This window comes from Lepisma saccharinum, chromosome 15 (assembly GCF_977018435.1).
Source record: "Lepisma saccharinum chromosome 15, izLepSacc3.1, whole genome shotgun sequence".
Lineage (NCBI taxonomy): Eukaryota > Metazoa > Arthropoda > Insecta > Zygentoma > Lepismatidae > Lepisma > Lepisma saccharinum.
The window spans coordinates 22,581,719-22,870,076 of record NC_139243.1 but is presented as its reverse complement, the minus strand read 5'-3'; the positions used below and the strand labels follow the sequence as shown (position 1 = coordinate 22,870,076).

Sequence of the window (288,358 nt, the reverse complement as noted above, 5' to 3'; positions counted from 1 at the left end):
AAAAAGACAATCACCCTGAAATTCCCTACACCTGGCGAAGATTTCCGCTATGCAGCAACACTGTCCATAGCGCCATATTTGGAAGGGGGAAGGTCGTTTGTCTAGAATGGTCGTCATCTTTGTTCCCACGGTCTCTAGGCGGGGGAAAGTGATGTGTGCGAGTGTGTGTATGTATGTGTGTGTACAGGTGAGCGGACAGTGATGTTTGGAATGAGGGATCAGTGTTGCCAACTGTAAGACCAAATGCTGTGTCGTGGGTGTTCTGAGACTAAAACGTTTATGGTGAAAAATATAATTAAATTGTTGGAGGATGGAGAAAATGTGCTGTTATACTATATCGCGGAAGAGAAAACCAAAACCTTGTACTCAAGGTGTTCCAAGTTCGAATCGCTGTGCGGCTCGGTACTAGACCACGGATTTCTAGGCACTAGAAAGTGTCCAAAATTGGCGAAATAGACATTAAAATTATCTTTGTATTGCATGATACCGAAAACCTGCAAGTAGATAACAGTTACGATACAGTGCCTTCAATTGACAAAAATCGCATCTCCTTCGTCGATTTTGTAACCAACTAGACACGAGAGTGCAGAGAGAGTAAAAAATTGCAGCTAACTAGACGAGGCTAGTGTGTGATATTTTCCTGTTTTCTGCATAGCAAATGTTGTTTCAGCGTATTGGAAACGAATTTAGGACAACTGAGACCGTGGACAATTGCAATCACGGGTTGTCACCGGGGCTTTGTAAACAAAGTCCATTTTTAAAAAAATTAACAGTATTAAATGAAGGTAAATTATGTGTGGGGGGGCTCATTAATTTATAAATATCATATACTACACAAATACTGCATTTTTCTACATATTTTAAAACCTCTCTTGAAGTGTTAATTGACTGGTACTGAAATCATCCGTTACACACTCCATACTAGTTTAGATTATACAGATATTTATATCACACAAAAATATGCACAATATTCAATCACAGTGCCTACAGTATATTCCACCCCCGGCTGAAGCAATTAAACTCTCCTTCCTTCTCAAAACTTGTGAGCTGTTGACCTTTGACGCATATGCGGAGGGAATTTGCATAATGACATCAACGTCACAAATTTCTGTCTAAACGGGAGGTCGCAACAGGGACACTGAAAGTATAATGAAGCTGCCCTATGAAAGAACTTTCTGAAGTCTAGAGAATATTTGCAGCTACTTCTGCTCGTAAACAAAATGAGCGAATGTAATAGATGCTGTTCATATTATGTGGATTTATCCGTAAAGTTGTGCGCTGTCCACATTTTCACTCTTCACTGCAAGCAAATTATGCAAAATAGTTTACCTAATGTCAAGGGGGGCTGATGGCAGTGCCAGGAGTTGGGCTGAGCTCCCCCTGGCCCTGCCTGGCTGCGGGCCTGCTTTGGTGTGAGAGTCCCAAAATGTTCGGCGTTGCCCCAGCATCGTGAGACAACTTGAAGGCAGAAGTAGCGGACTCTGGTCTCGAAACCCAGAACACAGAGCTGTGGGATTTGTGCTCACGACATGTCACCCCACGAAAACCTCTTCATAAGGGGTGTAAGGGGTGATGCTTTTACGTAGTATTCAACCGTTTTCATTTTTCAGATTGCTTACTTGTTTTCTGATTTTACTCTTGCTTTGAATGTAGTAACCTGATTCGGCTTACGAGCTCTGGGTTTATGGCACCAGACCGACCAGTCACTCGCAAGTCTTAAGTTAGCTAATTGGTGTACTGTAAAAAGATTAACACAAAAGGAAATAAACCACTAATATCTAATTTTTACCTTGTATTTGAAAATAAACCTTAAACTCCAATATTCACTACATTTTACACTATAAACAGTGGTATCAACTTTTCTTCTTATGCTGTTCTTATGCCAGAGAATGTGATTATAAAAGTATTTTCGCGACGCCCGGATAAAGTTTGATCAATCGCGGGGAACTCGCAACGCGACGTCCGAAGGCACTACTCCTAACCGAGGAAATCTTTCCACGCAGAGAAAGTCGATGTTACGCCTTTTCTGTTACCAACCGCACTGTTCTCGTTCATTTTGCATCACTCACCCCATTGCAACTCTAAGGCTGTGATTAGTCTTTGCATAATCACACCATGCAATGTTAACCAATAGCATTCAAGCTCTTAACTGCCTAGCGACAGCTTCTATTGCGCCACTATGCAAAACACGTTCACTGTAATCCAACACTATTCCTACGCACTATTCCTGTTCCTTCAAATCACCCTTTCGTCCTACGTGTGCGTTATTTTACGTGACCCAAAGTAATCGGTCACAAGTACACCCTGGACTGAATTTTGCAGGTTAACGAGGCTCTGGCGACTGGACCTACAGTCAGTATAATCTTTGTAGGACTATGTGTGCGCTGTCCTGTGTTTAGTCTTTATTTGCTGAGTACCTTTTTACAGCCTCAGCTTTTAACCAAGGTAAGAATATTTTAATCCTCAGAAACGTGTTTTATTTTTGTTTTGATTAGGGGCTGGGCCCCGTATAGTGCGACGGGTGCAAGATAGCCTAAGTGCTGACGCACCCATAAATTTTAATTCAAATTCAAAACCTCTTCATATGTCAATTTACTCAACGAAGTTTGTAGATCATACCTCATCCTTTCATGAAAATACGTTCTCTATTGCACTTAAACCCAAGTTCATATTCGGTTTTCACAAAATATCACATACTGGTAGAGGAAAAGCTCCAAATATGGCCCCCCTTTTTATGTTGTCATTTTCGAAGGAAAAAATAACATATCAAGCACCTGCCTTTAAAATGCATATCTATGAAATATATACTTAGATGTAATAGCATGCCAAAGTATAGAAGGTCTCCATTTTTATAAAGAAAAAAGCAATTTCCAAAAAATGGTAAAATGATGTATTTCAAAATTGTGGTCTAAATATGGGCTACTAGTGGCAATATCACAAAAAGCAATTAAAATTTTAAAAAACAGGCAAATATCGCTAAAACATTATAAAATTCATATTTATGAATAATCTGTTGTTTTGAAAATCACTCGGAATGGGAAAAATCGAAATTAAGAAAAACATCAAAATATTTGTTGAAAATGTGATCTCAGCATTAGACCTCATGTCATAGCCCATATTTAGACCATCACGCTATTTTTCTTCTTCAATTTATTTTCGCTCTCTGTGCTACATATTTCACAAACAAATCATGACATTATAAAAGCCCACATATGTTTTATGTACCGCTAATATCATAACCTATACAAAGCAGATGAGAATTCAGAAAACGCCGAGTTAAAACATACCTGCAAAAAGTTTTCGGACGTCGCAATTCTATAACAGCGTCCAAGGCCGAAACTAACCACCACTTTCTCTTGCGAATTGGCGCCGCAACCTTTGTCCTTGACAGATAACCAGTTCCAATAGCGTCTGCCAGGCTGCAGACCCGGGCGTGCTGATAACTCCAAAACCCATATTTAAACCTTCGCCCATATTTAGACCTTATCCTCTACCAATTTCGTATTTAAAAAAAAATCAGTCCTGCAAGACAATAATGCGGACTTGGCCGAAATAGCCACAAGTCGATTGTGTATGGCGTATTCGCCTAAGGAAAGAAACTTTCCACAAGGACTATTTAAATCAATGTCAACTTCATTTTCCTGTCGTAGTTCGATCTTATACACGGTGTAGCAGAGGAAACTCTTGATTTTGGAATGGCCAATACTCAACTAGGACGTGCTACGATGCTAGGGATGTCGGGTTCGAATCCTGGCCTGAGCATGAGTGTACATTGTTAGTGTCCCTTCATCAGGTTCATCATATCACTCATTCTCATCGTTGCGATTAACGAAAAGTGGTAGAAAACAGACGCAAAGTTACAAAAATAAAATAAGATCTTTTTAGTCTCATCTGAAAAACTGCATGAAAGCTAGACAGAAACGTGATCGTCACTCGTAAAACGTTACATATATGCTTTTATTTAAACTTCCCTATAAGGTAGTAGAATGCTCGAATGCTCTTCTAACCTTTAATTGAATTGACTTTATTGCTGGGCAAAGTTCAGCTTTTCCTGATCTACCGCCTAACCCAAAAAGTACAGATCAAAGAAATGATTAAATTAGTCTTACAAAGAAAGTAAATGACAAGAAAATAACAGTAATAAATAAAATTGTGAGACAGTAAAAACAATTTGAGGAGTAAATTGAAATATAAAAGTAGTGAAGTTGAAGAAATTTAAGAGACATGAGAAATAATTCTTGCTTCTGATCTTTGATTAGTGATACACGGAGAATGTCGCGAAAACATTTGCGTCGTTCTTTTGTGAATTTCCGATTTTTCAGTCAAACTTTGTGTAAACCGAACGCAGCGAGAATTGTTGTACGACTGTTTTTTTACTGATCAGATTTCATGCAGGTGCAGTCTTGTCTTTGTTACGAGTTCATCCGAAGCTAGAAAATGTGAGATGATACTGCACTGTATGTTCCCACGTTATTCATCAACTTTCTCCAGTGCATTTTCTCCACTTTCTCTCTGCACACCTTCACTTGCAACTCTTTCATAATATATGTATTTTTAAAAGCTTTGTTGTCTGTTTTGTCATAAACTGAGATTTTACTTGAGAAGTGTCTTATTTGTAATAATAGCAATGGATGGCAGTGGTGTGTGTGTGTGTTGAAAGACTTCCTCGTACCTTTGAAACCCTAGGACTTGCCTGCTGTGGGAGCAATTGGAAAATAATATACCTAAGGGCCTTAACAGTCGGCGATGATGACGACCTGGTTATAATCTCAACCTGTCTAATGCGCTGCTATGCAAACTTCATTTGCAAGATTTCAAGAATGCCCCCTCCCTCCGCTGGAGCTGTGCTGTCTGCCGTTGCCGACTTTCACCCGGAACTTGGTGCCGATGGCCCATCTACCCTTGGCCGACTTTTCCCCAAGTTCATCCACCTTGTGTGACCACTGTCTGTGCTTGTTTGTGCACCAGAGGCGTATACCCGACGTCTACGTGCCTCCTGGGTGGCTGGTTTTCCTGTATTTGGCTGGGAAACACCTGTGTGCCCGGATGCTCTTGCGAACGGTGCGAGATTCCTGGCCAATCGACGTGGAATTCGACGCCGTCTTGTCTGCGGGGAGTATACGATACGCAGCAAGTGCCTGGACTTTCGCAGGTCTGCCTCAATGAAAGGTCTTCTAATAAACACTAGATCGACAGACACGAGACGAGAGAAGTTTTCGTGTGGTCTCGAACTGTAATTAACTGTCTCCGTCTCGTCTAGAGTTTCGAAATATCTATGTTCTTTCTAATCTAATATACTGCTGGACAAAAAAAACCGGACACTTGCATTTTTTGTGATAACGCAATGGGTCGATAAAAGCTCTGGTACAAGGGCTAACTAAATGTTGCAGAAACTGAATTAAGTACGAATGCATAAACAATGTCCGAGCCTATGAATGGTGCATATGGTACTACATGATCTGCCGAACATTCTGTAATATACCTGCGAGCTGTTATTGCAATTCAGATGTCAAATATTAAAGTGTCCGGTTTTCATTGTCCAGCAGTATATATAAAAATGGATGTATGTGTGTATATATGTATGTATGTTTGTTCCGGCATAACTCTACGACGGCTGGAGCAATTTCAATCAAACTTGGTACACATATGACTTACAATCTGGAAAGAAATACTGTGGGGGTAGGACAACCCTAGGGGTGGGGGTGGGAAGGGGTGACATTTAAAAATAATCGAAAACAACCGATATTAGTGTGGGATCCATAGTTTTCGGGGTCGCTAAGATGAATGGTGACACTCCGAATGCCTTTCAACTCAAAGTTTTTCACGGACCTCCCCGCAGTGGTAGCGTCGTCGCCTTGTAATCAAAGGGTCCCGGGTTCGATTTTCATTGCCTGTGACTATACCTAATCAGCATTTTTCAGGAAGTTTGAACTATTTTAAGTTTTTTAACCTACTTGAGGATTTTTCGAGCCTCAAGGTTTTTAGGACCTAAAAATCCGTGGTCTAATCATCATTCATCCTCATTATCCAAAAGTGGCAGAAAGCGACGTAAAATAACATAATTCAGTCAAACAATGAACGCTACAACACCTCAAAAAATGAGATATTATCCTGCATAGATAATCAGCCACCGAACACGGGTTCACAAAAGCTCCTAATGGATTAACATTGTATTTACTATGAACAGAATATGACTTACCTATAAATAACAATGTAGGTATCCACTTGGTAAGAATGAAGAAGTCGAAAATTAGTGTAAATTTGCTTTAGGTAAATTTTTCAATATCTTTCCTAAGTCTCAAACGAACATGTCGGACATTGTCTTGTCTCGTCAATTCTCAAAAGCCCTGGTTGCGTTCTTGTCTTATATCATCCCTAGACCTGATCAACTGAATACTGGAAAAATAAAAACGATGAAAGAATTTAGGTGAAAAAGAACGATGGATAAATTCAAACATTGCTTTGTTCGTGTTTTAAAAATAACAATACTTTTGCTGTAGCAATATTGCGCGTGGAGGGAGATTTAACACAAACTATTACCGAACACCGTTGTACATAGGTAAGTAGGTCGGTCACAAACATTTATTTTAAAAAAACCATGAGAACACCGTATTGCAGTTGCTATGCTGTCTATCGTCATTCGCCTCTCGCCTGTCAGCTCCACCCGTGCCATCTTCACGTCCAGTCCTCGAGCACGGTCCCCATTTTTAAACTGAGCTGCCCATACGTGCGACTGCTAACTGAATATCATCAACCTGGATTGTGCTGCCCTCTAATGACACCTTTAGAAACTACTCACTTCTATTTTCAGCTATCTCACATCAATGTGTGACTTATTTATTGACTCCCCCTCGTACATAATATAGTGCGTTTAGGATACGTTATGAAAATGAACAATAACACGGCACCCAGATAATTATATTTCTGTGAAGTTGTTCCGACACGTATTACAATTATTCCAGAACCATAAACAGTAATATAAATACGTATTGTTTTTGTTCATTTGAATTGTAATCTAAACGCATTGTGTTCAGTCTTTCCCTACACTCTAATGAGTGTACTTTTATTTTTAAGTCACGAAGAAAGTATCGTTCGAATTGTCCACCGTTTCTTCCTGCTTACAATCTTTAAAAGGGTTCTTCCGGCATTCAAACAAGGAGTCAAATTTCCACACTCTCTACTTATAGCCCTTGGTCTCAGTACAGAAGTGAGTTAGTTAGTTCTTAGGCAGTTTTCAGACCGACGCGACACCGACACGTGAGACTCGGAAATGAACCTTCAGAAATAAGTAAAACCTTTCGTACCGTAGTGACACGACAAACTGCACGCGTCACTTGTGGCTTCATGTCGATCGGATCGGACCGTTTTCTCAATAGAGTGCATCGTGTCGCTTCGGCCTGTTGTTCGCGCATGCGGGGTGAATGTTTTGCTTTAGGGAAATTTCGCACCGAAGCCACACGACAACCGGTACGTGTCGCTTGTGTGTTGCTCGGTCTGGGCCGTTTTCTCAATACCTTGCATCGTATCGCTTCAGTTTGTTGTTTGCGCATGCGAAGTGAATGCTTCACCCAAACGGGCTGTATTTAAACTCTAGAAGAGAGCCCAACATTTTTGAACCTCTTAATTTGTTGATATAATGTAGTATCAATATGTACAACGTTTCAAGATTTAAACACAACATTATTTTGGCTTTATCAAGTTTGTTAGTGCATTTATCGGCTGTAATTTGCCTTGAACATCACGTAAACAGGCTGTGTTTCAGCCATTTAGGACGTGACTGCTTTTGTTTGACACATCCAACGCTTGGAAGCAAGTCAATCCAAAGTAGATCAGTCAATGTGGTAGGTTACTTTAGTCTCTAGTGTTTAGCTCTTTGCTTTGTCCAGGCTGGAAAGGAAAGCGTTAGTGCAGTTTGAGGTTAGTGCATATGATTTCTTCCAGGAGCGTATATTCTAGGTTACCTAGGCTATCTGCGAAGCCTGAAGTCTAGAGAATAAAACACAGGAGAAAAATCGATCAGAAATTGTAAATAGTATTATTCATATCGGTGAGATGATGATGCTGATTCTGGAGTTGGCAACCTGATTTCCTATGAGTTGGCAACCTGATTTCCTATGAGTTGGCAACCTGATTTCCTATGAGTTGGCAACCTGATTTCCTATGAGTTGGCAACCCGATTTCCTATGAGTTGGCAACCCGATTTCCTATGAGAAGGCAACCTGATTTCCTATGAGTTGGCAACCTGATTTCCTATGAGTTGGCAACCTGATTTCCTATGAGTTGGCAACCTGATTTCCTATGAGTTGGCAACCTGATTTCCTATGAGTTGGCAACCTGATTTCCTATGAGTTGGCAACCTGATTTCCTATGAGTTGGCAACCTGATTTCCTATGAGTTGGCAACCTGATTTCCTATGAGTTGGCAACCTGATTTCCTATGAGTTGGCAACCTGATTTCCTATGAGTTGGCAACCTGATTTCCTATGAGTTGGCAACCTGATTTCCTATGAGTTGGCAACCTGATTTCCTATGAGTAGGCAACCTGATTTCCTATGAGTTGGCATCCTGATTTCCTATGAGTTGGCATCCTGATTTCCTATGAGTTGGCATCCTGATTTCCTATGAGTTGGCATCCTGATTTCCTATGAGTTGGCATCCTGATTTCCTATGAGTTGGCAACCTGATTTCGTATGAGTTGGCAACCGGATTTCGTATGAGTTGCCAACCTTATTTCTTAGGAGTATGTAAATTTAATTCTATTCATAGCCTAGGACCACGTGACATATTGAGATAGCCCAGATCTTGGACTCAGCATACGCCACTGATTTCTTCGTTTTCTCACGGACAACATGCCTCCCTAGAGTTTCGATAACTTGGACAAATTTTACATGATTGACACATAACAATGTCTCTTCTTACGTTTTCTTCTGGTGACTAATAAACTGGTTAGTGCAATTATATCGGTATCATCATCCGATGCCGACATCATGGGAACTGTGCAGAGAAACAAGTGTCGCTTGCAGCTTATCGTTTCGGTGTGAAACTCGTGTCGCCTGTCGGTTCGGTGTGAATTCTCCCTTAGTCTGAAGGGGCCTGTGCCGCTTGCCGATGTGAAATCTCCGTGGAACTTGTCGTCTGCCGCTTGTCACTTTGGTCTGAGACTCCGTTTCGACCTGTAAGGAAAATGATGTTGCGTTTGCACAGCATATAAGATTACATAAAGAGAATATGGTTTATTATTCGTTATCATCGTTGGCATAAATCCTTTCGTGTTTATTTAATGTGCTAATCCGTTGTGTTTCAGTTAACTGTAAGAGTAATATACCTTTCCTTCTGACTGTACTTGTATTGGTTGACAGACGCAAATAGCCTCTCTGGGTTGGCGTATCTGTTGAACTTTTATACCAGATGACCAGACCTAGAGCTAATAAATAACGTCATACTTATTACAAGTGTGAAATATGTGCTCATCATGACTTTTCTCTCATTTCAGGAATTTGGCAATCGGGATTGGAATACAAAATTTCCCAGAAGGATTGGCCGTCAGCCTACCTCTGCATGCTGCAGGGTTTTCTGTTTGGAGGAGCTTCTGGTATGTTGAGCGTGTTTATTTTTCGTTGTATCCTGTAACTAACTCTACGTCACTTCATGGTAACTGTTAATCGTAATGAATGTGCGATGTCATGGACCCGACGATCCAAGGCCCCTCACTCTGTCTGGGGAGGGGGGGTGTTTGTGTGTGTGTGAATTTTCTTTCTTTCTAAAAATGTCTCTTTCCTTCTATAAAATCATCATCTCTAAAAATGCATTTTCTTGAAAAGTACCCATCTTTCTACGATTGCTCTCTCTCTCTCTCTCTCTCTCTCTCTCTCTCTCTCTATCTATCTATCTATCTCTCTCTCTCTCTCTCTCTCTCTCTCTCGTGTGTGTGGGGAGTGTTTGTGTGTGTGTGTGAATTTTCTTGCTTTCTAAAAATATATCTTTCCTTCTATAAAATCATCATCTCTGAAAATGCCTTTTCTTGAATGTACCCATCTTTCTACGATTGATCTCTCTCTCTCTTTTTTGTGTGTGTGTGGGGTGTTTGTGTGTGTGTGTGTGTGAATTTTCTTACTTTCTAAAAATGTCTCTTTCCTTCTATAAAATCATCATCTCTAAAAATGCCTTTTCTTGAAAAGTACCCCTCTTTCTACGATTGCTCTCTCTCTCTCTCTTTTTTGTGTGTGTGTGGGGTGTTTGTGTGTGTGTGTGAATTTTCTTACTTTCTAAAAATGTCTCTTTCCTTCTATAAAATCATCATCTCTAAAAATGCCTTTTCTTGAAAAGTACCCATCTTTCTACGATTGCTCTCTCTCTCTATCTTTTTGTGTGTGTGTGGGGTGTTTGTGTGTGTGTGTGAATTTTCTTACTTTCTAAAAATGTCTTTCCTTCTATAAAATCATCATCTCTAAAAATGCCTTTTCTTGAAAAGTACGCCCCTTTCTACGATTGCTCTCTCTCTCTCTCTCTCTCTCTCTCTCTCTCTCTCTCTCTCTCTCTCTCTCTCTCTCTCTCTCTCTCTCTCTCTCTCTCTCTCTTTTATAGAGAAAGAAAATGAATGCAGATTCCACACCGGACTTGAATGCTACTTATGCAGAAACGTGGAATCGTTCACAATGGTGCCGACCTCCGTGGTGTAGTGTATAGCGCTACGACGCCAAGGGTCCCGAGTTCGAATCCCAGCCTGGGCATGGGTGTTCTTTGCGAGTGTTCTTTTGTCAGTTTCATTGTATTATCAGTAAGGAGCGGAAGTTGATGAAATGTCATCTTTTATCTGACATCTCGGACACAATGTCCATTAATCATACACAATGTTACACTTCGTCTAGAACCCAAAAAGGGTAATTTTAAAGTGCATTTTTTTGCCAATTTTCAGGTTTTAGGTCATTTTCCCCGATTTTTAGCATTTCCCCTTCATTTTTCGCAATATTCTGTGTATTGTTTCGTCATATTTTGTCACTTCTTTCATTTTGGTAATATTCTTGAGTCTATTCACCAAGGTGAAATATATATCTGGCAGGATTGCAATTTACGAGCAAAAGAAATGCTGAACTGGTGATAGTCTTTGTTGTGTCGGGGGAAACCACCAGGTGTCCGTCTGGGGCAAACTCAAATTTAAGATCAGATAAGGAGATTGCATTTTGTTTAATTACCTTTTCATTTAAATTTTTAATCCGAAACCAACAAATTTAATGGCCATTTTTTACGTCATTTTTTCCAATTTTTTAGAGCATTCTATTGGTCATATACCTATATTTTTAGGTCATCAATTTCCGCTCCCTAATTATCAGTCATTCATCCCCGCCTTCACGATTATCCCTGTGGAGGCACGTACTGTACCAGACCCCACTTTCAACGCTAGGTCCGAGATGTAGGGGAGACCCTTTCCGTAGACATCCAAATGTCAACCTTCCACGTAGTACACTGTAGATTGCATTTTGCAGACTAGCGAGGCTCTGGTGTCTGGACACTCAGCTAGTGTAAATCTATGTGGGATTTGTGTTGGTGTCGTCTATATTTGTTGATGGTTGTCCCTTCATCCATATCTTATCACCATTCATCTTCGCGATTAGGCAGAAATTATGATATAATTTATCAGACTTTTTAAGGTTTTAATTTAACTTTCCCTCGTATATAATTAATCATTAGGGCTAGGATTTTCATGACTTAGCATATATTTTTTTTGTAAGGGTGATGTGTTCCCCAAACATATATAAATTCATATTATGAAGAAACTAATTAAGTTAAGGCGCTTTTTTAAGGGCATATTTTGGCATATTTGGCCATTTTTGCGTGATGTAGCATATTTTGATGGATTTTCGGTTATATTCAGCATATTTTTGCATCTTCAAGAAATATACAGTCACTTTCGAAGTGGATTCGTTCTTACTCCCATGCTTTGAGAGAGAGAGAAGCCCCCTCTCACTCTTTCTCTCCCCTTTCTCTCTCTCTCTTTCTCTCCCCTTTCTCTCTCTCTCTACTCGAGAGGTTTTTTTTCTTTGGACTGCAGCAAAATCTTTTTCATTTTTATTTGAAAATTTAGAGAAAGTATTTTTTGTGCATTGCAACTCAGGGCTCATAAAGTGAACTAAAAATAGTACGTATGTGAAAATATCTCACCTATAGATATTGATGTTTGAAACAGTCCAGTTATAAGGGCATATTTTTCAAATCATAGTGCATATTTTGTAAAATTTTAGGTCATAAAATTTTATTTTGCATATTTTGGTGATTTTTGGGTGATAAAAATTCTACCCCTACTAATCATCATAATTATTGTTGCATTTATCCAGAAGTTAAAGATGCAAAATATGTAACCATTGCAATATAAAATTGCTGTTAAATTGTGCGGCATTAATACATATAATTTTCTGGTAAATCTTTAAGTCGTCCTTTTAAAGATGTCACCATGTGACAGTCGGTGTGTGTGTGCGGAGTTCATATGACTCATTCTTATGTTGGTTCACAGTCATGTGCTAAAAAAAAATCTTCAGGAAGAGGAAGCTCAACACACAGTCTGTGGAGTCAAACACATCCGTGAAACCATGAATGAACAGATTTTTTTTCCTCCTCTGTTCGTCGTCATATCATGCCAGGCGATGTCACATGTGGTTGCTTCTTCTCTCCGGGGCTGCGAAAGAGGTCGAGGAGGCGGGAGGCCCATGTGATGCCTCTGAGAAGAGGAGTCCAGATAACTTGAGTCAGAGCTGACAAAACTCATGACTGTGAGATCACTGTGGACGACATTGTTGCCAGGTTTCCCGGCTTCAGGCTGGGTTTTGACCCGTTTCCTCTTTAGGTTCGCTGTCATTATTTGCCTATTTTGAAAAACAAGATGTTTCCGTACATTTTATATGCAAATTGGTTTTTCCTTGTCGTTTTCATGGATAAGAAATTATCTTTTAAGGGCTGGGGGTGCGGATGCAAGGTCTCAAATTGTCGGGACCGGGAAAAATATCGGTCTGGAAATTTCAAGTGGTGGTGTATTAAAACGGCTTAGTTCTCGGAAATTCTTGCCCAACGCCACTTGTCATTACAGAAATGCCAAAATAATCAATTTAGGAAGAAATAGTGTATATGTAGAATTCGAGATTTTCATTTTCCGGAATTCCTGAATATTTCCCCTCCCCGTAGTTTTCTCACCAAAATTTCCGTCTCCCCACACCCCTAGTTTTTCTCTGATCGCTTTGTAACCCTATTTTCTGGGGTTTATTCAGAATTTTCCATCTCTGGGCTTGTAAGTACGTTCTTAGTGGTGTAAAGATAAGTTCGAGACAGAGTGACCATGAAATACGCTTTTAGAAAGAGAACAAAATCGGGATATTACTAAGAGTTTTGGGGTATTTGGATAGGTGTCGTGTCGTTTGCGCCGAGGGTTCTTATCGGTTCATTTCAGCCGTGACATGTGTCAAGACCTTCCTTGGCTGGTTTTCCCTCAATCCAGAGTGTCATCACCGCCGAGCGCACGTGTGTTTATGGGCACATGGTGCATAGTGCATAAATGTATGTTTATGACGTTGCACAGCTGTGTTTACACTGAAATCCTATCCACAGCTGTGTTTACCTATCCACAGAGTCAAATATGACTTTTCTTTACTTATTTCAAAAGATGTTACACAGGATTACTTGTATCAATTTTATTCCAGAACACAAAATACATAAATCAGCATCAGCCTATTAACTATTAATCATTTATCGTTAATCGTCAAAAAAACATTGTAAATACAGTGTTATTTTTTGCAAACATTATATAAGTAATAGCTACGTATATATAAACACAATATTTTGATACACTTGCACAAGAACAGTACAAACGTTATTTAAATTCTTGTAGGTATGCAAATGCTCGAAGGCATCCTCGAAGATCGCTTGAGCTTCTGCACTTCGAAGGAACCCACTCAACACGTTTGTCCATTTCGATGTATTGATATTTTCATATTCTCAGCCATCTTGTCGTCTCTTACAAGTCTCATTTTTACATAAATACTAATTTCCCAATGTAGATCCCTCATATATACTTTCATCTTACAATCACCTTCCTTTTCAATCGAAGATAAGCACAGCTGCAGCTGTGCAACGTCATAAACACAGGTGCGCGCGGCGGTAATGACACTCCGGATTGTGGGAAAACCCACCAAGGAAGGTCTTGACATATGCACCGGCGGAAAAGAACCGATAACAACCCTCGGCGCAAGCGACACGGACTCATTTGCAACCCAATGTCAGCTCTTTCGGAACTTTTGAGTGCGGTCTAAGTGGTCATTTCCCCGCTTAATGTTGCCCCTTTTTCCTATCATAGGGTTGCATTTTTATTCTACTTGATGCTTATTTTCCTTTTAGTGTTGGAATTTTCGTCTCACTCTCATCATTGCTATTGTATCCAAAAGTGGCAGAAAGCGAAATAAAATCAGTCAGTCTCTCCGTGGTGTCTACTTTCTATCTTATTGTGTAGCTCTTCTGATCCAATTTTAATCCATAAAATCAGTCACGAGCATAAGTAAAGTTACCCATCAAAAAACTCTCTTTAAAATTCATCTGAAAACTGCACGTTGGCTCTAGGGATGGCCAGGCCAGGAGAACAATGTATCTGGGTACCCGATTTTCGGTAGTGGGTGACCCAGATTGAAGGCCCTCCACGATGGCTTTATAACCAGACAAAGCTTTTCCGGCACCCCTCTTATATATGCATGTAAGGCTATTCTGTGATATCGGCACCCTGGACTAAAGACTAACGAGGCTCTGGCGACTGGCAATATGGCCAGTATAATTTTGTGTGTGTTGTCCTGTTTGTTGTCCTTGTGTGTGCTGAGTGCCCGTTTACGACCTCAGCTTTTAACAGAAGTCAGAATATTTTAACATTTTTAGTTATGCAACGCTAGAGTTGTTATTTGTAATGATAAGGGGCTGGCCCCCGTATAATGAGAAGGGAGCAAAATAGCCTGAGTGCTGACGCTCCCAAAATTTTAAATTCAAAATCAAAATCTGTGATATCGATGACCTCCGTGACGGAGTGGTTAACAGCGCACTACGGCGCCAGAGATCCGTGGTACTTTCCGGTCTGGGCATAGGTGTTCTTCGTGAGAGTTCAAATTCATCTTGTCACTCATCCTCATCGTCCCGTTTAGCCAAAAGTGGCAGAAAAGTGACGCTAAAAAACAAGAACAACAAAATCAAATCCGATAAACGAGAAGCACCCCTGAGACTTGAAGAGACGAATCCCCTGTTGAGGGATATTGCTGTGGTTCGGATTCCACTTCAATCTGCACACCCAGCCCAGATTAATCTGAGTATAAAGTGGGCTTGTAACCACTCTGAACCTGGATCCCAAGTATGTGCTTGTCCTTAAAATTCTTGAGATAATTTGGGACACCCTGTATATCTTGTGAATTGTTCTTATAAGTCAACTTTATGCATGGATAGGCTAATTGGGACTGGACCTACAGTTTAAAGTAGGACCAGAACCACTGTGCAATGTGGCTCCACCAGGTATCAAACCCGGGACCCTTTGATTACGAAGTGATGACGTTACCATCGGGAAGACCCTGTATATCTTGTGAGCAACTGTAAAAACATGTAACAAGTTGATTTTCATACGTATTTTAGATAGAATCCAAGAATTTAGAACAATGCCTCGTATACCCATCAATGGATATCTATTCCCAAGTCTCTTACTTTACCACACACTGTTTATCTCCTGTTCTTTTGCTAAGTTTGGCAACGCAGCATCATCAGCCTCCGACAGTATCCGCCCGCATGGGGTGAGGGAGGGAACGGCCGGAAGTATGACGTGTACGCTTCCTGATTCAGTCTTTTCTGAATGACTATCCGCTAGGGTGTGTTCCTCTCTCTCTCCATACGTCCTTCAATTGAGAATTTTTCTCATGCGCCCGTGTGGGAGTAGTTTGAATACTGCCGGCGCTGGATTTGCCATGATAACAACTGGCTGCAATGACGATAATGAGAGTATGTGCCTTGTACCGTGGCCGTATCGTAATTACAAGTTTGGATTATTGGCGTATCGGTCGGTTTCTTCAAAAGGGGTGTAGGGCGTCGACCTCCTACCGTCGCTCTTTAAAAATCAGGACAAAAAAACACCCCTAAGAGACTTGAAGGGACAGAGAAAGAGACTGCGTCCTTGTTTTTATTTTATTATTATTATTGGTCTTCTTATATACAAAGAATATAGGTTCAGTAGAATACTACATGTTACAGAATAATCTTGTGTACGCTCCTCTTTACTTAAAGTTGCACATTGTACAATGTTGGACAGTTGACGTTTGTGCCCCTTTATGTGAACAGGAGTGTACATACGAGGGGTGGACGAATTGTTTTAAGCCTGACCTTGAAGCGGGATGCGCTTTTTCTTTTTCCAGTCAACTTGTGAATGCGGGTTCATTTCTTGCTCTCTGATTGGCTGTTGGAAAGTTACGGTGCTCTGATTGTGAGAACATCTTATTTGCGCTGTACGTTAGGTTAGGTTAGATTAGATTAGAAAGCAGCAAATTTGCGCAGAAAATAGGAAATAAGATATTCTCACAATCAGAGCACCGTAACTTTCCAACAGCCAATCAGAGAGCAAGAAATGAACCCGCATTCACAAGCTGACTGGAAAAGAAAATTCGCAAGCGGGATGGGAATGAGTGAAACTTTGTGTCAGTTTTTCATATGACTATACCGTAAGCCACTTGCCTTTCAGTTGGGGTGTAAGGGCAGCACTCAAATGTAAACCTCTATTCCACCTAGCACACTCTGGACTGTATTTTGCAGACTATCGAGGCTCTGGCGTTTCAATTTTCAGCCAGTGTGAGACTTGTGTGCTCTCCGTGTGTGTGACTTTTCTTTGTTTTGCACGTAATTGAATAGAGACAAGTGTAACCTGTTTATCAAAATGGAGAGAATTGGCAACCGAGCTATGATCGATAACTCCACGCAAAAAAGGTGGATTGACGCCAATCATGAAGGCTTGCTGCTACACTAAGGACATATGCTCCTTCATATGCAACAGTTAAGCGCTTTGTAGATGCATTTAAACGTGGCATAAACCGGATGATCCCCGTGCCGGTCGACCTCGTACCTCAGCATTCGATGACATGGTGGATAAAGTTGGACATATTTGATGGAAGACCGGTACCGCACTTTTTTCTTGGGGCTTCGAAGATATACCAGGAATGTGATCAATAGGGCTAGGATTTTTATGACCTAAAAATCACCAAAATATGCTCTTATGACCTAAAATTTTACAAAATATGCACTATAATTTGAAAAATATGCTCTTATAACTGGACTGTTTCAAATATCAATAGCTAACTTATGCTATAATATTTTCATATACATACTATTTTTAGTTCACTTTATGGGCCCTGACGAGTTGCAATGCACAATGAATACTTTCTGTAAATTTTCAATTAAAAATGAAAAAGATTTTATGCAGTAAAAAAAACCTTCGAGTGAAACGAAACCACTTCGAAAATAACTGTATATTTCTTGAAAAAGCGTAAATATGCTGAATATGACCGAAAATCCATCAAAATATGCTCTTATCATGTAGAAATGGCCAAATATGACCTTAAAAAGTACCTTAATTCAATTAGTTTCTTCATAATATGAATTTCTATATGTTAAGGGAACACATCACCCTTACTAAAAAAAGAAAATATGCCAAGTCATGAATATCCTAGCCCTAGTGATCAACAAATGTTCAATATGATTCTTCATCTCATCACGCCGTCATTTCAGAGTTTTATCAGTTGATCAAAAGCGACAGAGAGTGAAACTCTCCAAACAAAATTTCAGATATTTAAGACCAATCTAAAGACTTTGGATCTCGATTGGTAACTAAGGAGTGAAAAGTAGCTCTTATCACTTTCAACCCGTGTGCAAAGAACAATCCAGGCAGTGAAAACAACCCCGCTTTCCCACATCAAAGAAGGCGGTGTCATCAATTGGAAAGGTGATATCATCCATCATTTGGGATTAAGTATTGAACAGAATGACTGAAGTAAAAAAATGCATTGTATCGAAAAAACTGAGTGCAAAATGCTGGAGACATGTTGATTTTATATTCTACCATTTAATCTAAAGAATAAAAGGTCACTCACGCAGCTTTAAAAATTCCAAAAATAATATTTTTTCATGTGAGAGGTCACACAACCTACTCTTGATGACTGAAAATTTCTCCTAACTTTCGAATGTTTTTTTTTTTTGGCGAGGCGTATAGAAAACTAACAAAATATGTAGAATAACTATGCATTTCAGTATATTAACTGTACTGAACGTAAAATAATAATAGTAATAAATAAAATCAGTTGTGCCGGATAATCACTCGTCTGGTGAATCGAGTAGAAGTTTTCCCAAGTATAAAATAATAAGTTGACAATAAGTAATATTTTATAAGTATTATTATTAAATAATTTTATTTACAATAATTTCTGTGCCAAATCATTTCACTTGAAGAGCGAGCGTTTTAATTCTAGATAAGAAATACTTGGAAACATTTTAATTATATTTTAATTAGCATTATACACCGTAATAATCGACCGAAATATGCGCTTGGAACCGAAACATGAGGAGAAATCCATAGTTTAGAATTCACTGTGTGATAAATTCATTTAGAGAACCATACTATAAAGTAGAAGAAAATTCAAAATACTAATAGAATATGTATTGTTAATCAATGGGAGTATATATGACATTTACAATGTGAAATAGATATAAATTATTTACAAACTTTCTGCCTACATGTTAGGATATAAAATGTGTTTCTTTACGTGTTATATATGATTATGTATCGGCATGTATGTGTTTGTATGTTCAACAAAACGCAGCCAAAGCCTTCTGTAATTAGAGGTTTAATTCTCAGTAGGAGTGTAAAGAATTATATGTAACACACACACACACACATATACGTACATTCATTCATGAACTTATACGCACACCATATTTGTGTCTGTGTGTTATCAATATGTAAAAAAGACCTTGATAGTTGAAGGGATCAAGAATATGTAGAGTATGTTATCCCACAGACAATGACAAACATATTTCTTAAATGTCACCTTAAGTATACTTTGGTACTTATAAAACAAGTATCTTAATGATGGATTTCGTGAAAGAACAAAAGAAAATAAATATCCACACATTTCGCAGGTTTGGAACCCAAAACTCGGTGGAGTCCAAGGAGACCTGTTTAACTAGAGAAACATGATTCTTAGGTAAAAATTTGTTCTCAATTTTAGTTACTAATTGAAGATTGTGGTAACATTTTATTATGGTATTGGAACTAAGCATTGCTTAACGGTTTTCTTTTCTTCCTCCAGGTATGGCCAGTTGAGTGGAATGGTTGAACCTATATTTGGTATTCTCGGAGCAGCCGCCGTTTCTTTAGCCCAGCCGATCCTACCGTATGCACTTGCCTTCGCAGCAGGCGCCATGATATATGTGGTGGTCGATGATATCATACCAGAAGCTAATATGAGGTAAGGGATAGTTTCACATTTTGCTTGTGTTTAGTTCGAAATTGACGATGGTAGGTATCCAAATGTGTACATGTTTTCACATTCATGTTTTTTCTTTGTAGTGGCTATTTTTTTTCCATTACTCAACGTTTCGGCAAAGCCTCACATGTTTGTTTTTCAAGAGTTGCATACAGAATGAAGCGCAGTGTCCATTACAACATATAATTGGCAACCGGAAATAGAGCGACAGATCTGTAATACGTGTGGCATGCGTATGTCACTCGTTTTTTGTTTTTGTTTTAATTGGAGAGATCTTATTTACTTAACTGCAGTTAAACCTCGTTAATCCGGACTAAGTTGACCGGTTTAACGAAAGTCCGGATTAACTTAAATAACCTAAAAGAACAGTAGAAAGTGCATTAAAACTCCGTTAGCAACAAGACACGTTTATTATGGTGTATTTAAACGGCATAGGCCTAAATACGCTATGCAGTTCAGTACATAGTCTGCGGGAAACATAATTTCATCAGTGGTTGACTGCCTTTTCTTTGAGAAGTTCTCTTGTTGACTTCTAGCCACATTTAAAACCTTGGATTCTGCTTTTTTTTTTTTGTGCCTGTTCGGATTAAGCTAAGTCCGGCTTGTCGCGGTCCGGATTAACGAGGTCTTACTGTATTTACAATTCAAATCAAAAACAGCATTCAATTTGAAACACAGTCAGTAAAGAATACAGTAATAAGGAATATAATAATAAAAATAAATTGGAAAGAAATAGTAGAACGCTTTGGACATGTGTATATTCTCAACACTGACAATAAAATAAAAGGTAAGTAATACAACAAGAAATAGTAATGTTCATTAATGAAAGTGTTCATAATTACAAGGATGGTATTGGTCCTACATCCAGTGTGAAAGTGATTATAGCGCACTCTGTCCCAAGTCCTCTGCGCGCAAGTACCGACTCGAGAATGAACGCAACTGCAGCATCGCGCATTGTTTTGCTCCGCCCATTCGCTTTCTCCCCTTCTCTACCATTATGGACGGCCTTGCCCCACAGACTCCTGGCACGTAGTATATCTGTGATGTCATTGTCAAAATGGCTGCTCAACTGACCATCGTACTGATGCTCGTATTTTTTAACTGCCCTAGACCTGGTCGTCCAGTGCGCATCCGCCCTTAAATTAGGGCATTTTCGGCGCCAGGATATAACGTGAATTCTGTTTGAAATTTGTTAACATTTGCATGGCGCATACAAGTGACATTTGAAACGGGGTGGGAGGAGGGTGACTCAACTCGTCAGTAAATGACGTCACTTATTTATTGTATGGAACATAAAACTGCTTTATGATCATGTGTTTCATTGTGGTATATTCGGTTACACAGTCTAAACTTCGGGTGTATATCGGAGCGGAGAGTGGACTCTGTGTGTGTGTGTGTGTGTGTGTGTGAGTGACATTTTACCCTGTGTCCAAAGTGGTTCAAAAGTGGCATGTGACTCATTCATGAGTTCTGCATAATGAGCGATAGCGCAACAAATGATTTTATTGTTGTGATTAAAAATCAAACTACAATTTCTTACAAAATATCACAAAACTTTCCTTTACAGCAAAACAAGAACATTCTTGAAATAATTCTTGAAAGCTTTCCTGGCGACGAATGATGAAGAAGGTTTTCTCTGGATATGAACCAGGTGATTTCCGGAAAGGCTTTCGAGCTTTAGAGAGCTAACGTCACTCTCATCTTTCAATTTCTGAAGATGAGAGTGGTAGCTCTCGAAAGCTCTGAATCCGGAAATCGCCTGGTTGATAGACCGAAACCTTCACGAACACTCTTATTCCTTGGGGAATAAGACTGAATTCTATGTCTAAAACCTACAATATTGAGTAACATCAGGTGCAGCGCCAAGGTAGGGTCAGATGGGGTCATGACCCAACCTATCAAAATATAATTGGCAGGTTTCGGTATGAAAATAAAATGGAACGTAATTATTAATATGAAGGTAACGTTACAAGATTCGTATTCGGTATCCCTGGTTTAGGAGCGCACGCTACTAACCTCTGGAGCATGTAGGTTGGCACCAAAAATGCAAGACAATTCCAATCCAATATTTGAATTTGAACATTTGTTGCATTTGAATTTGTACAATTTTTACTCCAGTATTAAACTTCCTACTATTTTTTCAATAAATCGTTGTTTGGATCACGTAAATTTCCAAATAGAATTTTCTTTGATGATGTGGTCCACCCAAATCTTTGAAAGCCGTTCAGTGGTCTACCCACACAAGAAGGTCTGACGCCGTCACTGAGAAACATAAGATTAAATAGTGATGACCTTCTTGCTTCTAAAATTAAGTGATCACTCCTTCTTTCTAAGATTAAGTGATCACCTCGGATGGTCTTCAACTAACAATTAATCCTCAATGAACCGAATGGGCAACAGCAACGTTTCTACCCTCCCCGCGCCTCCTTCCTCGAGAGCTAGGATTTTAATGCACAAAAGGATAAAGTGCCGGTACTCTATAAAAATACAATAATGCTCTACACACTAAAAAAAAAATGCTACTGGCATGCTTACGTATTCGTTTTACCTATCCTGCATTGCAGTGAACTTTCAACAACATATTTAGATTATCTCTTGACAAAGACAAGAACATTTGAGATGCTCCTTTTCCAATCTGCCGATACTGGAGGAGCATGCTGTGTCACTAACTGAAGTCATGTTGTTCCAGTAAACAATTTTTGAATTGATAAAACATCAGCACACACTTTATTTTTGTTCAAATCCAGTAATATTTTTTTATTGCTTACTTTCCCATTTCTAAGTGCAAGATAGATTGTACTGTCAAGAAACAAGTAAAGCAGAATAATTGCTTTTAAGTAAAATATAAATAAGAAATGGCCTTTCTCTTGTGAAAACATAACAAAAAAGCAAGGTAATATTTTAATCTTCCCAAAAACGGCAAAAATTATTCCAACGAAGATGTTTGGTTTACCTGCTCTTGTTTTGAAACATATTTATTATATCCGAGCAATGTGTTTCCCTTGCCCCTCCCAAAAAAAAGGAGAGGGGTGGTGCAAATGCATCAAAATCCAAGTCCTACTCATTTTAAAATGTATATTCATGTTTGTGCCTCAGATCATAATGTTTTGAAAATACTATAGCTATCAGCATCCTTCGTTGCGAAATTGTTATGGGAGCATTCCATGTCCAAGTGCCCCTCTAAATCTCAATTTTTAAAATTAATTAAATGCTGTTGAGAGTCATTTGGATAAAAATATAAGTATTATACATAATTAAGTTAGAAGGTGGAAGGACTTTGAATTTGAATGAACATTTTTTGGGTGCGTCAGCACTGAGACTATTTTGCACCCGTCACACTATACGGGGTCCAACCCCTTATCATAACAAAAATAAAAGCGTGTCTGAAGACTAAAATTTCCTTATCTTGATTAAAAGCTGAGGCTAAAAAGGGCGCTCAGCACAAATAAGGACATTACACAGGACGACACAGAATTACACTGGCCATTGGGCCAGTCGCCAGAACCTCGTTAGTCTGCAGTCCAGGGTGCACTATGTGGAAGTGAGGTTGACTATTGGGTGCACTAAGTGGAAGGAGCACGCCTTACACCCCAGAAGGAATTTCACATATTTTTAATTTATTTTAACTTCTTGATTTATTTTTCTTCTATATTGTGTTCCACCCGTGACACCAGAAAACAATTAATTTCTCCCTTAACCGTTAGATTTGCGCTTCAACTCCACAAGAATATTCAAAGATCAATTACCTTCTCTCTTTATCTTAAATAATTTGTTTTTCATAATGTGAAAATTCAGAGAAATTAAAATAAATGTCTTATTAGTAAAGAAGTAGTGTTTTATCTGTCCCACCCCTGACACAAAATTGTTCACATAGAGCTAAGCTATAAATCTGTAAAATATTTTAAGGGTAGGTACGTTGAATCAACAGTTTAGTTTCATAATTCACTGGACAGTAAGTGCAAGAAAAATGTTGCTTAGCTATCAGTGGAATAGTTACTTTAATGCCAGAAATGTTGTTTAACCATCAGTGGAATAGTTACTTTAATGCCAAAAATGTTGTTTAACCATCAGTGGAATAGTTACTTTAATGCCAGAAATGTTGTTTAACTGTCAGTGGAATAGTTAGTTACTTTAATGCCAAAAATGTTGTTTAACTATCAGTGGAATAGTTAGTTACTTTAATGCCAAAAATGTTGTTTAACTGTCAGTGGAATAGTTAGTTACTTTAATGCCAAAAATGTTGTTTAACTGTCAGTGGAATAGTTACTTTAATGTCAAAAATGTTGTTTAACTGTCAGTGGAATAGTTACTTTAATGCCAAAAATGTTGTTGAACTATCATTGGAATAGTTACTTTAATGCCAAAAATGTTGTTTAACTATCATTGGAATAGTTACTTTAATGCCAAAAATGTTGTTTAACTATCAGTGGAAAAGTTACTTTAATGCCAAAAATGTTGTTTAACTATCAGTGGAATAGTTACTTTAATGCCAAAAATGTTGTTTAACCATAAGTGGAATAGTTACTTTAATGCCAAAAATGTTGTTTAACCATCAGTGGAATAGTTACTTTAATGCCAGAAATGTTGTTTAACTGTCAGTGGAATAGTTAGTTACTTTAATGCCAAAAATGTTGTTTAACTATCAGTGGAATAGTTAGTTACTTTAATGCCAAAAATGTTGTTTAACTGTCAGTGGAATAGTTAGTTACTTTAATGCCAAAAATGTTGTTTAACTGTCAGTGGAATAGTTACTTTAATGTCAAAAATGTTGTTTAACTGTCAGTGGAATAGTTACTTTAATGCCAAAAATGTTGTTTAACTATCAGTGGAATAGTTACTTTAATGCCAAAAATGTTCTTTAACTATCAGTGGAATAGTTACTTTAATGCCAAAAATGTTGTTTAACCATCAGTGGAATAGTTACTTTAATGCCAAAAATGTTGTTTAACTATCAGTGGAATAGTTACTTTAATGCCCAAAATGTAGTCTGGGCGTCCTACCCGTGCGAATGGAATGTCCCTTATAAAAAAATCGAAATTTTTGAATTTTATATGGTGTAATGTCCCCGGTTATATTACGTTGGGATGCCATCCAACTGTGTTTTTCGCTTTTGAATGAGAGAGCTAGAGAGCTGCAAATATTCAGCACAAACTCAACGTAATCAGGTTCAATGAACTGTGAGTGAATATGTGTGTGTGTGTAATTTGAGCATACAATAGGGAGTTTCGACACTAAACCGTTTCCGTTCTTCCGTAGCAAGAAATGTTTTCCCAAAAATACCCTCTGGAAAGAGAGAAAAAAATCTAAATACCAGCAAAAAAAGAGCAGTTTCCTACTCGGCTGGCTTTGACAAGGCAAAATAACATTCCCATTCGACTTGCACGTGGGTATTTTAAAAGAAGTAATGGAGGGAAGGGGGAGGCAAGTGCAGTGTAAACTCCCAAGGGATGTGGGACACGCGAAACAGGTAAAACCTGAGAGCTCAGGTGTAGATTTTAAAAAGAACGTTCTATGATCTGGCAACGCTGTAACGTCTGGCTTCGCGGTATGCGACGACGAGGAGGAGAAGGGGGAGAAAATGAGAAAGAAGAAGAAAAAAAAGTACTGTGGGGCAGTGTTCACAAATGGCGGGAAAATTTCCCGCCAAAAGGGATATTTTGCTCCGTAGCGGGAAATTCCTCTGTGCTCAAAGTAATTATGACGGCGTTTCGATAAATGTCATTGTACCGCCTCGGAAGCTGAGTGTGTTGACTGAACGACTCGTATCATCTCCATAATAACGCAGGGGGGCTGATTGGGCACAGACCATCCTGAAATTTTGAGAAAATGAAATGTTTATTAATGAGAGGAGTCAGGAAGTCAGGAAAAACTGAAGCTGTAAGTGCAAAGACCCCTTAAAATTATTCTCGGTTACCGTTTTTGTCCTTGAACAACTTAAAACGAAGGTTTTGGTTAATTTGTTTATTTTACTTCGCTTTTATGTCACTTTTGGCTAATCGCAGATATGAAGATGAGCAATTATATGATGAAGAGACACTCACAAGGAACACCCATGCATAGGTCGTGATTCGAACCCGGGACCCCTGTCGTTGTAGCGCGCTGTGCTAACCACTCCACCACATAGGTCAGCAAATGAAGGTTGAAAATTGTAATATTTTATTGTGTATCCCGTCCGCCCCTAGTTAGAACACAGCTATGTGATATCCACTTTTACAATTTCAGCCCCGTGATTGCATATGTATGACCGACCTTACCTCCACGCACCCTTTATATGGTGCAATACGAAGGGGTATTAACTTTTTAGCAATGACAAGAGATAAAACTGAGGGCACAAAAAAAAGTTTACTTTTATGAAGTTTTACAATGACATAAATGAGCCACTTTGCTTAATGGTTTATTTTTAAATTTATTCGCTACTTTTACTTAAACTGGTAGTAACATAGTAGTGAGTTTTATCATTATACTAGCGGATTACCCGGCGTTGCCCGGATATTTATTTATCCCAATCTTCTATTAGACAGGAAAATAATGAATTCTAAGTATAGTGTAAAATGTAACTAATTTTATTTACAGGTATTTAAAAGAATAAGTACACTATGCAAATTATAAAATAAAATCTTTTACAAAGTCTCTATAGGCCTAATATTAATTTAACTCAAAACTTGTAAAAGAATAAAGCTATTTCCGATTAAATGTCATCGTGAATGTCACCAATTAGCTTAGCGACTCCGAAAACTATGGATTCGACACTAATGTAGGTTATTTTTGACATTTTACTTTTCACCCTTTCTCACCCCTCATGCCGATAGGTGATGAACTAGGAGTTGAACGGCTTTGGGAATGTCACTATTCATCTTAGCGACCCCGAAAACTATGTATTCCACACTAATATCGATTGTTTTTACATGTCGCCCCCTTCCCATCCCCCACTTCTAGGGGTGCCAGGGGTGTCTTACCCTCACAGTATTTCTTTCCAGATTGCGAGTGATACGTATACCAAGTTTGGTTGAAATTGCTCCAGGCGTTCGAGAGTTATGCCGGAACAAACACACACATTTTTATATATTTTGATAGATTTTGGCATCGATAACTAGAAGAAAGTTCATAAGTTTCTTAAATTGCAAATTTGTGGTTAGCATGGACAAACTCGTAGAACTTACTTTTAAATCGTTACCTAGATGCACAGTGAAGTGGTTAAATTTGTTGCTTTGTAATCATTGGTGCGTGTTCCCTGTTGCGTTCATGAGGTGTAATTAAAGCAATGGTTGTAAAACTTGTTTTCTCCTGTAAGTTTTAATTGTTGTTCATCGATAAACCGATGTAGAATGTGAACGTACATTAACATCATCTTGCCACAAATATGCACCACACAGTCGAAAAATATTTGGGTGTTGGAATTTCAATTTAAAGTGGGACCAGAACTCTTTAAATGTACCTCCACTGTTGTTAATCGTAAGTATAATTGTGTGACTGCTTCTTGAGTATATGTTCCCATCGTAGCTCTAATAAAGCTTTTCGCAGCAATACGACGGGAATAGATGTACACGTGTTACCCATGGAAAATTCGACCTGGTCCCTTACAAGGACCGTTTCAGTACGAAGTTTAGTAGTTTTAATCATATTGTTAATAACCCCATTATGTTGTAGTGTTCTTGGACACACGGGAAGGTTGTATTCCACGTATAATCGTGTACGAGTCGTGAACTGGTAAAGGAGAGGGTCAAGGGGGACTATCATCCCCACAAACTAACTCTCTAGCCTTCTTGAACCCCAAGGTGCATAGCTGGAGCAACACAGGTCTTCCATCTGTCCCTATCCTGAGCAAGATCTATATACTCTTTTCCATCCCTACCGATTTCCTTTAGTTCCATCTCTACATTGTCCCTCCATCTTCGTCTTGGTCTTCCTACTGGTCTCTTACCATCAGGTTTCCCAACAAGAATCCTGCAAACTCTTCTTTCCTCTCCCATCCGGCGTGCCACATAGCCTGCCCACCTAAGTCTTCTTGATTTAATCATTCTAATATCTGGACATGAATACAAATTATGCAGTTCTAAATTATGTAACCTTCTCCACTCACCTGGTTCCTCATCCCTTTTAGGCCCAAATATTTTCCTAAGGATCTTATTTTCAAATACTCTCAATTTATGTTCCTCTTTCAATATAAGGAACCAAGTTTCGCATTCATATAATATTACAGGCAAAATTACTGTGGCAAAATTACTGTTTTGTATATTTTGACTTTTAGTTTCTTAGATATTAAACGAGAAGACAAAAAGTAGGCTTAATTCAGGAAATGCATGTTACTTTTCTCTTCATAAACGTTTATTTCCTCTTTAATATAATTTTCATTTGTTAGTATTACTTCTAAGTACTTGAATTTGGAAACTGCTTCAAACAAGTTGCTATCAATAATTAGATTTTGATTATTACCTAACACTTGGATTTCGGCCTGTAAGCAGATATTTAGTTTTCAAACTATAGATCCACCACCGTATTCGAAACCCTTAAGTCCTGGGGAAGCCTGTAGTTCGCATATTTACCGAGCTTTCAGAAATCTTGACGCTAATTAACAGGTCAATATCAGTAAACACAATCCACCCTTTTGATGTCTACATTGCCCTCCTAAGCATTCTTGGAGAAAAAAACCTCGCCGAAAATAATAGTGAATCGTTAAAGTGACAATTAACATTAGAGTAAGCGATGACCGCTCCCTCCCTCTGACGTCTGAAATTACCCTTAATGGCGACGAGTGAAACTAGTCGCCGAGCATTTTCGATATTAGGCTCGCTCGCACGCTACCGAGGGTCCCTAGTTCGAGCATTCATCAGTCATCCTCATTGTCGTGATTCGCCTAAAGATTCAGAAAAGCAACGTACAGTCAACCTCAATAAAAATGGGACAACAAGCTCCTGAAATATCTGCAGTGAGTTGTGTTTGTTGTCTAACTGTACGGCGTAAGCGAATTTCAATAGCAGTTTCTGTCATTGCCGTGGAGTTAGGCAACACACAACGCATTCCATGCAAGAGATTATTTCAGGAGCTTGTCCCATTTTTTTTGCAGGTGACTGTACAACGCTAGAAAAATTAATAACTTTCAAAATAGGAAAAAAAAAATCCAAGTGAGCCACTCATCAGTAAATGACCAGTTTCGCTCTTTTTTATGCCCAAAATTGCAAGGAACATAACTCTGGATTTTATTTTTTAAAAAGTAAAATAATATTAGAAGAGATACCATTGACTTCTTAAAAAAAAGCCAACCCCTCCCCATTAAGGATTGGGGGGGGGCACGCAACTGTGTGGTGGTGTGTCGTGAGTTAGGCTCGGACATGTGAAAGAGAATGGGACACGAATAAAGATAATTCTTGCGTTTGAACTTTTTGTTTTAAATCCACTTTGTTCACAGATATGCACCGATAGATTGGGGTAATGGCATCGCCTTGTAATCGAGGGGTCCCGGGTTCGATATCCGGCGGACGCATATAGTGGTTCGGACACCACCTAGTCCCGATTAGCCCATGTGCATAAAGTGAACTTGCAACAAGAGCTCAAACTCGTCAATCTGGTCTGGGCCTACAGTTTAAAAGTGGGACCCGAACCACAATGTGCCTCCATGTTTAACGATCCCGGGACCCCTTGATTACAAGGTGACGACGTTACCGCTATGCCAGCGGGGTAACATTCTTGTGCAGGGTTGGTTATGATTGCAAGGATGGGAAATTTAGATTGCAGGATGGGAATTTTTTTTCTTTTTTGAGAAGGGTCTGCTAACACTGTTACCGGGAACAAAAACCATGCCAATGGCTGCCTGGCTACCTAACGGTAGTGCGACTTCAGGTATGCGTGCAAGAAGTGCACGGACCTGTGTAATGGAATGTGCCGCCTCGGATGCACTTTTTCAGAACGCACCCGTGCATTAATTGGTTCTACACCAGCAGAGGAGCCTGTCGCCTGGTGCACCGACACCAGAGGTGGGGGTGGTTGCTCAAAAATAGGGACGAGTTGCTGACTGTGAAAGTTGCTGTTTTAAAAGTAAATGAGTTACAGTTATTGTTACTTTTGAAAGTAACAAAGTTACTTCGCAGTTAGGGTGAGACAGTCAAACGAGAAGATTTTTAAAAAAACACTAAAATAGAGAAAGCAAATATTAGTTAATTTTTGAACATGAATGTACTCTACATGAGTTGAAATTGCTAGTGTACCTGACAATTGTTCATTTTTTTTTAAATATGGTGTCGGATAGATGACGTCCTTGGTTTTGCACACATTGTCGGAATCTGAGTAAATCCGCCCATGACGTTATGCTGACATATTGGTAACCTTTTGCCTGCCTGCCCTCGATGACTATGACCCAGATGAAGAAACACTCTTCCAGCAAGATGGCGCAAGTAGCCATACTGCCAGAGTGTCTATGGATGTGCTTAGACTCGCATTTCCTCGCCTCATCAGCACATTCGGCGATATTCCGTGGCCTGCCCGTTCACCCGATATGCCGGATCCTGACTTTTTCCTTTGGGGTTACCTCAAATCCAAAGTATTCAAGGACAACCCTCCAAGAACCAGGGATAATTTGAAGGAGCCAATTCGGCAAGAGATCCACAACATTCCGTTGGAGATTCTACGAAGCGTCATGGGCGGATTTACTCTGAGACTCGACAATGTGTGCAACACCTAGGACGCCATCTTACTGATATCATATTTAAAAAGATGAACATTTTTCAGGTACACTAGTAATTTCAACTCATGTACAGTACATTCATGTTCAAAAATTAACTAATATTTGCTTTCTCTATTTTTTGTGATTTTTTTTAAATCTTCCCGTTTGACTGGCTCACCCTATGCTTTGTTCTAGTTAAGATGTAACTAGTGTTGCCCACGAGACGAGACTTTGGCCTGTCTCGTCTCGTGGAAATGCTGTGAAATGCTGTCTCGTCTCGAAAATATTCGTTTGTCTCGGGACACATGATCAATCTCGTCTCGTCTCGAATTTTTGAAAGCCTGTCCCGTCTCGTCCCGTGGGCAACACTAGATGTAACCAATAGATAATTTGAACTAGATTAGACCTAGATACGATATCCAATGATGATTTCCAGGGGTCGATTGTAAATCGAAAAGTAACTCAGCTATAGTTACTGTTACTTTTTAAAGTAACAAAGTTAATTTGTTCTAAAGGGTGTTTTTTTAAGAGTGATAGAACTTTTGATAGGGATAGCTGTCATTTGTTTTGTTTTGATGACATGTTGTTTTGTCATTTCATATCAGTGAGCATTGGCAAATGATCAAGGAACAACTGACGCCGCAACAACGTTTACAAATTGTGGAAATATATTTCCAAAATCAATGTTCTGTTCGCCAAACGTATAGAGCACTTCAGAAATATCGGTGCTGTCAGTGAATTGGCTTCCAAGATCATGTGACCTAACGCCACTGGATTATTTTCTTTGGGGATATGTAAAGTCTCTTTGGTTTATGCTGATAAATCAGCAACAATTGACGCTTTGGAAGCCAACATAACTCGTGTTATTAACGACATACGTCCCCAGTTACTTGAGAAAGTGGTTCAAAATTGGACTGATCGAATCCGGGTCATCACAGCTAGTCGTGGTGGACATATGCCGGAAATTATTTTCAAATAGTAAATGTCGGATAGTTATCTTTCAAATAAAAACACAATTGGCTTCAAACTTATTTTTTTATGTGTTTTATTTCAATTCAAAGTTCTATCACTCTAAAAAAAACACCCTATAGTTAGGATGAAACCAGTAGATAATTCGTACCAGATAAGTTCTAGATACTCGTATATGTTCAGTGATTATTTATAGGGGGTTGGCTGTAAATCAGAGGTTCGGCACCCCCGCCAGTTACGCCTACACAGTACAATAATATAGTTTCAATTGTTGTTATAATTTCGGTAACGCGATTTCAACGCAGTTATCGGAAATGAAACGTGGTTCTGAAGTTATATTGCTAGGGAGAGACGATAGCGATTTTCGATAATAATGACAATATCTAGTCGATATATCGATGTCAATATGTTTACCATGTCAACATTGCGATATTTTAGAAATATCTACTCGATGTTGATGTCGAAATATCCCTATATGTCACTACCAAACTCTTATGGCGTTAAATATTATAAGCCAAGTGGTGTAGTGGTAACGTCGTCTCCTTGTAGTCAAGGGGTTCGAGAGTTTGATTCAATGGTCTTTATTCTTGGGCGAGGTTCAGCAAATGCTTACCTACCCGATGGCCCACTTTAAACTGTAGGTCCAGTCCCGATTAATCTATATATGCATAAAGTGGACTTTTAAAAATGGAAAACTCGTATAAAAGAATTAATCAGTGTCTTTCTTGCTGTTCTTCTGTTCTACAGCCCGTTGTGGGCATTGGCTTCCTTCACAACTTTCCTCCAATATTCCTTGACAGCACCAGCAGCCTTTATCTTCCAATTACTTATGCGCATTGTTCTGACATCTTCTTCCAGAGCATCCTGCGACCTTTTCTTTGACCTTCCTCTTCATCGTGTTCCACTCATTTTTTCCTTGAAATGCTTTACTATGATTCTGTTCTCCTGCATTCTTGTGTCCTGCCCCAGACTTAGCGAATCTCACTATGTTCTCTCCTTTAATGATACCTGATATTGGTTTCCATCCTGTAAGATATTGGAATGCACGTAAAGCACCAAGCAATATTACGGTTTTTCTACTTCGTGCTTATTTGTGTCAGTCGTCCATTTTGTTTTGTGTTAATGTGACATTTAATGACATTAGAAAGCAAATTGCAATTCCGACAAATAAGCACGAGCAAAAGTGTGTTGCAACTCATTGGTAAAGCAGTGTTTGAATTCGAAGTTTGAATTTGGATCGGCTGCCAGCTCCTTCAAAGTAGGCAACCCAAAATACACTGCGCGTTGGCAGGTTGCATAACGTACTGGGGTGATCTGAAAGGGTAGTTTGCTTTGTGGGGTTTGCATTTATTATTAAAAACAGTGACCCAGAGGTCCAGGTTTTTACATAAAGATCCCGCTGCCTTGAAATATATATATGTGGGTTTTAATCCAGAAGCGAAATACGTAATATTTTCTGAGTTATCATTGTCATCATCTGATAAACATGAAAAATTGTACCGTCAATGTGTAAGATTAGGACTGTACAGTTTGTCCGAGAAGTCCCGTGGCTCTAGATTATACCAGGCTGTCCCAGAAGTCCTGCACCATCAGCACACTGAACTCCACGATGTGAAGTTTCCGAGGGTAGGTGGCGCCACCTGTGAAAGTCTGTTGGCAGGCATAGAGGACAGGTTCGTGGGATCAAGTGAAGGCATGCACTGCATGTGTAGCGAGTGTTCCTGTGAAGTTAAAGTGGGCACGATGAGTGAGGACCAAATTGCACTTTGTGCAGTGCTACGTTTTTTTATGGAAAAAATGACTAACAGCAAAAGCGGCAGAGGAGGAAATTTGTTGTGTGGAAAACAAAGAAGTGGTGAATCGATGGACAGCTTCCTGTTGGTTTAAAAAATTCGCCTCAGGTGTTGTACGCCTCGCGGAAAAGCCCCGCATGGGATGACCTCCGATAGACATTGACGAGTTTCTGGAGGATGCTGTGAATGTTACACCACAGTCCAGCACACGAGTGTTAGCAAGACTGGTTGGATCATCCAAATCAACAGTAACCGTTCCTTGACATGACATGGATTACACCAATAAACAGCCCCGACAAAGTCCGCACTAGCTGACGGAGGTGCATTCCCAGCGCAGAGTTGCAATTTGCCAGACATTGCTACAAAACCCATGTGATCTTCGTTTTTGGAGGAGAATTGTGACAGGAGACGAGAAGTGTCTGTTTCTGAAAAACCCTGATACACGTAAACAGTGTGTAAAAAGAGGATAGAAGGCCATCGCCCGTGTGAAACAGGACAGATTTGGGAAAAAGCTCATGCTGAGTGTGTGGTGGAATATTGACAAGATTCTCCATTATGAGTTTTTTCCAAAAGGTCGTGCTGTAACAGGTGAACTGTACTCTGAACAATTACGCCGAGTGTATGCTATTCTGATCGAGAAATACCCGGCATTAACGAGGAGGAAGAGGTTACTGCTGCAAATTGACAATGCTTCGAGTCACCAGTCTCGAAGAGTGACCAACACCCTGGCTGAGCTTGACGGGTTTGAGTTGTTACCTCATCCCGCCTATAGTCTGGATGTTGCACCATCGGATTACGGTTTGTTTCGCTCTCTCTCATATTTTCTGTGTGGTCGGCAGTTCAATTCATATGATGAGGTAAATTCTGCCTGTCGCGAGTTTTTCAATTCTAAACCTGCCACCTAGTATCGCCATCAGATTGAACTGTTGTCACAGAGATGGGTGAAGGTAATCAAACATGGAGGCCTGTACTTTGCTGAATAAAGTCTGTCTTTGTTTCTGATATTCTGTGTTTCATTTTTCCCCTTGTATGGTGCAGGACTTCTGGGACAGCCTGGTATTACATAGGATCACCTTGTAATCAAGGTGTCCCGGTTTCGATACCCGGTGGAGGCATATAGTGGTTCGGATCCCACTTTTAAACTGTAGGTCCAGTCCCGATTGGCCTATCTGTGCATAAAGTAGACTTAAACAGAAACTTAACTGTAGAAAACTTCGGTTGTATTTAACATTGTAAGCTATTATATTTTATTCTCACAATATTAAGTTTCGAATTGTTTATAACATTTCTAAATTGTTTCATTGCTTTGAGTAATTGCATACTGTAGATCTCCTTTATAATGTTAAAGATTCTATGTGATTTTAAAGATGTATTGAAAAACATTGAAGGTTGCACTGAAAGGCGTACAGGTAATGTCGATAGAGATGTGATATATGTAAGACAGGAAACACACAGGAACATTTTTTTTATACAGCGCTTGAGGAAAGTGCTAAGGAGCGAGTATGTTTCGTGAAAGTATATATTTGTGTATTCCAGTTAATAATCGAATCAGTGCACTGAAAGGTTCATTACGATACACAATATCCTTCTTGATTCGTTCCTTGAAGAACTTACTAGCCCTACATGAAGGGTTGATATCGGGAAGAGATGACATGCGGGAATTTTTGTGGTGTTGTAGTAGTCTAACATCCTGCCAAAAAATCAGTTTTTACTTGATTTTTCATGTATTAGTTAAGCTATAGGTTGGATGCTAAAGCGGCTTGGTTTGTTCCTACCCTTCGACACGCGTACGAATAACGGGTGTTTAACCTTTCTTTTTATAATATAATAAATTCAAATTATGCATTTTTGGAAGTCAATTAACTTATCTACAAACTTTGATTTGGAACACTTTCCAAAATTTCCCATCGTTTGAAAATTATTAGTCCCAAGTTTTCCAAAATCATGTTCATTTTTACACCCCTTCCTCCGCCAAAAGTCATGAAATTGTCCATAAAATCTACTCTAAGCTTGAAGATATATACAGGGACAGTAGTTGAGTGTCATTTTTATATTTATGAAGGCGGAAAAGGGGAAAGGCAGAATTTCGCGAAAATTAATATCTTGTCATAGTCTTGTCAAAATTGAGCTTTCTGCTAGTGTTCCTAACATTGCACAAATGTATGCAGTAAGATACCAGACTGGTTGCAACTATTTTTATGCATTGGTAAATCGAAAACTATTATTTCCAAGGATGCATAGTGCGTACATTTTTTTTACATGGCGTATATTTATTTACACACTCCGGTAAACGCGGTTTTCATGGTTTGTTTTGTTTTTTGATTTTTTTCACCCTTTTATTTGTTTATTTAGCAGGTTGCACAGTGTTTGACACATCTTCCTGCTCCGATTTACACATGTGTTGCATTTCCTCTTCTGTATTTCTCGTCCTGTCCCGAACACCGCTCATCTACGTTACTGATGTGTCCTTCGAACCTTTTTCACTTCGAGTTCGGCTGTTCGCATCCTCCTCACGTGATTTTTCTTATTTAATGTGGCTTTTGTACCACTTTTAGCTAGTCGGCACGATGAGGACGAGTTAATGTGATGAAATTGATGACGGGACATTCGAATCCAGGATACTTGACGTTGTAACACGTCGTGCTAACTACTCCGCCACGGAGGTTTGCAAAAATGTTTTGATTAATCCTGGAGATCATCTCTTATTACTAATTCGTCTCGTGTGCCGCTTTTCTACCTCTTAGATTAATATGCCCATCCAGAAAGTAAGTTTCCCTGGGCTCGTGCACAAAAAGGAAACATTATTTCATTCAATGATCTATTGCCACAGATACAGCACTTGTCCAGTTACTTTTCAACATAATTCCCGCCGGAATTCAGGCACTTGTCATAGCTTGGGACCAACTTCTGTATACCTGTGTCGTAGAAGTCCGCCGCCTGTGCGCCCAACTACTGTGTGACAGCAGTCTGAACCTCTTCGTCGCTGTGAAAATGTTGACCGGACAGGAACTTTTTCAGGTGCAAGAACAGGTAGTAATCACTGGGAGCAGATCCGGGCTGTACGATGGATGATCGAACCTGTCCAGAAGGGCTGCGGTGCACCTAGCCATATGCGGTTTCGCAGTGTCGTGCAGCAAGATCACCCCGGTACTGAGCTTACCGCGTCGCTTATTCTGAATGGCTTGTATCAATGTCCCCAGTGTTTCACAGTCTCACCTCTGGGCAGAAACTCGATGAGCAGTATGCCTTGTCTGTCCCAGAACACCGTGCACATCACTTTTCGCGCCGACACAGTCTGTTTGAACTTCGTCCTGCATGGAGATCCACTGTGACGCCAATGCATGGACTGCTGCTTGCTTTCTGGGGTGCTATGTGCAACCGACGTTTCATCCCCTGTGAATTATCCGGTTGAGAAAATCGTCGTCATCATGGTAACGCTGCAGAAATGTCAGCGTTTTCCTTTGTGTTCGGGCGTCAGTTGTTTCAGCACACATTTTCAGGAACAAGAGGCGTTTTGTAACAATGTCGTGCAACATCGACCGAGAAATCTGCGGGAAATGGCTGATGAGTTCCGTGATCGTGACACCGCTGCCGCGACGCTACTGAGGACTTTCGGGAGGTGTCTCCTAGGACATTCACTAGCCAGAGCATATGCGTCTCACGAATGCGCAAAACCGGTTTCAATACGCATGGCCTGCCACAGGCGATAAGCGACAGTGGGGGTTCACACCGAAGAGAGAAGCGACACGGACCCCTTCAGTCTATAAGCTAGCATTCGCCGCTCATTAGCGAACAGACCGAGGCGGCACAACGCACGATATTGAGAAAACAGCCCAGTCCGAGCAACACGCAAGCGACAGCCGACGCCTGAAACTTTCTGTGTCTCTTCGGTTCGAAAGGTTGCATTGATTAGCGAGGGTTCGCATCCAAGCGACACGTGTCACCTCGGTCTGAAAGCTTTCTTAATTTTGATAGGCTGTTGTATCCATTTTAATTTTTTCACTTATTACATCTTTCTGATTTATCATCTTTACTTACTTTTTATAGGAATTTTTAATGATTCTTTTTACACCTAACAACTCTTTTCCAATTGCCGTGCACTTAGTTTTCAGTTTTTTACTTTTACTTCAAGTTTTTCACATTTGACTACAAGTAGTCTTTTCATGTATTCTAAATCTTTCGGCTTCCCCGATATCCGGTGGAAGCACATAGTGGTTCGGATCCCACTTTAAACTGTAGGTCCAGTCCCGATTACTTTTCCTGTGCATAAAGTGGACTTAATACACAAACTCAATCAATCTAGATCTTCCATTAATAAATGATAATGATTCCAGTCTGGAGTCAGCTCTGTGCTAACCACTTCTTCAATGAGGGTGGCAACTTCAAAATTGTTCCTGTCCCAACGATAATCCTAGCTACACCCGTGGGAATAGATGAACAACCAGCAACTCTCTCCCTTCCCGCAAAAAAAAAAAAAAAAAAAATCTCCTTTATTATCTCGTGTCTTCGTTGGTGTTTACTGCGTCGCGTAACCCCTTACAAACTTCCGCTTCTCTTCTTTCCCCTGATCTTCCCCAATTCACTGAACAGGACGTTGGAGATTTGCTGGAAGACTGCAAGTTGCGGGGATAACCTCCCCGTTCACAGGACAGAGTATCGCCTTTCAAAACAAGGTTCATTCATCGTATCCCACAAGGATTTCCATACAATTTGAAAGTTTAAACTGCAAACACGTGGAAGCAACAGGGGCGGATCCAAACAGAGGATCCTGGAGGTGATCGCACCTCCCAATTTCTTTGTTTTCCAATTTTATGCCACATTATGGCGACAAGGTCCGATCTCTGTGGCGGAGTGGTTAGCACAGCGCGCTACGACGCCAGGGTTCGAATTCCGCCCGGGCATGGGTGAGTGTACTTTGTGAGTGTCCCTTCATCAATTTCATCATATCATCACTCATTCTCATCGTCGCGATTAGCCAAAAGTGGCAGAAAAGCAACGCTAGATAATACAAATCAAATCAAAAATCAAATTATGGCGACAATAGAAAGAATGATTATGATCAGGGCAAGGCATTAGATGATTCTATATCTTTGTGAAATGAAGGTTGAAATATTGCTAAAGACAATTTTGTTTGGGCATATATGCATATAATATGCGATTTTCGGGGTGTAGTTTTTAGGGGGGCAATTTTTAAGCCATTTTGAAGCGCGACACTATCTTGAGATTTTATTCATTTACAACTTCTGCTTCTTAAGCCTCGGCTGGATGTTGAAAGGAATCGCGATTTCGAGAGTGTCTTTAGTCCCTTTCCTAACAATAGTACGAAGAAGTGCGAGGGAGGCGTTGGCATCGCTGTCTACGAATTTCCCTCTGTCCCTATCAGACAATTTCCATCTTCGCTGCCGATTTTTTGCAACTGGTCTCACTTATCGCACAAAATTCAAACCCCTTCTTGGCCTAGCTCTGTATTTCGTCTTCTGAGGCCAGGCCAGGTTAAATGTTTTCGTTGTTATAGTGTACATATGCTGAAAATTTAAACTAACAAGCCTCCCTAACCACAAAAGCATTCCACGCTTACGTCAGAAGATAAATACGGTGCGTGACCAAGATGGTGTTCGAATATGGTGCGATAAACCATACGCTTTCGGCAAATTGGCCCCACGGTTACAGTGCCTTGTACCGCGCAGGTTTTACGATCTGGTAATTAAGACAGGGGACAGAAGAAGGGGCGGTGGGCTGTGAGGAGGGAATTCTCGTGGTCACTGCCAGATGTGCTTGAAGCATGTTTTCTTTTAACTGAACCATAGTCTCGAGAAAGGTTTTCCAACTTGCTTTGAGTTTGAGATCACCAGCCCCTTTGCGCTGTGAAGTCGCCTGTTTTAGGTTTGAAGGTCGCAGTATCTCGGGTTCGAATCCTGGCCTGGGTATAGATGTTTGTGAGTGTCCATTCATCAATTTCATCATGTCATCACCCATCCCCATCTACGAAAAATTAGCCAAAAGTGGCACAAGAAGCGAAGTAAAATAAAGAAAATCAATCAATCAATATTTTAAATGGAGAGAATTTTCTCTTTGCTTGAAAATTTCAGGGACTTGAGTGAAAGATAATTTAAACGAGGTCAGAAACTCATTGTACAATTATGTTCACATAAAGTAGCATACTCGTTTGAGATAAAACCAACCGTCGGAGATCGAGTGAGACAGTACACTCGAAGTAAATGTTCTAAAAGCAACACCCTCGAGTAACTAAAATGTCCACAACACGCAGGAAATTTTCTGAATTGATAAGACATAGAAAACGGTTACAGGAAAGCTCTGCTTTGTAAGTATTAATGCCATACAGTATCGAATTTTACAGTCTAACGGTAATTAAAAATTCCTGAACAATTGTTTGAAAAACTCAATATGCAATTAACTATGGCAAAAATAACTATCTCAATTCATTCACTTACGACACTTTATTTCGAAGCAGTGGATGATGGTTGCATTACCTCCTCCCCCTAGTCAAATGTAACAGCAAATTAGACATTTAAGATGCTCTATACTTTGACCTTGAAGTCTCACATTAATTTTCTTAGTTTTCTTTCCCATTAACCATGGCCTTTGTCTTATTCACATTTATTTTCATCCCGAATGCTTACAGTGGGCACTTACGTTTTCACCGTTCTCACGTCTTCTGCTAACAAAGTCATGTTATTTGCAAATCTTATACATTCAGTTCATATTCATTCTATTATTAGCACCTCATACTATGGAAACAGTTCTTTACTAATTTTTCTAAATAGATGCTGAATAATGTTGGTGATAAGCAAGGACGTATTTAAGGGGGTCCAGGGAGTCCGGACCCCCTCCCGAAAGATTTATCAAGTACTAAAATTAAATAATGAAAAATATATTATTTTAGCCTTTGTTGTGTAATTTCCTATGAACTTATTGGAAGACAAAAATTATATTGGGATCATACGGCTTTGAAGGACAGGAAGGACGTATTTAGGGGGATCCAGGGGTGCGGACACCCCCCCCCCCCAAAAGATACGAAGTACAGTAGAACGTCGTTTATCCGCACGCCAATTATCCGCAACGCCAGTTATCCGCACACTAAAAAAAAAGATTCAAGGAGTGTTTTCTCATGTCTTTGGTTTTCTTGTACTGTATACGTATGTAGTATTGTATACTGTATGTATAAAATAAACCTGTATTGTACGTGCTTTTCTTTGTTAAATAAACACATGCTTGATTGTCCACAGAAATCGTTATCCGCATAACCTTCGGTCCCAATTAATGCAGATAAACGACGTTCTACTCTACTAAAATTAAGTAATGAAAATATTAGTATTTGTTGCATAATCGAGGGTTTTTAATTTCCTTTGAACTTTATAGAAGGCAAGGATTATATTAGGATCATACGGCTTTGAATGACATTACAAAGAAGATTTATGTACACTACTACTCAATATTAATCAGAAACTTACTTTTCTCCAACTACGTGTAAGATCATTTTTGTTATTCGATAAATTTTCAATTATTCATCAATTTGACAATAATTTCATTGTCAGGGCACTTGTCTTTATGTAAAATATTCCAACCTTAACTACAGGTAAGCTACATAATGAATATGCGCTGTTATATATCTATTCTTATACAGTCCTTTTACCTATTCGTGTAATAATAATAATATAATGTATTAATTTATGTATTGTATTTAGTATTAATTTTATTTAATATGAATGTAGTGCTGCCTCCTAGAGGAAGAAGAAGAAAGTTACTGTTGCTAGACAAGAGTCTGGGCAAACAGAACATGGAATGGAGAACGTAGTTTCGTTATAATGTAAAGTGTTACGTTGTTTTGTGAGTTCCTTAAAATAAATTCAGTTAATCTTGTTAATATATGTGTTTTCGATCGCACAACAATAATTATTTTAATTTAAACATTATCATTATTATTATTATATCTGAGGCACTTGGATCGGCACCCCCCCCCCCCCGCCCCGAAACATATTTCTAGATACGTGTCTGGTGATAGACAGTATCCTTGTGGTACACTTCCCTCTGTCATTTCTTCTACTCTCAGTTTAATTCATTCTTTCGTGGAACAGATTGCTTATGATTATGAATTTCCACTCTTCCGAACCCTGCACCGATCTTATTCAGTTTCTCTATGAACGTTTCATTCAATTCACTCTATCAAATGCTTTCTTCAGATTCACAAATACTATAAATTGTATGCTACGCCCTCCCCTGCCCGGGAAAACAAATGCAACCACTACCTAGATAGAGGCGGCAAAATCTCCCTCGGACAAGCGAAATAGCGTTACGGTCCAGGTTAAGTTCGTGTGTAGGAACCGGTGACCGACAGTGCATAGTGATAAGCCATATCGAATAAACACAAAGACATATGCAGTTTCAGATTACCACCTCTTTACCTGTAGCCGGGAAGCGGCTAGCTGCCTACCTGAAAATCACGGGTAGCGACATGCATACGAAAATGATATAGCCCAAAATTAACATGAAAATAAAAAGTATATTCTATTCATAACCAACAAAAATGGAATCATTACAGGTCCCCACACTTGCACTCTCACATTCTCTCTCAGATTCAATCCTCATGGGGTCATCGACACAAGAAATTATACATGACATGTACAGGTTTTATGGCGACAAGCCCTAATTATTGCATTCTCAATTAATTTTATCTTACTTTTTGTCTAATCAGGTCATTTGTGATTTTTTGCTCCAGTGCTACTTAAATCCTAGCCAGCCCTTACTTAAGTTCACCTTTAGTTTTTAAAAAGAAACTAGTCGGCGCGGTGACAATACATTACTTGACCAGTATAAACAAAGGCGTCTCAACGGCAATTACATTCACGTGGGCGGACGCTTTCCTTTTACAAGACCTCACGTGGTTCCAAACATAACAAATAACCTCCGTTGAGCGACGCAAACATATACTCTCTAGCAGGCGAGACTTAAACACTTCGCCGCGACGAGCAATTCACATTACCAGGCAAATACTTTTACTAAATGATCACACATGCGGCCTGACATAGCTAGCATTGACACATAAAAATGAACAAACCTCAAGTAGATTATGCAATTAAGCGGGTGGCGCTTTACTCTAATAGTACGCACTTTAAACAAATACAAAGGAGCACAAACAACAATGAATTTAAGATCATAAAAAAATATCACAAGGAATAAGAAAAATTGACCTGAGACGAATAGATTACAAATGACAAGCGCGACGGGAGTTTGATATAAAATTTCGAGTTGAGTGGGCGTTTTAAAAATGTCGACGAATTTCAAGGGCGTTCTCTAAATCAATCGGGCCGTCACGTGCTGACAATCACACAGGCGAATACTTTACGAACTCTCAGCTTCCGAGGTGCATCCTGGCGTCTTTATGGGCGATTGAAAACACATAGTATCCACGCGAAAGGTTTCTTTGGTCGCGACGATGAAGATGCGAAAAGGATTCAAACACCTAGTTCCCCGGCTCCTCTTCCTCTCGGGATCGGTGGATCTCCGTGGTATGGCGCGGTTCGGACGTCACATCTGAGCGGTCGTTGTAGGCGTCGTCGGCGTCGTCGGGGTCGTCGGGGCGTCAACATCTCTCTCTACGTGTCTCTGTCGCGGCTGGTAGGCGTCGTCGGGGCGTCAGGGCGTCAACATCTCTCTCTACGTCTCTCTGTCGCGGCTGGTAGGCGTCGTCGGGGCGTCAACGTGGCGGATGGTAGGCGTCGTCGGCATATCAATAGGGCGGCGTTCGACGTTCTCTCTCTCTCCATGGCGGCGGATAGGCATCATCGGCGTAGTTTCTTCTGACGTCGGGCGAATCGACGTAACGCCCTCATCTCTCTTCTTCTAGCCCGCCATAGTTTCCGGTGTTCCTCGTTTCTCCCGTCGGCTTGGCAAAAATCAAATATGTAATCTTACAAATTAAAACACTCAACACTTTGAATCAACACGTCTTTTTACCGCTACATACATGAATAATAATAATAATAATAATAATGACGGTAAATCTGACTGTCACAAAATAGTACTTTCTTTCTTTAAGGAATCTTTCGCCTTCTAATTTTTTAAGGCGAGGAGATACAGTTACGCACCATGCGTGCATTTATTTGAATATCGTCGGGATGGGTAATGCTACTAAAGAAAAACGTGGGGGTACAAGAGAGCATGAATTTCTCCACATGTGGCAGGCCGAAGAGTTTTTCAAAGTTGATTTTTAAGCTAGATACGACCTGTAAAAATATGACGAATAAGAATTTTCGGAATCCCATGTATTCCTTATGGGGAATGAACTTCAACATCAAGTTACGGTGGGAGTTTAGACTTTTCTGCTGGACAATCACTTCTTCAAACTGCCCTCTTCCTGTTGATATCATTTTCTATTCCATCGAAAGTTTGATATTGACAAGATAAAAAATAAAAAAAATACTCCCATATGCTCAATGCATTTCTCCTTGCCTCCTGGCAGTGTTGCCAAACCTGGTGCGCATAAAAGAGCTAAATTTCACCTTAAATGGAGTTAAAACTGACTTTCAAGGAGCTACATTTACGAAGTGCTTTCTAGAGTAATGTTAGTTGTCAAAGGGGTGGGGCGCTGCTATTACCGTTAACTCTAAATTGATGACAATTTATTCTTAGTTTTCACCATTTAGATCCGGCGGCACGTATCACCCATCTCATGGTCGTACGAAATCGAAAATAAGGATTCCCTAATAACAATATTATGAAAAAGCCGAGCGGAGACTGTATCGTATGCCCTTAAATACATTTAGGTGTGCTTTGGCCGCGAACACCTGAATATCCCAACGGAGGAAAATTCCCTCCCTTCAAAATATTCGGCGAAACAGGAATTCCCTTCTTGCCGGAAATTTTACTCAAGTGGGAAATCTGATACAATGCGCCTATGGGCCATTTGGTGAGAGAAGAAGACGCGGACCTATGCTATGATTGTTTGAGTTGATGTTTTATGTCCACTTTATGCACAGATACGCTAATCGGAACTGGACCTACAGTTTAAAGTGAGATTCGATTCACTACTTGCGTCCACTTGGAATTCAACCTGGGACCCCTCGGTTACAAGGCGACAACACTGCAACTGAGCCATTGCGGAGGTCCACGAACCTAAGCTTTACTACAAAACCGGTGGGCATCGTAGAGTAATTTGTTAGTAGTGTTGGACGATATAACGTCCAGAGGATATACCGCGATATTGAAAAAATATCGTCCAGGAGATATCAACTAGACGATATATCGTCACGATATTTGGCGATATACATCGTGGAGACGATATTTAGCCGATATCACGACGCGGAAAAAATATCGTATCGTCCTTGACGACATATCGCGATATCAAATTTCCGATATCGTCCATCCCTATTCGTTAGTGCACTCAGTGGCGTGTCTAGGATTTTCGAAACGGGAGGGTTACGTATATTTTTTAAGTAGTCATCCCTCACTTTGCCATCTTCTCCTGCCTTTTGCGTTCTTATTTTGGGAATACTGGGCCACAGGGAAGGTCTATGACCCCCACCAACCTCCACCTTGGGCATGCCACTGAATGCACTGGATTATAGTAAATCACAGGCCTATCATATGTTCGATCTCAAGGACAGGAAAAATAAAAATGTGGTTATCCGAAGACGTAATACGTAAGATAAGGTGCTCTCTCGATACTACTACTAGAATATGTAGTAAAAAGAAAAGAAAAAAAATTGACCATGGGCAATGTCCAATCACAATTGCATGATACCATCCTAAACTTTTTTTCTTGAAATGAATAGCTGGGCAGGCATATACGAGCCTCGTGCCTTTCAAACAACATCCCTACACAACTTATATCCAGAATTTCTGGGATCCACAACCTCTGAGAATGGATATCTCCGGAATCGGGTAACCCGGATCCGAAAATTCTTGTTCACATAAATCCCTCAACTACCTGGAACCTGTGGCTGCCCAAGGACTTATTTGGTGGCGCCGGGTGTTCTTCGTGAGTGTCCGTTCCTCAGTTTCCTGTCATCAACCAAGCCTCAGCTTCATTAGAATAAAATCTCGACAAATATACGAGTACCAAGGAATTTCTATTAAACTCTGGTTTGTTTTTGGAGAGATGAAACAAAGGCGAATAGTTACAACTAGGTTGCTACATTTCATAAGTGAAAATCAGGGACGCCGCTGACCGGAAGCCTGGGGGAGGGGTGGGGTGCTTATTGTTTATTGATTTGGTTTATTTTACTTCGCTTTTCTGACAGTTTTGGCTAATCGCAAAGATGGGGATGAGTGATGATATGATGAAATTGATGATTGGCCACTCACAAACACCGAAGCCCAGGCTGGGATTCAAACCCGGCACTCCTGGCATCGTAGCACGATGAGAAAACCACCCAGCCACGAGGGCTGGCTATACCTTACGTAATACATTAGGAGTTACGGTGGTCTTGTGGGTAAGGCGTCTGATTTCCACTCTTATGTTATTGATTGGATAGTTGGATTGTTCATTTTAAAATTATGTCCACGCATTTAAGCAGAAATAATGTTAAAGAAAATACTACTCTTAAACCTTTCTACTTTCCCACCCGATTCCGGAACCTATATCAACCATAGTTATAGGCTAACGCCAACCTTCTCCACCCTCTTTGTGAATAATCCAAATTAAATGATAGTTGCATTTTCGAATTTTATGCCAGTTTGCTAATTATAGTCTCCTGCTCTAAGAATTTATGTGCCTCCGCCCCCCCCCCTCCCTGAAAGACTTGCCAAGTATTACAATTAAATAATCAAAATATACTTATGTAGCATTTATTTTGTAATCATTGCTTATTTATGTCCGCCTCATTTCTATGTGCCTCCATGGTATCGAACCTGGGACGTATTGTCGATTTCTTTTAACGATTGTGCCAAGTACATTGCATTAGTAACAACTTGTAAATGTCCCGACAAAACAGAAAAGTGAATAACATAGAACGCTTATTTCTAACACCTTGTAGCCGGAATAATGTACTGTAGCCACCTATTTTGCGCTGGAGATAAAAATACATGTCATTTATGCTATGGATTTCTTTAAAAAAAATATTAATCCGAAACAGAGGAGGCGAATTCGTTGCAGGAGGCAGCAAACTGTATTCTCGCCTTGGACTAAAAATCTCTAGATATGGATCTGTAGGTACATGAAACAATAATTGAATCGGTCACACGAAAAATCAATGTGCTAGAATTCTGTATTAATAAGATGTGGAAAAATTATCGATCACTTAACGAGCTAATTGCATTACAATATTAACCAATTATTTTGGCGCTCTAGACAGGATTGTGGTTTGCCCACCACCCTTTTACCCTACTTGTGCATTACCAATCACGTACATTTTATTTGCGTCCTTCGACATTTTCTTCTTACGCTTCCTTCACTTTATGAAATAAGGAAACAAAGAAAAACCCATTAAAATAATATAGGTTGTATTTATATTCGCAGTTTGCAGGGCCTCCCCGATGGCGCATGAATTGGAGACATGCTGGACTGGGTGATAAATTTGCAAACATTATGAATGGAGGAGGTGAAAATACTGATCAAATAATGACATACTGTTACTGTTTTCTATCCAACGCTTATTTCTCTACACTTTTGAAAACTTGTGCATTTGCATTGATTTATCTCAACAGATAGTTTTGCATGCAGCAATAAATGCATTTTTACACAATTTTGGTCATGCACCTGTTCAGTTGTTAACATTAAAACAAGGAGTGAAATCTTCTATATTAATCTAAAAAATAATCCACAAGAACAATTTCCCATACAAAGCGGATTTTATGTTCTGTGTGACAGCACTGTGCTCGACCCTCACTTATTATTGGCCAGCGAGAGACACTGAAAATGTGAAACAATGACGCGATGCCAGAGATTGAGTAAGGGGGCAGTTGCACGTTACACGTCACGTTAATACGTCAATTTTAATTGCTAATTTTTATGATAAATGTTGTTTGGAATTCGTGGTGTGCAAAGAAATTTAGATTAATTTCCCTGCTCCTCACCACATTCATACTTGAAACCATTGCAGCCTTAATACCGCAGGTAAATTTTTTGCTGGAATGAACGCAGGACTAGGTGTGTGTTTGTCTGTGTGCTTGTGTGTGCACTGTGCGTGTGTGTGTGTGTGTGTGTGTACACACGCGTTGATTGTCTTCGAACTAAAAATAGAACGTTTTATACAAGGAAGAGAATATTTTATTCTTTACTTTGAGTTTCAATAAATTCATATAAATCGGTAAGAATATTTGAAACCTTCCCGCCTGAAAAGATTCTGTGAGTTCTGGACTTTCAAAGTATTTATAACTATATGAAGTAAAAAAAATGTCATAATAGGAATCACTGTCCCTTCTTTTCTACATTTTATTCAATTCGATTACTGCGTATATTTATTCCCATTATTGTGCCTAAAGTGAATATATAGAAACAAAAGTGAAGAGTTTTAATCACAGAATAATTGAACGGCGTAACTTTCGTTTTTCCTTCGGATCAGACTCATAAACTGCCGTAATTTGTGTGACTAATAATCTTGACGATTCACTGCTTCGACTTCCAAAACTGTCTGTCTTGTTTTTTGAAAGGAGCCTCTGAAGTAATGCAGTTCCCTGATTTCATAAAGGTCTGTCTCTGCCTGAACAACACAAACCCAGATGGCAAGGAAAGATAAGCTTAGGAACTGGCGGGTGAAACCTCCCTCCCCCCGCCCTCCGAGGGGCACGTCCCGCAGAAGCGAGAACCGCAAGAGGAGGGTTGCGTGTTTAAAAACGACAGCAGCGCTACACGCGGAAAATCCTCGAACTTTCAGAAGGCGTGGGAACTAAATACCTGTATAAAATTATATAATTTTTAGTGAAAATATTGTGCAAACGCTTGGAATTATCTATATAAATTCACGACACTAAGATCCACAATATTGAACTTAAATGGTATAGAATTTTAAAACTCTTCAAACGCCCCATTTAAAGCTACTTTTCAGATCCCATTAATGCTGCTTTCTATTTTTTGTACGCCAAACTAGAACCCCAAATTGTTTTCTAAGAATCTACATCACTTCGTGTATCCTACTAGAAAAGCCTTGCAGAGTATCACCGAAATTGGAAGCATATTATAGGAGATTTTGTCACTAGAAGGAGAGGCAGTTTTCAGCTGTTGAGAGAAACATCCAGCCGAGGCTTAACGCTTGCCCACACATGTGCAAAGAACATTTCCAGAAAACAAAGTAGACGTACAGGAAATGCTCAGACCTCTTATTTTCCAGTTTGTATCAGGCGATTTTTTAATTTTTTTTTGAAGTACTAAAATTCTTAACGATAGTATGTGTATTGCCGAGTTCACGTTTGTTTAAGTTACGGACGAACCGAAGCACATGAACTTGTACGATCTACAATGATCCGACTGGGGCATAATAGCTGACGACGCTGGACCTTTTAGTATACATCCCTGCATTTGCCTGGAGTGAGTGGTGCAAACCACGTAAATACCTTAATCGGGGCACAAGTTGGATTTGAAATTTCGACCTGCGAAATGCGAATACATCCCCTAAACATCCTTGAAATATCCGTGATTTAGAATCGCTAGCATTTTTTTTTTTCCAAATTTCGTTTAAAGTCATTATTTTCGGAAGCTAGAAAAGAACCATTAAAGCACGAAAAGAGATGATCCAATAATATGTGTGCACCTGGCCACACTGACATGGGAATGATCAGGTTCGGTGACTCGGGGCGCCAAGTTCGGAATGCTCCCGATGGACCGTCGCAAGGATGATCAGTAGACTCCATCTACAGCTAAGCATCCTCTCTCTCTCTCTCTCTCTTTCTTTCTCTCTCTCTCTCTCCCCACCGTCGATGTGCAGGAATTCGAACATTCTTTGCGATGTTGCCAATCTTCCATTTGTGTGTCTGTGTGGACAATATTTTTCGTAGCGGAAAAATCTGTCTTCTCAACTCAGTTTACAGAGGTTAAAAAATTTCGGCCGGCGCGAAACCATTTTAATTTTCCCGAATGTTAATTTCCGTACATATTTTACCCTCCAGAGTACCCACAAGCAAAAATCGAAGCAACCATATTTGTCCGTCTGTCTTAACGCTGTTCATATATCGTAAATGATTGGAACTACAGAAAGAAAATTTAGTTTACCCAAGTGTATAGAAATCTGTTTTCAAGTTCACTAGTATCCATGATTAAAACAGGATATTAACCACGCAAAATATATCTTGTAACAGCGTGGCAGAAAATACAATTATTATTCCACTCACGAACTAACTGTAGGTACAAATAAGTACTTTTTAAACGTATTTTATATTTTACAAAATGTAAATTTCAATTATAAAGAGTATAGAACTTTTTAATTTGTTGTTATACTTTGTCAGGCACACACACCCACACAGTCTTCCTCTATATATATATATATATATATATATATATATATATATATATATATATATATATACATACACGAGTCGTATAGCCTATACTGTTAACATTTCAATGCCGTTCCTTACAAGTATAGTAGAATGTACAGTGTTATGGCACTAATTTCAATCTTTTACAATATTATTCTGCTTCTTAATCAACTCCAATTTTTGCATCGGCAACTCTCTATCACACACACATGACTGCAAACGGAGAGAACAGGAATAAGGACATACACGACTGAGCGTTGTCGATGCAAAGAATTGAGTTGATTCTAAGAAACGGGGTAATATGCTACACTGAAATGAGTGCCAGAACATTGTAAGTTCCACTTCTACTACTTGTAAGAAATGGTATTGAAATGTTAAAGTATAAGCTATATGTTTTTAGGAAGACTAAAACTTAATAATCCAATGTATCGCACATAAACAACAACAAGATGATATTTAATTCGAAGCTGATACCGTCTAACTTTAGAAGCTTCGTTAGCATCAAGACACCAGTACAAAAAACTGAAACGGGAAAAGTATTACGCAGAGAGATGCTCCTGAATGATCTAAAGTTGCATAATTTATTATGTTGGGGTGCGATTTTTCGAAATCAGACATTTTCGAAAACCTCACTGAGAAGGTTCTTTTCTCTGTCATGGAGACGGGCAGGAATGGAATTATTTAAAGGGCCAATGTCATTAGCTTTCGCTTCACATACTGGCAGCCGCTGTGCCTTACCTTTTGTTTTACCCTTGGCTCACCTTGGCTGTGTGTAGCTTTTCCGGCCATATAGATGCCTGCGTGTGTTTTGTTAGGCACCGGCTGGAGCCAGAACACGTGTGTCGTAAGTATGGGAGGGAGTGTACGTGAGCTATTGGCGTGCCTCTGTTTTCCCCTTTTCTCATGAGCTCGTATTACATACCTGTTGCTGGTCTCTCAGGTTGTTTGTTCTTGCTGGTGTGATGTGTGTGTAGTCACATGTGAGCGTGTGTGTGGGTTGTCTTCATGGTGGGTGCCACCTCGTTGTTTCAGTCCCTGTAAGTACTCACGGATAATTTACGGTCATTTCCTACAAGCCTCCCATACATGGGAATTTAATATAATGTGAGCTCGAAAAGTGACTAAACTTCTTTGCATTGCGATTTTTAATTTGTCTTGGGTCCATTTATTATAAGGTTATATGGTTTATAAGGCTTCTGTTTAACCATCATCGTCTGTGCGCAGGCGCAGTAGGCTACTGCGCAAACGAATTTCATTCCTTTGCGCAGGTGTGAAGTCTACAGCGCAACTCACTGCACACCCATCTTTGGACGTTGCAAATAAGTTATTTTGCTCTGCGCAGGCGCAGTTGGCTAGAGCGCAACACACTGTTCATGCTTATTCTGAGCAAACGAATTTCATTTCTCTGCGCAGACGCCGTATAGGCGACAGCGCAACTTGCTGCGCAGTCTCCAGCTTCACAACAGACTGAAGAAATAAATGTCAAGTAACAGTTGGGCTGAAAAGTTCGTAGGCTGACTTATAGATGGCGTTACTAGAATTAAATCCATGTGATTTTTACTTAGTACTAACCTTCAAAAGATACGTGTATAAATTTCACAGCTGCCGGATAATTAGTTCGTGAGTGAAGCAGCTTTTGTTATTGTGAAAAAATGGATAAAAAATAATTTCGTGTGTTAATAAAGCATTGCTTTTTGGCGAAAAAAAAATACTGTTGAAGCCAAGGCTTGGCTTGATAAACATTATTCGGACTCTGCACCAGGAAAATCAACCGTTGAGAAGTGGTTTGCTAAATTTAAACGAGGCGAAATGAGCATCGAAGACGATGCACGCAGTGGACGCCCCAAAGAGGCTGTTACCGACGAAAACATCAAAAAAGTCCACAAAATAATTTTAAGTGATCGTAAAGTGAAGTTGATCGAGATAGCTGAGACTTTAAAAATATCAAAGGAACGTGTTGGACATATTGTGCATGAATATTTGAACATACGATAGCTGTGTGCAAAATGGGTGCCGCGCGTGCTCACAATCGATCAAAAGCAACAACGTTTTGATGATTCGGAGCAATGTTTAGCGATATTCAACCGTAATAAACACGAATTTTTCCGTCGATATATTACAATGGATGAAACATGGCTCCATAACTACACTCCAGAGTCCAATCGACAGTCAGCCGAGTAGACTGCACGTGATGAACCGAATCCAAAACGTGGAAAGACGCAACAGTCGGCTGGCAAGGTTATGGCATCAGTATTCTGGGATGCGCATGGTATTATATTCATCGATTACCTCAAAAAGGGCCAGACCATCAACAGCGATTATTACATAGCGTTGTTGGAGCGTTTAAAGGATGAAATCACGAAAAAACGGCCCCATTTGAAGAAGAAACAAGTGCTGTTTCATCAAGACAATGCACCGTGTCACAAATCAATGAAAACGATGGCAAAATTATATGAATTAGACTACGAATTGCTTCCCCATCCACCATACTCTCCAGATCTGGCCCCCAGTGACTTTTTCCTGTTTGCAGACATTAAAAGAATGCTCGCTGGAAAGAAATTTAGCACTGATGAAGAGGTAATCGCCGAAACTGAGGCCTATTTTGAGGCTAAAGAGAAATCGTACTATAACAATGGCATCGAAAAATTGTATGACCGCTATAATCGTTGTATCGCCCTCGAAGGCAACTATATTGAATAATAAAATCGAATTTTGTCAAAAAAATATTTTTTACTATGTTAGCCTACGAACTTTTCAGCCCAACTGTTATATGGTCCGTCTGCGCCAGTAGAGAACATTGAATAAAGTGCGCATGCGCTAACTGGACGAGTCCAGTGTCAACGTAGGTATGAAGGCTCCAAGTGGGAAGCAGGTGCCGTGAAAATGGACTTAACTGAAACGACATGGAAGTTTCGCACATAGTAACGTCGTACAAAAGTCACCACAAAGCGATGGATAATAAACAACTTATCGCATACAAACGAGAAACCTACAATGTTGTTTCGTGTGCATATTTCTACCAACTTTCCCTATCACGTGTAGATTCGTCCTCTCAAGCTAGTCTTGTCTTCCGCGGACGGACAGTAGAAAATTCCATTTTTCAAGGGCTCTTGGAGTTGAAACAAAGCATCAATAAGTAAAGGATTACTGGGAAGTGTTGATTGCCGTGATATCCTATACACGGTATGGTGCTAAAGTTTGCTGGTCTGTACGGTAACAACTTATATATAGTTATCTTAACTCTGTCTCTGGAATAGCTAGAGCAAGTGAAAAAAGTCCTCTGCGCAAGTAGGATTTTAATTCTGGCCACCCGGTATGTATAACAGAAATAGTTTATTTTTAAGCCGGCCTCCGTGGCGGAGTGGTTAGCACAGCGCGCTACGACGACAGGGGTCCCGGGTTAGAATCTTCGTGATTGTCCCTTTATCAGTTTCATCATCTCTCATCCTCATCTTCGCGATTAGCCAATAGTTGTAGACTAGCGATGTAAAATAAATGCAGTCGATCAATTTGTTTTCAAGTAACATTTCGAAACTATTATTACTATTATTTATCTTTACAAACCAATTGGGGCATTTCATGAAAAGTTGTCCTACTCCATGTAAATAATGAAATGAATCAATCTGAAAATTATTATTGTTTTTAATTTTCTTAAGGTTTAAATGTTTTTGAATGCATATAATATGCCTATTTCACACACACACACAAATATTAGCATCTGCAGCGTATGTTTCACATACAAGTGAAGTCAAACTCTGTTCACACACATAACATATTTTCGTTAATACTTGTCATGCTTTCAGACTATGCCATCATACTCAAGTTTTTTCCATTTGTTAGGAGACACCACAAAACACTTAATAATTGTATGAAATCAGTTCATTACAAATATTTTAATCCAATCGCATGTCTAGAACCTTACATTTTATGTGTGAATGTCACACACGTAACGCTGAAAATCCGAGAAACCAGAAGTTCAAATAATTTCCCACAGCACAAATTTGAACCTGGAAGTGTCTCCAAAGTAACTGACAATTTGAACCAACCTTGAAATAGCCGGGAGTTGTTCCTAGCATTGAAAGAAGCATTAAGTCATGGAGCAAGTGCTTTTTTGGCCTGCCGTCATGCCGCAAGAATTTCTCGAGTGTGTTGGCACATGGGAAGCATGATGGAAAGAAGGTATTTGCAAGTGTAGCAGCATTCCGTATCGATTACCAGGTGCGGGCGGAAGGAGTAGCTGCCTCCTGCGTCATGGTCCTGCATTTTTAATTAATAGAAGGCAGTTGTCACGCTCACCTTCAGCAATTGTGTATTCACCCGGTGATCCCACAGCACTTGCTTTTTCATTGTCCTCGTTCATCGCTTCGGACTGCGGTTCCTCAGCTGTTGATGCTCATGTTTTCTTGATTTTCGTTTTCAGTCGCTGCTGGGACGGTAGCTCTAAACAAGGCCATGAACGCTTCCTTCCATTCCCATCCCCGGGACAAAGTTTACCCAATAAAAATAAACTTCAACCCATGCACAGTGTAAAAAAATAAACTCCATGCTCAACAGCCCTCTGAGGGCCAGAGCGGTATTTTTCCATTGGGTGATGGCGTGGTCAGCGCATCAAGTCCCATCGCTGCTGTTTTCTAGCTTTCGAGACCGGCGCTGGACCAACGTCGAACTTTTGGGGGCTCCCGGTTGGAATCGAACCCGGGACCGCTCGCACCAAAGGCGAGACCGCTAACCATTTTCCTACGCGGAAGACAATAAATTGACACCTACATCCTGAAACAGTTACCCTGAAAAGCGTTATGCGTGTTGCCTAACTCTTCGGCTGCAGCAGAACTAAGTATTGAAAAGTTGCTATTGAATTCGGCTCAAGTTGGGCAACACAACACTTTGCAAGGAAGCGAGTACCTCAAGATCTAGGTGTCTCGTTTTTTATTGCCGGTGATTGGAGTGGCGGAGTGGTTAACAGAGCGCTCTACGACGCCAGTGGTCCCGGGTTGGATTCCCGCCCTGGGCATGGGTATTTGTGAGTGTAATTTCATCAATTTCACCATATCAACACTCACCTCATCTTCGCGATTAGCCAAGACTGGCAGAAAAGCGAAGTAAAATAAACCAAATCAAACAATCGCTAGAATTTGTATAGAAATAACTGTTCTGGCAAGGGAATTAATGCCAGGAATATCAAAAAGTACCAGGTGGCCAGAATTAAAGTTACCCAACTCAGAGCCCTCTGTAGCCTGTTTGAGGCATCGTAGAACTCTGAAATTTGGTGAATCCACTATGCAGACCATGGGGAAAAGGATGGCAATAAAAGAAAAAAAATAGTTCAATTTTCCGCCACCAGGTTGAAATGTGGCGCTGTAATAATGAAATATATTTGTTAGTGGCTGGAAGTTGCGACAAAGTAATCTCTCGTTTATTGCAAGGTAAAGGCAAATCCATAACCAATTGGTAGGGACATTGAATTTTCGCGATGCGCAAAATCGCGAAATGTGAAAAAAAAAAAAAAAGATGCAATTTTGAACATTCTGCACGTAACTACACCCCCAATGATGAAATATGCATGAGTTTTATTCGCGAAGTAATGCGAAATGTGTGCTTTTGCACGAAATGAACGCTTTTTCGCGAAATAACCGTGAAATATCATCAAATTAAGTAGAAAACACGCAAAAACCGGCAATCGAGGTTGTGCGCGCAAACTGTCGATTTGTAACGAAACGTTTGCCTAAAGTTTCCTACCACTTGCAGCTGAAGAACGTTTTATCTTCGATCACATCACATATGGCCTCTAAATACTAAGTCATGTCTAACAAGAAAAGTAAACTATCCTTGCCCAAACCAATCGCCGCTACTGGCAATTACAGTTGAAATCTAAGTACTTGTGTATGTGTACAGTATATAAAAATGAAGTAGTTTATCAATTTATAGCTCTTTTGTATGTTGTTTCCTCTCATGATGAAAAAGTGTGTGCCAATTTTTTTTCCACCGCTGGTATATACCGCTGATCTAACATTTTATTTACCGCTCTCCTCAGTTTTTATTTACCATAAATTTGTCTTCCTACCAATTGGAACAGTTTATGTCCTTATTACAACGAAGTATAGCGCCACATTTCAACCTGGCAGCGGAAAATTGAACTATTTTTTTATCGCCATCCTCTTTCCCATGGTCTGCATAGTGGATTCACCAAATTTCAGAGTTCTACGATGTCTCAAACAGGCTACAGAGGGTTCTGAGTTGGGTAACTTTAATTCTGGCCACCCGGTATGTTAGATCCAGTTGACAAAAAGTAAAGTTTCTGATTAATACTTTATGCATTCAAAGCAGTATGATCCCAATGGAAGCCTTTCGTTTCAATAAATTCGGCGGAAATGGTAGCCCTCGATCAGAAAACAATTACTAATCAAATAAATTTTCAGTATTTAATTTTACTTGGCAATTCTTTTTCGGGGGTTCGGATCCCCCACGAAATTGGTGCCGAGGGAGCAATGGCCTGCACTGGAACTCTGCCCTCCGTCCTCCACAGAATTCAGAAGTAGATTTTCGCAAAGAGACGGATGCTGCGAAAGAATGTACAGAGAGGGTGAGGTTGGAGACTGTAAGTAAACATCCAATTTAAATGGCCATACCTGGTCAAAAGAGCCGCTGCTTTTTTTCTCTCTCTTACCTCCCACTGACAGAATCACGAGAGAGGCAGACTCGGGCTCCCATTCCATTTAAAGGCCGAACAATATCTGTTGATGGTGCGGCGAACTGAGGAGGCAGCGTATTTTAATATATTCATGAGACAAGCCGTCGCCCTTAGCCTCCCAAACACCCTTGTTACGAAACAGCTAGAAGAATGACTGACAGTGTTGCCAGATGGTGTATTAAAAATGGTTTACAGGATGTGCCCGCAGGTACCACAGAAGGATTTGATATTGTACAAAAAGTGTGTTCTCTTTCAGAGATGCAAGCCTATATTTTCGATACCTTTTCTGTAGATAGAGCATCACACGTTAACAGAGCATTACATCCTTTTCTATGGATGTGTATTAATTGCAGTTAGAATAGAATTTATTTTTCAAGTATGGGCCTTTACAGCTGTGCATACAATACAGGGAGAAAATTTAAGTGCATTTCCCCTAACCCCTCCTTCTCTCAGATTACTTCATCTTCGCAGTTAGTTCAGACACCGTCTTTCATTTCCCTTACTTTCACTAGACTTGCACTATTTCACTAAACTATTAGCTAAGTGGTTCCTAAATTTATTTCCACCCATTTTCACACTCTACAAGGATCCCAGATTCCTTTTTTGCGGCTCTTTAAATCTCCCTTCTAATAACGGTTGTCATTGTCTTCTCAATGTTAGATTTATTTATTTCTTCTGTTGTTGAGTTGGTGTTTTAAGTCCACTTTATACACAGTAAGGCTAATCGGGACTGGACCTACAGTTTAAAGTGGGATCCGAACCACTTGTGCCTCCACCGGGTATCGAACTCGGGACCCCTTGATTACAAGGCGGCGACGTTACCACTGCGCCATCGGGAGGACCTTATTTCTTCTGATATATTTTTGTCTTGCCTCTGCTGTTTCTTTGCGCTAGAGAAGAATGTGAAATTTCGTGTCCTCTTCACCACGTAGCGGGCATTCTATACGCTACCATTTAAGTTTAACTTCTGTGCATCCCCCAGCCTGAACCAGGTGAATCCTGACCTTTCTTTTGCCTCACTTCCACATAGTTCCTCCTTCCCCATTCTCGGTCCGTAACCATCATTTTTGCTATTTTTTCACCATATTCCGCCAAATTTTCTGTTTGTTAATATTTTCCAGTTTGTCGCGTATGGCCCCTATCTACATATCAATCCCCCCCTCCGTTCCCTCTTCCCAAATCCACCCAACCCTAGTCAGTATAATTCCTTCTTTACCTTTCCTACCCATTGCCTTCCATTACCCCAATTTTTCTGTGATTGTACACAAAGTTTCTTCAAATGACCCCCTTTCACAGTCATAAGTTTTGCCCAGTATTTAAAGCTCCTCATTTTGGCTTCCACTTCCTTTCTTAATTTTCCCATGTCGCTAAGCGCTCCACATGTTGCCATACCCCTCCCTACACCTGCGGTACTTCGAACAAACATATTCTGCACCACCTGCACATTTTCCTCCAATCTGGATGGGACGACCGCTTCTGTGAGTATCTACCACGGATCTCGTAGTCATCAGCTTGGAAAGGCAGTTGTTACTGATGGTCTTGGCATCCACTGAAGCACGAGGTCCTTGAACACCCCACACCGTCTGTACACCTGTACCACGGACTACCACACTTCGTATCAGGATGTCAGGTGGGCACGCTCATACAGTGTCAGACATCGTGCAATTATGAGCTCCTCTTGTCACTGTGAAGAGAAATCAGAGATTAGCGATTAAATTCTTCCACTTCAGGAATTACAATACATTTTGCTTCATGTAAATGCGGTACTATTTACAAAAGTTTTAATTACTTTTCAATAGGAAGTACTTTCCAGCCATCTTGTATGACTTCAAGCAAGCCATAAAAAATGTTCATATATCTAACTCTCCAGGAGCTATGCGAGGCAGGACTTCGTACGAAAATGAAGCAATGCTCACTTCTTGAGTGCCCATTCAACCACCGTTGTGGTACTGCTCAAACACATGGTTTTAGTGTCAACACTAGAAAGTGAAGAATATGGACTACAAAAAGAGCAGTAGATACTTAGGGAATCAAAAGATGGAAATGTGCAATAGAAAGGGGAGTACGATCGTATATACACCAATTGAGAAGAGAGACACCGGAATAGGCAACGGAAAGAGCGGAGTAGGGAATACACCAGGGATGAATATGCGGTATAAATAGAAGATAATTCTTCGCACCGTCATTGTGAAATTCAGGTTTGCCTCTTAACATCTTTCAGGAATGTTGAACACCAGAATATTGTCGTTATGGAGTACAAATAAAGCGATATACGTGCACGTCACACTTGTGTGTACCTTGGGTAGTTTACAGGAGAATTGGAACATGGGGGCTGGGTTGTAACCTATTTTGACTGGTAATTGGGAGCTGTCCAAGGATTGAATACGCTGACTCTAGAATTTCACTGCAAACACAGGTTTCTGTTCAAATGTCCAACCCCCTACCATGTAGTAACTGTCTCCACTCTCCACAGCTCCCATTTCACACCACCTCCTGAGTGACGAAAAGGCTTCTTTTTTTGGATTAGACAACTTGTCAAGTCAGACTTGCTGGGGGAAAGAACTACAAACTTGCATCGTGTATTATATCTATTGATTTTTACCATAATCTGGCTTGACTGCCAATAAGTATAAATCACCGAGATTTTCAGGTGTATTTTGGTGATTCCATAAAGTTTTCTTCCGACTACAGTGTGTTGAGTTGTAATAAAGGATGGGGGCGTGAGAATTTTCCATATGGCTGGTGCGAGAGCACTTTGAGGACGTTGCACCTCAACGACTCGTATAGTAGCATACAGTGTAGTCAATCTTTGGCTTCAACAGGATGGTGCTACACCACACATCGCGAGAGTAAGCACAGCTTCAAGCGATTTTGATTTCGCGTTTTGGAGACATTGATCTCTCGACGTAGAGGCACAACACTTCTTTCTGTGGGGATACGTGAAGTCCAAAGTGTATGCTACCCAACCCCAGGAGTTTAAGCACTGCAAGGCTTGTCAAATTTAAGTCGCTGTGTTGCAGTGCGTTGTGCAAACCTTTCATGCGCGACTGCAAGATTCCATTGTTGATTGTAATGGAAACCACATTTCTAATGTAATTCTTAGAAGTGAACTTGCCTGAATAAATCGCAGTAAACCCTATTCGTATATCTAACAGTGCTCGTGTTCAATTGTGCCCATTCCATCATAGCATTGTCAGGAGAACAACAGATCCTCACGACTCACATTATTCTTCGATGGCCTCCCCGATGGCGCACTGGTAGCGACCTCGCCTTATAATTAAGGGATCCCGGGTTCGATACCCGGTGGAGGCACATACTGGTTCGGATCCCACTTTAAACTGTAGGTCCAGTCCTGATTAGCCTTACTGTGCATAAAGTCGACTTAAAACACCAAACCAATCAATCAATCATTATTCTTCGTGGTGTTTCAGTGGAGTAAATGTTCAGGTATTTGCGTCGTTAGGTTGTTAAGTTTTAAGTCCACTTCATGCACAGACATTCTAATCGCGATTGGACCTACGGTCTAAAGTAAGATCCGAACCCTTTGTTCCTCCAGCGAGTATCGAACCCGAGGCCCGTTGATTACAATCCGATGACCTTACTAACACTATGCCATCGGAGAAATCCTGCAACGTTGAGTCGCATATGAACGGGGAAAAGCTTATTTGTAAAATTGTTGAAAGTCTATGATTGAAATAATGCGTCAACCCTTGGGTTATTGACATCCATCCCCTTGGTACCAGCCCCTTACCGTCAACGCTTGTCTCTTAAGGACAAATATTCTTACCTATGTTAAAAGATGAGGCTGTAAAGGGACACTCAGCACTTGTATGGACAAAACGCAGGACAACACACAACCGTACAGAGCAGTATACAGGCCGTAGGTTCAGACGCCAGAGCCTCGTTACCGGGTTGTACTACGTGGAATTGAGGTTGACTTGCGGGTGCCTTCTCAACAGATCACCGCTTACACCTCATCGAACGACTTTAACTTGAAATGTCAGTCTAGCCCTGGACCAGGAGCGTATATTCTAGGCTATATGCGAAGCCTGAAGTCTAGAGAATAAAATACAGGAGAAAAATTGATCACAAATTGTAAATATTATTATTCATATCGGTGAGGTGATGATGCTGAGTCTGGAGTTGGCAACCTGATTTTTTTATGAGTTGGCAACCTGATTTTTTTATGAGTTGGCAACCTGATTTTTTTATGAGTTGGCAACCTGATTTTTTTATGAGTTGGCAACCTGATTTTTTTATGAGTTGGCAACCTGATTTTTTTATGAGTTGGCAACCTGATTTTTTTATGAGTTGGCAACCTGATTTTTTTATGAGTTGGCAACCTGATTTTTTATGAGTTGGCAACCTGATTTTTTATGAGTTGGCAACCTGATTTTTTATGAGTTGGCAACCTGATTTTTTTTTGAGTTGGCAACCTGATTTTTTATGAGTTGGCCACCTGATTTTTTATGAGTTGGCCACCTGATTTTTTATGAGTTGGCAACCTGATTTCCTATGAGTTGGCAACCTGATTTCCTATGAGTTGGCAACCTGATTTCCTATGAGTTGGCAACCTGATTTCCTATGAGTTGGCAACCTGATTTCCTATGAGTTGGCAACCTGATTTCCTACGAGTTGGCAACCTGATTTCCTACGAGTTGGCAACCTGATTTCCTACGAGTTGGCAACCTGATTTCCTACGAGTTGGCAACCTGATTTCCTACGAGTTGGCAACCTGATTTCCTACGAGTTGGCAACCTGATTTCCTACGAGTTGGCAGTCTGATTTCCTACGAGTTGGCAGTCTGATTTCCTACGAGTTGGCAGTCTGATTTCCTACGAGTTGGCAGTCTGATTTCCTACGAGTTGGCAACCTGATTTCTTAGAAGTTGGTAAATTTATTTCTATCCATAGCCTAGGACATAGTGAGATTGCCCAGATCAGTATACGCCACTGCCCTGGACATTACGGAAGTGCAATTCCTAAGCTTTTTAATTATGAAAAATCACCCCCTTCAGTGGCGGTAGAAATATCCTGTATGATGACTCACCCTTCTAATTCCATAACCCCACAACGACAGTGAGCTCGCCTCGTATTCAAGGGTGATGGCCGAAGGAATTTTAGATGTTCATGTGGACAGCCCGAGGTAATTTTTTTGTCTGTTCCGCTTGCAGTGCGTGCTTGTAAATGTATTCCGTACAGTCATTTCCTTCCAAAATTACATAGCAGTGCATCGTTCGCCCGGGTATGGCCCCTGCTTACATGCACGCACACGCATGGCGAAAAACCTCTGGTTCTCCAAACACCACCATAAAAAGAGCTGCCGGTTTCCGGTCTCTTCGTTTGCCTGGCAAGGAATCAGCTGGTGGGGTCAGAGAGATGGCATTCACATGGGAACGCTTTCCTCTGCAGCCCCTTCTCCATGAGAACGAGCGCCTGCAGGATTGTGCGCTAGAAGTAGGGCAATAGGCAATGCGAATAGAACAGTGGACTTCAAAAGTACTAGTAAGAGTATAGAAAATTTGGAAATAGGGCAATCGGCACTCTCAACCAGAGTGGATTCATTTAATTCAGGTGATAAGTCTAAATAAATAATTTATAGAATAATGTACGTAAGGATTTGTAGATATCAGAAACACTTTTGGTGAAAGTACATTAATCTCGTAATCATTTAATGGTGATTATTAGGTTCTAAGATAGAAAAGTGAAGGAAATGTACTGATGGTGTGATGCTCATAGGAAAGGATTTACCTTGAAAAAATAGCAAACATTTTGTTTAGAAAAATATAAAAAATGAAAATACTAATTGTATTAAACTACAGGAACGTATATTCTAGGCTAGCTAGACTATCTGGGAAGCCTGAAGTCTAGAGAATAAAATATAGGAGAAAAATTGATCAGAAATTGTAAACAAAATTATTCATATCGGTGAGATAGATGGTGATTCTGTAGTTGGCAACCTGATTTCTTATGAGTTGGCAACCTGATTTCTTATGAGTTGGCAACCTGATTTCCTATGAGTTGGCAACCTGATTTCCTATGAGTTGTCAACCTGATTACCTATGAGTTGGCAACCTGATTTCTTATGAGTTGGTAAACTTATTTCTATTCATAGCCTAGGACTACGTGACAGTGAGATAGCCCAGATCTTGGACTCAATATACGCCATGTTAAACTATAAATAGTGTTAATATCTTTAAACAGTAATAAAACATGTCAGCTGATATTTTGCAAACTATCATTAAAAAATCTCCAAATTTCAGCTACAAAGACTATAAAAATATTAAAGTTAATGTTTTAAGTTACAATTATACCTAATGTTTTATTTTCACTGCAAGAGAAATTACTGAAATTATTATTAGTTTCATTAACAAGCTCAACAAATATTTATTTCCATGGTAGTTACAGTATCAGAAACAGAAAAATGTTTATTTACGTATATTTTTTATTTGCTTTAATCAAACTGTTGAAAATTTTACAGGGCCGTTTACCAGAAAAAGCCTTTGTATAAAAACATATATATCTTGCAAGGAATTTTAAGTTGTTTTTTTAAAATCGATTTAAATAGAAAAAATCAACAAATATGATTTTTATCCTCCCTGCTCTCAACAGAGTTGCTACCAAAAGTGGTGGCTACACGACACTTCTTTTGGTGTTAGTGAGGAACTGGTGCTTTCTTACACAATCTTTGGTGTATATTTTACACCATTTGCTCTCAAACCACGCCTGGGGTGTAATTCGTGACTTTTCCTGAAGACATCAAATATCAACCTCTCTTCCACGGACACGCAGAAAACTAAATGCATCATATCTATGAATGCACCAGAACGCATTGACTGGTGCATTAAAGTGTGTTTTATGGCCTCTGCGAAGAATCAAGTTTACATTTTTATGCATTCTTGTAGATCGTAAAGGTAACACCGAAGTGCATCACATGATGTAAGCTAGTATTTCTTTCAGTCGAGATGCACTTTAATGCATAAGTGGATGTGTTTTTAATGCACCTTCCTGCCAGTGGCGTATACTGAGACCAAGATCTGGGCTATATCACTGTCACTTGGTCCTAGGCTATGATAAGAAATACATTTACCAACTCCTAAGAAATCAGGTTGCCAACTCCTAAGAAATCAGGTTGCCAACTCTTAGGAAATCAGGTTGCCAACTCTTAGGAAATCAGGTTGCCAACTCTTAGGAAATCAGGTTGCCAACTCTTAGGAAATCAGGTTGCCAACTCGTAGCAAATCAGGTTGCCAACTCGTAGGAAATCACGTTGCCAACTCTTACGAAGTCAGGTTGCCAACCTTTAGGAAATCAGGTTGCCAACTCATAGGAAATCAGGTTGCCAACTCATAGGAAATCAGGTTGCCAACTCCAGAATCAGCATCATCATCTCTCTGATATGAATAATACTATTTACAATTTCTGATCCATGTTCCTCCTGTATTTTATTCTCTCGACTTCAGGCTTCGCAGATAGCCTAACTAGCCCAGAATATACGCTCCTGCTTCCTGCATCTTTTTTTTCGATGATGAACGTAAACGTTTGCACACTTGAATGCATTTTGCAGACTAGTGAGGATCTGGCGTCTAGACTTGCACCCAGCGAGTCTGTGGGACTCGTGCTGTGTCTAAGCCGGCCTGCGCACAAAGAAAACTAAATGCATCATATCGATTGATGCACCAGAATGCATCGACGTATGCACTAAAGTGTGTTTTATGGCTTCTTCAAATAATCCGATTCACATTTGATGCATTTGGGTGCATTTTTGCATTTCGTGAAAGAAACACCTATAGATCGACCACAAAGAAAAAAACCTTGGGACGAAAAGTCCCCGCCCAGCTTTCCCTTCTTCCCTCCACCTCGAGCCATAATGAAGCATTGCCCACTCTCCCCCTCCCCTACTCGCGGGGGTACGGTGCACAGGAGTCGCTGGTCTGCGCAGGTTGTTTTGCTCGTGGTTCCACTATAAGAGCATCAGTTGATGTTCGTTGATGCACCTTCCTGCATCTTTTTAGATGATGCACTCAAACGTTTGGCATGAGCTACAGAGTTTATATAGCTCAGACGAAACGTTTAAGTGCATCATCAAAGAAGATGCATTCTGCTGCATCAACTGATGCATTGAAGTGCATCTCGACTTAAATAAATTCTCTCTTGAATCAAATGATGCACTTTGGTGTTTCTTTCACGACATACAAAAATGTATCAAATGTGAATCTGATTCATTGAAGAAGCCATAAGACACACTTTAGTGCATCAGTCGATTCATTCTGGTGCATCAATCGATATGATGCATTTAGTTCTCTGAGTGCGTGGTGGAGCTATTATCACATCGCGCTACGACGCCAGATGTCCCGGGGTCGAATCCCGGCCTGGACATTGGTGTTCTTTGTGAGTGTCCCATCATCATTCATCCTCATCTTCGCGATTAGGCAAAACTGCCAAGAAGAACGAAGTTAAATAAACTAAATTCATCAATCAAGCCAAACAAAGTATGGAGGTGGAGTCGATTTACTAAATATAGTTACTGTTATAGTAATTATTTTTTGTGTTTGACTTTATTCATTTATAATGTGGAGTCGATTTACTAAATATAGTTACTGTTATAGTAATTATTTTTTGTGTTTGACTTTATTCATTTATAATGTGGAGTCGATTTACTAAATATAGTTACTGTTATAGTAATTATTTTTTGTGTTTGACTTTATTCATTTATAATGTGGAGTCGATTTACTAAATATAGTTACTGTTATAGTAATTATTTTTTGTGTTTGACTTTATTCATTTATTTTAGCGGTCGGATATTCGCACGTGAACCGGAACGTTAAATGTTGTTACAATTATGGTGTTGCACCACTTTTGGTAACAACTCGGTTGCATATTTTGTAGAGTGTAGGAAGATAAAAGGCCTTAACAAAAGAGTATATTAGGGCAGTTCAATGTTTTTATCTCCTTAATATTCACCTGAAATTTTTCATAAATTCCCAATTTATAGTCTTTTTGGCTCTAAATTTACCCATGCACACCCTAAATACGAGTTTATGCTACGACGCCACGGGTCCCTGGTTCGAATCCTGGCCTGGGCATGGATGTTTGCGAGTGTCCATTCATAAATTTAATCATATCATCCCAGTCTTCGAAAATTAGCCAACAGTGGCACAAAAAGCGAAGTAAAATAAAGCAAATCAATCAATCAATACGAAATTATAATCTTCAGTTCGCGATAAGACAATGTGTATATATAAAGAACGCTATTGGAACATAAAATAAGACCTTCGGTACTGAAAGAAGGGGCTTCTGCGTAGCCAAGTGGTTAGCGACAATTGGCTCTAAAACGGGAGTAAAAGCTCTAAGCCCCGCGACAAGTTAAGTTTGCAACAACTTTTCACATATATAGACCCAAACGTGCACACAGAATGTAGTTGAGCTGCAATATTGCCATTTTTTTTACAGTCTGGGATATGAACAGCTCGGCGGTTGAGGCAAGGCTGGCACGGGAGATGCTAAGCGCCGTTCTCGACTGGATTAATACATAAAAACTGCTGCAAATTTAACCTTTCGCGAACGATGTTAATACTGGAAATGGCAATCGGCAGTCAAATAGAGAAAACAGTTGATTGATTTGGCGTTTTGAGTCCACTTTATGCACAGGAAGTCTAATCGGGACTGGAGCTACAGTTTAAAGTGGGATCCGAACCTCTATGTGCCTCCACCGGGTATCGAACCCGTGACCCCTTGATTACAAGGCAACGACTCTACCACTGCGCCATCGGAGAGGCCCAGAAAACAGTTGAAGTAAGATAATAGACATGTAAGACAGCTGTCACTTAAGAAAGAGAATAGAAACTAGAAAGAAAGCAAGAGGCACTTAAAATCGTACAGTCGACATCAAAAGAAGCGGTCACCGGCAGTAAAAATGGGACAATACTCGCTTCCCTGCAAGGCGTTGTGTGTGTTGCCTAACTCTACGGCGGTGGTAGACGTTACCATTGAAAATGTGTTGTCAAAATCCTTTCATCGCCGTCGAGTTATGCAACACACACAACGCCTTGCAGGGAAGCGAGTATTTCAGGTCCCATTTGTATTGCCGTTGACTGTACAAGCACTGGGAAGCAGATATTGGAAGTGGAACAACCGGCTCTAAAAGAGAAAAGGCGCTAGAAACAAAGTGCGAGGCGGTAATCGCCATTTACTTCCGTGTTAACTGGCGATTTATTGTTAGTTTTGGGTGTCGCGGGGGTGGTAATTTAATTTTAGACGTCAAGGTTGGGACGATCGCACTTTGCTCCGTGTTAATTGACGGCCTTGTGTTGTTACCTTTGGCAGTGGCAATCGTCGGAGAATTTCGCTCACGTGAGCGGGTGAGCCCAAGGATGGAACGAAATATTTTCAGGTCTCTTGTCTCTCCCTCATTCCCCCTTCTTCTCCCTTCAGTGTCTCTGATATCGCAGTGGTAACGTCGTTGCCTTATAATTGAGCGGGCCTGGGTTCCGTGTAGTCCCGTTTCGCTCAATTGCTTATCAACTAAGTAACTCTCTACCCTTCTTAAACCCGAAAGTTTATAGCTACAGCAACACAGGGCTATACTATTTTCCATCCCTACCGATTTCCTTTAGGTCCATCTCAACGTTATCCCTCCATCTTCGTCTTTCAACTGCTTATCAGCACAATATAATGTGATTTATGACCTGGCCGCCATTTTAGGCCAAACGGGATATCCCAGGACATACGTGCTCTTGTTTTGTAACTTCTTCCTTAGTTCTCCTTCACGTCACACACCTCATTCAACGATCGGTCCTGTAAAGTAAAGTTCTCCCCTGTGCTTTGCACCACGCCAAGAAGACGTATATGGGGTGTGGAGTTAGGGCATCACACATTCTTGATCACGGCCGAAGGTGCGGCTGATGTGATCAGCACCACTCCCCTGGCCGCCTTTTTCAGTTACACAAAGCATCACTTATGTACAATTTTTTCTATGTTGCTGATAAGAAATGAATATGAAGTGAATATATCTATTTGGTTTGAGATGATATTGAACTGATTCGGTAGCCTATGGAATAGTGAACGTTGTATGAGTGAGAGCCTGGGAGTTGCAGTGTGGAAAGTTTCTTGCTCCGTGTTTTATGTCCAGGCACTCTGAGGGAGATTTCGTGAAATGGGATGCTACATATCAAGTTTCCATTTATGACGTTACATAGAAATTTCATATCTGCCATGTATCTACGTGATTCTGGAGTATTAATATGTAAATTTTTGAGCAGATCTCTCTTGGATAGGTTCCCGGTGGAGGCACATAGTGGTTCGGAATCCACTTTAAACTGTAGGTCCAGTCCCGATTAGCCTTACTGTGCGTAACACTTAAAACACCAAATCAAACAGACTCCCTTGGATAGGTATCTTAATGCCGGTACTCTATAAATCGAGCTATGGAGAGGAAAAGCTAAGAACACTGTCGATCTTGGAGGTATGAGAATGGACATCCATGTTCCAGATGGGTGAACAGTATTCTAGAATGGGGGGACGCAAATGTTTGTTTTGAAGTACGTATATGACAGTGCTTTCGGGTTATTGATTTCGGTGAATCTGTACAGTAGGCCTAGGTGCAAGCCAAATTAACGTATCTATGTATGTTGCTGAAGTGGGCTTGAAACTAACTCTCTCTCTCTCTCTCTCTCTCTCTCTCTCTCTCTCTCTCTCTCTCTCTCTCTCTCTCTCTCTCTCACCTTCGTTCTCTATGTGCAGAATGGCGCACATTATTTGTATACTGGCGTGCTCATAGGATTCAGGGAATTTCGCCATACTTGTGGTTTTTGTAATCGTAGATAGAAACTATAGGTTGGAAACACTCACTGATGCCTGTAAAAAATCAAGTAACATGTGCCTTGTTTCCACTGAAATCTGCAGTGTGGTGAGCGAACTAGCAAGCAAGCAGTACAGTTTGGAATGCGCAGTTGCGTCTACACAGAAGACAAAGAAAGGTGCCGAATTTCAATACTACGTTGAAAATTGTCATTTCGTGGCAGATAAGAATTATTTTTCTTCCTTTGAATTATTGGTATCCTAAACTCGGACCGTAAGAATGTCGTGAAAAGATTTCCTTTGGAAAGCGTACATGTACAAGCAAACATAAGTTGTTTTCTTTCGACTATGCATTTGCTGGTAACTTCGCCAGAGTAACAGAAAATGTGTCGAATTTCCCTTCTTAAAGACGATCTTTCACACACAACTTGTTGTTCACAATGCATATGAACATTCAGGCCTATGTTTCTTAAACATGTTTGTATCGTATCTTTTTAAGCAGTTTTGTATTGTCATTTGTAGGTGTTTTACACCTTGTTGTCTGAGTTATTGGCAACAACTTAGTATTTCATACACTTAAACTGATGATAAAATGATAAATATGTTATATGGCGAATTTCCCAGCATGTGGCGGGTATTTCGCCACTTTATCTCATTTTAGTATTTTTAATATTACGTCATAAGTATAAGTAAAACAGTATTTGTTCTGTTCCTCATAATCCGTAATGACTACTTTTTGTATCGTATAAATTTTATCATCCCCCCATTCCATTCGTTTAGAAGGGAAAAAATGAAAAGCAATTTGGTGGCGAACTCCCCCTCTTTTACCCTAATCCCACGTGGAGGTGCTTTCCCAAAAAGAAAAGATTTAACCCCAGACACTTCATAAAAATTGCCTCACCCTCTCGAGGCACGCCACTGGTCCCCAATTCATTGAACGATGATTGTGAATAAGCGATGTGGAATTTGGTAAGTGCACACAATGCCCAAGGTGGACAACTACGAGCATGTACATTCATCTCTAGCAGAAGATAGGTCCACGTGAGCCCCCTCCCCTTTTCCCTTAAATTCCTCGCGCCGCGGCCCTTCTTTGCATCTCGGTTGTGGGTGTGAGAAGTTGACCAAGCCACGCCCCACGCGATCTCACGAGGTGGGTGGAGCGAAGGACACCGGAAACGGCCGCACGCGAACCGGTACTGACGTCATCGCATAGGAACCGAACGACCTTCAGAATTATCATGGATGTATTTTTAATTTTTGTTTTTTTAATATCCTCAACCAATGGTAGATATGAATTTTATCAACATGTAGATATTACTAGCCCCATAAATATTAAGAGATACCCAGTCATACATTAATGTTATAATGATATTAGGACATGAGTCAGTGGCGTGCGCAAGGAGGGTTGTAACCCTTTGACCAAGCATTCCAAAAAGAAAAATACGAACGCCGTGTGAAGGGGAAAGATTGTAAAGGACCTGCACCATCCCCCCCCCCCTACAAAATTTCTTAGCACGCCACTGCTTCGTTGTATTTTTTGTTAGGGAATTTTAGGGTCTCGTATTTGGCAACACCTCATCGTGGAATCTGAAACGCGCCCCATGTGTTACTGCATGGTTCTCTTGAGTGTAGAATATGACGTTCTTAATTTAATGCATTATTTTTGTACTTGACGATTCGAGACTCGGTACGGGAACGACACAAAAAGATCTCCTCATTCACGAGACGAAACTGCCACGTGACCTGGATCTCGCCATTGGTGGTTCCGGGTTCGAGTCCCGTACTGGCGAGACTTGGCAGTGTCTCTTCTCAAGTTGTAAATCCCTTTCTCAGTCTCGTCTCGAGTTTAACCTACCTACGGGTTCGACTCCCAGCCATGGCATTGGTGCTCCTTGTAAGTGTCCCTTCATCAATTTGACCATGTCTCCTTTCCTCATGTTCGCGATTAATCAAAAATTGGCAAAAAATTGTAGGATAATAAACTAAATAAAATCAATCAATCGTCTCGAGTCTAACACAGTATCTTCAACATATGCTGAGTCTATGACCTGGGCTATTTCAAATGACACCTAGTCCTAGGCTATATAGGAAAGGAGAATACTAGACTCATTCTTGACGTCTTCAAGGAAGCGACGTTGCCATGCCAACGGTAGTCAGGTTGCCAACTTATAAAAATTCAGGTTGCCAACTCCTAAGAATTCAGGTTGCCAACTCCTAAGAATGCAGGTTGCCAACTCCCAAGAATTCAGGTTGCCAACTCCCAAGAATTCAGGTTGCCAACTCCCAAGAATTCAGGTTGCCAACTCCCAAGAATCGCCATTATCTTCTACACTATGTGGAAGAAAGTCATTGGACACCACATGTCAGCGGATACCATCAGTTTTCTTGCAATCAATAGGAGGTCGGTCCGCCTTTGGCAGCAATAACAGCAGCCACTCGTCGTGGTAAACTGGCCACAAGGTCTTGTAGTACACCGAGTGGGATATTCCGCCATTCCTCCTGCAGTACAGTCACCAACCCTGGAACTGTAGAAGGACAAGGCGATCGCAACCTCAATTGGCGCTCCAGTTCGTCCCATAGATGTTCAATAGGGTTGAGGTCAGGGGTCTGAGCAGGCCAATCCAGTTGGATGACATTATTTCCTGCATACTATTCCGTGGTAGCCCTGGAAACATGACAAGTCGAATTATCGTCCTGGAACACACATTCTTCGTTTCCTTGGAAACTCCACAATGTGGGGAGCATGGACTTGTCGAGAATATCTCGGTAGGACGCAGACGTCATGTGGCCATACACCGGTACCAGTGGACTCACGCCATGCCAGCTGAAATAACCCCAGAACATGATGCAGCCACCACCATATTTCACTGTGGGCACTACACACTCAGGTAACAGACGTTCTCTAGGTAATCGCCATACCCACACTCTCCCATCTGATCGAAACAGTGTGAAGCGTGATTCATCGCTCCATAGGACCTTCCGCCATTGCTCCACCGTCCAGTTTCTCCGCTCTTTACACCAGCATATTCTCTGCCGCTTATTGTTTTTTGTTATCAGGGGTCTGTGGGCAGCGGCTCGACCATGATAACCGAGCGCATGTGCCTCCTTGCGAAGTGTCTTCATCGAAACAGTCAAATTGGTCGCACTTTGAAACTCTTCTGCAATCGAACGCATCGGACGGCTCCTGTTTTTCCGAATCTCCTTCTTCAGCACTCTCCTGTCCCGGTCGTCTAACTTCGTGGGTCTTCCACTTTGTGGTGCATTGCTGCAGTGTCCCATTTCCTTCCACTTCTTGATGACAAAGGCTACAGTTGATTTAGGGACCTGTCGGGCATCAGCTATGCTACGTATACTCATGCCTCCTATGGAGCAGCCTACTATGATCCCTCTTTCAAACATACTGAGCTCTTTCCTGTCCGTCATTTTATCAGCGAATGATCTGAGAAGCCTCCTGCTGCCGTATATATACCCGTCTGTACTCTCTTTTCCATGAGGAGTTCGTTTCAGAGTTGAAACCGGGGTGTCCAATGACTTTCTTCCACATAGTGTATTTCAAAGCAGCTTAATTCACACAGTTTCTAAGATATGTCTCTTCAGTATTTTACTTTCTAGGCTTCGCAGATATCCTAGCTAGCCTGGAATATACGCCCCTGTTCAACACATACAGCGTGCCATCACAGGAACATCCATAATGTCTTTACGGTCATTAAGGCAAAAGAAAACTTATTATGACACATTTTGTTGCTTCCTCCTGTTTTCGACACCACAATTGAAAAAAAAACACATTTTATCCTGAATATAAGCAACCACTCTACACATGTCTGCAGTTGACACTAAGAGATTAACTTTGAATTTAGGATAAACGAAATATTACAGCTATCCATAATCGGTATGACCGAGTTAAAATCTCAAACTTGGCTGTAACGAGACAATTAAACTCTGACAGTACGTCTCGATCTCGTCTATATTTTGCAAATGCCTGTCTCGTCTTGAAAGGTCTGTTCTCGTTTCGGTACCATCCTTAGTCGCGATCGACCAAAATGTCAGATAAGAGACGTGAAATAGGAAATATACGCTATCACCAGGCCTTGTCTTGAAGTAATCCCAAGTAGTGTTCGGGAAAATACAATATATTTTTCAAAACTATTCATAATAGATCTGCAACGTTTAAAGGTACGAGTTTGGTGCACGGTATAACCTCGAATCAGTCAAGCACGATCTTACCGCTGAAGGTTCCGGGTTCAAATCCTCGCATGGTCATTGCATCTTCATCCATCAGTTTTATCTAGGGTTGTTGAAGGTCCAGGAATTTTAAATAAATTCAATTCCGGTCCAGGAATTTTAAATAAATTCAATTCCGGTCCAGGAATTTTAAATAAATTCAATTCCGGTCCAGGAATTTTAAATAAATTCAATTCCGGTCCAGAAGAGAGATTCAAGTGTAAGTTCGTTCTGGACTGTAAAGAACCTTTTTATGTTTAAAGTATTTTAATTCGGTCCAGGAACCTTTTCTCCGGCTCAATTTAAATACGGTCCTGGAACCTTTTTTCAATGAAACAATACACAACTTGTACCGAATTTAAATTGTGGGAGGAAAAAGCACACAGAACCCAAAACGTGTCAGTTGACATATATTTTGATTTCAATAACACGTTAACGTGCATAAACTGCAAATTATGCACTTTTGATTGTGTCAAAATACAAACAGAAATGTATAAAAAGGTATTTTTATCTGATGAAGTTCCGTCTGATGCACTAGAATGCATCAATTTGGAAGATGAGAGTAGATCATTTGGAAGATAACAAAATTACACATCTCTCTGTGTCAATTGATGCATTAAAAGTGAAAGTTTGTTGTCTTCCAAATTGATGCATTTTAGTGCATCAGACGAAACTTCATCTGATAAAAAAATACCCTTTTATACATTTCTATGTGTATTTTGACATACCAGAAAGTGCATCGTTTGCAGTTCATGCACGTTAACGTTTTATTGAAATCAAAATATATATGTGTCAATTGATACGTTTTGGTTCTGTGTGAGGTTTCGGTCCTGCAGGGGAACCCAATAGAATTTATGGGTTTCTGGATCCTGGTTTTGTCTAATCACTACCATCTTCATCGTCGAGGTTACTTTTAAGGAGAGTAAAATAATATACAGTAAAACCTCGTTAATCCGGACTAATGGGGGGATAAGTTGACTGGTTTAATGAAAGTCCGGATTAACTGAAATAACCTAAAAGAACAGTAGAAAGTGCATTAAAACTCCGTTTATAACAACAAGACACGTTTATTATGGTGTATTTAAATGGACTAGGCCCAAATACACTATACAGTAAAATGTAATGCAATACTGTACATACAATGCAGTACGTACATAAGCGATACCCATATTATGATGTGCGATTGTTGACTTCTAGCCACATTTAAAAACCTTGCATTCTACTTTTTGTGATTTCCCATTTGTCTGTCCAGATTAAGCGAAGTCTGGCTTATCGGGGGTCCGGATTAACGAAGTTTTACTGTGCGTAGACGTTTTGCAACGAAATTTCCTGGTGTTCCCGTTCCACATAGAACCACTATATTAAACCTCGTAAAAAAGTTTAGAGTAACAGGGTCAGTTCTGAATAAAAGTGGAAAGAAAAACCCACATGTACTTACAAAGGAAAAACTCGATGAGATAGAACAAAGGAAATCTATCCGCCGCCTCTCACAAGAAACGGGTGTTTCAAAAACCACAGCATTTAGAGCCGCTAAAATTCTTAATCGGGAGAATTACAGTAGACGAACTTGCAAGTGTAAATGCCAATTTCCTTCGGAGATGCCAGGAATGTGTTGCAGCAGAGGGACATCATTTTCAACACCTTCTGTAGTCAAGGTTAGTACACAATATATAAACTGTAATTTTAGTAGCAGACTCTAGCGACTGTCGCGGACCCCGTTCACCGGGAAAGACAAGCGCTGATGCCGGGTCGCTTGCCGCCGACTCTCGTAGCAAATGTCGGGTAATGCTCTGTAGAAGGACCATTGTACAATACACATATCCGACGGGGTTTCTACATAGTTTGTTTCCTTCCAGGAGATTGCACGAACTTTTTGATACCCCCTCGTATCAGATGAATATTTACATATTTTCACCTTGAGAAGAATTTCCTTGTAAAAAAATATTATTTGTTTAGCGTTCTTCAGGCCGAAGTCCTTGGATGACGAAGGAACTGGCCTTCCTATCCTTGAACTTACCGTATTTATCGACAATCAAGAATGGATCCGATAACGAGAGTCCTTGCTACGCATTTCTGGCATTTTACCGAAACACGCATACATCAAAGTGAAGTCATAGATATGGATATCTATTGCAGTGCCGACGTTATTTCTGGCCTCCAATAGCCTACGACGCTGGCATATTTCAAGGATGTCTTAATCTGCTTGGCTGCAGCATGCGCCTGGTATGACGTGCAGGAAACACACCCCCGCAGTGTTGCCACATCCCTCAGTACAGGGAAATTAAAGTAAATTTGCAAACATTGAAAGGAACACCTGTTGTGAAAATGCAGGAAGATTTCATTGAAAAGTGCTTTAAAACATTTATTTTGTCGAATTGCATAATTTATTGTCAAGTTAATCAAAACATAATCAAATTTTCAATTCGCCTTTGTAATAGTTAATGGTTTTATCATTCACTTCCGTGGCGCAGTGGTTAGCACAGCGCACTATGATGTTTTTCAGACCGAAGCGACACGCGACACATGTCACCAGTGATCGAATTGAGCCGGTATGGGATACCGGTAGTAAATTTAAGATGCCAGAAACCATACCGGCGGCAAAATGTTGATTAGTAAACTTACTAATTAGTGTATTTATTTGTTTATTATTAGCCTACCTATAACTTCTGCAGTAGTGAGTGGTTTAATGTCTAATACATTATTAGTTATTACAATTTGTGGTGAATGTCTAATACATTATTAGTTATTACAATTTGTGGTGATAAAAGAGAGATAATTAGAATAAGGATTTTATCAAAAGCAGGTCTGAGTATACGGCAGTAATTTATTTCCAATTCGGCCACTGCGTGTCGCTTGGGAACGAACCAATGAACAACAACGTTTCATACCGTAGCAGCATGACAGACAGGGCTGCACAAGCAGGCGTTCAATTGGTGAAATCCTCAAGCGACACGTGTCGCTTCAGTGTGAATTCTTCCTATTTTATATGGGATTTTCTCTACATTCTTTACCTACACCACCACTATATCTTCCACAGTATGTCTCTCTCTCTCTCTCCTAAACAGAAGACTGATAAAGAAAGTACTGATAATCTCCGGAATAGTTCTTACTGAACTTTGTTTCTTCCGCAACTTGAATTACTACAGTTATTACGTAAAAAAAAGGCATTAACCTGTTATAAATAAGGGTAGAAAATCTGAATAAATAAGGATGGGAAGGATATGATGCGTGTTGTATAATGAATATCAAGCCTCTCTCCAGCCCACGCACATGCGACTGGCAAGGTCACGCAGATGTGTGTGTGACGTTAGTGCGAGCCTTGCGACCACACATGTTTTACAGATGACGTCACCACGGACCGAGAGCAAAGTACGCCGAACTCGAAATCTGGACCAGTACTTATCGCGGAGAGAGAAGCTAACTGCGTAACGTGTATCAAAACACCCAGTATAGTAATTACGTTCCTGTTACATGCACTTTATGTTATTTGTAAGTAAAGCCTTAGTTTTGCATATACGAGGGTCGTTCAGTAAGTACGTTTTGCCCGTGTGCTGAACAAACTCATTTTTCAGCATTTTAGTACTTTGTCCCTGCTATACTTCCCTATTAACTTTGCGTGGCTCAAATTGGAACTGTAAACCCTTTCCAAAAATATAACTGTTTTCATGCCGATCGTTTGAGATGTGTAATTTAGGACATGAAATCAAGTAAAATGAACACACTTTGTTGCACCTTTTCGTGAGATTAGCACATTTATCTCGTTTTACCCCCTCTTTGATGCTTCAGCACCTTCTTCCTCCCTTTTCCTTCATGTTTATTAAAAAAAATTGTACAGAAAAATAAATGGTTTTCACTCTTCTTGAGCAGCTACATAAAATCCTATAGTCTCATTTTGTATAGCAGAACAAAAGCTATGAAATGGTGTAATATAATCATTGTAGCTCCAATAGTTCCCAAGATAATGCAGCTAATCACGCGAGGCAAAACACAAACTTGAACAAAACCACAGTTCTCTTTGCGGTCCGCGCGCATTATGTACAGAAAGCGCAGAAAAAGATAGCATTGAGTAATTAGTCTTGTTTCCCTTGAAGCGCACAAATCTTTCACCTTTCAAAGTTTAAACAGCTTTGAATAAAGGCAATTCATCAGCACCTTTTTTAAAACATTTTCAGAACTTCCGGGCCATAATTTTGCACCTTAACATCCTTACCGTAATCATCATCATTGTTAACATCAAGAATGACATGAATATAGAGTACGTAATGAATGTTTTAATTTACTCACGCAAATATATTTACCATGCATTTTCACTGTTCAACTGTTAAATGTCATCCCCTTCGTTGTTTCAGTTGAAGCTATGTACATATTTTCTTGAACAAATAGTTGATTTAACATAACCTTTAAATGTTTTCTTGCCAAGACAGTTCATCAACTCCTATCCTCTTGTGCAAGGATTTGTCAATGTGAGCAAATGAGAAGCCTTCTAGTGGTACATATTGCTTTCACGATATTTATTAATATACTAGTCTTTTTTGAGCCTATAATTTCAAATACTTCCATTAAATTTATTAATGTGCTTGTCATTTTTCAAACCAGTAATTTTAAATAATTGCACTGAATTAAATTTTGTATTAGTCTTTTTAAGCTAATAATTCCAAATACATGCGTTAAATTTACGTTCATTAAAGCCAATAATTCCAAATCACTTTTTTTTAATACAAGAGTAATTTTAAACCAGTGGTTTTCAATACTTGCATTGAATTTAAATGCTAGTCATTTTAAGGCAATAATTCCAAGTACTTAATAATTCCGGTACATACTGCCAATTCCACAATAGTCAAATATGTTGGCGACTGCATTAGTGGGGTTTGGAAGTACCAAACCAAATTTATTTCATGTTCACATGTGAAGATCTAAAGGAGATATTTACGTTAATGATGTAAGGTAAAGTTCCCCGTGCATATAGCACCGTGCTATAAAGGCACATTTAGATAGGCTTACCATACGTCCGGGATTAGCCCGGACATTCCTGTTTTTTTAGTGCTGTCCGGGGTGATGTCAGGGATTGCTAAATGTTCGGGGTTTTGAGAATCAGAACATGAAAATAGCTAACGGTATTGAATATTCACGACCAGAATCAGGCCCGTAGCCAGGAATTCTTAGTAGGGGGGGCGAAGTCAATCCTAAAGGGGGCAAATGTTTAATATATTGTGTTGTATTGACAGTTATAGCAAGGTACAGAGAGACATTTGCCCCCCCCCCCCCCGCCTCCTCCAAAAGTAATAAGTAACAGGAAAGGGATGTTATCTTGAAACTCCAACAAACAAAATAAGTTCGAGCAACATCAAATAACAATATTTCGATAATAACCTTTTGGACTACCAAAGAATACAAAGATAAAGTGTAACATAAATAGGCTAATCGGGACTGTATGTACTTTATATTTACAGGTCAATAATGTTAATAGACGATTAATGTGTACCAACAGCTTCGGGCTTCTCTGCAGAACTGATTAAGGAAGTCATTTATAAATCGTGCTTCATAATGTTTCCCCTCTAGTTTCCAGTATGCAAGATTTTTATGCAAAAAGGTATCTAACGAGAATCCAACAACACCATTGTGTTGTGTTATGCAAGAAAAATCGAATTAATTAAATAATAATTGTTACATATTATCTAGACTTTGATGAATTGTGTAAAAAATTTTAATACATTTTTTGTAGGCCTACTTGCTAAAACATTGAAACATGGGTCTCTTACTCCACCACGGATTCTATTTGCTTCAAATGAAAGACTCTTGCATCACTACAGACAATGTTTGCCTACTGGTTACGTTAACCATTTTGCAAAATATTGTGTTGTTGAAATACATGTGTTTGACACCCGACAATCAAATAGGAATCCCTTGATTGATCAATGGCTTCTTGGATTACAGTGTCATCATTAATATTTCATATCAATTTGATTTTTGATTTGATTTAGTTTATTTTACTTCGCGTTTTGTGCCTCTTGGCTAATTTGCGAAGATGGAGATGAGTGATGAAATGATGAAATTGATGAATGGACATTCACAAACAACCAAGCCCGACCGGGATTCGAACCCGGGACCCTTGGCGTCACAGCGCGATGTGCTAACCACTCGGCCACAGGGTCGGGCTATTTCATATCAAGTTTTATAGAGGGAAATGTTGTATCCTCTTTACATTATGAAAAATACCTTCCTTAATGACTATGGTACGAAACCGAACGATATAAGAGACCTCCTTCGCTTACCCCATTTCCGCGGCACGAGGTCTCTGGGCCGCTTATCGTCACCACTTTTTGAGCAGAAGCATACAAACCCCAAATATCAGGGTTTTTTTTTATGCTGATACTGATTTCTGCCAGTCACAGAATGGCTTAAGATAGAATGAATAAAATTAGGAGAATCCACTCCTTACAAGAAGAGTTGACATAATAATTTGTCAAAAAATTAGGTTGTGCCTGAGGTACTTTAACAGACAACGTCTACAACACACACAATGTAAATAGATTATAATTTGAGAGATTTTAAATCTTATTTAGGGCCTCCCCGATGGCGCAGTGGTAGCGTCGTTGCCTTGTAATCAAGGGGTCCCGGGTTCGATACCCGGTGGAGGTACATAGTGGTTCGGATCTCACTTTAAAACTGTAGGTCCAGTCCCGATTAGTCTTACTGTGCATAAGTGGACTTAAAACACCAATTCAATCAATCAATCGTATTTATTTCACTGCAGCATTTTTCTACTTGTCATTTTCTTGAACCTATATTCATAGGGTGCCGCCTAATAACACAGACAACTTTCACAGTGTGTACAGGACATCAAGGCAAGCAACTCTTCTCAGTCAATATTTGCTTGTCTAATTCTTCTTTCGATGTTACAAGCAATCGAAATATGGCATCTTCTGTCCTTAATGTATGCAATACCATTGATAGCTTCACAGTTGCAAATGGCATTAATTTTTACTACCCTTTAAAATTCTGAGAGCAATATATAACATGCTGTAGAAACGATATCATGCAAACAGTAAGGGTTAAAACTTAACTTTTCCTTTATGAAACGGATATCATAACACATACCTATGTTGCTTATCATATTTGATGCGTTTGCATAGAGAAATGATTCATAAGATTTGAAATTGATATTTACACTCCATAAGATGCTTAGTGTAACCTGTATCAAACTACAAATTTTATCGCTTTTTAACCGAAATAGTAAATGTGAAACACTATCACATTTTCATCGTGTCTGATAATAATTTGAGACAGTAAGCTGCGTCCTACATCAATTCCTCCGCCAAATTGTCTATCAAATGTGGGCGCTCCTTTTTCTCAAAACAATTGTTCATGCATTTAAGCAGCAACAATCTGAAGTATACAGTATATCTGGCCTTCCTTCTCTCTCGGGTAATTTAGAATGCATTACAGAAAAGAATCATATGGGATCGAAGCGAGCAGGAAAATCGTTAATCCAAATATTTGCAAACTGAAAACAATATTTATTTAATAGGGCGCAAATAATATAACGGACGCCATGGCATTCTCTTTAACATTCTTTCCCCCATTTAGATCGTTTTGGCTCCCAAGGCTGACTTGCGCCGCCCCCTAGCTATAGTTCTGAACTTGGACTATAAGAATAGCAGATATTTGATTGCGAGGAAGAAAATTTTACAAAATGTACTTTAATTTGTATAAAATTTGAAATCGAAAGTGCAATTGCCACTGTGTGCCCCCTGCAAGTGCCCTTAGCCGTCTGGAAGAAATGTGCAAGAAACACTTGAAAACTAATTCCATCTTGAGTATCCATTTGTCCTGCTATTCTTAGATTCTGCTACTCTTGTTTCTTTACTTCAATGGTTGCCCCCCCTAGATTGGACTTCCGTCCAAGATTGGGGGGACAATGTCCCTGCCCCCCTGTGGTTGCAACACTGTTTGTGAGTGTCTCTTCATCAATTTCACGTCATCACTCATTGTCACGATTAGCTAGATGTGGCAGAAAAGCAACGCTAAGTAACAAAAACACTCCCTCTCTCTATCACATGAATCGCTATTACCAAAAGGTAGACTTGCGAAACAAAAAATTATGCAGTTCAAACCTCATTGCAACACATCCAAGAAAAACATCTAAACACATTAGGCACCTTTAATACAAGACTATTCAAAATGTCACAACTGTTCTATATACTGAAAATTGCGAAATCATTTCCCGAAGTCTGAAGCTGGAAGGGAATTCTTTCCCCTCAATCCTGATACGACATTATACGGAATCCACCTTCATAAATCACAAAATCAACAAATGTCTTTGTTATGATGCTAGAGTAATACAGAATATAATTGTAAAGATTAGTGAGAATCCCAGGTAGGAATATGTTCTGTATTTTTCATAGGGGGGCAAGGCAGGCTCTCGGGGGGGGGGGGCAGTTGCCCCCCCCTGCCCCCCTCTAGCTACGGGCCTGACCAGAATTTAAAACAAACAAGCCATTTCTGAAAAAAGTCATGTCTAGTGAAAAGTGCAACTGAGTCAACTAACAGATAATGCTACCTAGAACAGAGAGGTTTCTAAACATCAGAAAATGCATTATTCAATTAAACATTTAAAAATTGATTGATTGATTTTAGAAAATAATGTTAATATTTTTCTTGTACAATTTATAGTTTAATGTTCCAATAAAATATTAAGGCTTTTAAGTAATTTCAATTTATTTGTATAAAAAAATGAAATTCAGCAGTAAACGAGTTGATCGCAAATATGTCCTGGGTTGGACCCCAAAAAAATATGGTAAGCCTACATTTAGAGGATGTGGGGTTATTGTCCCACACATTCTCGATCTCGTCCACTTTGTAGTTGATGTGATCAGTACCACACTCCGTCCGCGTTTACCTCCCGGTACCCATTGATTTGAGGCTGGGTGAGGCCGGGAGCAGCTTTAAGCGGGAACAAGATAATATTGTTATGGGGCGTGTAAAAATCGATTTTACCTCCTGTGGATTGTTAATGTTAACTACATTATGTGTGAAAGTACTACATCAGAAATTTTGGGAGACAGGATCTTACGAAATATACTGACCAGTAGAAGAAATGAGTGGAGTCTTGTAATAATATACAATTGTAAAAATTTTACAATAAAGCCTAAAGAATTAAGTGGCTGTAGCATGTAGAAAGGATGTCCTCCACACGGCTACCAAAGAAAATAATCTACTGAGAAAGAGTGAGAAATGAGGATCTAAACTGTGTTTGTGTATGAAGACAAAATCCAGTGAAGAGAAGAAGATCATGAAAAGGTTCAATTGTGTGAAATATAAATATGATTGTCAATTTATTGTGTAAGTCAGGTAACTGTAAAATCTACGTTAATTGCAATTTAAGCACATAGAACAGTGAAGTAAAAATTCCATCTGAAACGCTTGTCCAAACCACCACTGTGGACTGTCCAGAATGATCTTTGAAGGAACTACACTTGAAGAAAGCATATCGGGTCTATTTGGAAATCTACGATGAGAATGTTGAAAAACAGAAAGGAAGACGAAGGAGATAGTCTGTATGTCATACGTTAACTTCAGGAGATATCATTAGTTTATGGGGATTCGCACAAAATTTGTGATTGGACTAATGAAGTTAACATCCGACTGCAAGGAGCAACCCCTGTACAGTCAACGTCTTTCAGAAGTCAACACCTTTAGAAACAAATGTTCTTATGTCATATCCAGGCGTCAAAGAAAGAAAGAGAATTCTCTTGCAAATCTGTCCACAACACCTGTTATACAGACAAGAGATGTCTCTTGGTCACATTAGCTGATGTACTCGAGAATGTCTCAAGGCATTAAGTATGCATACCAGATCAAAATAGCCCTTGGCTTACAAAACGGATGTGTCCCTATACTGTATTATCCAAGAATTAGTGGTTGTATCAGTTGACGCAACGCACCAAAAAATATACCTGATTCTCTTCATCAGTTCGATCTTCTGCCTCCTACACCCGGGTCCTACAGCAACTAAAAAAAGACTAAACTGTAAAGTGCTTTTTCTTCCCCTTTTCGCCCCACGATTTGTAAATTATTTCCCAATTTGCTGTAGCAATGTTCCGATCGCAAATACCTACAGTATCTACGTTTCTTGTGCCAGAAGTCACATGTTCATTGTTGCATTCCACGCAACTGCTTCCACACACTCGAAAACGTTGAATTTTCAACGGAATAAATGGTAATGGTACCCAAATATCACGGTTTCCACGTTTGCCTGGAATATAATTTTCCAATATTCCTGGATAATTGATATCAGTACTTTAGATGAGCGCAGGGATCCATGCTGAATAATTAGGTAGGGCTGCTAGTCATCGTATGACGACATTCCCTGCACCTCTGGATATGTTGGCAGATGATGTAAGCTGCCTGTTTCTGTTCTCAAATATTATTTTCGCACGTATTTTTCCGTTTCGAGGCTATTCCGATGTGTAACTTCGTAATTATTCCTCATTGTGGTTATTTCTGTATTGACTTCATACAGGCAATTGGGCAAGTAGGAGCTCTTACACACAGAGAGACAAACTACCCCCATGCATTGCACCGGGCACATAAGGTGTGTGTACAGGTATGGCTTTGCGTTGTGATCAGCATTAGGCTCCGACCGCCTTCCTCCCCCAAGGCTGTCTCCATGTCCCGACCGATTAGAGGTTTTATGCTGGGGTATTGACAAATTCCCACCTGTCGCTTAACTCGGAATCGAACACGGATCCCCGCGTAGCAGTCCATGCCTACTTACTGATCACTGTGCGGCTCATAATGTGTTATTATGTTATATTTCAGGCTTAAAGACTCATAGGTCCAATGCCTGTGGCCGAGTGGTTAGCACATCGCGCTGCGACGCCAAGGGCCCCGGGTTCGAATCCCGCTCGGGCTTGGTTGTTTGTGAATGTCCATTCATCAGTTCTTCGCAAATTAGCCAAGAGGCACAAGACGCGAAGTAAAATAAACTAAATCAATCAAATCAAATCATAGGTCCAATAAAATCGGAAGTGACTATTTACTTCCACGTAACCAAATATTTTATAAAATAAATATCAGCGTGTTTGAAATTTCTTCAGTAACTGAATACATGCAAATTGCGATCGAGAATTATCAAGTCTCCATTTGTTACCATTGCTTCCCCCCCCCCCTCCACGTGAAATCCCTGGTAGAACTATCTTAAGGTGGTTAGCACAGCGGACTATGACGCCAGAAGTCCCGAGTTTGAATACCAGCCTTTGCATGGTTGTTCTTTGCGAGTCTCTCTTCATCATATCACTCATTCTCTCACCTTCTCGATTAGCCAAATGTGGCAGAGAAAAATCAGAGCTTCATCCCGAGAGGGTTTTCTGTAGTGGGTTCTCTAATGCTTTTTCTGGTAAACGACCCTGTAAAATATTTGAACAGTTTGATTAAAGCAAATAAAAGGAAATGTTCATTTTTCTGTTTCTGATATTATATATACGCATGATCCTACAATGGAAATGTTTGTTTAGCGTGTTAAGGAAATTGTAACTTCAGTAACTTTTCTCCCAGTGAAAATAAAACATACTGGATGTACTATTATATAATTGTAACTTAAAATATTTTTTTATAGTCTTTTAAGAATTTTGGCATTTTTTTAAACTAATAGTTTGCAAGATATCAGCTGCCATGTTTATTTACAGTTTAATGATAATGAAACTATTTACAGTTTAACATTATTAGTATTTTGTTTATTATTCTACACAAAATGTTTGCTATTTTTGCCAATATATTTTTTTAAATTTTAAATTATGATAAATTTTAGTGTCTTTGCAGTTTATACATTACATTTCCTTTCGTATGAGCTTCACCCCATCAGTACATATGTTTTGTTTCCTTTCTTAGAGACTTGCCGGCCCCCGTGGCGGAGTGGTTAGCACATCGCGCTACGACGCCAGGGGTCCCGGGTTCGAATCCCGGCCTGGGCATGGATGTTTGTGAGTGTCCATTCATAAAAATTTCATCCCATCATCCCCATCTTCGTAAATTAGCCAAAAGTGGCACAAAAAGCGAAGTAAAATAAAGCAAATCAATCTTTATTAGAGACTAATAAACACCATTAAATGATTACGAGATTAATGTACTTTCACGAAAAGTAATTCTGATATCTACAAACTCCTTATGTACATTATTCTGTCCATTATTTTTTTTAAAAAAATTTGCTATTTAAATCAGTCCACGCCTTTGAATGCACCCCACCACCTTGCCTTCTGTGAGTTACAACATTGGGGAACTCAAGTTTATCCACGGCGATAGATTATCGCAGCTGTATCGGATGCAACCCTCCTCACATACATGACTGTCCATATCGGACGCATGTCATGCTTCTCCTTTAGGATCAGGGGTTATTCTTTGACGCAAGTTTTGGCCTAGATGTACAGATAACGCAGCTATAGCTTCCCCTCTTCCTTATACGTGTCAATCTTTGTACTTTGCCCTCTCTCTTGTGTGTTTCTCACACTATTATATATATATTTGTCATGCGCTTCTTTCTTAATTTTATGTATATTTAAAGAGAGGATACAAATATTTTTGTTTTTCATCAATATCTCGGCCATGTTGTAGGAAATGTGTTTTCGTTGGGGAAGGAGGGGAGGAGGACATGTGCGTCATTCTTGAACTGATCGCTACGATTTTAGAAAGCAGGTCATACATCTGCTAACTTGTAGTTAACAAGAGAAAATAGTTTAGCAGCAACTCGAACTTTAGTTTACTAAGAACATTGAATTTGTACCTAGTAAAATGTCACTATAAATATTGAGCTTGTAAACTTATTTCATACCTTGATTTGATAATCTAGACTGATATGGGACGTAATTCAAATTGCAACCCTAATTGTTGATAGTAAAAATGTTCCTGTTATTGATCTGTTTTGGACTATTACTATCACTTGTAACTTTTGTCTCTTTCTCATGAATATTAACATAGACCTTTATATCTTTTGAATTTTTACGAGGAATTATAATAAACCGGAAAATAACATATGCGGTGCATCTTTCTTTAAAAAAGTGTCTATAACTAAAATATGTGATTGCGTATTGTAAACCAGTCGGCATCGAAGAGGACATTGATTTTAAAAACTCCTGTAGTTGATAGTTGATGTTCTTTGTATTTACTGCCGACCTCCGTGGCAGAGTGGTTAGCACAGCGCGCTATACAACGCCAGAGGTTCTAATCCCGATCTGTGCATGGGTGTTCTTTGTGACTGTCCCTTTTCTCAATTTCATCATATCATTACTCATCTTCTTCGTGATTAGCCAAAGGTGAAAGAAAAGCTAAGTAAAACAAACCAATCAATCTTTGTATTTAGTGCTGCGCTTTCCAGCATTGTATTTTGTCAATTTATCATCTGATTATGTATTTTGTTATTTGCATGTATCAAAGTGTTGCATTTGGTTTTAAGCTTGGACATGGCACTCTTGATAAAATCATACATCTAAAGTTTATTGTGTTTTTGTTTGCAGCTTTGCATATCTCTACATCAACTGATGTAAACTTTACTTATATCGGTAAAACGATAATGTGACATCCGGTGTATAATGATAACCAAATTAACTTTGCCGCTGTTGCGATATACTTCGTGTGAAAACTATAAACATTAATATGCAGATATGATTGGATATTGTCCGTTTTGTTTCCTTTTTCTTCTATGGTAACTGTTTTTTTTCTTTTTCATCATCCACTGACGGCACCTGGCTGAGAAGCCTATTGTTGTGACATCTCGCTGTCTTGTTTTTTTTCTGCTCCAATTTGGATTACAGCAAAGGCAATTCGTAATTCAATCGGTTTGAGATTTGAGGAAGTCCTATAGGTCTCAGGTAATATGTGACGTCGACGATATTTGGAAGATATTGAGAAGTTTACATCTCACCCAGTGTGAAAACTCTCGGTCATATCTTGAACGTTTTTTTTCACAACCTGGAAAAGCTACTTCCTAAGCAGCATTGTTTCTTTGACGTTCAATTCGGTAATTTTCTGTTCATGTTAGAAGTGTCATGTTCTTGCATGTTCCAAACCTTACGATACATAGATGTATTATTTAGGGTGCCTATAAATACAAGTGCATATTGAGGTTTATGTGATAAACCAACTCAATTTGTTCAGCCCCCTTCGACATGTGCATCTTTGTTGACTCACACGGCAGTGGCTGGTGGTATTCCAACTTCAATTGTCATACAATTACCCAACCTTCTGGCTCTCCCTAACTGGATTTGTTTCTAGGGGTATGCCATTGCCACTGTTTAACCCGATATGCTATGTCGAGTATGAAGTGAGTCGGACTCCCAGTTAAGTGTTTCCACGACAGGCTCACATGACAAAGCTGGCTGAATACAACGTTTTGAGTTGGTGCCTCATACAAACGACAGTATGCTTGTATCTAAATTTAAGATTTTGTGTCATTGATTTGTGAAGTTGTAAACAACCTTTGTAGACACCTGGTATTTAGTTAAATAATGCCTACATCACCATTATCCTAAATCGTACCGATGTTCCTCTACTGATCCACCTCTGCCTCGATCACAATCCTGTCCATAATCCACTCGTTCAAACTTTTACAGTTAGGTATGGGCATGTATAAATGTTTATTCTCTTTTTGTAGCCCACAAAATATTCAATATTCCTGGAATACAATAGTTTTTATTTTTTTATTTCAGTGGAAATGGAAAACTAGCATCGTGGGGCGCAGTCTGGGGATTTGTAATAATGATGATGTTAGATGTAGGACTTGGCTAGCGTTAGATGTTTTCACGATCTCTGCTGTCCACATCAATGATGCCAGTGTTCATCAGTCATCGGAATTGGAACCATGTCATTTTCCATTTTCAATATCGCTAGCGACGACATTATTTTAGAACATGTATATAATTATATTTTTATGTAGGTGACAACATTGTCCATTCGTATGTGTTGTGATGTCTTACAGAAACTGCTGTGATAGTCAATTCGTGTGGTATATGATAAAAACTTGATGGGTATGTCTTATAGGTTTATTGTGTATGTCATGCCCGTTTCGTTCCTATGAATTTTATTATTATTTATGGTGATTTTGATCATTATGAACTTTTGCGCGTGATCGGTAGAATTCAATAAGTGGGCATTTAGTCTGTTCTTCAAATACAAGCAGTTTATTTACCGCTTTTGTAGAAGTCTTTTGCAAGCCAAGGGATATAGTGCGGTATCTTTTGTTTCTTATGTTTTGGACTTTGTGTAACTGTGTCGGCAGTGATTACTATAATATTTGTAGATGCACCCTTTCCATACTTTTCTACTTACCCCAGTACAGTTGTTTTAATTTGTTAGTCTTCCATAAAAATGAGGTGTGTGCGAGTTCAGAAGACTTTTCCAAAAGATATGTACGTGTGTGTTATGTTAAAAAGGCGCATTTTGTCAGTATACCTAGTCCAAATGTCTTCCTCGGTGTGATTTTTACAAGTGATAATATTTAAAGAGAACAGTATTGTAACTCGTACCACGTATTGTAAATGAAAAACAGAGAACATGTACTTCTGTTCGACTCTTGTTCTCAAGACAACTATTTCCACATACACTGGGCCTGTATGTGGAGTTAGAAATACACTGTCCCAATCAAATGCATTTAAATGTCCCTGTAAGTCATGATTGTGCAAGTTCTAAACGTGTTTGAGGCACAATGCAGCCCTCTCTGCACCACACTTGTGCCTTTCAATAATAATAATTACAGATCATTTAATTCTAGCTCTATCACTGGCATAGTTAAAAGAAAGTTGCAACAGTCGATAGATCTACCAGAAAAATAATGTTTTAATCAAGTACAATTTTGAAAAGTATTATACCCAACTCAGAAGTGCCATGGATCAGTACATAGTTAAGTAACCAAAGAAACTAAGGAAAAATTGAATGCTTTTTTATACTTTTTGTTGTTGTTTTTACCACTTTAGGCCTTGTGTACGGCCAAAGAACAATACAAAATGCGAGACATTTGTTTATCATCTTATGTGTTGACAACATTTGTATTTCAATTTCTGTGTTTTTTGTTGTTCCTCGTTCAATTGCCACTCTAGTTCTGGCATATGAACTATGCTTGATTCCATCAAAAAAATAATAATAATAATAATAAAATTGTGTGCCTTTCTCAACTGTTTACAAAGTTATATCTAATGCTTGACTTTTAAGCAGTTGTTGTGTGTCAATTTTAATTTACAAAACTGTGAAACATTCCTAAGGTTATCATGAAGGTATGTGTGTGTTGTATTTTCGTGAATTGGTGCTTGGTTGTGTACAAATTGTATTTTTTGATTATTGGATGTGTGTAATAATTATATGAATGAGGTTCAGGTTGTATTTAATTTCATACACTTGCAATAAATTGTGTAAATGTTGTGTTAACATATTTATGTTATTGTACCTCACAATGATTTCTTACATGTAGGGATATCTTTCATTGTGGAAAACCTTAACCAATTGTAAATTCTTGTTGCAAGAGCTCTCCTTACCATCCTGTTTTTTTTTTTGTTTTTTTTTTAGAAAATGTTATTTGTTTCCTTGTCTAATTACCATAGAGTTTAAAAATATATACAATAATAATGTTGCTTGTAGTATTATAGCACCATTCAGTGCACCAATATCAACTAAATTTCCAAGAGCAAAATTGAAATATCAATAATATGTGTATAACATGTGCAATGTCAGCATGTGAAAGCCTTTTGTGGGAGGGAGTGTCCCTTCACTTCCAGCGTCCATTCTTTCCCTAAACTGAAAGAGCAACAAAAATTTGTTTTCAAAGGTGAAGTCTGTAGGAAAAAAAGTACCGTTTTGTAAACGTCTTAGCTTGAAATCGTAAAGGTATCACTATATTAAAGTTGTATCATACTAAATTGCCATGGAGTTCTTGTATAAAGATTTGGCGTGGGAGGATAAGTCATTGAAAAGGAGGTAGTAGTAACGTCGTCGCCTTGTAATCAAGGGGTTCCGTGTTCGATACGCGGTGGAGGCACGTGGTTCGAATTCCACTTTAAACTGTAGGTCCAGTTTAGTAGCCTTTCTGTGCATAAAGTGGCCTTACAACAATTGAAACAAGTGACTATAACTGGTTGAGAAACTTTGACGACGAGATTTGGAAATGAAGTAGGATATAAAACGGAAAACGTGAAGATAGTGGAAGCTGGGACAAAAGCGAACAATTTCCCTGCTTTGGTACTCTTGGTGAACATGTCGGTTCTCGGCAGATATTGGTGCACTGTCATCAGTATAGTTCAGATTTTAGGTTTTTGCCTTTTTTGTCCCTCTGTAGGCGTTCAGGTTTTTCATTCAAAGTTTTTTCGATCCGTAAAATTCGATTGTATGGTGACTGTGAATGCATATTGTGATCTTGCCTAAAACACGATTTTGGAAACAATAGTTCGTTAGAGTCCCTTCCATAGGAGTGCAATCGGGAAGGAAGGACGGCTTGCTTCTTTTCACTTATAATTTAGTGTACAGAGATTCTATCTCCGTTTATAAACAATATAATACGCGAGATACGAAGCGGAGCATTGATCTTACGTATGTACTTGGATGCGTCTGTGAAAGTAGAGGTGTTGAAAACTTTTGTACCAACTGAACGTAGATTAATATTGTAGAATAGGATATTTTCGTAAGACTGCAGAAGTTCATTCCAATGTTGGAGCAACAGTGTTTCATATGCTATTCAAACTTTGTAAACATTTGTGTGCATTTAATTCCCAGGCGCGTGTTTTTTCCCCCCTTTTTCGAATTTCCTTTACTTAGAATAAATATAAGTTCCATTTCCGCATCAGAGGTATTACATGTACATGAAGTACCTGCATTAAATGTAGGAATGGAATTTTCAGGGGATACGGACCAACTCTAGATACATCCCTGTTTAGTATCCATCACAGGGTAAGCCGGCCCCTGTGGCGGAGTGGTTAGCACATCGCGCTACGACGCCAGAGGTTCCGGGTTCGAATCCTGGCCTGGACATGGATATTTGTGAGTGTCCTTTCATCATATCATCACTCATCCCCATCTTCGCAAGTTAGCCGAAAGTGGCACAAAAAGCGAAGTAAAGTTAAGCAAATCAAATGAAAGTCAAAGAACTATCACAGCGTAAAACCGGGAGATGGAATGTAAATTTTCTTCCCCCGCCTGAACTTTCATGAAGACTTTTGTCTGCTCAAATCAGAGGGTTTGCACACGCCCGTGGTCCCTTCAACAATTTAATCTAACCACCATTCAACACCGTCGTCGTGATTAGCCAATACTATCGGAAAAGTGACAAAAGCTCAAATCAAAGTGTGCAACTAAAAAAAGTTAATAATTTCACGTCCTATTGTGGTGTTTTTTTTTACTAGGGCTGAGCCGATGCCGATATATATATATATATATATATATATATATATATATATATATATATATATATATATATATATATATACAGGGTGTCATTTTAATGACGCCCACGGACCACAGATTCGTATAGAGGGCATCAAAACAAACAACTTTTCTCAGTAACATTTTTCTCGTTGGTGCGTCGAATCGACGCTATAGCCGTTCAAAAAAGACCGTTTTGCCGCCTGGATGCTGGCAACCCAACACAACATTTGATCGTATCTGTGACGTCATTTCCCGCGGCGAAACAGCGCACGATAGGGTTGCAAGAAACATACAAATTATCTTCAAATTACAAACTACCAAACACATTATTAGCTGTAAAACGAAACGAGTAACGCCTCCAGTAGACCGAACACCATAGCCTACCAGCCAGAAGATCAGCAGTCATCTCAGGGGAAGGGGGAAGTGAACCAATGATATGAGAAATTGTAAAGAACTTATTCAAAATGAAGTGTCAATATCGGATTTTGCCTCAGCCTACACGTCAAATATCAACAACAATAAATTTGATTGGACTTACAGCTTACATGTGGCTGTTTACGCCCAGCTACATGTCAAATATTTGAAAATCTCGTTGCAAGATTGATATCTACAGGTTTGAGTCCAGATGCCTTGTGGTACTTTTTTGCTGATAACGGAAGTATCCAAGGTTCACGTTGTTACATTACGGCTAAAACACGTAACAATCTAATGATGAATCAGTAGCTAATATGCGCCCTGTTCACAGTTGCAAACTATCACATGTGTATCCGGTGCGTAGATAAACACAGTCGTCGGAGAGCTCTCTTTACTACTACGTACTTATATCCCTGTATTTTCAACCATTTTTGTCACTTGCCTCATAATTCCCTGAATATACATTATATTATGTGTTGCTTACCTTTGGAATTTTGAGTTCTTTCATTTCTATCTTGTCATCTGTTCAGTGTGTCACAGACAACTAGTATCAGAAGAACAAAATGGATAGACTAAATTGTAGATGCCAACATGGTAACTAGATTAGCAAATATTTGACATGTAAGCTGAGACAAAATTCGATATGACCACTTCCACTTGAATTCTATTTTCTTTGTACCATTTTTCGTATCGTTTGTTTACTTCCTGTTAGGTTACAGAACGTGTTTTCTCGTTTTACGTTTTACGGTACATAATGTGGCTGATTTAAGCTATGACATTTTTCACAGAATATGGATATTCCTGGCAACCCTGGAACGCATCGCTTCACGACGGGATATGACATGACAAATGCAATCAAATGTTGTGTGTGGTTGCCAGCAATCAAAACGGGCTTTTTTGAACGACTATAGCGCCGAAACGACGCTCCAACGAGAGAAATGTTACTGAGAAAACTTGTTTGTTTTGATGTCCTCTATACGTTTCCGTGGTCCGTGGGCGCCATTAAAATGACACCCTGTATATTACCCATACCGGCGATATTTTTCCTGTTTTTTCATCGTTCGCGGTGTCCGCAAAAAATCCGCGCGATTCCTTACAAGAGTGAATATCCTGGAAAATTCGAAGTTTCCATTGATCTTGTACCAATATTATGCGAAAAAAACCTGTATTTCGTGATTACTTAACCAGGATGGCTGCTCACCGTGAATTCCTTGAATTCTGCGTGAATTTTTCTCCGTAGACGTGAAAAATTGCAACTTTTTATATTCATCCAAATTCCATTGAATTTATACATATTTTTAAATGCACTATAGTTCTATTTTTATCCAGGAAGGAAAAGAAGCTGCGTTGGAAATAAATCGGAATTCTCTCGGATCAGTTTATTTTGTTGGTGTTATTTGCAGAGCAGTCTATCTGACAGAGGTAAGATTATTACAAGATAACATATCTTGATTAATTAATATTTGAGTTTGAAATTCTTATACAATTAACAATTTTTCGTAGATTAGTATATCTCGTAACATTTGTGACTTGTGTTTGTAGATATTTCCAGTCTTATGTGGCAAATGTAAACTCTGTACCTTAAATTAAATATATACACCGTTTAATTGAATTAGAATTTTTGGATACATTGGAATCACACAGACTCTTTATATTGTTAATATATTTGTGTGAGGGTGATGAGAGGCGATAATACATAAGGTTGAAATAGAGAAAACATCTGATTGTATGCTTGAATTTTTGGAAAGTTCACCTTGAAAACGGAATTAATTATACTTCAATTTTATCATGCTCGTGGAGTGGCCACCCTGTTAACATGCATTTGTATATGCTGGTGTGTTCTTTTGAATACACTCAAGCGAAACTGGTAAATTGGTGCAGAATACTCGCCCACTAGTATTAATATTTTGAAAACTTTTAATTGTTACAACTTTCAAGTATCAGTGGGGATCGTTTCAAGTGGTATCTTCTCTGCCAGGCCTTTTTATGTACCCATTGTCATATTTTTTTATGCGTACTTTCCAAGTTTTTTAGTGCCAATAAGTCTGCACCCTAATCATCACCTCGAGGTTCTTCAAGGATTCCCAGCAACTCTGCTGACCACTCCATTGCCAGGAAACTTGTGCGGATTTGTAAGTTTAGGGGGAGGGGAGATGGATTAAGTAAAGAGAGAATCAGCATCTGTGAACCTTGTCGGCCTTGGGTGAGGAGACAGGATTGGAAAATCCCGTTCTGGAAGACCTCGGCAGACAACTGGACGTCGCTGACGACTCCCTCCTCCATCCTTTCTCTACCAGCTTCTCGTGCAGGAAGCTAAGCTTTGGATCCTGATTGGAATTTGCGATTTCAATCAATCAAATCCATCTATATTCAATTTCTTTCAGGACGTACCACCCTTCGGGTCAAACTGACAGGTGGAGAGGTTTTCCCGTGCAGTGTGATATGCTGTTCGTCGCCATAACTGGTGATGCGCGTGTTCCCAGTATTGTAGAAAAAGTACAGGGTAATTCAGAATGAATCATCCTATTTGTAATGGCGCATGAATTTGCAATTGTGCGTGACTGTTCTTCACAGATCAACAGTTACCATTTGTTTCTCGCTTCTTGTAAGCTTTCATACCAAAACAGGCGACCGATTTCACATGAAAGCGAGGCCCTTTCAGTCTAAAGTAACACATTAACCGCTAGGATGCTCCACAAATTTAGATATAAGAGTTTTTCCATTCTCCACATGGATAGGCCTATGTTAATTCTTTGACATGTAAAAAAGGTAAAGTGTTCCCCTGTGCTTAGCACCACGCCATGAAGGCGTATAGGGGGTGTTGGGGGTAACGCCTCACACTTTCTTGATCCGGTCGTGAGTGGGGGTGATGTGATCAGCATCACGCCTCTGACCGTCTTTACCCCCCAGGGTTTCCCCCAGGTACCCATGTTATTCGACGCTGGGTCGGCGCCGGAGCCGCTTCCATCGTTAGAAAAGTTCCCGGATTTGAACCGGCCGGGGATCGAACCCGGGACCTTTAGCATGCTAGTCAGACGCGTTATCGACTGAGCCACATGTAACTTAAAAAAAAAAAATCAAACATCATTGGGTGGGATCGCCCCAAGTTACATTTTTAACTAATTAGGATGTATCTCTTATTTAAGAGCTGTACATTTAGAAACCTACGTCAAAAATTTGCTTTTGATAGAAAGTTTTTCTGTGATTTCCTACTATACGAAAAACTATTTCTCTTCATCTCGTATCAGAGTTTCTGAAGGCACATAGTGGTTCGGATCCCACTTTAAACTGTAGATTCAGTCCCGATTAGCCTTAGTGTGCATAAAGTTGACTTAAAACACCAAATCAAACCCAAATCTTATCAGAGTTTCATTATACTTTTGGATTATGTTGATGCCTCGATCTTTCGTGCCGTTCATCTGTTAGACTCTATGATGAAGTTAATTGAAAACTGGATCGTCCGTTATGCAGAAAGGTTTTAGATTTTGTTTTGCCTTCCCCATCAAAGAATAAAGAGGTTCATACTATCACAATCTTCGCTAACTACAGATCGATTGATTGCCCACTTTGCCTGTGATCTTCAGACGTCAAGCGGGATGGAAGATATTGGACATTGTAAATTCTGAATAATTTTCCTCCTCATTTTCCGTGGTCACTCGGTCATCAAAGAAGGCCAGCGCAACCAGGTGTTCCGAAATAATATAAAGATATCTGCAAAATTCTCCATAATTCTTCCTAGCGACAATCCGATTCATGTGTCTTGAGGACAATATCACTCAAGGGGGCTAGATTTTCAACATGAGCTTCATTTCACGGTTTCATTGCAGCTCACAAATCTAAGTCGGTAATCACCAAGGTGGATTCATTTATATATCGATTTGAATCACTTTAAATAAATAATTTATAGAATAATGTTCATAAGTATTTTGTAGATATCAGAATCACTTTTGGAGAAAATACATAATCTCGTAATCCTTGAATGGTGTTTATTAGGTTCTAGGAAAGGAAATAAAATATATGTGCTGAAGGTGTGAAGCTCATACGAAGGGAAATTTGAACACACATTTCTCTTGATTGAAAATTCAATAATTTTTATAGGGAAAAATAGCAAATATTTTGTGTAGAAAAGTATACAAAATACTAATCATGCTAAACCATAAATAGTGTCATTATAATTAAACTGTAAATAAACATGGCAGCTGATATTTTCGAAACTACCATTAAAAAATTCTCCAAAATTCAGCTACAGACACTATAAGTAAATATTTTAAGTTACACTTATAAAGCAAATCCAGAATGTTTATTATCACGGGAAGAAAAGTTACTGAAAATTATTATAGTTTCATTAACACACACAACAAACATTTCCATGGTAGGTACAGTATCAGAAAGAAAAATGTTTGTTTACACAATTTTTTAATTGATTTAATCAAACTGTTGAAATACTTTACAGGACAGTTTACTAGAAAAAGCCTTTCTATAAATAACATTTTTCTATATGTATGGTGCCAAAAAAAACATACAAGCAATTTCATGCGTGTAAAAAAAAAATCAGCGATTTTTATCCACCCTGGTAATCACTGCTGCTTTTTCATGGGGCCAACAGCCCCAATAGGAATATCTTCAGCACATAAATACCTTGTTATGAAAAACTAAATATGCTGACGAAGGCAGTAATTTATTTTATTAAAACATAAACTAAACGTAACGTTTCAACCTTCTAGCAAGGTCTTCTTCAGACTCTGTATCAAGTACAAATAGTCTGGAGGGAGTAATGTTTGTGTATACATAATGCCCTGTTTTTGTATCTTCTTACATTTGTACTTGATACAGAGTCTGAAGAAGACCTTGCTAGAAGGTTGAAACGTTACATTTAGTTTATGTTTTTAATAAATAAAATTACTGCCTTAGTCAGCATATTTAGTTTTTCATATCATGGAAACAAGGCTTAATGGTGTTATAAATACCTTGGTTCACTCACAGAGGGGCCTCTCTACGGCGTAGTGGTAAAGTCGTCTGCTTAACCAAGGGATCACGGGCTATATACACTGTGGTGGCACATGGAGGTTAGGATCCAACTTTACCAGGATCTCGAAAGTACTCCTTTCCACTTCTTCCTCCAAGAAACAAATGCTAGAGGAACAGAACTCCTTTATAATCATCCTTCTATTGCTAGACATCAAGAGCATCTTGAAAATAATTTACCATCTCTTGCTTCAATTTTCTGAAGCATTTAGTTGGCGTAGATCTCGGGGTAGACGATGTCGATCCTCAAAAAAATAATGATGTTTATAATAGTGCGAGTTCCAGGAATCCATCAATTAAGTTAAAATTACACACGCAGGTGAGTTGGGACTAGAGGACAAGAACAACATGTGCGGGAAAAATGTTTTGAATTATTTCGATTTTTTTCCCCACAACAATTTGAGATCTATCCTGAGGGAGTTGAAAATGTGTACAATGCGGCGACCTCCAAATATTCATCAATCAAGTTAAAATTTTACATACAAGTATTTTAGTACTAGTCGACAAAAATAAGATATATATGGAGAAATGTTTGAGCTACTTAGGTTTTTTCTGTAATAATTGGATCGCCGCGAATGCAGGAACAACAGACCGGGACGACACGATGCATGGGTATTGAGAAAACGGCCCACTCCGAGCAAGTAGCGATATGTGCATCGTGCCTCGCATTGGTTCGAAAAGTTGTATTTATTTCTGAAGGTTCGTGTCCAAGAAGAGACATGTGTCGGTTCGGTCTGAGAGCTAGCTCCCTTTGGGTTGCTTTTTTAAGAATATTATTTTAGTTCTCGCCTTCTAGCCTCATTAAAGGCTTATATTATTATTTTGAGACGTCGTCTAGGAGGGGATCAATTTATTTTAGGCGACAAGAATGGGGGAACTATCGCTACAGTAGGATAAGTTTTATATTCATAAAGGTTCAGTGTAAAATGTTAATACAAAATATTTTTTATTGGAAGAATTTTATTGGAAAAATCTGGAATTGTCTCAAATTATGTGTGGGTCATAGAGTAGGTATCTACATCAGAATAGTGATTGATACATCAATGAAAACGAAATCATACCTCATGACTTCCCTTATAACATTAGCGACATCGACACGACCTGCAAGTTTTGATGAAAAATAATGAAAATTATCCTCATTAGCAGTTCATTAAAAATATCTACAAATTCTTTGATCGTAGACTATTTTGCAGTTACATAGTATCATTGCTGGCATAGTGATTCCTAGGAAATCCAGCGATTGACTCCGAATTCCGTGTAAGACATGGATTTCTGCTTGCACACGTGACGCAACAATGCTGTGGCGTAAAATATGGTGTTTGTTCTGGTAGCGCCATCTCAAAGTTGCGCAAATATACTCTTAAGGACCAGACGGCTATATTTAGCAAGACGGTTTTTTTGGAATATATGGCTTGAGAGCCTGGAATGCAGTCAATGTCCGGAAGATCTCGGGCGACTGTGCTCTTGATATGGTGTTCTCGTGTTAAATATTTTTATACACGGTGAGCTACAAAATATAACCGAAATGCTGACAATGCTTTGTTATCCTTTTTGTGGGTCACCCTGTATTATTAAGGTAGAAAGCATACGTATCAGCAAAAACGCATTATAATCGGAAGGATTTTGTTGCATTAAATACAGGGAGAAGAATACAGAACAAGTGGCCCTTCTCAAAGATTTCAAAAGAATATGGAATTTCCGAATTTGCAAACTAATTTCTCGTTTTAGCACATGCTTTCATATATTGTAAAAGGCATGCTGCAATATAAAACTAATTGTGATCTTGTAAATATACTCAAATACTGAGAAAACCTCTTTTGGTGTTAATGTAGAATTGACGTTGTTCAGCATCATCACCAGAATTGTTTGTGGGACTCAAGTCATTGGCCTGAATAGAAATAATATGTTTATGATTATAACTAGTGCTAGGATTTCTATGACCTAAAATCACAAAAATATGCAAAATAAAATATGCTCTTATGACCTAAAATTTTACAAAATATGCACTATAATTTGAAAAATATGCCCTTATAACTGGACTGTTTCAAACATCAATATCTAACTTATGCTGAAATATTTTCATATACGTACTATTTTTAGTTCACTTTATGGGCCCTGATGAGTTGAAATGTACAATGAATACTTTCTGTAATTTTTCAATTAAGAATTTAAAAGATTTTTCTGCAGTAAAAAAAACCTCGAGTGAACATGGGAGTAACAACGAATCCACTTGGAAAATGACTGTATATTTCTTGAAAAAGCGAAAATATGCTGAATATGACCGAACATCCATCAAAATATGCTTTATCACTTAGAAATGGCCAAATATGCCCTTAAAAAGCACCTTAATTCAATTAGTTTCTTCACAATATGAATTTCTATATATTTAGAGAACACATCACCCTTACCAAAAAAAAAATGCTAAGTCATAAAAATCCTTTCCCTAATTATTACTATACAATAAGTATTATAAACAAAAAAATAAAAATTTATGATTATGCCATTGGAGAAATTCTACTCGATCCATCAGATGGGTAAACATTCAGCACAACAGTATTCAATATATTTTCATTATATTCGTACAGTTATTGTACTGAAATGCATAGTTATTCTATTTTCTTTAACTTTTACACTTCTCTTTCAATAAAACGATTTAAACGTTAGGGAAAAGTTTTAGCCATCAAGTTTTTGTTGTGTGGCCTCTTTCATAAAATCATTTTCTTTAAAAATTTCGAAATCTGCAAAATTATTTTTTCTTTGTATTAGATGGTTAAATATGAAAACATAAACTGGTTCCTGTATTTCACGCTCAATTTATTCGATCTAACGTAGTTTTCGCTTTTGTTATTGTTATTAACAACAAAAGTAACAAACTTTCTGATCTTTTGTAACGGAAAGGAACGATCACATTTCCAGGTGGGGGTCGAGGGAGCAATTCGACTCGCTCCCCTTCCAACGCCCATAGCACCATCTGTGGGGCATTGTTACGTCATTGGCTGTCAAACAATACCAAGTATACATGTCTTTTGAGAATCATTAGGTGTTGCACCAATTGTGGTTGACATTACTTTTCCATCATTCTTGGTGGTAAATCTGCAGCATATTTTTTTAGACTGTATAGTTAATGGACTTGCAGTGGAAATTGAGTTTTCTGACCTTTGCAAACCCTGATATGATGCACAAGATATTCGTAAGCCACCCAATCCATTTGCCACGAGTGTTATATTTTCCTCCATTTTGAAGTGTAAAGTTAGTGTGATCTTTCTTTCCCAATTAAGAGACTTCCTGCAGCCAATCTTATGCGAACTAAAATAAATCCTTGTTAGAGAAAACTACGGAAGTGATAGTATTTATAGCAACTGGATCAGTTGGTTTCAAATTTTTCACAGTCGAAGTGTGTTAAAATCTGGACTTTGAAAATACATGCACAAAGTAAGGGAAGGGGATTTTGAGCAGGAAGCTGCCGCCATCGTTTAGAGGGACTTTCCCTTCATTGGCAACACTGACGTCTCTAGAGTTCCCTGACACGGTGAGCCCCAGTCGCGAGCACATAGTGTATTAATAGGTGTCTAGAAATAGGCGACCTATCTACAAGCAGACACCGGAGGTGTTTGAGGGGAGCCTCAGAGAGCAGGAGGGGGGAGCGTATCCACAAACAAAACTGAGAAGGATGAAGTCGTGGTATGGAGTCCCAGAAGCAATTAAGACTGAAGGAAATAGGCGGAGAACGAGGAAGCATAAAGGGGGTTTTATTGTGTAGGATCTGAGGATTGATCCTCGTATGATCTGGGGAAATCATGCAGATGGGGTCTAAAATTGGATGTAACTGTTTGAACCTTTTCCTCCTGTGCGCATAGTTCTTGGTTGATTTCCTGTGTTGTCTAGAGAGGTTCTCGAAAGTAACCTGTTGCAGGATTCCTCTTAAGCAGTCTTATAAACCTTTGCTTTGACTTCCAATCCCGTATGAACCTTATGGAGGATTTGTTCTTGGTTATCTTCAGAATCGGTACACAGAATATTGTTCAATTTTATCTGAGCACTGACAATGTACGTTGCTCACAATCCATGGTTTGAAATGTTCACTTTTTCATATTACTCTTGCAGAAATCATTGTTTTTACTGGAAATTACGAGCTTTCTTAGTTTTCTGGCAACCCTGCTTCGCTTCAGCGAACTAACCACAGGACATGGCGATCGTTACATGAGCCGGCGGAAGAGAGAGCCAACGGAATACATTGATTGATGAATTGCTTTGTCTTACTTCGCTTTTCTACCACTTTTGGTTGCAAGATAGAAACAACGGAAAACATTGATTGATGAATTGATTTGTCTTACTTCGCTTTTCTACCACTTTTGGTTGGAAGATAGAAACAATGAAATACATTGATTGATGAATTGCTTTGTCTTACTTCGCTTTTCTACCACTTTTGGTTTCAAGATAGAAACAACGGCAATCATTGATTGATGAATTGATTTGTGTTACATTGCTTTTCTACCACTTTTGGTTGGAAAATAGAAACGACGGAAAACATTGAATGATGAATTGATTTGTCTTACTTCGCTTTTCTACCACTTTTGGTTGGAAGATAGAAACAACGGAAAACATTGAATGATGAATTGATTTGTCTTACTTCGCTTTTCTACCACTTTTGGTTGGAAGATAGAAACAACGGAAAACATTGAATGATGAATTGATTTGTCTTAATTCGCTTTTCGACCACTTTTGGTTGGAAGATAGAAACAACGGAAAACATTGAATGATGAATTGATTTGTCTTAATTCGCTTTTCTACCACTTTTGGTTAATCGCGAAGATAAGGGTGAATGGTGATAGGATGAAATTGATGAATGCACAATCATAAATCCATGTGGACAGCATAGCACAGAGGGTTATTCTGGCTATGAGTACAAACGCCAGAGCTTCATTACTCTGCCAAATGTAGTCCAGGCCCCTGACTGTACTAGGTGGAAGTGAGGTTCCTTACACCTGTAGCAGAAAACAGTTTTATCAAAGAAAATACAAAAATGCTCTTTGAGCATGCAAAGTAGTATCTTTTAGATGGGGAAAAATGATAGAAACTGTCGGTCCTCAACTCATGTAAAGTACAATAAAACGGTACAGATTATTTTTGGAAATGTGTCGAAAAGTCTGAGAATTCGTTCTGATAAAATGAGTTGGAAACCTGTAGAAAAGCAGATAAAACATGTAGAAACGAAATAAATAATAATTCATAAATGATAACCTAAGACAGATGAAGACTTTGGGACAAAACACACAAAGCAAGCAATTAGAAAGGTTAAGGTATTCAATTAAGGACTTAATTCGTAATAAGGAGCAGTGGCGCGTACGTGGGCTGAATGAAACTAATCTAACCTGACCATGAAGTAGGGATAAGGACAAGAGGGGTGAAACTTGGTGTAATCAGCATTAATTCTTCGTACCACAGGCCCATCAGTAGATTTTTCTTCTGAATCACACTTTCCCTCTTTCATGTGTAAAGAGAGCTCACAGTTCCTATGAAGCCATTGTCTGTGGCAAATCGGGTTCCAGTTGGGTGTTCAAGCAAGCCATATGAGATGAGTAAGGTGGATGCGGAAGAAGTTCAAAGCCACACTCGTACACTTTGTTCATGGCAACAGAGGAGATGTGAGTTAATACCCTTTAATTGCGTCTCTCAGTTTATCTAAACGTGAGACAGTACATCTCTGTTACAGTTTCACCCTTATGTAGTTAAAAAGTCTATCAACCAAACACCTTTCTAATTCCAGAAAATGGTGTCATCGCCTTCCCCTCCTCTGAAGTGTTTTCATGTTTTGCTGTGGTCTTTGTACGTAGGTTGAAAATGTTGGACCCACGAAACTTATTACAAAACAACCCCCTGATTTTACATATGGCGACCAAATTAAAGAGGAGTAAATATTAGCCGAACCCGAGTATTTTTCGTTTGCAGAGTGTCACTCTTTGTCGTGAATATCAAAGTGGTTTACTAACAGGAATATCAATAGGATACTGTACAACACAGATGTGAAGAACAATGTAGCAGTTAAAGCAGAAACATGACTAAACTGAAATCATAGCAACTAAAATACATTTAGTCAACTTCGGGTATAATGAATCCCTGCGGATTCATACAGTTGGTTCACTACATCCTAAGTAACTATGATGGTAGGACTACAAATAAACTTAAAAATAATAACTAAAATGATGACGTACAGTTAAAGACAAGATGCTCAAGATACAAGGAAAGTGATATGATGTCACTGATATTGTAGCAAATTTTATTTGAGAACCAAGATAATACTGAAGGCGAGAACCATGAAATTGAAAATTGAAGTCCAATCATGTAAAAAATGCCCACTTTTTTCTACTGCCAATATTTAAAAATCAAACTCGAACAACTAAAATAAATCTAGTCAACTCCACTTATAATGAACCCCTGCGAATTCAGATAACTGGTTCTATATATCCGAAATTCACTAAAACTTCCCCTTAACCTGAATCGAGGTTCAAAACTTTTAACTTAACTGACTAATTACCAATATTAAAATATAATAGGAAAGAATAGGGCAAACTAATAATGATAAAAATAAGTGACAACGATTCATTCTCGGCTTTACCTTATTCTGATATTTATTTCTATTTAAGATTCAAACCCTTGGGCTGTGCGTATCCTACAATAGTTACATATAAACACCCCGCTGGAAACATTTAGGAAAAGATACATATGTGTAAAAGGCAATGTGTCCCTCTTCTAATATTTAAAATTGTTCACTATAGGGGAGATTTTTTGCTACTTCCAATAGTCTAAAAGAAGCTCTTTTGGCATGGTGAGTTGCCTATAGAGTTAGGCGTAATTTCAGTGATGTCAGGTGCAAAATGCACATATGTGAAATTAAGTAGATTGATAAGAAGATGTTATACGTTTTAAATGCACATAATTTCATATTATATCGCAGATTACAAAATTCTTTGTCAAGAATAGTGGAGGTTAAATTATTTTAAAAATATGTAATACTAATTTCATATTGTGTAAGTTAGGTTGCCTAGTATAAAATGTCGTTGGCCTGAAACTTATGCTGAACTTTTAGCTAATGACAACGATGAGTAATGAGGATGAATGGTGATTCGATGAACGTGATGAAGTGATAGAAAGAACACCCATGGCCGGCCAGAAACTGAACCTTTGTTTCTTGTTTTATGTTATTTATACTATTACGTTTTGGAACTCGCATTTCGGTAATTTAATCTTTATTTTTGTTGTTGTTATACTACTATATATTTTTATGTCGGCTCCGTGGCGGAGTGGTTAGCACATCGCGCTGCGACGCCGGGGGTCCCGGGTTCGAATCCCGGATGGGCATGGATGTTTGTGATTGTCCATTCATCAATTTCATCATGTCATCACTCATCCCCCATCTTCGCAAATTAGCCAAAAGTGGCACAAGAAGCTAAGTAAAATAAAGCAAATCAATCAATCAATCAATCTATATTTTTATGTGAAACAAATTAAAGTTAGGATATCCGCTTGTTGAGCTGCTCCATAGGAGTATCTTGAGTTGGGGGAATCTAAATTGAGGGGGAATCAAAAAAGTTTTGTATCCCATAAAAATACCGCCCAAGTCTAATTTGCTAAGTAACTATTACATTTGCGAAATCATAAAAATTACTCAGTACTTTGTTCTTCAGATCCAAGGAAGTTAACAAAACTACCATTAACTTGTAAATTTGAATAAACCTGAGAATTTTGGGGTGTAAGTGCCTCCTCTTTTCCCCGCCATGTTATGCCTATGAGATGCTGAATTGAAATCCATCCCTCTAAAGCGTTATTTCTGGATATTCCACTGCCCTAACGTTTTCAATGCTTAAAACATTTCTTGGCACATTTTGTGTGACATGCAGGGTGTATGTATGTAACAGAGTAAATAGCTTTAAGAGTTTATGTCGAATATAACAATGATATTTGTTGTGTATCAATCAGTAACACTTCAAGTTTCTATGAATGGTTTGCAAATGTTCAATGTGTCTTCCACCAGTTATGCGACTCACATCCCATCCAAATTCTAGTTCTCGCCACACTTTTCCCAAGAACTCCTTGTCCACCAAAGCAAGGGTGTTTCTTATTCTCTTCTTTAGCGGTTGCACATTCTGGGGCATAGACTTTGTCTTTCACGAAGCCCCAAACGCAGAAGTCTATGGGTGTAAGGTCTTTGTGCTTTTTCTGATCTGTGAAAATCGCAATTTTCTTTAACACTACAGCAGCGCCACAATGACAGTGTTTACTAAAGCAGGCGCGTCGCCTGATAATGTTCACATGAGCACGTGAACACTCATGCATATGTTTTAAATTACGAACATATTAAATGCACACATGCGTATATATTTTTTCGAAAAAATACTTCGTTTGATGTACGAGTATATACACACAATTTACTCTGACACGACTTCTTTCACGTCTGATAACTTTTGTAGATAGTTTGTAATACTGACTCCCATGGTGTTCAACGGAGGGCTTTGAACACAATTGCTGTGCATGTTGCATAAAACTGACAGCTAAGGGGCTGTTGGCCACTATACCTCGAAGATGTTCACTTCACCTTGCGAACAGTGATGCAAACTGCAATACTTCTTTCATTCGGCACCAGAGTACAACATATACAAGGCATGTCTAGGGGGACTCGAAAAGGTCTGCGCTACATAGTTGCAAACTTTAGCGAGAAGTCACTAAACCTGGCGGATTTTAAGGAAAAGCGCATGCCTAGTGTGCGTTTTTTAGCCACTTATTCGGGCAAATCAGCAAGTGGTCTTGTTCGCAATAGATACATTTAAATAGTTTGGACCAACCATTACTAATTATAAATAACGTACTTAATATGGTGTTAGTTGTAAATAAAAACTTGTAGTACTTCAAATATAGTGTGCTTTTTGGGTGAAATTGTTGAAAAGTTGAACTGTTATTCTTACTTTTTCAATTGAAGATGAGGTTACAAGGGAGAGGAGTAAAAATGCATTCAGTATACAAATTTTATTGTGAACACCAGTATGTGAACATCACGCGACGCCACTGTACAAAAGTCTTGCGCATGAAAACAAAACTTGAAGATTCCGTCATTGTTATACAACAAACCGCATTGTTGTGTTTCAGATAATTTGTTAATAATAAACCTGATAAATTGATTGTATACTCTGTTGTGTTACACGCTGTATATCAACGTTTCTTTCTTCTAATTGCCAATGTAAAAATTCTAGCTTCAATCCGACACCATGTCGCTCAGATCATCTCGTTCTACCCAGCGCACTCTGTGTGTACCCATCGTTCTAAAAAATATTGGAGAATTTCAGCTGGACACCCTGTATATATGCTTTCAGAGCTAGAATGTGCAAAATTATCATCACCTTGAGTAGAAGAGCTTCCCAATCTCAAGCAGAGCTGCTCCACGACCAGAAGCTGAGCAGGTAGGAGAGATGGAATATTTACACGTAGGAATCCACTGCGGGTTGCCCGGGGCATCGCTGAAGTAGTTGAAGAGCGGCGACCTTGAGAAATTTGAAGACCCCTTTTAAGCAGACAGGAACGTGGAACGTGTTTTTCGCCTGTAGCTTCAGGGGAGGGCTACCCTTTGGGTCATCTCGTTCGGGGGATAAAAAACCCAAGCACATCCCCTGGGGTCAAAACTCTGGTTCATTCATAAAAGATGTGCCGAGGAAATTTTTGGTGAGGGGCGGTGGGGGGATGGGAGGAGGTAACCTCAAACCCAAAAGCTCTAGAGCGACATGATGAAGTGTTGCAAACCTATGGATATTCTAACTAAAGTATGTGTCTTTAAAAGAAGAAGAAAAATCCTGTTGGATGTCGAGTCATTGCATTCCTGACTTGGGCCTGCTTCTTTTGTGGGCAGTGTTGCCAGCTGATGGCAATTTATCGGACCCTTGCGATTTTTATTGTCTCGCTTTGAATTGAAGTGTCTCTCCTTCGTAGCAATATAAATTACGTATATAATTTGCATAGTCATAAGTATTAGATAAAAGAAAGTTTGTTTTTAAATTCACTTTATGCACAAATAGGTTAATTGGGACTGGGCCTACGGTTTGAATTGGGATAACTCTCCCCGCACAGTGGAGTCTCAGGAACCCTCATCTAGAGTTGTGCAATATTTCGATACATCAACATCCAGTAGATGTTTGGAAAATATCGGAGCGTTGATATCATTCACATTGACGATACCAATATTATTTATATCGCCGGTATACCGACGGCCCTGATAAACAACCATGTGGTTGACTTGTACATGAATGCAACAGTGCCATTTGTTCTCCCTTACTTTTAGTCCATCAATATGGGAAGGGGAGCTTGGTGGCAACCACACACTGCTGAGCGAACCATTCCACTCCCAATCTTCGCTTATTCAACGAGGAACACAATTCTGTTTTTCCTAGTTAAAATTACAACTCAAACGTCGAACAGAAGTATATTTAATTAATCGATTCTGAATAATTATATTTACAATTTCTGATCTATTTTCCTCCTGTATTTTCTTCTCTAGACTTCAGGCTTCGCAGATAGCCTAACTAGCCCAGAATATACGCTCCTGCAAGTATTTTTATATCATCAAAGTTTTATTTAAGAGGTGAAATGCACTTGATTTACACATCGCATTCGTCAGCTTCTTCTGTTCAATTGGAGCATGGCTGAAAGAGCCGTAGGGTAGTGGTTACAGTGGTACAGCGGCGGTTTCCAAACTCTTTGAGCTTCGAGACACTTTTGAGGAGAGAAATTCGCCATTGAGAATTATGGATTTATCATCGTTCTCATGCTGACGATATACATATATGCAGTTATTTATCCATACCCCCAACATCACCCCCTCTTCCCAAATTCCCTCAACACCCCCTAAAATGTCTCACAAAGGTTCGATTTATTGCAATTTTTACTCTAAATTTACGCCAAGGGTCCCGGGTTCGAAACCAGGCCTTGGTATGGGCAAAGTAAAATAGGCCAAAGAAACTATAAATTTACCCTTACACCATCCCCTAAATACGAAGTTACACCCAGATAGAAAGTTGATAAGCCCCTGCACATATGTTTATTTTTAGCTGTTTTTATCTGACAGTGCTTTTCATGTTGTTAGTCCGTCCATCTGATTTTTTTTTTAATTTAGCGTCGCTTTTGTGACAATTTGGGCTAATCATGACCATGAGGATGAGTGATGATTATGATGAAATTGATGAAGGGACATTCACAAATAATACCCAATCTCAGACCGTCATTCGAACCCGGTTCCCCTGGCGTTGTAACGCGTATGCTAACCACTCCACCACGGAGTCCATTTCATCGTATCAAAAGCACGAATTATTCTTCCATTCTAAATAGACTGAATTTTTATTCAAACTCAAATTTGCTACTTGGAAATCTTTAGAAGTTAGCTTTCTTTAATTGTCGTTTTCTCAAAGCATCATTTTTACACATACATGTCTTTGATGTAAGTGACGATATCTTCACCCAGCACCTACATTCATTCATTCACTGTTTTCTACCCAGGGGCAGGTCCTCCTTGCTGTTCGATCTTCAGCTCTTCGCTGCGTAGCATCGTATGACCAATTTATTTTTATGTCAATCGTTTGGTATCTTCTCCTTCCCGGATTTTCTTTCCCTTGACAATTCCTTCAGTAGCATCACTTAGGATACAAAGTCTTCTCAAGCAGTGACCGAACCAATTTATTTTTCTCCTCATGAGTCATGATTATCTCCAGCATTGATCTCTTTTCTCCAACCCTTTCTAGCACTGCTTCATTTCTAACTTTTTCTGTCCATTTCACCCGTTCCATTCGTCTCCATAACCACATTTCCAGAGCTTCCAGTCGCTTTTTCTCACTTGTTCTCAGTGTCCACGTTTCCGCACCATATAGAGCTACTACACTCCACACAAAGCATTTCATTAGTATTTTCCTCAGTTCTATGTTCATAGATCCACAGAAAATATTTGTCTTTCTATTGAAAGCTTCCTTCAAAACATTTGTGTTCCCCAGAATACTGTTCACCAATCTGGAAACATGGCTGCCCCTTCTCATACCTCCAAGATCGACAGTGTTCTCAGCTTTTTCCTCTCCATCGTTCGATATAGACATACAGGGTGGGAAATAACCTTTTGCTAGGGGTCCACAGTAGAAAGTAACAACAATTAAGAAATTATGGTAATACCAAATGTTTACTACTACAATTGTGGTTACAAAAGCAAAATTAGAAGTTATTATGTACGCCGTTTGCTTCTCTCACAGGAAGAAGACGATCAGGGTAGGAGCTCAGAAGATTCGCAAACAAATTCCATCCCATGTCACGGAGGACTTGTTCCAGATGTGCAAGGAGTGTTGCCCGAGGATAGCGGTCCGTTCCACTATCATCAAGGACTCAACTGCGTTCTTCAGAATAGCCCCAAACTGATCCGCTGCATTCAGGTCCGGTGATGTACCCGGCCATTCAGAACTGCTGAAGAAGTCAATGCCACTTCAAGGCAAATGCTACCAAAGCAACTCGCTGCTCCTCACTGTCACACAATAGATTCGCCATCTTGGATTTTTTTCCTGAAACACAGAAAAAAGCCTACTTTAATACACCACGCTTCAAATGACTCCATGTTAAAACAGTTTTCCTGCAGACCCCTAGCAAAAGGTTATTTCCCACCCGTACAAGATCATTAATGCAAACTTCAGATGCAGCATCCCACTCCACGAACTCTCACTCAGAGTGCCTAGACATAAAACACGGAGCATGTAAACTTTCCACATTACAACTCCCAGCTTCTCACTCATACAACATTCACTATTCCACAGGCTACGGAATCAGTTCAATATCATCTCAAACCAAATACATATATATTCAGTTCATATTCATCTTTTATCACCAACATAGAAAAAATTGTAAATCAGTAATGATTTTGTGAAACTGATCTGTTTACCTTGCTACTGTTTTGACTTGTTTATTTTTGTTTATTTTATGTTATCCATTTTTTTGTGTTTTTAATCTTAGTCTTTACCGTTGTTTCTTTCTGGTTTAAAATGGCTTCTGCTGTACTGGGAAAATTTCAATAAGGAAATAAATTACTATTCTTACTTTTATCTCTTGGCTGCATTTTATATCACTGCTTATGATGCCTTTCTCGGTTTTCCGTCGATTACTATTGCTATCGTCTTATATAGACACTAAACCGAGTGCTGAGAACGGAAGGTGTTTTGGGACGTGTCAAACATATGAAGTTCATCATTGCCAAAATTCTCAGTGTTTCCCGTGATCCAGAATAAGCGCTGACTGAGGTGACCCCTGGCATCCAAGCTCCTTCACTGTATGAGCTAAATAAATTCTAAATAAATACATAGTTCATGATCACATAAATTCAGAGTTTTGGGATCCTGTCGCATTTTTTGTTCCAAAGTCTTCTCGGAGCACTTAATCCATTGTGCTCGTATCGTGAAATGGAATGTTTTTTAACGGTGAAACATTTAAGAATAAAATCTCTCCACTTGAACCAACTGATAAGCGTAAATTAATTAGGATACTTATGAATATTAAGATGGTGTTTTTTGGTTGCGTAATTGAACACAAAATCGAAAATATTACGAGATAGATTTTTTATATTGCCCTAAGCTCCAACGATAGATTTTTCGCGCTCCAAGATAAATTGCACAGTGGGATCCATGAGTATTACCGTGCAAATTCCATCATCATGTTCGTACACATGTTTGACCCAATAAGAGCTTCAAGAATTAAAATAAAACTCAAAACAAGCTGTTGACAACTTCTGCACCAGCATACATAAAAATCCATTGCTTAAAAACACATAGGATAGAATATAGATTGTTTAATATAAATGTTCCCATTTACAGTGTGCAATAATTATGAATTACTTATAAACCTCTTGCCTAAATGTATGTAGACAAGTGTATGTTATATTCTCATGTGTTACGTATGTTGTGTGTTACATGTATTGTGCGTGATTGAATGAATATGTGTTTGTATATTTCCATGTAATTTCTATTGTATTAATCAAACGCAGTCTACGCCTTCTGTGATTGGTGGTTCAAATTTCTGTAGAAGTGCAAAGCATAAATAAATAAAAAGAAGGATGTAAGAGAAAAATTAATGAAAATTGTCATGGACCATTTGCACGGTAATACTCGTGGATCTCACTGTACATTGAATGTGATAAGTTTTAATTGGTCATAAGATTGTCAAATTTAATCTCTGTCTGCGTGTATAACTTTCAATCTAACAAAATTACTATTGATTCCCTCTCAAGGGAAATTAAGTAGGGAACCTGTTACGCGAAGTGCCTGCTATCATCAACATAAGTCATATCTAACATGTATTGATCTATCTTGGTAGAGTGGGATTATCTCCGTAACATCTCTGGCTGTTTTGCGTTGACTGCTTGGAAGCGAGTCTTAATTCCGGAATCCACCAATCAACGAGCGCGCCGCTGACGTCATCTCAAAGGAGCGCCTATCGCTAACCCTGTTGCTCACGCTCTAGGCTGTTGGTAGGCTCGGTAGGTGGACACTCTCGACAAGCTGAAGATGTTACGAAAATAAACCGAAAATATAGTAGAAATACCCATTTATATGACCAATAAAAACAGTGGGTACCAGTTTCATAGATCGGAGACACATTAAAATCGGATATTTTGTGTTTCGCATGGTTCGTACTTACCAATTGTGTATTGCGGAACATAGTTCAAGGTGCCATTATGCATTTTACACGAAAACAAACACTTTCTCTACTAAAATAAAGCATTTTCCTAAGTGCTACCGAACGCACGTAACTGTGCGATATAGCTTCTTTTGTTTTCGAATATCAGTGTTTCCAACCTTCTTCACCGAAAAATACCTACTATCGTGTTCGTCACGTGTGCAAATTGTACATTATGCATGGGTAGCTGACGGTTAACCCCCATCGAACGATAAGGTTAGGTTAGGTTTGGTTAGGTTAGGCAAGGCAAGCATAGTTAAAGAAAAGGGGATTGGAAACACTGACCCGATTTCCCGGTCAAATAAACACCACGATGAAAGAAAATACCTCGACTAACGTTGGAAACCTTAGAGAAATTCATTTCCGTAAATAGTTTCTTCTGTAAAAATGAAGAAATGTGTCTCCGATGTATGAAACTGTTACCAAAACAGTGTTATTGATTTCAAAACACCAAGGAACGTGCTTAAACTAATTTAACAAACAGAAAACCAGCCCCTGGGAAAATATGATATGTCATAAAAATCAGAGCTCTACTAATAATATTATACAGTATATATGAAAGGAACAGAAAATCGCAGTTTGTGACTTATGTGCTTTTTCCCCCGAACACCCCCTAGATTTTCTATTATGCACATGGAAGCTTGAAATTTCGCCTGGTGTCATCAAGGACATATTTAGGGGGCTGTCCTGGAGGTGCGGACTCCCCCCTCAAAAGACTTACCATGTACTAAAATAAATAATCAAAATATACTTGCTTAGCATTTGCTATATAATCGATGGTTATTTATTTCAGCTGAATTGGAAGGCCAGGAATTTGGCTCATACGGCTTTGAAGGTCAGGGTGCCCCAGGACACAGCGCTACGCCACTGGGCAGTTCCAAAGATTATGCACACTACTACTTTTGATAATATGCATAAAATATTAATCATGAACTTCACTTTTCGTCAATTGGATCTAACTTGTTTTTTTGTTGTTGTAGGTTGATATTAATTTCCTTGACAGGACAGTTATTTTAATACAAATTTTGACGATCTTAACTACACGTAAGCTACATAATGATTACGTGCTGTTATACCTTATTCTTATACAGTCTTTAATTCATGTAATAATAACAATACAATATTAATTAATTTACATATTTAATTAATATTATTTTCATTTATTATTATTGTTGTTGTTGTTGTTAAGACATTTGGTCGGCCCCCTCCGAAATGTACTTCTAAATACGTGCCTGGGTGTCGTACAATACACATACACCGTGGAAAGTTGGATTGCCTAGCATAAAAAGACTTTGTACAGACGCGTCCAAAACTAGTTCAAGAACGTAAATTGTCGTTATTTATCTTCGTGTGTGAAAGTTCAACAGGATTCTTTTAATTTTTAGGCATCATATTGTATGTTCCTATGCTTTTCTTTGTTGACGGTTTGTTGTGCAGTTTATTTTAACTTTTTTTTCCCGCCGAACATTGGGAAGCCATAAATCTTCCGCCATTACCGACAAAGGGCTGCTTCTGGGTTGCCAAGTCTTTTTCCCTTCACAGAAGGGACAGGAGGGTAGGCGGGGGTGGTTTCTGCAGGTAAAGGGTTGGGCAGGGTCGTTTAAAGAATGGCGAATCCTATATAGCGAAAGGGGGTCAGGAGAAACCGTAAACTTTACAATATTCCACTACCCCCTGATGATGTAGTTGTTACGTTACAGCCTTGTAATCAAGGGATCCTGGGTTCGATACCCGGTGAAGGTACGTAGTGGTTCGGATTCCACTTTGAATTGTAGGTCCAGTCCCGATTAGCCTATATGTGCATAAAGTTGACTTAAAACAACAAATCAATATGTTGCGGGAGCCTAATTACATCTAGACAAATGCGTTAAGAATTGTCGAAATCAACGAGAGGCAACCTCGTCGTACAAACACATCAAAGAAGTTAATAAATATTAAAGTGCAAGAGCTGCAGACAAACTAAGACTTTAGCAACAGACGGTAAGGAATGTATACCTGCAAAAAGTAAGAACAGACTATAAGCACCGTCCTTTGCAAGCTGGTAGGATGTAAGAGACAAGTGATTGCAATTGTGATGGACGATTTGCGTTCACTGATCTTTGAACTTGAGTGTTGATATTATACGCTATGGCCGATTCAGAATAAGTTGAACTTGCTTTTTTTAGTGGTTCTCGTTCATATAGTAGTCCACCACGATCGATTCGCAAATATGATCTAGCAATTGTCTGAAATAACACCAAGTGTGCTCCACACCATGTCTTGCGTAGTTGACGTCCTCCTCCCCCATTATTCGCTGTCTTTCTCGAAAGACCTGTTAAATAGGTGGGGGAAGGGAGAACTGACCTAAGATTCAAAGGCCAAAGAAGGCGGAGCAAATTTGGAAATAAGTTGTCAGAAATATTCGCGGCTTCTCTGAATCACACACTTTGTTCTCTTGATACACTGAAGCAAATCTTCCTTGGGGTAAGCGACATTTCACATCAATGCTTTCCATCCATCTCCGTGTGGATATTCCGTGTAGTTAGGGAAATGATAAAGAGATTGAAATTTAGAAGCCGCTAAATTTAAAACCCGTATGCGTCGTTGTGGGGAGGGGGAGCAGAAAGGGGTGCACTTGTTTCGGCCGGCATGGAAGTGTTTGCCAGTAACTTTCTCACACTTCGTAAAGCCGACGCAGTTTTTTCAGGCATGGTGTGGGGATTACAAGGTGTGTATTTTTGTTCGACCAAGTTTGAAGGGGGACCAATTCAGTTGTTGGTCGAGAGCTCGTGACTAGGGGCTTGCTGCTTCGTCGCTGCCTGCCTAAAAAGTCGTTAGCGTCTCTCCAAGCGAGGATGTTCCCACAAAATGACGCTGCGTGCATGTTTTTTTTTTTGTAAGTCTTCAGTGTATGTACTCGTGCAGTGCTTGTGATGCTTATCGGTCGACTAAAAATTGTGTCGACCACACGCTATGATGCAGTATTTGCCTCATTCTGAAGTGAACTCAAGGTCGTGTTGAACTTTTGCATTCAAGATTTTTTTTTTTTAGTGATCGGAACGTCAAGTACTCCACTTTCGGTTCGAGCATACAATAACTTGTTTCTTTCTGCTTTGCCCAAAAAAAAAAGAAAAGGAAGATGCAGAACTTGCCAATCATTACTGCGAACCAACATCGTAAAGTAGCACAGCTTGAGAGTGGTAAAGTTCAGTTACACACAGCAGACGATTTCCTGTACGACTCTCGAACCCAGACGCCCAATCCAAGGCAAGGCTTTCATCAATGAAACGACTTGCCCGTTTGTGTTCCAGCTCTTTCAGCAGAGTTCAGTTTGGAGCTGGAACTCAAAGCATCGGTGAAGGAAAGTTTGCGATTCCAAGCGGGATTAGTTCCAGTTTTGTACAGTAGCCAATTGCAATTCAGTATCCGACAAGAAGGAGGAAAATGCATTAGAAATCACTCGAGTTTTTTTTTTCTTTTTTGTATTTCCATTTTGCCGTACCGAAACACTGACTCAACAAGCAGGGATACACACATTATCTCTTTTACTGTGAAGGCAAGGTGAACTGAAAACGTTCTGGAACGCTCAAGTTGACAAGAATTGCAACATGGATGGTTCCGCTGCAGAGGACTTAGTTCCCAGATTCTGGCACGACAAGAAAATTACACCTATTGGTGAGTACGAGATGTTCATAATTACGTCTTAAATGATTGTGGTGTGTGTGTGCTTCAAGTAGCGGATGTTATACAGTGTGTGAATATGTTTGTTTTCGAAGCTTTGCTTGTTGTAGCAGTTGACTTTAGTTGCCCTTGAACGTAGTTAATGCCAAGCACAAATTTATGCAAATGCTGTGCGAGTAATTTTTAATGCTTTTAACGCTTGAGAAAACTAAACTATGTTTCGAAGTGCAAATTGTCCTTCGATATTCTTACTTACATTCTTTGATACTTCTGGAATGAAATTCTACCGTTTCAATTCTCGAACATACTGAAAAGACAATTTTGCGTACTTATCTTCGCAGCAAACTGTACATAGATACAATTAGATGTGTTACGAAAAATTAATGCAAATTGCCCTTGTACGTATATGAGCTATTGCTCGACATAAGTTTCCTGACAAGGTTTAGAGCTTTACGGTCAATAGAGAAGAAATTACATGCGACATGTACGGGCGTTCGGAAGAGGTGGCATGCCCCCCCCCCCCTGTCCCCTTGGAGAAAAGATGTCACCTTTGCATTAGGGGCTGATAGTTATACAACTAAGATTGATACAGATTGTTGTATGACCGTGATAAATTCAAATTGAAGCAATACTCTTTGAGGGGCAGTACTGTTTTGAGGATAAAATTATGTAGCCTTCCCTCCCCCGGGAAAAAATCCTAACGATGTTCGTGATGATGACGGGTGCTCTAGTATTTGTGCTTCTAGGACCTCGAACTTTTTTATATAATGGGAGTTCGATTCGCGAACAGTGGAATCTCTAATCTTAGCGTTATTGCCCACATTTGATTCCCAGTGAGTTCTCTAGTTTCATGTCGTCCAAGTTTCATGTCCCCAATAATTTATGTGCATCAGTAGTTGTCTTTTCTACCCTTACAGAATTGACTAGTTACTCAATACGTTAGTGTATTTTCGTTAGGTATCACTCATTGCACAAAACTCAAACCTCTTAGTCAAACGCCGTATTACGTTGTTCTTAGTACTGACATCAGCGCGGAATGCTTTCGTGGTTAGGTTGGTTATCTCTTAGCATAAATGCACTACATTTAGCCTAACTACTAAAGTATTTAGCCTGACGTCAGAAGACGATGTACGACGCTTGTTGGGTGCAATTAAGTGAGACCAATTTTTCGTTGGTTTCCAACCAACTAAAATGCCCGACAATGTCGCCAGCTCATTGCTTTTTATCTTGTATGGTATTTCCGAGTCAGCAAGCGACTTATGGTGTAGAGGATAGCGTAGTGATCTCGGAAGTACTGCGTTTATTGCCTGTTTAGGTTCAATAGTGAGAGAGTGTGTATGTGTGGTCATGAACCACTTCGTATATTTACGTAACAGAGATGGTACCTCCAGCGAAGGCCAGTGATTTATAACGGATTTGAAAAAAACAACACATTTGATTGCTTTTATTCTCCTTATAAGTGGCGTGCTCCTGTTTAATGGGGGTGATACCCTCCATATGCACATGAAAAAACACCTTACGAAATTCTTGAGAATTCTTTACACTAGCCTAAAGCTAATGATTCTCAGTTACGCTCAGCCTCGTGATAATCTTATATATATATATATGGAGGAGACCTAATGAGAGATCATTATACGCCTATGAAAGAAATTTATGTTAATTGCGATAAACCAAATGATGTCATATGTTACTAAGTAATGATGTAATGTGGGATGTTTGCTGCATTTTGTGCATATTAGCGCGCGGACGGACTCGCTGGCAAACCTGTTTTCTGTGTGCGAGCGCGCACTTAGCAACAAGGTGCTTTAAATTGATGTACATATGTAGTTAAAGAGCATCCAGTTAATTTTCTTCCCCCTCTTGACTTTTCCAAAATTGGTGATCTCACATCCAGCGGTCGCAGCTGCACTGTGGTGGTGGCATTGGACACCTGAAGCGTTTGATTAAGGTCCACTTTATTCACAGGTAGGCTAATCGGCACTGGGCCTACAGTTTTAAAGTGGGATCCGAACCACTGTGGAATGTGGCCTAAAGTGTTGTTTGTACCTAGGCGTTGTGTGCGAATTATACATTTATTATTATTTTGCTTTCAAGGGGGATGCAAGGAAATCGAGTGTGTTTGTGTTATTGCTTTTACTGTTATTGGTAATGTAGTAGCAGTATTGGTGAAGTACACATTTTCAGGCGCAAGTGGTTCGGATCCCACTTTAAACTGTAGGGCCAGTCCCGATTAGCCTTACTGTGCATAAAGTTGACTTAAAACAACAAATCAATCAATCTGGGCCATATGTTGCGGTGATGTGATCAGCACCACGCTCCGGCTGTCCCAGAGTTGCCACCATTTGCCCATGTATTGGAGACTGGGTGAACCCCAGAGCCGCTCCTTGAACGGAGATTGCTAGAAATATTCCTACCTAAAATCACCCAGTCTGGGAATCGAGCTCCGCGTCTTCCGTGAGGCAGATAGAAGCGATACCGACTTTGTCCCCGCAGCTCTTTAGCAGTTGTGTTACTGTTGTAATTATAACTAATGATGACTGCAGGACAAAAATGATAATTAATGGATTTGCTCACACCAATCTGTTTTCTCGCCACTTGTGTTGCTACTGAATTTATATTTTTAATCCATTAGTTAACTGTTTTTTATGGAGCTAATGTTTTAATTTCTTTAATATCTATTCAAATTCTACAAGGTGGCTCAAAAGTCATCACCTAATTTTCTTAGCCTATAGCTTGGGTTGTAAATTAAACAAAGTAGGTTTTTTTGTATTAAACTTTTATTGATACTTGTAAGTTTTATGTCGTCAATTTTTAAAGATAACATCCAATAAATGGCCACCATTCGAATTGATGCAAATTTGGGCTCTTTTTATTGCGTTTTCCGTACTGTTGGAAATCGGCGGGGAAATGTTTTCAATTTCATGCTGAATATTGTCATTTAGTTGCTGTAACGTCTCTCGCTTATTCACAATGATTTCAAATATCCCCAAAGGAAAAAATCTTGAGCGGTCAAATCGGGGGACCTGGCCGGCCATGGCAAATCACCAAAACGGGATATTACTCTGGCACAATTTTTCCACGTTCTTGTGGGGTATACTTATTAATTTTCGCACACAATAAATTCACTACTGATATAAACAACAAGATGTCAAAATAAAGATCAGTTGAAATAGGATGATGGCTTTTGCGCCACTCTTTATATGCGGACCTCCGGGGGGAAGTGTTTAGCACAGTACACTACGGTGTCCCTTGTTCGAATTCCTGCCTGAGCATTGGTGTTCTTTGTGAGTGTTCCTTCATCAATTTCATCATCACTTATATCCTCATACTCGCGATTAGCATAAAGTGGCAGAAACGGAAATTAACATAAGCCAAATTAATCAAGCAATCAAGTTGTATATTAAGAATTTTTGAAAACAAGCTCGTGACGACGCTGAGCATTCTACACACAGAAGACTAAATGCATCATACCGATTGATGCCCCAAAACGCGTCGATTGATGCACTAAAGTGTGTTGTATGGCACCTGCGAGGAATCAGATTCACATTTGATGCATTTTAGTGCATTTTTTTTGTATGTCGTAAAAGAAACTCCAAAGTGCATCATGTGATGCAAGTGAGGATTTCTTTCAACCGAGATGCAATATAATGCATCATTTGATGCACCTTCATGCAGACGTATCATCTGAGCTAAATAAAATCTGTAGTTCAGACGAAACGTTTAAGTGCATCATTGAAAAATATGCAGGAAGGTGCATCAAAACTCATCAAATGATGCATTATATTGCATCTCGACTGAAGGAAATCCTCGCTTGCATCACATGATTCACTTTGTCTGGAGTTTCTTTTACGACATACAAAAATGCACCTTCAAATGTGAATTTGATTCTTCGCAGATGCCATAGAACACACTTTAGTGCATCAATCGGTATGATGCATTTAGTTCTCTGTGTGTACCGTCAGACAGTAATAACAAACGTACAAAATGGTCAAGTATACCTTTAAAATAAGTTCGGTAAAGTACATACTATTGGTTTCACAACGGTTCGAAATTAATGTCAGTAAATGTAGTTATGATGTGTGATAGTACAATGAACCGCAAAGATAACAGTAGGCAAATTGTACATCTCTATTTTCGTAATTTTTTCTTCTTTCTGTTTGTAAGAAATAGAGTTGCTTTTGTCCTAGGCCAGCTGCTTATTCGTGCGTTTTATTTCAACTCTTGTACAGTGGGATCCATGAGTATTACCGCGCAAATTGTCCGTGACTATTTTCATTAATTTTTCTCTCAAATGTGTTTTTAAGCGATGGATTTTTATGTATGCTGGTGCAGAAGTTGTCAATAGCTTGTTCTGAGTTTTCTTTTAATTCTTGAAGCACTTATTGGGTCAAATAAAGTGCACAACATGATGATGGAGAATTTTGACGGTAATACTCATGGATCCCGCTGTACCTCACGTTGCGGAGGTGGACAATTTGCATAACATTACATTTGCTGTTGGCTGTACACTCGTATCACTTAGTATTTGTTCAAGGTGCAGTTCCACAGACATTGCTCGATTGTTCTTGAGTAGAATTTTACTTCGTGCAATGAGTCTTTAAATCTTCTTAATGAAAGTGAAAATTTTCCTACTTAATATTTACAAAACGTTAAGATGAGACATCATTCCTAGCAGGAATACTGGGGTTTAGGGTGGTTAGTGTGTGTGAGAGTGAATGTGGAAATTTCAAAATCAAACATACAGCATTGGTAAAATATAGTAACATTATATAAAGTAATTTTTCAGTAATATTATATAAAGTAATTTATAACTGTTAAATTTCTTGCTCGGCCGAGGATTTAACGGGCAGAGTGAAGATGTATATAAATATCCTCTTGTATGGCAATCAATAGCCTTTATATTGGTTTATTTATACCCCCCCCCTTCCTTTGTTTCCCATTGTCCTGAATTCACGTATCTCAATGAAGACCGTGGTTTTATTTATTTTTACGTCTCTTTTCTTCCACTTTTGGTTAATCGCGACGATGAGGATAAGTGGTGACGAGATGAAATAGATGATGGAAAGCCACAAACCCACATGGACAGGACACAAGCCCCACAGTGGATAATACTGGCTGTGCGTCCAGGCCACCAGAGCCTCGTTAGCCTACACGAAATGAGAAATTCTACGGTGTATTGTATAGAGAGCAAAAGTAGTGAATCCATTTTAAGGCAAGATTATGCAGAATTGACTGTCGGGCTCGAAACAATATTAAAGCTTGTTTTGTTTTTTAGGTAAATCTCCACACACTAGTCTTTATATATTGGTAGTGAAGTTATTTTCTTCCTAAACTAAAAACTGACCATGTGTGGTCAGTTTCATGCCCAAAATGACGGGCGCATGTGCAGAGTATACACTGAGCCAGTTGTACTTGACGTCATCATAGGTATGCGAAGCTTCAAGTCAGTATTTGTGTTGATATTGTTTATAAGAAAATATTGCATAGCTTAATTATAACCCTACAAGGATAATAAATAATAATATCAACAATAATAGGAATCATATTAATAAATAGCAGTGTGCGGGATCCCGAAACCCGATCCGATCCCGGTTTCAGGCTCTCATAATGTCAGGAATTCCCCAAAGTTATGGGAAACTTTCCATTTTGTAAAAACAGTACTTCGCCTGTGAGACATTCTGGAAATATTGATTTTTTCCTGGATATCTCAATTGTAGGGAAATTTCAGCTGATCGTGAATCCGGACATTTCGGGAATCACTACACTTGGAGAATCTCAAATATTTATTGTGAAATTAGTATTGAAGGTATTTTAGGGAATTCGGAGAGAAGACAGGTTGGAGAAATTGACAATGTTACTAACGTCAGGTCACTCATTTAGACATAATGAAAGATCTATGTAGACAAATTCTGACGAGTATTAGCTATTTGGGTGCAGTTCATGAAGAAATCTCAGGTCTGGCATGACCCTTGTTAGTAGTGAATTCTGTCCTGCGACTCTCAACTCAGGCCATATGTTATTAAATGAATACCGTAAGTAAGAATTATTGCACTTCACTATATTAACAGAGTTCTAGAAAATTCAGAAACCGAATCCGTATACCATGTGTATAAGAATGGTTGATTCTTCAGGCGAATATACAGGAAACGAAAAGTCACGTGGATATTTTTGTGAATGGACGATGTACAAATGTCGAAGGTCCAAGTTCTTTCGTCGTCGCCCACCACTATCAACCGATGACTCCGCTCTTCAAAGTTCTAAGGGCGAGATATCGCCACTTGAGCCTCAGCTATTCGATATGCAAACAGATACCAAATATTTCAGATTGTTGTTCCGTTGTTGTCACTTGTGGGATATGATACCGAATGGGCATCACTGTTCCTTGGAAAGGCCCGTCCTTGAACCTGCTTCAACAAGGAAATCCCTCTCATTTCGAAGAATCAGGTTCCCATTAGACATTCTGTAAACTTGCATCCGTTTGGAATACATTCGCCAAAGTGGAGAATTTTCTTGAATACTGACTGCACTCTCTACTGTTTAGTTATTTATGATGGTTTTGACGTGCCTTACACCTAGTTTCTATTCCGAACATCTTCAAGAGTATCGTCGTACAATATGGGCAAATTCAATTCTAACACTACAGTACGGTTAGCTACACTGTTAAAAGTATAGTTAGCTACACTGTTAAAAGTATAGTTAGCTACACTGTTAAAAGTATAGTTAGCTACACTGTTAAAAGTATAGTTAGCTACACTGTTAAAAGTATGGTTAGCTACACTGTTAAAAGTATGGTTAGCTACACTGTTAAAAGTATGGTTAGCTACACTGTTAAAAGTATGGTTAGCTACACTGTTAAAAGTATGGTTAGCTACACTGTTAAAAGTATGGTTAGCTACACTGTTAAAAGTATGGTTAGCTACACTGTTAAAAGTATGGTTAGCTACACTGTTAAAAGTATGGTTAGCTACACTGTTGAAAGTTATCGCTAAATTTTCAAAAGTTACGGATCTGGATCCGGATCCGAAAATCCGGATCTGAGAGTTTCATATCTCAATCCCATTATAATATTACCACACCTTAAAAGGTATTATGATCTTCGATTACAAAGAAATTTTTCATTAGTTAGTCCTACAAGAATTTTTTTCAAGTGTTGTTCCTAAAAATACTTTGCTACGCATCGGCTAACACACTCGTGCACAAAAAAAATCTTACTTGTTTAACATAAAATGTCAGAGGTGATTTTGTAAACGCCATTGAAACGAATATGTATTCATTCCAATGTATTGGAAATGAAAACACACATAAATGTGAGACATTCTATTCCAGGATGAAACCTTTAACACATATAACAAGATAGAAATGTTATACAAAAATTATACAATTGTTCTACAGTTACAGTTTTACAAATTAAAATAGAACATTATAATATATGCAGTGTTATATAATTACAAAGTGTAAGACTAACAAGCGAGGTTATCTAAGTGTCCCCCTCCAATTTCCATGAAACTTGGCAGGCGTATAGTGGGGCCCAAAGGAAGAAATACGTGTTTTTTTGTTTCAGCTAAAAAACGTTTTTAGGGGGCAAGACCCCCTCAAATGTCAAGATGAAAACAAATTGAAGTGAGGATCTGGCCCCTGTGTCCCTCCGATTTCCATGAAACTTGGCAGGTGTATAGTGGGGCCCAACGGAAGAAATACGTGTTTTTTCGTTTCAGCTAAAAACTGTTTTAGGGGGCAATTACTCTACTCATTCGTAGCTCCCCAATTTCCTCACGATGGTGGATGGTCATCGGTCCTATACACAGCCCGAAATCTCGGGAGAAAACTTGTTACGTTTCCTCTAGGAGACTCTAACCTTCGTGTTCGGAGCCCAAAGCTTGCGCCACGGTGCCGTTAAAATAGTGACTTTTTGAATACAAGTTGCACCTAAAGCGAAATATTTCATATTATTATTATTACAGTAGACTCGCGATTAACCGAGGCTCCGGGTTAACCGACGGAGTGGTTGGAAAACCTTTCGCTTCATAATGCAACCCTTGTTTGTTTACTACTAGTAAGTTGGAGTGAAGTCACCGTCCGCGCTGCATTGTCGGTGTATCCGACTGTTACGGTGGTGTTTAAATCTATGTATGCCTATTCTAAGCTAGTAGTATGAGTGGCAAACGGAAAAGGTGTGTGGTTTCTCTGGAAACAAAATTCAACGCAATAAAAAGGTTGGATAAAGGTGAGTCTATTAAAATGGTCGCTGCTGATTATGGAGTCGGGGAAGTGACTGTTGGAGATTGGAGACGTAAGCGGAAGGACATTGAAAAGTGGGTGAGTCAAATTGTGACCATTGGCAGTGGTTTAGCGCGGAAAAAGATGAAGAAAGGTGAATATGAGCAGTCCAGAAAAACTATGAAGGAATTTTTGAAGAAGTAATCTTCTCATTTATGTTGTACTAGTAATAAATAATTACTATACAGTTTTAAGTGTTTCGACCTATTAGCACATTATGTCCGTATTATCCGAGGTAGTCTCGGTCCCAATTAGCTCGGATAATCGCGAGTCTACTGTAATTAATAATTATTGAATTATTACAAACGCCTGAAAGTCCTAAAATAGAATTTATAAAGTATTGTAACTCGGTTTTTTATCACCTAAGGATCGTTCCTATTGTTATACATGACAAAATTCGAGACTGTACCCTAGACTGCCACCGTTCCGACCAGAAGCGTATTTTGACTACACGTGCCTCCGTGAGGACGGCCATGTAATTTTTTTTTGGGTGCCACGCACCAAGATTAAAAAAACCGTCGGGGACAACGTTTTCCGTCTGCGCAGGGTTCCAATTTTAAATCTCCTCTGTGCTTACATGTGGCCTGCCGTAGTCTGGCTTCTTGGTCCAAACCGTCTGCGGCGTCTATATTTACAACCAGGGCCTCTCTCGGGCTAAAGATAGTAGGCAACTTATGTTTCGAAGCCACCTAAGCGAGAGGGGGGGGGGGAAAGAGAGGTGCTCCGTCGATTGTACCCACAAATCCCATCTGATCTGCAAATGACTCCAGCCTACATTGTTGGCCGTATCGCTCTTGGCGACAATGCACAACTATCAGTGGAGTCGCCACAGAGGTGGGTTCAACTGCCCCTACGTCTGTGATCATGGTCGCGAAGATTCTCTCTCCATATTTCATCACTTTCTTTCCTCTGTTTTCCATTTTCCACTTTGCATTATTACCTTCACTAGTTTTTCTCTCTGTTTTATTATATTTATGTCTTTCTTTTCCTTTCCTTGTCTGTTTATCTCCTTCTTCCATCACTGTTTCCTTGAGACTTTTCTCTCTTCTCTCTTTCTGTATTTTCCAATTTCCTGTCACTTTCTTTCTTGTTTCCTGTGTTTCCAACTTTTCTCTCTTCTCTTTCTCTGTATTTTTCCAATTTTCTGTCTCTACTTTGTTTAATCATTTTCTTTCTTGTTTCCTCTGTTTCCAACTTTTCTCTTCTCTTTTTCTGTATTTTCCAATTTTCTGTCTCTACTCTGTTTAATCACTTTCTTCCTTGTCTCCTCTGTTTTCTTTTCTCTCTTCTCCTTTTCTGTCTCTACTCTGTTTAATCACTTTCTTGTTTCCTCTGTTTTCCAACTTTTCTCTCTTCTCTTTTTCTGTCTCTACTCTGTTTAATCACTTTCTACCTTGTTTCCTCTGTTTTCCAACTTTTTTCTATCCTCCTTTTCTGTCTCTATACTCTGTTTAATCACTTTCTTCCTTGTTTTCTGTGTTTCCAACTTTTCTCTCTTCTCTTTTTCTGTATTTTTCCAATTTTCTGTCTCTACTTTGTTTAATCACTTTCTTTCCTTGTTTTCTGTTTTCCAACTTTTCTCTTCTCTTTTTCTGTATTTTCCAATTTTCTGTCTCTACTCTGTTTAATCACTTTCTTTCTTGTTTCCTCTGTTTTCCCACTTTTCTTTTTTCTCTTTTTTCTGTATTTCCAACTTTTTTCTCTCGTTGTTTCTCGCTTCCTTTTTCTTTCCTGGTCTGTTTCTCTCTTTCTCTTTCACCATTTCCTTTCTTCTTTTGTTTTCCTCTTATTTCTTTCTTCCAGTTTCTCCTTCCAGCTCTCTATCTCTCTGTGTGTTCCTGATCTTTGTCCTCTGTTACTCTTATCTCTTTTTCCTCTGCATTTCTTTAACCGCATTCACCGTGAATACGCCGACAGACCGAGGCGACACAATGCACGGTATTGAAAGAACGGGCCAGTCCAGACGACACGTGCACCTGTGTCGCTTCGGTTCGAAAAGTTGCAGTTATTTCTGAATGTTGTTTTCCAAGATATACACGTTGCTTTGGTCTGAAAGCTCCCTACACTGAAGGTGCCCGTGTCGCTTTGATCTGATAGATTCCTGAGAGATAGACAATATCGGAAAATACAAGACATATCGCCATTGACGATATTTTAACCTTATCACGATATCGCGTGGTATATTGTCTGGGCGATGGTTTCTCAATATCGTCTACTCTTGTCTGCTGTAAGAACGAAGTCAGTATAAATAAATGCACGTGTGTTCTGAGAAATCCTAGTGGTTGTTCGGATAACATGTATGTTTTAATTAACAAAATACTTTTGGTTAAGCCTTTTGGTCACCTAAACAAAATATGTAATATTGTTTTCTGTATTTACATGTAATATATTCCTACGCCGTGTTTACTTCATATCTAGCCACAACACAGAGAGGCGAGAATATGAATATGACTGCGCTCACGAACAAAATGGTTACGTACCGTTTTTGTAAATTAAACAGGCAAACTGTTAAATTTTAATAATATGATATTGCAAATTTTACAATAACAACTTCTCTTAACAGTTTCGTTGGTGTGGCAGAAAACTTGCAGGGGTTTGAACAAAACACTCACGACAGGCATGATTAATAAAAGTACTAGGTAACTGGGAAAAGGATGTCTGGCTCTCTATGCAGGAAAACGAGCGGCTCTTACCTTCGCAGGAATCACATCTGAACGCACACATTGATTCTCCTTCCTTGGCTAATAGAATGTTGCACATAAAATTATCGCGTGGGGGTCTTGCATCCCGATGAGGATGTCCGTGGCGTTGTAGGCTGCTGGGTGCGGACTCTTTCCTTTAGTGGTCGTGTTTCATATACAGCAGTGGCGTATACTGGTCAAAGATCTGGGCTATCTCACTGTCACGTGGTCCTAGGCTATGAATTGAACTAAGTTTACCAACTCATAGGAAAACAGGTTGCCAACTCATAGGGGACCAGGTTGCCAACTCATAGGAGACCAGGTTGCCAACTCATAGGAGACCAGGTTGCCAACTCATAGGAGACCAGGTTGCCAACTCATAGGAGACCAGGTTGCCAACTCATAGGAGACCAGGTTGCCAACTCATAGGAGACCAGGTTGCCAACTCATAGGAGACCAGGCTGCCAACTCATAGGAGACCAGGCTGCCAACTCATAGGAGACCAGGCTGCCAACTCATAGGAGACCAGGCTGCCAACTCATAGGAGACCAGGCTGCCAACTCATAGGAGACCAGGCTGCCAACTCATAGGAGACCAGGCTGCCAACTCATAGGAGACCAGGCTGCCAACTCATAGGAGACCAGGCTGCCAACTCATAGGAGACCAGGCTGCCAACTCATAGGAGACCAGGCTGCCAACTCATAGGAGACCAGGCTGCCAACTCATAGGAGACCAGGCTGCCAACTCATAGGAGACCAGGCTGCCAACTCATAGGAGACCAGGCTGCCAACTCATATGAAACCAGGTTGCCAACTCATAAGAAATCAGGTTGCCAACTCCAGAATCACCATCCATCTCACTGATATAAATAATTTTGTTTACAATTCTGTATTTTATTCTCTAGACTCCAGGCTTCGCAGATAGCCTAGCTAGCCTAGAATATACGCTCCTGGTATACAGTTATAAGTAGAGCACAGTTCTCTTGTAGTGCTTTACTTTCCCAGGCAAATATACAGCGTGTCCACAAAAAACATTCCGTGATTATAAAAGACCTCAAAATATTAATAATGTATATTACGAAATTTATACAGATACCATTCGAAAGAACAGCTCAAAGAATTTTAGCGTATGTGTAATTGTTGGTGTTAACTGCAACAATAGATGGCATAACAATAAAGTAATGAAAAAAGGAAGAAAATTAGCTAAAAGTAGCAGAAGAACACATTTTAGGATGTAAGAGAAAAAATTAATGAAAATTATCATGGACAATTTGCACGGTAATAAAGTTCCCACTGTACAATGCTGTATGAATGAGTGTTGCAAAGAAACTTCAAATAATAATAAGAAGAAGAAGAAGAAGAAGGAACGTATGGACAAGAGAACACACCAAAAGATCTTTCGATTGTTAATTTGTTATTGAATGGCATTGTTATTAGAAGCAAATTGTGTTACTGTTGATGTGTATTGGGTGTTTAGGTATGTACAGTGGGATCCATGAGTATTACCGTGCAAATTGTCAATTTCATTAATTTTCTGTTACATCCTAAAATGTGCTTTTCTGCTATTTTTTTTCCTTATTTTATTGTTATGCCATCTATTGTAGTTAATCCCAGATTAAAGAAAAACCGGACACCTTGACAGTGTCGAATGTACAATTTTGTAACTAAAAGCTTCGCGCAACAAAGTAATTTTGCTCTTCGCCAACGGGTAGTTAGTTATACTTGAAAATAAACGCGTCCCTTAATCCACTCGGATATCGATTACGAAATCTCTCCCCTTCAGTGGCTCGAAAGATGTTTCCCTAAAAAACAATAACAATATCCTCCAAAAGCTAAACGCCAAACGAATCAAGAATTGCGTGGACTTATCTATGCTTTTCCATGAAATAAATTGTGGACCCGTGGCCGCTAGCCGTAGGACTATAGCCACAACCACTCTACCGGCACCGAGAGAATCTTCCAAGGTCTCCCCTCTCCCCCCAAAAAAGCAAGAATGTCAACCCCCGTTGCTCAATCGGTTCCATAATACAATAGGCGATTCGAAAAAAGCCAGTAAACTGAAATTTTCCACCTCCTTCAGGTTTGAAGGGACAAGATTTTAAAATCAACATTCTTCTGCAAACTGACTTCCGCAGCCACGTTATAGGCCAGCGTTACATTGGAAACTGCATTAAAAAACATAAAATAACATTCACATACATAAAAGCTAATAAAAAAAAAAGTATCATGTAGTAATTCTATCATTACACTATGAAGGCATATTTAGGGGATGTGAGGATATAGCCCCCCATATTCTTGATCTCTGCCATTTCGTAGGTGATGTGATCAGCACCACCTCCTAAGGTTGCTCCCCATCCAGGTACCCATTGATTTGAGTCTGGGTGAACCCCAGAGCCGCTTTTTGCTAGGACAAGGCTGGAAAAAATTCAGACCCCGGAAATCGAACCCGGATCTCCCGCGTGGCAGTCGAACACCGTACCGAAATCGAATATAACTTATTTTTCTTTCGAAAACTGCATTAACACATTATGGTGTTGCCAGAGACAATTGAAAATCTGAAAAGAATGGGTGAAACTCTTGTAGCATCCATGAAAAGTCTTAGAGGAATCGGTGCACCAGCTGATGCAAGTGTCAAGAGAAAAAAAGTTGGCAGTTGCAGAAAGGTGGAAACGTGGAGACGGAAAAATTATGTTCTTGACGGTATGAATCCGGCTACAAATAGCCTGTTTCAGTGCGGTCCAAGGCAGAAGACTTATTTCGCAGATTTTTCGGTTAGAAATGTTACCCCCTCCTGAATTATTTCTCGTTTCTCTTCTTTCTTAGTTGTTTCTCGTGCACCAAAGGGGGCTATTTAACTTGTTCGTAATATGTAATTCTGACTTTGTTCCATTTCTCCATTTGTTCCTTAGGCTATCTGCATAAATGAGCATGAAATACACCTTGACAACCTTGGAAGACAAGTCTATACTCCGTCCCAACTAACTGTGGAGCAGGCAAACGAAAGCAAGTCTCTGCGCAAGTAGTGACGCGAGACGGCTCCACCAATGAACACGTCAGAGGGCCGGAAATGCGTGGAGTGGGGGGAAAGCGACTGAAGTAACCAGCCTGCGCGTCAGCGTCTACTGCTTCGCTCCGGCCAATAGCTTTCCCTCGCTTCTCTGACGCTATACGTGGCCTGGCTCCACAGTTAGCTGGAACAGGGTATAGAAGCTTTCGTTGAACATGGTTCCACAAGGCAAGGATAATGTTTTCTCATGTCACATGTGTTTTTCCACTGTGTTAAACAAGTGCAAACTATATGAGGAGTTTTTGCACCATTTTAATGCAAAATTATCACGTGTCTGCTCTGTTTTAACCTTTCATGTCAGGCGAGGTTAAATGTTTGCTGTTCCACATAGTCCTGGCCACATTCTAGCAGCAGCGTAACTTGGGACCTAACGTTGCAGGGAGGGGAGAGGAGGGGGGTACATTTTTTTAATAAACATGTGTGATTAACCTTGCTCCCCATGGTACGCCTTGTATCTGATCCCCAGGTTTTGCGGGCCTTTAAAAATCATTTTCTCCCTCTCAGTAGATTTATTTGGTTTATTTTACTTCGCGTTTCTACCGCTTTTGGCTAGTCGCGAGGATGAGTGACGAAACTAATGAAGAAACACTCACAAGGAACACCCATGTCCAGCCCGGGATTCGAACCTGGACCCCTTGTCGTCCTAGCGCGCTGTGCTAACCATTCCGCCACTCGAGGTTCGGATCTGACCCCCCCTTGCCAGCACGTATCTAGAAATGTATATGCTGGGTCCGAACCAAGCGTCTCAGAAATAATAATAATAATATTTAAATTATAAAATTATATTATAATTATGCTAAATTAAATGTAAATATCAGATAAAATATGTAAATTATTAATATTTTATTATTAATACATGAATACGTAGAGAGACTATGTAAGTATAGAAATGTAACAGCACATCTATATTATCCAGCTTATATGCACTCAAGATCGTCAAAACAAACTGCTCTGGCAAGGAAATTAATGTCAAATAGATAAATAATAGATAGCTAATAATAATAATTGAATAACAAAAATACACTGTTAGATCCAGTTGACGAAAAGTAAAGTTATTGATTAATATTTTATGCATATTATACCATCAGTAGTCTCCATAAAACTTATTTGATATTGCACTTCAATGCCATATTATCCGAATATAATCTTGGCTTCCAAGAAGTTCGACTGAATTAAATGAAGACTAAGATTGGTAAACTCTGTAAGTGCCACAATAATTCAAACACAGTTTTCCACGTTAAACTGTGCAATGTGCCGTGCTTTATAATGTGGTAAACGTGAAAAGTGGCTGGTAGCCCTGTAAGTAGTTCAAAGGACGTGTAAAGATGTCACTAGTGTGAACGTTCTTACGGGCTGATGTGCTGAACGATGCGATTTCCCAACACTTTCGCTTTTGGCACGTACAACGTTTACCACTTTTAGTCCTCAACCATTATCAGTGGCCTATACTGAATCCAAGATCTGGACTATCTCACTGTCACGTGGTCCTAGGCTATGAATAGAAATCAGGTTGCCAACTCATAGGGAATCAGGTTGCCAACTCATAGGGAATCAGGTTGCCAACTCGTAGGAAATCAGGTTGGCAACTCCAGAATCACAATCTACCTCACTGATATGAATAATTTTGTTTACAATTTCTGATCAATTTTTCTCCTGTATTTTATTCTCTAGACTTCAGGCTTCGCTGATAGCCTGGCTAGCCTAGAATATACGCTCCTGCCATCCATTATTCAACAAATGCTACGAGTAAAGAAGTATATTTCAATTATGTAATTTTAGTACTAGGCAAGTCTTTCGGGGGAGGGGAGGGAGGTCCCCAGGATTCGAAGGGAGTTATTTTTTTTTGGACAGTCCAGCATCTGTGCATAGTGCGGAGCGGACTGAAACCGGGGCAAGAAAAGGTACTACAGGATGCACAGTGGCAATGCCCAGTTCTCTTTGGACTGCATCGGTTGCCGTTCCACAAGGCCAGACAGGAAATGCAACCTTCAGCGTGCCTCTCTTCACCCACCGTGAAAGACGGGAGCACCGAAAGACAACATCGCCACTCAGATGTGAATGCCGCTTCCTCCTCCTCTCCCCCCCCCCCCGTTCCTCATCCGTTTTCCAGGGGTAATTGTCGGCTCTTATTTTTATCATTTTAACGCAGGTTGAGTTTTCCAGAGGTGACCCGCGAGGCAGAGGCAGTGGGCCAATGTTCTCCTCCAAGAATGTAGAATGTGTTCCTCCAGCTTGGAGGGATGAAACCAACCCTGCACGGGGACGTCGCCAGTGGTTGAAATTATATCAGCTCACCCCCAAATAGCTTACACAAGAACAGTGATAGTAATAATAATTTTTTAACATGCTTGTTTATTGGGAGAGAGGGATAGGTGTAAGGAATAGGAGAATAGGAGATGGGGTAAGAGGGAAGAGCGATAGATAAAAGTAGAAAGAAAAGAAGGTGGCGAGGAATAGAGAAATGTAGGAGAGAAATGAAGTAGAGAGGTATAGAAATAGAAAAAGGAAAGATGTTGAAGTGTAGAAGAAGATGAAGTATAGAGGTAGGGAGAAAAATAGAGAAATAAAAAGAGAAGATAAAAAAGAAAGTTAGTGAGAGAGAGAGATTAGATCGAAGAGAGAGAAAAATTAAAAAGGGCGATAGAAAGAGAGAGAAAGAGAAAATAAAGGGAGTAGAGGAATAGAGAGAGAGAGAGAGAGAGAGAGAGGTATATAAATAGAAAGAAAAGAGATGTTGATAGAGAAAAACCGTAGAAGATAAAGTAGAGGTAGGGAGAAAATTAGAGAAATAAAGAAAGAAGATAGATAAAAACGATAGAGATAAGAATTAAAATGGGCGTAGAGATAGAAAGAGAGAGATATATAGAAATAGAAAGAAAAGAAATGGTGAGAGAGGAAAACACAGAAGAGGATGAAGTAGAGAGGTAGGGAGAAAAATAGAGAAATAAAGAGAAGAGATAGAGAGGAAAATAAAAGAGGGCGGTAGAAATAGGAGAGAAAATATAGGGAGCAGTAGAGAGGGAGAGAAGGAGAGGTATAGAAATAGAAACTGAAAGAGATACTGAGAATGAAATAGGAAGAAACCAAGCTTAGTAGTAGAGAATCTTAGTAGCTATGACCACCTGAAAATATATCATCCCCGCTGGCGACTCCACTGACCAAGGATTGGGTGTCTTTGGGAAGCGGGGGCGGGTGGTAAATCCTCCTTCGGGCGGCGTGTGAATTTGGATACATTTTACACGCTCTTGGTACACTTTTCATGTATGTTGAGAGGTGTTTTTGTTTATTGGTGAGAGAGAGAGAGAGAGAGAGAGAGAGAGAGAGAGAGAGAGAGAGAGAGAGTAATTGAGATTGTTTGGAAGAGAGAATTGACTCTATAAGGCTGGTAGAAGTTGCCCCACTTACCGCCGTTGAGTTGGGCAACACACATAACATCTTGCAGGGTAGCGCGTATTTCAGGATCTCTCTCTCCCAATTGTTATTGCCGGTGACTGTACAATGCCTTAGCCAGGATTCGAACCTTCGCTGCTCGCTACGCACGGGCCTCTCCGATATTGTATGTCTGCCTAATGCCGGGCCATTGCACTGTGGTTCGGATCTTATATTAAAATGTAGTTAGAGAGAAGAGGGAGAAACAGTGAGGGGCCGAGAAAAAGGAAAGAAGAAGGGGTAGGAGAGAGGGATGGTGAGAGAGGTGAAAAATAAATAGAAAGAATAGAAGGAAAGGAAAGAATGGGAGATGCTGAGAGAAAGTAAAGGAAATATGATCATATTTTGAAACCAATAATAGCAATTATATCTCGGAGCATAAATCGACTTTCAAAGCTGAATTCTCCGCCACGGAAACTGGTAAACAAACAGATTCCTGAACATGTACCAGGCCCGTAGCTAGAATTGATCTCCGGGGGGTTCACGGGATATCAGGGGAGAGCTTTGTAAACCAAGTCCATTTTTTAAATGTTTAACCGTATTAAATAAAGATGAATTTTATATATGTGTGTGTGTGTGTGTGTGTGTGTGCGGGAGTCATTAAGTTAATATAAAATTTAGAAATATCATACAAATGCTACAGGTTTTTTCTATATCTTCTAAAATATCTATTAAAGTGTTAATTGACTGCTACTGATGTCCCTTACTGCACACTACTTTTGATGATACAGATATTTATATTGTACAAGAACAAATTCACAATTCATAGTGCCCTCCGTGCATTCAACCCCCGGCCGAAGCAATAAAAACTCCCTTTCGTTCCCAAAACTTGGGAGCCGGTTTTATCCTTCACTAAGTTGTGAGCAAAATAATATATACTGTCTAAATTTTCGCTCTTCACTGCTAACAAATTATACAAAATAGTTTTATATAATGTCAAGGGGGGCTGACCGCAGTGCCAGGGGGCGGCATCTGCCTGGCTAACGGACCTAAAATGTACCGAATTGGAACACAAGTAAAATTATTTTGTTGGTTGAATAAAACTTCATCGCTTATTGGTATTATTATATCACGACAGGGGTAATAAGGAAGGAAGGTGTTAACATCACCCATGGACTTGGTAATAGTAACTGTACCTGCTGTAAAGGGGGTTTGAACCTATGACCTCCAGAATACATCACCTAAATCCGCAGGAAATGAGTGTTTACTCAGATTGCGTAAGTGGTTCGCGCATAGTGATTATGTTGTGCATAGGCGCGCAAGAACTGTTGGCAATTTCTTCCACGCAGTTCTCACGTTAAGAGTGCATTGTTGTGATTAGGCCTAGCCACTTACCTGCAGGTAATTAGTTCTTTTAGCTCAGTTGGAAAAAAAAGGAAGGAAAGAAAAGGCATCTCACACGGCTGGTTTGTTATCGCACATTTTCTCCAGTGCATTTTCCCTCACGTGGAAAAAGTTATCAATGAAACCACACGTGCTCACACGGTATGCGAGCGAGAGTTTCCCCATTTCTCGCTGTTTTTCACGCTCCCTCCCCCATCCGTCGCGTCTGAATCTCTGGTATAGTTTCTTCTGGGAAAACATTGACTCTCACGGACTCCTGTGACGTTGGTTGGCGACCTTGCTCCGTAATGTTTCAGCCATTTAAATCCCTCACCCGTTGAGTGTTTAAAAGGCAAATATTCGTCTGTGGAGATAATAAAGGGTACATATCTGATTAGGAGTTCGTCTAACTCCTTGTGATAACTAGCTGTACATACTTGTAGTGTCCGGAATGGAGCCTCCCTTCCAACTCTGGACTGCAACAATATTCTGTCCCGGGAATCTGTGGAGCAATGCCGCGCATAACAGTGGAGAACTGCTGACTGCGAGTTGACGGAGCGAAGCAGTGCGCGCTTCTGCAAATGGCTGATTTCACCTCTCACGAGTTCATTCGCCGAACCCTCTCAAGTCACTACTTGCGCATAGACTTGTTTTGATTCCTCGCTCCAAAGATTCCCGACATAGGTACGCTGTCGGAGTATCAAATTATCGAAGAGGTAAGCGCCGTGATTGGCTCTTGCAGGGATGTTTCCTACACGTCAGGTGAATGTGAATGTAACAATCAGTCAGAAACTTGTTCGATCTATATATTATCCTAAGGCGAATGCAGGCCCTGCTATAAGTTAGTGCGACGTCAGAATCTTGCCACTATCGGTTTGACGACAGCACACTTGTTCTCCGATCGTCGGCCAGACGATGTTTGGACAGCCTTTGTGAATAGCAGAAATCGACTCTGCCGGAACAGCTCTCGAAGGGCCAGGGACTGTCAAAGCGGCTTTTCCATTGGGTGACGCGTGGTGAGCGCATCGGATCCCATCGCTACTGTTTTCTGGCTTTCGTGACCAGAGCCCGCTACTTCTTCTTTTCAAATAGCTTCCCAATAATTGTCCTCGCGACGCTGGACCAACGCCGACATTTTGTTCTCCGATCGTAGGGCAGAAATCTCGACAGAGAACATAATTCTGTGATTATCGGTTTGACGGACAGCGCGCTTGTTCTTCGATCGTAGGGCAATAATCTTGACAGACGACAGAATTCTGCGACTATAGTTTGCGGGATAGAGCTTGTCCTCCGCTCGTAGGGCAGAAATCTCGACATAATTCTGTGATTATCGGTTTGACGGACAGCGCGCTTGTTCTTCGATCGTAGGGCAATAATCTTGACAGACGACACAATTCTGTGACTATCGTTTTGCGGGAGAGAGCTTGTCCTCCGATCGTAGGACAGAAATGTCGACATTATTCTGTGAGTATCGGTTTGACGACAGCGCGCTTGTTCTTCGATCGTAGGGCAATAATCTTGACAGACGACAGAATTCTGCGACTATAGTTTGCGGGATAGAGCTTGTCCTCCGATCGTAGGGCAGAAATCTCGACATAATTCTGTGATTATCGGTTTGACGGACAGCGCGCTTGTTCTTCGATCGTAGGGCAATAATCTTGACAGACGACACAATTCTGCGACTATCGTTTTTGGGAGAGAGCTTGTCCTCCGATCGTAGGGCAATAATCTTGACAGGCGACACAATTCTTCGACTATCGTTTGCTGGATAGAGCTTGTCCTCCGATCTTAGGGCAGAAATCTCGACATAATTCTGTGATTATCGGTTTGACGACAGCGAGCTTGTTCTTCGATCGTAGGGCAATAATCTTGACAGGCAATAATCTTGACAGACGACACAATTCTTCGACTATCGTTTGCGGGATAGAGCTTGTCCTCAGATCGTAGGGCAGAAATCTCGACACCAGTTCTAGTTGACGAGGGCTGTAGGGGTAGCAGCATTCGGCAGATAACAGAATCCTGCGACTATCGGTATGGCTGCAGCGAATGTGTTAATCAATTGTAACGCAGAAAGGGACTGAACCAAGGCGTCGACGTAAATACGAGACATTTTTTAGTTTAATTTTTCTTGCAGTCTTACATTAGCTTCCTCCAGAGTCCCACGTTTCTCGGAATTGTCCATTCTGAATACCTCTCAGACACGCACACACACACCTTCAAGTTGCAGACACAAGTCGTCCCACATTGAGAGAGAAAAAGCTCCTTGCGAGGGGTGGGAGTCTGAAGGCCGTGGGATTGCAAATTCCCTCTGTTTCCAGGTCAGGCTGCATTCTTCCTCTTTCCAGAGGAACGTCTGGAATTTAGCCTAGATGCCTTCTCCGCCGGTCACGTGACTGACACTGAATCTGATGGTAGGCAGAGGGAAAATTCCCTCGGTGGAATGACGATAGTGATTTTTGTCTTTGAATATTTTTGTGTAATATTTATAGTTAGGTTTTGTTGGGTTCTTGTTAATATGTGTTTTGTTTTAAGTACACTTTTATGTACAGATAGGCGAATCTGGTTTAAAGTGGGATCCGAACCACTATGTGCCTCCACCTGGTATCAAACCCAGGACCGCTTGATTACAATGCGACCGCGTTACCACTTCGCCATCGGGGACTCAGAAAGTGTAAAATTTTGACTTCGGAAGGACAGAAGGACATTTTTATTCTACAAGGTGGAAATTTTGATTGGAAAAGTTATTTTTTTCAAATTAGAGTACTTAGAAGATACGATTTTTTTCCTTGGAAATATTAATTTGTAAAAATAAATTTACTAAGACAGTAGATATTTATTGACAATAGAGAAATATTAATCGAAGAGGGAAAATTTTAAACTGGAATTTTGATTTAGAATATTTGCCACAGGAGAGGTGTTTTTTTTTATTATTTTTTTTTTTAGAGAGAGAATATAATATTTGTTTTGAGAAACTTTTCATGTGAGGATATTTTACCGATGAAATTAAGTTAGCGCCACTGTCCAGCGCGCAGTTCATTGTTGTTTTCCGAAGAGGGAATTTCGTCTGTTGGGATGCAGCGCCACTGTCCAGCGCGTAGTTCATTGTTGTTTTCCGAAGAGGGAATTTCGTCTGTTGGGATGCAGCGCCACTGTCCAGCGCGTAGTTGAAGAGATTCATTGTTGTTTTCCGAAGAGGGAATTTCGTCTGTTGGGATGCAGGGCCACTGTCCAGCGCGTAGTTGAAAAGATTCATTGTTGTTTTCCGAAGAGGGAATTTCGTCTGTTGGGATGCAGCGCCACTGTCCAGCACGTAGTTGAAGAGATTCATTGTTGTTTTCCGAAGAGGGAATTTCGTCTGTTGGGATGCAGGGCCACTGTCCAGCGCGTAGTTGAAGAGATTCATTGTTGTTTTCCGAAGAGGGAATTTCGTCTGTTGGGATGCAGGGCCACTGTCCAGCGCGTAGTTGAAGAGATTCATTGTTGTTTTCCGAAGAGGGAATTTCGTCTGTTGGGATGCAGCGCCACTGTCCAGCGCGTAGTTGAAGAGATTCATTGTTGTTTTCCGAAGAGGGAATTTCGTCTGTTGGGATGCAGGGCCACTGTCCAGCGCGTAGTTGAAGAGATTCATTGTTGTTTTCCGAAGAGGGAATTTCTTCTGTTGGGATGCAGGGCCACTGTCCAGCGCGTAGTTGAAGAGATTCATTGTTGTTTTCCGAAGAGGGAATTTCGTCTGTTGGGATGCAGGGCCACTGTCCAGCGCGTAGTTGAAGAGATTCATTGTTGTTTTCCGAAGAGGGAATTTCGTCTGTTGGGATGCAGGGCCACTGTCCAGCGCGTAGTTGAAGAGATTCATTGTTGTTTTCCGAAGAGGGAATTTCGTCTGTTGGGATGCAAATATGATCCGGTGGTTCGGCTCCTGCGTTCCAGTCCTCGGGAGTGCTTGAATGCACTTCGTTTGATGACTCGTTGGAATGCAGATAACATTTTTTTTTTCTGTTTATTGTCAACTCGAGATGAAATCAGAATGTTAAGTACTTGTTGTGGTTCTGTAGAGTTGTTGACATACGTTTTTCAGGACGTAGGCTACCGATTGAGGACACGGCGGACGGTCTGTTGCGTTTTGCCGACTCAGTCGACTGGTCACTTGCCGTATAACTCTGATGCACGACGCCTAAGAGAGCCATACCTGTAGCTCGACTATTCTCCGTCCACTGTAAGAACGAACGTCATAAAATCAAAGCCACGTGACTTACAAGTTCCTTTCTTGTGCGAGTTCTAACTGCACGGCTCTTCGATATAAGGTTTCATAACTTAAATATAGTAGTAGCTACGTGTAGTGGTGTGGCTTCATCACATGCACTGTACGTGCAAGATTTCTGCACAGAACGATTTCTCACAAGCCACGTTTCTTTACATTGACTTCGTTGTTAGAACTGACAGGGAATAGGTAGTAAAATACTCGTCGAGTGGTCGACCCACGGTCTCGACACAGAAAGTACGGCGTTCGAGCCCCGACCTGCGAATGGGCAGCATTGTCATTCATTCTCGTCATCGCGTTTTGCGTAGAGATCGAAAAGTGACGTATATATTTTACAAATATATTCGGTTAATGGTTTTGTTAGATCTAATGTATACCGTACGCGACTCGTAACGTATTTGTAAAGTAAATTGAGATACGCTGAGTCCCATCGCCGCTGTTTTCTGGCTTTAAGAGATTGGAGCCCGGTACTTCTTTTCATGTAGCTCCCCAATTGTCCTCACGACGCTGGATCAACGCCGACATTTTGAGCCCGGAACCGCTCGCACCAAAGGTGAGAGCGCTAACCATTTATGCAGGAGCCACGTTGATATAAAATTGTTTTCTTCTTTATTCAGGATTTTTCAAAGATATAAAAAAAAATACAGGCGACAACTTTTTTTTTTTTAGATGAAAGAGATTGAAGTTGTAGGTTGTGTGTCATCATGCACGCACCGTTGTAAGTACACGTTAACCACCATGCTATCTGGAAGGCCTCGTAAGAGCAAACACTATCAGAGGATTTAGAGGAATGTGATTGTCACGAGGTAAGCTGACTAACAGCAAACTAAGGATACCGAAGGAATTCCCCGGGTCGAAGTACATTTCCGATACGGGAGGAATTCCAAAATATGTTTACCCGTGTCGGGGAGGCAATGGGGACAAGATTGACAGAAATGTTATTTTGTATACAAAAATATATGTAATATCTGCCCTTCCTAAGAGACATCTCCAACCCAAAGTCGGCATCAATGGTCCAAAGATTGTCCAATAAAGTGATATCAAAGAGATAGTCGTCTGTTGATTTGATTTGATTGATTTGGTTTATTATACTTCGCTTTTCTGACACTTTTGGCTCATCGCATAAGATGAGGATGATGATGAAGTTGATGAAGGGACACTCACAAAGAACACCAATGCCCAGGTCAGGATTCGAACCCGCCCCCGGCGTTGTGTCGCGGCGTGATAACCATTCCGGCACGGTCGGTCTGTGCTTGTGCATTTTTAAGAGTAAAGATATCATACGGATTTTCTTCAGAATCGCCAAAATTTATGTTTGACACCAAACTAAAACTTTGCGACTGTTAAATTTCTGACATGTCTACAGAGTACCAAAAGGATAGGAAGGAGAAATATCAAATGTTCCTTTTTGACGTCGCTGTTGCTTCAGTTTGTTAACTGTGAAGATAAAAGCCTTACGTGCGTGATCCTGTCGTGCTCTCGAACCCTGGACCAGAAGATCAGTATCGTCATTTGTGCGTAGTAGTAAAAATTTCCAATTAAAAATCGCCACAGGCATTTTCGTGCTCAAAATCTATGCACACTGTAATGAGACCATTAATGAATGAGCGAATTTTAGAACCTCCCGCCGGGCACCAAAGGCGAGAACGTTAACCATTCGGCTACGTGAGTGCTCGAACAAGAGATATCAACATACAACTTATACTTGGTCTCTGTAGGAATAGGTTTTCAACTTCAACCCGGTTTCCTTTTTGCGATTATTTTTTTCTCAGCATCTCATTCTTTAGCTGCCCGTAGACTGTAACTACGATTAACTAACTACATATATTCGATTCTCAAATTTATGCAAAATACACAAACAATTAATATAACACATGTGAATATCTAATTTATGATTTCCTATTTTGAAACTTTATAATCCACGATTTGTTATATGATAATTTCTAATTGATGAAGAGAAGACTAGCTGATGATTCACTAAACGAGAGTATATGTAATTGTCGATTCAGTAAACTAGAATATCTCAGGGAAGATTCAATAAACAAGAATATAATGGACTACTGTCTAAACGAGAATATCTAATTGACTATTCACTACAGATTTAATCTAATGGACATTCACCAAACAAGAATATCTAACTAACGATTCACTTAGCGAGACCATCTAATTGGTATTCACTAAATCAGAAAAAACAACTAACGTTTCATTAAACGAGAATATCTAACTCACGATTCTCTAAACAAGAATATATAATTGACGATTCACTAAACGAGAATATTTGACGATTCACTGACCTAGAATATCTAACTGACAATTTACTAAACGAGAATATATCTCAATATTCACTAAACAAGAATATCTAACTAACGATTCACTGAACTAGAATATCTAACTGACAATTTACTAAACGAGAATATCTCTGAATATTCACTAAACAAGAATATCTATCTGACGATTCAATAAACGAGAATATACAATTGACGATTCACTAAACGACAAATCTTAATTGATGGATCACGAAACGAGAATACCTAAATGACGATTCTCTGAACGAGAATATCTAATGGACTTTTTTTTTTCCACCATACATACCACGTTTATATAAACGAGAGCATATGTACGATTTGCTAAATTGGCATATCTAATGGAGGAGTGCCTAAACGGAATTATCAAATTCACTATTTTATATACCTGGAGCCTTCAGTTCATAATTCGCACCATTCTCAATTCGATATGTATAGATCCATCGGTGGTAGGATCTCAAGTAAGCGACAGATGTTTATTTTTTCTATCTCGGATACTTTGTATTTGTATTATTTAGCGTCGCTTTTCTGCCACTTTTGGCTAATCGCGACGATGAGGATGAATGATGAACTTAATGAAGATGTCTGCGCGGGTTTTCGAAAATGAAAGTCTTTCACCGCTCGGCCACCTATTCTTGTACGTGGCTTTCCTGCCACCTGAACGGCGAAGAGGATGAATGCCTAATGGGGACAAACATAATGTCTTACTAAGAGTTCGAATCTGTTGCCTCTGGCTTCGTAGCATATTACGCTGACCACTCCTCCACGGAAGCCAGCGGAACTTCCTTGTGTCTGTTGCTGCAGGTGTATGTATCATCAATTCATCATTAATATTAATAAGAAATTAGAAAACCGACGAAAAATAACCGACCAGGGTAAGAAAGCCAATTTGTCGCATAGATTATAGCTAGTGTTGCCCACGGGACGAGACGGGACAGGCTTTTAAAAATTCGAGACGAGACGAGATTGATCATGTGTTCCGAGACAAACGAATATTTTCGAGACGATACAGCATTTCCACGAGACGAGACAGGCCAAAGTCTCGTCTCGTGGGCAACACTAATTATAGCATCTAGGACAGTGGTTCCCAACCTTTGTGAGCCCGCGACCCGGTAAATTAGTTTTTTAAAAGTCTATGCCCCTGCCCAATACCTTTCTAATTCTTTAAACTTTGTATGCTAATTAATAAATATCCTTGAAATTTAATATAAATAAATAAGTTATGCCGTAATCATGAGAGAGTATTAGTTCGATTAGCTATGGGTAGGTTTGTTGAAAATTTGTTTTAAATTAGTTGGAATATATTTTAGTTTCCTCTGGCCAATGGCATTATTATATTAATCTGGTAAGTGCTGATTCATTGCCATGTTCCATTTTGGATACCGGAAAAATCCAATTAAGCAGAATATTTCCACTTCATTATATTTGTTAATGAAAATTGCTTCGCAAACTAAATTTACCGCATTGGTGCACGTCCGTGAACCTCGAAATTTAGAGACAGTAAACAACGTACACTCAGCTTACATAATTTGACCCGTCATCAACACCGAAGCATTTTCTGTTTCGGCTCTAACTCTTTTTTTTGCTTTATTCGCTTTTTGTGCAATTTTTTTGGCTAATTTGCGAATATGGTGATGAGTGATGATATGATGAAATTGATGAATGGACACTCGCAGACATCCATGCCCAAGCCGGGATTGGAACCCGCGTCGTAACGCGATGAGCTAACCACTCCGCCAAGGGGGCTGGCGGCCCTAAATCGAGAAGGTATTAATTCAAATTTCTGGAATGCACAGGTGACAGTTGCCTCTCAGGAGCTTTGCTTGTCGGGAGATGATTTAGTCTTATCGCTGGTGAACTCAAAACGAATACTTTATCTACCCAGTTGGTTTGCCAGCTCAGGCTGCAAGTCTGAAACTTCACGCGGTGCGTGTATTGGTCGAAGGTTTTGTGTTCGACTAACAGTCTGGGCAAGGATGGTCCTTTGTGCATTGTAACTTTTCGACAGTGACACCGTAAAAATCTACTGACAGCTTCGTAAATTGATATCAAATAAAAATTTGCGAATTCTATAATTACAGAAATACTTGGTGGCAGTATTTTTACCGGAAACAAAAGAAAACTTTGAATCCAACTTCTAAATTACGAATTCCGCTGACGACAAATAATTTAAAATGTATCGTAGAACTGTTTTGAAACATTTGTTACTATCTTGAGGGTTGCAGATTGATACTAAAATGTAAAATAATGTGCCTAAAAGTATATAAAGGTTCATGTTCAAGTAGCAACGGGTTTGTAATTATAAGTAATTATCAAGTTTACTGCGCCACGACAACCCTTTGAGGAGGCTGCAAAGCCATTTTTTGTTATGTAACGTGTGATCGCCGCTGTTATCTACACTGTAAGAATTGACAAAGACCGTCAATTTTCTCCGCCATCTAAATACGGCAAGAAAATAAACATGACAGTTTTCCAGATATTAACGACCATTACATAGATTAATTATTGTAACTTTTATATGATGCATGCAACTGAAATTTATGATCATTATAGATGGTAAAATATCCAAATTTCAAATTAAAGAAACGGTTGCGTCCGTTTGTTACAAATTTAACAGGCGGACTTGAGTTTTAACGGTAGAATATTCTAAATGTTGCGGTAACTTGTGAAAGAGGTGTTTTGCTACATCGAATAGGAAAAGCAACAATTGTTTTACATTCCTGAAACAAAAATGAAGATTTCTGACGCATTATTAATCGCAGAAATTTGCGAATTTTATAATTTGTGTTAAGGTATAAAAATACTCGGTCGCTGTTCGCTGATTTCGAACCCGGATCATTTTGTGCGCGTTTCCATTCCGGAATTGATCCACGAAACTTTTTGTAAAGGATTTAATTGCGTGATCACGGAGGGGGGCTGGAACAGGGGTTCCCGAGGTTCGAATGGAATCTTGGGTATTCGGCTTCAGCATCCCCGTAAGCGCCTCTGCAATGTCTAGACAGCGGCGCTCTTGCAATACGTCATATTCGCAAATAGGTCGCAGATAACGTAACAACGGCGAAAGTCTTGGTTTTTTCCTCCCCCTAAGATACCTAAGTTCGGTTGTCCTTACTTTTTTACCTATTTGAAACACCAATTCCCTTGTTTTTATTGGTTTTGCGTTACTTCTCCGCCGCTTTTGGCTAGTCGTGGCGATGAGGATGGGATTCGAACCCGGAATCTTCTGTGAGGAGACCGTGAGTGGACCACTCAACGTGCACGGCATCTACGAGTCGTTTTTCTTTGTTGTAAAAAAAAAAAAATAGTTCGCGTTTTAAACATGGATTCAAGTTCTTTCGAGGTTAGTTCGCCTTAGCAAGCGCACACAGTTCGAAATCCATTTTGGTGCTTCAGCGACACATTTGGACATCTAATTTTGGTTTATTTGAAATTCCCTCCCAACTGATTCAGTTTATGCGTTGTAATATGTTACTCTAGTAAAAAAAAATATATTATTTGTGTCAATTTACATGCTTTGAGTTTTAGGTGTTTTTTTTTTTTTGTTTTTTTCCTCGTTTCGAATAATCACTCTAATTATATGGAATTTCGAGAAAAATAGGATATGCGAGACAGTGTGCAATTTTACCAAAATTATCCCGAATTATTCTAGAAGGATTTGTGAATAGTTATTACTTTTTCAACTATCATTGTGGCTCCTCGAAACTACGCAGTTTTTCATATCACTGGTTTAGCAGCATCTACGATTCAGAATTGTGTGTTTGTTCGAAGATTTTCTTTAAAAATCTTCGTTTAAACACAAATTTCTAAATATAGTTCGTTTGTGTTCACAGAACATGGTTTTGTTCGTAGAATTTTCAGTAATGTAAGAAGTAGTGGAAATATTTTAATAACTTGTGGGTGTACATTTGTTGGTGTTGTTGATTTGGTGTTTTAGTCCACTTTATGCACAGTAAGGCTAATCGGGACTGGACCTACAGTTTAAAGTGGGATCCGAACCACTATGAGCCTCCACCGGGTATCGGGTGCACATTTGTTGTTTTTTGTTGGAAAATAATAAGAAATGTTAATAAAACAACAAATATACACCCATAGTTTCTTAAAAATACTCCCACTAGTTTGTAAATTACATATAAATTCTTGGAACAAGTTTAGGTAAGTTTTATGATTGTGTGTTTGTTAGAATTTAAAATGTTACTTTTCATTGCAACTTTCTCTTTGAGTTTTCTTCCTTTGAGGTAAATTACAACCTGGCCTCAGTAAAGCTATTTCAAAACTGGCCTTTTCTCCTCTATTTTCAAATACTTGACATGGCACTGCCCAGGAGGGCAAATAAATATGACATAATTTGTTCCTTGCGTGTTTTCTTCCTTGTGCTAATTTGTTTTCTCACACTTGGTTCTCTTCCCCCCCACTTTTATCTTCATTTTGTCCTGTTGTCTGCATCTCGCGTTGTAATTACGTTGTAACCACATCCGGTGCTTGTAAATACTTTTCTTTTACAAGCCGTACGAAATAAGACACAACCCTTTTTTTTTGTCATGGTTTGTGAACAGCGTGCTTTTTCTTTTGTTTTGGGTATGCACGCCGGTCATGTGCAGTTTGCTCCCGTTACACATACAGACAGTACTAAGAAGCTCATGTGCGTAATGGCTATAATTACTGGTTTTCGTATCTTTTTAATTTTTCTCGCGCGGTGCTAAATTTTGCGATCGCACGCTTGCGGCGCAATTTTTTTTGCACGCGTTTTTCCCCGTCGCAGTTTCCGTATTTTTTAAATATAAAAATAAGATAAAGTGCGAAGATTCTTAATTTGGTTGACGTGCTGTCGGCGGGGATTCGATTTCGAAATATGCAAAGTCGCTCGCGGCCGCCATTTTGCAGATTACAGGGTCCCCCCCTCCCCGTCCTTGCAGTACCGCCCCTCCCCTCGGTACGTAAGGCCTACAGTCGCGCTCGCCTTATGCGCACGGACTACTTTCCAAGTCCTGATCGGGCAAAAGGGCTCGAAAATGGGTCGGGATCGTGCCCAACGTCGAGAACGGGTCCTTTCCGAATTTTTGAGCCCCTTTCCGCACACTTTGAGCCGCCCGAAATGTCTTTTTTGCGGTTCTGAAATCTTTGACAAGGTCGCGCCTCTGCCTGGCATGGCTGTGCCCGTATGACGTGTGCTTCTCGCCAGTCGCCATAGCATCTTGCCACACGGGCGTGATATCTCCTGAAGCTTTGCATCTCAAGATGTTTTCCTTCATCCCCCAGCATCGTCTTGGCGTCCCTTAACAGCCCTGCGGTTCCATCTGGAAAGGGTGAAATGGTGGACGGATTCTCCGCACAGCTTCCTCCGACCGTCCGATCCAGGTAAGATTTTTTTTTTCCTCCATTTACTCTCGCTCCGCATCTCTGCAACATCTCGAGGTCGGCCGACTTTAAATGCCCCGTCTGGACCGATTTTCAGATGAAAACACGCGAAAAGCATCTTTGTGGCCGCTTTCCGTGAACTTTTATGAAATCGAAAATTCGCGACGGTGTAAAATTTTCGTTTCGCGAAGGAACCGTTCCGATACTCCATCTGGTTGATGTTTTGCGGGAATTTTTTTGTTTTCGTTTTTACTTATTGCGTCGTGCGCCATTTAAAGGGCCAGAGGGCCCGTTTCGCATGCATCGTACGGAATAGGTTATATTACGACGCAACGGACAAAAGTGACACCTTAGCTCCGTAAAACACCGCCCTATTATATTATTTACTATTATTCATATATTATTTGTATTTTATAGCTATTACATATCAAAATTGTACTTTATTTACATTTTCCTACCCCGCTCTTTTCGTCTGTAATACTCCCCTCCCATTTTATGTGCAAATATTTTCTGTCGGGCCTATATTTTGCTATAATTTCAAAGTAAATTTGCCGAAGTATATATATATATATTTGAGTTCCACTCATTCACAAAACTTTCATATTTACAAATTTTGCAAATAACACAATGGCAGGTCCTCAATGTAGTTAATTGATTATGCCACTGCTGTTTTCTTGTCAAGACTTGCGTAAGTATTTGAAGCAATAGAATATTAACGACATTAATTTTAATTTTGTAAATATTTTAACCTAATGCTTATTTCGTTACTAAAAGAGTTCATATAAGTAAATATTATCCATTTGAAATTATTGGGCAGGGATATTTTAGTGGAAAAGGATTAATGCGTTGCATTTTTATTTTTTTTAGGAAGTCTGGTGCAAAGCAACACCAACCCTAACAAATGCTCAAGTTTATTGTAACAGAATACTCCTAATGCGGTATTGTCGTTCAGCACCATTTGGTGTACAATTGACTGTCGGACAACACCTTTACCAGACTTGCGGCAGAAAAGTCGTTTTCAGAAAATTCCCCCTCCTTTCGGGAAACCTCTTCAAAATTCCAAATTGGAAAGATCAACACCTGCTTAGAATCCTTTCGCACCTTACACGAGCTTGGTAGAAAAATACAAGGAATAACTCTAAAATCTCCTCTATCTCATTTCTTGCACATAGAACAGGAGGAAACTACTCCTATACAAATGTTCTACAGGTCTAGTATGACCTAAACCAATTCGCGGTATAAAAATTAAACAATATCGTGAAGAAATTGAAGAAAGAAATCCAAGAACGCATTTATTTATGTAGTCCCAAAAAAGGACATTGTTTGATCAGTTCTTTAATTATTACCTCAAAATTTACTGACCATTTTATAACTTGTTTTGACTTCTTCAGTTATTTTAGCAACACGCTTCTTCATGCTCTTTCATAGATATAAAAAAAGTTGCAATAAGAAACACCACTAAAACACCACTATAAATTCATTAAGAATAATTATTCACTTCAATGTGTCATAAGTTGCATTTTCCCCAAAATAATTGTATTACACACAGAACCCAAAACGTGTCAGTTGACACATATATTTTGATTTCAGTAACACGCTAACGTGCATAAAGTGCAAATGATGCACCTTTTTAGTGTCAAAATACACATTGGAATGTATTAAAGGGTATTTTTATGAGATGAAGTTCCGTGTGATGCACTAAAATGCATCAATGTGGAAGATCAGACAAGATCATTTCACTTTTAATGCATCAATTGACACAGCTAAATGTGTAATTTTCTTATCTTCGAAATTATCTTGTCTGATCTTCCAAATTGATGCATTTTAGTGCATCACACGGAACTAAATCTCATAAAAATATCCTTTAATAAATTCCAATGTGTATTTTGACACACTAAAAGGTGCATCATTTGCAGTTTTTGCACGTTAACGTGTTATTGAAATCAAAATATATATGTGTCAATTGACACGTTTTGGGTTCTGTGTGTATGTATTGTACATATTATTAGTACATAGTTAGTCATTTCTTATTTTAATGTCGGGTACAATTTAAGTAATTAGTAATCACTAGTTACTAACAATGGGGGTGAGTAGGGGGAGTTGTCGCCCCCCACTTTTTGCCAGGTTTTGTCCCCACACTATGGCTTCTTAATGCTAGGCCCTACCAAGAGAATGTAAACTCCAGTTGTGGCATGCAATCTCCGTTATACTGGTTACTGATGGAAATTCTCAGCTGGAGCGATGCTTCGTCGAATTTGAGAATAAGAAGGGGGACAGTGCAGCAGGTGGGTGATGCTTTATGAAAATGGGGTGTTCTCCCCACTTCGAACATTGAGTTTTAGGCAAGATAATCATGCAATTTTAAATGTTGCCGTTGGAAACCCTGTGACATTACTTGGTGATACGGCGAAAGTATGAACTTTCGTTTAGTCCTCCAGTGTAAAAGTTTGACAAACTCTTGTTCTAAAGCATTCAACAGAATGTTAATTTTCCTAGATAGTACATGGGTCATTCCATGCCAAACCATCCAATGGTGGTTGCATTATCATTTTAGAAAGAAATCATTTTTAGTACATAGGTTTGTACATGTTTCTAGATATCAAAACCAATGTTCAAAAAAAATTTATTGTCTTTAGTTCTCCTGGGGCAGCCATTTTTCCAACATGGCGCATGGCTTTTTTTTTTGCTCATGAAGCAGTATACAGAAACCTTTATATCGCAAAAACCATTAAAGCTAGAGACCTGAAACAAAATTCATTTTGTAGCTAATGAAGTATACTTCCTATGATATTCAGGTATGTTTGGCTTGAAATTGCATCGTAAGTACGAAAATTATATTGGAAAATGGGGTAACAATAGTTAAAAAAAATTGCATTTTTAAGCCCGATTTTTTTAATGAAGGGGTTTAGTCTTACGGCAACTGGAAGCAATCACGAATGTCTCGAGAGCAAGCCACAAGAAGATGCGCGCGAATGTTTCTCAACCGCCGGACCCTGATGTCAACTATACCGGACCGCCAGAGGTTCTTCTAAAGTTGATGACTTGCAGGCCTAGCTGGTAATCACCTGGAAAGATAGCATTTCGTTCGGGGTTCACCAGCGATAAGAGCAACTTCTCTCTCGCTAGTGCTGCTGAGCGATCAAACTAACTAACCAGGGAGCGCGTTGTTTCTCGCCTCTAAATTTGGAGGTTGCACCACTGTCAATTTAGTTAGCACAGCAATTTTCATTAACAAATTTATTGAAGTGGAAATGTTCTGATTATTTGTAATTTTCCCGGTGGTCGAAATTAAACATGCTAATCAAATTAATTTAATGTTATTGATCAGAGGAAACTAGAAGATTCTATTAACTCAATCGTTGTCAAGTAATTTAAACCAAATTTTATACTTGTCAACAAGTCTGGACATAATGTATTTATTAATATTAAATTTCAAAGATACATGTTAATGAACATAAAGTGTGAAAGCTATTTACGAGTAAAATTGTTGGAATCGGGGCTTTTAAAAAACGCATCGCCTTTAAAAAAAACGAATTTACCGGGCCACGGGCTTAAGAAGATTGAGAACCACCACACTAAGAAATACTTCACAGATGTAGTACTTCAGAGTTTTTGAAAAGAGGGTTTTTTGATAACGATTCTCTTGCCGCGAGGATAAAGTCCGTTGTGCCAATTGGCAATTGTAACAAACTTTTCGCAAAATATACAATCATAATTGAACGCTGGGAGTGCCTTTAGTTCATATGTGAGGAGTCGAACCTAGTACCTTCTCACCCCAGTGTAAGTAGTGGCTAGTAAAATATTATTATTTTTTTTTTGAGAATGAAACTGTTTCTTGAACTGCGAGTATGCGATGGAAAGCGTTCATTGCCTGTCTTGTGAAATTTACGAGTCGCTGTTGTGTTTTTACAGCGGAAATTACATCGTTCGCTTTCAGTAATGTTTAAAAGGGGGGGGGGGGTGAATCGAGACAATGTAACTAAATGTGCAACATCATAGTTTGCCACACGGCAGCTTGTGCACGGACTGTGTCCAATAGTAAATTGCAAGCTGAATCCTGAAACCTGTGCGCACAGGCTTTGCCTAGGATTTTCGTAAACCCACACCATGCTCATGCAGACTATTCGGTTGATTTGTTTCATTCCACTTCGCTTCTTGTGCCACACTTGTGGTTAATTTGCGAAGATCGGGACGATATGATGAAATTGATGAATGGACACTCACAAACATCCATGCCCAGGCCAGAATTCGAACCCGGGACCCCTGGCGTCGTAGCGCGATGTGCTAACCACTACGCCACGGGGGCCGGTGCAGACTAATCGGGACTGGGGTTACAGTTTGAAGTATAGGATCCGAACCACTCTTGTGCCTCCACCGGGTATCGAACCCGTGACTCTCTGATTACAAGGCGACATCGTTATCACCACGCTATCGGAGAGCTCCACGTAAAGGTTTAAATGAACCAGAAAATGAGAGGTATCTTTAGTTAGTATTGTGTCACCGAAGTTACATCAGTAGTTGTAATGTTTAAAGAGGAAAGAGGAGACGTTGAAAATTTGATTTGATCTGAAAGACTAAAAACTCTCTATTTGATTAGCCGTAACTTGAAGTTCATGCGTTATTTTTTCTCCATAAGGTATACATGGGATTCTGAAAACATTATTCATCATACTTTTCAAACATCGTCTCCAGCTTAATAATCAACTTGAAAAACCGCTTCCACTTGCAAGCGAGAAAGAAATGTATACTCTCTTGCATAACCTTGTTTTATTTCAGTAGCAGTGCCCATTCCGGCGATATTGAAATAAAAGCGAGACAGTCACACTTCGCCTTAAATTTAAAACATATTCCCCCTACCTTAAACTTGTATTTGTAAAATTCATTTTTGCATCGTTGCGTAACTGCAAACGGCGAGGATGATAAGGCTGGTGTCAGGCTTCGAACCAGAAACCTTAGCATGCGAGATCGGCACTGATACAGTATTCCCTAGAACAGAACATATTACTAAGAAATGGAGAAAAACAGTTTTATTTTTTACATACAAACACACCGGCAACCAACGATGCGATGCGAACATACACATTCGTGCCTCCACTGTAGGTTCCGGGTTCGAGTCGCAGCCTCGTCATAGCTGTTTATAAGTGCCTCTTCTAATCTTTATTCCTCATCATCACCAAAAATGGTTCAGTTGATTTTTTTTTTTACCCATATGTAACTCATTGCCTTTTTTGTGTAAAGTAACCCGAACGCATTACTTTTGGGAGCGAGAGGATGTAACCAGAGTCGCGGGGTAGTAAGGCGTTACCGAAATTACATGAGTAATTGTATCGGTACTTTGTTACTTTGCTTGCATTACCTTGATAAATTCAGAACTAGAGGATTTATTTTACCTCGAAGAAACTTGGCTATTATGTTGTTTAATTTTATGCGCATAAACTATAAAGTTACGTTGCGGAAAGCATGCTCTACAGAGAACAGATGCGTTTCTATTTAGTCATATAAGTTGTCTTTCTGCCACTTTTCGCTAATAGCGACGATGAAGATGAGTGATGATGATTGGATGAAACTGATGGACAACCATGCCCAGGCCGGGACTCGAATCCTGGAACTCGTGTCAAAGTAAATATGATACATGTGTAAACAATGAAGTGAACTCTAAAGAGAAATATAGTTTCTTCAGGAGCGTATATTCTAGGCGAAGCCTGAAGTCTAGAGAATAAAATACAGGAGAAGAATCGATCGGAAATTGTAAATAATATTATTCATATCAGTGAGATGATATGCTGATTCTGGAGTTGGCAACCTGTTTTCTTATGAGTCGGCAACCTGTTTTCTTATGAGTCGGCAACCTGTTTTCTTATGAGTCGGCAACCTGATTTCCTATGAGTCGGCAACCTGATTTCCTATGAGTCGGCAACCTGATTTCCTGAGTCGGCAACCTGATTTCCTATGAGTCGGCAACCTGATTTCCTATGAGTCGGCAACCTGATTTCCTATGAGTAGGCAACCTGATTTCCTATGAGTAGGCAACCTGATTTCTATTCATAGCCTAGGACCACGTGACATAGTGATATAGCCCAGATCTTGAACTCCGTATACGCCACTGAGTTTCATGTTTTCATTGTTACTGCCATATGTTATCATATTTTCATGTGAAGGATTTGTAACACCACCACTAGAGGTTAGAACAATAATATTTTTGAACGACCACGACGCTGCAAATGTTATAACCAACGAGTGAAAGACTGTAGGCCCATTGCCCCAATAGAAGCATTCCTGAATAATTTTTTAAAGAACGTAAAGGCCTTTGAAGAGTTTGAGAAGACATTGCCCAGTTATATGCGTCGAGTACGCCAGAATCACACTGTTGCCAGACGATCCTCTGGTCACCCTAGCGGCATCTGAAGGAACAAACGAACGGGTAATAAACACGGCCACATTCCATTCCTGCTTGGTTCCCCCCCACAAGTCACTGGGGCAGCCGCACAAATATGTCTGTGGAAAGGTTTCTCTCCTCTTCCAGCATGTTAGAGTAGGTCCACACCATCACCGTTCCATGGAGTTTGCTCCTTCGCTTCATGCATTCGCCATTCCTCATCATCGTCGCTATTCATATGAAGGGGTAGAAATGCGACGTAAATGGTACCAATATATATTTTCTTTAAAAAAAATTGTATGTTTTTCCGCAAAGGCCAAGGACGTCTTGCCCCCCGAAAGATTTACCAAGTACTAAATTATAATAATGAAAATGTACTTTCCAGCATAATACTGTACTCGATTGTACTATAATCGGTGGATATTTATTTCGTATGAACTTGGAAGGCAAGGGTTATCATTAGGGCCCGGAACTTTATGTCCTATAAAACTGTAAAATATGTATGTAATTATATCATATAAATTCGAAAATATGTCATGAAAAATTACAAATATGTCAGAAAAATGCAGAAATATTCCCAGTAAAGTCAAAAATATGTACAGCAGTAATCTCGAATTTCTCCCATACCCGATAGAGTAGAGTAGGGGCTGTAATGTACCGAATGTTATTTTTACTTTTGAATAATTTTTGTGAAAAGCGAAAAAGACAAAGAAATGAGAACGAAACTTTTTTACTTCCCGTGCAACAATGAGAGAGAACATTTTTCCTCAATAATGTTTGCATGGCTATCAATTGTCGGCGGGATAAAAGAAGTGGGGTATTATTGTTCTGTACTACGAAAAGACGGCACCTTTCTTCCTCCGTAATTTCCATATCCTGCCATCGACAATATGAACTATCCGTTGTGCTAAAGCTACGAAGAAAAAAATATGAAATAACCGATTATGTGCGAGAGAATTACGAAATTATACAGAAATATGTCTTATTACAACAAAATTGAAGAAATATGTTGTAAAAACGCGAAATTGGTGAAATATGTCAAAATATGCCTTGTCAAGTTTGTCTATTTCGGCTGATTTTCATCAGATATGTAAAGATCTCACCCCAGTATTAGATCCGAAGCCAAATGAAAAATATGTTATAACAAAGTCCCGGTACCTATATCATTATATTAATTATTATTTGGATCACACTGCTTTGAAGGACAAAAATGTGCACATTTTTACTAAATATAATAAGTCTGACAAAATGATGGCGTACTTCTATATTGTCTGCTAAATGGGAATATACGTTGTAGGTTCTACTAAATTAAACTCCGGGACGAAACAGCATTTCAGAGCCAAGCGCGTGAGGTGTAAGAGCAAGGCACTGGCGCGTTGGCTATATAAGTTTGTGATGGTCCTTTCGTGCATCTCATTTCATCACCATTCATCCTCATCTTCGCGCGATTTTTTTTTTTTTTTTTTTTTTTTTTTTTTTTTTTTTTTTTTTTTTTTTTTTTTTTTTTTTTTTTTTTTTTTTGGCTTTCGTGACCGCAGTCCACTAACTTGCTTTTCAAGTAGCTTCCCGATTGCAGGGTTGTTCAAGGTCTAATGGGTTGTATTGGGTACCGTAAGAGGACTGGAACTTTTTTTTTTTCTCGCACAATTTTAATTCGGTCCAAGTTGAGTATTGTTTCATTTCAATGCCGAACTTGGGACAGTATTTAAATTGATCCGGAAGAAGAAATGGTTTCGGTACCGTACCGAAATACTTTAATTATAAAAAGGTTCTTTACGGTCCAGAACCCATTTGCGCTTTCTGATTTTTTTTTAAATACCCTGTCCAATAGTCCTCACGTAATTTGAGACAACACTGAAATTTTGGAGCCTCGGAACTCTGGGACCGCTCACACCAAAGTTATAATCACAACCATTCGGATATCGGGAGCTTTAGCGATTTCATAACAACGGCAAATATCCCGATTGTATTATGCTCGTGGAAACATAGCGATGAAGGGCATGTGTAATTTTATGTTGTCAAGTAACCATGGCAACGGGACTATCAAGTTTGGGCCGAATAATGGAGGATAATGTGCAGGGATGACACGATGGAACTGAATACCGGAAGTTTTTCTTTTCTTTTTCTGGGTGGCATCTTCAAGGTCTCTTTCAAGAATGTCTAGTTTTCTAAAAGCGACTCTATCCAAAATTCCGGAAGATTCGATCTCGTCGGAATTTCCTCCTTTCACTTTTGTCTACTTATTAGTGTGATGGAAAGTAGTTTCGACGCCACGGAACTATTGAAAATATTCAAACAACCGCGAGTGTAATCTGTAAGAAGAATTTCCTGAATGTTCTAAGGGAATTCTAAACGGTTTCCCCCCAGTTAACGGCGCCAGAAAATATAGGGTGCGGAGCAGAGGAGAACGAATATTTGCACTGAAAGAGCATTCGTTTACCTGGTTTTTCTTACTTGCGGGGGGGGGGGGATAGAGGCGCGGACTGGTCGAGAATCGTATTAGGTCGAGAAATACGGTCTGTATTGGATAAGAAACCTTTTCGAGCAGGCCTCATCTCCAGGAAGCAACTCGGGGCAAGCCCCGGCACGTAGCGACCTGTTGGTTGAGATAAGTCAAGGCAAATGGATATCTAAAACTTTTCCTACTCCCACAAAAATAGGCAACAGTTAGGCTGGAAAGTTCATACGAACTAACCGATCACTGATAGACTTAAATACGGTCTGTATTAGGGAGATGTCACACCTAAATGACGAGCACTGTCTGTATTAGGGAGATGTCACACCTAAATGACAAGCAACAGGGTTGGGAACGCACCAATATACAACGTTTCATACCGTAGCAGCATACACTGCACAAGCCCGCATTCTTTTGCAAAAGTCTTCAGGCGACACGCGTGCGCTTCGGTGTGAAATGTCCCTAAGAAGAGAAGACTGATTACGACTCTATTGGAGCTTTGACCGACGCTAGGACATTTGTTTTCGAATTTCTCTTTCCTTTCGGAAAACCGTTATGATATTCCAAAATCTGAAAAGTTGCATATGCTTAGAATTCACGTGATTTTTCATAAGGTTTGCTTTCGTTTTGCCTAGATATTATCAATAGTTTCGTGGCTAAACAAGTCTATTAAAGTATTTAATAGACAACAGCAAACCTCACAACGATTCACATGACTGCTCTAGAAGGAATTCAATGAATATGCAAATTTCAGATTTTGGAATATCATAGCGTTTTTTTCGAAATTTGGAAGAAAAAAAAACTGCCCTGGCGTCCAACCGAGCCTTGTAGTGAATTATGTAATATTTAGGTAGACATGATGGCAGTGCGACTTCCCTTCAACCCTTGCTTCCCTTTTCTGGTCTCTAGATTAAATTCGTGAGCAACAAGTCGAACTGTAACACCACAAGTTTTTTTTTATTACTTTTATTGCAGAAGAACACTAATTAAAGCTCTATTGAGACAACAAGTTCTAAAGATTACAATTCGCTCATTACATGATTTCACCGAAGGTTTTTTGATGAAAGATGTTCAGAAGAGACTGTCCCGTCTCGAGTATTTCCGGCAAGCTTTGTACCAAGATACGCCTAGTGGTTAGCCATAAAACATGTCTTTCGGTGTGCCCTTCCAGTCAGTGACTCTCGAGTTGCAACATAGGTGACGAAATTGTATCTGTCATGAGGGAAGCACGCTTTCTGCACGTGCGTGCATACTGTATAGCCATCCATCCCCCCAAGAAGCAAATCATCGTAATGCATGCATGTGTATGAATATGTGTATGGCTTCTAAGTGAAGGTATCTTTGTAATCAAAACCTTTACTGCATATTAAACCAGTACCTTTTTAAGGAATCACTAATTCTTAATGGCAATAAAGAAATAAATGGACGTTCTCCACAAAATTCTCCTCTTTAATTTGTCTCCTATTTTTCGGAACTTTTTGTCGATGTCGAGTTTTGTAATTGAGCCCCATTTCAAATTTCTTTTGCATTTACGTTTTGTGTGTATTTGCAACAACGAGGAAACTACAGTTTCAATATCATTGCAATTTTGGTATTTTTAAATATATATATTATTTACTGAGAACCAAAGTGTTTTTAATCGACCTCCGTGGCGGAGTGGTTAGCACAGCGCTCTGTCATGCGAGGGGTACCTTGTTTGAGTCCCGGCCTATAGGCATGGGCATTCTTTGTGTGTCTTCATCAATTCCATCATATCATCACTCATCCTCATTAGCCAAAAGTGGCGGAAAAGCGATGTAAAATTAAACAAAATCAATCAGCCAATCAACCAACCAATGTGTATTTATATGTTTATATATTATATATATATAAATATATATATATATATAATCTGTAACACCTTACATGTCAGAATATACAATAATTAGAAAGGTGTAAATATACAGGTATTCAAATTTCGAAAAGTTTTATATAGGTCTACTAATTAGCTGTTTTCCAACATTTGGTTTGTAAGTTTCCATTGTGTGTTTTTTATTTTATTTATTTATTTTTTATACTTTCAATATTTGCAATAACTAACAGTACATGTTTCAAAAGTTTACAAGTAAAATATGCTTGAGAAGGTAAAAATTAACTGAAAGCTTTGAGATATCTGATCCCATTGAACAAGATGGCTGGTAATGGTTCGCAAGGAGGGCAAACTTTGCACATTTTAGTTGCAAAATGTGTACAAAAAAGAAAAAAACCTTAAATTATCACTTCTTGATTTATAACCCATAAGAGAAAGAGAAATCTTTGGGTATTCAACTGTGGTACATTGGTCTTTCGACTCTTTAAGTGTAAAGGACAACGATTAGTAGAAAAAAGGGGATTCTGTTGGGAACAACAGAGTCCTTTTTACTGGCGTGATTATATGAAATATGATGGCACGACCTTTGATAGTCATTAAGTCCATTACGATTTGATAAACTCGGTAACTTGAGCCGGAACAAGTCTTGGACAGAATTTTGTCACCTTATGCATGTCGAGACACTAAACGTCGTTTATAAGTCTTACTTTAAGTTCCTCTCAGTGGCGTAGAGCCAGGCTTGCTCTCATCCGACCCAGTTGCCTCCCCAAATTACACTGCCCTACACATAAAACACACAAACACACAAAAGGCTGACCAAGTCAGTCTTTATTATAAAACAACAAACTATACACGCCCTATAAAGTGTTTATATTGTGTGTGTAGTGTGTTATTTTATAATAAATACTGCCTTGGTCAGTATTTTTTAGTGTTTTATTAAACATGAAAAGAAGGCTTCGTAGGGTTACCATTGTTCTATACAGTCTAATTTGTACAGAAACAAAAGAGCCGTTATTTATGTTTTATTCTTCTGAATAACAAAAGTGACATTAACCTTTGTTGATTGGGTAGTTTTTGTGTTATGTAAGGAAATTTTACTAAAACCACCCACAAATCTTGAAAAGTGTGTGCATGTATGCAGTACGTTTTTTTTTTTTTTGCTGGGATGAAATGTTGGTACTTTTCATCATAAGGACTACTCAATATATTGTGGTATGTTCATAAATGTTTGTGCATCCAATTAGTCACGCACCTACACGTATTTCTTGTTAAAATAAATAATATTAGTTTTATTCCCACCACTAGCGTACGCTGATGGGGCTACAGCCCTTCCAGAAACTTGAAGAAAATATTTTTTTTCTAAGGAAAGCAGTGAGGAACTCCGGGGAAAAAAAGTGGTAAATGCAAACTTACCTTAAAACGACCTTGATTACCATTTGTTTTGAACAACTTGTAAAATGAAGGTTAAGAATGGTAACTACAAAATCCTTTATAGCGTCTACCGTCCACCTCCTAGAACGTATCTATGTAATATCGAACTTTACAATTCCAACCTCCTCCGTAAAAATAAAGAAATAAAAAAGGAACGCTATAAAAAAAGGTTCCTATACAGCGTACCGTTAGGGAATAAACAAGCCCTGTTTGTATATACTCGTATATGTATGCATGTAGGCTATATCTTAATTGTCACAAACACGGTAACCCCGAAGAACATTAGTCAATGTCCGAACTTGCTAAGTACGTTCTCATTTTATGACATGTTCTCAGCATTTATTATTCATGCAAAGTGGCGTATGTGCTCCAAAAAGTTGAAAAACTAACAATAGCTTAGTTTTATCGATACTTTCCGATGAGTTCGATAATATTCTAACAAAAAGTTGTACTTTATGACTGGACTAATGACAATTGATACACACAGCGACAGTTGCTTTACTCAGTATTATTTTCCTTAACAATTTTTGAGAACACTTAATTTTTTATCGAAGATTGGGGTGCACCCGAAAAGAAAACATTGGCTACGCCTCTGCATCCTAGGGGTTATTTCCATCTCATAGTGGAAGCAGTTTCTTTTACGCCTCCCCCAATCGAAATCTTCACCGGTCCCGTCTGTGTTTCGCACTTTATTTACTTATTTTATGTTGCTTTTCTGTCACTTTTGGGTAATTACGACAATGGTTGGTCCATGTTATTCGTCAATATTGTAGCTTTTCATTCGACTGAATACCTGTTCTGTTCGTCGTTTTTCATGCAACTAAAAATGTGTTTCGTTCGTGTAATTCTTCGATGTTTGTCTTTCATGCAACTAAAAATGTGTTTCGTTCGTGTAATTCTTCGATGTTTGTCTTTCATGCAACTAAAAATGTGTTTCGTTCGTGTAATTCGTCCATGTTTGTCTTTCATGCAACTAAAAATGTGTTTCGTTCGTGTAAATCGTCGATGTTTGTCTTTCATGCAATTAAAAATGTGTTTCGTTCATGTAAATCGTCGATGTTTGTCTTTCATGCAACTAAAAATTTGTTTCGTTCGTGTAATTCGTCGATGTTTGTCTTTCATGCGACTAAAAACGTGTTTCGTTCGTGTAATTCGTCGATATTTGTCTTTCATGCGGCTAATAACGTGTTTCGTTCGTGTAATTCTTCGATATTTCTTTTCATGCGACTATATATGGTGTAAAACGTCGATATTGTGCTTTTGTCATGCGACTAAATACACGTTGTGTTCGTGTAATTCGTCAATATTTTAGCTTTTCATATGACTAACTTTCGATCTCGTCACCAACGTTCCTGAATTCCGAGTCCCGGCCTGGGGATGGATTTTTTTTATTATTATTATTTAGGTCGTTGACCACTGAACGCACTCTGACTAGAATTCGAAACGCGGCCGACCTGTGAACTAGTGCTATAAATTTTTAATAAGACGGGTTTATTGAAAACCGGATAAAAAATTTTAAAACTTTACAAAACCCAAATCAAGCTTTTAAAAAAATCACATTTTCCAAAACCTGATTTTTCGAATTTCCGAGAACTTGATTTCTACAGTACTACTGTGAACTATTACTTTGGATCAATTGTAAACCAGAATTCCGTCAAGATAAGTCCATAACGGACATAATAGAAGTTGGACTAGAGAAAAAAAATTCAAATCATTACTTTCAATAGTCGAAACGAAAAGTTGAACTGAATGCGCTTTCTCTCTTTCCATAAGAAACGCAAGGAATTCCGGAAATATTTGTTTGTCTTATTTTTAGCTCTTAATAACTTAGTGCGAGTTTCACGTTAGCTTAGAAGTGACCCAGAATTCCTTGAATTGCAGAGAAAATGCGGGCGGGCCTGTTACCTCGTGCGCCGGCCGAGAAAAAGAGAAAACGAAGGAGCGCTCTGTCAACTCAAACCATGAGTGCTTTATTACATTAATATTATTGTTTAAGGGGTTCAAACTCATCCTATTGGTTTACTAAATATTTTGCATTAATTACATAATCAAATTAAGTCATTTCATTGTATCACGTGGAACAATTTTGAAAAAAATATTTATGGTTTATTTGTAGTGGATGGTCACATTCTTCAATTAGAAAAATGCAATTTTTTTCATACCTTAAGCCTGTTTGAGGCTTTGGTATTGGTACTGTAATTGGCATGCAGTCTCAATAAGTGAAAATTTAGACAGATTTTTCAAAAGTTGAAGATAGAAATATCAGTGCACTCCTACAGTAACTACAATGGATAATATTGAACTTCACGTCATCACGCAGTGTACTCTGGGAAAAAATCGGGCAAACAAATTCACGTGTGTCAAGTAATGCGTATAAACCTTCTTACGGCGAGAAACTTTTGCATTTTACCACTTTTACACACTGTTCGTCTTTTGTAGGGATTCGAAAAAGGTAAAAAGTAGCCTATACATTCTTCATATAATCACACCTTGAATCACTTCGGCATAGACCTTACGCACAATGGTTACCCGGAATGTTTTCAACGCAGAATCGGATCTGTTTGCCCGAAATATGGCGCAGTGAATTGGGGGGGAATTTTTCGCTCAATATTATCCATTAAAGTAATATTGTTGTTAATAATAGGTGCACATTAATATATACAATGAGAGTATTTAAAAGGAAATATATAATTTAGCTATTAATTGTAAACTGTTTAATAATAATAATTAGTAACCATTTTCAAATGTATTCATTAACCTCATGCAATAGTTATTACTCTTATTAATAACGGTTTATAACTATTAGCCTCACAATTGTAGTATCCTTGGACTGCTGGAAGTTGAACCCTTCCTATTATATGTCTATAAACACGGCCGTGGTAACGGCTCCTGCATGAATGTTGTATAAATCGGAGGATGTTGTGGTTACTAGACTTAAAAGATAAGCATGCGTAATTGTTTTTGTGTCCGTCTTTCCTTTTCACTCGCTTCATACCACTTCCTCCAGCTTTGCTAGCTTCCTTCTCGCACCTATCTGGATCCGCGGAGTGTTTCTGCAAGGCGAGAGATATTGCAATCAGCTTCCCTTCCGGCCATCTTTGAAAAGTGACTCCTTTCCTGGAATCCGTGGGAGGAAACGCTGCGAAATCATCACAGAAGCTCAGATGAAGCTACGCATGCATCAGTCTGTTCGTATGTCTTGTTTGCGTTTGTTAGTTTTCGTCATTTACGGAGACGCCGGCCGTGGGTGTTCTTGTGAGTGTCCCTGAGTCAATCTCATGTAATTATTATTCATCCTCATCGTCGCGAGGAGCGAAAAGTGGCAGGAAAGCGACGCTAAATACCAAACATACAAATACATGCAAATTGGTTATTTAAACGTCAGATAGACGGGCCTCCTGATGTGGGTCGACTTGTAATCAAGGGGTCTACGTTTGGTTCTGGTGGAGATACCTTGCGCATTGGTTTAAATCCAACTTCAGAGCTGCAGTCCCGATTAGCCTGTCTGAGCATAAAGTCGATTTGTAACAAACTTCGTGTTGTGTTTGTATTTTTTTGTTTGTTATTTAACATAATCTCATATACCAGCCCGTCCGTATATGTTGTTGTATTGTGTTTTTCTTTTTCGTTTGATTATTACCGTTTCTTTCACGAAGTGTGAGGAGCCGAACAAGAGAAAGAGAGAGATTTATGTCGGCGTCTCTCAACCGCCGGGCCCTTGCATTAATTATGCTGGCCCTGGAGAGGTTTTCCTGAAATTTGTCACTTTAGTTTGCGCAGCAATTTTCATTAATAAACATTTTATAGTGGGAATATTCTGATAAATTGCAGTTTTTCGTTGTTCAGAATGCAACATAATGAAAATCAGCAATTTACAAATTAATTATTAAGTTGGTCTGAGAAAATTGTTATATTTCATTAGATTTCAACTATACTAGCGCCGTGCTATCTCCCGGCCCCCATTCACAGCGCAGAACGGATATTTTGACAAACTCCTGTTTCCCTGCTGGCCGCGTCGGGGAGGTTGCCGCGTGTTGCTCCAACTGGAAGCCAGTGGTAGACCTAATTGACTGTTTGACCGCAAGTTCCTTTGTAGGAAAAGCAGGCAACAGCGGGTCGTAAGAGTTGTCCGCGCCGGGATTTAAGGTTATCGTACTCTCATGTATATTTTCAACAAGCCTTTACAAAATCGAACTATTACTCATTATAATTATGCCGCAATTTATTTTTAATATTTAATTTCAAGGACACAAATTTACGGGGCCACGGTTTCACGAAGCTTAAGAACAACTGATTTGTGCGACCTGATGTCGTCAGACGCCAGAGTATTACGTAGGCGCTTATGGAAGTACTACTTTTTATCTACTATAGGCACATGTAATGTAATGGAACTGCACAAAACCCTAGGATAGTAAGGAAAAGGGTCGAAAGAAATAGCGTTAGACTGGAAAAAGAATCCAAAATGTGGCTTTGAATAAATACTAGAAACGGTAAGTTAAATAGGAAATACCGACACAGGAGTGTAAACGCATTTGTTAATGATATTTTCAAAAAAAAAGGTAAAGTGTTCCCCTGTGCATAGCACCACGCCATGAAGGCGTATAGGGGGTGTGGGGGTAACGCCCCACACTTTCTTGATCCGGTCGTGAGTGGGGGTGATGTGATCAGCATCACGCCCCTGACCGCCTTTACCCCCCAGGGTTTCCCCCAGGTACCCATGTTATTCGACGCTGGGTGGGCGCCGGGGCCGCTTCCACCGTTAGAAAAGTTCCCGGATATTTTCAATAACCATTAATCGACAAAGAAGCGGCTTCGAGCTGCGTCATGAGGAGACATGCAGACTCTGCAATACCTCAAACTTGAAAGAAAAAATATCAAGCGTACGTCGACAGAATTGAAAAATGTGTGCTTTATGCGAAAACTTTGTCATATTTTTTTTTGGATGTATTATTTCGCTTTTACTTCGCTTCTCTGCTACGTTTGGCTAATAACGCGAAGATGAGGAATGAGTGATGATTCCCAAAGAACACCCATGCACAACCAGGATTTGAACCCGGGACTCCTGGCGTCGTAGCTGCGCTGTGCTAAAAACTCCGCCACGGGGGTCGGCTATAATTTCGAGAAACAATACACACTCGTATCGATGCCATACCTACTGAAAAATGTCCGGCCCCTTTAGCCAGAACTATGGAGAACTCCGCCCATCCGCACAGACACTCTCGCGTAAAAAAAATATCTCTCCATTCTATTTCGGAATGTAATTTTCCAGATTAACATTTTAACATGGATCCTCTTTTAAAATGTGCATACGCCTCTCTATATTTTTTTGGTAAACTCACTCTTAATTTGTAAAAAAAGCGGTGGATAAGTGTATCATCAATCTTGGATTTTTCTTTTATTCTTCTGAAAAAAATTGTTTGCGTTTAGTGAGCGCTTGTGTAGTTGTATATGTCCATACGCGCACGGTTATGCCGTATTTAAATGCCCGGAGTGCCGACTTTAAATGCCCACCGCGGCGGTGTAGCGAAGGGTTTTAAAGTGCCAGTTCGATTTCTAACGCAAGTATGAAGGTTATTGATGTTTCGGTATTATTATTATTATTATTAGTAGTAGTAGTAGTAAATTTACTTTTTGGTACTTCAGTGCAGAATAAATGTTAGTTTAGTAACTAATGCTGTTGCCTCGTAATCAAGGAGTACGCTTCGGGTCTCCCCAATAGCGTACTGATGTCTCCCTGTAATTAAGGGATTCAGGGTTCGATTCCCCGGGTAGTCGCATTGCGCAGTGGTTCGGATCTCTCTCTCTTAAACTCTAGCGTTCGGTCCCGATTAGCCTATCTGTGCGTAAAGTGTATTTAAAACGATTGTGCCGAATTGCATGCCGCAATTGTTCATTTCGTGATTTCGTTGTTACGATGGTTTGTTCGGAATTTTTGGTTTGGGGGAAAGGGAGGGGCCTGCTAAGGGCCTTTAGGGCCATACCCACGTTCAAAATTTATAGACACTCCAATGCTCGTCATAGTTCGAGAGAAAAGTAAGAAATTATCCTAACTGCTAATTGGAAACTTAACAGCGTAATTGCATGACATGTCGATGCTATTTTGTTTCTTTCTACCTTTCCGTGTTGTAATGGTGAAACGATCACGTGGTTTCGTCAAGTAGACTGGTTCGTATTCATTTGTCCTATGTCCGCTGCTACCTCTGCGAGACTGTTGCTAATGTGGGTAAACGTGCTTCGGCTTGAGTGACGTCACCACTGCTTGCACCAGACAGTCATCTTGTGGTCCCCTATTGGTATATGGCGAGTTACGGAGGCTAGAGGGGCCCTATCTGGGATGGCTGCGTCTTCGCTTCGTCTGCGATATTTTAACTATTATTGATATGCAGGGGCTGGAAGTAAACAAGTTAATTGTAACACAGAAGTAGCAATTAATTTTAGGAGGAAGTATTTCAGAAACTAACTCGAAAGGTACTTTTTGTCTACAAGTTTTCAACAGTAAGAAGAATGGATACTTTTTCTCTACACGTTTTCAACAGTAGAAGAATGGAAGCGGAATTTTAATCTTCATACACTCACCGGCATTAAAAATGGAACACACAGATCCTGAAAATTACGGCGATGGTTCGATGTTTTATAGCAAATTTTCAATGGCAATTTTTGTCACTGCCGTCGAGTTAGGGCACATTGCAGGGAAGCGGTTATTTCAGGAAATAGGTGTCCCATTTTTATTGCCACTGACTGTACATTTCATTCGAGCAAACAAAGTTTAGTTTGAATATTTTGCCGTTATATTTTCGTATTTAAACATACGAGCTATATTATAATTTAATGAGAATTAATTTTAGATGGATATCACACAGAAAAAAACTGATTTATTAATATTTGAATTGATAGAACACATTTGGTTACGCTTTAGTAACTAGAAATAAAACATTTGGTAGGAGCCTTTACTAGGTTTTCTAATTTTAACCAAATTACTTTGATGACTAAACAACTGTGCAAAATTACTAAAATAATTTTGTTGTGGTTAACAATAATGTGTTTGGTGCCTATTTAAAAAATTTTGATTGTTATTCGAAACCTTTTTTTTCTCTGCAGTGAAAAAAGAACAAAACCGTACATGTCGCATTTTGTACATTCTGCTAGCCCCCGTGGCGGACTAGTTAGCACATAGCACTACGACGCCAGGGGTCCCAGGTTCGAATCCAGGCCTGGGCATGGGTGTTTGTGTGTCCATTCATCAATTTCATCATATCATCACTCATCCCCATCTTCGCAAATTAGCCAAAAGTGGCACAAAAAGCGAAGTAAAATAAAGCAGTTCAATTCAATTCAATTGTACATTCTGGGTTGTAATGGCCCTAATTTCATTTCAATGGAATCTCTACAACGCAGTAGTGTCCGAGACTGTACAAGTTATAGCTTATGTAGAATAAAGTGACTTACAGTAAGTTTTTAAAGTGACGTTTATTGGAATTGAGTTAATTACTTTTTGAGACTTTACAAATACTTAGGAATGGTAAAAAATGAATGGAGATGATTTGTCACAGTGTGACCTTGTATGGAAGTATTTTGGCTTTAAAGGTAATTTTGCCATCTCTTGAATACGGATTAGTACAATCGGTCGGTAAGATTAGAGTAGGGCAGTTTTAGAAGGGGGGCGTGTGGAGATGCGATCCCCCAGTTTAGAAAATATCCATTTATTGTATACATGTTGACCCATACAAGCACCTATCCCTATACTCGACCAATAATTCCCGCATTTAGGAATTTTCACTTTTTTTTTCTCTCTGCAGTCACTAAATTAATATATATATATATATATAAGGCGAACCATGATACGCGTTTGGTGTAAATATGTAGCCTAAGTATATGGGTGATTTTCAGTAGGAATTTTTCCATCGATACCTGTCTCAGTGGCCGAACTCTTAGCTAATCATTAGCTAGTCAGCCTCCCCGATGGCGCAGTGGTTGCGTCGTCGCCTTGTAATGAAGGGGTCCAGGGTTCGATACCCCCGGCAGAGGCGCATAGTGGTTCGGAGCCCACTTTAAACTGGTTCAGTCCCGATTAGCCTTACTGTGCATAAAGTGAATTTAAAAACATGTTTAAAGTAATATCTCATTATTTAATATTTTAAAGTTACTTTCGAAAGTAGAAATAATTTTATTGCATAATTATGGTACCAATTACTGAACATTGAGTGTTGAGTAAAAATAATTGTTGATATGTTGCGACGAGTATAGTGATATAGTGTGTTGAGCACAGTATGAAACCTAATACCTCACTAAGTCAAATACAAAAGTACAAAGTTACACGACTAAAATACATAAGCTGTAGAATAACATAACATAAAAAGTTAGCATATTTACACTTCAAGTTAAAGTTTTCAACGAGATCTATTATATCTCTGATACTAATAATTGTTTATTGTTATATAATATTGTGCAATTAACTGTATTGTTCTAATAATAATAATATTTACTTAAGTAATGATAACGATTAAACAACCAGGTATATCACTATGTCAAAATTGGTAATACATAATTAAAAAATTGAATACATAATTATAAAACAAAACAGTGGATCCTACAATCTTATACATCAACATAAATTCAAATTGTAGTTTTCAACAAGATCAGCTACTAAACCTCTTGCCTTGTTTAGGCATGTGAGAATTGAGATACCTATGGGAATATCTGGGAATTTTATAAGCTATATTATTCAAAAAGTATTCACTGTCAACTTGGAAAGTTAATATCTTCTCTACAAAATTTATCCTTTTCATTTTTCTTCTTTCTTTTTTCTTCTTTCTTCTAAGGTAAACATAACGGGAATAATAATAATAATAATAATGTAGTGAAATTATAGTATTGACGTAAGTACATTATGTATTTACGGGCTACATATGTGTGTTTATGTACACAATTTACGAAATTTCTGAGAAATACTGGTGTTTTTAATGTAATACGTATATACCTACAGGCTGAATGGACAGAACTGAATAAAACTCTGATCAAGATGACGTACGGCGTGATATGAACATGTCACTGATAGATAACTAGTCCGCGTTACGTTAACAAATCACCCACAACTCATCAACACTAACCATCTAGTTTCAGGATGAAATAGTTTCAGAAATGAATTTACGCTGTCATAACTTTAATGCGTCACAGTCATTGATTTATGTGATTCTATTTTTTTTGTGTGTGTGTGTGGAAAGATAGATAAGGGCTAAGGGTCACGTGATATTTCGTTCAAGTGACGCCAGGAGTTCTTGTTTTCGTGTGAAAATTATTAATGGCTCCATATGTGTGTCTGTGTTGATAGCCTCCTACCCCAACCCAACATCTTCACGTACTTGCTCGTCCACTGACGTGTAATTGCTTCCCTGCGTCCTCTGGATGATTTAAAAGGTTTAAAGTCTGCTGCTGAGGGGAGGGGTAACGCCTCACTGCCCCCCATCCTTTTCCGTGCTTCTGAATAGCAACCTTATCCACGAGAACAATGGGTGGTAATGGGAATACAGAAAGATGGCTTTTGTAAGGTTATCGGTGACCAGACTGACGACAAACAAAAGTCACGGCAATCTTTACTAAATTTGGTATTTAGGCTAAATTATTTAGAAGTTCCAAAGAAATGAGAATGTTTACTAAAACAATTGGTTCCTGCAAGGGCGCCCACAGGGTTTTTTCTCAGGGGCCAGGGTCATATAAGCTTTTATTATTATTATTATTAATATTATTACTGCTTTTATTGTTTCTATTATTGTTATTATTACTACTACTTATGTTGTTTTTTTAAATTACATATATTTGTAATTTCCGTATTCTGTTTATCTACAGTATATGCAATTTGCATAACTGTATACTGACAAGAAGTTGTTCTTTATAGTTATAATCAGTGTAAAACTAGACTGTTAAATTTAACCCTACTACTTATTATAATAATAATAGTTGCTGTAACGCCTGTAAGTCACAGAAAATATTTTTTGTTACAAAACATCGCTACAATTTCTCCATTCGAATTATATGAACTCTTTACAGAAATCTCAGGGGGGGGGGCAAGTGCCCTCCTTGCGGGTGCCCTTGGGTTCCTGTAAAGTGTAAACAATTACTTGCTTGTCTTCAATTTAAACATTTGGTTATCAGATACTATTTTTTGGTAATTCCAAACAAACTTTTTCTTTGTGTGCACATCGAACCCAAAATATGTCAATTGACTCCTTTGCGATACCCATACCGACGCCCACCGATGCCGATATCAATCCTTGCAATTTGTAATAATTAAAAGTTGTTCAAAATACTTATTAATATTGTTGTGTTAAGTATTCCATTCAAATTATATAGCCTGCTTTAAAATATTTAAGAATTACATCAAGGTATTATAATAACTGCCGTACACCGTGGCTCGAGCTATGCAGCACACGCTGGTTCGAATCTCCTGGAGAAGCGTAACAACTTTTCCCCTGAGATTTCGGCCTGTGTATGGGACTGGTGGCCAGGCTACGAAATCCCGAGGGGACAAGGGGAATTCCCCCCACCAGCGATCTTGTCCTAAAAGTTTCCCCACCGAACTTTTCCAGGGGGGGGGATTTTTTTTTTGTAACAACAAAAGATAAACAATTAGTTTTCAAGCCTAATATACTTCACGGGAATAATATCAAAGAATGAACAACAGAGCCTCGTCTCTCAGGACACTCAAACCAGCAATCCCCAGAACACAGAAATTAGTCCGATTTGTTATTTCTTCTCCATTTCTCATCGCATTTCGTCAGCTACCGCAAATTATATAAATAAAAAAACGTCTTAGCTTTTAGATGTAATTTTTTATATTGGCAACTATTATCTTATGTGTCTTAATTTTGGCCACTCTCCCTACTCACGCAAATCATTGTTCACAGCATTAGCAGTGTAGTAATATCTGAAATTTCCAATCGAATTTTGAATGAAGGACAATCTATATTTTGTAATATAATATACATAATTATAATATAATTGAATTATTTGATAATTGACATATATTTAATGACATTATATATATATATATATATATATAATTGTGTGTGTATGTGTGTCTGTGGGTCTGCTCTTTCCCCCCCCTACAAATCTGTAGTGATTTCGCACCCTGTGGCCACCCACCATTGTGAGATAATTGGGGAGTTACGAATGAGTATGCTGGGCAAGATCAGTCCAATCTTTTACATCCTTCCCATGGAAACCCTAAAACAACGACTGGGGTTTCGTCGTGCTCACCACACGTCGCTGTTACGCCACTGGTTATTATTATTACTCATCCTCATCTTCGCGATTAGCCAAACGTGGCAGAAAAGCGAAATTAAAATCAATGAAGATAAACAAATTAACTTATGACCCTGCTAGAAGCGAATCTAAATATCTGCGACACATAAACCTCATGCTGGGATATATTGCACCCTCTAGTATTAAAGAGTATAGCCAAGTCAGCATTGAATTGTGCAGCGAGTATATGATGCACCGAATGCTACAGTAACATTTCTTGTCTTGAAAACGTGGTTCCTATATATATATTTATATTTGTGGTTAAGTTTCCTGCTATTTTTTTTTCTTGGTGTGGGGTGAGTTTCCTGTTTCACAGGAAACGGAAGGAGCTTTTCCATTCAAGAAATGTTCATGAATGAGCTAGTTGACTTCGAACTGTACGCGATATATGCAAGGATTTGGTTCGTTGATTTGGTGTTTTAAGTTCACTTTATCCACAGTAAGGTTAATCGGGACTGGACATACAGTTTAAAGTGGGATCCGAACCACCGGGTATCGAACCCGGAACCCCTTGATTACATGGCAGCGACGCTACCACTGCGCCATCGGGGATGATATATGCAATTAGTTCGCATGCAGAGCGCGCTCAAATATAAACATCTCTTTTCCTTATGCACCGTATAATGTTGAGTTGAGTTGCTGTTTTAAGTCCACTTTATGCACAGTAAGGCTAATCGGGACTGGACCTACAGTTTAAAGTGGGATCTGAACTACTTGTGCCTCCACCGGGTATCGAACCCGGGACCCCTTGATTACAAGGCGGCGACCCTACCACTGCGCCATCGGGGAGGCCGTATAATGTTGAAGACAGTCAATTTCACCATCCGAATACTCTAAAAGAAGAATGACCGTGGCTGTTTTGAAAGTATTGCACAGAGAAAATTAGTTTGGAGAAACTAAATTCTTTGAATAATCGAGCACATTTCTACATACCTACCTTGCACAGTTAGACTCTTGTACTTCCAGTCCCGATTATCCTTTCTGGGCATAAAGTGAACTTGAAAACAACAGTTTTGCTAAAACTCGGTAATGTGCATACAACACGCAGTACTGATTCACAGTACTATTGATATGTATTTTTCCCATGCCTGATATGTTTAAATCGATAGTGTACTAAGGAAATACTACTATTCCAGCAGAGGGTGAAATGGCAGGGTTAAACCTCCCTTAAATCATGTACCAGTCACCAGTCCTATTTTATACCAGGTGGTTATAATTAAAGTGACGGTGTTCAGAGTGGTACAGCACGGGCTGTAATGAGAGTAGCAGTCTGAAACTTCGTAGATATGCTAATCAAGCAATGCGCTCGCGAATTATGCAAAAAAAAAAAAATATATAGTTCCAATTCTCGCCACCAGGGTAAAAAACGGCGCTGTAAGCAGTCAAAACGTGGAATTTTCCATAACTCTGACGTCAAAGTCGGTGAAATTGCCTAACCATTGTGTGAGCTCCCTGGTTGTTGTTGGTGACGCTTGTTGCTTTTTCCTTTAGTAATGTTCATGTAATTCGAATAGTGAAATTGTAGCGATATTTTATTACAAAGAGTATTGTTTTCTGCGATTTATAGTGTTTTTCCTGTAACTATACCAAGTTTTGACTGCTTACAGCGCCATTTTTTACCCTGGTGGCGAGAATTGGAACTATTTTTTTTTTTTTTTTTTTTTTTTTGCATAATTCGCGAGCGCATTGCTTGATTAGCATATCTACGAAGTTTCAGACTGCTACTCTCATTACAGCCCGTGCTGTACCACTCTGAACACCGTCACTTTAATTATAACCACCTGATACTTCTTACATCAAATAATGGGAGTTTTGTCAAGATACACCAGAGGGAGTGCTACAGAACATCCAAATCGTAGAAGTAACTTTGTTGTTTTCCAACAGATAAAAATACATAAAAATAATGTCAGTGTTCACATTCACACTTTCTTTCTCTCCAGTATTCTTAAACCCGGAGGTGTGTGGCTGCAGCAACACGAACCTTCTATGTGTCCCTATCCTGGGCAAGATCAATCCAATCTTTTACATCCTTGCCGATTTCCTTTAGGTCCATATTATTGTTATCTTCATCTTCGCCTTGTCCTTCCTACTGGTACCTTACCATCAGGTTTCCCAACAAGAAGAATCCTGTAAACTCTTCTTTACTCTCCCATTCGTACCACATGGCCTGCCTATCCAAGTCTTCTTGATTTAATTATTCTAATAATATCTGGACATGAGTACATATTATGCATTCTACATTATGTAACCTTCTCCACTCACCAGTCTCGTCCCTTTTAGGTCCGAATATTTGATTATACATCAGCATAGGTTCACATACAAACAGGATAGAAAATTTCGTCTTCATGTTCACGTGGTATGGAAGTTTTGTCGGTTTTGTACTGCGACACCTTATGCCTGAGCTTTCGACCGTACAATGTTGGACAGAATGTGTGGTTAAGATTGCTTGTTTGCTCTCTCTGTGCGTCTCTGCTTAGAAATAGGGTTTCTCGGAGAGTGGAAATGAAGAAGTTAAAAACCGAACTCTTTCTCTCTCTCTCTCTCTCTCTCTCTCTCTCTCTCTCTCTCTCTGTCCTTCTTTTTTTTTATTAACAGCTGAATGCGACATGAGAGTAAATCAATTTATCAAGTTGAACTCCCGTTAACTTTTGCCTGTGAGTGTACCATCCAGTGTTATGGCCATTTAACTACAGGTTAAATATAAAGTTAAAAGTAATACCATTATTTTTTTTCACCTCTCTACCCTAACTGTTGTGGCCATAAGTTATTCACCCCACCAGGTGCATCGCATTTTTGCGCATTTGCACAAAGAGTCGCGTGCTGCGATTGTGGTGATATCTTGTCCTGAAATCTTCCTCGTAATGGTGAAAAAAAGGGAGCCCGACACTCACTGCAGGTGGCTTTTAAAACTGTGCGTCTCTGCTTAGAAATAGGGTTTTTCGGAGAGTGGAAATGAAGAAGTTGAAAACCGAACACTGTCTTTATATTTGGTGCTCGTGTTTGCTTTCTTTTCTGAGGATTTTTACATTTTCTTGCAACCACTAGCGTACGCAAGATTTTTATTTTGAGGGAATTGGAATTATAAATGTGTATAATAATACATACCTGCGTTCTATTCGGTGGACGTTACGAACCATCAAATATTTTCTAACTACCATTTTTAACCTTCATTTACAAATTTGTGTCAGAAATAAGGCATGTTTGTATTTATCATATCGGTATTCTCAGAGTTCTTTGCTGCTATCATTTGAAAACTTTTCATATCCTCAAACTCCGCTAGTTGTATTCCTGTCCAGATATTATTAGAATTATTAAATCAAGAGGACTTAGATGGGCATGCCATGTGGCACGAATGGGAGAAGAGTTTACAGGATTCTTGTTGGGAAACCTGATGGTAAGAGACTTGTAGGAAGGCCAAGACGAAGATGGAGGGATAACGTTGAGGTGGACCTAAAGGAAATCGCTAAGGATGGAAAAGATTGGATTGATGTTGCTCAGGATAGGGACAGATGGAAGACTTGTGTTGTTGCAGCCATAAATCTTCGGGTTTAAGAAGACTAGAGAGTTAGTTAGTTAATTTCCTCAAGATATCTGGCAGGGTTGTTGTAGCCCCATCAGCTCCCTTGCTGCGTACGCCATTGCTTGTAACACCCACAAATATAATAGCATCAGCATAGTTTTGGTATCATTTTGAACCTCATGAAATTAGACCATTTTTTTATTCCCTGATAATTTTGAGTTGAAGTTGCCCTTAAAAGTTATTAAAAGTTTAAAGTTGCACTGAAGGAACAAAAAATATTAATTTTCAATTTAATGTGCTACATGCGTTGTTCGTTAGAGAGAGAAAATTGGTATATTCTCTACTTTATGGTGTACGTACTCTTGTACGCTACATTTTTTTAAATTCGAATAGGTGAGAAGTTGTCGCCATGTTAACGTAATAGTCCGACGGCCATCTTGATGACAAGGGGCGTAACTTGGGACCTAATTTTGAGGGAACAGAATCGAACTTGGGGCTTAACTTCGGGGGTGGCAGACTCGATTAATTTACCATCTTATAAAAATCGCATCCAGGATTATTTAATAAGTAATACATTTGCGAAATCGCAAACATTACTTTTTATTTCTTAGCTCCTCATGTCCCAGGAGGTTAACAAAATTACCCCTAACTAGTAAATTTTAATAAATCTGGAAATTTTGGTAGGTAAGTGCCCCCTTAACCCCGTCAAGTTACGCCAATGTTGATAATATATCGTGAACATTTAATACGGTGTCATATTCTTAGGTCTAACTGGGGAGTACAAAAAAAGGTTATCGCATCTCCTTGTTCTCTTTTCGGCTGCTCTGAGTGAGAGATGAGAGGAAGGGGGGATCTGGCCAAGCTAGATAGAGCAATTCAAGAAGTCCTTCATTTCAATAGCTACTCCTCTTGGGGTTGAACCATGCACCGAATCCTTTTGTTGCTCTTTCAGTTCGTCTGTACTTGCCCGACAAGGATGGGGTGAGGGGTGAATAATAAAACTGCAATTAAGGTTTTGTGGTGGGGTGTTTGGATACCTCTTTACCAAAGCATCCAAAGGGGAAAACAGTGTTGCCAACTTTGGCTATAATTCTATCAAGATTGGACAGTGGTCCTTCATAACAAACGGCTCTGTACATTCACTGTTTATTTCGTAACTAAATCATTACTGATTCCATTAATGTAGTTTTTAAATGAACGAGATTGGCATGTAATGTTGCAGATAAATTTGTATTTTTATAAATAGTGAAGTAATTGGTATACACAGTGTTCATTGTGACCAGTATACCTGAGTAATGTTTTGAATTCTGAACGTACTGTTGTACTTGTAAGTAAGGCGAAAATTTATTTTCAGAATTCAAATAAAACAAAATAGCTAACTAAATTTATAAAAGGTTAATATCATATGTTTTTTATAATAACTTTACACGGTGGTGTTAAAAGACTTTTTTTACTTTCGTTGCAGCGCCCGTTTCCGGTAGACACTGCACGTTGCGAAGGATCTGCATCAAGCTGTTGGTAAGTAATCTATATCTTAAGATGTTTACAATCCAAATGCATTACAAATAAGAATGTATATATATATATATATATATATATGAAAAATATAAATATGCTGACCAAGGCAGTAATTTATTTTATTAAAAACATAAACTAAACGCGTAACGTTTCAACCTTCTAGCAAGGTCTTCATCAGACTCTGTATCAAGTACAAAAGTCTTATTACTGCCTTGGTCAGCATATTTATATTTTTTCATAATCATGGAAACAAGGCTTAATGTTGTTATATATATATATATATATATAAAAGTTATATATATCACGCTTTTTCTTTCTTTATCTCTCTCACTCACTCACGGTTCCTACTGACCTGAAAATCTTAGAAAGATCATGAAAATCAACGTGTGAGTGAAAAAGTCATGGAATTCTGTAGATACGCCCCAGAGCCTGGAAAACTTGGGGAAAATCAAGCGGTTTTTGTTCTTGCCAGAATTGGGAAATTAAAATAAATTCCACGTAATTAGTTTGGTTTTGATTTGGTTTTGATTTGGTGTTTTAAGTCCACTTTATGCACAGTAAGGCAAATCGGGACTGGACCTACAGTTTAAAGTGGGATCCGAACCACTATGTGCCTCCAGCGGGTATCGAACCCGGGACCCCTTGATTACAAGGCAACGACGCTACCACTGCGCCATCGGGGAGGCCCCTCCACGTAATTAGTGAACGAATAGATATAGTAGACTGGGAGTAAGAAACACGTACATTGAACATTTTTATTCTGTATTGTGACCTGCATATTACATAAAATGGAAATCATTATTATACATGTCATTCTTTTCGAAAAAAACAATGTTTTGAAATCCGATGAATCATTTATAGTAGCCCTGTATTATCCAATCCATGAACATTTGTTGGGAGTAACGGCGCGTCACTAAAGATGCGCAAACTTTTGTCGCAATAAATGCCAAAACCTGGAAATCTCGCCCCTAAATTCGTGGCCGAAACGTGGTCACCGTAAGTGACAACGTTTGTCGCTTTGTAATGAAGGTCTCCCGGTTTCGATACCCGGTGAGGTTCGGGAACTGTAGATCAGGGTGCGAAATCATTGAAAACTGGTGGGGGGGGGAACTTCTTAATCTAGAAACCCTCCTCCCCCACAAACATAAGGTGTAAATTATACGATGTATATATTTGTAATGTTATTAAAAGTAAAAATTTCTCAATTAGAAATATATTATTATTTACATAAAGGAAATTAATTTGTTACTTTTGTACATGTCAAGATACTGTAAAGCAGCTAACTAATTCCTTCACTGGCTGGTTAAAGATGGTAATAAATTATGAAATAGTTGAAGTGGTCTTATTGTGTGTAAGTTTTTGTTTAGTTTGTGTTTTATGTTAATATAAATGAATTATATTTCATAGTTGTTATTGTCTTGCATTCTTATTTTACTTTTATTGTGCGTATTGATGTAGATTTGTTAAGATCTCTTGAGAGAGGAAGCATTCAATATTCACAACTACACTAATTTGTGTGTGTTTTCAATATTATTCTTAGTAAAGTATATTTGAAATTAAAGGTAATTACTTATCTTTTGTTTGTTATAACAAAAACTCTCCCCCCCCCCGGATCTTGGGGGGAATTTTTTAGGCCAAAATTGTTGATTTTGAGAAATTCCCCCCGGTCCTCCCCAGGATTTCGCACCCTGCTGTAGATCCAGTCCCGATTAGCCTTGCTGTGCATAAAGTTGACTTAAAAACAAATTCAAAGTCTTATCTGCGAAAAGCTGTGCACATCTGTAAATTATATGAACGAGTGTTGCTAAGCTGAGACACTTTGTCCTGTGGAACTCCAGTTCCATCTCGTTTCTGTATAGTGCCGTACCAAGGCTTCGGCTGGTTTCGGCACACATGTAAATAAATATAAATTATGACGCTCTAAAATAGTACTTACCAGGAGCGTATATTCTAGGTTACCTAGTGTATCTGCGAAGCCTGAAGTCTAGAGAATAAAATGCAGGAGAAAAATCGACCACAAATTGTAAATAATATTATTCGTATCAGTGATGATGCTGATTCTGGAGTTGGCAACCCGATTTCTTATGAGTTGGCAACCCGATTTCTTATGAGTTGGCAACCCGATTTCTTATGAGTTGGCAACCCGATTTCTTATGACTGCGCAACCTGATTTTTAGGAGTTGGTAAATTTATTTCTATTCATAACCTAGGACCACGTGACATAGTGAGATAGCCCAGATATTGGACTCTGTATACGCCACTGGTACTTACACAGAATAACCTCAGCGGAAAATTGAAGAGGTTTGCCAACAATGTATGAGTCTCCCTTTCGCAGAGCTCGTGGGCCCGGTTTCCAAGTTGTCATAATCGGGTCGGGGGAACACCCACCCCCCTCTCCCCTAAACTGTTTTTAAGATTTTCTTCCCACGGTGCGCTTTTCCTCGAGTGCTTTGTAGCAAGCAGGGGTTGCTGTAACGGGAGAAGTTATGGTCCTTCCCCCCCGACCACCCTTCCGACCTCCTCTCGTCATGTTTTGAATGGCAAAAGGCTGAGCCGACCGCATGGGAAAGTGGGAGATCTTTCTCTTCCTTCTGGGAAGCCTCTTCCAAGAGGTGTTTGATGGGAAGGAGCATTCCATTTCTCATCCACGGTTCCAGCGTTGCCGCACTTCAAGGAGGCGCTGGCAGAGTAAACAATATTGTTGATGGTACGGCAAGGAATTTTACAGCCTGGAATGGCTCATTGCTCGACGAAGAGGCATGGAGACACCTCAAAGAACTGTTGTGGAATGTGGAGATAGATGTATGCACATGATAATGGAGGTGGTCATTTTTGTTTAACCTCCCTCACGACTCTCCTTTCACCCTCGCAGATCGCCTCTCGCCCTCAGAAGTCTTCGTAGGGTGACCACCTCTGCGTGATAGAGGAAGGAGTCAAGCAAGTGAACGAGTATGTGGGCAACTTGGGATCATGAAAGGTTGGAGATTCGAAAAGTAATTGATAAATATTATTATATGGTATTGGAGTGGCAGAGATTTGGAGATGAGAAAAGGAGATCAAGAAGATTGGAAATGCGAAAGTGAGATCAAAGCAGGAAGAATAGAGGTGGCAGATGAATGGAATTGGGAAAAGGAGACCAAGGAGAATGGTAGAGGATGTGCGATAGGAAGATTAAAAGAAGAAGAATAAGAATGACAGAGAAGTTGAGATGAGAAAACGGAGACCAAGAGGAGTGGCAGAGTATGTGCGATAGGAAGATGCAAACAGAAAGAATAGGAATTACAGAGAAGTGGAGATGAGAAAAAGGAGACCAAGAGGAATGACCGAGGATGTGCGATAGGAAAAGAAAAAGAATAGGAATGACAGAGAAGTGGACATGAAAAAAGGAGACCAAGAGGAATGACAGAGGATGTGCGATAGGAAGATGCAAACGGGAAGAATAGGAATGACAGAGAAGTGGAGATGAGAAAGGAAGACCAAGAGGAATGGCAGAAGATGTGCGACAGGAAGATTAAAACAGGAAGAATGGGAGTAACAGAGAAGTGGAGATGAGAAAAGGAGACCAAGAGGAATGACAGAGGATGTGCGATAGGAAGATGCAAACGGGAAGAATAGGAATGACAGAAGTGGAGATGAGAAAGGAAGACCAAGAGGAATGGCAAAAGAAGTGCGACAGGAAGATTAAAACAGGAAGAATGGGAGTAACAGAGAAGTGAGAATGAGAAAATAAAACTAAGAGGAATTACAGAATTAAGAGGATGTGCGATATGAAGATCAAAACTGGAAGAATAGGAATGACAGACAAGTGGAGACGAGAAATGGTGGTCAGGAGAATTGAGGATGCGGAAGTACTTCAAAATAAGAAGAAATGGAGCGACAGAAGATTAGAGATGAAAAAGGATAGGGCCTTTCCTATGGCGCAGTGACAATGCTACCACTTCGTAATAAAGGGCTCCCGGTTCGATCCCCCCGTACAGGTACAGTAGTTTGGAGTCCGCTTTAAACTGCAGATCCATTCCCGACTTCCCTGTCAGCATAAGTGGACTTAAGACAAGCTTTGCCACAAAAATCTTTGATAAAAGGTAAGCCAAGAGAAATGATAAGAGGATTGAAAATCGGAAAGGAGATCAAAACAGGAACGAATAAGAATGATTTTCATTGGGACTCAAACTAGCTGCAGACTAGTTTTAGACCTTTTGCAGGAAAGTACTAACAAATTTAATGTGTAGGCCATTGTATCACACTGCCACACGGTTCGTTAAAAGAATGGAGCTTTGAGAACTAAACTCAAATTAGTGTTAGTGCATCAATTCGACCCAATTTAGCGCGTGCGTGTTCGTCTTTGTCCCAGAACTTCACAATTGCATTGTACTTCTACCCATACATATTTATTAGTTTTAGTGTAGTCCCAGATACGCCACTGAATTCAGCAGCTGTTATTCCCTTGTCGTATTTTGCTTTTGCCTGTCTTCCGTGCAACCAGGTCATTGGACCTTGTTGACAAGGTCCAGTGAGTATTCAGAATGCTGTAACCTTTTCACAAATTCACGGCTATTTTTATCTGTCACCTCTGGAACTACTTAAGAACCCGCCTACAAGCCATGACCTTCGCCGTGACAGACAGAATCCATTTTATTCTCATCCATCCTGCTAAACACCGGTTCCTCGATGATTTAAAAGGATGATTGCCGATTCATGGATGCTGTATTTGTCGACTATCAACAGGCGGCACGTCTTGTGATCTCTTCAAAAGTGACACCTCGTTGAATTGCGAACACACACGCATACATCTGTATAAGCGTGGGAAACGAAAAGGTTGCCCAAATTATTCGTCTACTTGAGCCATAATAGCACAGTGACTTCTATTTCATCTCTGGCGATTCAGCTGTGGAGAGTTTCTTGTAAACACTAAAGTTTAATGTTGTTTCTTAGGAACCAGCGGGAATACTTCAAAACAAACTTTTTGCTTGCAAGTAATCGGATGCAACAATAAACTTCCAATAAACTTTGGAAAGATTAACTTGCATTCCACGCTCTCTTACCACAAGCTTTCAAGCTTTGTACTAGAGTGAATATGGTTTACATTTTGGAGGTATAGTTATACAAACCCCAACAATAGTTATTTTTTTTTATCGCAACTCATGCTCTACGTTACTTTCCCCTTCATTGCTACTAATAGTTTTAGTTATTTTAATTTTTGTCTGTGAACAGAATTGTGCACGTTCCTCCACTACAGATAGTACCACAGTGCTGGGCTTCCTTTCACAAGCAAAACTATCGAACAACTATTGTACCAGCATTAATAGCAGTGGGGTATCTAGTATTTAAATTCGGTCCAGGGACCTTCTTTCGGGATCAATTTAAATACGGCCCTGGAAGCTTTTTTCGGATCAATTTAAATACGCTCCAAGTTTCTCATTGAAATGAAACAATACGCAACTTTGACCGAATTTAAATTGTGCGAGAAAAAGTTTCCGCTCCTGTTGCGGAACCCAATAGAAGTTCATTGGTTTCCTGACCTTTAACAATCCCAAGCTTGTTAAAGGTCCATCTGGGAGAGAAAATCGGCAAGTTTCTACGGGTTCTAGACCGTAAAGAACCTTTCTATGTTTAAAGTATTTAATTTCGGGCCAGGAACTTTTTTTCCGGATCAATTGACTAAATACGGTCAAATTTTCTTATTGAAATGAAACAATGCGCAACTTGGACCGAAGTGTGCGAGAAAAAAGGATCCTATCCTGTTACGGAACCCAATAGAACCCTGTTAAATAATATTGAACTGCTACTCCACCAGCAAAAATGATATATTTGATTGATATGATAATATACAGAGCAAATTGTCAACAGCTTTTCTGTGACCTGGACCTCACCTTGTGGAAAACAGTCACTGAACATGGTGATCGTCGTTTATTTATTGTTGTCTACTAGAGTATCTCTCCACTAGCACAATGGCACCATGAGGAAACAGTAACACATACTATGATATGAGAGAACATTTCTATCAGCCATCATACACGGTACTGGAATACTTCGCCGCTAGCATAAAATGATTTCGGAAGGCAGCTTCTGCGAAATTCTTACTGAAGTGGAGTGCACATCTATCGATATTTATAAAGTACTCGATAGCTCTGCACAATCATACACAGGACAATCCTGGGTTCGAGGGTTCGAATGCCGGCCTGGGCATGGGTGTTCTGTCAGTGTCCCGTATCATTTTCACCATGCCATTACTGATCTTCGCGATTAGCCAATAGTGGTAGAAAAGCGAAGTAAAATAGACAAATCAATCCTGCACAGGAGGTTGAAAGATTACGTGTACTCATATTGCCCTTCGCCAAAGTCATCCACTTGATTTTGTATGATCGAAGCGAAACCATGAAGACAATAGTCCACCTCTCTAACACCATCAATATAAATGCACTGCGGTAAGGGGAACCCCCGAAATAGGCCCCCCTCCACCGCATACATTCGAGGGTATGCGCTTGTAAACCAGGGTGTTCTTTTGCTCCGAATTTTATCTGTTTATCTATTTATAATATACAATTACCTATACATTACAAAAAATGAAAAGAATAACATGATTACATATATGTTGTTATAATCAATTGTAATTTAATGTCACGACTCATTCTGGTATCCAGATTAAGTCCCTCCTCTTAATTTATGAATGGTAAGGAATTTGATATGTATGGAATATTGTGCTATGGGGGTGGTTGTATCGATTTATGATATATAGGTTTCATTGTTGAAGTCGTGGGTAGTCAATTAGAACCATTCTGGGATCCAAAACGTTTGAAATGTAAATGTTGCGGGGGGAGATGGTTGTGGGTAGGAATATGGTGAGTATATGAGTATCTGGTAGGATTATATTTATTAATTGGGTAATCTGAATTGGGGAATTCATTAGTTCACTCCGGTAAGCGCATCGGATGTAAAAATGAAATGGTTGAAAGCAAGGATGGACAACTTGCGTACACGCATATTGGAATTTGACTGTACCCCGGCGCCACTACTGAACCGTATGTAAATATTACTCTTCTCTGCCGATGATGAAACAATCACACCCAAGAATGATCTCTGACGTGACCGAATTTCAGACTCTTCCTCGTCGCCACCGAGGCTACTTCCTGTCCGCAACCATAAACAAAAGAGCATCTCTTTCCTTGGTTTTCACCGATGGCCCCGTATTATGAGATTCTTCTCAAAATTAGCACCGGCAGCGCAGACACAGGGCAGTCAGTTTGTATTTCCACCGTTAATTGGCACCTTGGACCTTCGCCGCCATGCTCTGCATATTGTCCAGTGAGGTTCGGTGGGTAGCTAATATGAAGTTGTCAGCGCAGATATGTTGCAATTGTTGCCAAAGTTTTGTTTTTGGCGCCAGGTCTGGTGATCATAAATCAGGTCTCAATAAATAAGAGTAAGTTCTCTTCGAATCTTGGAGCCTAAGACCAGTTCGAACATAGGACTCCTGACCCTTTTAGCACGTTGCGTTACTCGGCATGGAGTATGATGACAAAATAAATTAAAGAACACATACACTGAAACTGAAATTCCAAACTCTGCATCAAAATATACACACTTGTGTGAAGAATGTTCCCAGAAACCTCACATATTGTATCAATGAGCAAGGTTGGGTGAATCATGTTCCTATCACCTTAAGAATTTCCTACATATTGTATCAATGTGCAAGGTTGGGTGAAGAATGCTCCCATTCCCTTAAGAATTCTTACATATTCCATCAACATACAGATTCGAGTGAAGGATGCTCCCATTCTCTTCAGAATTCTTACATATTCCATCAACATACAGACTTGGGTGAAGAATGCTCCCATTCCCTTAAGAATTCTTACATGTTCCATCAACATACAGACTTGGGTGAAGAATGCTCCCAATCCCTTAAGAATTCTTACATGTTCCATCAACATACAGACTTGAGTGAAGAATGCTCCCATTCCCTTAAGAATTATTACATATTAAGTGGATGACTTTCGATCTCATCACGGACATTCCCGGCTTTTTGAGCGCTCTTCATGTATTCACCACACCTTTTCATCGTCTCAATTGGCCAAAATTGTCAGAAAATCGACGTAAAGGAACCAAAATACAGTAAGGTATGGTAAACCAAAGGTGGTCCACTTTCCGAAATCATATTAGTATTTAATACAGCTAGCAGTAGATAAGTTGGAAATGTGTGTATGTGTGTGTACATCCTTGAAATTAACAAATGTTCACATATTATACTTATTTTGAAAGCTTATTTAACTATCTTTTTGATCATATAATTACATTTTTACAATGATGATTTCTGTCAAAGCAACAATACCTATTTTTGTTTTAAAATGTGGTTCAGAAGCGAGTTCCTAAGGTGAACCATGTCAACAATCAAAAGTTTAAGACCAATTTTCTCTAACAAATTATACCTGTAGAAACACAAATAAACGTGAATATGTTTTATTGAGCACAAACATTTTCTAAGCAACTATAAGCAGTAGTCACTTTTCGGACCCCTGTTCCTATTGTGGTCCATATGTAACTGTTTTTGTAATTATTTTTTATTATTATTTTACGAGCAATTTTACAATATAACCATTTGGTACACATTGTTAATTAATTATATAAAATGTTTTTGAAAATTTCAGAAATTTATCTCTCATTAGAGGTTTGTAAATTGTCCTAGAAACTACTATAGCCACCTTTGGTTCACATACCATACTACAGGGTGAGCACAAAGTCGCTTTCCCGAAAATACTGATTTCTTCATTTATTGGGGAAAGCGACTTTGTGCCCACCCTGTATATGTGCGAAGTTGGTTAAAAAATGTGACCATCTTCCATACTCTTATCAACATACAAACTTGGCTGAAGAATGTCCCATGTCCAAAAGTAGAGAAGGAGGAATATTCTCCAGACAGCAGTAGACCAAGTGGGCTGAATGGAAGATAAACGTGGTTTAAGGAAGTGGTTCATTCAGTGATGACTCTGACGTCACACCTTACGTCACTGTTTTACCAAAACATGCTCCCTCGCTCTGGACTGCCCTGCCCACACGCATTCTCTTCGTATGCGTGTACGAAAGGAAAAAAATGCGTGGCAATATTTGTGCCACATAGCAACATCCGGGAAGGAGGAGGATGGATTTTCAAGATGCATAAATACATCGAAATGAGTCGAGTGCTGTTTCCAGAAAAGGACTACTCGGTCTACACTGAGGAAGCTTATGTGAAGGTTCGCTTTGGTTGCGACGAAGAGGAAGAACGGCAATGACTTGGGATTGGTGCAAGGACGCTCGGTTGGAGTTTTTAAGCCCACTTTTTGCAAATAGGCTAATCAGGATCGGACCTACAGTTTAGAGTAGAATCTGATTCACTATATGCCTCCACGGGGTATCGCACCCGGGAACCCTTGCTTGCAAGGCGACGACGCTATCTGGGAGGTACAGTCAACGGCAAAGATAACAGGAGACAAATGCCCATCACTATTTTCATTACTCTTTATTCCACATCCTGTGTTGTTTTAAGGAATGCATTTCTGTTGATACATAGCAGATATTGTCCTCTGCCTATTGACGTTTTTACTTCAATTCATGATCATCACATTGCTGAAAACACTGATTGATTGAAATGGTGATGGACAATTTGTCTACTATTTATTTTGCCGTTGGGTGTACAAGCAGGGATGTTTATAACAGGCTGGGACTCGTATTGGAATCTTCGGTGTGGCGATCCGTTACTCAAATTGTTTTCCAATGATTTCTGATTGCTTTCCCCCTTCATATCTCATTCCCCCCTTTTTTTGTTATTTAGCGTCGCTTTTCTACCCCTTTTGGCTTATCGCGCCGATGAGGATGGGTTATGATCAGTGGCGTATACGGAGTCGAAGATCTGGGCTATATCACTATGTCACTTGGTCCTAGGCTATGAATAGGAATAAGTTTACCAACTCCTAAGAAATCAGGGTGCCAACTCATAAGAAATCAGGTTGCCAACTCGTAGGAAATCAGGTTGCCAACTCGTAGGAAATCAGATTGCCAGCTCATAAGAAATCAGGTTGCCAACCAACTCATAGGAAATCAGGTTGCCAATCAACTCGTAGGAAGTCAGGTTGCCAACCAGCTCATAGGAAATCAGGTTGCCAACTCATAAGAAATCAGGTTGCCAACCAACTCATAGGAAATCAGGTTGCCAGCTCATAAGAAATCAGGTTGCCAACCAACTCGTAGGAAATCAGGTTGCCAACCAACTCGTAGGAAATCAGGTTGCCAACCAACTCGTAGGAAATCAGGTTGCCAACCAACTCGTAGGAAATCAGGTTGCCAACCAACTCGTAGGAAATCAGGTTGCCAACCAACTCGTAGGAAATCAGGTTGCCAACCAACTCGTAGGAAATCAGGTTGCCAACCAACTCGTAGGAAATCAGGTTGCCAACCAACTCGTAGGAAATCAGGTTGCCAACCAACTCGTAGGAAATCAGGTTGCCAACCAACTCGTAGGAAATCAGGTTGCCAACCAACTCGTAGGAAATCAGGTTGCCAACCAACTCGTAGGAAATCAGGTTGCCAACCAACTCGTAGGAAATCAGGTTGCCAACCAACACGTAGGAAATCAGGTTGCCAACCAACACGTAGGAAATCAGGTTGCCAACCAACACGTAGGAAATCAGGTTGCCAACCAACTCGTAGGAAATCAGGTTGCCAACCAACTCGTAGGAAATCAGGTTGCCAACCAACTCGTAGGAAATCAGGTTGCCAACCAACTCGTAGGAAATCAGGTTGCCAACCAACTCGTAGGAAATCAGGTTGCCAACCAACTCGTAGGAAATCAGGTTGCCAACCAACTCGTAGGAAGTCAGGTTGCCAACCAACTCGTAGGAAGTCAGGTTGCCAACCAACTCGTAGGAAATCAGGTTGCCAACACATAAGAAATCAGGTTGCCAACTCCAGAATCAGCATCATCTCACTGATATGAATAAGCGTGCCCTTGTTATTTTTTATTTTTTAAAAAAAATATTTTTCTTCACATGTGCATCGTCTCTTCTAAGATTCTCTAACCCAGGACCTCTTGCGCTAGCTATTTCCGCCACCGAAGCTGCTCACTAACTTCGTAACAAGTTAGTATTTTCCAAACGGATGATGAAAATGCACGAACTCGGTGCCGTGTCCTGGATTTTTAGTTAGGGAGAGGATATCACAATCAGGGGAAGTAATGTCTTCTATCTTTTAGAAGTCTGTCCTATATTTAGCCACCTTTTTCTGCATTTACGTTCTCTTTTGATTTAATGCTGAGTCAAAGTTGAGGTTGTGCCACCTTCCCCCCTCCGGCCAACCCGCTCTCCTTGGGCACGCCACTGCATTGTACGCCCCTTTTTCAGAAACTAAGGAGGGTTTGGACTCGGTGGAGGATGGATTGATTTGTTTTATTTCACTTCGCTTTTCTGCCACTTTTGGCTAATCGCGAGGATGAGTGATGATGCAATTGATGAAGGAACATGGACAACACACAACACAAGACCCACAGAAGATCATACTGGCCGCGGTTCCAGACGCCAGAGTCTCGTTAGTCTTCAAAACGCAGTCCAGGGTGAACTAAGGCAGTGAAGTTGATGCATGGGTGTTTACGTTAAAGTAACCCCTTACGCCCAGATTTCTTGCACATGTAGGTAGCACTTCGCAATAAAAATACGCTATCTACCAAAAAGTAATTGGGCACGTGTACAAAATGGTTGTCTGGTGGTGCGAACCCTGTTAGAACCTCGTGGAGACACCTCTTGCTGCTATAACAGCAGCCACTCTGTCAGGCATGCTCTCGACTAGTTTGTGGAGGACGTCCATTGGAATGCGTCGCCATTCCTCTTGCAAGATCTCTCAGTTGGACAATGGAATTTGGTCGCATCTCCCGAGACCTCACCGCCAGTCCAATGCCTCCCAAAGGTGTTCTATGGGATTGAGATCAGGACTCTGTGCAGGCCAGACCAATCGGTGAACATTGTTGTCGGCATACCACTGCATACTAGCCTCCGAAACATGCCACCTAACATTGTCATCCTGATAGTAACAGGGGTCCATTCCGTAAAAACGCCACAAGGTTGGGAGCATTTCATTGTCTAGTATTGTACAGTATGCCTGTGAGTTCATTGTGCCACGAACAACCACCAGCCAAAAGTGGCACGGCACAAAAGCGAACACTTGATTTGTTGTAAGCATTGAAACATTGCTTCTATGTCCAGAATGTAGCCACACTGATACCACAACTCGTCTCATTATCATCGTGAGTTTTATGATCGAGTTTAATGTTGCCAATATCGGATTAATGCTCGAGTGTGTTGTGTGATGATTTCTAAGCCGAGCGTTTGCCGTTAAGACAGCCAGGTTGATATCCGGTGTGCTCCAGTGGCGGCGAGAAGGGTCTCGCAGACGTCGAGGTGCTGGAGCAGGGTTGCCACACGAAGCGAAATTATTCTCGGCGCAAGGAAATTGAAGTAGAATTTTAGGTGAAAAGGGAAAAGAAAAGATTCATATCAAAATTACAGGGAAATTTGAAGATATCGATGTCACAAATTAAATGTAAGCTCTTTGAAGTGCGAAATACGATTTCTCTTTATTCGCCGCTTCATTTATTATCTTCCCAAAAGAATCGTAATTTGGCTCGGGACAATCAAAACTCGCTCAGTGGCACACTTTTGAAATTATTGCAATAGCACAAAACTGTCATGAAAATGTTTGGTTTTCAGGTTTGTGTCAAAGTTCACAGTTTGTGATTTTCCTTCTTTCTACTATTCAGTGAATCGATCCTAATATATCTGTGAGTTGATGTTTCATTCATAATTATTACATACATAATTTTGTGATAGTGATTTTAATTTTTCTACCATGGAGGGAAATATTACAAAACTGACTTATTTCTCATTTTCTCTTTATCTTTCTTTATATAATTTTCTTTCTCTTTCTTCCTCTGTTTTCTTATCTACTACTTATATCTTCTGCTTCCGTATATCTTTCTTTATTTTTCTCTCTCTCATTATTCCTGTTTCTCTTTCTTTCTCTCTCGTTCTTCCTGTTTCTCTTTCAATCTGTCATTCTTACTATTTCCCCTTCTCTGTCTTCCTATGTTTGTGTATCACTGTCTCCTTCCTCATCCTTTTTTTCGCCCTTTCTCTTTCTTTTTCTGTGTGTGTATCCATAGTCTCTTTCTTTCTCAATTTCTTTTTATCTTTCTTTATCTCTTTTTTCTTTGCCTTTCTTCTCCTGTTTTCCTATCCACTACTCAATCTCTTCTCCTTCCGTATTTCTTTTTTTTCTTTCTTTCCTCTCTGATTCATCCTGTTTCTTTCTTTCCCTCTCCCCTTTCTCTCTCTCCCTCCCATTCTTCCTGTTTCTCTTTTTCAATCCCTCTCATTCTTCCTGTTTCCCTATCCGTGCATCACTTTCTCTATTTCTCCCTCATTGTTTTTTCGCCCTTTCTTCCTCTATGTGTATCCATATGATTTTTAACTCTACAATTAATGATTCTGAAAGTCTTATGTACTCGTACAATATTTTGCAGTGGCTGGAGCCCACCCTTGCCCCTCTATAGGCTACCATGCTCGCACGATTGTACACACAAAGCCAGTACTGTAAGTGGCACTTCAGTCTTGTGCAATTTCTTAACAATGCCAGCGAAACAGTGCATTCCTGACTCCTGAGCGTCTTGGCGGGAGTTAACTTTACCCATTAGAATACAAAAGAATCCACAGACAATACATCACACGGCAGAAGAGAGACACTAGCTGCTTAGCCTATATATAGCTGTGCCCAAGACATGTGCCTACGTCACAGGTGGGCTATGCCATAAGCAGTGACTTTGTCGGTTTCGTATCGGGCTGGGTTAACCGCGAGGTAGTAATGGGTGGAAAATTCAAGGGAATAAAAATATTCGCTTGCAGCATGAAATACTGTCAACTAATTGGTTGCTGGATTCTGTTCCAAATTACACTATGAGGGCGCGAGACAAATTTCGGATTCAACCCGAAATTTGAAAGTAGTCGGTCCGATGCAGGCCGAGACTCTGCTTGTTCCAGATATCTGATTATCAGGGACGGATTTATATGTATAAAAAAGTGTTAGATATGTAAACAAGTATTGACATTTTTGATCCAATAATATGGGCTTACCTAGATAAAAAAGGCATTAGCCTAACATGACAGTAATTGTAAGTTTTTTTTTTTCCCCCAAGACAATGGATTAACTTTCTTTGAAGTGCTGAAAAGTGAATCTCCTAAACATGAATCTCCCTGAAGACAGATTTATGTTAACCGACTCTGTTAATATCGCATGACGTAATGGGAGTATATTTAAAATTCGAAAGCTTGAGCTTGCATTATCTATTGTTGACAAGATGTTAGAATAACAAGGCATTGTAATGTCTATTGTCAAGATAAGCAGAGAGTACAAAGCGAACAATACAGACGAATACTACGTATGTGGAAAAAACTGCATTCTGTAATTACATGATGTATTTTTGTATTCTGATATATATTTTTTAATGTTTTAAACCGAAACTCTGGTAAAGGGGACTGGGATGTATCCAAAACTAAACCACGGATGGAGCGGAATATTCATTTACTAATATTAATTATTATTTTGAACAACTTGTGATTGTTCAAATATTCAAGCGTCGGTATCGGTTGAAAATGGTATCTGCTAAGCCCTAAATAAAACCTAACGAAAGAGGAGAGAAGGAGAGAGAGAGAGAGAGAAGAAAAGTGGACGAAAGCATTTGCTCCAAGGTATATGAGAAATCTTATTTATTTTGTTGTCAGGACATACCATAGCCATTTTATTACAGTAAATCCAACTCAACAGAACACCAGGAATTCGCCCATTCTATAATGAAATAGTCAGAAACGGTGGAGACTTGGATTTCGCTATGCCATTCATGCAATTTCTGTCCGTCCTTCGAAGAATATCATGAACAAATCAAACAATTATAGATGTTGTCTGTGTACATGAGTATGTTTGTAAATACAATTATGCCTGTATGTGTGTATATTTGTTTATATAGGAGTATTTACATGCGTATAGTTATAAGTGTCTCAGTCTGTATATAGATAATGTATCTTGTTCTACCTCGGTGAATATCATTTTTCGATTTATACTTGTGCTGGTGTTCTTTATGAAACGATTATTGTTGTTTTGCTCTTCGTCTTTCGTTTTGTATTGTTGTAATTATAACTTTTTAATTGTTTAAAATATATGTAAGCCTATTGTAATTGGACCGAGAGCTCTGTTATAGGTGAAATAAATAAATAAATAAAATTGTGGGTATTTATGAGAATGTTAGGGCACAAGTACATTTTTATTCTTCATATTTTGTTGGCCTGTAATATTATATGGATGCAAAACTTGGTCCCTTACAATGGAAGAGCAATATAAATTGAGAGTATTTGAAAATAAGATCCTTAGGAAAATATTTGGGCCTAAAAGGGATGAGGAGACAGGTGAGTGGAGAAGGTTACATAATTTAGAAGTACATCATTTGTATTCATGTCCAGATGTAATTAGAATTATTAAATCAAGAAGACTTAAGTGGGCAGGCCATGTGACACGAATGGGAGAGGGAAGAAGAGTTTACAGGATTCTTGTTGGGAAACCTGATGGTAAGAGACCTGTAGGAAGACCAAGACGAAGATGGAGGGATAATGTTGAGATGGACCTAAGGGAAATTGGTAGGGATGGAAAAGAGTGTATAGATCTTGCCTAGGATAGGGATAGATGGAAGGCCTGTGTTGCTGCATCCATGAACTTTCGGGTTTAAGAAGGCTAGAGAGTTGGTTAGTTAGCCATATTTTGTTGAGTTCTTTGTTTCTCGCCCTCGTTATAATTAATATGCTAGATGAGAAGCAAAAATTGCAAATAAGGAAATGTAAGTGGTGCATACAGCCAAATGGCTAAAGGCACGTAAACAAATAAAAAGTGTTAGTTTCCGCGATACAAGGTGGGAAGTGGACATAGGGCAGGGTGCCTTTTGTAAAGGCTAATTCTCAGCTGTCTCGTTCTCATCCGGCCATAGAACAGGCCGTAATCCACGGGCTTTCATTTACGGTAGTCAGATGATGTCACGTGACCCCTCGTGTACATTCGCGCACAAAAGGATTATCGGAATACATTAATGATGGCTTTCCGTACTCTTCGGTCTCGTCAGCTGTTCGGAGTTCGTTCGTCCTGTACAAAAGGAAGCGTTTGATCGTATTTGATTCGGTTTATTTTAGTTGTATATCTTTTCCGACACTTTTTGGCTAATCGCGAAGATTAGGATAAGAGATGATGTGATGACATTGACGTAGACATACACTTATGTCCAGGTCGGGATTCGAATTCTGGACCCCTGGCGTCGTATCGCGCTGTCGTAACCACTCTTCCACAGAGGCCGGCAAAATAAAATGTTATTTGAAGATTTTGGTGAGGGACAGTTCGCGGTATCCCTAGTTTTTATTTACTTATTCCTTATTTTGGATGGCGAAGGTAAGGCACAAGCCTTTTCTTCCACTTAACGATCTCTATTTTACATTTTATAAATTGATTTTTATAGCTAACTGTTTGTGAAATATATAAGAACCAAAAACCTTAAGATACCAAATAATGAAATCTATAGAAACTAAGAACCTTAAGATACCAAAAAGGAAAAACACAAGAAAAATAAAAGAAAAACATAAATAAAAACAGAAAAATACATACACACTAAGAAAAGTAAAAAACCACGTAAAACATAAACACACACACGACAAACATACTCAAATTACAGAAAAAGTCGTTGGGTGTTGGTCCTACAAGTCACTATTGTATGCTGAATGCAGATAAACAAACAATTTGAACATCAAAAATGATTCGTATGAACGAACAATTTAATCTTCTGGCAGTGTTTGGAAATATCAAGTATAGTGAGGAGTTATTTAAAAAATAAGTAGCTCCAACCGTAACGTGCCATTTTTTTTCGATGGAAGTAACGTTAACAAGTTACTTTACGACACCTAAATTACTTGTCACGCGTCAGCTAAATTTGAAAACTGTGTGTCTTCACTGGACGCTAAGGTGTTGAGTTACGTCCATAGCAGAAATGACAGTGATCTGCATGAACTAATTGCACATTTTGCTATTTTTAGCGCATACGAATCAGTCCTCTAGTGAAAGAACATTTCGGGATACCCTACCCTCTTTTACATGTTGTAGGATATACAGGGTGGCTCAATAAGTCACTTAACACCCCCACTACAAGGCCATTGCAGCGCGCAACATGGAAATGGCGATGACCAATCGTTATCAGGCCAAGGGGGAACCACATTGACGCCACCCACACGGTCGGCGGCCATCTTGATGTCCGCCATTTTGAATTCAACTTCAGAATTTTAAATGGGAAGGGGGTCGTGCGACATATCAAAATGGGCTAGAATTTCACGAGAAATGCAATGGTGAAGGTTTTTTCCAAGTATCTTTAACCAGTAAAAAGTTATGACTGAATTCTTGTACCAATTTGCTCCTTTTCGAGGTGTTAGAAAAATGCCTTAAAATTTGTTTAGCGCTTCGGTAATGCATCGAGATCAAAGTGACGTCTATGGAGAGACGTTCGTATGCCATTGCACATTATTTTAATCGGATACATCCATGAAGAGCTGTGCATTATGAATGGTTGTCGCGAACAATTTACACTGTGACGCTTCCATTGAATTTAAAGTCCTTCACAGTGACAAGGCTAATGTTTATGTTCATAAGGAAGTTCATAAACAGAATATGCGACCCTTGTCATCTGATAACTAACTTTGGACAAAAACTGGTTCATAACGTTCACATAAGTGTTCTGGTGTTCTTCCCTATTGAAAAAACTCTGTAAAAAGTACCTTCTTCCATAAGCAAGGATGAAAAAACTGTGTATTTAACAAATCCAAGTAGCCCTAAGCATTTAAGGTTCCGTTGATGGAAAATTGACTAACCAATCGTGTTCCACACAGCACGCCACACCATTAACTTACCAACACTAACCATTCAGCTTTGATCTGTCGAAAATGGGTTATCAGATAAAAATCATCGAATATTCTGTTTATGAACTTCCTTATGAACATAAACATTAGCCTTGTCACTGTGAAGGACTTTTAATTCAATGGGAGCGTCACACTGTAAATTGTTCGCGAAAATCATTCATAATGCACAGCTCTTCATGGATGTATCCGATTAAAATAATGTGCAATGGCATGCGAACGTCTCTCCATAGACGTCACTTTGATCTCGATGCATTACCAAAGCGCTAAACAAATTTTAAGGCATTTTTCTAACACCTCGAAAAGGAGCAAATTGGTACAAGAATTCAGTCATAACTTTTTACTGGTTAAAGATACGTGGAAAAAACCTTCACCATTGCATTTCTCGTGAAATTCTAGCCCATTTTGATATGTCGCACGACCCCCTTCCCATTTAAAATTCTGAAGTTGAATTCAAGATGGCGGACATCAAGATGGCCGCCGACCGTGTTGGTGGCGTCAATGTGGTTCCCCCTTGGCCAGATAACGATTGGTCATCGCCAATTTCAAATTCCATGCCGCATTGGCCTTGTACTAAGGGTGTTAAGTGACTTATTGAGCCACCCTGTAGTTGTTTGTGTTTTGTAAACTGTATTTCAGTTTCAAGAAACGCTGTGTTTTTGTTTTACAGGAAACAAAAGGAGCATAGCGATGATGCAGGACTGTTTGGTAAGTGTTTATACCAGTGTCTGTTTGGTTGGGTCGTTTGCCTTGCCTTTAGGAAAATCTGAAACAAGTCTTTATATCTATAGCTTCTCGATCAAAACCATGCTGCAGAACATATAAGGAAATGTTTTAACCTTCCCAGAGACTTATCATCCATGTTTGGGAGATGAAGTGCGTTTTAACTAATGTTTTTAGCTATGTGAGGAGGTGGACCTTTTTTTTTTACTCTTTCAGTGAGGAATTTTTTAAGTGTTGTCCTTACCTTTTTGTGTCTTGTATGTACTGTGCAGGTCCCTTTACACCTTTAACCCTTATCAAGTGGCTCTTTGGGATATCATAGTGGCTTATACCGAGTCCAAGATCTGGCCTATCTCACAATGTCACGTGGTCCTAGGCTATGAATCGAAATACATTTACCAACTCCTAAGAAATCAGGTTGCCAACTCTTAGGAAATCGGGTTGCCAACTCTTAGGAAATCGGGTTGCCAACTCTTAGGAAATCGGGTTGCCAACTCTTAGGAAATCGGGTTGCCAACTCTTAGGAAATCGGGTTGCCAACTCTTAGGAAATCGGGTTGCCAACTCTTAGGAAATCGGGTTGCCAACTCCAGAATCAGCATCATCTCACTGATATGAATAATATTATTTACAATTTCTGATAGATTCTCAGGCTTCGCAGATAGCATAGCTAGCCTAGAATATACGCTCCTGACATTTCCCAATATACAATGAAGGATGCAAAATGGCCACATGTGTCAATGCGCCCAAACACTTTAATTCAATGAATCGAGTTTGTGGCCGTACAGGCTAGCTCTTTCCCCCCTGGGCCGCTTGGTTGAAGCCGAACAATAGGCGGTTGGGGACCAAGCCGTCCAGGGTTCGATGCCCGGCTGTACCTGCACGGTGCACATAAACAAATAGAAAAATACTATTGAGATGGGGGAAAAGGATGGGTTCCATATGAAATTATAGCGATTTGATTCATGGACTGTGATATGTGAGTATGTATTATGTCAAGAATCTCTACATGACATGAGAATTGCAAGTCCACACCTTAATTTCATTTCCGGTCACACTTACACCGATGTCCTGGCGCTGTGTATTGATGTCTCCATTGTCTGTCGTTAGGGAACCTGGTTGTCCCAACTGTCCGTGGTGTCAATCACACTGCCCTCCGGTGACGATTCCTACATATATATCAGGCCGCGGAAGCACACGTCACAGTTCACATCTGTCTTCTGCACGCTGACCAGTTACATATATATATACTTTTATATGTAAAAAGATACAGTTTATCTTGTAACGAAAACTATCCCGTTCATCGTAACTTAAATGTTATTTGCAATACTCTGGGCACTGACGGGCACTGACTTCATAACGCAGACTCTTCATGACACCGACTTTTCTGTACTATTCCTAGACACACACTTGTCACCTGAATTCTCAACACCGATTCTTCACTTGCATTCTCAACACCGATGTCCTCTGTCTAGCTTATAGACGCACACTTAACCGCCAAAATTCACCGCTGGGTTAGGGGTTTTTGTCCATGTCCACTTTCTATTGGCTGACGTGGAGGAGGGAAGAATGGAAATATTTCACGTTGGGGAGACAAAGGGGCTTCTGGGAGAGAAAGCGTAAATATAGCCGTCGCCTTTGTGGGCAAGGCAAATGACCTTTGCTTGGCTTCTCAGATACTGACGGGGATTTCGAGACGTGCTGAAAGTTCGATAATAATAATAAATGTAGAAGATGATATATTTATATATTGATACTAGTGTGCACGTATGGAAATACGGGTACATTATGCCCCTCCCAAGTGCGATACTTGGGACTGAAGAGATCTCAAGTGAAGCACTGACACAAGTAATGATAAACATGTGGCCACCTTGGTCGCCTGACTTAAATCCTGAAATGCGTTGCATACATTAAATATGTTCCGTAGAACGTGAACAACAACATCATTGCATAAAATAATAACATGTGTATCTATGGTTCCATTATACTACCTACTACATGCTAGATCCCATACATATAATTCAAAATACTGTTGGAGAGTAAATACAAAACTAAATAAACAAGAAAATGATAATTCCCACAAATGAAATAATACTTCACCATTACCACACAAAACTAAGTACATATATATAATTTCCATAGAAATAAAGTGGAACACTAAAATCAAATAAGAATGTTACATAAGAATATTAAATTAAATAGATAAAATATCAGATCCACTAAATAGGTTGACAGATATAAGAGTAAATAATGTTAATGATTTCAAAGTTAACAAAACATAAAGCTTTACAAGAGAATAATCTTCTTCTCCATATGCTTTTTTCGTGTTATACCATCAGATTTTAGCCTAACTTTTCTTGTTATCCTCCATTTTCGTGGACGTCTGGATAACTTTCTTATCACCTTCGTCATCTGTTCTTCACAGTTCATTGGTATGAAGTTCATACGTTTCTTGATTGGAGTTCCATAATCCACCTTAATCTCATTAGTATTTCTATTAACCGTGCGTGATGCATCACTGACAAGCTGCTTGTGTTTCAATAACAGTCGACGCGACATTTGTTGCTCCTTAGTCGATAAATAATCACAGCCTCGCACGTGATTCGCGATATCCTCTTCTGTGTATGCACCTTGCAAGTTAGCTTTGAGAACCCTTTTTTCCGCCACATTTGCATGCAAACTTCTCATGTAATTGCATGCTTCGTCCTCATGGTTTACATTAATTTCATTGATCTCGTCAACTGTATCAACCCACATGTGACATACGTTGCTGAGTGCATTCTCATTCGAAATGAAGGGTACGCTAACGCTTTGGTTATCAACGTTGAGGTGCATTGTTCTTGTGTCGAAATCTAACCTGGCCTTGTAATCAAGCCACGTGTCACACCCTAAAATCAAGTCGTGCCGTAATCCAGGTACGACCAGAGCAGGACAACATAGTTTTGCTCCATTTATTTCAAGAGTCAATAAAGCTTGTTCTTGAATTTTGACATCTTTTCCGTTCGTCGCTCCTCTCACAACGACGTTGGTTACTCTGAACGAAGGCAAAGAGGGGTCATTTCTTTTCAGCTGGTTGAAAAGATCTGCATTAATTCCCGCACAGGTGGAGCCTGTATCTACGAGACAATGGATGACTTGCTTTCCTACGCATGCTTCGATTTGCGGGAGGTAACGCACCCCTTCATTCTTGAGGGTGGTCCCGTTATCAGTGACGTCAATGGACGCTAGAGACTGGTTTAGAGTGCTCATTTCATTCCTGCACAATTCTGGGGCAGTGTTGCCATTAGCTGACCTATCAGCGTTAGAATTAAACTTTGTGCTAGAGAATGAAACATTGGAGGTCTCACTTTCACTTCCGACGAACGGTACTTTTACCCTAGTCTCTTCATCTGAAGCATTGCTTTGAGGTGTCATCGGCCTCGGGCTATCAGGTCTCCTCTTCACGCCCTCTGTGTTTACAGTACTAGGAACTGGTTCTTGACTCGAAATCTGCTCTGCCGTATAAATGGGGAATTCACTCGTGGTTCCATGAAAATTCTCAACTTCGCCTGCAGGTCTCTCCCCGTCACCTGAAGGCCTATCTAGTTTAAATCTGGGTGATTGGTATTACGTGGGTTCAAGTCCCGGTTGCTCTCTTGTTCGCTGTGCCGCCAATCGGCTCCGTCCCGCTGGCTTCTCTGGAACCTCGGCGGTCGGTTGTTCCAGCGTCCTCGGTTCGAGTCCTGGCGTCGGTCATTCGGTTCTCTCTCCCTGTTAGTATTGCCAGGGCCGTTCAACGCCATTGCATTCTGATGAGCGACGTGCTGTCTTCTCTCCTGGGGGTATTCCCTGCGGGGTGCACTCGGCCTGTCGGAACTCACATTTGAGAGTTCTCTTAAAATGTTCATTAGTTCGGAAAGCGTGGAGGCGCTGTGGGCAATCAGTGTCCTCTGAATTCCTGGATTGAACTGTTTACTAATGGCTTTGATAAGTTCGCTTTCCGACAACGGAGTTCTCAGCGCTCGATTTATTTTCACCTGCCTTGCTGCATGTTCAGCAAACGTCATTCTTGAGGCGTTGTCGAATTTGTTGGTATACAGCGACAATTTCAGAGCAGACATAGTGTTATCGTCTCTGTACTCTTCTTCCAGTGCAGCCTTGAAAGTAGAGAGGTCCCGTATGTTATCCGCTCGCATCTCATACGCCTGCTTTGCTCTTCCCGTCAAGGTGTTCCGGGCGACGCAAACTTGCAACTCTGGAGGAACGTTGCTGAGCATCAAATAATCTTCCAGTTCTTGGAAATACGTTGAGAGGTTCAGTGGACCTTCAGATCCGTCAAAGTTAGGCTTGAACAGAGCGTGAACCTTCACGGAATGTGACATCACAGCAGCGGCGTCCGGCACGGTGGGTCGGTTAGGCGTCTGATCGAAGAGCGACTGGCTGACGTTCGATTCACTGGACGTCGCGACTCGTTGTTGTTGTCGCTCGCTAATCAAAGGGTGGCGAGTTGATCTCTCGGAACCGCGTGCTTCATGACAAATGCTATTGCGCAACACATCTGCGTCCTTGCGAACATCTTCAATCGAATCCAGTAGTCCCTTGATCGTATCCTGCATAGCGCTCCGAGTGGAATCCAATTCTGCTCTTAATTGCGTCAGGTCTTGCCGATTCGTTACAATTGAAGCTTCCATCTGTTGCTGGTTTTGGCCACACGCTGATATTTCGACATCGATTCTGTTGAGGTCAGATTGGAATCTCTCAGCCAGTTTGTTGCGATTATCCTCACAAATCTTCTGCATCTCAGCCCTTGCTCGTTCGCCATCTCTCGTCATTGAGTCCCTCAGTTTCTTGTTCTCCTCACTGATGTACGAGTAGAGGTCACTTATTGATCGCTCATGCATTGATTGGACATTGCTGATTTCTTGGTGGATATGTTCACGTAGTTCCTGGGCCATCTCTTGCGTCACGGTTCTCATGCTGGTCATTATTTGGGCCATCATCTGCTGCATACTCATCGCTTCTGGATGTTCCGTCGACGTGTTGGTCTCGCCACTCTTCTCGACGTCGTTTTCCCCGCCTGCCATTTTTAATTTTGATTGTGAGCGGGTAAGCACCATAAACAATATGCCAAAATGAACTAAAGTTCAATTCAAGAAAAATGTTTTCCCTGTTGACAGCTCGTTGCAACTTTTATACTCGCCGATCGTAGCGCTTTGACACAATTCAAAAATTTTGAAACTAAGCACTCGCGAACATCCCAACGGTACATGCAAACGACTACTACACCACATGCAAGAAACAAGCTACATATACGAAACTACTGATAATGGAAACATACATGCACACAAGCAATTTAAAATATAAATGCGTCGATGTTGTTCTTCAAATGGTGGAAATGATGTCAATTGAAAACAAATATTGATACAAGTTTGTGTCATGATTTGAAATTAGTTTGAACTGAAAAAATATGAAATTTCATGAAAAGTGGGTACTTTTGAAGCCAAACTTGGGTTCGAATGCCTTACTGTTGGGCGCCATTTTTATGTGGCCGTACAGGCTAGCTCTTTCCCCCCTGGGCCGCTTGGTTGAAGCCGAACAATAGGCGGTTGGGGACCAAGCCGTCCAGGGTTCGATGCCCGGCTGTACCTGCACGGTGCACATAAACAAATAGAAAAATACTATTGAGATGGGGGAAAAGGATGGGTTCCATATGAAATTATAGCGATTTGATTCATGGACTGTGATATGTGAGTATGTATTATGTCAAGAATCTCTACATGACATGAGAATTGCAAGTCCACACCTTAATTTCATTTCCGGTCACACTTACACCGATGTCCTGGCGCTGTGTATTGATGTCTCCATTGTCTGTCGTTAGGGAACCTGGTTGTCCCAACTGTCCGTGGTGTCAATCACACTGCCCTCCGGTGACGATTCCTACATATATATCAGGCCGCGGAAGCACACGTCACAGTTCACATCTGTCTTCTGCACGCTGACCAGTTACATATATATATACTTTTATATGTAAAAAGATACAGTTTATCTTGTAACGAAAACTATCCCGTTCATCGTAACTTAAATGTTATTTGCAATACTCTGGGCACTGACGGGCACTGACTTCATAACGCAGACTCTTCATGACACCGACTTTTCTGTACTATTCCTAGACACACACTTGTCACCTGAATTCTCAACACCGATTCTTCACTTGCATTCTCAACACCGATGTCCTCTGTCTAGCTTATAGACGCACACTTAACCGCCAAAATTCACCGCTGGGTTAGGGGTTTTTGTCCATGTCCACTTTCTATTGGCTGACGTGGAGGAGGGAAGAATGGAAATATTTCACGTTGGGGAGACAAAGGGGCTTCTGGGAGAGAAAGCGTAAATATAGCCGTCGCCTTTGTGGGCAAGGCAAATGACCTTTGCTTGGCTTCTCAGATACTGACGGGGATTTCGAGACGTGCTGAAAGTTCGATAATAATAATAAATGTAGAAGATGATATATTTATATATTGATACTAGTGTGCACGTATGGAAATACGGGTACAAGTTCTACTTAGTATATTTCAGAGATAAAAAAAACAACAAAAATGAGGAGAAAGGCATTAGAGAGAGATGGAGATAAAGGAGAGAAGTAGTAAAGAGAGAGGGGGTGGTAGAGAAATTATATGAAATATGAGGGGTTGAGCGTTCAAGTGGCGTAACTGCATCCAAGGAAAGTCACACTTAAATAACTTAGTACCATGGTTAGCTGTTGGAGCACAAACATAGTGGTGCCTCTATGAGCACCAATTTCAAACTTACGAAACATGCAATGTTGATACTTCACAGTTCGATATAGGGAGGGAGAGACAGCAGGTGAGATACATCAGGTATTTTTTTTTTTTTCAGAGGGAGCAAAGGAGTCATATATTTCCCCATAATAGTGATGGTCCCTCAAAAAACATTATTTCAGTCCGAAATGAAATTATGTGTGAAATATATAACTTTCATTTTCCAAGGGGAGAGGCGTGGACCCACTTTCGAACGTCCATGGCGAGATGTCTTGATTGATTGATTTGGTTTATTTAACTTCGCTTTTCTTCCACTTGTGGCTAATTGCGAAGATGGGGATGAGTGATGATGCAATGAAATTGATGAAGGGACATTCACAAAGAACAACCATGTTCAGGCCGGGATTCGAACCCGTGAATTCTTGCGTCGTAGCGCACTCTGATAACCACTCCGCTACGAAGACCGGCAGGTGAGACGTAGTGATACATATATTTAACATTATTTCCTTCATTCTCTTCCCAGTTCTCTCTTTCTTCATGTATATATAAAGAGAAAAGACGAAATATATGGGACAGACGTGTAGACGGAGAGATACATAGAACAAGAGACCGGATGAAAGAGTAAGACACATAAGGAGTAGAGTACATAAGAGGCAGGTTGTAAGTAGGTTTTGTTCACTCGATTTCAAAACGTTGCGCTGTTAGATTTATATACACCCAAGCCTTCTCCGATTGACATCATTATCTATTAAACGGTACAAAAGTGACGCTGAGAACCATGGGTGAAAAAGATAAATGCAATGAAATATTGCCCTTCACGTTTTCCATAACGTGATAACACGTAATGGCCCACCTGCCAGAACAGCGCCCTCACCGGAAGTTGAATCCGAGTGATAAGAGGTGTCAAGACACACAGGAAGAAATCAAGAATCGAAAAGAAAAACAGAACCCATCTCAACTTCATATTTTCGTGGGTTCGGAACACACTTCATCAACTTCATTCCACTACTTCCAGTCTACAATTTAAAAGCTACCCAGTTAGAAGTTCAAAACACATCTTGCATCTTCTAAACATGTGTGTTGGGTCGAAACCACCCGCAATGTGCCAACCCTCTTCCTACAAGGCGACCGCGGTCACCTGCATTGAACCCTCCGGCCGCAACAGTGTTGCCCTGTCAAGAGAAGTGAAAAAATGCGATAAAAATGAATTAATTTTCGGGACGTTGATGCAGAAAATGTAAATATTAATCAGTGGTTCGCTAGAAACATCCTCTCTTAGTGTTCAGTTAAAATTTGAATATTTTCTGTCTACTGGTTCGTGAGAGAATCGTGACCACAGTTACCCCCATAAGCTTACATGAAAAATGCTCAAACTTTTCGCCGAAGTAGATCACCTTATGTTATGTTATTTTTTATTCTACAAAAAAAATGGACCAGCTACTCCTAAAATCCATTCACTTAGTAATATGATTGAAAGGGATTAAAAAGATTTACACATCAAAATCCAACGAATCCATTTCAGTGATTCCACAAAAACGGTTACCTTTTCCAGAACAAGAAAATGAATGCACTTTCAATTTGTTGGAAGAATCGATGGAGACCAGCTGTGGAATACTGAAAGATATGTTGTCAGACAAAATAATTTCTTTTGTTGTAATGTTTTGTGTATTGAATTTCCCTCCAAAAAAGAGGGCTTCCTTTAAAATATATTCGTTTCTTCTTTAACCTTGTCCAGCAATATTAGGCTATAGGTGAAAATTCTGTTTCGAAGTGCCTATTTTTAAAGTATAAATGCAGCGACATTAGAAAAATGCTGGTTGTGTGGGGAATTGTTTTCAGATATAGTGAAATCAAGCTGCCTAGGGTTCGATTCCCGGTTGAGAGGGCACATTCAGTGCTTTGAACCTAACATTAAAAGTACCAATTGCCCTATGTCTGTTTCAATGTGGACATGAATTAAACTTTGCCAAACGTTCAGTCGTGAGCCGAGCGTAGCGCGATACCACGACAGGTATCCCGGGTTCGAATCCTGGCCTGGGTGTTTCTTGCGACTGTTCCTTCGTCAATTTCAACATATCACGCATCCTCACCGTCGCGATTAGCCAAGAGTGGCGTAAAGGCGAAGTAAAATTAAACCAAATCAGTCGTGATTATACCGTGCCAAATTCAAAACCCAAGTGGGCCTCAACGATGGCGTTTTCGTAACGTTTTGTCGGCTTGCAATCGAGGGATCCTGGGTTTGATCCTCCGATTAGCCTTACCATAGCTTAAAGTGGGCTCGAAACAAAATTTGTCAAAATGCAAGGAGCCTACCTCCGTGGTGGAGTGGTTAGCACAGCGCTCTGTGATGCTACGGGTCACGGGTTCGAATCCCGGCCAGGGCATAGGTGTTCTTCGCTAATGTCCCTTCATCAATTTCCTGATATTATCATTCATCCTCATCTTCGCGATTAGCCAAAAGTTGCAGATAAGCGAAGTAAAATGAACCAAATCAATCAATCAATAAAACTGATCGCAGACTCGATCCTCGGTGGGTGCACACTTCAGAAGTTCGGATTCCTCTTTGAAGAGCAGTTCCAGTTCAGATTAACCTTCCTGGCGCATAAATTGGATTTAAACTTTGCCAATGCACAGATAGATATCATCTGTAGACGAAACCATTTTTCTTAGCATTTCTCTTAACATGCATGCAATGATCAAAAAGCTACCGCGTAAAGTGATAAAACTTGTGGCATTCCAGATGGTATATTTCATGGCATTTCTACAGGATAGGATCCGTCCTTTTTCCATAGCATTTTTCGTAGCGTAACCAATCACGAGTGTAGTTGTAATGGCGGCCGCGTGAGATGTAAACAACGTATCACTTCATATTTTTAAAGCACGGTAATTACTTTTGCTACTTCTTCTCTCTCTCTCTCTCTCTCTCTCTCTCTCTCTCTCTCTCTCTCTCTCTCTCTCTCTCGGTGTCCTCTTCTCCTTTCTCATTTTCTTATCTCTTTATCTCTCTCCCTCCCCCCTCTCTTTCTAAAGTGAAAAGAGTTTTTCATTTTCTCCCTCTTTCGAGAGTAGTAGTGAGAAAGAGAGAGAGAGAGAGACGGAGGGAAGAGAAGAAGAAGGAAAAAAGAAAAATAAAGAGAGGGACAGAGAGAGAGGTATCTCTATCTCTCCCTCTCTACCTTTCTCTTCTACCTTCACTCCTTATCTCTCTCTCTCTCTCCTTTCACTCTTTCTCTCTCTCTCCTTTCACTCTCTCTCTCTCCTTTCTCTCTCTCCTTTCTCTCTCTCTCTCCTTTCTCTCTTTCTCTCTCTCTCCTTTCTCTCTTTCTTTCTCTCTCTCTCTCTTTCTCTCTCTCTCTCTCTCTCTCTCTCTCTCTCTCTCTCTCTCTCTCTCTCTCTCTCTCTCTCTCTCTCTCTCTCCTATTCAACAGAGAGGAATTACGCTTCGTATTAAATGTTTTTAGGTAGAGAAGCATGGCGCTGATTAGATATATACTTTACAACGTTTACTGTACACGTATGGAAGAATATTTTAGTTTTTTCAATTGTAAATAAACACCGTGCACTCGCCATATATGGTGTAGCTCGATGTGTGTGCCTATCGTGCTGTATGTATTATACATTGTAAACACAGAAGCTAACCGAAATGTTCCAAGAAATGCTATTGTGTAAAGTGCTATCTGCTATAAGATTTTTGGAAGCATTTACATAGCATTTATGCCAGCAAAAATGTTAAAGGAAATTCTTTCGTCTATAATAGCCGGCTTTAGGACTGTTGGCAGTGGTGAAACACAGGCTGACTATATCGAGGCGTGTATCTGTATCTAGGGATGGCCCAAATGTTGGCTAACCCTATTTCCTTCCCAGACGTAGTTCACATGCTCTTTTTTTGTGTTGAACTGCATAACCTTCGCATTTCTGTCCGCTCCAGGTTCGGCAAAAGCTTGGATGTATTTTTAGGGGTGCTTGTAGCCGCGCGCGCCTATATATACACAGCACAGACACAGCGACATCCCGATTCCCCCCTCCCCCTGCTTCTTCGGCTAGTCTGAGACTCACCTAGAGTTCAACACTCTCCCGAGTCTAGACTATATTCACGTAGACCGAGATTTGTACGATGCGGAGACGCAAAGGGATTGTCGTACATTCTGTTAGCTCCATGAAGCAAGAATGTGCTTTTGTATCAATTTCACGTTATTTCCTAGCACTTCGTAGTCGGGCACGTATGTAGAAAAAATTGGGGGGGGCGAACCAACTGACGGAGATATAATAGTAATATAAATGTTTAAATTAATACGTTAATATAATTTCTATGCCTATTCGTAATAGTGTTCATTAATTAGTATTGTATTATTATTACATGAATAGGTAAGGGCGGTTTATGAAGAGATAGGTATAACAGCACGTATTTATTATCTAGCTTACGTGTAGTTAAGAACGCTAAAATTTGTATAAAAACAACTATTCGGGCAAGGAAATTAATGTAAAAAAACAATAAAGAATTGAATATCTATTTAATAACAAAAAGGATGTTAGATCTAAAAGTAAACTTCCTGACCATATATTGTATATATATTATTGTTAAGTAGTAATGTGAATAAATCTTCTTTGATATTGTCATTGAAAACCATAATATCCCAACATTCCAGTAAGTTCGTTGGAAAAAAAATAACCCTGGATTATACAACAATTGATAAAACAATTATATTTTTATTATTAAATTTAAGTACTTGATGAAATGGACCCCCTAAATACAACCTTGTTCATAGTATATTATCTTCTATGAAAGTGATCGGATCCCACTCTTTACTTTGCTGATTTGGTAAATCTAAACTCACTGAATTTTAACTTTGTAGCCCGTATTCTTTCCGAGATATTGATTGGTCATTTGTTTATCGATTGGTCATTTGTTGATCGCAATTGCGAACTTAATCTTTTAGTGCCATGTGTAAACCCGGTTGCAGACAGTGGGTTTTTTTTGTCGGGGATGCGTATCCTCGAACAGGAAAAAAAGAAGTCATGAAGATAAGTTGTTTGCCTTAATGGCGTCCATCTGTACGCTGTCAAAGATTGTAAAAGGTAAAACATAAAAAGGTAAAGGTTAACGTTCGCACGTGTCGTTAAGGCATACGGGTGGGGGGGGGGGCTAAGGCATAATGTCGGCCATTTCCGGATGTGGTGTGTGTGATGAGCACTACGCTCCGGTCGCCTTTACCGGTCGCTAAGGTGAACGCGAGAGTCGTCTCATGCAGGGACATGTCTGTAAATGTTTCCACCTGAAATCGCCCACCACGAGAATCGAATCCGGGTCTCCCGTGTGCCCTTCGAGACGAGGACGAGACAGGCAGTTTGTGCGTCTCGAGAGACCAAGAAGTAGAGACGACGGACGAGAACGAGACGAAGCTCGTTTCAATTAGGAATAGATTAATCCAAATCTTTGAAAATTTCCCCCGTCCCCTGCCCACACTGGATCCGAGCTTAGGATATTAATTCCCAGGACTCGAATCCTGTCTCCCCGATGGCACAACATCGCTGCCTTGTAATCGAAGGATCCCTGGTGGAGGCACGCGGTGTTTCAAACCCCACTTTAAACTGCAGGTCCAGCCTCGATTACCCTACCAGTCCATAAAGTGAACGAAAAACAACATGAATCAAATCTTACGGGATTCAGATTTGGATGATTGAGTTGAATTGCACAGAGAGGCTAATCGGGACTTAACCTACAGTTTGCAGTGGGATACGAAGTGCAATGTGCCTCCAACCCCGGGACCCCTTGATTACATGTTTTTGATAATTTTGGATTCAGACCTCAGTACCAACCGTACCTAACCATATCTAGATCAGAAAACAAAAAAGTTCGAAACTGAATCTATTTTTTTTTTCTGAAGCAATGCGCTTTGCCATTTTTGAAAGCAATGTAGCACTTCATACACGTTAAAGAGCAAAGTAAGGAGTCTGGCCATACAAGACGTTCATGTGATGTGTGGGTAATGCATGCCTATCTGGGTGTCCTATCTCAATGGAGCGCGTGCGCCGTGTTCATCTTCAACTGTTTTCCCCCTTTGGTTTCTTTATAGTCCTTGTAAACACCTGCCCTTACGGCAGGTGGATCTCTCTGTCTGCCGCACAGCTGCGAACATTCGAAAGACAAAAAGCAGGGAGTTCCACAAGGGGAGAGAAATAAGCCAGGCACCTCAGGTTCTTTGCATGTGTTTTTAGCGTAACTCCAACTCATGCAGCCTACTGCTTGTTAAATGGCGTTTCCTTTTCCTTTCTGAAATGGAGGAAGATTGTAATTTGAAACCTTCCCGGTAACAGTTTCGCTCCAGGTGAACATTTATTTCAATAACGTCTAAATGTGAACTGTAACTTCAGGAAACGGCAGAGGCAAAATAGAGCATGAATTTCTCCCCATGCTGAAAGTGGTCAACGGTTTCTTAAGCCAGATACGATCTGTGTGATGAATAAGTATTTACAAGATCCCATGTATTCCTTATGAAGAGGCAACTTCAACTTCCGTCTAATTAAATGGGCATTTCGACTTTTCCAACCGCAAATGAAATCTTGGGTGTCTCGACAAAACGTACCACTAGGGGTTTTCGCGACGAAACGTACCACACAGATAAACAGCTACCTGTGAAGGATCCACTAATAAGTTCAAAATATTTACTCCGCGACAAAACGTACCACTTCAAGGAAAACGCTTGAACTTGCCCTTGACATGTCAGACATTACAACACGGTGCGCTATCCATCACCCAGCTAGGTTATTCGTTTTACCTCATTAGTCATTAAGACTTTGATCTCTTAGGTTAGGTTAGGTTCGGTCGAGTATGGAAAGAATGAGAATCCGTTTGCATATACGCATGTGTGACGCTCTGACTTTCTTAAAAACTGAGGAAGTTTATGATGGATGGCTGGAAATACACTCTCAAGCCCCAGAATCAGCGAAGCTAACTCTTTTCTTTGACTACTTTGTGAATAGTTGGTTGCAAAACGCGGAAATTCCAATAAGAGTGTGAAACTGTCCAAAGCCTGGATAAAGTGTGATGGAAATCAGGAAAACTAGAGAAATGATTTTTGATGCCGTCCCATCAAGTGGTACGTTTTGTCGCGTCGCAAATATTTTAAGACTTGTTAGAAGACCCTTCGCAGGTGGTAGGTACGTTTTGTCGCGTATTCGAAATCTTGAGCCTGTTCTCTTTACGTTCAGATGTTTTTCCACGCCATCGAAAGTTTGGTATCCCCAAAAGAACAAGTAAAATAACACTACCATAAACTTAGTGCTAGGCTTTCTTCCCCTCCTGCAATCATCCAGCTTACAGACCTCTCTCTCTTTCTCCAGCTCGCCGCAGCGAAAGATCGGCGGTGCAGAAACACTTTTAGAGTCTTCGCTTCTGGACACAAACTGTTCCTCCTGCCCTTAATATTACGTGAACTTCTGTTTTGTCAGTGCCTGAAATTATTTAAGTTGTTAAACTTTTTGACATACTCTGCGAAATGTTATGCCAGTTTCAAAAACATATTGGTCCGCACCTTTTATCCAAATTTCAACTGTGAAAGGTTGAGGCTTGTATTCACGACCTTGACTTTTACATTTCATCATATCGTGTGCTAAAATAGTGTTTATTTTTTAAATAATGGAAAATACAGCTAGCGTCTCTAAACGACATTGCTGGTATACTCTATGTTAAAAAAAATGTGTACGTACTTGAGGAATGATTGATACCGTCCATATTAAAAAAAAAAAAAATAGGTTCAAGCGAAATTCCGATAACTATGTATTGTTTTCCTGATACTAGAGATATAGAACAAAATTGCTAGGCCTACCTTGTCTTCCTAGGCAATTTCTTTGTGCATGGCCTTCCAACAATCCTCATCGTCGCGATTGGCATAAAAAGGCAGAAAAGTAAGACTGAGTGAATTTAGATTTTTTTTGGGTGTGTTGGCGCGTTAGACAATTTTGCACCCTTCTAAGTGTACGAGGGAAATGTCTTATCTAAAACCCTTATTTTAGGGTTAATAAACGGTTGTTAAGAGCTCCTTGAGAAAGGGTACAAGTGCAAAGTTGTAAAGAGGCCTGCATAGGACATACACAATACATTAAAAAAGGTAAGGATAGACTAAAAACTTCCTCAGAAACAATGCAACAGGATCGCTCTTATCAAACAAGTTGAAAACTTTCGTTAAAATACTGACAAAAGAAGATAAATACAATATTTTGTTAAAACGCTGACAAAAGAAGAGAAATACAATATTTTGTTAAAACGCTGACAAAAGAAGAGAAATACAATATTTTGTTAAAACGCTAACAAAAGAAGAGAAATACAATATTTTGTTAAAACGCTAACAAAAGAAGAGATATACAATATTTTGTTAAAACTAAATACAATATTTTGTTAAAACACTGACAAAAGAAGAGAAATGAAATATTTTGTTAAAACTGATAAAAGAAGAGAAATACAATATTTTGTTAAAACACTGACGAAAGAAGAGAAATACAATATTTTGTTAAAACACTGACAAAAGAAGAGAAATACAATATGTTTTGAAAAATGTGTTTTTCCCGAATGATGTGACAGGGATAGGATGCCGGCATATTCTGCAACTTTTGATTCAGATTCGAATTTCGGCTATTCGCGACGACGAGGATGAGTGGCAGTTAAGTGAGATTGACCAAGAGACACTCAGAAAGAACACCCACCCCCAAGCGGATACTCTGTGGCAGATCTAAAGTAGACCACTTAACGTGCTCGACCACCGATCGGCCTAGCTAGAAATCAAATTGTGTTAATTTAATTCAGAGTTTTAAATATATTTTGATGGAAAATTGGCCGCCTGCACCATTCTTGGTGCCAAATAGTACTCCTAATAGCCTTCGCCTCCCCGATGGCGTAATGGTGGTGACATCGTAGCTTTGTAATCAAGGAAAGGGTGCGCGCAGGGTTTTTCCCTCAGGTGCAGTCATAGGAACTGTTATTGTTAGTAGTATTATAATTATTGGTATTATTACTGCTATTATTTTTACTACTATACTGTTTTTTTTAAATTACATACATTTGTAATTTCCATATTCTGTGCATCAATTTGCATAACTGTATAGTTAGTTAATCAGTGTCAGATTGACTGTAAGCTTACATATAACCTAATCCTAATAGTTGCTGTAACTTATGGCCTGTAAGTCACAGAGGACAATATTTTCACCATTAGAATTCCTTAACGTTTTACAGAAATCTCAAGGGGGGCAAGTGCTTCTCCTGGCCCCTCCCTGCGGGCGCCGTTGAATCAAGGGGTTACGTGTTCGATACCCGCTGATTCGGATTGTACTTTTTTACTGTAGGCCCAGTCCCGATTAGCGTATCTGACTTAAACTTTTGACAAAAACCGTCCGGTTGAAATGTCAACCTAACTTCTTTCGTTTAGTCGCTGTCTTTCTTTTGAACCTAACCATGTTAATATGTGTTTTCCCCCTCCCCGTTTTTGGAATTACTATATATATATAGTATCTTCTTCATCGTAAGAATTGTATTGTAAATAGCATCTACTTTGTTTGCTGGGGCAAGCTGCTTGTCCACTGAGGGCGTTGGACTGGCAGAAAGTTCAGTTATTTCTTGAAAGAACCCATCAAGTCACAACATGCGTGAAATTGTTGCACGCACATGTAGTCTGGAAAGCGAACCGACAGAAATATATTTAGTTATTTTACGTCGCTTTCTGCCTCATCAAACTAATGATGATCAATGATAATTGGTTGAAATTGTTGGAAGGGACATCGTACTCCAACTTGGAAGTTTATGTCCAGAGTCGACCACTGAAAGCGCTTGGCTATAATGCTGGGTGCGAAATGAAGCAATGCATGATCGGTATTTGTTATTGAAAGTTTGTAAGTAAATCGCGACGATGAGGATGAAATTGATAAAAATAACACCCGCGTCAGAAACAAGAAAGTGTAATTTCTGCCATGATATTCATAGCCAGTGTCAACATTACGATATACACAGCATTTTTCTTACTTAAGTATTGATTTCAGCCACTTTTTGTCCCATCGCGACAACGAGTCTCAATGGTGATTAGTAAAATGCACTTTTTTGCTTATTTGACACTCTCACAAAGAAAATTAATGAGATGCATGAAATCTATTTGACGCGCCTGAAATGCATAAATTGATGCTCTAAAACAGTGGTGTCCAAATTTTGCGCCGCGTAAGGTTTCAATATTTTTACTGAAATGACACTTACTCAGTAGCGGCGATTAGGGGGGTGAGAGGGGCAACTGCCCTCCTACTGTATGCCACTTTTGCCCCAGCACTATGCTAAACCTTATCTAGAAAGGAAAATAAACTCTCCTTGCTCCCCCCCCCCCGGTTTTGGATCGCCGCCACTGCAATTAGTTGTTAGTCTATACGTGGTTTTAGATATGATTGTTCCAAATATGTGCGTATTTAGTTCTTTTGGTACCAGTTTCATAGATCGGAGACACATTAAAATCGTATATTTTGTGTTTCGCATGGTTCGTAGAGGAACATTATTTCCGTAACATCTTTGGCTCTTATGCATTTGAAGCATGGGAACGAGTCACAACTCTCGAAGCAGCCAATTAACCAAGCGAGCCGCTGACGTCATCTCACCCCAGAACCTATCGCTAAGCCCGTTGCTTAGGTTCTACACGCCCACTAGGCTCGCTAGACAGATTCACGCACTTCGCTGGAGATGTTCCAAAAGTAATTCGACTCTACTTACCAATTGTGTATTGCGGAACGTAGTTCAAGGTGCCATTATGCTTTTTTACACGAAAGCAAACACAATTTTTCAAATTCTGAGTGCTTTTTTTAAATTCCTTTCTTCGCTTCCGGAACACACAATATGGCGGGCACATCTTGACTCAAGTTGTGGGTATGCAGTGTTTCAACCCTCTTCACCGAAAAATACATACGTGTTCGTCACCAGTGGAAATTATACATTATGCACGGGTAGCTGGCGTATAGCCCCACGAACCAATCACGGATAGCCCCACGAACCATTTCCGATAAGGTTAGGTTAGGTTTGGTTACGTTAGGCAAGCATAGCAAAAAAAAAGGGGGGGTTGAAACACTGACAGGGGCTTACGTCATCAAACGTACGCAGCATCCGGTTGTCGTAGGGGCAAAATACATGATTTCCCGGTCAAATATATTCCACTATGAAAGAAAATACCTCGACGAACGTTGTAAACCTTGGAGAAACTCATTTCCGTAAGTAGTTTGTTGTGTAAAATTGAAGAAATATATCTCCGATGTATGAAAGAAACTGTTACCTTGCTTTTTACATACAAAATGTTCGGAAATTGAAATTATTTTTTAAATTTTAGGCAAGCAACCTACTAACCACACTGGGCGTTGTATGTGTTAGATGGGTCTACATTCTGACTTGGGCGCCGCGGAAAAAACCTTGAAACGCCAAGGGCACCGTGAAAGGAAAAAGTTTTGAAAGCCCTGCACTAGTGTGTGTCATGGGCTTTGCTCAGAATCTGATTTACAGTTTCGATGAATTTCTTTTTATGTCGATTCGACGTTACCACTACGCCATCGGGTAGATACTTTCTCTGTGTAGTGACTAATAAAGGCCAGGCCAAGATTCGAGCCTGGAACCTTTTGGGGGCAAGACCACTGAACAAGAAACCCTCGCGTGTTGCCCTGAGCGTTCAACGCCCTCTGACCCATCCATCTGCTTGAAAAGTTTGATTGCGGCGCGGCAGGTGGTGAACAAATGGTCAGACTTCCGGCCGAGTTTCTTTTTTCCGCATCTAGTCTTCTTCCTACACGAATTTCAATTTCCTTCCGTCTACTGTGCAAGCTGACGTTCCTCGAATTTGTACATTTCTTTTTTATTTTTATTTTTAACACTCGTCGAAACTTCCTTCCCGAATCTCGTCCTCTCCGGTGACATAATTACAAAACCTACGTGGAAATCGCAAGCGTGGGCGTGGCTATTGTCAACATCCAATAATAGCACGTTTCTTACATGATGCAATGGTTTATTTAGCATATTCCTTGACGCCAGAACGTATGGAATAGCTTCAATAACCGTTTTGTTCGGAGGATCGAATCCTTGTCACCCCTTTGTGATATGTTTGTAGCTCTTTCGAGTCGATATATCGAGTGTCAATATTATAATATCGAATGGGGTACGTAGAGTATAAATTATCGTCGATATACATGTATCGACATCAATATATGGGAATATCACCGACTCCAGTTAGCACAGCGCTCTACGACGACAGGGTTCCCGGGTTCGAATCCCGGCCCGGGCATGGGTGTTCTTTGTGAGTGTCCATCAATTTCATCATTCATCCTTATCTTCGCGATTAGCCCAAAGTGGCAGAAAAGCGAAATAAAATAAACAACTTCTTCCGAGCTTGTACCTGTAGATTTGCTTGTACCCAATTAGATTATATTGGGGGGGGAAATATCAATTTTCAGAATGTTCATAATGATTTTCTAGTGGAAACATACGGATTTGGCAAATTTCTTAAAAATCTGAATAGGAGGGGCATTTCAGTCGCTAATTCTTCGTACACACACACACACGCATCCCGGGTTCGATATCCGGTGGAGGCACAAGTGGTTCGTATCCTACTTTAAACTCTAGGTCCAGTCCCATTTAGCCTGCCTGTACATAAAGTGGGCTTAAATCCAAAAACTCAACACGCACATACATACAAACATAATGCGCGCGCGCGCGTGTGAGAGACTTTTGAAGTGAACTGTGTATCCCCCTCTCAAATGAAAGAAATTTCGTGCGCCACTGGTTATATGTTAATCCTTGCTGCCGCAAACCAGAGCCTGGCAATGTTCTATATTGCTGCAGGCCCCCGTGCACGTGTAGATTGGGAGCGAGTTGGTAACAACTAATTTCCACCAGCATGTTCTCAGCTTGCCAGCGTGGGCGTGTAGACTTCTGGCAGTGGAGGAGGGGGAGGAAGGGGCACGTCCCTGAGACAGACTGACGGGACTCCAAATGCAGACTCCATTCAAACCAACATCCATTGATGACGTCATGTCGCGTACACAAGACTCCCATTATGCAATAGTTTCCGCCAGCGAGCACTGTGTGCTTTGCTTAAAAAAAAAGATGGTCGAAGTGCTGTGTGGTCATTTTTGGGAAGGGGGAATGTAGCTCTGGCCGTTTGAAGGCTCCCGTACTGCGAAGGTTCCTGGGTTCGATTCCCTGGTTCTGTTCAGTTCTCGATGCTTCAGAATGAAAGTAAACTGGCCTGCACTCTTGATATACAACTCTGCTTGTTGAAAATGGAAATCGTTTATTGGGAAGGGAGCAGGAACATTCTCTACCCTCAAGTTTTTGGGGGTGGAGGTAAGAGTTCCCACTTTCCCAGATGTGTTGCCCCCGGATGGGCGGGCGAGTCATAGCAAGTAGAGACATGAAAAATTGAGAGAAAGAGGTGGAAAGGATGAAGCAGGTATAGATGAATAGAAAGCAAGAGAAACAGGTGAAGGGGAAGAGAGAAAGAGAACCAGGTTAAGAGGTAAAGACGCAAAGAAACAGGTGAAGGGGAAAAGAGAAAGAGAACCAGATGAAGAGGAAAGGACAAAGAAAGAGAAGGTGAAGAGGAAGAGAGAAAGAGAACCAGGTGAAGAGAAAAACAAAGCAAAAGAAACAGGTGAAGAGGAGGAGAGAAAGAGAACCAGGTGAAGAGAAAAACAAAGCAAAAGAAACAGGTGAAGAGGAAGAGAGAAAGAGAACCAGGTAAAGAGAAAAACAAAGCAAAAGAAACAGGTGAAGAGGAAGAGAGAAAGAGAACCAGGTGAAGAGAAAAACAAAGCAAAAGAAACAGGTGAAGAGGAAGAGAGAAAGAGAACCAGGTGAAGAGGAAAAGACAAAGCAGAAGAAACAGGTGAAGGGGAAGAGAGAGAACCAGGTGAAAAGGAAAAGACAAAGCAAAAGAAACAGGTGAAGGGGAAGAGAAAGAGAACCAGGTGAAGAGGAAAGGACAATGAAAGAGAACCAGGTGAAGAGGAAAGGACAATGAAAGAGAAGCAGGTGAAGGGGAAGAGAGAAAGAGAAGCAGGTGAAGAGGAAAGGACAATGAAAGAGAAGCAGGTGAAGGTGAAGAGAGAAAGAGAAGCAGGTGAAGAGGAAAAGACAAAGCCAAAGAAACAGGTGAAGGGGAAGAGAAAGAGAAGCAGGTGAAGAGGAAAAGAGAAAGAGAACCAGGTGAAGAGGAAAGGACAATGAAAGAGAACCAGGTGAAGAGGAAAGGACAATGAAAGAGAAGCAGGTGAAGGGGAAGAGAGAAAGAGAAGCAGGTGAAGAGGAAAGGACAATGAAAGAGAAGCAGGTGAAGAGAGAAAGAGAACCAGGTGAAGAGGAAAAGACAAAGCCAAAGAAACAGGTGAAGGGGAAGAGAAAGAGAACCAGGTGAAGAGGAAAAGACAAAGCAAGAGAAACAGGTGAAGAGGAAGAGAAAGAGAAGCAGGTGAAGGGGAAGAGAGAAAGAGAAGCAGGTGAAGAGGAAAGGACAATGAAAGAGAAGCAGGTGAAGGTGAAGAGAGAAAGAGAACCAGGTGAAGAGGAAAAGACAAAGCAAAAGAAACAGGTGAAGGGGAAGAGAAAGAGAACCAGGTGAAGAGGAAAAGACAAAGCAAAAGAAACAGGTGAAGAGGAAGAGAAAGAGAAGCAGGTGAAGAGGAAAGGACAATGAAAGAGAAGCAGGTGAAGAGGAAGAGAGAAAGAGAACCAGGTGAAGAGGAAAGGACAATGAAAGAGAAGCAGGTGAAGAGGAAGAGAGAAAGAGAACCAGGTGAAGAGGAAAGGACAATGAAAGAGAAGCAGGTGAAGGTGAAGAGAGAAAGAGAACCAGGTGAAGAGGAAAAGACAAAGCCAAAGAAACAGGTGAAGGGGAAGAGAAAGAGAACCAGGTGAAGAGGAACGGACAAAGCAAGAGAAGCAGGTGAAGGGGAAGAGAGAAAGAGAACCAGGTGAAGAGGAAAGGACAAAGAAAGAGAAGGAGGTGAAGGGGAAGAGAGAAAGAGAACCAGGTAAAGAGGAATAGACAAAGAACGAGAAACAGGTGAAGAAGGGGAAGAGAGATAGATATAGAAACTGGTGAAGAGAAAGGAAGAACGAGAAACAGGAAGACAGAGAGAGGAAGATAGAGAAAATTATAAGATAGAGAGAAACTAAGGTAGAGAGATAACAAAAACGAGAAAGAAATAGGTATAGGAGGGATTAGGATTGGGGGTCCTTCAGCCATTCTCTTAACTTCCAATACTGTCTTCCCGCTTCTAGTATTTGCTTTTGTCTTCTCTTTTCTTCCATTATAGTAGCGTAACCATACCAACCGAATGATTCGACTCGTATTTGAAACTGTTCCCTTATTTTATTGTTTCTACTGTATCCCGTCTAGTTTTTCCTACCACTCTTCTGAGATATGTCATCTCTGTTGCTGTTAATCTACTTTCATATGTATTGGATTGAGTGTAAGCTTTCTATCATAAAGCAATGTTGGTGCAATTATTGTTTTATAACTTGTTCTGTTTTTCCGTCATTTGTTGTTATTCCAATCTGTCGATTTGTTCCAACTGTACACCTTGCCATTCTACTTCACTTTGTAGATAGTAAGCCCAGGCATCAAGCTCTCTCTTCGTGAAACAGGACCAAATTTATCCTGGAGGATGTGACAGATTACAATTGCGTTGTGAAATAATACCAACACTAGCTTTATGAGTAAGAAATCTAGGAGATAGGAATAGGAGAATCTGTGACACTATATGCCACGGTATAGGCTCGGTAAAACGCTCTGCAAATTGCTGCTGGCGGAACCATCCACACAGGTCAGTCCTTCGCTGATGTGCTTCGGTTATCTTCGGCATTGTTCGGGTGACGTAGAAGGAATGCTGAACGAGAAGCGATGCTGATTTGGCAGACTGGCTGTTTCAGAACGGATGGAGGAATGGTAAGTGACGTTTAAAAAAGAATGGCAAATGCTTTTTAAGATGTCGCTAGTGTTGCGGTACTTCAATTTGCTGTTGGGTAGCGCAACGTACACTTGCTTGTCCCAGGAAAACGTATCTTACTGTGGGGACGTTTTTTTTCTTGTGTGCAAAAAAATGTGTGGAAGTTCATGTGCAAAAAAAAAGGACCTTTTTTTTTTTTTTTCAAGAATATTTACTTGATGCTGATTTCAGAAGATTTTTTGGTGAGTGTGCTTATTGTTTTTTCTTGGCAGGAAGTGTTCTTAAGTGTTGCAGGTATCTGAGCTGGAATTTGTATTGTGCAGAAATTCAGTGATGCGTGGTTTTATTCTTCTGTGGGAAATTTTGTGTTGGACTGTAAGCCGAACGTTATGGGAATGTTTGTGTATGGTGCATTAGTAATATGTAGCTCTGTCTCAAAATGTTAGTGTGGCGCTTTCGCTGCTGCACACGAGTGTTTCGTGAGTATCAAAATCCCCAGTGGCGTGCTCTGTGTAGGGATCGTGGAGGCAGGCTCCTTTTTTGGCACAATTTTCCTATCCAAAGGTTTTTTTGAAGTGGAATCCGAACCACTGTGCAATGTCTTCAGCGGGATTAACACGAAAGGCATTCCTGAGTACGTCACTGCATGTTTAGCTGTATGCAGAGCTCACGTTACAGTGGAAGTACACGAAATGCATTCCTATTGGTTGCGAACGTGTGGTCTCCATTCGACCCTATCACTTAGCATTTTATGAGTAAAATGTTGCTTGCTTGCCGTGGTATTTGAGTGCAAGTTATTTGGACAAGTTCCCATGCTTTTCCTGAACGGGGAACGTCGGAACGGACTGTAGTCCGTAGTCCGCGGCGATAAAGAACCCAACAACAAGTTATAGCCGCTTTTACGTCCAAGTTTCCTAGAACATCGACCTTACGTCACGCATATATTGAATGGAAACCGTTCTCAGTGCTTCGTGGAAGCGTTTATCACCACTCTGTGCCACGTAGGACATGTCCCACATCGACAAAAGAAGAAAATAAAGGTTCGGTTTCATATGTATCATGCGTCGAATGCGTGCCTTACTAATGTGTGCACACATATAAGGCCTCACAGTGCGGGAACACACATTCATATTTTTCCAAAAGCTTTGAACGATTGTGGCGGCGGTGATGAATGAAATTAGGGACCCCTGGATGAATGTGTCTGTGTCGGGGGAAGGGGGGTTGAGGGGAAGAAGGATAAAGGGTCGTCGACCCCTCCCCCTCTTCCTGGGATCTCACGCTGAATGGAAATCCTCCTTGTAGATCACGTGACCGGAAGTGTGTGAGTGTGTGTGTTCGCTTGAGCCTCCCTCCCCTGTTCCACCTCTCTGGGACAAATGAGTGAACTGTCTGTTGTCTGGTGGGGGACAAGTTGACTGGCCGTCTTTTAGCCCCTAATGAAAAAGCGTTTGTATACTCTGTATCTATATATATTTTTTTAGTTTGAGGAATTACAAGCATCACAAGTGCGCAGTTAATATCACTAACCAAGGATAGGTTAGGAGAAACTTTCATTCATTCAGTTTTGCGGTAGTGCGTGCGACCCCATTCCACGACACTCCATGTGAAATTTTCTCACTGAAGTCAGGGCCCTCTTCCGAAAGTAAGTACACATTACTTTGTATAATTACTTTCCCCGTCTTCGAAAAGTAAGGACATGTTACTTTACCTTCCTTTTCTCGTTTCTTGGGGGCAAATACACGTTGTTTTGCATCCCATAGTTACTTTTCACTTTGCAATTAATAATTTCTTGTTTTCCTAAAGTAAAGTACACGCTACTTTGCATCCCATAGTTACTTTTCACTTTGCAATTCATAATTACTTTCTTGTCTTCCTAAAGTAAATGACACGTTTCTTTGCATTCCATAATTACTTTACCCGTCTTTCAAAAGAAAGTACACGATACTTTGCATCCCATAATTACTTTTTTTGTCCTCTAAAAGCAAGTACATTTTACTTTACATTAACTAATTACTTCCCCGGCTTCCAAAAGTAAACGTTACTTTGCAACCCATAGTTTCTTTTCTCGTCTTCCAAATTATGTACACGTTGCTTTCTTTCATAATAATAGACATCATTTGCATTATACCCCTTCTTGTAGATGTTTCGTGGGTCGTACAGTGCATGTTCACAAAATAGCTTTATGTAGGGAAGAGTCACTCCGATCGCATAGTCGAAATTCTGTCGTCTTGTAATCTAGTGGTCCCAGGTTCGGTCCCCGAGGGAGACGCATAGCAGTTCAGATCCTACTTCAGGTCCGCCGGCCCCCGTGGCAGAGTGTTTAGCACATCGCGCTACGACGCCAGGGGCCCTGTGTTCCGTCCATTCATCAATTTCATTATATCATCCCTATCTTCGCAAATTAGCCAAAAGTGGCACAAAAAGATAAAGTAAAATAAAGCAAATCGATCCATCAACCCACTTCCGGTCCCGTCCCAACTTTGTAGTGAACGGGCAATGTTTAGGCTGCAATCAAGGCGATATTTTGAAAGGGCTGTGGGGGCAACCCCTGACAATTTGTTGTCTTATGTTAAGATAAAGGTTTGATTGGGATGGATACTTTTTGAATTGACTGTATTTGTGAAAATTAATCCATAGAACTACTGATGCACGAATTATTTGTTATTTTAAGTCCACTTTATGCACAGATAAGCTAATTGGGATTGGACCTAGTTTAGTGTGGGATCCGAATCACTGTGCCTCCACATACGTTGATGCATGAATGTATCCATACTATATAATCAGTAGTCATTATTGTAATATGTATAAATATACTTACTAACGCAAACACCGAGAGAGTAGCGCGTTGCTGACGCAAACACCGAAAAATCACGAAAAAATTAACGCGTTACAGTTACCGCTTCTTGACATACAATAAGGATATTAACTGTTTACACAGGTATAAAATTTGTTCTCTGCTTTCCTAGTGTAACTTTACATGCACAAGATTTAAGAAACACAACGAAGCATGATTCGTCCGATCAAGTCAATCCTCTACTTCTGAATTTAACCAGTTAACTTCCTGCTGTTATAATGACTCGTGCAGTGCTGGTAACGTATCACAACGCAGTAACCCATTTTTCAACATTATCATTTTTGTCTTCCGCAACACACAGTTTGATAATTCTCGAATAAAACTGATTCTGAAAACTATTGCCAGAAATTAGTGAATAACACCTGGGTTGGCAACGCCTAGAAGCCGTCAATTCACTCGAACGACGGATTCTTTTAATACACCCAAGGGTCTGTGAACCGAGCTAGAACATCACCAGTTCTCGCCCACCATTCACAGATATGTGTTGATCAGAGGGAAGGTTACAGTAGGTCAAAGTCCCTACCTCTCCCCCCCCTCAGATTATCGTAAGCTCCCTTCCTCCCCACCATTTTTTTCTAGTCCACACAGACAAGATTCGAGACAATTTCGGATCCGCATGGTAGCTCGACTGTGTTAAAGAGACGACCAAGTACAGTTATGCATTACTCACATTTACTGCGATGTTGCCAAGTCGTCGGTCTGTTGTAGGTTTTATAGAAAAGTATTTATTAAAAAAAAAATCGCATGAGGCACGTGCGGATAGCATGATTGCTGTACTTTCAGCGTACCAGAGGCGTCTCGTGAACGCATGCGTCAATTGTGGGAAAAAGGACAGCTTGCTCTGCGACGACATTCATGAGCGATTCTACCTTCTAATGTTTTCATATAGGAGAAGTATTTATTTTACACGAGAGCGCTGAACTAAGCTTACATTACATTTCTTGGATCTGAAGTGACGCATGCGTCAATTGTGGGAAAATAATTAGTACTTTCTTTCACTTCAGATCCAAGAAATGTAATGTAAGCTTAGTTCAGCGCTCTCGTGTAAAATAAATACTTCTCCTATATGAAAACATTAGAAGGTAGAATCGCTCATGAATGTCGTCGCAGAGCAAGCTGTCCTTTTCCCCACAATTGACGCATGCGTTCACGAGACGCCTCTGTAGCGTACTGCTGTTAGAAGAGTGGTTAGCACAGCGCGCCCGGGTTCGAATACCGGTCTGGGGACGGATGATTTTTTTGTGAGCGTCCCTTAATCATCATACTGTCTCACTAATCGTCGCGATCAGCCAAAAGTGGCAAAATATCCCCGCTAAGTAACAAGAGTCAGTCACGTCGAACAACCGTGGTCACGCCGGGATTTGAACCCGGGAATCTCGGTGGCGAGAACGAAAGTCGACCTGACACAGCTTTGATCGAAAATCTGGGGTGGAGTGTATAAGTCTGGGAATGAATGAGTTGTACTTTTTTTTTCTTCTTTTTTTTGCCAGTACTCAAACATCGATCTTAACTTGCGAGGCTGTAGACATCATTTTCATTCTATGGTCCCTTTAGTTTTTGTTCTTTAACGTCGCTTTTCTTGCTCTTCTAAGCTATTCGCGACGATGAGGAAGAGTGATTAAGGAAGCGACCCTCCAAGAAAACCCATAGGCAGGCCGGGATTCGAATCCACGACTCCAAATGTGTTTGTGAGTATCTTTTTATCAATGTTATTGCGTCATCACTCATCCTAATCTTCACGATTAGCCAAACGTGGCAGAAAAGCGAAATAAAATAAACCACATCAATCAACCTCTTTTTCCATGTAGTACAGTGGGATCCATGAGTATTACTGTGCAAATTGTCCATGACTATTTTCATTAATTTTTCTCTCACATCCTATGTGTTTTAAGCGATGGATTTTTATGTATGCTGGTGCATAAGTTATCAACAGCTTGTTTTGATATTTTTCAATTCTTGAAGCTCTTATTGGGTCGAATAAAGTGCACGAGCATGGTGATGGACAATTTGCACGGTAATACTAATGGATCGCACTGTACACCCTGTAACCAAACTACCATTAGCCTCCCCGGTGGCGAAGTGCGTTGGATGAACGATTTTTGATCTCGCCCTGAGCATGAGACTAATCATCACTCAATATCGTCGTCGCATTTGCCAAATCTAGCAGAAAAAGCGACGTAGACAAAAATGCAGCAAGGAACGTTGAAGCAAACTCCGCAGATCGGTGCTTTTTAAAAAGGGCCCAGTTCTGCAGCGCGCTTTTTCATCTCCCGAGATTTCAGAGGTCCAACCGGAGATCGAACCTAGCACCCATCCCAACACAGAGAGCGTCTGTGCAAGAGTTCACAAGGCTATCATATTTTAAGAGCGAGAAATCGGGACTTTTTTCCCCTTACTCGCCACCAAATGACACAAAAGACATTATATAACGACGAATCTGAGGGTGGAGTAGAAAAAGTGGGATTATGCAGTGTTGCCAGAACAGAGTAATACAAAAGAGGGATACGTTCACGTACTATGGTACCTAATAAAATGCAGGGTGTCCGGGCTAGAGGTATACAAAAATAACTGCTTATTATAATGCAAAAACTGCTCTTTGTATTGTCTCGTAGTGAAGCCCTGTCGATTCACCATCGATCCAAGGTTTCAGTAGTCCACTTGGTTATGAGTTGGCAACCTGACTTCCTACGAGTTGGCAACCCGACTTCCTACGAGTTGGCAACCCGACTTCCTACGAGTTGGCAACCCGACTTCCTACGAGTTGGCAACCCGACTTCCTACGAGTTGGCAACCCGACTTCCTACGAGTTGGCAACCCGACTTCCTACGAGTTGGCAACCCGACTTCCTACGAGTTGGCAACCCGACTTCCTACGAGTTGGCAACCCGACTTCCTACGAGTTGGCAACCCGACTTCCTACGAGTTGGTAAATTTATTTCTATTCATAGCCTAGGACAACGTGACATTGTGAGATAGCCCGGATGTTGGACTCGGTATACGCCACTGGCGCTAGGGCATTAGGAGTTTCTACAGTGCCAGGCATGACGTAATAGTGGGGATGAGGGAAGGGAATGGGTATTATACCTTTCGAACGTCAACGGCCGTACGTATGTAAGCGAATCATTACTTTTTCATTTACAAATTACGTCAATGGAAGAGGTTGGGAATGGCGCGAGGCGAGGAAACAGCAAATAAAAGGACGGAACTGGAGAAGGCGGGAATGACACACGTCACAGGTTGCGTCGCTACGTACGTCATGCTCTGTATTCCGTATTTGCACTCCTTCAAGTAACTAATGGGATGTTTTGTCTTCCGTCGCACGCCTCTGATGACATGGTTAGCCTTCATGACAGACTGCACTGTTGCCACCCGAAGTGGCAGAATGGTTATCGTTGCGGACTTGCAATGAAAAGGTCACCAACTCGATTACCAGTGGTCGCTCGTTCCACTTCAGGTCTATAACTTGTCCCAGCTATCTCTGGAGAAAGACCGCGCAAAGCGGCAGAGAAGAGGGGGAAATCGAGTGGCAGAGCGAAGCAGCACACGCTGCTAGGAAGGCTGCCACAAAAGTGTAATATCAAAATTCTTTCAAGAACTATTGTTTTCTTTTTTCTTTATCCACGGGTCCCAGGTTCAAATCCCAGTTATGACAAGTCGACTGTTGATCACACTGTACTGAACGCCCGGTATATCACGATTTTGAATTATTATTTTCAGGTGCGGCGGAACGAATGGGGTAGGGGTACATTGTCCCCTCCCAAAAATATACTCTGTAGCTCTTCTAAAATTCGGTCAATTGTGGAGTTTTACCCTAAATTTTGTTTTTAGAATAGCGTTGCCAAGGGCACTCGTATCCAGGTCAGGTAGTGCTCTGTCAGGAAGAGAGAGAATGTGGCGAACTACTCATTTCGCAGACGAAAGGTCCCCCTTCGCTCGTGCTTTGCGTTCCTGTGTCTTGTTCTGTGTCACTTTCATTGCTGTCGCTTGCATTGCCCATCTTTCATCCTGCGTATCATATCTCTCCCTCCCCCCCTCTCTCTCTCTCTCTCTCTCTCTCTTTCCCTTCCCCCTCTCTCTATCTTTTTGTCCTTTCTGTAGCTCATCTTTCTGCCTCTCACTCACTTTGTCTGTAGTGAGAAAGGGAAAAGAAGGGGAGAGAGAGAAAGAAATGTTTCTTTCTTTCCTCTTCCCTCCCACTATTGTCTACTTTTCCACACTTTTTAGCACTACAATATCAGCAAGCGAAAAAGTAAACTTTAGTATTAGTATCTTTGCACTTGTTGGCCGTTTGGTACATGATTTATTGATTGAATTGTTGTTTTAAGTCCACTTTATGCACTAAGGCTAATCGGGATTGGACCTACAGTTTTAAGTGGGATAGGAACCACTACGTGCCTCCACCAAGTATGGAAGTCGAGACCCCTTGATTACAAGGCGACGACGCTTCCACTGCGCCGTTTGGTACAGTATGCCTCAAAATAAAATGAACTGTATTTAATATTTTGTGGTAAATACAAAACTAATTGTGCTTTTCTGAAATTATATTAAATTTTAAAAATTACAAAATTGGGAATCCCTGGTTTAGTCCCTCACCATTTGTCCACGTCGCGGTTAACCTCGAAAGTCCGAGAGAACGATTGTCGCGCTAACCCTACTCCGAGCAGACCGGCTGAGGCGCCACACCGTCGGCGCCAACATTTCGTCACATGCGTGGGTTCATTTGAACAGTTTTATAGTACATAATCCTGGACCATCCTACGCAAGGGACATTGTGGACTGTTTTAAATGAGCTTCTTTTGCAACCAACCGTATCTCTATCTCTCTTTACCTACCTGGTGTCTGTTAATTTGTCTGCCACCACGACACTTTGACGTCACAATCTACACGAGCGGGGGTGTTGAAAGTGTAGCATTATGCATTCATTGCTTGCTCTTGCTTTACGTCACCGTAGCGTGCGACAAGTGGCTCATGAACATTGGTGATTTTTGTTCTCCCCCCACCTCTCTTCCTGTCTAGGTTAAGAAAAATGCCAAGCATGCTTGTGCAATATGCTAGTTGCATTATGAGGTGTCCTAGGGCAAGGAACAGAACCACCACCACCTAGAGGAGCTGTGTCGCAATAGTTGAAGTGCGTATAAACTTCGTTCATTTCGTATTCGTCTGCTTTTAGTAATAGTGATTTATTTTTGTAACCGGTGATTTGCTTTGCAGTCACAGCGATTTTTAGCAGTCATCGTGTATCACAGGCTTTCTAGTTTCACTTTCGTAGTGACTAACGAAGGGTTTAACCAGAATTTCGCATATTGAGGGCTGAAAGATTGTTTTTAGGGGTATATAAGTCAAAATGACCATAACTTAAGTTGATTGATTTGTTGTTTTAAGTTCACTTTAAGCACAGAAAGGCTAACCGGGACTGGACCTACAGTTTGAAGTGAGATCCGCACCACTATGAGCCTCCACCAAGTATCGAACCCGGGACCCCTTGATTACAAGGCGACGACGTAACAACAACGCTAACGGGAAGGCTACATTTAGACTTATGTATTGTGCCTTGTTGATTTATCGAAACGTACTGCAGCTTATGCGAAATAGTATTGAGAATATTTTGCTCGTGAAAATTCAGTGTTTTTTCCACGTCAGTTCTGCTGGCTTGCGCTTTAACAGCGGATATTCACTTATGAGATTATGCAATAGCAAGCAAGCACCATGATAACAGAGAGACAGAGATAATAGTTGTTAATCTGAGAACTTCGCAAGCATGGCGCCACCGATCCTCTGTCCGGAGATAAATAACGCACACAAGAGAGGGAGAAAACATTCTGCGAAAATCAGTCTCAACTCTTTGCACATCAGTGTTGCCAACAATTGGGCGCCATACTGCCTAAAAGTACTGTAATCCGTCCCCAAAATTTGAGATGCACAATCCCAGAGAGCACAGTGAAGTTGCTGCAAGCCTGGAACTAACTTGCCATGCCAAGTGAGGAAAGCTGTGAGCTTGCACCCAGCAATCTAGCCACCCATAAGTAGAAGTTGTAGCAAACTTGCCAATGGAAGCGTGTATCAAGCTTGTCATAACCAGCTGCAAGCTTTCCACAGTAGCCTCACTTGCTGAGTACCACTTATGTACATCCAGCTTGCCATATCAGAGTAACTTTTACAGGCTATAAGGAAAAGTATTTTAAACTTGCCACAAGCTTGCGCGCTATCTAGATTTATCACGGTATTCGTTGCAACAGTCATCCATTGCATCAGTTCATCATTCATCCTCATCGTCGCGACATCACGTAAAATGAACGAAATTAAAAAGAAAGAGATACTTATTTTAAACACGCCTGCAAAACAAATCCAAAGGTAATGGCGCCAACAGGTACTTGGCAACAAACACGCATACGAATTCTTTAAGTTTACACAAACACCACTTGCATTCTCTAACAAAACAGTGTTTCCACAATCTGAGAGCAGAATTTCCCTTTTTTCCCTTTTTTATCCATTTTCCCTTCGCATTATGAAAATTTGAAATCTGCGGTCACAATAAAATCAGCCTCCTACTGCAGAAACATTAGGACTGAATGAACGAACGAATATAACAGAAAATGAAGATTACTGATATGAAATTGTACACTTTTCAAAAACATACAATACCTTGTTATGTTTATACCAGGTATGTATTTGCAGTTATAATAAAAAATAAATGCAGTTCCCAGTAGTAATTATGTTCTTATGGTAGGAATAATTTGCACGACGAAAGCCTTCAAAGATATTGAATGAAACTTATGAACCCGAGTGAAATTTTTCATAATTTTTCCCTTTTCAGCTGATAAAAATTCTTAAATTTCCCTGCAACGAGGGAAAGTAACTTCATGTGGCAACACTGTTCGCACAATGCGAAACGTGCACATAACTTGCTGTTCGGGTATTTCCCGTCTAGCCGAGGAGTTTTGTGTGTTGTCACTAATTATGGAGCAATACAGTTTGCAGGAATATTGCAATACAGTAATGCCAGAAAAATATTAGAAAGAAAGGGATGCATAATGATTTGTAACAGCCAGAATTAAAGATGAAAATTTGATGTGGGAATAATGATACATTTATACATATATTGACAGTCAAAATATATTTTCCTTGAAACTGTCTTTGATACTTTCGTCTAAGTTTCTGAGAGCAAATAGTAGCTTAGAAAGTTGTGATGGTGCACAGTGTACGTGTGATCAGCGTATAGAGTCCCATCGCCGTTGTTTTCCGGCTTTCGAGACCAGAGTCCGCAACTATTCGCTTCCAGAAGCCTCCACCGGGAATCGAACCCACCACTTCTGCACCAAAGGCGAGAGCGCCGATCATTAATTGTATTTTATCAGAATCTATGCTAGTTTCCCAGAATTTGTCGCTAAACATTCGAGATTTTTCGAAGAACTTCATCGCCAACGCTTTTCTAGTTCGAGTTGGAAACCTTGTTCGTACTCGTGAATATTCCTGCCTCGGACTAGTTTGCGAATCTGCCGCTAGAGGGAAGCATCGGCAGGCAGGGTGATGGCCGTTCAGTACTGTTCAGAGTGCACGTGCGATGTCGTTCTATTCATTCTCCGGACCTCGTAACTGTGCAGTTGTGTAATTTAGACTTAAATTCCGTTGCCATGTCGTGTAAATAGGCATTTAAAGAGACGACTGCAGTGGAAGAAAGCCCTTTAAGAAATGCCGCAAGCTTCAACTATGAATACTAACATAAGCGGATCTAGATTTTTTTTCCTGGAAGGGGCACAGAATATGCTGTTAGCACATACGAAGTAATAATGAATGGAAGTAAAATGTTCTCATCCAGACAATTACCCACAAGTAGGGTGACCATAATATTTTGGCCCAAAAACGGGACATCCCAAGGAGGTACATTTAGCCCCCCCCCCTCCTCCCCTGAAAAATCAAATTATTGTTATTATTAACGGATTATTATTATTTAATGACATAAATGGTACATCATAAACAAATGAAATATGATCTGGCGTTGGAGAAAAGTATTAATTATTATAATCTCGGTATAACTTGTTGGATAGTGGTTCCTTTGGTGTAAGTCCTATGCCGAAGGAATACCAGAATTATTAGGAGAACCAATCTTCTTGAAAAGTTTTATTCTTCACCAACCGTTCATAACCCCCCCCCCCAAAAAAAAAAACTTACCCAGCGTATCTGACGCACAACGCGAAATTTGTCTTTTCAGTCTGTATCAAGACGAAGGAATTAAAATTCTCGTTGAAGATCCCTTCAGTCTGTATCAAGACGCAGAAATTAAAATTCTCGCTGAAGGTCTGTTCAGTCTGTATAAAGATGCAGGAATTAAAATTCTTGCTGAAGGTCCGTTCAGTCTGTATCAAGACGCAGGAATTAAAATTCTCGTTGAAGGTCCGTATTTGAAACTACATGCACTACGCATCTTGGCCATGCTTATTCACTGCTCTACAGATAACGGAACGCACACAATAAAATACAACCCGAGTGGCGGGCAGTTTCCCCCCCTACTTTTTGTAACTTTTCCTCCTCCCGCACTATGCTAGACCGAGGAAAAGCAAAAGCAAACTGTTCCCCCTCCCCAGTTTTGGAACCCAATCACCACCACTGATTTTGATTGTCATAAAATGCTTGAAACGCAATCCAGCTGTTTTGCCACAGAGTTGCTCTTAACGCTAATTTAAAAATTCCATCAAACTTTTTTTTTTTAAACGTCCCTCAAATTTAGACTTTGCTTTTAAGTTAACTCGTAAACTTTTATAAAACTGGACAAATAGTGGGTTTTTAATAATATCCACGGTGGAACGGGACCGGGACGTATGGTCCCCACAAGAGTTCATTTTGGCCCTTCAAAGTACAGTCCGTAACTATGTACCTCCACCAGGACCTTTAGTAGATTGTTGTGAAATAGAAGTCGTTCTATGTTATAACCCTAAAACCCAACGCTACAGCCCAATATTGGGCCAAGGCTTACCTGCAGACTGCTGGCCTCCCTCCAACTACATTAGTTATTTGTATATAACAGTGATTACAGAATGAAGGAGATGCTCTTGAGATTTCATTTCCTCAGGAGTGGATAGTGCGAGGCCAAAAGGTGGGAGGAGCATCTGCCATCTTGTCACCCCAGCGACACTAGCGACACCACTTCCAACTCCAAATGCGTTGGTGGATGAGTGCAGTTCATACAGTCGATTCCGTTTTGGTATTCCTATCGGAGAAATGAGTTCCTGACGCCCTTTTGCTTCTAAACAATGCCTCAGTGTAAATGTCACAAGTTCATGCACGTTCTTTCCTTAAGGGGGCGTGCAGGGAAAAAAAATCCATTAGATTATTTATTGCTGCGTTGAGTTTCTGCACAGTATTCCTTCATGTGCGCACGTATTGCTCCAATGGTCCGTTGCTTGGACTGAGTGGAACGGTAGGTTTACGCACGTTGGTTTTCTGCGCGCGTGGCATTTCGATTCCTTTGTCGGTAAAAGGAGAATTAACTCCTGATTCTGAGTCACGTTGTTGCGTCTGGAACTTCTCTCCAGTTTTCTGCAAGATAAGAGGAGCGGCGTGCCCAGGAATTTTATCATATTTTCCAGCTTTTAAAGTTCTTTCATTTAGAAATGCTGAACCGGAGGGTTGTAACACCCACCAACCCCCCCCCCCCCACCCCCTTTTGAGTCCTCCGTGGCTGTGCGGTCTTTGGCGCTGTGCTTTGGTCTCCGACTGCGGGACGGCATGGGTTCGAGTCCGCCTGGGTTCTCGGCCTGTGTATAGGACCGGCATCAACCCACCATCGTGAGGAAATTGGATTCAAACCGCTGACCCCACGTCACCCCATTACCGGTTGAAGATCTCCACCCCTCTAGGTGGGATTGTGGGAGGGAGACTGGCAGTCGGGAGATAGGCCAAGACCTTTCCAGTGCTGTCGAGCCACGGATTATTATAATTATTATAACCCCCCCCTCCCTCCCTTTGAGCACGTCACTGGATAAGACATTTTATGTCTGATGTGTAGGGCCATGCGCATCGCCTGAAATTTTTTTTAGTAGGAGTGTGAGGCATTGATATGAAACTGCATAGTGGAAAGATTGATTGATGTATATTGTTTTTTTTACTTCGTTTTCTGCCACTTTTGACTAATCGCCAAGATGAGGATTATTGATGATATGAATAGTTATGAAGGGGCACTCACATAGAACACCCATGCCCAGATCGGTATTGGAACTCGGGACCCAGGAGCGTATATTCTGGGCTAGCTAGGGTATATGCGAAGCCTGAAGTCTAGAGAAAAAAATTCAGGAGAAAAATAGATCAGAAATTGTAAATAATATTATTCATATCAGTGAGATGATACTCATCCTGGAGTTGGCAACCTGATTTCCGTTGGGTTGGCAACCTGATTTCCGTTGGTTTGGCAACCTCATTTCCTATGTGTTGGCAACCTCATTTCCTATGGGTTGGCAACCTGATTTCCTATGAGTTGGTAAATGTATTTCTATTCATAGCCTAGGACCACGTGACATTGTGAGATTAACCAATGCCACGGAGGTCGGTGTGTAGTGAAAATATATATATATATATATTTTTTTTGTTGTTATTCTACATTCCTGTTCTTCCACTTTTGGCATATAGCGACGATGAGGAATGATGACTGCAACTCTAAGACGAGGACGAGACGGGCATTCGCAACTCAAGACATGACCGAGGACAGAACGAAACAGGCGTTTCCTCATTCACAAGGACTGTGGAAGTCTCTCATGCCATTGAGTATACTTAGACATTGCGCAGTCACCTTGACTACTCATCCATTCATAACTATAAACAAGAAACAATCGAGGCGGGCTTTGCCACAGGATAATCTCATAGTACCCGTGTTACAGGGCAAAAGATGAGAGTGAATGAAAGGGACCTTTGTTCATTTAGATCAGGTCCAACTCACAGCATGCGAAATAATCTCTTTGTAACGGGTGAGAAATGTCAGACAAGCTCTGTGTCGTCATCAGTGCGCAACAATTAAGAGACAATGGGGGGTCCCCCATTAAAATGCATTCGACTGCGGTAGGTAGGAACGGTACAGTGGCGACAGAGTGGCGACTGTCGGAGTTAGGGAGCTCCATACTCGTGACCTGTTGATCCTTAGGGAGCGGGTTTCTATTTGTGCGTGTACCTTTTTCTGTCGAACGTACTTCTGGGTGGTGGTAAGATTGGGGTTTTTGAGTACACTTTATGCACAGGTAGGCTAATCGGGACTCGGGGGACCTGCAGTGGGATCAGACTTGTGTGATATCACCGGGTATCGAACCTGGGACCGTTCGATTACAAGGCTACGACGTTAGCGCTACGGGGAAGACTGGGTGGTAGGAAATAAGTGATAGTAAATGAGAATCGGACCACAGTACAGGGTGTTCATAAAGTCCCGGTACCATTACAATGTAAATTACATTTGTAATGGTACCGGAACTTTATGAGCACCCTGTATATCCCTTGGATGAATAGTTAGCAACAGTGGCAGAAGAGCGAAGTAAACTAAATCAATGAAATTAACAATCAACATTTTAAAGATAGATTTGCGTCCATTTTATGCACAGGCAGACTAATATACAGTCTAATATGGGTTCCTCTATGTGCCTCCGGTTTCGAACCCAGGAGCCCTTGATTACAAGGCGGCAACGTATCCTCCACACCATCGGGAAGACCCTTGGGCGAATAGTTGTCTATACCCTCACCCTGGAATCTATGGAGCAATCGAACGTAAACAAGTCGTCTGCGCAAGTAGGGTGCGAGAGTGCTCGACCAATAAACGCGTGCGAGAGGAAGTGAGTGCATGGAAGGAAAACGCGACTGCAGCTTGGAATAGAGAGTGCGCCAGTAACTTACACGGTAGAGTGTGTGCATAAGAGTTCGAACCCGGGACAGTATTGTGCTATAAGGATACAGTCGTGTGTGGCGATAAGCGCCAATCATGTGTAACAAGTGTATCCTTTTGCTTGTGTAAGTATGTTAGGTTTATGTCTTTATTAATTAAATATGTTAAAAATCTATAGTTGTTTCCCTCATGTACAAGAGGTAGATATTAAGTATCTGATCATTGGTAAGTGCAACGGGTAAACAAGACCATGTTAGGTCGAGCTCTTGGCTCATAAATTCCCCTAGAATAAAATAGCCTGGTCGCCAGTGAAAAACCTGTTCCTTTAACAAGTCCTAGGAAATCCATTTTAATTTCAAACAAAAAAACAAATGACACTTGTTGCAACACCGTTACTAACCCACCACATCTGTTGTAAGCTACCACCCGTTTGCAGCAGCGCGCACTGCTTTTTCCTCCCACTCGCTTTCACACCTTCCCTACAGTTATGCGCAGCCTTCCTCCACAGGTTCCAGAGACAGAATGTACAGTCACGGGGTTATAACAATTCCATTAACTTTCAATGAAATCGTCACAACACAGAAGTGTCCATGACTGTACATACTGAGGACATTGAATGCAAAGAGATGTACAATCAACCCGTAGCCAACCCCTTGGCGTCGCCTACCCCCTCCCCCGGAGCAAAATTTGAAGCTACCTGCTGTATTTCTTCCTTAAATATGAGGCTTCAATAGTAATACACACACACACATATACACATTCATAAAAAACAATTACAGACCGAGAAAGATGAGCTCCATTTGAATGTGGATTTGACCCAAAATCATCTGCCCGAATTCCATTTTCAATTAGATTCTTTCTAATTGCAGTAATGGACCTTTGTGCAGAAATCTTCCTTTTTAGCTCAACCTTCCTTGGAGGCGGAAAAACTGGGAAAAGAACTAACAAATAGTCCATAAGATAGGGAACATTCCTAAATTTTCCTCGACGAAGGGAAATGTACCGACAAGCGACAACACTGTGTTTACTTAGCGGTTTCAAGAAAGCAACTTAAATATCAGGAGCTGTTATCATGCTGCTACTTCCCAGAGAGGTTATCAGAGGTTTCCTGAATAAACTCTAGCACCTCCTCAGCATTTTCTGATAACCCTATCCTGTTTCATTGAACAACAACCGACTCTATGGGAAGGTAAATTAGCATTACTATCAAGTTTACACTTCTCAGACCTTACCAAGAAGAAGCAAACAAGGGCCATTTAAACAAGTCTAATATCAACACACGTAGGAGAGGGTAAAAATTCATGGGAACTCTTTTTAAGTTTGTACATACCGTAACAGTGTAAAATATTACGGTTATATCTCGAGAGTACATTAACATTAACATTTATGTTCACGGTGTGAAGGACCTATTTCTTACAAGAAAGCCTTCGCAGAGTAGTTTAACTCAGACATCGAAATTCTCTGCTGCACAGAATTTAAACATCAAGATTCTCCATTGTATAGAATTTTAAGTCCGTGATTTTGGGTTGCATAGAATTTTAAGTCTTGACTTTCTCCGCTGCATAGAATTTCAAGCCAGAGATTTTGTGCTGCACAGAATTTCAATAAAGAGATTCTCGTTTGCACAGAATTTCAATCACGAAATTCTCGTTTGCACAGAATTTCAATCACGAGATTCTCGATTGCATAAAATATCAAGTCTGAGATTTTATTTACAGAGCCAGATCTGAGGTTCGACCCCTGGTCAAGGAATTTATGTATGATTTCCCGTATAACTCAAAAGAAGGGCCTCCCCGATGGCGCAGTGGTAGCGTCGTCGCCTTGTAATCAAGGGGTCCCGGGTTCAATACCCGGTGAAGGCACATAGTGTTTCGGATCCCACTTTAAACTGTAGGCCCAGTCCCGATTAGCCTTACTGTGCACAAAGTGGACTTAAAACACCAAATCAAACCAATAACCCAAAAGATAAAATGGAAACGTAAAATAACCAGAAATTTAACTCTTTATTGCAGGATTACAACATCGTGTAACCCTGCATTCGGGGTATGGGTTTTATCTTTTTTGGTATAATTGGTTTTGTTCGGGTTAAATTTAGGTTTTGTCGAGCTTTTATAAATAAAATGTGAATACATGTAGTATAATTCACATTTGTAATCGCCGTTCAACCTACCCACTCCACTTCTCCGCCCGGTATACACCAACTACCAAAACAAACTGCTAAATCATAGTAATGTTTATTTTTTATCCTTTATTCTCTTATGATTTCCTGGTTACCTCTGTGCCTCTGTGGATAGCAAGTTTGTATGTTTGAATGGATATAGCAGATGATGTATCAATAATGGATACATTACGATATAAGATACATTACGACTTTTGTCTGAAGCATCAAGAGATCAATTGCAGGTGTGTACTATTATCTTCAGTCACCAGCATAATAAAATAGCGATAGTATACATAGTTACATAGTATTCCCCGATAGTAGATCGAAAGAAACTGACTTCAGATCGGATTTCAGTGACTTTTATTTATTAGAATATATTTCATATGGCGACTGAAAGCAACATATTTTCATTTGCGTAGCTTTCTTCATTTAACAATTCACGCCAGCGCCTCAACGATAGTACTTATAGAGAAACTGACTTCAGATCTGAGTTTAGTGACTTTTATTTACAGCTTTACTTACAGCTTACATCTACAGCATAATACAGGCCTATGTAATTTCTAAATAAAGATTAAACGTTTGTATTGGTGTACTGAGCTCTGATATTTTGTTCTACTTCATATCAATATTGCAAGTGTTGTGCATTTTACATAGCAAAATTAATCTCGAATTATAATGACAGTCGTGAATCTCATTCTAAGAATCTAAAATGTTTTTTTTCAAGGGTGGGTGTTGGGCCCACCTTGGCGAACCCTGCCTCCACTTGTACACCAGATTGCAATTACTACACTTTATTCACACAAACCAAAAATAATAAATTTGAACTTAGTTTTTTCTCTATTGAACATGCATTGGCGACTGGGTTGTTGGATTAGTGCTGCGAGCTACAAGTGATGACTTGACGTTAAAGCCAAGAGCCTCTGTGCAGGTCAGCTTCAATAAAAAAATGACCAAAACCCCTCGCAACTTTAGACAAGGTGTTACTCTCATGCTGTCGTGCCTAAAAGCTTGGAATAGATCGAACAGTGTGTGTGGTCCTTAGATTATAATTCACTACTTCTTCTGACGTTGGTCGCCCTCTGACAAATGATTTGCAGCATGTTATACCGACGACCATGACCCGGTCGCGACGACGTAACCACTAAGTCCAGATGCCCCAGTCGTTGAGGTTATAGGACGTAATTATCTTGTGTTCGTGTGTAGGGTGTCTTGGTGTGCTCCCTTACTGTTTGGAATTGAAGCAAATGTCTCCATTATTTTCAGCCCGCAGTGTACAGAATATTATTTCAAATGTCAAGCCCGAGATTTACTGTTGCACAGAATTTTGAGCTTTAGCTTCTCCGTTGCACAGAATTTTAAGCCCGAGATTCTCCGTTACAGAATTATAAAGTCCGGGATTCTCCGTTGCACAGACTTGAAAGCCCTAGAGTCTCTGTTGCACATAATTTTAAAACAGAGATTATGCATTGTACAGAATTTGAAGAGCTTGATTCTCCGTTGCACAGAATTTCAAGCCTTAGATTCTTCGCTGGACAGAATTTCAAGCCTTAAGATTCTTCGCTGGACAGAATTTCAAGCCTTAAGATTCTTCGCTGGACAGAATTTCAAGCCTTAAGATTCTTCGCTGGACAGAATTTCAAGTCTTAGATTCTCCGCTGGACAGAATTTCAAGCCCGAAATTGTCCGTTGCACAGAATTGTAAGCCCTAGATTCTCCGTTGCATAGAATTTTAAGCCCGAAATTGTCCGTCGCAGAGAATTTTAAGCGCTAGAGTCTCTGTTGCACATAATTTTAAGCCAGCAATATTGCGTTGAACAGAATTTTAAGCGTTAGATTCCCCCCCTTGCACAGAATTTTAAGTCCGAAAGGTTAAGTTGCGGGATGTACATAATTTCAAGCGCAAATTGCTACGTTACCCAGAATTTCAGCCTCAGTGCACCATGGCACATAGAATTCTGACGGAATGTTAACGGAGGTGCAACATTTGAAAATGACAAAATTCCAATCTTGTAAAACTTAATATCTACTTTTAGTAAATAATGAACTTTTTAAGTATCAAAAATGCAATACGCAGCAACCACAGTGACACAATGCTCATTTTCGAATTCTCCGCGTGAGGGAGCGAATTTTTATTTACGAGTGGGGAAGAGGAGCGACTGGAGAAGACAAGTCGGCTACTTACGGCCTGCATACCTATCCTCTTCCCCTCCTTCCCCCACCATATGTCAATACCCAGAGAGGAATGCAGCCTTTTCCTTTTTTAAATGTGCTCGTAGCCCGTCTGGATATTCAAGAAGGATCTCCCATTACGAGGCCGGGTTTTAAAGGTATGTAATGTGAGTTGGGTTTAAGCAGACAGGAGGGAAGGTGGACTTAAAAATCCTAGTATGTGATATAAGCGTAACAGCGGTTTCGTGGTGCAGTGTTTGCAACTCGGTGGTTACAATATTCCAAAACGGTTTGCATTTCCTGATGTATCTATGATTAGCTACCATTTTTTTTTATTAAGGTGAATACAACTTGTTGTGAACCATACCGGCTTCAACACCAACACCTAAACTTACAATGAAGAGTATACCAGGTTTCTAAAGATAAGCCAACCTTCGTGGCGGAGCGGTTAGCACAGTGCGCCCCGGGTTTGAATCCCAGCCTGAGCATGTTTTTTTTTGTGAGTGTATAATCACTCATTCACATCGTCGCGATTAACCAAAAGAGGCACAAACTACGCTAAATAACAAAAATAAAATCGTCTAAAGCAGTGATTCTCAACCTTTTTCAGTCCGGGACTCACCTTGAAAGATATTACACTTCATGGGACCCACAAGCATGGGCAGTGGCAGCGGTTAGGGAAGGCGAAGGGGCAGTTGCCCCCACTTTTTGTAACTTTTGCCCCCGCACTATGCTACACTTTATATACCAAGGGAAGAAAACTGTCCTGCCCCCCCCCCCAGTTCTTACACCTTGCCCCCCTCCCCCAAGTTTTGGAAGCCAATCGCCGTCACTGAGCATGGGCGCCGGCAGAATTACTTGTAGGGCTGTGCACCCAATTTAAAATCATGTTTTCACTAACCTCCAGTACTTTAAAAGAAGCCTTATTTTACGCTTGCTTAAACAAATTACACATATTTCATTCTAGAAAAGTAAATATGAATTTTAGACTAATTTACTCCAGTCTAACATCTAACTAAATATACATGCTGCACTGGCGTATACTGGGTGAAGGAATGAAACTATGTTGGTCCAAAGCAGGCATTGTTCTCTGCTTTTTAACGTCTATATTTCAATTCATTGTCATCACATTATGTAATTCAGACCGAATGAAAATGGTGGTGTACAATTCGACTACTGTTTCTTTTGCCGGTGGGTGTACCATCAGTAAGGTCTGCTGCCGTAGTGCTGCAAACTGTACGGTTAAATATCTACGTACAGGGATTTTTTTGTACCAATGCCAGCGTTGAGGTAGATCAGCGAAGTATTTTTTAGAAATTATAATTAAATCTTTGGAGCACAGTAGAGATGCAAAAACTTTTTTGTTTGTTTGTTTTTAGGGAATAACAACATATTATGCATGAGCGTGATCGTTTGTAAAATCTTTTGCAAACATTGAAAGCAAAGAACATTTTTAACAAGGAATGACATGAGTTTGCAAAGACAGAGAATTACTACCTTTCACCTTTTATAGGGAGGGTTTAAAGAACCACTTATTAAAGTTCTTTTTCAAAGTAAGAGACCTTAAATATTCTAGAGTTTCTTAATTCTTTTCTGGGGGTGCTTCCCCAAGAATAAATGTTACCGCACGCCACTGCTCAAGATACACTTATCGTTCGGTTCCCATCCCCCCCAAGGCCAATGGCGCATCCCCCTCAGATCATGAAGCATTTAATTTCGACAGCGGCGTCTCTACCGCTATCGCCACTACAGTAGCTTTTTTTGTTAAGCTTTACGTGTACACTTCACTTGATCTGCCCCCAAAATTCTTCCATTCCTTTACGTAACGGATTAAATATAATTGCACCTAGTAGCTAAAGTGACTTTGAACCAGCTAAAGTAAATTTATTACTAAGGAAATATATATCTTGCCCCCTTTCTCATTGCACATATTGCAACATGGTTAAATATATATTTTATAGTTCTATATTGTTTTAAGGACAAAACACCTATGTCGGCACCCTTGTCTGATTATAATCGGGTAAGCTCAACCGAGGAACGCAATGGAAACCTGAGATGGAAACACTGCCATCCAGCGAAAACATACGCTGGTAGTTTTATAGGTAAAGCAAAAGCCTGACGATGCGGGCATTGAAATTTGCGGATGGTTTGATGTCGGCGTTGCCACGTAGAACGCAGTCCCGAGACCGAACCGAATGTCTGCTACGTGTTGTGTCCCAGACATCGTTTCACTGCTTAGTTCCGCGTTGTGCACGTTATCAGACGACCCACTTTGATTCCGTCTGTGCTACGTCTGCTAGCGATATGCAAAGTACAGTTGTGCGAGGAGAAGGCAGCCCTGCCGACAGGTGAGTTTTCTATTTCGCTTGAACTGGGGTATCTGGGTACGGTTTCGACACTTGAGGGTAACACGTCTCTATATTCTGTTCTGTTCATTGTTTCTGCGTGTGAAGTATTTACTTCAAACAGTATGGCTGTAGACACATTTTGCGAGGTGGAGTTTTATCGTCTGCAAAACGCCACGTCCTGTCTTTCGTACAAAGTTTTCATAACACCCGGCTTATCGACTGGTATGTTGCTGGATTTTGCGCGTAAAAATAACTCCAATTTGATCAAAACAACGCCATTTATATACAAGAAAATTAAATTGATAAAATTATGTCAATGTTGCAGTTTATATACGGTGTCGTGAATACGATAGAAATAGCAGTTAGAAATTGAAAATAAACACGTATTTTCGACATACTGAAACAAAACCATACAGTTTATGTGTACCCAGGGTGGTATTTGAAAGGTAGATAAGGGGGAATTTCCCCCTCTGATTGCTAATTTTCTACTCTTTGGTCCCGGGTTCGAATCCTTGCATGGGCATTGCTGTTTTTTGTGAGTGTCCCTTCATCAATTTGATTATATCATTCATCCTCACCGTCGCGATTATTCAAAAGTGACAGAAAAGCGACGCTAAATAACTATGTAATATCCAAATGCTTCAAGAGTTGTTAATGGATTCTACTACCCCCCTGTCCCCCCTGGAAATTTTTGAAATACCACACAGTGTGTACCTATCATTTTGTACACTATTGTATATGTATTGTTAATTTTTATATGGTATAAAAATTGACACGGCTCAATTTCAATAACTACGATTAAAATGTCAATAGGTGTGTTATTTTAATATTTATGATGATTGTTAAGCTTTATTCATGGAATTGTGTGTGGCACTTTTAAACTTCACGATTCGAAAAGAAAATTGTTTTTAATTGTACCAAATGAATAATGTTTGGTTTCTTTAGTGCCTCCCCGATGACGTAGTGGTACTCAGTGGAGGCACATAGTGGTTCGGAACGCATTTTAAACTATAGGCCCAGTCCCATCTGTGCATAAAGTGGACTTAAAAACAGAAATAAAAAAAGGAAAACAATATTCCTTAATGACTGTGGTCAGTATTTTATCCCCCCTCCCCCTTATTGTTGCCACTGGCTCAAGGGTGGGTGAAATATATTCACTTAGTTGGGTTCTGCTTCCGTGGTAATGTTTGCTATAATTTTCTTATCTCCCTTCTGGTTAATTCGTGACCTTCCTGAGGGTGTATTTATTATTCAGCCTTGTAATGGTAATGAAAGGTCCCCGGGTTTTATTCCAGCGTGCGTATTTGTCATTCAGACCCCTTTTAAAACTCTAGGTCCAGTCCCGATTGTCTTTTTTATATCACCAAGAAATTAGAGTTACAAAGAATATCGCCGAATTTTTAGCAACATATTGGACAAAGTTCTCCGAGAGACGAACCGGAATATTGAGTGCTTTTGCTTAATAGAAATCGAAGAATATTGTTTGTTGAAATAATTTATTTGTTTAGGAGAGAAAGATTGTTTGTTGAGATCTTTTTGTTTAGAAGGAAGGAAAGATTGTTTGTTTGTTGAGATCTTTTATTTGTTTAGAAGGAAAGAAAGATTGTTTGTTGAGATCTTCTATTTGCTTAGAAGGAGAGAAAGATTGTTTGTTGAGATCTTCTATTTGTTTAGAAGGAAAGATTGTTTGTTGAGATCTTCTATTTTGTTTAGAAGGAAAGATTATTTGTTGAGATCTTCTATTTTGTTTAGAAGGAAAGAAAGATTGCTTGTTGATATCTTCTTTTTGTTTAGAAGGAAAGAAAGATTGCTTGTTGATATCTTCTTTTTGTTTAGAAGGAAAGAAGGATTGCTTGTTGAGATCTTCTATTTGTTTAGAAGGAAGGAAATATTGAATGTTGAGATCTTTTAGAAGGAAGGAAAGATTATTGATCTTTTATTTGTTTAGAAGGAAGGAAAGATTGTTGATCTTCTATTTGCTTAGAAGGAAGGAAAGATTGATTGTTGATATCTTCTATTTGTTTAGAAGGAAGGAAAGAAAGATTGCTTGTTGATATCTTCTCTTTGTTTAGAAGGAAAGAAAGATTGCTTGTTGAGATCTTTTTGATTAGAAGGAAGGAAATATTGATTGTTGAGATCTTTTAGAAGGAAGAAAATATTGTTTGTTGAGATCTTTTATTTGTTTAGAAGGAAAGAAAGATTGTTTGTTGAGATCTTTTATTTGTTTAGAAGGAAAGAAAGATTGTTTGTTGAGATCTTCTATTTGTTTAGAAGGAAGGAAAGACTGTTTGTTGTGATCTTCTATTTGTTTAGGCTTAATAGAATTCCATGAAGAATATTTCGCCGACTGAATATTGTTTTGTCGTATGTCCATATGCATGAACTCTTCAGGGGGTCTCTTTGAAGTTGGACTTATGTGGATTTTGAATACACTACATGATTTGCTTTTTAATTATATATATAATTATGTAAAAAATATAATATATAAAACATAATTTTCATTAATGTTGATAAATTCACACCACTTGACAGCCAGCAGAAACGTCGCTTCGGAACTTGTCACATTAACATGTACGGAACATGATAATGTAATCTTCCGACGAAAACTGGCGACAAAATAGCATTCAGCCGGCGATTTGTTGATATTTGTGTGTTAAGTATAGTAGAAGGCGAGAGAATATTATTTGTTGCTATCTCTCTGCGAGGCATAAGAAAAATATGTCAGTGATAATGGACACCTGCGTCCATTTTGACATATGTTATGATAAACAGGTGGTATATTTTGGACATTTTATTTAATATAATGATTTTCCATTCAGCGTTTTGTAAACCACCTTTCTAATCTTTTGCAGGTTCAGCAGGCCCTTTGGCTTGTTTCGTATCAGGATCAGACCATATTCGTCACCGTTGGTAAGTAGATCTCACAGCTGCAGTAGAATGGGTTTTAATTTGTAGTGCAAGGTAGCAGAAGTGTGACAGCCGGGTGAAGGGAGTTAAAAGTTTGTGTTTTTAGGCATGGAAAAGTGTTCGAAAGTTAGATATATCCAGAATGCTTCGGTACGTTAACGTTTATTCTTTGTCCGCTGTAGGAATCAAGTTAACAAATACGCGTGACTTCTGAGAAATCCTATTGGTTATTAGAATGGCAGCTGCGCAGAAATCCTGCGCGTAGGAATGTAGTGCATCTTGTGAAGCCACACCATACAGTAACTGCTACATTGAAGTTGTGGGACCTTATATTATGGGCTGTACAGCTATGGGCAAAATAACACACAGGAAAATAACTATTTCTCATAAGCAGTGGCGTAGCAAGAGGTGGGCGTCCCATGGGGTTGATACAAGAAATGTAACAAATTCTAGTTTGTTATAATTTGAATGAATCAGAGGCGTAACATATAGGCGGGCTAAGCCTAAGGAGGCCAGAAAATAGTAAAAATTATCGTATTTCTCATGCGAAATATTTACGCAAAAATGCACGATAACTTGCTTGGACATTTTTATCCATTTGGTCTTTTCTTCAATAAAAAGATCTTTGTCTTGTATTTTCTTCTTTCTCTTGATCTTACACTCCCAGTTATAATATTTTAACAATAAGCACCTCCAACTCCCACGGAGCAAGGTGTAAGCCATTTTTAAATGCGTTGTTTTCAACTCTAGGAGGGCATGGATAATATTATAATGTGTTATGAGAATATACCTCTGCCAAGTGTAAATTTCTCCGTCGCATATTATGAAATATATTTTCGTCAGTAATTTATATTAATAATAATATTAATATTATGATAATTTGTTACTTGAAGATTTAGTATCGTTTCACATTGAGATTTCAATGTGAAACGGAGATCGGCTGGTGGGTGTGGATAGTAGGCGATCTGAAACTTTAGCAGTGATCGCCCTACATTGTAAGTGTCAATTTGCAAGTGGGTAAGATGATATAGGGTTTGCGTGTTGATACCAGGAACAGTTGGTGAAAAGTTGCCTATTTTACTAAACTAGGGGTGCGATTGCTCAGTGCGAGGGGTGCGACTTGTATTTAATCGAAACACCGCAACATTTTTTTCCCTCCTAAACAAATAGACTGTCTCAACAAACATTTTTCTATCAGGTCTAAACCAATAGAAGATCTGACGAGTAGTTTTTCTTTCCTCCTAGAATCAACCCTTCCTCAACTTCTATTATAAGCCCAAATAAATAAAAGATATGAACTATATAATACACTTTATTAATAATAATAATAATATACATTCAATACATTACATTCGGAGGTATGGGCTTTTAGCGCAGGTACCTTAAAATATACCCTGGGCGTCTTTTCCGCGAACATTTACGGATTCCTTCGTTTTTCTTTTTCCCTTTATTGTATAATCACAACTGTTCTATTGAGCCAGAACAGATTTGGTTAACAGAATGTATATTAGTAATACTACTACCACTACTACTAATAATAAAACAAATAGTGAAAAGTAAAAATGATAAGAGTATATGGAGATGTAGAGACATTGTAGATGTTAGAAACTGCGAATATAAAGGAAATCACTACATTGATTAGTGGTTAGGTAATAAGTAAATAAGAAATTTGAGAAAATAAAAATAATAATATATAATAAGAGAAAGGAGAGAAATAAATACAAGTGAAAAAGTACTAATGAGAGAACTCCTGGGAGTATGAGGATGAAATTCAGATATACGTCAGGAATTGAGGGTATGGAGAATGAGATGAAGGTTATGGAAATAGTAAGGAAGAAAGGTGGTACAGAAGATAGTTCTTCATCTTTCAATTGCCTTCTTTTTATCGGTTGAAGTGGAGTGGTGTTATTCTCCGGTAGCATTACCTGGGGAGGAGGTTCCCTCCTGTGTTTGTTCCTGTAGCGTCTGTGGGGATGGTGGCTGAAGATGTCTTGAGTCTCGTGCTTCCTCTTACTGCGATCGGCTGTTCAACTGGTTGCGGGGGTTGATAGTGACGAAGTTGATGGAGATTTGCTTTGTATGCAGAGAGTTCGGTATTAGATACCAAGTCTGCGAGGGCGTTCAGTTTGTCGAAATGAGCGGAACGGTTTAATTGGTATGTGTTAAAATTTGGAAGGGAATCTCTGATATTAGTTATACGGTCATCCGTGTAGGTACATAGGTAAATTTTAGGGAGTGTCATGGATGTGTGGACAATTGGGGCAGAACCCATGCAGCCTGAGGTTGAATCTTGCAAAAAGATATGAACACACAACATTCCTCGATTTAACTAAACGGATTGCTGTTGCAACTTACAATATAAACCATGGCGCAACAGCCCTTGAGGGCCAGGGTCTACCTATACAGACCTCACTCCCACATGCCTCAGCAGAGGTGGGCAATCATCCAACCGTTTCGGTGTGAAGTGTGGGCAGCAACGCGAACCTCCAGTCGTCGTTGTAGGTATCCATGAACGGTTCCCCAATTTCTTCATACAAATACTATAGAGGAAAGTCACCAAAACCGACATGCCATTTTGTTTTTTACTCTTAACTCGGAGTAGGGAAGGAATTTTCCGATTTAATGTGTACATCAATTCCATGCCCAAGTATAAGCTGGTAAAACAAGATCTATTACAACAACATTTTGTTTTACAAAATAGTTTTATCACAAAAGGTACAATTATATCATCTGAGAAAACAGGTTCCGAATCCGACATACCTGTTTAAATAAGGGATCAAATTACAAAGCAACACAAACAAATGCATGTAAATGGTTTCTATTAGAGAATAAAGCAATTCCTTTAATCATCATGAGACAAATGCAATTTCTTTGGACTATTGAGCCCTCAATGGCATGTCATTTACAGAAGACACATACGTATAGGTCATGTTCTGCATCTGCACCTTGAACATGAGCCCAAAGATTGCACTTGATACACATTATTCATTCTTCACCACTGGCATCTTCAGAATAAAGTCCTTCGCCAAAATACATTCAGCATCTAGGATATCTTCATCTCGCGCAACGGGTTAGGGAACCCAATTATTGACGTATGTCTGTTCAGGAACGACGCCATCCATAACAATAACCTCAAAAATTTACAAACACCACATTTTCAAAACTGAAAGAAATTCATGTTCGGAATCGTTACTCTATCTAGAATGACCTGATAAAACTGTAAAAATTTACTCATCCTTCCAGTATGAATAATATAGTGTTATGCAGAGACAAACAAAAGCATTGAAATCACCCAAAAACAAAAATATTTTCCTACAAAAAGAAAACCGCCAGAAGCGCTCATTTCACTGGTCGCACGTTATCTTGGAAGCCTAAATAGATTTACCCTGTTACTGCAAAGGGAAAGAACTTCTCGGCTGTGAAACAGTGGTGTGTCGGTTTAGTAGCCCTATGTCAGTTATGGTGACTTTCCTCTATATGTAAGGAACAAAATACACAATTAATATGACAGTAACAAATATAAGTAATTTCGTAAGACGACTTAGTATATAAAACTGAAAGAAAACCTTCCCACGGTTACTGTTTGTTCGAGAATAGTAATTTTAAAACAATTATATTTCAGACGTAATCAGGATTGGATTACACTTTGCACCCGTCAATCTCAGTTTGTGAATTGAGTAGATGATGTTATTGCAATATGTACTATAGTAACACTTCTTTCATATATTAATTAACTTTTGTTATGGAGATGAAAATTGGGGATGCTGACTCGAGCGCAACCCTCGCACCACATATGTCTGCGTATGTTACCAACTCCGTCACTGGGAGCAGGAGAAGCACCCAATCTCTTCAGGTACGCCACGGGGTGTTCAAGGTCGGTGTAAGAATGAAGTGCACTTTTGGTGGGAATCCGAAGCGTTTGTATTCTCACCATGTACCGGTACCAAGAATGATTGTCATGCTATTCTTTAGACGCATAAATTCCTCTCTTGCGTGTTCCACGTAGCGCATGCGCCTTCTGACCTAGGGATTCCCGAGCTTCCGGTGGGGGACATTGAACTGATATCGTCGACCTACAGTAATTTTTTGGGCACGAGTCCTAGCTTCTATCGAAACCTATATGTGGACTGGAGACATGTAAAAATATCAACCTCCCTTCCACTTAGTACACCCTGGATTGCATTTTGCAGACGTACGAGGCTCCGGTGCCTGGACCCACATCCAGTATAACCCTCTTGGGTTTGGGGGGGGGGGGTTGTGATGTGCTGTATAGGTGGGTTTGTGATTGCCCCGTTATCAATTTCATTTTTTCGCCATTCTTTAATCTTGGCGATTAGCTAAAAGTGACAGAAAAGCTAATTAAATGAAGGCAAATTTGAAATGCAGATTTTTACCACAAGACCATAAGACATTGCCTAACCTACCGACCTCACTGGGAGATCTTCCAACCAGTTACGGGGTGACGTGTGGTCAGCACGACGAACTCCCAGTCGTTATTGTAGGTTTCCATGACCGGGTTTCGCTATTCATTCGTAGCTCCCCAATTTCCTCACGATGGTGGGCGGTCCCATACACTGGCCGAAATATCGGGGAAAGTTATAACGCTTACCCCAGGACACTCGAACCTGAACACGTCCTGTGGTCGGAGCATGAAGCTTGGGCTTAGAGCTCTTGCACGCGTGCCGATCTTTTGTCGGAGTGGTTATAGGTGATGACATCGAATTTTGTTCACGTACCGGTAAAAATCTGGGTTCTAGGCAATACCTTGGAGGGAGCGCATGAAGTTATGGACAGAGCTTGATGGCTCGTGGTGCTTCAAAACAACTTCCTCTTTAACACAGTTAAAATTAATGGCTCCGTGTTACCTGAGGCGCAGGGGGGTTGGATCCGACTGTCGACTTGTCTATGAGAGCTCCAGCCATATATCGACCTTTCCATGGTTCTTCCGGGAAATTCTTCCTTGTAGGACCACGTGTGCAGCTATTCCATTAACCCCCGTGGGTTTCTGTGCTGCCGATATCGAGAAATAAAGGATAGTTCACATGTACAGTACTGAGATACAAATGAAATGCAGATTGAATATAAGGTATGGCAAAACGTAGTAGTTTGGGAGACGGCATTGCCATCGTGGATTCACATATGTTCGTGTACCGCCCCTTCTCTAGTGATTCTCGTTCGGACAGAGTACACGGGCTGAAGTCGAACGCTCCCAATTCGTGATCTTCCTCGCCGTTCGGGGTGCTCGATGAATTTCAGGAGTCACGAAAAGCAATAAAAATGAATATTCCGCGAGACATGGCACCGCCGCGTTACGCTGTGCTGACCAGTTTTAATGATCGGCGACCGCCCTGACGGAAGCTACGCACAGGTTCCATTAAATCATCTTCCTCCCACGCGCCCGTCCTTTCGAACTTCCTGTGTCGCTGGACCCATTCTGGCAGCGTTTTGCGAGGCTCGCCCGTGGTTTCTTGCGCGAAACTGGGCTCGACGCAGTGTAAACAAACGCCAGATCAGCGCTGATCCTGATCTATTGAAAGCTGATCGAAACCGGGTGAACGAACAATCTAACGTCCTAGGTCGCTATTCTCTCTCATGGGGTTCGGAAAGGTTTGGAAAATGTTAAGATCTTTTCATGGGATGGTGGAATAACCGCGAAAGAGTTGTAAGCGCGAAAGGAATTACAGCGAAACGGATTAAACACGAAACCAAAATTGGAAACCGGACTAAGTGCGAAAGAAATTACAGCGAACGCATTAAGTGCGAAAGAAATTACAGCGAACGCATTAAGTGCGAAAGGAATTACAGCGAACGCATTAAGTGCGAAAGGAATTACAGCGGAACAGATTAAGTGCGAAACGAATTACAGCGGAACAGATTAAGTGCGAATGGAATTACAGCGGAACTGACTAAGTGCGAATGGAATTACAGCGGAACTGACTAAGTGCGAATGGAATTACAGCGGAACTGACTAAGTGCGAATGGAATTACAGCGGAACTGACTAAGTGCGAATGGAATTACAGCGGAACTGACTAAGTGCGAATGGAATTACAGCGGAACTGACTAAGTGCGAATGGAATTACAGCGGAACTGACTAAGTGCGAATGGAATTACAGCGGAACTGACTAAGTGCGAGAGGAATTACAGCGGAACTGACTAAGTGCGAGAGGAATTACAGCGGAACTGACTAAGGGCGAGAGGAATTACAGCCGAACTGACTAAGCGGGAATGGGATAAGAGCGAAACGACTGAATGCGAACGGAATAACCGCGAAAATATTTTCGTGCTTAATCCCTTTCGCGGTTGTTCTGGCGACCCCATTTCATACTTGCTGCGAGTGTTACGCTCACTCATCACAGCGTATTTGGAGATGTGGCCTGGAGTGGCGCTAATTTAGTTGAGTTTATATTTAAGTCCACTTTATGCACAGATACGCTAATTGGGACTGGAACTACAGTTTAAAGTGGGATTCGAACTAAATGTTCCTCCATCGGGTATCGAACCCGGGGCTTTTTGGAGTGGCACTAGTGCCGATTCTGTAAGTCACATGGAAGTCTATAGTTTGCATATTTCCCACAGACATCTTGGCTCTACAATAGCAAAATAGACTGCCAATTATTAAACACATGTATCTAATGTGTTCCACGGCTTGAGAGAGAGAAAGAGGGACAATATTGTGTACAGTTGTTAGTAATACGTATTAGTACAGTACAAAAGCTTTCAGTATACAATTTTAAGCCATCCTTCACACTTCAGTATTATTATTATTACAATAAAATATGATTTACTTATTTTAATTAGCTTTTGTTACTTTTGGCTAATCGCGAAGATTGGGATCGATGGTAATAAGATAAAATAAATGAAAGGAGAATATCACAATAACACATTGACAGAACACAAGACAAGCCCACAGAGAATTATACTGGCTGTGACTCCAGACGCCAGAGCCTCGTTAGCTGGAGTGTACTACGTGGAAGTAAGGTTGGCTTTTGGGCGGCTTCTCAAAAGGCCTCCCCATGCACCTCAAAATAAAATAAAGAGTAGTGCAAGAAATTGTATTGTACACTTGTAATAAAAGACCCTGGATGAACAACAAGAGGCCCGTAACAAGAATATATATACCCTGTGCCAGCTAACTGTAGAGCAGGGCCGCTCATATCGGCAGAGGAAGAGGAGGAAAACAAGAGTGGTGAAAGCGCAGTCTTGCCAACCGTACGGTCTAGACCTTAGTCCGTACGCTAAATTCACGGCTCGTCAAAATTTGCTCTTGCAGTTTTATCCCTAATATTTCCCTAAGAAATTCTTAAACCAATCGTACGGACCTGGAGATAAAAATATCGTCAGTTTGCCATGTGCGTTCGGTATTATCCTTTTCAAGAGTTGGCAACGCTGAATTGGAAATCGGGGAACTCCCGTCGCCCATTGCACAATCCCGTTTCTCTCACTGTTCATTGGTGGAGCAGCCTCGCGTCACTACTTGCGCAGAGACTTGTTCTCGTTCGCCTGGTCTACAGTTAGCTGGTACGGAGCTTTAGGCTGTTTGAAGTTTTCGCCTTGTAATCAAGGTGTCAAAGGTTCGTTACCCGGTGGAATTGAACCTTTAGGAACGATGCAAATGCGTGATTATTAATAAAGTGTTGTTCGTATGGTGCAACGCAATACGTCACATTCGCCTTTGCAGATATAATGATATGCAGTCACGCGAGTCTAGAAGAAGATTGTTCTGTACTAGATCGATTGAATCAGCTTATTTCTCGTCGCTCTTCTTCCAATTTTGGACCTTCTTGAAGGGACAGTCTCAAAAGAAATGAGGTGTGGTAGCCTTTTACGAAGGCACACAAGAGTGCACGTAGTATACAGGGTTGTTAAAGTTCCACGAACCCATAAATTCTAATTGGTTCCGCTGCAGGACCGAAATATTTTTTCCCGCACAATTTACATTCGGTCAAAGTTGCGTATTGTTTAATTGAAAACAGGGTTCCTGGACAGAATTTAAATTGATCCGGAAAAAAGGTTCCTGGACCGAATTGAAATACTTGAGATAAAGAGGTTTTTTACGGTCCAGAACCCATTCACGCTTGCTGATTTTCTCTCCTGGACCGGAATTGAATTTATTTAAAATTCCTGGACCTTTAACAGCCCTGCTCTAGACTGCATTTTTGTAGACTAGCGATGCCCTGGCGTCTGGAGTCACAGTAAGTGTGTGTCGTGATTAGGGGAGGGGCGGGGGCAGTTGCCCCGCTAGAAGCCAATCGCCGCCACTGATTCTCATCTTCGCAATTAGCTGAAAGAGGCAGAAAAGCGAAGTAAAATAACTAAATTCAAATCTATGAAATACACTCGTGCCCAGAAACTGTGGCGAAATATTGAGACAGTGATTCGACCACTCAAGATGCTCCATCACCGAGGAGGGAGGGTGCAAAAAATTCATTGTTGCGAGGTGGTGGAAAGCATAAAGACTTGCATTGGCCATTAACCTTTTTAAACGCAATTGCGTTGCAAAAGTACAATAGACGTAGGTGTCCAGTGAAAAACTCCTCCCCCTGACACTGGAAGGTACGGCCAGTGGGAGGTTTGTTACGGACCACGTGGTTTTTGCTTTCTATTGACGTCAGAACCTACTAGCCATGTGATGTTATAGAAATAGGAGACCTTGTGTGGGCTTTGCAGCTCTCAGTTCTCTTTTGCGCCAATTTCTTTCTGGGGAGTCCCCCCACTCCCCCCGCGCGCTCGCCAGATCGATCGCTTACACTGGAAATCACGGAAAATGCTAAATTTCAATTATCTTACGATTGTGAAAGCTAAGCCGCCCCTCTGATAAAACATTTGCGGGTTCAGCTACATTTCCAACAAGAGCCAATGACAAAATTCGAAACCGGAACCCCTGCTGTCCTAGGGGCCTACATAGGGACTAAGACAGACTCTAGCCGAAAGCATGGTGCTGGTGTGGTGTGGGGAACGCAATTGGTTGGTCCATTTTTCATGGACGAAACCTTAAATGTTGATGCTACTTGGATTTGTTAAGTGAACGGGTTTTTTAATCTTTGCTTACGGAAGAAGGTACTTTTTTTCATAGTTTCCATAAAAATTAGCCTCGTCACTGTGAAGGGGTTTTCATGCTAATGGAAGCGTCGTACTGTAATTGTTCGGCACAACCGTACCACATATTCAACCCTTCGGGGAATATCAGTGATCAAAATTATGTGCAATGGCATGTGAACTTCTCTCCCCACATGTCACTATGATCTCTATGCGCTACTGACACGTTAGAGGCTCTCAGATGCTATTTTCTGACACATCGAAAATAGTTACAAGCATTCAAGATACGTGGACAAAACATTCACTAGCGCATTTCTCGTGAAATTCTAGCCTGATTTGATATATCATATCACCACTTTTCCATTTAAGTTGAATTCAACATGACAGCCAACAATATGGCGGACTTCGGCTTGACACACACGGCTATAGTTTCTTCTGGGCCTAACCTGTTTCAACCATGACCAATTGTACCCAGCATAACTCCTTTACATTTTGTAGGAAATGTTAAAAGGACTTTACTAACTGTATATTCCATAGGCCTATATTACCTTCTGTGAACATTATTGTTTCGTACCCTACATTGTGAGTAATGAAATTATGACACGTTACCAAATTTTGACGGTACTAGGAGAAACATGCAGTACAGGGAACTGGTTAAATTTTGTTAATGTATGACAAAGTAACGACAACGGTTATGCGTTACTTTTGAAAGCAAAGTAACGTTAACTGTAGAGAGTTACTTTTTTTAGTAACTTTACCAAAGTGTGGACAGAATCGTGTGAGCGTGTCATGGTCATTGGTTTGTTATTAAGGGCTGCAACACTACAAGCCCACTCTCCTCACTTCCTGTGCGTTTTTCTGCTGAATTAATCAGATGGGACGCCCTCTCCCTTCAAAGCCCGCTCAGGGGTGGTTTCGGAGGGGGAGGAAACAAGTTGACCTTCACCACCACGATCGACCTTGGGAGTTTTGAACGAGAAGGCCCCGCTCAAAGTTTTTACCTTTTATGGCACTTAGAATAGGGAGAGTACAGTCCGAGGCAAAGGTTTTGCAATCAAGCGCCATTCTTCGACTATACCCTTGAAATCGAGGCTCCAAATTTGATTAAATAGTATCCACTTTACATTTTTCAAATACCACGAATGTACATAGGAACTTCTTACGGATGTTAGAAATTTTGAAAATACGTTGTTTTACTAATAAATATGTTACGTGAAAATTTTACATGCACTTGTATTTATCTCACAAGGGAGGTTTTCTAAGTTTCCCCCTCCGATTTCCATGAAACTTGGCAGATGTATAGAGGGGCCCAAAGGAAGAAATACTGTTTTTTTTTTTTGCTTCGGCTAAAAAACTGTTTTAGGGGGCAAAACCCCCCTCAAATTTCAAGATTACAAATTGAATTGGGGATCTGACCCCTGTGTCCCCGTTCGATTTCCATGAAACTTGGCAGGTGTAGAGAGGGGCCCAAAGGAAGAAATACATGTTTTTATGTTTCAGCTAAAAACTGTTTTAGAGGGCAAAACCCCCCTCAAATGTCAAGATGAGGAGAATTCGAAGTGGGGATCTGAAACCACGTCAATATGGCATAGGAAGAACACGCACATATAATTGGAACACACACAGCACAGAGCTGTGTTTGCCAGTGATATGCACTTCATATCTCAAGTTTCCCACGTGTGTATCTGCCAGTACTATTAGCACAGAACTTCAACCGGCATCGTCCTTCACGATAGCACTTGCGTTTGGTACCGACAATCTTACAGTTCTGTGCTGTGTGTATTCCAATTATACGTGCGTGTTCTTCCTATGCCATATTGACGTGGTTTCGGGGTCAGATCCCCACTTCAAATTCTCTTCATCTTGACATTTGAGGGGGGTTTTGCCCTCTAAAACATTTTTTTAGCTGAAACACAAAAACACGTATTTCTTCCTTTGGACCCCTCTATACACCTGCCAAGTTTCATGGAAATCGGAGGGGGACACTTAGATAACCTCCCTTGTCAGTTTTATAAATACAGACAAATTGTACTAACGATGCTTTATGGTTCATTTTCGTTTGATTTACTTGCCTTCGCTTTTCTGCCACTTTTGGCTAATCGCGAAGATGAGGATGAATTGGTAAAGATGGATGAAGAGACAATCGCGCAGCCGGTCCCTGTGGCGGAGCGGTTAGCACATCGTGCTACGACGCAAGGAGTCGCGGGTTCGAATTTCGGCCTGGGCATTGATGTTTGTGAGTGTCCATTCATCAATTTTGTCATGTCATCACTCATCCCGATCTTCGCAAATTAGCCAAAAGTAGCACAAAAAGCGAAGTAAAATAAAGCAAATCAATGAATCAATATAGGGACAACACAACATGAGCCCCACAGAGGTTCGTACTGACGCCAGAACCTCGTTAGTCTGCAGCAATGAAGTCCAGGGTGTACTATGTAGAACTGAGAGTGAAAGATATCCCCGTACACCTTAACAATGCCTTATGAATTAATTATTTTATCGGTATTCTACTCTACAGAATAGCTATATTAATTTATTGACGAAAGTTCACTAGAATCTTTCAATTAACAGATATAGAGGACGATAAAGATTCTATTATTCAGAAACTTTGAACTTCAGTCCACGAAATTTCATGGATATGTTGCTTTTTGTGAAAAATCGAGAGCTCTCGAACTGTTCGATTGTCAATAACTGAGTAATGAGGTTCAATAGATAATGTTTTACCGTAGGAAGTTGTTTGTTGTGTGTCTCTGTACACTTACTTGCACACTTTTATCAACGGTTGATTTAGATGCAGAGATATCGACGGTTAAAAGTCGTCTTACCGATTGTTTCGCCTTCAATATACAGAATGAGTAAACTACAGATTGAGATTTATATCGAAGTTATTTCAGTCCACTAAATTATGTATTTGTGTGTCTAGTAGTGATTGATTTAACGCCATATCGCATTTATGCTAAGATTTTTTTTATTTAGCGTCGTTTTCTCTCACTTTGTCCATTCGCGACGTTGATGATGAGAGTACATATGATGACAAAGATGCCCAGGCCAACAGTACAGAAAAAGATGACAAAATGGGGAGTGATTACTAAAAAAAAAAAAGTATACATAACACCCCCTTTCGAAAATTCTGGGCACTCTTGGCCAATCGCGGCGGAGAGGGTGAATGACAGTTGGGTGAAATTGAAGAACATTTACAGAGAAAAAACACCAATGCCCAGGCCGGAAGTACTGGCGCTAGTGTCGAAAGGGGGTGCGTGTGACAAGGCCTACTGCCCTAACGGGTATGACTCATCGCACGAAAATCAAACACCTTCCTATTCTGACGCAAGCGCTGAAAGGTTCCGTGGTTAGGTTAGGCATCTCAGGTTTAAATCTCTAGCATAAATACACGACATTTAGCCTCAGAAAACAACTTTTGATCGAGAAGGTGTTGTTGTTTTTCTTTGGATGTTTTGTTTTTCTCTGTTACTATTGTTGTCATATCCTGTGTAAGATCTAACCTTGGCAGGTTGCTACTTTGTATTCCTTTTTTATATTAATTTTAATATTAATTTGACACGTATCATATTTATTGTACCTTATCGAGTCTATTGATTTAATATTCTGTGTATCTTCAAACTAAGAATAAGAACGTTTTATGGATTGATGCTACATACTCTTCTTCCTGGTTCGATTTTTTGTTTTTGTAACAAGTAATTAATACATGATTAATAAATATTTGTTGTGGCCTGTTATGAATATAGACCTAGGTATGAGTTTGTATACATGTATATACTGTATATGTTTTATGTATTTCTTTGAATTAAATATTTTTACTGCGGTTGGTTTGATGTGAAAGGTATATGTGTGATTGTTATTTTCAATGTTTATATATGATTCAGATTATGAATATGTATTATACAGAGTGAACCAAAAGTAGGTGGACAGTAATGGAATAGGGTTTGTGTTAGGGTTATACTATAACAATGGTGTTCATTATAACAATGGTGTTTGTGTCTGCAAATGCTGAAACAGTTAGAAGAAAATGGGTTGAAACATTTGGAACTCAAGCCCCAAAGAGACAAACCATTTACCATAAATGTTATTCACTGTCCACCTACTTTTTGTTCACTCTGTATTATGAACTTCTTGTATGTGGTTGAGTGTAAGAAAAGGCATGAGCCTTAATCTCCGCCACACAAAATAAGAGGCAAATAAATAAATAAATAACAATGTGATAATACAAGACAATATAAATAGCAGGAGCGTATATTCCAGGTCAGCTAGGATATCTACGAAGCCTAGAAAGTACTGTAAAATACTGAAGAAAAATCTATTAGAAATTGTGAATAGATTGATTTCAATGAGAAGATAGTGGCAATTCTGAAGTTGGCAACCTGAATTCTTGGGAGTTGGCAACCTGAATTCTCGGGAGTTGGCAACCTGAATTCTCGGGAGTTGGCAACCTGAATTCTCGGGAGTTGGCAACCTGAAATCTCGGTAGTTGGCAACCTGAAATCTCGGTAGTTGGCAACCTGAAATCTCGGTAGTTGGCAACCTGAAATCTCGGTAGTTGGCAACCTGAAATCTCGGTAGTTGGCAACCTGAAATCTTGGGAGTGTGCAACGTGGCTTCCTTGAAGACGTCAAGAATGAGCCTACTAATAGTCTTCTCCCCTCCTCCATAGTCTAGGACCAGGTATCATAGTGAGCTAGTCCAGGTCTTAAGACTCAGCATACGCCACTGGTAAATAGGCATTTGCCTTTTGGTGAACGAAAGCGGAGAGGAAACCTGTAATGCTCATATTTTCCAAAGGCACAGAAATCCAGGCGTTTCCCTACTGCAGGGGCTTGCACTGTTCACAGCCTTTCTCATGGTTTTCTGTGAACAGTACAGCATGCGGTGAAAGCATTCAGCAAACACGATCCGACAAAAAACTAGTAAGGTTTGTTTTGACAAAAAGGAGAGGATGAAAAAGAAGCTTTTTAACGGAGGAGGGGGGAGGGATGCATTTGGGAACTTCTTCTGTGTGAAAGCACATGGGCGAGAGGGGATTAGGGGGGGAGAGAGGGGGAACATGGGAACGTGAAGTATTTTTCCTCGGGGTATTTCTTGGAATCCCGTGCTGCCTTTTTAAGTGAACAGGCCGCCGAAGAAGGGGGGAAAATTAAAGCTACAAGGTTACGGCCAAGGGCAGATAGGCGTTCAGTCAGGGAATCTTCTTCTCTCCAGTATCAATCAATGAATGCAAGTGTTGCCACTTGAGAATATCTTGAAGTCTCTTTTTAGGTGCGGGTATAAGCGGTATTTAATTGTCGGCTGAGGCTCGACCCGTTCACGTTCTCATCGGGGAAATTCCCCACGAAGAGGGAATTTTTGTGTCAAAAAGGGAAAAATATGTGGAAGCATTTGCGGGAAATGGGAAAAATCTACACCAGTGCTTATTTTTGTGCCGATTTGTGTCGCCGGAAAGTTCCTGTAGGGGTGTTACGCCATTATTATATCCTTGAAGAGTGATTAGTACTTGATCCACCAGATGAATAATATGCAGCACAAGCGTTTTTCTTTTGTTGTTTAAACATTCATACATTTGTACTGGCTTTAATATTTATATCATTTTGTCACTAAATTTTAAATACCTCGCCCCACAATTTTGAAGTTAGGGGTGGGGAGAATTGTAACCTTTCACATAAAAATATTTTTTATTGTATTTTTGAAACCTCGTGGAACATTTATTTGGATTATGTGGTAGAATATTAACAAAATCAAGTTCTAATCTTACTCTTGTATTTTACACTGAATTTATGGATTAACATATTTTTTTGTATTATATTACGATGATAATTTCCGGGTTTATGCTTTTCAGAGCCCGAGAAGAGTTTTAATTCTGACATTTCGACTATTGGATGAAAACTTGATTTTTACAGAAGGGGAGGAAATGGGAGGGGGGTTGACTGACAGTTTTGGCAGCCAATCATGAAACCCCCTTCTGTGTAATGCAGTATGTACACTTGAAGTGTTAATATGAGTGATGATATGATGAAATTGTTGAATGGACACACACATATCCATGCCCGGGCCAGGATTCGAACCCGGCACCCCCTGGCGTCGTAGCGCAATGTGCTAACCACCCCGCCACAGGGGCCGGCTTGAGTTTATCATTACAACCCCCCCCCCTATACAACCCTAGATTGAAAATTCTGAACGAGCCCCTGAATTACATTGACTGGCATCATTAGCGTAAATTCGATTTGGGGGCGGGGAGAAGGGGACGAGGTTGGTGCTGGAATTCTAACTTTGATTTTGCTAGTTCTTTCCTGGTTTACATTCGAATATTTTGATTCTCTTAATTTCGGGCTACACGAGGAACACTTTCCATGTCCGGCCAGACGCGAGGACCCGAAACTGCTCCTCCCCCACCAAGGCGGGCTGGAGAAAAAAAAGACGTCTGTTCGATTAATGGTTGTAGGAGGAGGGGACCTAGCATTACGGTTATGGCAGTATTATTTTTACTTGTTCTCTAGGGAATGTGAAGCTTCAGATACCCTAGAAAAACACATGAACGGAAAGAGGACACGTTGAAGATTCTATTTGTTGTCGGAAAAGTAAAAAACTCCCATTTGCCGTAACTTGAAGACGAAGTTGTTTGCTGTTTCTTCTCCATAAGTAATGCATGGGATTCTGAAAATATTGTAGCGATCGTATCTAAGTTTATAACCAACTTTGAAAAGTAGCTTCCACTTGTAACGTGGGGGAGAAGTTCATACTCTCTTGTATGACGTTGTTTTTTCAGTAGCAATTCCCATTCAGAAATACCAGGTGTCCCAGAAGCCTTTTAGTGTCGAATAACATTGGTACCTGGGGGAAACCCTGGGGGGTAAAGGCGGTCAGGGGCGTGATGCTGATCACATCACCCCCACTCACGACCGGATCAAGAAAGTGTGGGGCGTTACCGCCACACCCCCTATACGCCTTCATGGCGTGGTGCTAAGCACAGGGTAGCACTTTACCTTTTTTTACCCAGAAGTCTTTCCCTGATTACAAACTTTATTCATAACCGCTATATGCAAGGTAGAGATGTGAAAGTGGTGCCAAAATGTTTGAAAACTAACAATGAGTAACGTGGCTGTATGTGGCCCTATGTGCCCATAAAACCGAAAATGTTCACAAATCGGGAAAATGCTCAGCATGTCCTCTGGTATCACGAGACCGGTGCAGAGAAACTTTCAAATGTACAGAATTCTTTCCTCTAGAATATCTGCCATCAATAAGTTGGTATTTAAAAAATGGAATTTATCTTCATTCCCAAATCCTTTCAGGTCCAAGAAACATTGTATGGAAAGATGCCACCCGATGTCAAGAGCATTAATTCCGGATTCCTCAACAAAAACTTGGTTAGTTTTCCAACATTTTGGCAGCACTTTCACATCTCTACATTGCATATAGCGGATATGAATAAAGTTTGTAATCAGGAAAGACTTCTGGGACACCCGGTATCTTCCAAATGTAGTATATTAATAGTAGTAAAGTTATCCTTCATAGTCCTCTTCCTTCGCATCGCAATGTTTTCAGTTTTTACCGACAGGTCGAGGAGGACTATTTTGTAAACAGTCGACTAGCAATGGAAGCTTTTGTAAACTTCAAACGTACACAAACGATAAGCATGTGGCTCAAAGTGTGTACCAGCTCTTACGGAAAAGTACGCGTCGCCACACATTTCCAAGTTTTTACGAATCGGTAGGACCGTCCGTAAATTTCTGGACCGGAATCTGAGAAATAAATTTGTCGCTAATCCCTATTCCGGAAAAAAAAAATCCTGATTTTCGGGATCCCGAACAGCAATTCTTTTTTTTTTTTTTTTTTTTTTTTTTGTAAATGTCAATTTTAATTCCAGAAATGCGAAAATAATAAGTGCAGGGAGCCCATCAAAACCAGTGGCGTATCCAGAAGTTGCAGTTGTGAGGGCGAAATTCAGTCGCGTTACCTCGCCTCACCGAGAATCAATTCTAACCCACACTTACCATGCTTATTGTTTTATATAAACATTATATGGTTCTGTTAGCAGGGCCAATTACGGTGTAGATGTCGTTATCATCATAATTGCTCCCATAGTCACGATAAATTGAACGATCAGTTATGTGAAATGAATGAATAAATAATTAAAACCCATTCTCTCCATGGGTCTTGGGGGTTCGATCACCTTTTGAGACATTGCGGAGGGGTTGGGATCCAAATTTGAACTAGGTCCAGTTTCGATCATCCTATCTTGAACAAAAAAATAGATCTATTTTTTTCTAGACTTGGTGATAAACTAGAATAATTGAGTCTTCAAGTCACAAATGCGATCAATGTTGCGTTCAGTTGCCAGCATTCAGGCAGCAAAACGGGATTTTTTGAACGACTGAGAAAAATGTTAGAGAAACGTTGTTTGTTTGGATGTCCTCTATACGTTTCTGTGGTCCGTGGGCGCCATTAAAATCACACCCTGTATATATGTATATTATTTACACAGTATTGTTTTATAAATGAAACATCGTGCAGCACTATTTACTCTGATGTAAACTATAAAATATATAAAGTAATATAAAAACAAACTAAAATCACACTCTTTAAATTTAAAAAAAGTGTATTGTGACAGCTACGTGGGTGGGGTTACTGTAGAGACTTGCTAATTCGAACTCCAAAGGGACAACAAAGATTCGAATTATCCAAGTTCGAATTAGATATTCCTTTGTATGTGTGTATATATACATACATATTTACAAGTAGTTTTCATGTAAAGTAAGGTTTATTGGCTGGAGAAACTATGTGCGTTCAATTTAGATGTGTAAGTAAGTCATGCTCTTTGCATTGTATTTTAAGGCTTATGTTGCTCACAAACCGGTCGACGACTTTTGGAACACCCTGCATTCCAAATGGAATCCACATAAAAAGAGGCGCGTTTGGTTCATTTTCGATGAAGGTAGTACGTGTAAAAGCTTATTTGTTTCCGTCCCCCAACCTAACCCGTGTTTTTGTTTGGGTACCTCTGTGGTGCCAACAGGTCCTAGGTTGGATCCCAGTGGAGGTGATCGACTTCGTGCGTGTGTGTGTGTCTTTGTGTCCCAGTGATGAATTTGCTCCAACTTCAGTGTTTTTCTCCCTGAGTTTGCACCACTGCCGACCATGGTGGTAGTTTTCAGCTTCTCTCTTTCCCACAGATCCGTGCCCGGGCCACGTGATACGTAGTCATCACTGGACAATGACCTTTAGAGCGGCAAACTTCACACGGGACTTAAGGCTCAAAATCGCTTGCTCTCCCCCCCTTCAACATTCCAGGAGTGGGACACTCAGGTATGCGGAAAGGTTGCCTCTCTTCTTCATCCCTCCCTGATGCTTCTTTGTTCATACCATCAACTACCAACTTTTTTAGTGGATCGCAGACCCGTAGTCAGTGTTTCCAGAACCATTATATTGGGACCGTTTGTAATGAAAAAAATGTGTGATTTTCTTTTTGATGACAGTTCGTTTTATGCACACACAGGTTAATGGGCACTGATCCCATTGTGTAAAGTGGATATCGTGTGGGTTGGTCTTTACATACCTTAGGTGTGTAATGGCAATGGTAGTGCGCTGCAAAGTCAGGGGTTATGGGTTCGAATCCCCAAGGCGCTGGGATTTCATTGCTCTTGTTGCGTTATCTCTACCGCTTCACGATTGCTTCATTCCCAAGAAGTCCCATTATCCATTTCTGGATATTCTTTCGAAAACAAGTTCATCCCATTTCTGGATCCTTAAAAAAAAAAAAAAAGGCCAGCTATCTGATTCTGGATTCTCCAAAAAGGACACGCTACGCTATACGTTTCTGGCAGTGGCGTATGCTTAGTCGAAAACCTGGACTATCTCAGTATGGCACGTGGTCCTAAGCTATGGAGGAAGAAAAAAGACTAGGCTCGCATGAACCCCCGAAGTTATTAAGACGTGGTTCGACAAACCAATTTTGCTCGCTGTTTACTTCTTCAAGGAATCCATGTTGCCACCCCAACGGCAGCCAGGTTGCAAACTTCTAATAATCCAGGTTGCCAACTTCTAATAATTCAATTCAAGTTGCCAACTTCTAACAATTCACGTTGGCAACTACCAAGAATTCAGGTTGCCAACTTCTAATAATTCAATTCAAGTTGCCAACTTCTAACAATTCAGGTTTGTCAACTACCAAGAATTCAGGTTGCCAACTTCTAATAATTCAATTCAAGTTGCCAACTTATAACAATTCAGGTTGCCAACTTATAACAATTCAGGTTGCCAACTCCCCAAGTATTCAGGTTGCCAACTTCAGAATCGCATAATTTTCTTATTGAAATGGATAAATTTGTTCAAAGTTTCTAATCGATTTTTTCTTCTGCATTATACTCTCTAGGCTTCAGGCTTCGCAGATAGCCTAAGTAGCTTAGAATATACGCTACTGGTTTCTGGATCCTCCAAAAGAAAGGCCTATCTGATTCTGGATCTTCCAAAGCAAAAAAAAAAAAACTGCTATCCTTTTTTGGATTCTTTAAAAATAAGCATTTTCAGTTTCTCTACCAAAAGGGCCTGATCACCATTTCTGGATCTTCTACCAAAGAGAACTTAGTTTCACAATCCTCTATCAAAATGATCTACTGGACCCTATTGTTTAAAAGACCTCCTGTCCGTTTTTGGATATAGAAATGTATTCTCTCGCTCTCTCTTTCCGTTTCTCTATCGTCTCTCTACCAGAGGGGTCTCTGCTTTTAGTTTCTGGACCCTTTACCAAATGGACCTGCTCTCTGTTCCAAAACCTCTACGAAGAAAATCTGATTTTATGAACCTTCCAAATGTTCCACGCTCCACTTGCTTAGTGCCTGCGGTTGCGTTGAAGTTGGAAGTCTATTTTTCGGAATGGACGTTCGAATGCAAATTCCATGGTTGCGCTCAGCCCGTTGCAGAGAACGGTTCCGCGGCCGAAATAGGCGAGTTTTTCGGCGACCGCGAACGGTATGAAGAGGTTTGTGCTGGAATGTGTTTGACCGGTTCAACATCACCGACTCTTGGTATGTCGCGCTTCCTTGCCCAGGCAAAATCTTCGAACGCCTGGCAGCACGGTGGAATTTCAAAGGGAAACACATGGTTTTTCCAAACAGGAAGAAATCTTGCCTCGGTTTTCGGCTGTCGTCCGCATTCCACAAGTTTTTTTAAGGCAGTTTTTTTTTCTATGAAGTGCCTTTTTTTCCTTCTGAGACGGGAGTTTTTCCCCTCCTCTCTCCTTTACATTCTAGACCGTCCAATGTGCCGAAGTTAGAATTTAGGAACATTTTGAGCGGAAATTCCCTTTTTTTCCCTCTTGGTGACACAAATTTCCTCACGAGGTACATTCTTCACCAAGAATTTCCCACACATAACGTAATAACAATTCTTGAAAAATCAGTACACACATACAGTGGGTAATACAGGGTGCCACAGGGAAGTAATGCCATTTGTATTACGTAGAAAAAAATCACATCTGGAAGGTAATGTCCACCTTCCATACTGCAGTTTTCCAGTCGAGAGTTGAAGCTGCCCCACACGCGGTCCAATGTCTCCTGAGTGATCTGCTGCACCTCCCTACGAATAGCGGTCTTCAGTTCGTCTAATGAAGGGGGGGGCTTTGTCAACCTAAACCCGCTCCTTTAAATACCCCCACAGAAAGCAGACGCACATAGGTCGGGAGATCGCGGAATAACCTCTGAGCTGCAAAAACCGAGTCGCCGTTTCTCACATGTGCTTCATACGTGAACACGCCATGTTCCACTGACCACGCCTCCATTGTAACTGCAATAAACAAATGTAAAATAAGTGGCAATAGAGCACACACATTATACAACAAAAATAATACAGTTTGGTGTACAATTAACTGAGTAATGTTCATTCAAAATGAGTAACTTCCCTGTGTCACCTATGTTTGTTCCTCTTATTTCAGTCGTGTAAAATGCAGGAACCAGTTCAGAACTGAATGTTTTCATTAGATTTATTTTGTAACGTCACGAATGTAAACGTCATGACTAAAATTACCTTGTAAAATTCAAGACATGGTTCGTAAACTTTGTAATTTTTTTTCAAGTCAGTTTTATACACAAAAATTTGTAGGGACGCCCATAAGTATGCAGTAGTACTTGATTTTTGTTATTTACTGGCGCTTTTCTGACTCCTTTGGCTAATCGCGACGATGAGGATGAAATTGATAATGGGACACCCATGTCCAGGTCGGAATCCGAACCCGGGGCCCCAGGCGTCGTGCTAACCACTCCGCCACGGAGGTCGGCGTGCAGTTGTACTAATTTCGTTGACTACATCCCAGTTCGTGAAAGAAGTAGGAAAACGAGAGAAAAACTGTTTTCATTCACATGCTGAGCTTGGACATCCGGTAGTGTGTTTTTGTGCTTTCGTCACTCTTTTCTTCAAGAGATGTGCTTGCTCGCTTATTCGGAATGCCACGGTAGGACAGTGCACTCTGGGGAAAAGAAAAAAAAAGAATCTCTTCTCTTGTTTTCGTCAAAACACGCGTTAAAAACCACACCAGGGGGAGCGCAGGTCGAATCAGCACGGAGCAGAAGGAATGCGCCGCCCGAGGCGATAGACCTGGCAACACTGCGTCCGGGTGGTCTACTAATAGTATTCCGCTCTGTGAAAAGAACAGTTAGCCCCGAGGGCCCGGCTTTCCTGCTAGCTGAAGTCTTGAAACTATATATCCCCCCACTTCCCCCTTTCCCCTAAATCCTTTTGTGCTCTCCACCCCTCACAATACATAATTTGTCCTGTGGTTAAGCGGGGATCTGATCGTGGTGCAGTTGATGACGTCATGCTGAAAACTCTTGCATTGAGCTCTTCTCGCCTTGTGGTTTTTGTGTTACGTCTATCGGCTCGCAGACAGGCAGTGTTGCCAGCTGTCAATATGAAAATAGCGCCGGGTAATCACCACTTACTTCTGGTCCCACTTGGATAAATGGCAGTGAATAGTAGTTGTAAAACGTAATCTGGGGGAGGAAAATAAAAGATTACTTCTCGAACACTTTTTGCGGCTTCTCTACTCATGGGAGCGAAAAGTCTCCAATACGTGCAGTGTACCTTCAACAAGGCAAGTTTGACAAAGTCCCTTTATTCTCAGATATGCTATCGAAAATATACATGGAGTGATATCCGAGCCACTACCCAAGGAGGCACTCCACCGTAATCGAAACCGCACACTTTTATTTCTATGGGAAGCTCTCCTTTCGCACAATGGAAACAAAGTACTTGTACCCCCCCCCCCAAATGGACAGTAGCTTCCTTGTTAATTATGCATATAGTTGATATTCTATTATAAGTTTACAATGTTTCTGTGCGCGCTTTGAATCACGCTCCCTGAACAAACTAAATTCCTATTCTCCAAGAAGCTGTGACTTCTTTTTGCTCATCCTGTAGCAGAGCTGGTAATCATTTTTAGATCAGCTGTATTAACAATGATTATATAACAAGTATTCATACATACCAAAATTTTGACTTAAAACAATTTTCTCAGCGCGATTTCGGGAGTAAGTAATATTAAAAAAAAACGATAGGTGGCGTTGCTGTAATTAGACATGTATGAAGTGTTTACGCTAATGAAAATACATAGAGGATAAGATAATGTACTTCTTCAAATGACACAGAAATGAGGCGCAAAAAAAGGGGTTCGATCACCCTTTACATCACCTTCTTAATTAGTGTGTTCTTTCATAAATACACAAACTTCACTTGATGATTTACGACTTATTTGTAGTATAGGTCCCGTGTTCGAATTCCAGCTCGGGCAAGGATGCTCTTTGTGAGTGTTCCAAGAAAGTGGATCGTAAATAACAAAAATCAAACCAGTTTTAAATGGGATCCGAAGAACTGGATCGAATCCTGACAACTTGATTGCAAGACAACTAGAAAATAATACTTTTTGCCCCTTCCTTTTATTTTTTTTTATTTGAGAATGAAATACAGCACCACCCATTTTACACTAAAGTCATCAACAATGGAAAGAACAAAAATAAAAATTACCAAATAGCACAATTAAATATTATTAAGCTCTATATATGTTCTAATGGAAGACAGAGGCGTACTTTGTGGAAAATGCATCAGCTCTCGATGGGAGCTTGTTATATTGACTGGGAAGTCTGTGGAAGAGGGATTTTTTCTTTAAAAAATTGTAGTCCAGGCTTCTCTGTGTAAAATAGATTTGTATTACGTGTTGTGCGCATAGGCACTCGAAAGTGGAATTCCTGGAGGAACGTGTTGCAACGGATTTTTAAAAGTTAGCCCCTCTGTCTTTGTCACGTGTTATTCTTACTTTATCGATCTTATGCTATTCCGTTTTCTTTACATACATTCATCTGTATTCTTGCTTCAATCTTGTCTTCGTATGTGGAGAAAGAGAGAGGGTTTCTTTCCTTCTATCTATTTCTCTGATCATTGCATTTAAAACGAAAGGAGAGAAGAATACAAGAAGAAAGCCAGCAAAGAGCCTTGCTTTGCGCTGTACCAGAAAACACCTCGGGCCTCGTACCGCTTGAACCAGACGTTGGAATTTTTCTGAATGAAACCTCTCGCCGCCAGGTTCGCAGAAGGTCGAACGGATCCCCCTCCCGCTCCCTCTGTGCCCCTCCCCCCCTCTCCCTCTGTTGGGGGACCCCTCTGGGAGAGCCATGTGAGGCGACTGTGGGAGAATGCGCATAAAAAATTCCCCGGCCGGGTTGATTGCTCTTCTGCTCGGCTACCAAGCTTCAGGCAAGGTCTTCGGTGGCGGCACTCTCGGCGATTTTATGAAACATGAGCTCGTAGCGCACGCCAACCGGCCAGATAGTTCCCGTGCTTGCTCACAGAGGGCTCTGGCAGCACTGTTCCGTCTGTATGTCGGGACGAATTTTTCTTTTCTTCGTGATTTTATACCCCTGGATGAACAAGGACAAATAGTATGTTGAAAACATGCGATACATTAATATAATTTGTGTGTGTTCCTAAAAATTGGTAAATTTAGTAATACTATTGTAGTTGCTATATGAATACAAAGTTTGCACAAGAACACGTATTCATGATCTAGTTTGTGTAGAATATAGATGAAATTTGTATAGAAACAGCTGCCCTGGCATGTAAATTAATATCAAAAATTTAAAATATAGAATATTTATTGAATAATAAAAAATGATGTTATATCCAGGTGATAGAAGAAAGTTCCTGATTAATATTTTATTTATTTATTTATTTATTTGTCTCTTATTTATTTATTTATTTGTGGCGGAGATTAAGGATCATGCCTTTTCTTACACTCAACCACATATAAGTTCATAATATAGAGCATATTCATAAATTGATTCATATATAAACATTGCAAATAACGATCACACATATACCTTTCATGTCAAACCAACAGCGGTAAAATATGTAATTCAAAGAAATACATAAAACATATATATACATGTACACGCTCATACATAGGTTTATATACATAGCAGGCCACTACAAATGTTTATTAAACATGTATTAATTTGACGAAACAAAAAAAAATCAATCCATAAAACTTTTTCTCTTCTTTTGAAGATACCTACGGAAATTGATTTCCTCATTATGTGGACTTTCTGCTGAGGCACCCAAACAATGTCAACCTCACTTCCACATAGTAGACCCCGTAACTGTTCTTTGCAGGCCAACGAGGCAATGGCGCCTGGCCCTACGGCCAGTATAATCATCTGTACGGCTGTGTGTGTGTTGTCCGGTGCCTTGTCCTGGTGTGTGATGAGTGCCCGTTTACAGCCGTGAATGAATATTTTAGTCGTTCAGGCACGTTTTCATTTCAGCTATTGTAAGGGGCTGGTGCAAAATAGCCTAAGTGCTGACGCACCCACAATTTTCATTTCTATGAATCATTATTTCATGGCTAATCTTGTAACTAGGGCCAGGATTTTTATGACTTATTCTCCATGCAGCTTTAGAACGAAGTAGGCATGGCCCGTAAGTTACCGAAATTTGTATTAATGCGCGAGTTGGCCGCTTTCTATTCGCTTGCATTGGCCCCTCCCTCCCAGCGCACGTGTTAGCCTCAATGTCAGATTTTTCTACAACGTGTTAATAAGAGAATGTTTTTGAATAAGAAATACGTATCTGACATGAATTTTTAAACTTAACTATTTGTTTTGAAATAAACAATGTTGTAAATATGACAAATAAAATAAAATAAAAGCAACAACTTACCAACGACGTCAGTTGTCTTCAATGGGTAATATACCGTCTAAGGAGTCATCTTCATCATCATACACGCAATCAGATTCGGAATCGTCGTCGAGGTTGATAATAAATCGTTCGACAGCTGTTTCTTGCAACCCGTCCATTTCCCACAGTGTTTTTTCTTCGTTTTCCACATGACGAATACAATCCTGCCATTTCTTGGGAGTGACATTCTCAAGTCCTTCCAACAACAAGAGCTTTACATCTTGAAGTTTGAAACTTGTATTGTGTGCTGCAACGTGTCCTTTTACTTGGCTCCAAATTAACTCTATTGGGTTCAGATTAGAGTGGTAAGGTGGTAAACGCAAAACAGTATGTCCGTGGTCCCTAGCAATTTCGTCGATTTCAAATTTGTCATAATTTGTTTTGACGGAAGTTACTTTTGTAAGCAGTTCGGCCTTTAACTGATTGACTTCGTGGGGAACGTTTTTGTTTCTTAGCCATTCACAAATGTCGTCCTTTCTCCATGCTGTTGTCGGAATCCTTTCACATTTTACACTGTGGTAAGGAGCATTGTCCATTACAATAACAGACTGTGGTTCCAATTGCAGAACAATGTTTTGAAACCAATCCTTAAACACTTTGCCGTCCATTTCTTCGTGGTAGTCTTTGGAGGACCGAGATACAAAAAACAGGAGTCCATTCTGTAGGAATCCATCATCGCTTCCAATATGAAGAATGATGATTCTCTTTCCTTTTCCGGTGGGATTCTTTAAGCCAACACTAAGACCAGATGAGAATGCATCCTTTCGGGTTTTTATTGTCTTATCTTGCCGCACGCGGCTCCTAGTATGACCCTCGTTAACCCAAGTTTCGTCCAGATAGTATATTTTCCTACCGTCGATACGAAATTGACGTATTGCACGAAGATAGCGTCTTCTCCAAAGCACTATGTCGTCACGGTCAATAAGAGCGCTGCGATTCTTTCGGCGCACAAATTCAAAATTTAAATCAAGTAGCACTTTGTGCAGCGTTGAACGACTAATCTTGCAGATGTCTGGATCATTATTAATTTCAAATAATAATTTGTCTAAAGTAGGCAACTTTTTATCCAGGAAGAATGCATGCACTTTCCTTCTGATAGCGGCAAGTGCAAAATCGTCTAAAATGCGCGATCCGCGTTTTTGTTCGGCTCTCTTTCTTTTCGGAGTAACCACCTTACCACTCGCTTCGATTTCCTTGCGCGCCGCGTAAATACTTGTTTTCGAAACACCTGTGCATTCAGAAGTCAGCGACACAACTTGGTCCACACAACACTCTGGATTCTTCAGTGTAAGATAGTTGAACACGTTCAGCACAATTTTCTTCTCACCACTTGTCAAAGGTTTCCCACGGGGATGCTTGATAACACTTCCGGCTGCAGCCATTATATTAACAAACAATGACACAACCGATACAACACCACGTAAAATCTCGACAACCACCACACGACAAACGAATCTATTCCTCCAAACTTTACTATTGAGTCATTGACCGCTATGGGACATGTTTGAGGGGGTTCACAGCACAGGAAGCTATAAATAACAGTTTGCTTGAGGGTGGAAGCAGCCTTTTCCAGGAAAGTAGTGTTTCCAAATATGATATTTTTACTGTGTACCTTAGCAACAAGAAATTGCAATAAAATTGCAAGAAATAGTATGGTCTTGTTACGCAAAGATACATTGGAACATATTCAACTTTGTAGTTGCAAAGTTGGCTGTTCAGAAATTGGATAAGATATCAGCTTTGTGACAATACTGAACAGGAATGGTGCGTTATCTTTTAAGGATCGGGTAGCAACACTGCAGTTGCCAAGTTCGCCCATCTGCAAGTGAAAAGCCCGTGACCCCTCCCTCTACGGATTCCTTCTTCGAAGCAGTTGCCAGTGTATACAACTGGCACATTTCTTTTACATAATTGGGGAATGCAGATTTATGAATCTCGGCATGTTGTACGTGGGATTTAAGGAAAGGATAAATGGGCAAAACATTAAAAATACACGTGTGTAATATAGGGATTCGCTTGGCATATGCCAGTCACTGGCAACCGAAATGGCGTTTTCTCATTCTGTCAAGTACAGAGTTTCAAGACTAAGACAACTTAATTCTGAGAATTAGCAACACTGCCCAATGCAGAGTGATGGACAAGTGGCTAAAACGTCCTTCATTCCAATGTGTAAATAACAACGTAAGTGCTTTACTGATGGATGATTATGAATCCATAAGCAAGGGTAAGGCTAGTAACTGCTTGGAATAGCATACGACGCTATATATTTCTAGTTTTTTAGACTTTTCTAGATGCACTATTTATGAGGGTTCAAAATGTCCGCGGAGGAGCTGTTGCCAGAATCCACCAATAATGCCGCACTGGCTTTCTCCAGAACACGTGCTTTTGTTTACATCCACTTCGTAGTAAAAAAAAACGGACTTTTTTTTTTTTTTAGCATATTTTATTTGGTAAGGGGGACGTGTTCCCTAAATATATAGAAATTCATATTATGAAGAAACGAATTCAATGAAGGTGCCTTTTAAGGGTTTATTTTGGCATATTTGGCCATTTATACGTGATAAAAGCATATTTTGATGATTTTCGGTCATATTCAGCATATTTTCGCTTTTTCAAGAAATATACAGTCATTTTCCAAGTGGATTCGTTCTTACTCCAATGGACTGCAACAAAATCTTTTTCATTTTTAATTGAAAATTTACAGAAAGTATTATTCATTGAGCATTTCAACTCATCAGGGCCCATAAAGTGAACTAGAAAGAATATGTATATGAAAATATTTCAGCATAAGTTAGATATTGATGTTCGAAACAGTCTAGTTACAAGGGCATATTTTTCAAATTATAGTGCATATTTTGTAAAATATTAGATCATAAGAGCATATTTTAGTTGTTTTTTTTTTTAAGTATAGACGACACTGGTTCGAGTCCGCCTGGGTTCAGTCTCCGAGTTTTCGTGCTGTGTATAGGACCGGTGGCAACCCACCATCGCGAGGAAATTTGGGAGCTACGAGTGAGTAGCGTAACCCGGTCTCATATCTCCTATAACGGCGGGGGGGGGGGGGGTCGACGTGCTGACCCCACGTCACACCATTACCGGTTGAACATCTCCACACCTCTAGGTAGGATTGTGGGAGGGAGACTGGCAGTCGGGAGATAGGCCAAGGCCCTTCTAGGCCAAGGCCCTTCTAGGGCTGTAGAGCCATGGGGTATGTTAACTATTTATTTAATATTAACCGTACAGGAAATGCTAAAACAAGTAGGATTTCGATTATTGGGGGGGGGGGGCAGAACTTGCCTGTTAAATGGATTTGGCTTATATCCGCTATGGAACCTGTTTGAACACAAATCTGTTGCACCTGTCGGAATAATTTAAGTCGCAATTGGATAATTCATAAATGTGTGAAATCCTTTTCGGATGGTTTGTTCAGCATCCTGCAAAGTCTGGGAGGTTCTGGGTTCGAACTCCCTGTCTGTTCTACTCATTACACATGCTCGCCCTCGTAGCTGAACTAGAGAGAAATGGGAAAGTGACGTGGTTAGCCCTATTATATTTCGGAAATTTTATTTTTAATACCATAAAACCCCACCAGGCCTTACCCAGGATTCGAACCTATAACCATTGTCTTCGTAGAGCACCACTCAAACCACCCCGTCCCCGCAAATATAATATTTCTTGTGATAAACAGAACACTACATAGTAAGTAGAGTATCTATCTTCGGATAGATTTGGTCATTTGCAGCTTCGATCATCATAATGTATGTTAATTAAACTAATAGCCGACCTTTGTGGCGGAGTGGTTAGCACAGCGTGCTACGAAGCCAGGGGGTCCCGGGTTCGAGTCCCGGCCTGTGAGTGTTCCTTCATCATTTTTATAGTATCATCACTCATTCTCATCTTCGCGATTGACCAAAAGGGAGCAGAAAAGCGAAGTAAATAAAGCCAGATCAATAAATAAATTAATCTAAGCTAATTCTCGTTTTTTTTTCCTACTCGAGTGTTTTGTGTGATAAAAAAAAATCTCTCCTAAATTCTGCTGCCTAGCACGTTAGTGGCAGACTCTGAACTTTTCTGGGTTCGCTCCCAGGTCTGGGAATGAGTACTTTGTAAGTGTACATTCCATGTAATGATTCATTTTCACAATTAGCCTAAAAAGGCGGAAAAGCGACGTACAAAATAAAAATATAATTAAAATATGTTTAAATGTTTTGTTAAAACAATTTTACTCTTTGTTTTACAGGTGCTGAGACTGTGTGCTATGCGAGAACGACTTCCGATTTGTTGTTTCGGCAAGTACATTCCTATTATAATGTTTCTTGATTTGTAGATATTTTTTCTAGGTGAATATCACATAGCTCTCAAGAAGCCACTCGTCATGTTAAAATAATATCAACTGACAATGTCACTGGGAAGGAAGAGCATTGGGCATTTTATTTTCCTTTTTTTATTGTTTTATTTATAAAGACACGTTAATGTGTTTTACGAAGATAATTTCTTTTGTACTGCATCTCTTATTGCATATTAGATGCAAATAAATAACATTTGAAGAAATGTTTTTTTCTCCATCGCACGTGAACATATCGTGTTGTACGAAGAGTATGCGTTGAATGTACAGAAAACTGACCTATTTACCCGGTAAATGTGAATATCTTTTCTTAATATTTATCAGTTGAAAGATGTCCAAATTTACTTGTTTGACTGGTAGTGTCATTTTATTATTTCCGTGATGTGTTCTTTCAGTGTGAGAAGGTGAATTTGACACAGGTGGGCCCGTCCTGCATATTTGAAGAATATGATTGTATAATAGTGTTTTAATGAATACCCACACACATGTGTCGCCTTGAAATTTTCTTGTAAAACCTTGATTGTGTATGCAATAGACTTTGTATAACCATTCTTGTAAATTTGTGACAGTTTCAATCCACGTCAGACGGAAATTTTCGAACGGGGAAAAAGCGTCAGGTATATAAATTGGAACATTTAGTTTGATCCACACGGATTCTGCCTGCAACCTACATGTCTTGCCCTATATATAAAGGCAAGGGGGATAGGAGCGAAGCGGGCAATTTTAGGGGTATCTCTTTGCTTCCAATATGGAGCAAAATATATACGCATATTTTAAACCGTAGAATACAAAAGTGGTCAGAAATATTTGATAAAATTTCCCCTTTACAAGCAGGATTCAGGAAAGGGCATAGTACCCTAGATAATATATTCGTATTGCACACATTAGTACTTGAGCGAATTAAAGAGAAACGAAAAAAGTTGTACGCGTGCTTCATTGATTACGAGAAGGCGTTTGACAAAGTTCACAGGGGTATTTTGTGGGGGAAACTGCAAGAAAAAGGAATGTCGGCGCGCATGATAAGGGCGCTAGAAGCTATTTATGAAAACGTACAATTTTGTGTGAGATGCGATGGCCACAGAGTATCATCATTACAACCCTCGCATTCCGGGTTAAAACAAGGATGTATCCTGTCGCCAATTTTATTCTCTCTCTTCATTGATTGGGTGGCGAACGAAGTAGCATGGGAGCAGGGCGCAACCCCATCTATAGGGGAGCAAGAGATACCTGTACTCTTGTATGCGGACGATATAGTCATCATGTCGGAGACAATAGAGGGGCTACAAAGGGGACTAAATAGCATATACGAGGGGTGCCAAAAATACAAAATGACAGTTAACATTAAAAAAACTAAAATCATGGCTTTCAAAAATGGGTACACTTTCAGCAAACAAGAAAAATGGAATTACGGGGGGGGGGGGAAGTAATTGAGCCTGTCAAGCGTTTCACGTACTTAGGAGTAACATTATCTATGACTGGAAGTTGGACGCAACATATACAGACACGAAAAAGCAAAGCAAAGCTCGCAATAGACCAAGTAATACGTACCATAAGTAAAGTACCGCAAATGCCGTTCTCAGTGATTCAGGGTTTGTACAAGTCAATAATAACAGGAACTTTGAACTATGGGGTTGAGCTGTGGGGGGCAAGAGGAGGGAGCACAGTCGCAAGCATTCAAACAGAATACTACAAAAAAGTGTTGTGTGTAAGTAGAAGTACTGCCAATTGTGGGGTACTTAAAGAATTAGGTCTAAGCAAAGAGACAGTACAAGCTAGGATGAGAACTTTAAAGTATTGGCTTCAGCTAGCAAGGGAGGGTAACACGACACTTAAGGGTAAATGTCTGATAATGCAAGTAAGAGAAGAAAATACACGGAACTGGGCGAGGGATATAAAAAACATGTTGAACTCTATTGGGATGGGGTGGGTTTGGGAAGCAGGAGGGAGGGTAGATACATCAGTTGAAAATCAAATTAGAGGGAGACTTATGGACATAGACAGGCAAGAAACAATAGCCGACTGTCAGACGAAGACTTCACTAAGAGATCATTTGAAATCAAGGGATTGGGGGAAAGCAAGATACATAAACTTGGTAGGCAAAAAAGAAAGGGGAGGGATAGCATGGTTCAGACTGGGGGGTTGGAAACAAGTAAAAATTAAGAATGAAGCAGGGGAAACTATATGCTCTTTGTGCGGGGAGGGAGAGACGGGCGAGCATCTGCTCTCTGCCTGCCCCTCTACGCGTGATTTACGAGATAAGTGGGTTGAGAACGTAACAGAGAGGGAAATAATGGAAGTGGTAGAAGACAGAAGAGGAATCATAAGTGAGATAGTGCAACGAGTGGGGAGATATTTGTGGGAAGTGAGGGAGCGACGAGGAAAGGCGTTAGCGGTCAGCGATAAGAACGAAGAAACCGCACAAAGTGAACCGAGCGTGTAATACGTGTACTGTGGGTCTAGCAGTGTGCAATGTATATGTGTTTTTGTTTTGTTCTGTTCTGTTTTGTTTTCCACATTATTCAACAAAGTAATTCAAATTCAAGTAAGTCTCCAGACAGGAGGCCGAATGAACCGGACACACAACTTTATTTGCATGTGCAATATTTCGAGTGTTAAAATATACTAATTATGTTTAATTTTTTCTTTTGTATCTGATCAACTGCTAAGAGTTATTTGTATACTAACGTAAGGAAGGTACAATATTAATACACGACTTTAAGGGAAGAGAAAGTGTGTGTAATGTAAAATTAATGTAGTGCGTACAGCGTACAGCTCGCACAAGGAAAATGTAAATAAATCTAAATCTAAATCTAAATCTACTGGACCTATCTTATTGTGGATAGTCACGAAAGTCACCGTAGTTCACATTTTTGCCGCAGCCGTACATTGTGGCAGCACGTACTGGATCTGTTTTTCTCTTTCGTTGTTGAGCGTGTGGTTCAAGAAAAATCTTCGGAAGATCAGTGTTGTCTCATGAAAGGGAAATTCCATGAAAAATATCAGAATTTCAGGGAAACTTGGAACACGCCAAACACAATATGAACTAATATTGTATTAGATTCCAGTTTCATAGCCATAATTATGTATCCACAAATGCATGGTCACCTCCAACACCCTCCATAGGCGCCAACTTTGTGGGGGACAAGGCACGTTCTGCCCCTCCCCATATTTTCTCACTGCATGTTAAGGCGTTCACTCGTCTTGAGATCGTTCGCTGCGGGACGGCGTAGGTTCGAATCCGGCTCTGGTCGGAATTTATTCGGCCTACGTATAGGGCCGGTGGCAACCTACCATCGTGAGGAAATTGGGGAGCTCCGAGTGAGTGAGCGTAATCCGGTCACGGAGACCTACTATAACGGCTGGGGATACGTCGGGCTGACCCCCCGACTATTCCAATACTGGTTGAAGATCTCCACGCTTAGAGGTGACGAAGGAAATCGTGGGAGGGAGACCGGCAGTCGGTAGGTATGCCTAGGCCCTTCATGGGCTGTTGCGCAACGGATTATGTTTGACTGTGCATGGAGTTTACCTTTCTTTATACTGTTCAATTTTATGTTGTATATTTTTTCAAAACTCTCTTCTCCATACAAACAAAAAATAAGCTACCTTAACCTACATAGGGGAACCGAATTTTTTTAATGAGTTAGTAGTTTCGAAATTGTCGTAAATTGGATGAACTACTAGTGTCAAGATATCAGACACCGCGTAAAATGTACGAAAACTATATACAGGCCTCCCCGGCGCTGTTAAAGCGACACTAGCGACACTGCTATATTTCACACACATAATTTTATTTCAATCACAGAGTAATGTACGTTAATTATTGCAAGGGCGGCAGAAACATGATAACTTCAAACTGAAGGAATGTTGTTTGATGGGAACAATACTATTATGGGGGATAATATGCGATAAGATGAAATTAATTTTGCACGACCTGTAACAACTCATTTTGACGTGTTTTCAGACAAACTGATGAGTCTCATTCCGGATGAACATTTATTTCCCACTTGCCCCACGAACAAAAATTCCCTCCCGGGAACAACACTGAAACGTGGAGCACCACGCCACGGCAAGTGGTTGAACTACAAAGAGGCTTGGTAGCTGCTGCTGCCCTCTACCAGCGGCACTCGGAACTTCTTGCTCGGGATGTTCCTTGAGGCTGCTAGTGGCTGCTGCCACCTTGTGGAGGATCTATGAATCACTTGTTGCTATGATGTGGAAAGTTCTGTGGCCTGGGACCAGATAGTACGAAATCGTATTTTTCCACTACCGTTCACATAAAGTCAGCGGCCTAGCGGCAACCCCACAAGGGGGCCGCTATGGTCTCTCTCTGTGCTTCTGAAATTTTATACAGTTCCAGAAATTCAACAGATAGTGTCGCTTATTTAAAAAAAATGGATTTATGAAACCGAAATCTGGTTCCCGGTAATATGTCATATGACGACGTCTGCTATAAGCTGTGGCGTATTGTCTCAGCCAGAGGAGTCCGGCCAACTTGAATGTGGGTCTCCTCCGAAATACTGAATACACAGATGGCAGTTGATAGGAAAATTCTCTCGTGTTATACCTTGTATAGCTACGCAGCCTCAATGTGAAATTGAAATAAGATCAGAGATAAATATCCCCCATTGTTCACACCGCTTGTGTTTCACTTCAAAGGGGCCCAAAATCAGGGGCAATTATCCCTTTTGCCCTTAGGCCCAGGTGCCCTTATTCCGCCGCTGGCGCATTCAGTGCTCGAAGTGAAAATTCCTAGCTGCGAATTTACTTGTTCGAGTTAGGGGATAGAAGGAAGGATCCTTACATGAATGAACGTTTTTTATGGAAATTATCCTAGCTGGGGAGATGCTTTATGATTTTTTTTCTGAGCTTAGGGATAGCACCCCCCCCCCCCGCGCGTCCTTCACACTCCATTACACCCGCTCTTTGAGCACTGATGATCTATTAAGAAAATGGTTCTTGTTTCATTAAAAAGTCTCAAAGAAATATGAGTGGTCTATCGAAAAGAAATGGCATCTTTAAAACGATGAATTATAATATTGAGGTCCATTAACATCAAAATTAAACACCGTGCCCTTGCGGCAACAACCTAGGGGGAGGGGCGAGTCCAGTCATTTGAATCGGCACTTCACTGAGCGACAAATTTTCAGTGAAGATGTGGGTTTCATGTGACGTCAGGATTCGCACAGCCGCCATGTTTGCGGCCAAGTTGTTTGTCGTCTGCAAGGAAATGCCCACCACGTAGTGTTCGTTACACCTGGGCAGGGGCGCCGACTTGTCAAAATTATTGGGGGGGGCCTCTGATCACTGAAATAAATGAATGAATGACTCACTCCCTCCCTTTTTTAAAAATAAAAATTACGTCTTCGTATAGCAGTTCTTAAGCAGCTATTTTATTCCTCATGCAAATGAAATGTAACATGAAAAACGTGTGTCTCCTCATTTGTTTTTTTAGATAACAATTAACATTTTTATTTAAAAGTAGGCTGTGTATTTACATTAAGAGGCCAACATAACAGTTTTATGCCGGCCTCGGTAGCCGAGCGTCTTGGGTGGTCGGCTCAACTCGCTTTGATCCGGAGGTCTCGGGTTCGAGTCCCGGCGAGGGCATGGGTGTGTTTTAATGTCCGCAACAGACTTGTAAAGAAAGGACATGTGACGGGTGCAAAGAACCTTAGTGTTGACGTACCCATAAAAATAGCGAATATTTACAATATTTAAGTTTTATTTAATTATTTACATAAATGCTAACACAAATCGCAGGCAAATAGTTTTACTTTTTTGTTCTTGCTACAATATTTTACTTTTTAAATTTAATTTTGCAATAATAAATAAACACATAGCACGCCGTGCTTTAGCAATAATGCCTTTGATCATAACTATTCCCGCTTTCGCAATACAGACTTTTCATAAGCTTTCCTTGCGTAATTTACTGCAAGCCAGTGTTGAATAAACTCAAAGACTTTAGAATTATTTTTCCCTTATTCTTTGGACTAGAGGAAGAGATTTCGAGAATAACTAAATATCGTACATATCAATATTGCCTGAGAGTTGTGTTTTCGACCTCAAATTGTTCAGAATTCACCAAACATCATACTGGTATAATTGTCATATCACCTCGTTATTTTGAAACTCTTTTTAGTAAAAATGTTAACAATACTCATAATTATGTACTTAGTAATATATAGTAATAAACCATGTGCTTTTCTGTCTCCGTTCATAGCCCCTCCAAAGTTGATGGTTTAGCGGTGTCAGCCCCCCAAATTTGATGGTCTAGAACATTTCAAATGTGTATTTAAAGTTAAGTTCATGTGGCACAATTCAGAGTAAATTTTACAAGAGAAGCAAAATAATACATTAGATCCTCTTAAGCAAAATTATTTGGGGGGCTCTGCCCCCACATCATTAACATTGGGGGGGCTCGAGCCCCCCAAGCCCCATGGAGTCGGCGCCTATGCACCTGGGCCAACTGTACGTATGTTAGTACTGTAAAATGTCGGTAACATTGCATAAAATTAATGACGATGTCATTCATCTAGGAAAAGCGGTAATTTTTTCAACTCTCTGTGCAATCGACAGAAAGAGATGGAAAAAAGGCGAAGTTTTGCGGTGTAGATCCATATGAACTGGACAATAACGAAATGAAAAGGGGTCTAAACCTTTGCCTAACTGTAGTTCACGTGTGTTTATTTACTTGACCCATCTACCTGGAATCAATTTGTTGGTTTGTTTATTACTCGTTAGAATTTTGCTTGAAACATTTACATCCAGTAAAGATTAACTGTAAATTCCAAGGCTCCGCCATTATCGTCTCTGTTTCCTTTTTAAGGTTTGTAATGTAAAATGTTGAGGTGCTCGAAAACAGTAATTTCACTCCTTGCTTTAACAATTTCGGATATACCGGCCTCCGTGGCAGAGTGGTTAATACACGCCTTGTGATCAAGGGATCCCGGGTTCGATACCCAGTGGAGGCACATAGTGGTTCGGATCCCACTTTAAACTGTAGGCCCAGTCCCGATTAGCCTTACTGTGCATAAAGTGGACTTGAAACACGAACTCAAACCAAAGAGTGGATAACAGCGCGCTACGATGCCAAGGGGTCCTGGGTTCGAATCCTGGCATGGGTGTGCATAAAGTGGCACATTTTATAGGGTTGAACAATTGAAATATGTGCCACTTTATGTGAACAGGAGTGTACAATAAATACTACGAGGCAAATTGTCTACCTTTCTGGTGACGGCTCCAGCTTCGAATTTCGCTCGTCATTTGGTTGCCCGAAGCTGTGTAGGAGCAGGTTGGAGCTGATACTAAAATGTCATTTTCACCGAAGTGAAGTAAATCATAAGACCGTGAATGCCATTGTTGGGAAGCTGAGAATGAACATACTAAAGCGCAGCGCAGGGTCGCTCGAAAGGTGCTAAACAGCGTATGTTTATGCACAAAAAGTGCACTGAACTTATTTGGGTAGTTCCCAGCTACCGTGGGTTGACAATACAAAAGTTTAGATTTTGCATTATATGGTTCTCTTTGGTTGCGAGTATGTGTAATTCAACTGCGGGCATCGGAATCTGAGAAACTGCCCCAAATAATCAAGGAAAAAGTATTAATGTGTGTGTGCGCGTGATATTCTTCTTAAACAGTGCTGCCATCTGCAATAATTTAATGTTAAGCTTGTATGAAGCAGATATTTTCCTCTTGTACTTTTCGGTTTTTTTTACACACACACTCTCTCAGAATTATAATTCCTGTAAATATAAATTTTTTCGTCCCCTCTTGCCGTGCCAGGGTGGCTACTCACCGAGAATTCCTTGAATTCCGGGAATTATGCGTGAATTTTACTTCAATTTTTCTCCAAATCCTATTCACATTTTATGCAAATAAAAATTATTTTCGTAAAATTTTCTTAGTCTTATCAGGTTTATAACCATAGCTAGGAGGTGGCGGGAGTCGGCCCTGGGCGCCGAACTATCTAAATGAAAAAAACTTGTCAAATTGATTGATTTGTGGGTTTAAGGCCACTTTATGCACAGAAAGACTAATCGGGACTGGACCTACAGTTTAAAGTGGGATCCGAACTACCGTGCCATGTGTTGAAAAAATAATTGAAATCGTTTCTTGGAACACAAATGCTTTAGCACCAACTTCTACCCCCTTTTGGCATAATTTACGAGGATAATAACGTATTTGATACTACTACTACTAATTATAATAACAACAACAACAGTAGTGTTGGTCCCGGCGGGTTCGAATCCCGGCTTGATGTTTGTAACTGTCCATTCATTAATTTCATCATATCACTCATCCCCATCTTCGCAAATTAGCGAAACGTGGCACAAGAAGCGAAGTAAAATAAAACAAATCAATAATGATTAATAATATTATAATAACATTATTATTAACACTATTATTATTAGTAGTTGTATTAGTACGTTTATCCTGGCATTTTCTCCCCGCCCGCTCAGACAAAAATTCGTGGTTGCGCCTCTGTAAATAGAAACTCAGCACCTTAAATTAAATATTTTAATTATATTACGTATACCGTTTAATTGAATTATAATTTTGGATGTTGGAATCACATAGACCCTTTACATTATGAACATATTTGTGTGTGGATGTTGAGAGGCAGTAATACGTAAAGTTGAATTTTTGGAGTGTTCACCTTGAAAACCGGGAATTATATTTGAATTTTATCATGGTCCTAGAGTAGCCACCCTGGTAAATCGGTTTCGGATACCTCCTACAACGACTGAGGGTTCGACGTGCTGACCCCACGTCACCCCCTATCCGGTTGAAGATCACACCTCTAGGTAGGATTGTGGGAGGGAGACTCTCAGTCGGGAGATTGGCCTTTTGGGGGCTGTCAAGCCATGGGTTATCATTATTATTTAATGTGAAGGGTTTGAAGGCTGTGTAATAAGCTTACTTTCACTACAGACAAGTCTTGTCACCATCTTGTCTGTGCATTCACCCCCCTATGTTTTTCGTGATCAATGGCGGCACGAAAAAAATGAATGGTGGAGAAGAGGGTTGAGTGTGTGAATATTTTATGGGGACCACAGCAGGATTAGTCTTAATCTCAATACCACAGAAAAAATTCACACTTTGGCTAAAAGTTTTTATTGTTTGTTAGCTGGCAAACTGGTCGACAGGGGGCGCGTTGGCCGTCCCCCCCCCCCCCATTGTGGATTTGACATTATTCAATCATAACAAGATGTGAACGAAAATATCTCTCGAAAACACTGAACCAGCGTTGCCACAAACGGGGGTACAATTTCCCTTTCCGAGGGGCAAAATTCCCTTATTTGCATTCAATTTTTCCCTTCACTAAAAATCGCATACAATTATAATAAGTAGTACATAATCTGTACTAATATTGAGTTTGGTTTCTTAAAAATTCCATTGAAATTTGGTGTTTTTCATTCCATTTCTTTTAAAATTTGATCCGAAATTCCCTTCATGTGGCAACACTGCACGGAACCATGGAGAAACCACGCTGCGTCAAGTGGTTGAACCACAAAGGCGACTGTGCTGCCCTCTACCAGCGCAATCGGAACTTCTTCCTCGGAATGCTCTCGAAGGTTGCATGTAGCTGCTGCCATCTCGTGGAGTCTTCACGAAACATGTTGCGGACAGTGTGTGTAGCAAAACCATATGGATGTATTTTGTTACGGCAATCCACGTGTTAACCCTACCCCCCGCGTTGTAGTTTATCCCCCTACTCAAAGGACCTAGGTAGGGGGGGTCCGGAGCCCCCCCGAAAGAAGTACTAAGTACTAAAATTAAATAATGAAATAAATGAAAATATATACTTGTTTAATCGAGAATTTTTATGCTGAATGTATGCAATCACGTGGGAAGTAAGAGAACGGCGGGGAAAGGCAGCGAAGTGAGAGAACATGCTCCATCCTAGAGATGGCCAGATCCGGATCTTGAAATACCCGGGTCTCGGTTAATAATGGATCCCGGTACCCGGTTCTGATATCCGGATCCGGACACTCGGTATTGGGTATCTGATTCTCACAGGATCCAGATCACAGCATTTTCGGAGCTGAGCAGGTTGCATCTGAACAGTTTTGGCCATACGTAGATTCAACCCATCCCCTTGCCAAAATTTGCAGATTTTTCTCGGGGAGACACACCATCCTGTGCCCGACAATTTTTTTCGTTCGTTCAGCGCTCACACAGAGGCAGACAGGATCCTTCGTTATTGTGTGTGTGTATTCAATATCCTTGTCCCGCACCGTGGTATAAGGCGACATGCTTTGGACTCCTGTCTACAGGACGTGCGCAGGTTCGAGTCGCATGGGGGAAGCGTAACAACGTTTCTCTGGAGATTTCGGCCTGTGTATGAAACCGGTGACCACCCACCCACAGGAAATTGGGGAGCTACGAATGAGTAGCGTAACCCGAACATGTAAATGTACAACAACGACTGGGGTTTGTCGTGCTGACCACACGTCACCCCGTAACTGGTAGGATGAACGTCCACCTCGGGTGAGTATAGGATCAGGTTGGAGTGAGACCGGTACGGTACACAGAGAGAACTAAATGCATCATACCGATTGATGCACTAAAGTGTGTTCTGTGGCATCTGCGAAGAATCATTCACATTTGATGCATTTTTAGTGCATTTTTGTATGTCGTAAAAGAAACCCGAAAGTGCAAGCGAGGATTTCTTTCAGTTGAGATGCATTATAAAAAATCATTTGACGAGTTTTGATGCATCTTTTCCAATGTTTCCAATGATGCACTTAAACGTTTCGTCTGAGCTACAGATTTTATTTAGATGAAAAACGTCCAAGTGGATCACCGAGAAAGATGCAGGTAGGTGCATCAAAAGATGCATTAACATCTCGACTGAAATAAATCCTCACTTGCATCACATGATGCACTTTGGTATTTCTTTTACGACATACAAAAATGCACTAAAATGCATCAAATGTGAATCTGATTCTTCGTAGATGCCATAAAACACACTTTAGTGCATCAATCGGTATGATGCATTTAGTTTTCTGTGTGTAGGTGGGCCCGGACCCTCAATTGGCTGTTGCGCCATAGGTTATTACCAAGTACGTATACTTGAAGTAAAAACAAAACAAGAGCCATTGTTTTTCTTTGTTGTGAAACAAAAGAAAAACTCAAATTTTTGGTGAGGAAATTTTTTTAGAGCCCAAATTTGTGGTGTCCTGTCACTCTTGTGAGTGTCCCTTCATCAATTCATTCGCATCATCATTTTTCCTCGTCGCCGCGAATGACTTTAATAGAAGGAAAAGATAGTGCAAGTACAGGAAATCACAAACTCTTTGATGTTAAAAGAATCACGCAGACACATCACATCGCCGTCAAAATTATTGGCGCCCTGTTCAATTCACGCAGGCGGCAATGATATTTACGAACACTCATTTTGGGGGTGATCTTGTTTTAACCAGCAACCCCCTGGTGGTCAACGGAAGGGGGAGGGGCAGAACCTCGGTGGTCCACGTGTGTCGGAACATAATAGCTAACGAGGTGCCCCCCCCCTAAATATCTGGAAGCGAAGCGAGCCTTGACCGAACACATGTTATACGTCACTGTCTTTGTCGCGTCGGGAAACTAATAGCGCTGTGTGGGCAGCACCTGGAGCTAACAGGCGAGAGTACCGCTGTGGTTTAGCGTGCAGAGCTGCAGGTTTTGGGTTCGAATCCTCGTCTGAAGTTATGTGGGGTTGTGGAAGCTTCTACAGCAGTGGCGTATACAGAGTCCAAGATCTGGGCTATCTCACTATGTCACGTGGTCCTAGGCTATGAATAGAAATAAATTTACCAACTCATAGGAAACCAGGTTGCCAACTCAAAGGAAACCAGGTTGCCAACTCAAAGGAAACCAGGTTGCCAACTCAAAGGAAACCAGGTTGCCAACTCAAAGGAAACGAGGTTGCCAACTCAAAGGAAACGAGGTTGCCAACTCAAAGGAAACGAGGTTGCCAACTGAAAGGAAACCAGGTTGCCAACTCATAGGAAACCAGGTTGACAACTCCAGAATCACCATCATCATCTCACTGATATGAATAATTTTATATACAATTTCTGATCGATTTTTCTCCTGTATTTTATTCTCTAGACTTCAGGCTTCGCAGAAAGCCGAACTAGCCTAGAATATACGCTCCTGTTCTACAGGATTATCCGCCCCCAGAACTGCTTGTCCGAGTGGTTAGCGTACATATTGAATATAGTTTTGTTATTGTTAAAGCTCAAACGTGTGGGCGATCTCTCCACCAGAGTATACTATATAGAGAGGTTCCAGTCCCGTATTGGGATTGGTTTTCTTTGTGAGTATTCGTTCCATGACCTTCATCAACAGTCACCCCCATCGCCACAATCAAAGTGGCAGAAAAGCGATGGGAAGTAACAAAAATACTATATTATTACAAATGTGCACAACTGTTACTTCCGATTCTATCGGCCACTAACTTCTGACTCCCCCGGCGACCCCTCGTCACCGGGGAGTTGAATGGAGTTTTCTGATTTAGCATTTAATGCCGGCTCGTCACACAACACGCGTGCATTGTGCGAAACATTTCATCATTGGTAGATCGAGCCGATAAGTCTCTGTTGAAATGCCAACACAAAGAAACGCAAAGAATTTAATTTCAATTGGCCGCCATTTTGTAAACGGGCATCATAATTCTCATTAGTGGAAATTATTTCTTTTTCTTAACCTCCTTATCAAGAAATTTACTATAATGCGTACTATTAAATAAGACGACGTGGGATTAAGTGGCGTGCCCAGGGTACATTTTTTAAGTAGCGAGTCCTCATTTTACTAAATTTTCCTGCCTTTGACATTTTTTTTAGAAATACTTGACCAAAGGGGGGTTATAACCCCCACCAACCCCCTCTTGGGCACGCCACTGGTAGGATTAGCTATACTCTTTCGGCTCGTTACAAGCAATTTTTACTGGAACAAGTACAAGGAGCCGTTGTTTACCGTCTCAATTGGAGAACATTAAAAAGGAAAGGGGAAAAAATGAAGTATAGATGGAGCGGATGTCTGAGGAGGAACAAATGACCCTTTCTCATCTCATTTTATGTTTTTTTTCATTACCCCCTACCAGCACCTTGTAGTATCAAATTTCACGACTTTTCTGCAAAATTTTGTAGCCTCGCCTTTTGGTGGTCTGGAATGGAAACTTATCCCACAGTTAGTTTTTCATTAAAAAAAAAAGAGGTAAAAATGTCATATGCGGGAAATGGATTTCTTCAAATTTACAGGAGAAAGTACTTACGTAATTGAGTTTCTGTAATTTCGGAAGGTCCTGGAAGTGTTTTCTCCCCTATTTTCAATGTATTTGGCCGCTAAATCATGTATTTTTTTCTATAATAATGTCCGTCCGATGCACGAAAGCTGTTGCTTGCATTTCCATCCATGTACTTGAACCGGAGACGTAATCCCCGGTAAGTGTTTCCAAACACATAGTTTTTTCACTATATTGCCCAACCAAAAGCAACCTAACCTAAACTTACCGTGATGGTGCGTGGGGCTATCGTGAATGGTTTTGGGGGCTATGCGGGAATTTTTTTTCTGTTAAGAAGGTTGAAACACTGCTTTGCCGTTTGAAACCCAACGCTAGTCAAGATTTGCCCGCCATTTTGCGTGTTCAGGAAGCGAGAAAAGAACGAACAATAATTACTCGATATGTCTACAATATATAACTTTATAGAGTGTCAATTACTGAAATATTTAGAAGTGAAAATGTAATAGAATTCTTATGTTTAGTAGTAATTGTATTTTGTTTGTTTTATTGTACTAGATTTTGCGGGTTAAGTGGTAGAGCAGCCACAGGCAGAACTTCGCCCATGAATAAAGAATTTCTATTTCTAATTCCAATTTCGTTAAAAAAAAAAGAGCCAAATCCGTTGTTAAACAATGTTTCGCAATGCAGAATAGGTAAGTACGAACGTAAAAAGTAGAGAATAAACGAGTTAGAGCGATTTCCCGCATATGACAGTTTTACAAAAAAAGAATTACATTTTATATAAAAGCAATGGGACGACATTATCTTGACAACTTCAACATCGAAGGTCTATGTTGATCTTGAACTTGCATTTGTGCCACCTTCTGTTGCTACATTCGACCTGTCCTAATCATCTTTGAGAGGCGGAAAAGCGATGTCAATTAAGGGCAATATTAATAATACTATTTATGTGACAATCATAAATTTTTATTTAAATTTTGTAGAGGACGTCTGTTCCTCTTTTATCAGTCTCAAAACACATATTGATAAATAATGCTTAATATTAATTTGAATGATTTTTTTTATTCGCAACGATGAGGATGCATGGAAGGTGAAAAGCACATTGGATAAACCCATGCCTTAACCAGTGTTCGAACGTAGGACCTGTGGCTTCGTAGCGCGTCATGATCACTCCGCCACGGCTATCTTGAGTGGAGAAACTGGCGTATGAATTCTCTGACACACAATTTGTGTTCACATAAGTCTAATTGGCGTTTACAAACCAAGGGGTCCGCATTGATATGAGATCAAAAACGGACGCACTAGCTCATGTCGGGAACAAAAAGTGGACGCACTAGCTCATGTCGGGAACAAAAAGTGGACGCACTAGCTCATGTCGGGAACAAAAAGTGGACGCACGAGCTCATGTCGGGAACAAAAAGTGGACGCACCAGCTCATGTCGGGAACAAAAGTGGACGCACCAGCTCATGTCGGGAACAAAAAGTGGACGCACCAGCTCATGTCGGGAACAAAAAGTGGACGCACGAGCTCATGTCGGGAACAAAAAGTGGACGCACGAGCTCATGTCGGGAACAAAAAGTGGACGCACGAGCTCATGTCGGGAACAAAAAGTGGACGCACGAGCTCATGTCGGGAACAAAAAGTGGACGCACTAGCTCATGTCGGGAACAAAAAGTGGACGCACTAGCTCATGTCGGGAACAAAAAGTGGACGCACGAGCTCATGTCGGGAACAAAAAGTGGACGCACCAGCTCATGTCGGGAACAAAAGTGGACGCACCAGCTCATGTCGGGAACAAAAAGTGGACGCACCAGCTCATGTCGGGAACAAAAAGTGGACGCACGAGCTCATGTCGGGAACAAAAAGTGGACGCACGAGCTCATGTCGGGAACAAAAAGTGGACGCACCAGCTCATGTCGGGAACAAAAAGTGGACGCACCAGCTCATGTCGGGAACAAAAAGTGGACGCACGAGCTCATGTCGGGAACAAAAAGTGGACGCACGAGCTCATGTCGGGAACAAAAAGTGGACGCACTAGCTCATGTCGGGAACAAAAAGTGGACGCACCAGCTCATGTCGGGAACAAAAAGTGGACGCACCAGCTCATGTCGGGAACAAAAAGTGGACGCACCAGCTCATGTCGGGAACAAAAAGTGGACGCACCAGCTCATGTCGGGAACAAAAAGTGGACGCACCAGCTCATGTCGGGGAACAAAAAGTGGACGCACCAGCTCATGTCGGGGAACAAAAAGTGGACGCACCAGCTCATGTCGGGGAACAAAAAGTGGACGCACCAGCTCATGTCGGGGAACAAAAAGTGGACGCACCAGCTCATGTCGGGGAACAAAAAGTGGACGCACCAGCTCATGTCGGGGAACAAAAAGTGGACGCACCAGCTCATGTCGGGGAACAAAAAGTGGACGCACCAGCTCATGTCGGGGAACAAAAAGTGGACGCACCAGCTCATGTCGGGGAACAAAAAGTGGACGCACCAGCTCATGTCGGGGAACAAAAAGTGGACGCACCAGCTCATGTCGGGGAACAAAAAGTGGACGCACCAGCTCATGTCGGGGAACAAAAAGTGGACGCACCAGCTCATGTCGGGGAACAAAAAGTGGACGCACCAGCTCATGTCGGGGAACAAAAAGTGGACGCACCAGCTGATGTCGGGGAACAAAAAGTGGACGCACCAGCTCATGTCGGGGAACAAAAAGTGGACGCACCAGCTCATGTCGGGGAACAAAAAGTGGACGCACCAGCTGATGTCGGGGAACAAAAAGTGGACGCACCAGCTCATGTCGGGGAACAAAAAGTGGACGCACCAGCTCATGTCGGGGAACAAAAAGTGGACGCACCAGCTCATGTCGGGGAACAAAAAGTGGACGCACCAGCTCATGTCGGGGAACAAAAAGTGGACGCACCAGCTCATGTCGGGGAACAAAAAGTGGACGCACCAGCTCATGTCGGGGAACAAAAAGTGGACGCACCAGCTCATGTCGGGGAACAAAAAGTGGACGCACCAGCTCATGTCGGGGAACAAAAAGTGGACGCACCAGCTCATGTCGGGGAACAAAAAGTGGACGCACCAGCTGATGTCGGGGAACAAAAAGTGGACGCACCAGCTCATGTCGGGGAACAAAAAGTGGACGCACCAGCTCATGTCGGGGAACAAAAAGTGGACGCACTAGCTCATTCTGGAACATAAAGTCGAACGTACGTATATCGCGTACAGAAAGCTAAGGAACGAACAGGTTATTGTAATGAAACTATCAAACGCACTTATACCGAGAACAAAAGTGTAAAGACGGACGAGTATGGGGATTAAAACCTGACAACAACTAATGTAGCCGTGAACAAACTAGGGGGGTGGGGCAACGTGTACGGGAACCAGAAACTGATAGAGGAACGGATACGGGGAACATCTAGATGGATGGGCATTGAGAATAAAAGTAGGCCAAGGAATAAAAAAAGTATAGAAGCGTAGCCTATACATATCAAACTAATTGATATTAGTAAACAGGTGGACTAGCTGAAATAGGAACAACTGCCATAATAAAGACAAATAAAAATGCAATTTTATTTTAAAAATCTAATAGTGTTTGTCATCAGAATGAAAACTACCCGAATTTCCTGCCTCTCTCTCTAAGCACCTGCCCCACACCTTAATTGCTGGGATCGGAATCCCGATGTGGTACTTGAACCCCAAGCGGGGGAACAAGCTGATAGCTCATTCGTTCCTTTCATGTCACCCGAACCCCCCCTCTTTCCACTCCTCGTCAGTGAAATGCATTTGCGCAAAGTGCCGCTGTCATGCGTGGTCTCTCCTTGCTGGGGGGTCGAAGCAGAGGGGGTTGTTGCTTAGCAACGCCTAGAATTGGGCGTGCCATGCTCTGGCAGTATTCGAGGCATGCGCAATGCAAACATCCACGTCATCATTGTTGCCGTCTTGCAAGTCACCTGACAGGTTGACAATCGGCGGCCTCGCCTTGTGGGTTCATCTTTTATCTCGTGGCTGACCGGTGCTGGCATCTATCGAACAAAACGAGAATTACGTGTAGGTACTCGAGAAAAGATTTTGCAGTTCGAAACTAGGGATGAGGCGAAAGTTTGAGGCAATTGTTGTTTGAAAGTGGTTTTTTATGTGTGTTAAGTTTTCATGTATTAGTTATCACTAGAGCCCGGGACTTGTCCTTAAAAATTATAACATATGTATGTAAAGCCCCTATCACACGGAACTGGATTTCCAGTAGGTATGCCCTAGTTGGCGCTGGACTGCCTACCAATTTGCTAGTTTTCGCCTCACACGATACTTATCAGCGTACTTGTCGATAGACTTTTGTTCCCATACGAGGGAAGTTCTAATGGCGGCCGCGTGAGATGTAAACAATGTATCACTTCACATTTTTAAAAGCCGATAACTATTCAACCGAGAGGAATAACGTTTCGTATAAAACGTTATTAGGTACAAAAGAATGGCGCTGCTTAAATACATACTTTACAACGTTTACTGTACACGTGTGGAAGAATATTTTAGTTGTTTTAAATGTAAGCACCGTGTACTCAGCATAGATGGTGTAACTCAACGCGCTTTTCATGCTGTATACGTTATACATTGCTGAAGTAACACTCGTGAACCACAGACCAAAGCGCTCCTTTGCACACTCACAGATTATCTTCACATGGCGAAACTTTGCTCTGAGTGGCTGTTCCACAGAATCCAGTCGAGGAAAGCAAGTAGCAATTAGAACATGTCCTATTCCTTCAAACCAGTCAAGCAGTCAGCCAGGCGGCCATGATTGCTACCTAGATAGTTAGTTCAGCGCCAACTAGGGCATTCCTACTAGAAATCCAGTTCCGTGTGATAGGGGCTTAATTGTCATAAAAATTGAAAAATGTCAGAAAAATGCAGAAATATTGAAACTAAAGCCAAAGATATGCACAACAGTACTTTCAAATTTCTCATTATAGGGGAAGTCAGTAAATTGTTGGGGAAATCTACTAGGGTAGGGTATTAAATTAAGTCAAGACTTCTTTAACCGAAGAATGTAGTGATAAAATACTGAAAGTATTTTGTGGTTCTCTGCAATTATCGTTTCATTTACTATTATGTCAGATTTACACCTTTGTGGAAACTAAGGCATAATTGGCAATTCGCTACAGCTCTGATAATTCTAGCCAACCAATACACAAACATAACTTTTTTTTAGGCAGAATTTAACTATATAGAATTGAAAAACAGCCTACAAAATTTTTGTCAGAACAAGTTACACTAAATTTCTTCGTCAGAATAAATTATATAATAACCGATTATATGCAAGACAATTGCGAAATTATGCAGAAATATGCCTCAATACGAGAAAATTGAATGGTAGAATGTCGAAATATTTCTTATCTATTTCGGCTGTTTTTCATCAGACATAAAGATCTCCAACCCAGTATTCTATCCACTGCCAAATAAAATGTGTGTTATAACATAAAGTCCCGGACTATAGTTATCACTACTTTATCTCTGGCGCCTGGCACCAGTGTAGTCCTCTGTGGGGGTCGTATGTTGTGATTGTCCCCACACCCACGTTTAATTGAATCACCAACGACGCCAGGGGCCCCGGATTCAAATCACCAACGACGCCAGGGGCCCCGGATTCAAATCCCGGCCTGAGCTTGGATGTTCTTTGTGAGTGTCCTCATCCACTGGAAAAAAAATCTTTTCCTACTCGATAGTAAATGCCAGCACGGAAATCCCGAAAGCTGTGCTGGATCTTTTGCCTTCATCTGCAAAGTCGTGTTCGAAAATTCCTCTCCTCTCGAAAAACCGTCATGATTCCGAATTCTAAAAAAAAACACCTGTTTACCTAGAGTGGTTTGCTGTATGTGCTGTCTAGATGTCTGTGACAGAAAATTGCCTTATTACCAACTTCTATTAGAAAATTGCCTTATTACCAACTTCTATTTCTAGTAGCGAAAGCAAACCACACGAAAATTCATGTGAATGCTCCAGAAGGAATTCTAAAGAGATGCAGTTTTTCATGATTTTGTGTATCACTACTTTTATAGCTCGGGGTAAAGGACCAACGTGATCAGCAAAGTTGTGCACTAGCATTTCTCTTAAATACTAATTTATCATGAAAAGTGCTATACTCTGTCCCAGGAATATGTGAAACAAGTCCTCTGCTCAACTAGTGACTCGTGCCTTGACTCGAGATGGCACGACCAATGAACGTGTGATGGAGGAGGTGCTTTACTCTGCCGTTATGCGCGGCTTTATATACTGTAGGTGTTCGGGTATGCGAGAGTCTCAATATGGAATGGAATTCTCAAAATGAACGAACATACA

General features: G+C 40.1%; 2 protein-coding genes and 1 long non-coding RNA gene across 4 annotated transcripts in view; 2 read left to right on the top strand and 1 right to left on the bottom strand.

Annotated features, from left to right (window-relative positions):
* Zip48C (Zinc/iron regulated transporter-related protein 48C) overlaps nt 1-88,495 on the top strand; it is a 291,440-nt gene extending 202,945 nt beyond the window's left edge. For both annotated transcript variants that reach the window (XM_083136738.1, XM_083136737.1), the window contains exons 6-8: nt 9,493-9,591; nt 19,352-19,510; nt 86,785-88,495. In XM_083136738.1, the coding sequence (XP_082992864.1) occupies nt 9,493-9,591; nt 19,352-19,510; nt 86,785-86,863 (337 nt within the window). In that variant the 3' untranslated portion in view covers nt 86,864-88,495. The remainder of the gene's footprint in view (nt 1-9,492; nt 9,592-19,351; nt 19,511-86,784) is intronic.
* A 25,613-nt stretch (nt 88,496-114,108) lies between these two features.
* LOC145999162 (uncharacterized) lies at nt 114,109-239,191 on the top strand. Its single transcript, XR_014443372.1, has 3 exons — nt 114,109-114,310; nt 173,403-173,455; nt 239,126-239,191. It is a non-coding gene; the product is annotated as an uncharacterized LOC145999162 (long non-coding RNA).
* Nucleotides 239,192-264,434: 25,243 nt separating this feature from the next.
* Nucleotides 264,435-265,826, bottom strand: LOC145999161 (uncharacterized). The gene has a single exon (XM_083136094.1). It carries the CDS (start codon nt 265,824-265,826, stop codon nt 264,435-264,437), a length of 1,392 nt encoding a protein of 463 aa, XP_082992220.1.
* Nucleotides 265,827-288,358: the final 22,532 nt, after the last annotated feature.

Bases quoted from the DNA above. Each gene is read 5' to 3' on its own strand.
- LOC145999161 (XM_083136094.1), bottom strand. From the start codon at position 265,826: ATGGCTGCAGCCGGAAGTGTTATCAAGCATCCCCGTGGGAAACCTTTG.